Source organism: Lynx canadensis, chromosome D1 (assembly GCF_007474595.2).
Source record: "Lynx canadensis isolate LIC74 chromosome D1, mLynCan4.pri.v2, whole genome shotgun sequence".
Classification (NCBI taxonomy): Eukaryota; Metazoa; Chordata; class Mammalia; order Carnivora; family Felidae; genus Lynx; species Lynx canadensis.
The window spans coordinates 93389747-93678104 of record NC_044312.2 but is presented as its reverse complement, the minus strand read 5'-3'; the positions used below and the strand labels follow the sequence as shown (position 1 = coordinate 93678104).

At 38.3% G+C, this 288358-nt stretch overlaps 1 protein-coding gene across 2 annotated transcripts; it reads left to right on the top strand.

The window, feature by feature from the left end:
- The first annotated feature begins 75526 nt into the window (after positions 1-75526).
- On the top strand, positions 75527-240484 carry LRRC4C (leucine rich repeat containing 4C). Of its 2 annotated transcripts, XM_030333344.2 has the most exons (4): positions 75527-76551; positions 216225-216276; positions 216528-216594; positions 237289-240484. In XM_030333344.2, exon 4 carries the CDS (start codon positions 237331-237333, stop codon positions 239251-239253), a length of 1923 nt encoding a protein of 640 aa, XP_030189204.1. In that variant the 5' UTR covers positions 75527-76551; positions 216225-216276; positions 216528-216594; positions 237289-237330; the 3' UTR covers positions 239254-240484. The 2 variants fall into 2 exon arrangements, with proteins under 2 accessions (XP_030189204.1, XP_030189207.1); XM_030333347.1 differs by lacking the exon at positions 216225-216276 and having other exon boundaries at positions 237289-240483.
- Positions 240485-288358: the final 47874 nt, after the last annotated feature.

The following is a 288358-nucleotide window of genomic DNA, read 5'->3' as shown; positions in this document are numbered from 1 at the left end:
ATATAAAAAATATGGCAAAACCAGATGTCTTTAAACTCCTATACTTTCTGAAGCTTGAGTACATTTCTCTGCATTTTCTCAAGCTTTCTCACGTTCCGAAGAAATTCAAACATATTTCTTCTCCGTTCTGCTCTATTCCTCTTTGTGTTTCCAGACAGAGGCACCAGGGATTCAGATCTATAAGATATGTACTCAGTTTCTTGACCTGGAAAACTTCTAAAAAGTTACTGTGCTTGAGGCTGTTACTATACTACAGCTCCATTTCAGCCTCAGAAGAGCTGACAAGAGGGTTTATCATGAATGGATACTGTATTATTTCTGCCTTGATTTTATAAATCTCTTAGACCATATCTCTACAGATAAAGCATATTTGTGAAAATGGATCTGAGAGGTAAAAATGACAAAACACGCCCTTAATTATCCTATCATATGACTAATAGTGACTTGGTTCATATTGCTCTTTCTTGCATAAGAGTATTAGTTGATAAGATGCACAACAGTCTTCCAGGACTGTCCTAAAAACATTAAATAAGTCTAGTCACTCAAGTTTAAATGGCACCCAGATAATTACTTCTATTGTCCCCATTTTGAAAGGTGATGAGGTACGTAGAGATTAAGGTACTTGACTAAGGTTCATCGCTAGAAAGTGAAGACTGGGACTTGATACTAACCCCCTAGTTGTAAGATTATGCACTTAACTCCCATGCTAGTCTTCCTAAATGCTTCAAATAGCTCATCAGGAACTGTCTGTGTATCTGTATGCATACGCATGTGTCTGTCTATATGTGATGTTATGCATGGTCAAATGAGATATTAAAAATATTCCAGAAACTTTGCTTAATGGTGGCATGGTCACAAGGAAACATTGTGCCTTCAAACATTTAAACTTCATTAGAACCTGCTGCATATTTGATTTTTCATAACCACCTGGTTCTAGTTTGGTGGTATGCCACAGAATGTCAAATCTTGGCAAAATTGACTGCACTTTTCTAATGTGGATCTGCCACTACTTGTAGGAAAAAGGATACATTATTAATCTAACACTGAATGCTATACTCATTTCATCCAAATACTGTGTAGTGTCTGTGAAGGTTTGTTGATTTGTGTTTTGTCATTGTTCTTCCCGAGCTGTTAAAGAGATGTTTCATTTACACCTTTGTTCAAACCCCCAAATACCTCAAACCTTACCTCTTGGGAATTGGTTGCCTCTATTTTATTTATATAGTACTTCAGTGAAGTAATGCTTTGAAGAAGGGATATTGGATTTTTTTTTTTGCCAATGTTATTTTTCCACCTCTAAGATGATATGTTGGTAATAAAGTGGAAAGTGTGTTACCATGTATGGCTACAGACCCCTAAAGTTAATATTCAATAACTCAGTCAGCTATATATCTTAGAAACCCATCTGTTAACCTGATTATATTACCAGTAAATTCATTTTTGAGGTATAATTGACATATTACACTGTATTAGTTTCAGGTTTACAATGTAATGAATTGATACACTGCAAAATGATCGCCACAGTAAGGCCAGTCTCCAACTGTCATACAAAATTGCAAAAAAAAAAAAAATTTTTTTTTGGGTTGTGATGAAAACTTTTGGGAGATACTCTCCTGGCAATTTCCAAGTGTGCACTACAATATTATTGACTATAGTTATGATGGTGTACAGTATATACCCATGATTTCTTTGTTTTATACCTGAAAGTTTGTACCTTTTGACCCCCTTCACGTGCTTTGCCCACACCAAACCCTCCTCCCCACCAGAAACCACCATTCTGTTCTCTGTATCAATGAGTTTTGTTTTGTCAGTTGGTTTTGTTTCCTATGTTCCAAAAATAAGTGAAATCATGCAATGTTTGTCTTTCTCTGTCTGACTTATTTTGCTTATAGTGTAATTCCCTCAGAGTCCATTCATGTTGTCACAAATGGCAAGATTTCATTCTTTTTTATGGCTGAGCAGTATTCCATTGTATATATATTTACCACATCTTCTTCATCCATCATCCAGTCATAGACAGGTGGTTTCCATAACGTGGCTCTTGTAAACAATGTGGCAGTGAACACAGGGGTCCAATATTTTTTGTTCAAATTACTATCTTTGTTCTTGCTTAAATGCCTAGTAGTAGAATTGCTGGATCACATGGTAGTTCTGTTTTTAATTTTTTTAGGACACTCCATATTGTTTTCCATAGTGATTGTACCAATTTATATTCACACCAACAGTGTATGAGGGTTCTTTTTTCTCTACGTCCTCGCCAACATTTGTTATTTCTTGTCTTTTTGGTAATAGCTATTTCAACAGATATGAGTTGGCATATCATTGTGGTTTTGATTTGCATTTCTCTGATGACTAGTGATGTTGAGCATGTTTTCATGTGTCTTTTGGCCATCTGGATGTCTTCTTTAGGAAAAAAAAATGTCTGTTCAGATCCTCTGCCCTATTTACTTTTATTCCTACTTAGTTGTATGAGTTCTTTACATACTATGGATATTAACTCCTTATCAGATGTATGATTTGCAAATATGTCTTCCCAATAAGTAGGTGCCTTCTCATTTTCTTGATGATTTTACTTGTTGTGCAAATTTTTAGTTTGATTTATTCCCATTTGTTTATTTCTGCTTTTGTTGCCTTTGCTTTTGGAGTCCTATTCCAAAAAAAAAATTATTGCCAAGACCAATGCAATGGGATAAATTCCCTATATTTTCTTCCAGGAGTTTTGTGGATTCAGGTTTTCTATTCAAATCTTTACTCCATTTTGAGTTAATTTTTGTGTATGGTGTGAGGTAGGAGTTTAGCTTCATTCTTTTGCATGTAGCTATCCAGTTTTCCCAACTTCATTTGCTGAAGATACTCTCCTTTCCCCATTGCATATTCTTGCCTCCTTGTCATAAATTAATTGACTGTATATGCATGAGTTTACTTCTGGGATCTCAACTGTTTCATTGATGGATATGTCTGTTTTTATGCCAGTATAAAACTGTTTTGATTATAGTAGCTTGCAATATAGCTTAAAATCAGGGAGCATGATGCCTCCAGTTTTATTTTTCTTTCTCAAGATTGCTTTTGTTATCTGGGGTCTTCTGTTTTTCCACAGAAATTTAGGATTATTTGTTCTACTACTATGAAAAACTGCCATTGGATTATTGTTTGAGACATTTATGCTGTCCTGTAAGCACCTGGAATTTTGATAAAGATTTCATTGAAACTGTAGATTGCTTTGGGTAGTATGGACATTTTAACAATATTCTTCCAATCCATGAGCATGGAATATATTTCCATTTCTTTTGTGTCTTCTTCAATTTCTATCATCAATATCTTATAGTCTTCAGTGTGTATGTATTTCAATTTCTTGTTTAAATTTACTTCTAGGCATTTGATTCTTTTTGGTTCAATTACAAATAGGATTGTTTTTTTAATTTCTCTTTCTAAAAATTTGTTGTTAGTGTATAGAAATACAACAGATTTTTCTATCTTGATTTTGTACTCTGCAACTTTATTGAATGCATTTAGTAGTTCAAACAGTTGTGTTTTGTTTTTGTAAAGTCTTTAGGGTTTTCTATATATAAAATCATGTTCACAAATAGTGACAGTTTTACTTTTTCCTTTCCAACTTGGATGTCTTTTAAATTTTATAAATTATTTGTATTTATATTTTGTTATTGTCTAATTCTTGATTTTAGGAGAAAAGTTTCAACATGTCACCATTGAGTATGATGTTAGCCATGGGTTCTTTATGTATGATCTTAATTATGTTGAGGTACATTCCCTCTACACCCACTTTGTTGAGAGTTTTTATCATAAATGATGTTGAATTTTATCAAATGCCTTTTCTGCATCTATCAAGATGATGATACGATTTTTATTCTTTACTTTGTTAATATAGTGAGCCCGATATGGGGCTCAAACTCATGAGCCGTGAGATCATGATACGAGCCAAAGTCAGACACCTAACCGACTGAGCCCCCCAGGCACCCATGTAATGTTCTTTTTAAAAAAAAAAAAATTTTTGTAGTGTCAAAGATGGTGTCCTTTGGCCTCTGTTCCTGAGAGCACCTCTGTAGCCTCTAGGTGTGTGGCAAAGCTCAAGTCTGCTCCTCAGGCTGATGTTACAGGGCAAGTGAATAGGAGGACTGTAAGTGTGTTTCAGTCTGTTGTCTGTGCAGTGTACCAGAAACTTCTGTTCAACTGCAAATATCTTAGGAATCTCGGGGATCCATAGAGTTAATTTCTACAGTTTTTCAAAAATTAGCATGAAAGGAACATAAAGAACTTAAACTTAGTTCTTTGCCAGCTGTGTGACTTTAGACCTTTTGCTCAACCTCCTTATACTTCAGGTTTTCTCATTTGTAAAATGAGGAAATTGAAGAAGTGATCTCAAAGTATTTGGGGTTCTATTTTCCTTCCCTCAATAAATTCAAAGGATGCTAAAATTTAACACGTGATAAATGAGCCAATTAGAGAGATAAATACATTACCCTAATCAGATTAATAGTAGTAGCATTTTGTACAGGATGCAGAGAATCTTGGAGAGATTTAGCAAATTTCCTCCTTTCTTATGTTCCTTCTTGCTGGGCTGGCTGGGTATGAAATGAGCTCCTACTAAAAAGAATGTCTGAAATTTGAGAGTAAAATATGATAAGAATGTGGAAAAACTTCATTAAGAAATCTTAAACTTTCTCCAGAATCTTTGTTTTTGTTTTGCTATTTACTAATATGCTTTCTGTTTTCCTAGCACATATTAAGCATTCAATAAATTATAGATATTAAATACTTTAATGATATGAATTTCTATGGAGGAAACTTGAAGTAAAAATGAAACAAATGATTAATTCCATTAAAAAGTAAGCAATTTGAGTACAGGCATTAAAACCATTTTTCTTAAATCCACATATGGATTTTCAGATTCTAACATGGGATCTAGCATAGAATAGGAAATTAATGAGTGCATGTTCAATGATTGAATAAGACTAATCCTACCTATGAGAGTCAGTAAAGGCATGATAATAACAACCACAACAACCACAAGCATTTATTTAGTAACTTTTATGTATATTAAGCACTTTTCAATTGTTATCACAAAATTGTTGTGATTCTCACTCTCACCAACAATGAATGAGAATTATCTTTGGTCCATCTTTTTGCCAGTGCTTATTATTGTTAAACTTTTTAGTTTTTGGTAGTCTTGTGAAGGAATAATGATATGTCCTTTGTGTTTCATTTATTTTATGTTGGATGCTAATTATTAGAATATCTTCCATAAGTTTATTAGTTATTTGAATTTTTTTGTGGAAAGTGCTTATGGAATTCATTATCCATTTCCTATTGAGTCTTTTTATCTGTTGATTTACAAAAGTTTTTATTATATTCTGCATAGTAATCCTTTGCTGATTATGTTGAAAATGTGTTCCCCATTTCACTACTTGATTTTCACTCTCCTTGGTATATTTTGATGAACAGAATTTTTTAAATTTTAATTATCAAATTCATCAAATTTGCCTTTATGGTTAATGCTTCTGGTGACTAGTTTAATGAGATATCATCCCTGTCCCCAAGGTCATGAAGATTTTTTTATATTATCTAACACATGCTTTATTATTCTGCCTTTCAAATGTGAGTCTCTATTTATGTGAAATGATTGTAGTATATGATTTGAGGCAGACATTAATATTTAACTTTGTACATAAGGTCACCCAATTGTCCTTGCAAGTTTTTAAAGAATCTGTCCTTTAATTGGAAAGATCATACATGTGTGTTGGGAAAACTATGACACCAATACTAGACCTAGAAGTCCTCCATTCACAAATAATAGTTGCACATCTACTATTCCAGCTATTATTGACTGGGTTATTCAAACTACTATAAAAAAAAATCCCAATTTCTCTGGCTTAAAAGCAGTCCATTATGGGTCAGCAAGGATTCTCTACAAGAATTGGTCAAATGCCCCTACTCAATCAGTCAGAAGCCAGATATCCAATCCCACCAAATGATCAGAGGTCAGAAATATTTGGTGAATAGGGGTAATGAAAAATAATCTACTTTGCTGATCATAGTGTATATAGCTTCCCATCCCTCCGGTCAGCAACATATTACTCTCTCTCCTCCCAGGGGAGGCAATTAAAAAATCCATTCCAAGTTTATGCCATCAAACTCAAAGTCCAGGATTATGGGTATGGTAGGCCGGATACCTTGCCTCTCTATTCCACTCCCCTCCTGCTCACCAAGTAACATCCTTGTCCTAATCTCTGGTAACTGTGAACATGTTATGTTACATTGTAAAAGAGATTTGAAGATGTAATTAAGATTGTAAACCTTAAAGATATTACCTACTGGCCAAATCTAATCTCAAAAGCAAAGCACTGTCTCTAAGTAGAGGCAGAATGGTGATAATCCAGAGCAGATTAGGGTGTTTCTCTGCCTAGTGCCCATTATCTATCAGGGGTTTCTAAAACTCTATTAGACAGACACTGAGAAGGCTCTTAATGTCCTCTGATTAGGCCCTAGTGTTGCTGTCTGGTTGGGGTCCTTGCTTTGCATTCCATATCCTCCATGGGCACTGAAAATTTGACCTCCTTTGCAAAGTTTCCTACTGTTTCCTATTGGTGGGGTCATAAAGGTTGTTTCATGTCTCAGTCACAGACCTTTTGTCTGGACTGATAGCTTCTTTAAAAATACACCTGTTTTAGGAAACTATTTGATCCCATGTTTTTTTTATCCCATGAACCAAAGGCCACATCCATGCTTCTTTTAAATATATACTACTTAAATTTCTAGATATGCTTCTAAGACATATTTCTGTATTTCTGTTTCTTTATCTTACTCCTCTGTCTCCACCCCTCCCCAGCCTACCTAATTGTAAAATATATGAGCCTATCAGACTCAAGTGAAAAAGCAGTATTTTCCTGAGCCATGTTGTCCAATTTGGAATCTCTACTTTCATTATGTCTTTTTCTGATCCATTTGTGTTTCAGTATTCTAGAACTAATTATACTTTTACATTTTTGTGAGGCCATGAAGGGCAGAGGCTTGGTCTGATTCACCTTGAATATTCATTTTTTTAGCACATAGCTTTGTAAATAGTTGTTGGCTCACTAAGGTTATATTAGACTCATGATAGTATCTGAAAGGGTTAATAGGCCCAACTGCTTATTTAACTCAGAAAGGCTTCAGTTGCAAAAACAAAAGAGTCCACCATGGTCTATAATCATTTACACTCCGATTAGGGATTTAGGCAATTGGGAGGTTGTAGTAAATGAATTGATCATTAAAATAATGTATGGTTACTTGGGCCAATGCTGCAAATTCTATACCTCTGGATATAAAGGAAATGTTTTTCTGCCAACAGCATTGTGAGAAGTGTACAAAATATAGTGTCTAGACCTTTCCTATTCACAAAGAACCATCCCAACTTTGCAGAGCAGACAAGGCCAAAGCATATATTACCCCAGCTGGAGAAGTTTGAATAGAATTAAGCTACAGTTTATAATATTGGGAAGCTGCCTGCAATTAAAAAAAAAATTAACACACAAAGTGACAAGTACAGATGCAATGTCTGTAGAATTTTTATGCGATATGAAAACTAATAATCCTGTGCTTCAGTTTTTGTGGAAAGAATGCCTGTAATCTATTTTCTAATTTTTTTTTATTAATGTCTTTGTGATCTAGCAAGCAGCACTTCTTATGCAAAAATGAGTGTCTCTGTGTCTGAAGGTTGTATTTAGACAAAATTCTTCATAAAGTCAGTGTTCAGTGGCAATTAAGTATGACTCACTCCACGTTAAAACTTTGCAAAGCATTTGTTAAAATGAGCTTACAAAGATCCATTTTAAAAGGTGGGCCTATAAAAATCTGGAATAGCAGCAATGAATTGAAAACAAATTTTATTTTAATGTTTTTATTTTCAGTTATGTATTGCATAATTTTATTTTAAAAACAATTTTTCATCTCTTGGAAAATACAATCTCGGTGAGCCCCATGTACTGTCTCTTGCTCCCTTGTAAACCCCATGCTAGGATGATTTTACTAAAACATTTTACTAAAACAGTTGCCAGCTTTGTTTTACCTCTTGTGGTAAACCTCTTGTGGCAGAGTGTGGGCTGGCAGAAGCCCTCTCAAAATGTTACTTTGATTTTGTGTTCTTGGGTTTTTTTAATCACAGCTTGATGACCTTTAGTCTTAACAGGTTTGTTTTGAGACCCTTCTTCAACCTTGATATTCTTAGTGAATTTTGTAAGGTTGTTTATAATATATATTAAGTAAAGCCATTGTGGTTGTTGCTTGCTACTTTATTTTGCCCCCTGTCCCCCATCCTTTGCTAATCTAACTTCTGAGGATTGGTACCTTGCTCAAAATAACACCCTCCATCATCATCAGTCTTATTGCAAATGTAAAGAGCTTCCTATACCGTCAATAGTGGTAGTTTCAGTGTTCAGTAGTTTCAGTTTGAGATGTCACAAATGGTATTTAACTCTCTGTCTGGGCATTTAGTTGGCATTTTGCATCGTGTGTGCGTGTGTGTGTGTGTGTGTGTGTGTGTGTGTGTGTGTTCCCATCTAACCAACATTAATAAACCCTACTGGCCAACTCTCAGCTCTGTCTCTACAGGTGCTGAATTATGTGGGTCCCTGTAGGACTACATTCATCTTAGCAGGCCATTAAACTTCTTGCATCCTTACTCAGATACAAGAAATCTAAAGGTAATCACTTTTATAACTTCTCATGGATGCAAATCTTCTTGAAGCTATAAAGTGCCATTTTGTTTTAAAATAATTACTTCTGCTTCTCCCTATTAAAAAAAAAACTGGAAACAACCAGATCAATATGGAGTGCCTATGAAACATTTAGCAAGTCTGCCATTTTTTTTTCATTTTCTATTTGGTATGTACATCTTGCCTTATACTACAGTTTTGGAGATGGTGTTTAGGTAGTTGCTTCCTCTGTTTAGTCATCCTGGTAACCACTTAAAAACTACAGAGTAAAATGGTATCATAAGAAGAGGGAAAATAATGGAAAAAAAGCTTGGGTCCTTAAAGTTCACTGCTCCCTGGGAATCAAAGAGAAGGGCTGGCAATAGCAGAAGACAAAGCTGATTCCAGCTCCTATCTTCATGTGATTATCATGTGGAGTCAACTGGTATTCACCTTGGTGACAGGCTTGTGTCCTGATTATGACTGTATCACTGTACATCTAGCCACAAACTTGGTACATAATAGTTATCAATATATTTCTATTGAAGAGATGTAGTAAAAAGCAGCCCCTCTGCCTTTTTCTTCTTATGCATTAACCATTATCTTGTTATCTCATTAACCATCTTATGAAGCTCATTTATTTGCTAAGACAGTGTAGATACTTTGTTTGCAAGATCTAGTTAATCTTACCACATCCCTTAAGGTAGGCATTATTATCACTCTACTGAAGATTAGGAAATTGTGGCTCAGAGGGATTGAAAGACTGGCCCAAGGTGATACAACCATTAAATGATAGGACATGGACTTGAAACCTTGTTTGCCTGTCTGCAAAGCCTGTGGGACAGCTATATCTTTCATATTAATGCTGCGAATGGCAAACTTATCTTTGTAGAGCAAAATATGACATAATGGAAATCTCTTGTTTGCACCAGACAAAAACCTACTAGGCTAGCAAATAAATAATAACAGGAATTTTATTATAAGAATGCATAATTTTATTCTGAAACCCAATGATCGCAGACATTCAGTTATTCCTCAAGAGAAGCCAAAATCAGGAATTGGGAAAACCCAGGAAATGAGATCATTCACTTATAAAGCTTTTAGTCTAGAGGGAATACAGGGGTTAAGTGAATAATCACACAACCACATGTAAAAGTGTCCTGTATTAAGGGCGTTGCAGGAGAAATCTGTGGGGCTGTGAGAAAATTTTGATTCACCCTTGCGTAGAAGATTTCATGTGCCCTGATTTGAACATTGAAGACTAATTAGCTAGGATTAAAAGAAGTAAGAAGAACATTGCAACTCAAAATTCTCTTCCCTTTCAAGACTGCACCCAAGTTAGTACTTTCAGAAGATCTTCTTTAATCCTCCCAATGGAAATTGCATCCCATTTTTTGCTCATCCTTTTATTTCATGCCACAGTAGTGCAATTTATAATTATTTGTTTATGTGTGTTGATTTTTAAAATACCTATTTCTCCCACTCTTCTATATTATTAATATAAATGCCTTGGCCACGTTTGAGAAGGTAACTGCCTTAAGGCAATCATCTGTGACCACAGTCATAAGTCATGAATAAAAACATTGCTGCCCAGGTGATCAGTGGTGTGCAGGGTTAGAAGGTGCAGTTTACATTGAATATTTGAAATTTTGAATATTTGTTGAGATTCCACTTTAGCATTATGCTGAAGACTTAGGATATGTATATAAACACAGGCAAATCTGCCCTTTCAAAGTTCACAATCTAGCAGGAGGAGCCAGATAATACCCAAACACATTTGTAACCCACATAATATTCCAGAAGATAATTGCTGTGGAGAAAGGGAAAAGGGAGAAAAACAAGAAGTTGCAATGATAAATTAAGATTGTTTGGAAGACCTCTTTGAAAATATGATATTTTACCAAACAACTGATGGAGTTAGGGACACAAGATATGTAGATGACTAAGTCCTCAAAAAAGGGGGGTTCATGACTTGGAAGATACCCAAAGAGCTTTACATGTAATGCTGTGGCTTCTACCCTCTGTTCTTCCCATGTTTCCCCTTCTAGCTAAGGCCATTTTGCTTTTCTTCTCTTAGGTCTTTCTAGATTGCCAGCATAGCCATGGTGTAATTCAATGTAATACAACAGAGATGGTGATGGCAATTTTTCAAAAAATATTAGTGCACCATCAAAGTCTTGTACATTATACAATTTAGTGGTGGACTCTTCTGTTATGAGCTAAATGTGGACTAACTACTGACACTGTTTCCACCAAATCAATCAGAAAAGATGGAAAAATGAGTATATATGAACTGGTATATGTCTATACTATTCAATAACAGAAGTAAAGAGCCAATAAAACTCTCAATATGGTACTAATTAGTTAACCAGTGTACTTTCATAAATGTATTCACTGATAATTTAAGTAAGAGGTTAACTTAATGTCTACAATGTAGTTGGTGCTATGTTAATCATAAGAAATACCATGGAAAACAAGGTTGCCACATAAATGGAGATAAAATGTGTAGTGAGAATGCAGATATTAAAGAAACATTTGTAGTCTCAATTTCATATCTATGCAGTGGTTCCCAAACCAGATAACCAACTCCTTCTGGAAGGAGCTGTGTGCCTCTGTATCTCAGAAACAGATATGATGCAATGATCAAAGTGAACACTAATTCAGTTCAAATTGTCAATATATAATGATAGAGCTAGCACTGATAGTCAAAACTCATCTAGTTTACCTAATACCCTCTACCACCACCATATTGTAGTGCTAATAACACTAAGAAATGTAAAAAAAGTTACATGAGATTGTAGACCTAGTTAGTTTCAGTGTTTGAATGTGAAATGAGAATATCTGGGTACTATTTGTACTACATCATCCCATTGCATTTGTCCTCATTCTTTCTCCTCCTCATTAAAATGGCTCAGTCAAGATATGTGTGTGGATGTATATAAATTGCACACAGACACAGAGACATACACACATGATTTAAATAAGCCTTACCTATTGTAAACCTTGCCTGTTTATAAGCATAATGTGAGTAAATATTATTCTTTTAAAGTTTTTGTCTAAAATCTTACCATCTGGGTGAGACATATTCTCACAATACCCATAGTTTAACACCATCCATCCTTCAAATTCCATCCTGCATCTCACCTTCTTTGCAAAGCTGTTCCTGAAATCCTAACTGACAATATCTCCCTGGAGTTTATACTTATTATAATTCAAGTAGCACCAAGCCTAATTCCTTGCACATAATCAACATTTAGCAATTAATTCTGAGTTAAATATGTATACAGTTTAGAAGCACCTGGGTGGCTTAGTCAGTTAAGTGCCCAACCTGATTTCAGCACAGGTCATGATCTCGCGGTTCATGAGTTTGAGCCCCACATTTAGCTCCACACTGGCATTGTAGAGCCTGCTTGGGATTCTCTCTTTCTCCCTCTCTCTCTCTCTCTCTCTCTCTCTCTCTCTGACCCCTCTGTCAAAATAAATAAATAAACTTTAAAAATATGTATATAGTTTATGACCTAATTAGACCATAATTTTCTCAAAGGTAAGAAGCATATCTTATACTGGTTTATTTCATCCACAGTTTCCAGCACAGCTATAAGTAAAGAGACACTTATAAGACTTTGTAACTGGAAATGACCTTCAGAATAATATAATTTAGCCTCCTCATTTTTATAGAAGACAGAACATATTTTTAACAAAATAAGACTTTTTCTAGGTAATTAAGCTAGTTAGCTGTGTTGAGATTAAAATCCCGGTCTCATATCATTCTGATATACCATATTGAATTCCTCAATTGATATTCAATCAACATTTGTTGAACTGAACTGAACTTTGAAGTGTGTGTGTGAGAGAGAGACTATGTAAGGTGTATTTCTACTGAGATGAATTTAAAATATTATTGATAGTATGTATCTGGTTGCAAAGTCAGATATAATAAGTAAAATGGAGAGAGGTCTATACCTCATACAACCCACTCAGGTACTTTAAATAGAATAAATATTTGAAAAAAATCATGATGACAATGAAGATAGTTATTCTCATCGTGTCAAGATTGGCATTTTTGTTCTGCATCATGAATATCTGACAGTCATCAGCTTGAGTCACCACCCATGACATTTGCTTCTCTTAAATACTATTGTTAAAAAAAAAAATGTTCAGCCCTCCTCCTTTCTTTGATTTATACATCACCCTGCTTAAAAAGTCTTTCTGAAGCTCTCCAAGCTTGCTTTCAGTTCTTCCTTAGAAGTCATGTGACAGGAATTTGTCAAGAAGAGACATTAGGAAGGGTGTACCATATGGTAAAAGAACCACAGAATTTAATAAAGGCCAATGCCTTTCTTTTACACAGGAGAAACAGAGGCACAGAATGAGAAAGCACCCTTTCTCAGGTTACATAGTTGGAAGTAGAACTGGAGAAAGAACTCAGGCCCCTCTTTTCAAGTTTTTAATGCATGTTCCCTCATAGAGATGAAATCAGGAAAAAATATAGGATGAGTAAATTCTGGTAGAGATCTTATTTTGTATACTTTTAAATCATAGTATATATGGTAAATATGGTATATTGACTTTAAATAGCCAATTACATTTTGTTTGTTTATTTATCACCATTTAAATTTTAATTTTTCCCACATACTTACCATGTGCCATATACTTCACTCCTGTGTCTAACTCCAAATTTCGACCTGGTACCTGGTACCACTTTCCTTCTGTCTAAAGTACTTCCTTTAACATTTCTGTATTGCTTGTCAGGTAGTGATGAAGACTTTCATGTTCTGTATTTATGGAAAAGATATTATTTTACCTTCACTGTGAAAAAATATTTTTGTGGGATATAGGATCCTAAGTTAACAGGTTGTTGGTTGTCTTCTTTTTTTTTTTTTTTTCCACCAGTATTTTACAGATGTGGCTTCATTTTCTTCCATTTGTAATTTTCCCAACAAAGAGTCTCTTGTCTTTTCCTGTATAGCTAATGTTTTTCTTTGCACTGCTTGTAACATTTAAACTTTTTTTTTTAATTTTCTTTAATCTTTATTTTTGAGAGAGAGACACAGTGTGAGCAGGGGGGGAGCAGAGGAAGAGGGAGACACAGAATCCGAACTAGGCTCGTGGCCTTGAGCTGTCAGCACAGAGCCCGGCGGGGGCTCGAACTCACGAACCATGAGATCAAGACCTGAGCCAAAGTCGGACACTCAACCAACTGAGCCACCTGGGTACCCCAATGTATCACTAGTTTTAAGCAATATGATTATGATGTCACTTTGTAGGGTTTTTTTTTTCTTTTCTCATTATTTCCCTGGGTTCATTAGCTCCTTTAACCAGTAGGTTCATAGTTCTCATTAAATTTGGAAAAAAATATTAGTTATTATTTCTGCAAGGTTTTTTTCTGTCCATTTTTTTTCTGTCCATTCTGTCTCAATTCTGAGACATCATTACATATATTTTACGATCCTTAAGTTGCCTCATAGCTAATGGATGCTTTGTTAACTTCCTTTTATTATTTTATTTTATTTATTTTATTTTATTTTATTTTATTTTATTTTATTTTATATTTTAAAATGGATAGTTCCATTCTGGATTGTTTATATTTCTATGTCTTTGAGTTATATTTGCATCTGTAATATCTAAGCTGGTTTTAATCCTACCAAGTGTATTTTGCATCTGAGATAACACATTTTGCATCTTTAGAAGTTCAATTTGATCATTTTTTAAATTTTTATTTTATTTTATTTTTAAATATCAAATTTATTGTCAAATTGGTTTCCATACAACACCCAGTGCTCATCCCAAAAGGTGCCCTCCTCAATACCCATCACCCACCCTCCCCTCCCTCCCACCCCCCATCAACCCTCAGTTTGTTCTCAGTTTTTAAGAATCTCTTATGCTTTGACTCCCTCCCTCTCTAACGTCTTTTTTCCTTCCCCTCCCCCATCAATTTGATCATTTTCATATCTTCTATATCTCTTAACATATCCATGCCTTTCATTTACCTCCTTGAACATATGGAGTATATTTATAATAGCGGTTTAACATCTTTTTCTATTAATTCTTTCATCTAAGTCAACTTAGGGTCTGTCTCTATTAACTGATGTTTCTTTCCACTATAGGTCAAATGTTCCTGCTTCTTTCCATGACCAGTAATTTCCTATTGGATGCCAGACATTGTAAAGTTTATGCTAGTGGTTGCTGGATTTTTTTCTGTTATTGTTTCTTGCAATATTTGTGGTCTTGGTTTTGTATACAGTTATGTGGTATAATTTAATTTCTTTTAAAATTTTCTTTTTAGTTTACTGGGTGCAGAGCAGCCATTAGTCTGCAGCTCATTAGACCTCACTACCAAGACAATACCCTTTGTGGTCACTGCTCAAAGGCCCATTTGTTAGGAAGTCTGCCCATTCTGTTTGTTGAGAACATGAACTTTTCCTCTTGTGTGAGCAACAGGGATTTGTGCATCTGCTCCTATCTGCTGATTCTTCTTCCAGACTTGGTAGTTTCCTCACACTTGTGTACTAATCAGTACTCATCTAATGGCTTACATGGAAACCTCGGCAGTTCTCTGGAGCCCTCTGTACTACTCTCTCCTCTCTGTATTTTGCATCTCAAATTCTAGCCTTTTTGCCTCCCCAAAATTGAAATACTGTCTCCTCAACTCAAGCAGAACAGGAGGCTCTTGGATTTCTTCTCCATGTACTGTGGCCTGGAATCTCTGTCCAGCTGGTCAGTTAGGAGAGTCATAGATATCATCTCATTTGTTTACCTTCTTTCACAGATCACTGTCCTACACTGTCCGTGGTCCACACTGAAAACTAGTGTATCTAAGTTGAAGCTGCCATAAAAAGTACCATAGATGGTGTGGCTCATGAATAAGAGAAACTGATTCCTCATAGTTCTGGAGGCTGAAAGTCTGAGATCAGGATGGTAGCACAATCAGGTTCTGGGGAGAAATCTCTTCTGGGTTGCAGATTGTCAACTTCTTGTTCTATCCTCATATAGCAGAAAAAGAGAGCTCTGTGCTCTTCATTCTTTTATAAGGGCACCAATTCATCATGGGTTCTCCATACCTATGACCTCAGCCAAACCTAAATACCTCCTAAAGGCTATATATCCAAGTACCATCATACTGGGGATCGGCCTTTGACATAAGAATTTGGGGCAGAAGGTGGAACACAGACCCTCAATGCATAGCACATTTCTTCATATGTTTTATTCATTTTTATCCATTTTTTATTTGCTGGATTCTCTTAACTTTTTATGGATGCATAAAATGTTTAGGATTGAATTCTATTTTTAACATTTTGTTTAACCTAGAGAGTAGCCAGCTTAATTTTCAGCAAGTGATACTTTATTTTTTTAACTCTCATTCTTAGGCTCTCAAAAATGTGTCCTATTAAGTGTGGCTTGGGTATTTTCTTCTTCTTTAATTTTCTTTTTTTCCCCTAAATCCCATAGGCATCATTGTATCAGATGGGGAAAGGCTTTTGCAAAGCTACTAATCAGGTATATATATATTTTTAATTCTGACTTTGATTTTCAACTAGACAAGTTTTAGAGGACATAAAGGATTCGTGAAAATTAAGTAGAAGACATAAAAGTCTAGTCAGGTGGGCTGATTCAGATTGTTTACAACCTTATTGCTGTGTGAGAGAACTTGGATTATATCTAGTAGAGAGTGGGAATCCAAGAGGTTCTGAAGCAGGAAGATCTCATCAAACCTATACATAAGAGGATTACTTTGGCTACAGGATAAACTGAGATGGTGTGATTGGATGCAAGGATGCTTGGAGGGTAAAGCTCATTCTAGGCATGAAATAAAGACTAGAATTATCTCTGTGATGTTTTGTATACAAATCCCTATTAAATTAAGGGATGAACTTAATTGACAAGCATTGAAATTAACACTGAGTCCCCAGTACAAATAATGGATGGCTTTGGGGAAAAAAAATGTTATCTCTACTGAGAAAGCTGAACTCATACTACTGAACTCATAGTACTGGGAAGTTCAAAATGAAATGACAGCTTATTTCCCAAGCAACCAGGATGTGACATGCACCTCTATCACCTGGATCTGTTCCCCAGAGCAGAGGCTTGCTGGGGAAAGATGGGATGTTAGGCTTGCACAATGCCACTTAGTAGTGCTAAGTTTTTAAGATGAGCACACACATCTAAACTATTTTCCAGTAACAAATTACTTCTGTATCACTTGCCCACGCCGTTCCTTAAACCTACATGGCTCATCACTGTGGGGAAGAACATCAGCTTTACTTTTTCTCCTAAACATTTTATCAGATTGACTTGTGTTTTTTTGTTAAACAGGAGATTAATTAAACTAGCTCTTTAAATTGATGAAAATCATTAGCATGAGGCAAGTAAAGTATTTATGGTTGTGTGGGAAGAAGCAGGAGCAGGAGAATCAGTGGAAATTCAAACCAGCCATGAACTCATATTTGGGAGCTTTCAATAAAAAAAAATTATTTCTCTGGTCCTTTCCCAAGGCCATGTCTCAAAAAATGATCACTGTGAAAAAGAAGAGCATGGAGTATTTTCTAAAAGGTAAGGGGAATTTTTTTTATATGGAAACAGAAGGATGCCCCATGATTCTCTATAGATGCACATGCATTTTGGGGGAGGATAGGATGATAGGCACTCAATGAGATCAGTGTGTGGGACCACTGAAATGATGAATATTGATCAATACTGGGCAGGTAGCCCAGTATAGGAGAGAGAAGGCTATATTAATAGTTCGGAGAGGACAGCTTGATTTATGTTCCCAAATGATCACCTGCATGAGCCCGGGCTAATCACCTCACCTCTCAAGACTCACTTTCCTTATCTATAAAATGGGAAGAATAGAGTTAATTTGAGCTAAGGTCCCTTTTACTTCTAATTTCTCTCAATTCTTTGTTTCATGCTCAGAACATTACGTCCTTAACGTGTAAAAGGACATTATATCCTTAACATGCTTTGTGGGCTTTGTAGAACTCAGTAGAGAGGCTTGTGTATAGATTCACTGTGAATGAGTCTCTATGACTTTGTGCATATGAGAGAGAGAGAGAGGTAGAGAGGAGGATGCATTTTCCATTTTTCCATTTTTGGTAAGATATACATTTGTTAAGAAACTATTTTTTGCTGGGTAATGGAGTTTTACAGAAGGAAATAAATGATTTGTGTCTATTAAAGAAAGAAGCAAGGGCAACAACTGCACATTTTTGAGAGCCCCATTAAATTGTGTTCTGTTTCTCGCACTGTCTCTGTTCATTTGGATGAGAACTGAAGTGCACAATAAAAGGCTGAATTAAGTGAAGAGCTAAATGAACCAATTAATTCTTTTTTTCCTCCAATACAATGAAGGTGCAAACAGAATGTAGAGTAGCCTGAAGTTGACCCTTGCATATCTTTTAATGTGACTTTTTCTGAAAGGCACAAAATCTGTGGTCCTGCTCCCCTCTAGTCTCAGACCTATACACAATACTCAAAGTAAAGGGGCTTTGACAATAAAATATAATTATGTTTTTAATGAAGTAACAGTCACATTGAATACATGAATTTTCTTCAGCCCCTATGTTTGGCCTGACACTGGTCTCTAATATTCTCAACTCTACAAAGCTTTAGCGTAGGACATTTGGCTTGCTCAGTTGGTGGAGCTTGCAACTCTTTATCTTGGGGTTGTTGAGTTCAAGCCCCATGTTGAGTGTAGAGATTACTTAAAAATAAAATATATTAAATAATATAAATAAAAAGCTTTAGTGTGAAGCTTAAATTTCTTGATAATATTCTAACCTCTAAAGGGCATCAATGTAATCCTAAATTTCTTGGTAATTTTTCATGAATTTAAGAGACAGCAGTAGAATATATGGTTTGCAGTGTATCCATAGAATATTGGATTCAAACAAAGTTGATGTTTAATAAGAGCTTTGTGACCTTGAGCAAGTTATTTAACATCTCTGAGCTACAGTTACCTTAGCCGCAGAATGGTACAAAACAAATCCTTCCTTAGACAGTTTTTATGATTACTACATAAGATAATTCATTCCAAATGATTAACAAAATGTCAAATGCAGGTAAACACTCAGGCACTCAGGGAGTAGATGCTGTCCTTATTTTCTGCCCAGTCTTGGGAATACATAATAGAATGTCTTCCCCATGGTATCATGTAATTTGCCTCCAAGGCAACAAAAATATCCCTGGGACCAAGGGACATTCTAGAACTGATAGTGGCGGTCCAGAGTATATTATTTTACCAGGATTCTCTCCCCTTCTTTCATTCTGTAAGCATGCACAAACTCTTGCATATGCACAATGGGATGTGATCTCCCAAGGGCTCAGGCAAGAGGACGGTATGGTGCATCAGGCTGGTCAAGTCTCACTTCTCTCCTTTGCAACCAGACACTGAAGCCCTTCCCACCTCATTAACCTCCTCTGAAATGTAAATAATAATAACACCAATCTCAGAATAATTGTGAGGAATAGATGAATTAATGTAAGTATCTCTTTTTAAAAAACAAACAAAAATGCTGAATATATGCACACTAGCCCGGGAACTCCCTTCAGTGCATATGATACTAACTTTAATCATCATAGCAACAGAAGTATGCTTGAGCTGGCTGGTTATGTCATAAGAATTTCAAGAATTTTCAGTATTCAAGGATTTTGTGAGCTGTTTGTTGATGGCTTCTAATAGGCATTGGTATGAGTGTTCACACCATAGGAATTGGCAGAGGCCATGTCACTGAACGACCCTGTGAGGCAGGTGCTAATATCAACCCCATTTCATGGCTGAGCACTGAAGAAGTAACCAACTTGTCCAAGACTCATAGTTGGTGAATGCCAGAGCTGACATTCAAAGCCCATGCAGTCTGACTTGTAAGTTTATGCACTTAAACTCTGCATAATTATACTATGTGTTTTAAACACTGCAGAGTAAATGCTCAATAATTTTAGCTTAACCTTGAGAAAAGCATTTCCTTCACTGCTCCTCTGTCTTCTTCTTCCCTCTTCTCCCCCATTTCTCAAATAATCTCTGGTCTTGACCTTGGGTGTGCAGGAAGGAACTATGTTTTATTATTGTTGTTATTATTTCCACAACACATTGAAATCATTAGAAGAAGTTACAGATTTGGATCACCAAGTCTATTTAGTATGCATGGGTTTCAGTGGTGGTGCAGTATAATTGTATATTGGCCATTGTCTGAGCTGTTGGGAGCAGGGATGGACATGGTGTTTGTGAGAATGCCCCCCATCCCTGCTGCAAATGAAGTCTCTAAGGAGGAAGATGGAGCCGCTATTTCACCTTTACTTACCTCTGCAGAACGTTGCTATGTCTAGGGCACCAGAAGTACACTGGCTCCCAGAGCAAGTTAGTGGTGTCATTTCCTCCTTGAGTCTACATAATTGATTGTAGTTTTATATCTAAATGGCCAGAGAGTCAAGCTCAGCTGTGCCACTTGTGAGCTGTGAGCCCTTCGGGAAGATAAATATGCTAAATCTGTTTCTTCAACACTAAAATGTGAATAGTGGTAATACCTATTTTTTCCGGCTTGAGATGATCCTTGAAGATGATAATGCAATGTAAGAGTTGTAAACTAGAAAGTGATACTCAAATGTCAAGGCAGTGCTTTTAGCAGAGACCATGGATGCTACACTTTATGGAAGTCTTCATTGTCTTTCTGAAGTCAAGAATCAGTGACAACATCCACAAACAATTACTGAGCACTTTTGTACCAGACTTTGCAATGAGCTGGGGACTCAGGACAAGATGTCCCTCAAAATTCTTGACTTCAAAATATTCGTAGATCATAAAGTTAAACAATCACATATAGATAAATTTATAAATGCTGGAACAACGTAGAATATGCAACAAGCAATTCTTCCTTCAGGTGTTTGGTGTCATCAGAGAGAAAGAGACATTGGAGTGCTCAGTATAAACACTAGTATGGGTATTCTAGGTAAAGACTAGCTAAGCCTAAATTCAAAGAGTTAAAAGACCTCAGTTGATTTAGGAAAGTAAACTGGCCTGAATAGACTGTACAGTTCTTGCTGGATACATAAAATTATTCACTTTGAACTTCTGACCCCACCCCTCATTTAATATTTATCTTCCAGGTTCACTTTGGCTTGTTAAAGACATTCTTTTCATACCCAAAGTATCTGGAGGTAGACACATTCCAGATCTGGTGATACCAAGTTTTTATATATAATAAAGGCTTCAGTTCCTTCCCTTTATTTTTTAATTACAAAAGTAATGCATAAAACATCCTCTTATTGCCTCTTATTGAAATATTCAAACATAAATAACATAAAGAAAACATTAAAATTTTCCTATCATTCCCACTTGTAATTTCTTTTCCAAAGTTCATTGTAGGTAACTCTTGATGGACATTCATCCAGTACCATTTAGGCTTTAGCGTGTATGTCTACATAGACACTTAGTACCTATACATGTGGGTTCTTTTATACTCTCAATTTCTCTATTTTTCTTTTTAATCTCAATTTCTTGCATTCCTTTTATTTAACTACATTTTTCTACAACTTTCTTTTTTCCCCCAAAATATAGATTGTAATATATAATATAATATATATTATATATTATATATATATATATATATAATCATTTAGAATAGCATTTAGAATAACGGTGTAGGTCTATGTTATAATTTTTTCAGATGTTATTTCATGTTATCATCACTAGAAAAATGTCATAGACTCTAGGTCTGGAGTTCTCTCTTGTCCAGCAAGAAAGTGGACACAGTATTGAAATGCAAGAGATGGCTAATGTCCAGGAGAAGACAAGAGCCCCAAGTAAGGGTCCTTGCTCTGTTTTTACTAGGATCAGAAAGCTTACAAGTGTGATGGACGCACACAAGGAGACAATGAAACTGTGAACATTAACTCATGGGCATGAGGGAAAAGGAGTTTTGAAGATATGTGGTGTTATGAGTCTGGGTCAATGCAAAACAAAATCCTGGTGCAGGGTGGAAGGATGATTACAGCAGATATGAGGAGCCACCTCTGTTTTCCTAAACTGGCCTAGGGGACAAGAAAGATAGAGCATGCTACCTCAGGGTCAATAAGACACCTTTGTTTTGCTCATTGGCTCCACTCAGCTACTTTGCCCTGCTGTGGTCTATAGCCCTGTTTACCTGTTTACCTATTTTGGTCCTTCCTTCCTGTGAAAGCAGCTTTCTGCTGTTGTACTAAATTGGAGGGTGCTTCCACCCTGAATACCTGATCGTTTTTACCTAATCTTGGATGTTTTCATCCCGAGATTTCCCATTGCTATACCTTTGTCCTATACTGGGGGCCTTTGCCCTGTTTACCTAATCTTGTTTACCTAATTTTGTATGCATTCATCCTGTGGCTTTCTATTTCTTTATGACTTGTTAACCCATTAGTGGAAGCTCAGGGAATTCCTAAGCTTATTCCCCACAGAAAAACGCCACATAAACATATTAACACAAAGAGGCTAAAAGTTAAAGAGTGTCTTTTCCACTTCATTCCCAACTTCACACTTTTTAAATGTAATAAGTATGCATAATTTTTCCTTCTAGAAATTTCTAATTCTTACACATAGATTTATATCTATCTATAGGCACACATGTGTATGTATAGAATGTTACACACATATATAAAAGTTTTAAACAAATTGGGATATTATAAACAAATATGTGTTTCTTGCTTAAGAAAAACTAAGAAATAGAACTTTGAGATCTTTAGCCATCACTCTATATAAATAACCATATTGGTTTTAATGGCTAATTGTATCCCTATCATATGAATGCCAAGTAATTTTTTTGTCCAGTCTCCTATTAATAAATTTTGGTTAACTCTGGATCTTTACTGTCATAAATATTACTATATTATATACCCTTCTATTCACAAGGCTTCATTCCTGTGTAAATTTGTCAAAGTATACATAAGCCATGTTATATTAATATGCACTTCCAACAGTAGTGAGGCAGTTTATCTATGCATTGTTTAATTGTGTACCATGTACTTATCTTTCAGTGACCATTTTGTGAATACCAATTTTCAGGTACTATTCTAGGCAAGGGATGGGGTGGTAAGTAAGGATACATTACTACTGAATTTATGGAGCCCACATTGTATTTGACAAAAAGAAAAATAAGTGCATAAATGGAGATATGGATAGCTAAAAAGATGGATGGATGGATGGGTGGATAGATAGATCGACTGATAGATATAAAAAGCAAATTACATAGTAATTTAGTATAATTAGCAATATGTAGTATATAGATAGGGTAAATAAAATAGACATCAACTGGGGAAATGGAGCCATTTTAAATACAATTGGTCTCACCAAAGAGATGTTTTTAACAGATGCTTTAATTATCACAGTTAAAGGAGAATTACAAAACTAACCAATGATGTCAGTATTTCATTATTATTTGCTTCTTTAAGATAGTGATATGACATAATTTTTATAACTTTTTTTAGCCAATTGTCTTTATTTTTCTATACAAAGGTTCCCCATATTCTTCACCTATTTTTCTGTTAAATTACAGATATTTTTCCCACTGGTTTATAAGGTTCACGCCATTAATTTTTTAAGTGCTTATATTAACTTTTCAAGGCTTAAATTTATCCCAAATTTATGCATTGATATGCCATAAATAAAGCTGAATATTGTTGATTTTGTATAATAATACTCCTGAATTTTTCAACCAATTTTCTACATGTAGAAAGGCTTTTATATCTTTTTTTTATAATGATTAAATTGTCTTTCTTTTAAAAAAAAAATACCAGTAATACAATCTCTGTCAAAATCCAAAGCATAACACTGAGCTATAATTTACAAAGAAACACTCAGAAAAAACTCCATATTATGGTTCAAATATACAATGTCATCCCTATATTTTTCAAGTGCAAGGAACATCAATTTATATTTCTTTTTAAATGTGAACACCAACCTTGCCACTCAGGCAAAGCAAAGTCGAGATATGAAAAGTGATGTATCAACTGTGATGACTGTCTTTGCTTCTGTCATTTGAACTCTGAAAGAAGATAAAACAACAAAATTAATAAAAAATTTAATGTTTTTTATAGTTCATATATTTTAAGTTAGGAAATAAATGAGAAACATCAGGCATCAGTTGGTTTTAGGGTTTTCAACAGTTGAGTTTCAACCATCTGATGCTGTGACACCAGCAGACAACTTGCAAAAGAGCCACTGCAAGTTCAAGGTTTTCTTAGTTTCTTTTGTGTGACATCCACTATAAAAATGTTGTATACCTAACAGGAATATATGAGCTTATGAGATGATCCCTACTGGTAGAACCTTGACCTTCAAATCTTCTCCTGCCATAGATAAGTCACCATATGGATTTAATTTGGGGCTTTTGAAATTCAATTTTTTCTCTCCCTATCCTCCTCTGTATTTATGAAAGACAAACTCATTCACCCTTAGTGAAGGGGAAGCAGAATAAACAGACCTGAGATTTAACCCCACTTATGCTATGCATATGTGTGTCATGATATTATACAAGTTGGTTAATTCCTCTGATGTATGTGTTCTCTTTTTTATAAAATATAGGTAAAATTCCTATATGGTGGCATCAGAAGAATTAAATGAAAGAGTTGTGGTGTACTTGTGGGAGTGCCTGTGACAGAGTAAACATTCAATAAAAGTTATTAGGACTACTCTCATTGTATTTATTACTTTGTATCCATGTATGTATTACATTACAATGGACATATGTAATCAAAAATTTAGATTTCCAATTCTCTCTATATATCTCCCATCCCAATTTACCCTACCACTGTGGGGTAATATGCATTCCTTAATCACAGTGTCTTTAGAGGATAGCAATTTTCAACAAATTAGGTAGGTAAAACCGGGTGTACAATTACATCCTCATCTAGCACTGTCATTTTCTTATTTTTTCCTGTTTCTTATAGTAATGCAATGCAACAAATGCTAACCCTTGAGCTCTATATTGGCTCCATGATGAACTTCTCATGTTTCTGCCCATGGGAACAAAAGATAAATCTGATGTCCATATGCATAGTTTCTCTCACCTGTTAGTTGTGTACACTAAAAAATAGTAGAATAGTATAAAAGTAGAAATAACCATGTGCCTGGGCAGAATGGGTAGGGAGATTAAGTGGACAGTTACTTAGAAAAATAAGAATATGCTAGAACAATAGAAAACATAAACAATTATACTGAAATTTTTTCTCAAAATGTCCAGTTACTCATTTTAAAACACCATAAGAAAGAAAGAAGGACCCACATCTGTGCAATCTTTGGATTTTTGCTCTTTGAACCAACATATGCCAAATTTCTAAGTAAATTCTAGGTTCCTCTTTACTCAAAGTATTAAAATCACCTTTAAATTTTATGACTGTCCAAAAGCACAGTTATCCTTCACTATTGCTCTTTAGAGAAAGCTCACCAAAAAGGAGAAGACATTAGTAGAATTACAATTGATACAAGAAAGTTGTATTTAACTGTATAGTCACCTAAAACACTTCCAGTGTTAAAAGTAGTACTACATGATAAATAAAAAGTTTTTTGCCAATGACCATATCATATTACTGGTGATCATGTTTATGTTAAGATCTATGATTTTGAGAAAAAGAGCTTCAGTATAGTGAGTATGTCCAGTCAACCAACAAGTGTGCTGCTTATTTTTTGCAAGATGCAGCTCTTGGTCTTTGGTGTAAGACAGAAAGCAATACGGTCAGGATACTTGATTTATTGAACATCTATTCTAGAATATTAAAAATTTTATATCACATCAATTGACATTAGAGCTCCATTAAGTTTTCTGCCCCATTTCAAAGATGAAAACAAAAAACAAAAACAGGCCCACATGCATTGAGCACTATTCCAACTAACAAATGTAGAGTTGGAGGTGTTTTTTATTCTAAATCTCATGCTATTTTCACTATATTGTGGGGAGAGAAGGTGTTCTGTAATTTGGGACAGCCACTCAACTGTCCAAAGTAAGTATAGCGTACCTGACACAAACTTCTGGATACAAAGAGATTGCTGATGGCAAAGTGATGTCTATCTATCCTGAAGCAATCTAAAATATCCAGTTCCCACAGAGTTAGATAATATGTTTCTGAGAGGACTCTGGTGTGCAGAAACACTACCTGTCACATTGGACTATAAAATCTACCTTAATAAAGAGGAGGAAAAGGTGCAAAAACACCCTCTGGTCTTTGTAACTGTTACTCATCTTGAAGCAGGAATAAGCAAAAGGTGAATGCAAACATTCATCTCTGGCATTCTGGAGGCCCCTCAGTCACTGGATGAATCACAGTTCTGCTCTACTGCAAACCTATAATATCAGGAAACCCTGTCCCTCTTTATACACTAGCGGCCAGAAATAGCGCCAAGCATTTTTCCATCAGACTCCCCACCCAAATTTTATTTTTAAGGAAGGTAACACTGAATACATGATATTTGTGGATATTCCATTCAGACCCCTAGAGAAAGTTTAGGTAGTATTAATTATTTCCCTGGAGTCATTTTCATTTTGGAAATCAATTCCCAAATGGTTTTGTCATGGGATTGTTATCAAGGGAAGTTTTCTGAGGAATGAGATTATTGTGGGTATACAAGCTGAGTGAGTGTTAGTTGTTAGATACATTTCAGTTATGATTTTGATCATACAGGTTGCTGGTTTTTGATTACTTCAGATTAAACTTTACTTAAAACTACTGCCTTCCAGAAATCAGTAGCATATATCCAAGCAGAATTTTAGTTCCATGAAATGCTCTATAAAAGTAAAACAAAAAGGGGTGGGGTGGGGAGAAGAGGGATTTCTGTTTCTGTAGTCAGTTGAGTTTGATAAATACTCCAAATACCATCTCATCTCATCTCATGGAGAATCACAATGCATAAAATTATGTTAAATTCTCTTAACTTCCCTGTAAAATGTTTAAAAAAAAAGGGGGTGGCAGGGGGAAGGGAGGAATCTGATTAACTTTATTTAGTTAAATGATTCCAAAACTTATTTAACTATTAGACCCTTTTTTTCACATCAAACTTGTTTACTGTTTTAGGACATGTTCTTTGAAGGCCAGGACTAAATTATTATGATAGGTAGAAGTTGAGCTAAGTCTCCAAATAGTCAAAGGTTCATATGGAAAATATATTCAAAAGTTAAGTTACATAAGCTCAGCTTAAAAAGAATTTTCATGGAAGCCTGGGTGGCTAAGTTGGTTGAGCATCTGACTCTTGATCTTAGCGTAGGTCTTGATCTCATGGTCATGAGTTCAAGCCCTACATTGGGCTCTGTTTGCACTGGGCATGAAGTCTACTTAGTAAATAAATAAATAAATAAATAAATAAATAAATAAAATGGAAATGGAAATGGAAATGAAAATAATTTACAAAACCATCAATTGCAGAAACGTAAAATGTATGTGAAAGGTTTAAGGGTAAAAAATATAAAACAAACTTTCCATAGTTTAATGAGTTATGCAGCAGTGCAATGCCCAGCCTTAGGAAACCATGAGTTGTACATATGTTGAGAATAATGTTTAATTCTGGCTGAATGTAAGAAAGATGGCATGAAACAAAAGTGCTTCTCAGGAAAGAGTAAACAGGATGGGGAATGATATGTGAGTTTTGTTATATGACGAACGAACAAAAGATCTAGGGTTCAAAAACATTGACATGAGAAGACTTGGAGCCACCATTTTGTTTTTTTCAAAGCTACCATAATAGCTTCATAGCTGATATCTCAGCTTCCATTCTTCCCATAACCCAATCTCTATACAGGAGCTAGAGTGACTATTTTTCATTGCAAATTACATTGTGTCATCTCCCTACTGAAAATCTTCCAGTAAAATCCACAATCCTTACCATGGTCTATGAAACTGTACCAGTCTTTCCCATGGTTGCCTCTGAACTCTCTTCTTATTCAACTCCAATGCAGCCTGACTTTTTCCTTAAGTTTTGAAAATTCCAAGCACATTCCAACAGCCAGGGTCTTTGCTCTTCTGATTCCATTTGCCAGAGGTGTGTTTCCAATAGCGATGTATGTGTCTCTCTACTTCACTCAAGTCTTGCTTCAGATGCCCACTCCTAAAGCGAGAACTTCCCTGACCACCCTCCTCAATTCTTTACTCCCTTTCCCTACTTCACTTTCCTGCCAAGAACTTAGCTTTAACTGATATGATCTTTTACATTACTTCCCTTTCCTCTTCGTATTAATGGGAGTAATGTTAAATGCTATCAGAGATAAGCCTTGTTATTTTAGCAGCATAGTACAGTAGTAGATAGCTTTCCTAGTTGTACAAAATCTGAATGTTGGTGGGAGCATGAGGTGGGACTTAGGGTCTATACTACACAGGCATTCAGAAACCAGGACTGACATCTTTGACTTGTTGCTTTCACATTCACCCTGGCATAGAGCCAACAGGAAATTGAAGGGAGAACAGATAGCAGGTGGGAAACATCTATGAGCCATACCTGCAAATAGTACACGCACTTCCTTTCACAACCCTTTTTCCCAAACACAGTTTTATGGATATATATCACTGTGGGGAAGATTGGGATCTGCAGTTCAACTGTCTGGCAAGAAGGAAGAGTAGAGAGGTTTGGTGAATAGCTACAGAGATTCCCTCATAATCACTCAAATTAGAAGATAATTTTATTAAGGCAGGGATTTTGTATTTATTCATATTATACCCTTTTGCCAAGGACAATGCCTAACGTATAGCTGGTGTTCAACAAAAATAAATAAATCTGAAAACCTAGTACATAGTGCTTAGTATGTCTCAGGCACCATTCAGAATGCTTGACATAGAGCATGTTACAAAATGACTCTGTGGTAGGTGCTATTATTGTCACATTTTATGGATAAAGTTAATGAGGCACATAGATAATGGGGAAGTTTTCTGAGGTCTTAGAGCTAGTAAAAGTCACAGTAGAGATTTGAATTCAATTCGCCTAGAACCAGAAATCATGTTCTTAACTATTTAGGACACAGCGCCATTCTAGGTATGTATTGAATGAATAACTACACAGTAAGAAATTTCAAAAATTTAGCAAGTTCCTTCTATTTTAGATGAACATACACTCAAAAAAGTGAGTTCTTTCTTGCTGCAGGTATATTATCAGAGTCAGGATAGCATCATAAAAGGAGAGAGAAAAAGAGATTCATACCCTGGGTGGACATCTGAACTGGGAGCATCCAACAATTAATAACTGCAATTCTAAGATTTTCTTCTTCTCTATCCTGGTCACATAATATATTTTTCACACTATAGTAAAGCAAACACAATTGGAATTCATTCCATTTTTATTAAATCTTAATTCTTTATTTTCTGTTGTTTTGGTATTTCATTGGGAATGATGCTTGAAAAGCCCTGTAATAAGAAAGTTCACCTTCTGTCTTATATCCTAATAACAGAGGACTTATGTGTAGTAGAGTTTATAGACTGAAAGAGAAATGTTAAGCCTAAATTCTAATTCAGAAATCTATTTTTGTGATATACCTTTAAATGTCATCCACAAAAACCCCACTTCCTTCTTGAGATAATATAAATACCTATAAAGTGAACCTTCTTCTAGCACAGACACAGGTCACAACCTGACTTCTGTGTTCATAGTAATAGTTTCTGCAAGTAAAAGAATGTAACACAAGAAACAGGAACAATTATGAGACACTGCAATGTATAAAACTTTTCAGTTTAGAAAAAGGTCTTGGACTTTTTGGTTTGTATATTTTTTAAATGGTATATAACATGTCATTTATGAGTAAAAAAAATCTATGGTTACTCCATTGTTTTAATAGTTATGAATACATAGAATATTGTGGACCAATCAAATACTGATTAATAATCCACAAAGAATATTAATAACTCAGTGAATTATTTCAACAATTTCCAGTGGCCAAATACCATACATCCTACTGATGTTGCTGCTTCTGTTTTTGTTGCTAATTTTCTTCCCTCTCAATTTTACTAGGGATATAGAATGTAGAAGGAATTTGGACCATTGAATTATATGTCGCTATAATATTGAACCTTTTGAAAGTTTTGGGTCTGAAAGGGGATTCAATTCTTTCAAAATTGAAGAGAGAGGAAAAGTACTTTTGCTAGTAACTCCAAGGGGTTGTCATAGCCAAGATATCATTCCCATTTAGGAAAGGTGTCATAATAGTGAAGAGTGAGCCCAGAGTAAAAGTTTTAGACAATGCTTTCAGATTACATTCTCATGAGTTATAGCTGGTGATCTGTAGCAGAGAACATACTGAAATGAAAAAAAAGTGGGGGGAAGAAAAGAAGGGGGAGGGAGGAAGGAAGAGACAGAGAAAAAGAAGTAAAGTAAAAATTTGAGATAGATACTCCTAGTTAAGTTGATGTTTTATTATACCTCACTCTGCTGACTGGCTGGATGGCTGGTTTGCTTACGTGTGTGTGTGTGTGTGTGTGTGTGTAATATATATATATATATAACATATATTATATATATTATATATATATTATATTATGTGTGTATATATATTATATATATAATATGTGTGTGTAATATATATATATTACACACACACACATATATATATATATATATATATATATATATATATATATAAAATGACTTCAGTTTTCTTGTGACTTCAGTATTCTGCTTAATGCTTTGTTCATTGTTATGCATATAATTTCTGGATTCTTGCAAGTAACCACAAAATATTGGGTATTGAGACACAGGAAAGGAAGGATATTAAAAAGAAAAATCAGATACCCTAATTAATTCACACTTAAAAGTTGAATGAGGAAAGATGTAAGATTTCTTGGGGGTTTAATTATTTCCCAAAGACATATGTTGAAGCCCATACCCCTAGTAGTTGTGAATGTGCCCTTATCTGGAAATAGGATTTTTGCAGATATCATCAAATTAAGATGAACCTATACTGCATTAGCGTGGGCCCTAAATCCAATGAGTAGTGTCTTTATAAATAGAGGAGCATTGAAAGATACAAAAAAGACACACAATAGAGGGAAGACCTAAAGATGGAGGCAGAAATTGCCGTTGTGCCATCAGAAGCCAAGGAACACCCAGAATTACTAAAAGAAGGGACAGAGATTCTTCCACAGAGCGTCAGAGCGAGCAGGGCCTGCCCACATCATCTTTTTTCGTAAAACTTGAATTTCAGGCAAACAGTGCATATATTTGAGTCATACTTAATAATTTTTCATTGTTTATATGGGATTCAATTTTAATTTTTCCAACTTTTTTGAGATATAATTGGCATATTGTGTAAGTTTAAGGTGTACAGTATGATGATTTTATAGACATGTGTGTTGCAGAATGATTGCAAAATAAGGTTAATTAACACATCCATCATCTCACATAATTGTAATTTTTGTGTGTGGTGAAAACATTTAAGATCTACCTACTCTCTTGGTGTGCCTGGGTGGCTCGGTCATTTAAGCGGTTAAGTGTCCCACTCTTGGTTTCCGCTCATATCATGATCTCACAGTTTGTGAGTTCAAGCCTTGCATGGGGCTCTGAGCTCACAGCGTGGAGCCTACTTAGGATTTCTCTCATCCTCTCTCTGCCCCTGCTTGGCTTGTGCATGTTCTCTCATGCTCTCTCTTTCCCTCTCAAAAAAAATAAATAAATAAACATATTTTTTTTAAAAAATCTACTCTTTTAGCAACTTTCAAGTATATAATACAGTATATTAACTATAGTCTCCATTCTGTCCATTAGATCCTCAGAACTTATTCATCTTATAACTGGAAGTTTGATACCCTTTTCCCGGTATCTCCCCATTTTCTCTACCCCTTAACCCATGGTAACCTCCATTCTACTCTGTTTCTAAGAGTTTTTTTTTTTTTTTTTACATTTCCCATATAAGTCAGATCATACAGCATTTGTCTTTCTCTGCCTGACTTATTTCATTTAGCATCACGTGCTAAAGGCCCATCCATGTTGTTGCAGATGGCAAGAGTTTTATTCTTTCTCATTGCTGAATAGTATTCAATTGTGTGTGTATATGCATGTATATGTGCATACATGTATATAAATATATGTGTATATCTGTGTATGTGTGTATATGTGTGTAATATGTGTAATGTGATGTAGACACTTAGATATAGATATAAATATAGATATAGATATCTTTCACATTATCACATTATCTTTCTCCAATTCACCATTCATTCCATTCATGACATTTAGGTTGTTTCAATGTTTTGCCTATTGTGAACAGTGCTACAATATTTATAATGAACATGGAGATACAGATATCTTTTTGAGATCCTGATTCAATTCCCTTCATATATATACTCAGAAATACAATTGATAAATTGTACAGTAATTCTATTTTTTATCTTTTTAGAAAACTCCATACTGTTTTCCATAGTGGTTACACCATACCATAAGTTCCTACAACCATGCACAAAGGTTCTCTTTATTCCACATCCTCCCCAGCATTGTTGTCTCTTCCTTTTTGATAATTGCCACTCAAACAGGTGTGCAATGATATCATATTATGATTTTGATTTGCATTTCCCTGATGAGTAGTGATGTTAAGTATCTTTTCATGTATCTGTTGGCTACTTGTGTGTCTTCTTTGGAAAAATGTCTATTCAGTTTTCTTTGACAATTTTTTAACTCTATTATTTGCTTTTTCCTCTTGAGTTGCAGGAGTTCCTTACATATTTTAGATAGTAATCCATTATCTCATATATGGTTTGTAAATATTTTCTCCCATTCAATAGGTTGGGTCTTCATTCTGTTGAGTGTTTCTTTTGCTGCACAGAAACTTTTTAGTTTGATTATTTCCACTTGTTTGTGTGTTCCACTTTTTTGCTTTTGGTGTCAAATCCAAAACATTGTTGCCAAGACCAACATCAAGGGATTTTCCCCTGTATGTTCTTCTGAAATTTTATGGATTCAGTTATTATGCTTTAATTTTTAATCCATTTCAAGTTAATTTTTGTGATTGGTGTAAAATAGGGGTTCAGTTTTACTCTCTTGCATGTGCATATCCAGTTTTCCCAGAACTATTTATTGAAAAGTCTTTTTCCTACTGAGCATTCATGACTGCCTTGTCAAGTAGTAGTTGACCACATATGCATAGTTTTATTTCTGGGCTCTCTATTCTGTTCCATTGGTCTATGTATCTGCTTTTTATGAGATTACCATGTTGTTTTAGTTAATATAGCTTTGAAGTACATTTTGAAATTAGGAAGTGGGGGTCGGGAGTGGCTCCTGAGTGGCTCAGTGGGTTAAGCATCTGACTTGGTTTCAGCTCAGGTCATGATCTCACGGTTTTGTGGGTTCAAGCCATGCATCAGACTCTGCACTGGCAGCTCATAACCTGCTTGAGATTCTTTCTTTCCCACTCCCTCTGCCCCTCCCCCACTCACACTGCCTCTGTCTCTCTCAAAATAAATAAATAACCTTACAAACTTTTTTTAAATTAAAAAAAATGAAATTAGGAAGTGGGATTCCTCCAGCTTTGTTCTTCTTTCTCAAGATTGCTTTGGCTGGGGCGCCTGGGTGGCACAGTCGGTTAAGCGGACTTCAGCCAGGTCACGATCTCGCGATCCGTGAGTTCGAGCCCCGCTTCAGGCTCTGGGCTGATGGCTCAGAGCCTGGAGCCTGTTTCCGATTCTGTGTCTCCCTCTCTCTCTGCCCCTCCCCCGTTCATGCTCTGTCTCTCTCTGTCCCAAAAATAAATAAACGTTGAAAAAAAAATTAAAAAAAAAAAAAAAAGATTGCTTTGGCTTTTTAGGGTCTTTTGTACTTCCATATTAAGTTATTTTAAAATTTTTACGGGGCGCCTGGGTGGCCCAGTCGGTTAAGCGTCCGACTTCAACCAGATCACGATCTCGCGGTCCGTGAGTTCGAGCCCCGCGTCGGGCTCTGGGCTGATGGCTCAGAGCCTGGAGCCTGTTTCCCATTCTGTGTCTCCTTCTCTCTGCCCCTCCCCCGTTCATGCTCTGTGTCTCTCTGTCCCAAAAATAAATAAAAACGCTGAAAAAAAATTTTTTTTTAATTTTTGCAAAAAATTCCGTTAAAACTTGATAAGGATTACACTAAAATCTGTGGATGGCTTTGGATCTAATATATGCCTAGTATACTGGCATATGCCTAGTATAAAAAAAATTTTTAATGTTTATTTTTGAGAGAGAGATACAGAGCTTGAGCAGGGGAGGGGCAGAGAAAGGGAGACACAGAGTCTGAAGCAAGCTCCAGGCTCTGAGTTGTGAGCACAGAGCCTGATGCAGGGCTCAAACTCACAAACCATGAGATCATGACCTGAGCCGAAGTGGGACACTCAACTGACTGAGCCACCCAGGTGCCCCATCATTTTAACAATATAAATTCTTCTGGTCAACAATTATATGATATCTTTCCATTTATTTGCATCTTCTGCAATTGTTTTCATCATTGTATAATAGTTTCCAGTGTACAAATCTTTCAACTCCTTCGTTAAATTTATTCCTGAGTATTTTATTATTTTTATGCTATTGTAAATAGATTATTTCCTTTATTTTTTTAGGGACTTCACTGTTACAATATAGAAATGTAACTGATTTTTGTATGTTGATTTTGTATCCTGAAACTTTACTGAATTCATTTATTAATTCTAACAGCTTTTGGGTGGAATCTTTAGGATTCTTTTATGTATAAATTATATCATCAGCAAAGACACAGTTTTACTTCTTTCTTTCCAATGTGGATGACTTTTATTTTATTTACCTGTGGCTGGGATGGGCTAGAGCACATTACATGGCTCTTTCAGAATCTACAGTCTGACCAAATTTGCTGGACTTAACTCCAGGGGCTCCCAGATTATGGCCAAGAGGGACTGGTTTGTGGGCCACTTTAGGGTCCACAGCCAAGATCAAGGTCTATAGGTCTAGTATGTGATGCATGGACAGGCATGACTCCTCTCAGGTCTCTTGGCATATGCTGCTAGTGATAAACCCAAAGCCAGATGGGTCTGTACTTGAGTTATCTGGAGTCCACAACTGTTTGTGTTTCAGTGGCCAGGGCTGTGGTCAGGGACTCAGCTGCCTGGTTTAAAGCCTGATCAGCTCTCCTCAGTCTTGGATTTCACCAAAGTTTCATAGTCTCCTACCTGGATCCCAGAGTTCCCATGAAGGTACTTTTGTCTGTGCATAGATACCAGATCTGTTGCTGAGAGGGGGGGAAGGAGGGGACTTGTGTGAAAGGGACATTTTATTTGTCCATTTTCCGATATCATTCCCCACATCTGGATTTTGAACTTTGGGCTTCCAGCCCTGTGAGGGAATAAATTTCTGTTGTTTTAAGTCACCCCAATTGTGGTATAGGTATCCCTTGCTTTTTTGAAAGTTCGCATAATGCCATGCTGCTTGTATGAAAGCCCTTAGTACCTGTTTTTGCTAACCAAAAGGAATCTGAAGAGGATATTTGCTTTTATGAAAAAAGGCCCAAAATGACAGTAGTTCTCAGCACCTCAGCATCAAGCGACCATAGCTTTGAACTGTGTCTGTGAGCATTTGTGCTTGTTTCAATTTATCTTGCGCATCCATTAGCAAAATAGCAAGACGTGTCCTAAGGTATCAGAAAAGCCTAAGAGAGATTATTTATGTTTTTTATGTGAGAATCCAAAAAAAAATCCTTACAAATTAATGGTAATCACTTCTTCACTTTATGCCATTTCAGTTTGCAAAAGATTAGAACACTCTGCTTAGAACACTAGAACATTAGAACACTCCACTTCCGGGGGCACCTGGGTGGCTCAGTCGGTTAAGCGTCCAACTTTAGTTCAGGTCATGATCTCGTGGTTCACAAGATTGAGCCCCACGTCAGGCTTCGTGCTGACGGTTCAGAGCCTGGAGCATGTTTCAGATTCTGTCTCCCTCTCTCTCTGCCCCTCCCGCATCCATACTTTGTCTCTCTCACTCTCAAAAATAAATAAAACATTAAAAATATTTTAAAAGAGAACTCTCTACTTCCAGATAGGGAGGAAGCCTGTACTGTGTTATGGCAGTCCAAGGAAACAAATCACTGCTAGAATGAACAGTATTCAATTTTGAAAGGCCACATATGTAGAGAAAGCTTCATCAGAATACTGTTTCTCCAGTGTTAATTTATATGTTATGGCACTTGGGCTAACGCTAGCAATCTGATCTTAAACTCTACCACATAAGCAACTGCAGTTCATATATACTCGTAACGCAACTGCCTCTTTTTCATTAAAATAATACCAAAATGGTATAGCTTATTGGATTTGGAGAATAACAGTATGCCAAGAAAGTAACTACCAAGGAGCCGTGCAGCCTCTACTTGAATACTCAAATGAACAATAAACTCACTACTTTAAAGGCAGTCTCTTCCACCCTTGGATGTTTTGTGGCCTAGACACTTTCTGTGTTAAGCTGAAACTGCATCTCCTAACATTACCATGTTTGGTTCTCTTTCCATGCCTTGAGGCATGGGAAACAGTAGTAATTGCACTTTCCAGAACAACCAGCAAGCCTGATTCCTGGCCAGTGCCCTCCAGGTCTGTTCTTCCAGCAGACAGACTCCAGGCCCTCCTATCCTTCGAACATGGCTCATGTGACTTGGTTTCAGTTCACAGCAGGGCTCCGCTGGCTCCCCTCGTCTTGTTTACATTAACCAGGTGCCCTGGCATTCAGCTCTGTGTCGTTTTGTGGCTAGTCAACGCAGTACTGGCTGCTGTTCTCCCGTGACATTGCTGCATGGCTAGCTTGCCCAAGTAAAACAAGGTTTAATTAAATCTTAATGTTGCACCCGGCTCTTGCAGAACTGTTGTTCTCGCGTCCTTGTGCTATTAGCAGAATACATAATGAGAGCAGAGCATATGAGCACAGAATCAGTCCCACTTATAAAAAGTACCATTTAGGCACTCACCCACAATCTCCTTTCACTAAGTTTACCTTGTGCCTTATCAGAGAGGTCTCAAGTTTTCCTCACTGACAAATAGACTTATGTTTATGGCAGTGTTTGTTCTTTTTGAGTTATGAAAGTGGCATCAAAAAATCTTAAAATACATTAAGATCTCTCAATGAAAAGAAGCACTACTTAGTTCAGAAAATGTTGAGGGTTTCCCTGCTATTACCTCTTTTACATTCATGAATTGTCTAAACCAAAACTACTCGTCTTCTGAACTCTACAAAAGCTAAATAGCCCCTTCTGTTTCTGAATGGCTGTCGTTTCTCTCTTGTTTTTAATTTATGAAAGAAATCATCATCATGGTTATTACTCTCTGGGAAAAAAGTCAAATAAAAAATGATACCACCCAGGAATCCCTGAGATGACTAATTTTTCCATTCTGGTCATAAATCCCTAGGAAATGTCCTGTATCTCAATTGTTAAATGTTGATCCAATGAGAGTTATTTCAAGTTAACTGTTATTGCCTGCCTTACAGAAGTAGAAGAGGAAATATGATAACATGGTGTTATATACGCATGAAACTTGTCAACAACTTCAGTTGTGTCCAACGGCTAAAGACCAAAAAAAAAAAAAAAACAAAAAACCCCACAATGTGGACTTTTTTGTACCATATCATTGAACTGATAATGTTATGAATATGTTATTTCTGGCAATTCACTAATCACTTTCTCAACCTTTTCACTTCACGTAATACCAATTATTTGCTCTGTTTATTTTGTGATAAAAATCAAAAGGCATAGAAGACTTTCTGGACACCAGACTTCTGATTCCCATGTTAAGTACAAATATTTTAGGGGCACCTGGCTGGCTCAGTTGGTTAAGCATCTGACTCTTGATTCCAGCTCAGATCAGAATCTTACAGTTTGTTCGAGCCCCACATCAGGCTCTGAGCTGTCAGCACAAAGATTCTCTCTCTCCCTCTCTCTCTGCCCCTCTCTCTCTCTCTCAAAATAAATAAATAAAATTTAAAAATAAATTAATTTTGGGGGTGCCAGGGTGGCTCAGTCAGTTGAGCATCCGACTTCGGCTCAGGTCATGATCTTACGGTTCGTGGGATCGAGCCCCACGTCGGGCTCTGTGCTGACAGCTCAGAGCCTGGACCCCGCTTCAGATTCTGTGTCTCCCTCTCTCTCTGCCCCTCCCCACTCTCGCTCTCTCTCCCTCTCTCAAAAAATGAATAAACATTAAAAAAATTTAAAAAGATAATTAAAAAAAATAAGGTTTTAAAACAGCTACATAGTATGAACCCCACTTTAGGTAAAAATACTGTGGTACAGAATGTTGAGAGGTCTCTTTTCAAAGCTTCCAGGCCATGGGAAACTAAAATATCATGTGTGGGTGTAAATGTCCTCCCTTTAGTTCTTCCTATGCAAACTAAATTCTTTTAAAGTATATGTGAAAATATTTCAATCTGAGTCATCTACAAACCTTTGTGTCTATTTTTTTTAATATTTTTATTTAAATCCAAGCTAGTTAACATATAGTGTGCTAATGGTTTCAGGAGTAGAATTTAGTGATTCATCACTTACATATAACACCCAGTGCTCATCCCAACAACTGCCCTCCTTAATGCCCATCACCCAATTAGCCCATCCCCCCACCTGACACCCTGCCAGCAGCCCTCAGTTTGTTCTCTGTATTTAAGACTCTCTTATGGTTTGCCTCCCTCTCTCTTTTTATTTTATTTTTCCTTCCCTTCCCCTATGTTGATCTGTTTTGTTTCTTAAATTCTACATATGAGTGAAAACATATGATATTTAATTTTCTCTGACTTATTTTGCCTAGCATAATGCATTCTAGTTCCATCCATGTTGTTGCAAATGGCAAGATTTCCTTTTTGATTGCTAAGTAATATTACATTGTGTATACATACCACATCTTCTTTATCCATTTGTCAGTGGAGGGACATTGGGCTCTTTCCATAATTTGGCTATAGTTGATAGTGCTGCTGTAAACATTGGGGCGCATGTGCCCTTTTGAATCAGCATTTTTGTATCCTTTGGATAAATACCTATGTATCTATATTATGTGTCTGTTAACTTGTATCAAGATCACTATTATTTATATATAATGACTGATACCACTCTTTAAAAAAAATCTCGAGTACATTCACAACTAGAAATTGGAAGTATAAAATGAGAATAAAATCTGAATTTCTAAAAGATGTAAAGCTTTCATAGATCAAACATAAAAGCAATCAACTTTATTATTGGTGTATTGCTTTATTCCTTCATTTTTGCAATTGTCCCAGAGTCAACATAGAGTGCATTGAAGTCAATTTCCTGAACTGAGCTTGGAATATTTTTTGTTTGTGTTTGATAGACTAAACATCTAAGAGCTGTACAGGCAACAGCAGGGTTATATAAGATTCATCTGTAATACCTAGCCCAGTGTAAGGCTAATTTCTAGTAAATATTTATCAAGTGAATTGCTGACTGACAGATGGATTGACTGACTAAATCAATGACTATGAAAATATATTCCATGCACTGAACCAACAGTCAATAATTATTGTGAAGCCCCATAGTTTTGATTAAAATTATCTTCTTAATGATGACAAAGATGGAGATCCTCTTCATGGTCGTTCATTTTCTACAAGCAAACAGCAAGACACAGTGAATTTGAAAGAAATCTGAAACACTGAGATGTTGGATTCATTATATGAACAAGGCATCTCACATGTGCCCTCCACAGGTAGTCTCTGTTGAAAGGCCAACTGTGGGAATCAGCAACTTTCTGTGGGAATCCATGGGGAAATCAACAGACTTCCTCTGCTATTTCTTATAACATTGTAACATTTCTTCCTCCAGCCATTGCCAGAGGCACCCCATAGCTGTAAGACTGAACCTCAGCCCTCCAACACAGACCTTCTCCAACAGCCACATTCAGCATGGAAGGTTTTCCAACAGCTGCCCCAAACCTAGAAGTCTTATATTTTCCACTTCCAATCCACAAGCAAATCTTAATGGGATTTCTTCCAAAATACATTTCTAAGTCCTTTCACATTTTTCATATACATTTCTGACACTGGATGTGAGTCTCCATCACTCTTGCCTGGATTTCTGTACTATTCCTCAACTTTCCTCCCTGCATTCAACCCTCACAATTCATTTTCTACACATTGGTTTATGTAATATTTTAAAAATGCAAAGCAGATCAGTGATACTCTCTTCCAATATCTTAGAGAACGCCTATTAAACTAAAAGTTAAATCCAAAAATGTTACCAGGAGCTACAAATCCCTGTATTCTTTGTTTCTTGCCTACCTCTCTGATTCCAGTATCTTACAGTATCTTTCTTAGAGCACTCAAGACCCAGCAGTTTCCTGTTTGCCCCTTGAACATGGAAAGTGATGCAAATTAATCTAAGCTGAATTGGTTTTGCAAAACACATAGGCACTATATGTAGATAATAATAGGGAAAGAGGCCTGAACTAGGTGAAGGTTAGTGATCCCCTCAGTATTATGTAATAGCAAAGCAAAGCTACTGAACTAATTTTGCCAAACACATATCTTTTAGACATACATGCTTGCATTAGTGAATAAACACAAAATAGTTTCAACAACAGCCTCTTCTAAAAGTGCAACAAAGTTATATCTTTTTTGTTCTTTGAAGTGCTCTGAATGTCACCTTTCAGCAGAGAGCATTCTAGAGGTAGAATTAGTATACCTTTAAAGTTGGATCAGCAAATGAAATGTTATTCTAACTCATGCCTGGACAGAGAACCATTTATGGATCAAGCCTGGGGTATCTCCCTTAACCTAAGGATATAAGCTTCATGCCCCATTAGAGTCTTAAACTGTGTTAAAATAAATATGAGGATTATCTCAAAAATATATAGGTCAATTTCACATATCATAATTTTTATCAACAATAATAATAAATACCTTTAATTTTATCAATAAAGCCCCATTTCTATTATTCATAATGCAAAGTACCAACATATTTATTTGCCAACAAATACCAGTTTAGTATTTTCTAATATCAGATCACCTGGTGTTGGTTAACAGAAGGACTAAAGTCTTGGTAGCTATTGCTGGAGTGTGACTTTTCTTACATGATTCTAGCAGATGACCTCTGGACTATGGGTGTTTGATTGAGACATGTTATCTCTTCTTTCCTGGAGTCAAAGCCTAAGAAGCTGGAACTTACTTACGTAAAATCATTCTATGTACCCTAATAATTTTAACATTATTTCAGGAATTTTTCACTTGTTGCTGGTTCTATCTAGAAATTTATGTAAACATCCTTCCTAAAGCTCTTCACATGGTAGGCTCCTTCTCATTCTTCAGGCCTACACCCAAAATTACCCTTTTGAGGAGGGCTTCCTTTGCCAGGCTATCCAAAGAATAGTGATAGTAAGCACAAAGTAATAAGAGTAACCACAACTATAATAATAGGTAATAATGTTGACCACTTCCATGTGCCACGTACTTGGCTACTTACTGTACCTTTATTATCTCACTTAATCCTCAGAACAACCCTATGAAGTGGAATATTTATCTTTATTTTGCAGATGGTGAAATTGAGGCACAGGATCTTGATGACATAATGGGAATTAGCAGAGCTGGGATTTGAATCTAGCGAGTCCCAGTCCAGAGTTCACCTGCTTTACAGTTAAAGCAACACTGACTAACCCCACACTAATGGCTATCACAATATCCTGTTTATTTTTAATAGTTTTTACCATGTCACTAAGCATTTTGTATTTACTTAATGTTCTTTCTCACCTTTCACCAAAATATAAATTTCTTGAGGGCAAGCACCATGCTGTCTTTCTTATCATTCCATCACAGGATGTAATACTTTTCCTGTTACATAGTTGGTACTTAATATGTTTTCGCAAAACTGAATTAGGGTAGTAGAATACAGGTACAGCATTGCTAATTATGTTTCTCTCATTGACCCATATCAATCCACTGTCAAAAGGGAAGCCGTAAGGACTGGATTAGTGAATCTCTGACATTCTCCACCACCTGTGAGTTACGTCTGATATCACAAGAACTCCATTAGGGGTTTACTATGGCATATTTCAACATCTGACAATGTTATGGAGAAAGCACTCCTCAGATTTCATCTATTCTCCATAGTATTGCCAGAGTGATATTTCTTAAATCAGAATTATAGGCAATTCAATAAGACAAGAAAATGAAATGAAAGATGTAATGATTGGGAAGAAAGAAAGAAAACTTTCTTTGCAGAGGACTTTATTTATTAGAAGGTCTGAAAGAATCAAAAAGCTCCTTTCTAGGAGCTTTCACTAATAAGTGGTAAGAGCAAGGTTGCAAAATACAAGGCTAATACACAAAACTCAATCTTTTCCCCATATACCAGCAATGAACAAATGGAATTTATAATTAACCACATATTACAAAAATGATATAGTTAGGTATAAATCTAACAAAATATGTGCAAAATCTATATGAAGAAAACTAAAAATCCCTGATCAAAGTTATCAAAGAAGAACTGAACAAAGGGACAGATATTCAATATTGAAAGAAAGGCTCAATATTGTCAAGATGTCAGCTCTTCCCAATCAGATCTATAAATTCACTGCAATTCCAAGGCCCCTGGGTAGCTAAGTCTGGTGAGTGTCTGACTTCAGCTCAGGTCATGATCTCGCGGTTTGTGAGTTTGAGCCCCGCACCAGGCTCAAACTGTCTGACAGCCAGAGCCTGGAGCCTGCTTTGGATCTGTGTCTCCCTCTCTCTCTGCCCCCCTCCCCCCCACTCACACCCTCTCTCTCTATCAAGAATAGATAAGGATAAAAAAAATAAATAAAAATTCCAATGAAACTCCCAGCAAGTTTGGAAATTCCCAACTGATTCTCAAGTTTATGTGAAATGGCAGAAGACATGAAATAGCCAACACAGTGTCGATGGAGAAAAACAAAGTCGGAGAACTGACACTACTCAATATCAATACTTACTATAAAGCTACAGTAATCAAGACCATGACATATTGGTGAAAGAATAAACAAATAAAATAGAGAATAGAGAACTCAGAATAGAATAGAAAATAGAGAATAACAGAATAGAGAGCTCAGCTATAGACCCACATAAATATAGTCAACTGAACTTTGACAAAGGAAAAAAGGCAATACAATGGAGAAAATGTAGTCTTTTCAACAAATTGTGCTGGAACAACTGGACATCTACATGCAAGGAAAAAAAAAGAAACAAAAAGAAAAAGAGAAAAAGGAAGAAAAGAAAAAAAAAAGAATCTAGACAAAGACCTGGCACCCTTCACAAAAATTAGTTCCAAATGTATCATAGTCCTAAATGTAAAATGCAAAACTTTAAAACTCCCAGAGGATAACATATGACAAATCCTAGATGACAGTGGATATGGCAGTGACTTTTTACACAAGGAACCAAAGGCACGATCTATGAATGAAATAAATGATAGGCTGAACTTCATTCAAATTAAAATTTTCAGCTCCGGGGCGCCTGGGTGGTGCAGTCGGTTAAGCGTCCGACTTCAGCCAGGTCACGATCTCGCGGTCTGTGAGTTCGAGCCCCGCGTCAGGCTCTGGGCTGATGGCTCAGAGCCTGGAGCCTGGTTCCGATTCTGTGTCTCCCTCTCTCTCTGCCCCTCCCCCGTTCATGCTCTGTCTCTCTCTGTCCCAAAAATAAATAAACGTTGGAAAAAAAAAATTAAAAAAAAAAATTTTTTTCAGCTCCAGGAAAGACACTGTTGAGAGAATGAGGGAACAGGCCACAAATTGGGAGAAAATATTTGCAAAAATCACATCTGATAATAAGTTAGTATATAAAATATAAAATATAAGTTAGTATATAAAATATATAAAATACAAAAGAACTTTCAAAATTCAACAGTAAGAAAACAAACACCCCATTAAACATAAGCCTTATCAAAGAAGATATACACATGACAAGGGGCATCTGGGTGGTTCAGTCGGATGGGTGTGTGACTTCAGCTCAGGTCATGATCTCGTGGTCAGTGATTTCTAGCCCCATATCAGGCTCTGTGCTGATGGCTCAGAGCCTGGAGCCTGTTCACATTCTGTGTTTCCCTCCCTTTCTTTGCTCCTCCTCCACTTGTGCTCTGTCTCTGTCTCTCAAAAATGAATAAACATTAAAAAAATTAAAAAAAGAAGATATACAGATGACAAACATATGAAAAGATGCTCCCCATCATATGTCATCAGGGAAATGCAAATTAAAACAATAAGGAGATACCACTACAGACCTAATAGAATGGCCAAAATTGAAAACACTGGCAACACTAGATGCTGGTGGGGATGTGGAACCATAGAAACTCCCTTTTATTGCTAGTAAGAGTGCAAAATGGTACAGCCAGTTTGGAAGACAGTTTGGTAGTTTCTTACAAAACTAAATCATACTTTTATCATGTGGTTCAGCAATTGCATCAGGTGGTATTTACCCAAAGAAGTGAAAACTTATATCCACCCAAAAACCTACACACAGATGTTTATAGCAGTTTTATTCATAAGCGACCAAACTTGAAAGCAACCAAGATGTCCTTCTGTAAGTGAATGGATAAATTGTGGTAAATCCAGACAATGAAATATCATTCAGCGCCAAAAAGAGATAAGCTATCAAGCCATACAAAGATATGAAGGAAACTTAAATGCATATTTTTAAGTGAAAGAAGCCAATCTGAAAAGTTTATGCATTCTATAAATCCAATTATATAACATTTTGGAAAAGGCAAAACTATGGAGATAGTAAAAAGACTAATGGTTTCCAGGGGGTGGGGGAGGGGAGAATGAATAGGTATAGTGAAGAAAATTTTTAGGGCAACAAAACTACTCTGTCTGAATATGCAATGGTACTTCAGTATACATTTGTCAAACTTCATAGACTTTACAACAACAAGAGTGAATTCTAATGTGAACTATGAAATTTGGGTGATAATGATGTGTCCATGTAGGTTCATTAATTGTAACAAATGTACCATTGTAGTGTGGGATATCTCCATAGTTGGAGACGTTTGGCATGTGTAGGGATAGGAAATATATTTCTCTTTATTTCCTGTTCAGTTTTGCTGTGAACCTGAAACTTCTCTATACAATAAGAATTATTAAAACAAACAAACAAACAAACAGACTACATCAGAATTTCTTCACCTGCACCATTTTAAGGATGGTACCAAGCTCTTAAAGCTAGCATATGATATCTATCTCTCATAAACTTGTCCCTGACTAACCATCTAACCATGCATGCTAATTTGTTACACCCAAACATGTATGTATACACACACACACACACACACACACACACACACACACACCCTTAAGCCACCTCTCACACTAATCAGTTAAAACTTCTTGTTTATTTAAGCAAAGATGTAGTCTTATGTATAGGCTCTCCTCTCTGAATGGTGAGATGTCGGCTTTGCTTTGATTGACTAATGCCTACTTCTCTTTCAAGCCTCGTTTCTTCAGAAGCCATTCTTGATTCTCCTCCAGTCTTATTCAGGTGTCTCTCACTGCACCCAGTATGTATCTTCTTTCATTACAGAACATGTGATATTATTCTATAATTGTTTATATATATGACTGTATCCTTCAATACAAGATGAGTTCCTTGAAGTAGAATCTGTGTTGTTTTAGCACAGTTCTGTGTCCATAGTAGGTGTTCGAGAGATATTTGTCGGATCATTTTAATGGGGGAAAAGAAAGGTGGAGCAGCAAGTGCTGATCCCAGAGCATTCTCAGGACTGACAACCACCTATGGCAAACTACCCTCCAGGGAAGGTGTGTGTCATTGCTGGAGGCATTTTACATATTTAATGAATAGGGCCAACTTCATTCCCTGGTGATGTCAATATGGCATCTTTCACCAGCCTGAAAATCCTCTGGCACTGAAAATACACAAAGTCTGGAAGCTGTTTACAAGATGAGAAGGTGAGTCAATAGACTCTGTTCCAAGTTGGCAAGAAGGGACATAGTCCTAAACATCTAACTAAAGCTCCGTAATTCACATTAAGCTTCTCGTTAATTTAAATGTTAATGTAAATGTAAAATATGTTGTATTGATTTAGAACTATTTTTGTATGAATATTGCATAACTGAGCTTTCTAACAGCAGAATCCAAAAGGACATCCCTTCACATCAGCTTACGATTAAGAAAAAAAGCGAGGCTTTCTATTTTTCACTCTCTTTTTATTGTGTAAAATCCTTTGTTTTAGTTACAAGTTCTAGCTATGAGAAGCTATGAGAACTTCTGCCTTTGAGTGCAATTGATTTGGACAGTCTTGAGCAAAAAGATCAATTTCTGAATCTCTTCTTTCACGGTAATACACATATAACTTCAAATATGTATAGAGATTAGTATCTTTCCCATGTCACTGAGGAGAAACCTAGTCTTTATGACCATGCTGGCAATTTCACTCTATTCTGTTAGATTCCATCCAGAGTCTCCTTTCATTGGGATTTATGTTTCCTTACTTAAAAGGAAAACACAATTTTCAAAGAATGTCTCATTATGTTAGGCTCACTGTAATGAGTGATGAGATTGATAACTGGAAATTTTTGTATATGCTTACTTACTCTGTGCTGGACCTTGATGCAAAGTGTTTTATAAAAAGTGCTCATGGGGCACCTGGGTGGCTCAGTCATTTAAGCATTCGTCTTTTGATTTTGGCTCAGGTCACGATCTCATGGTTTGTGAATTTGAGCCCTGTGTCGGGCTCTGCTTGGGACAGTGTGGAGCCTGCTTGGGATTCTCTCTCTCCCCTTTATCTCTACCCCTCCCCTGCCGGGGATATAATATAAATACTATATATTTATTATATATATAAAATATATATAATATAAATATTATATATTTATTATATATAAAATATATATAATATAAATATTATATATTTATTATATATAAAATATATATAATATAAATATTATATATTTATTATTTATTTATTTTTATTTGTAAAGTGCTCATGTGATCCCTAAAGCAGTACAGAGACGTGGCTACTCTCATTAACCTGTTTTAAGGATTAAGAAACTGTCCCATGGAGAGATTAAGCCTTTCCTAAAATTCCACAAGCAGAAAGAGTGATGTTGCTTGCCCTAGGACTCAGGGTGGTCTGACCCCATGGTCTTTCTCATAACCACTAAGCATTTTGGGTCTCAAACCACACAATGCTACAGACACATATAAACCTAGAACAGTGCATTCTGTTTTTAAGAGATACATATAAGCATACAGTTGAGGATTCCATTATACTACTGAGAAGCTGGGTGGGTGGGTGATATCCAGAAACCCGGTTTCTAATTTGTGGGCACCTTGTTTCTTACTTCTTTCAACTAAACACTGTGAAATTTGAATTAATTGGTTTGTGAAGCTTCTTCCAGCCCCACATTCTATGACTTTGTATAATGATTCACTTTGTTCTGATCAACAAACCCTCTGCCCAGTTCTTCTCTTTACAACCACCCACCACGATGCTTTCTTGCATCCAATGCCTCTGCCCCTGCAGGCAGCCCCACCTAGCTCAGTTTTCTGTACAAAGATAGAAAGTAAGCATCCTGCTATCAACACATGTCTTTGAAACATGCTAAATATCAGGCAGAAAACTCAGGCTAAAAGATGGATAAGGCATTTTATTCCCCTGAACGTAGAAATGAAATACAAAAATCATAGTCCTGGGGAAAAATCAGACAAGGCCTTCCTATATCAAAATTACATTAACCAGTGCATTCAGAGGCTCACATAAATAACAGGCCTAAGAGAACCTGTTGAAATGGAGTATTTACTGGCCTAGTGTGGCCAACAAGCTTTGTAATATCAAGATATATGGGATAGGAAGGAGGACTGCTCTGGAATCACACAGACCTGCTAACTTGGCCACCTTTTACCTCTTTCTGGGAAACTGACTCATGCCTCAGTTTCTTCACCTATAAAATTAAGCTCCTACTTCAAAATTTTTATAGGGTGATTATGAGGCTTAATCTGTAAAATAATGTAGGTAGCTTATCCATGTCAGAAATCTGGTACAGGTTTATATGAGTCTCCATTGTTCTAATAACAACCAAAAGAGCTCATGGTTTAGTTTTTAAATTATCTTTGTAAGTGGTAATTTCAGCTATCACTCAGTTCCCAATTTTAAAAATTGCTTTGTTTTTTGCAAAACAATGACATATGAAACACCAATTAGGTATGGCTATTTCACCAAGAGACATTTCTCCCCTTTGGGAAGTACCTGAGGGTGTGGGCAAGTCATGGCATAATGACAAATTCTGTAAAACAGCTGACAACTTGCCATACTTTTCCAGCTTCTTCCCTTCAATATTAGGGCAGCAGAAAGATAGACAGAAAGTGAACCAATGGTCATAAGGTGCCAATGTATCATGAATCCTAGGAGTTAAAAATAAAATTTTATTCGGCTCCCTGAGATATACAATTGATTTTTTACAAAATCAATAGATGAACCTGAAAGTAATTGACTACAGTCACCTTAGTATCATTTAACTATAAATAACTAATTGCCCAGCAAAGATTGAAGCTAGCAATTAGGAACATATGATAAATTTATAAAAATTCAGGTTTTTTTCTAGCATGATAGTTTTGTTACTGCAAACTCTCTCTAACCATTCTATCTACATCAAACCACATCTTTAGAAGAAAAGTTATCACAGAATTTAAAAGATGGAAGGAGCCTCAGTAGCAATTTTGTACAAAGCCCTTATTTTTTTATGTGAAGTGATTAAGACCTAGTGATGTTTGGACACGCAAAATTAACTGGCTAATTATGGCAGGATTATTAATTGAATCTAGTTCCAGTTCTCAATTCAGTGCCTATATTTACTCATTTTCTTGTTGCTATATCAAACTGAGAAATCTGTAAATTACAGTGTATATTTTATAGTTTTCTATGTTCATTTGACCATTAGGTTTGAAATAAAGTAATAATTATCTGTATAGTTGGAACTCATGACAGAAGGATGAGGTAAGAACAAGAAGTCTCTCAAATATATGTTCAAAAAGGTACCTATAGATAAAAAGCCTATGTATGGAAACCAATTTGACAATACATTTCATAATTGAAAAAAGAGCCTATGGCACATTTCAATAATACAATGCAATGAATATTAACAAAAGAAGACTAACAAATCTAGGATGGATACACTAAACAAACTATATATATACAACTATATATATGCAACTATATGTATACATATATATATATATAATGCATATGTATCATACACATATATATGTATTATATATAGACCCATATATGTACCTATATATATGTGTGCATATATATGTATATATATGTCTATATGTGTTTATGTTAGAAAGAGGAATATTTCATCAATTCATTCTATTGGGTGAGTTTGGCAGGCAGGAATGTCCACCCTAAATTTGTTCTCATTCATATAACATGGCTTAAAAATATATCTGTGTTGTCTCACTCCAGGTGTAAAATAAACATCATCTGCCGAAATCCCGAGCACTTCTTTAAATTCTTTGGGTTTTCTCAGGAAGATCAGGACCTGTTGGAGAAATTTTGATAAGGTAAGTTCCAAGCTACTAATCTATTCTCTCGGGGCTTCCATTCTAGCTGCCCAAGTTCAAAACAAAGTGAGGTTTAAGAAGTCAAAAGAACAGGCAAATGGAAAGATGGATGCCACTTTTATTAATAATGCAGATAATATCTAAGGATGCTGTTTCAATGCTTGGCTAAAATAGACTCTGTAACATTGAATCCAAGAGTTAGATAGATTCACTCATCCAGGCCCAGGAAGTGCTGGGCCACAGCAGGCTCCTCTGATATGGCAGCCTGGCCATTAAATTTCCAGCATGAAGTAGCAGATATAAGGCAGCCTGCACTAAAGATACAGGTGAATAGAATAGGTTAAATGATAAGTGACAAAGTCTTGCTCCTGAGTTCACCAAATAAACAACTCTAATGACCAAGGAGAGGAGAGAGTAAATAAATGGAGTAAAAAGAAGCCAAGAGGCTTTCTATGGTGGAATTTTCTTCAGATGGAAAAAAAATGAGAAAAGAGAATAAATATTCTTCCCTCATACCACTGAAGAATAGGAGTGACCTGTAAAACAGAAGAAGGGTCCATTAGAAGTTGCATCAGGACTTTATTAAACTAGTAGCACACCAAGAGAATTTCTCCTGGGCGATGAAGACAACCACAGCACTCTGATTTCTCCTGCTTTAAGGATATTCAAACCAGATTCAAGGAAGAATTGTTGCCAATGGTTTGTTAGAAGTCATGTGTTTTCAGAATCTCAATGGGCATGTTGTCTGTATTGTCATAAAGCAGATAAGTATATGGTAGACATCTGCATTAACGGTTTTAGTTCATAAAGAAAGCCTACCAGATAATGTTTGATTTTTCAAGCATACTATTAAATAATTCTTTAAAGAAGGTGTGGAAGGAACAGTTTAGGAAGTAAGTGAGCTTAGGTAACTCCTCAGGGTGCTTATCTCAGTGAGAATTTATAATTGTAACTTAATGAATCATCAATGTTACTTGGCTTTATGTGTTGGTAAAAATAAAACCAAAAAATGGAACTTATTAAAAGAATAGAAAAAGAACTATAAGCTTGAATGTAAGAGTAAAATAATAAACCTGGTAAAGGATTTTGAACTAAGCCAACCATCTGCAGACATTCTTGGTCATGGGATCCGCTTAATACTTTCAACTGGATGATGCCTCTAGAATGAAGAAATGCTATTTCATTTACATTTATGTTTCTTCATCTGAGATTCAAGATCACGCAAGAAAAAATTTGATTTCTTTTGGTCATTTGAGTTAGTCTGATTTTGGTGATATCTTTGCCCTTTAGCTATACTAGCTAAGGATTAGCCAAGGAAAAAATATAACGGATTAGAGCAACTTTGTCTCCTATAATGGAAGGACAGTCATCTGGATTTACCAATACACCATGAATACATATCATGGGGAAGAATTAATCATCAAAAATGAGATAAGATATCATCATGAAAGAGGAGTCTATATTTGATATTAGTTGATACTCAGCACTTCATAGAATACATGGTATATCATCTATTAACATGAGTAACCCACAAAAATGTAAGGGGTACACTGACATGTAGAAAGCTGATTATTAGCAAAGGTCCCTTTCATATATCCTTAAAGAATGATAAGGAATGTTGGGGTGTCCAGGTGGCTCAGTCGGTTAAGCCTTTGACTTCGGCTCAGGTCATGATCTTGCAGTTTGTGGGTTCAAGCCCTGTGTCGGGCTCTGTGCTGACAGCTCAGGGACCAGAGCCTGCTTGCTTTGGATTTTGTGTCTCCCTCTCTGCCCTTCCCCGACTTGCGCTCCCCACCTCCCAAAAATAAACATTAAATTTTTTTAATGAATAAAAAAAGAATAACAAGGAGGGTCAACTAAATTTGACACTCAAAACTTATACTTCTGTAAGTTATTATGAAAGTATGATTAAATCTATAAAGGTCCTGATCCTATCTTATATTCACTCTGAAAGGAAGGGCTATCCCTTGTCATCAAACCTCTGCTCCTACAGGGAATACGGACTTCTGATATTTAAAGGAGGAGCCTGGTTTCTCCCTCCATCCCATTCAAGTGTGGAATGGGAGCCCTTTTGATTTAAAATATTCTGCTAGCTATATTTAACCAAAAAAACAAAAACAAAAAACAAAGAAACACAGCCTAGTGTTGTAATCTTGACAATGGGTATCTAAAACCATGCTTGAACTAAAGAAACCACAGAAGACAAATGGGAAGGAAAATTTAGTCATTGAGAAGGTGATCTCAAGAAGGGACATGTAGAGTGGTCCAACTACATTTCAGTGCCTAAAGGTTTGGAAGTCAGGAAGCATGACCATAAATGCACATGTTGAGGAACTTGTTTGACGTGTCTGCTGTTGTCAGTGAGGTATGAATTGGATAGAAATGAGGCCATGCATGTAATCTGTTTTCAGCCCTACAATTTGGAGCCATGGCTTACTTCTGCTGAGATGCCAGATTAGATACCCAGCTATAATTATATCCTGGGGAAAGTAAAAGCCATTCAGTAAAGGGACTAGTCCCCCAAAACAAATAAACAAAAATATACTGAAAAAGAGAAGAGAAACAGTAAGGAAATAGAAAGACTGGGGCTTCCCTGGGGAAGCCAAACCTAAAAATCCTTCACAAAACAAAGACCTTTAGAGAGGGATAAAGGGGTCCTAGGTCAGTAGGGTTACCTGCTGCAGAAAGGGACAAATGAAAAATCCTAATTTAGGACCCAGAGTTTAAGACCTAAGATTTCCTCCAGATTAAGTACAACCAAAGATGTGCTCATTGCTGATGTTAACAAATGTTCATTGAAATAAATCATTTGAATGGATAATTAGATTCATTACAAATTGATGAGACTATTTTCTAAAATATACATGTTTGTCCTTCTAGTTTAGAATGAGTCAATGAGTTTTTTTTTCCTTTTTCTCATATCCCCAAAACCTTAATAATATCATTCATTTAGCATATTAGGAGACAGAAATGAAAAATAAAATCACAGGTAACTAAAGAGAAAGCTTTTCCATCCCTGGTAGACCTATCCTAAACAATATGACCTCAGAAGTTCAAGGCTATTTGGTTTCTGGGCACCAAAAAACCACCGCATAATAAAATTAGATGATAGTCAAAACATCCTAACTTTAATTTTTCCTTGAGATTTGTCAACTTCCTAATCACATTTAAACCAGTTAGTAAAATGATTGGATAACAGGTTCTAAAGAAAAGTTTGTATCATCAGGGAAATATTCCAAGAAACTTTTGCAAAAATATATTAAAATCTTAGGGGAGATCAGAAAATATAACTACCCCTTGGATTAACTATCACAGCTCTTCCCTTATGTTGTGTATAAGTACTGGCATGCAGACTTTTGTCGCATTTGGAAGTTTTATCTTAATAGGAATTGGCCCTATCAGCATTTAAGTTTGTTTCTGACTTCTGCTTGCTCATAGAAGGACTGAGAATTATTGTCTTCTATAAAGGTGGTTAAATGGACAGAGCAACAGATTGTAACAGGCTTCAAATAGTCTTGTCAGGTTTGTGATTCATATACAAAAACTAGACATCTATGCAGTTAAGTTGCAGTGACTGTTCCTTTATGATTGACATTTTTATTTAGGAACAAATAGAGTTCCACTTATTCCTGGAAACATATCTATAAATTAGATCCTCCAACGTCTAAAATGAGATACGTAATTTCAAATGAAACAATATTATTGCCTCAATCTAAAAAGAACTAAAAGGATATTTGCTATTATCACATCCATGGGAATTTTTTTGATAAAAAAAAAATATAGCTTTTTCCAGTTTGGGTTGTCTCTGAAATGTGGCTGTATTGGTAGTGACTGAAATAGTTATTAGATCTGATTCATAGAGTTCTTGGTAATAGAAAAAGCATGCCCACATTCTCATGACTCAGGCCCTAGTTACCAAATTCTTATACCATACATCTAATGATATGAGATGTCTCCTCCTTGGCCTTTAAATTAAAAACTGAATTAAAACACCCAGTGATGGCAAGAGTATAAACAAAGAGCATTTTTATAAAATGCTATTGAGAGAGTTACTTGGTGTAACCCTTGCAGAGACCAATAGGGCATTCTATCAAAAGTCTTTAATAGTCAGACTGTCCCTAACATTTCCTTTTCTAATATTCATCCTAAAGAAGTCAGTGGCCAAATGGGTTAAGACATTGTACATGCACAATCATTGGAGCATTGTAAATAGCAGAAACAACCTATATATATATGGCAATAAAGTACTTGTTGGAATATGTCCTAATGATATAATAAGACACTATACAGTCATTAGTGATGATGCTGTTGCTCCAAATGTATAGACATGGAGATATTATTTATATTATTAATTTTAAAAATCTGATTATAGCAAATTATGTGTGTTACCAGCAATTTATATATTATGTATTTATATAATGCATGGATATGTATAGAAATATCTGAGTGATGAGATTTTGACTTATTCTTTTCATATATTTTCTGAAGAAATAGACATGGAAAACAAATTGAAAAAATAAATTGTAAACGAAAGGAAAAGATTTTCAAAGGGTAATGACCCTTTACATCCATTAAAAGACACGTACACATACTATCTTTTTATAATCCATATTGTTTTCACACCAGAAGGAGGCCTGAGTAGGAGGTCAATCTGTGGACCTACCATGTTTTCCTGGGAATGAGGCTGAACTATGACTCCTATTGTCCTGGTTTATAACAGTGACAATATCCCTTGCCTGTTGTTATGAGGACTGTGACCTCTAGCAATATGCTAAAAAGCAAGGGGAAGCAGGGTGAAAACTAATATAAACGACACAGTTGATCGTTTACAAATAGGACTAAACAAGATGAATGCCAGATATAATTCCCGGAGCCAGAGATTAAAAAGAGACATTGGAGATGGTTGTAAGGGGAAGGCAATAATACACACTATGCATGTTGCTCAGCAACAAAGTGAAGCCAAGATTACTACTGTCGTGCTAGGTGTTTGGGGGCTCAGTGAAAGGAGTGCATGATTGGCAGAAGGACTGCATGACAGACTCACAATTCTACAATCCTGTAAAGTGCAGAAGAAAGTGTTCAGGGGAGGTGCAAAGGCAATGCTTTAGCCCTTATATAACCGAAGTCCAATCTCTGTAAGCAACTAAATGCTCAAGTAAATACCCTTCAGGCGAAGTCCCCTACTCTTTCATCTAGACTGTCGACACTACCCCTTTCCCTGGGATGTTGAAACCACCACCACACTGCATTCATGGAACAGTTAGTATCCCTGAGGTGAAGAATGAGTCCTTGGCACCCAAGGCTAAGACAGGAGCAGCCCAGTCTTTCAGCTGTAGGTTCCTTGGAAATTGCTTTTCACTTAGCATTCTTGGATGGATCTGTGTTGGTGTCATGAAACATTGGGAATCCCTTGAAGAGGTTTTGAATGGGTCTGTTCTGGAGGAGTCTATTTACCCCAGTCTACTTAGTTAACCATCTTGATAAAAATGGCAAGTAAAAATAAAGGAGGAAGGGCTTCGTATGCATATGACTAGACCTAAGCCTCTTTGCAGAAATTATCTCAGTGAATCTTCACAAAACCCTTTCTACCTTCCTTTCAAAGTTAAAGAGGAGTTAACTAACTTGGTCAAGGTCATTCAAATAGAAAGGAGGGGTGCCTGGGTGACTTAGTTGGTTAAGTGTCAGACTCAGGTCATGATCTCATGGTTTGTGAGTTCAAGCCCCGCATTGGGCCCCGCGCTGATGGTGTGGAGCCCACTTGGGATTTTCTCTTCCCCTCTGTCTCTCTGCCCTGCCCCTGCTCACTCACTTACGTGCACTTTCTCCCTTTCAAAATTAATAAATAAACTTAAAAAAGAAGAAGAAGAAAGAAAGAAGATGGGTATGGGATTAAAATCTAGGCAGTATTATTCCAATTGTAATCGTTGGCAGCTCTCCTGACTCTCGTAGAACAGAACACGTTCTAGTGTTTGTGGATGACTATTGTTTAACGTAACAGTAATCCTTTGAAAATACTGACATCAGATGTAACCAAGCAAAAGGCACCCAGGACTCAGAATTTTGATTTTTCAGATATTCTTTTTGTAACAGAAGAGGGCAGTTGGTGAATTAGAACCTCGTTCTTCTTCCTTAGTTTTCTTCTTTTGCACAGCCATGATAAATAGCAATATATGAGTGAACTCCATAGCTTTAAAAGGGAAAGACATCTGAAAGAATCCAGCACTGTACCAGAATATTGTACCTGAAGGGGGGAAAGCACACCCTTAAGCATGCTGTATTTGGTAAGTGGTAACCATTTGGAAACAGAGGTGAAATGAAAATTACCTGCTACGTCTCAGCCATTCTACAGCACATTTCAGCTGAGAATGCTTAAAACTAAAATACCCGAGAAGGCAAGCTATTTGCAGTTATATTTGTACGTGATCTTATTTTCTCTGTGTGCGAGGAGAGATTTCCCTTCGAGGTTGTCACTGTTACCATTGAGCGCTCACTCACTCATTCAATAAATGTTTATTGAACATGTACATCATGCCAGAGAGCTGAGCACTGGGGTTACCCAGGTGAATAAATGTTCTCTTCTGTGGAGGGAAGCAAGGACAGACCCCAGGATCTTAATATCTTAATAGTATATGGTAGAGACGAGAGGAACAGATGCACATTAACATAAAGATATATATGCTTGCCCACATATACGCATATGCTATCTTACCACACTGCAGGAGGGAAATATCAATCACACTGAAGATATTAACAGAATGTCTGGGTGGCTTCCACCTCGATCGCAGAAGATTTCATGGATGAGTTGAGTTTTGAAAAGTTTTGGGGAAAAAAAGAATAAAGTACTGTGGCACAGAATGTGGAAACATTTTCTATTTTGGCAGAGATAATTTCACAGAGAATCTGAAGAGTCCTCGGCATCATGGAGGAGTATAATTTGAATTAGGAAACAGCTCAGGTAAAACCCCCAGGTAGGAATCAAATATCAGACTTGATGTGTATATTTTTTCAGAGTATTTCTTTTTTTTTAATTTTTAAATGTTTATTTATTTCTGAGAGAGAGGGGGAGCCAGACTGTGAGTGGGGGAGGAGCAGACAGAGAGGGAGACACAGGATCTGAAACAGATTCCAGGCTCTGAGCTATATAAGCACAGAGCCTGACCCAGGGCTCAAACTCATGGACCGAAGATCATGACCTGAGTTGAAGTTGGATGCTTAACCGACTGAGCCACCCAGGTGTCCCATGTTTTTTCAGAGTATTTCTAAGTGAAGTCTTAGAAACAAAATTAGTCTTAGAAACAAAAGATCCCCTTCAGGTCCTTCATTTGAAATCTAAAGTCTTTGTATATGAAATGATGTGTAACTATTACACTTCATTGTAATAAATAAAAGTAAGCCAAAACCATTTTTAAAGGCTTAGGCCTTAGATCAAACAGGGTTAAAGTCCCTGCTTTGCAAATTACTTTTTAAACTTGAAAAAAGCACTTACTTCTCTTGCCTCCAGGTTATTTATGAAAGGAAGTTTACTGTGCGTCACTGCATGCAAAGAACTTAGCACACTGGCACATAGTACATGCTCAGTAAATGTAAGCTAGATTATTATCAAGAATACCTCTTTGCAGTTTTATTAAGAATATAACATAAAAGTGATGTGTGCACTGACTGATGCAATTTGTTTTTTGCTTCAATAAAACAAGTGTATTGAGACATTACCGTATCCTAAAAATTATGGCAGACAGTACAGTATGGTGATGGACAGGGTTGAGTCCTACCTGCCAGGGCATCTGAGTTTATTTAGGTCCCATTTTAAGCAAACCACAATGGCTATCTGGGGTTCCTATTTGCTCTTTATTTACCTATTAATTCCAAAGAAATTCAGAGATCCCTATAGGATATTTTGGTCATCCGAAAACATTTCAAAATGCCTCTAGAACAATGTAGTATTGAATTACTTTTGCACTTAAAAAATGTTCCCGTTACTTAGATACTTTTACCTTCATTAACATAGGATCCTCGCAGACTTCAGTGAAGTAAACCCAGGGCTGGGGGGGATGAGTGGAGGGGTGAGGAGAGTTTTGGAGGGAACTGATAATTCAAGGATGTAAATGACTTGCCCAAGCTAACAGGACTAGTGAGAAAGGAATTCTTCTGCAGTAAATTGCCTCTGTACAGAACGAAAGAGTCATCTCTTTTTCCTCAGAGCCCAGGTGGGGCTAGGCCTAAGGAAGTAGATCAGTATTCGGCCTGTGCCCATGAAATTCTCAGCTTCTTTTACAGCCATTTCCCTTATCTGGTCAAAAACAATTCCTCACCGCTTGTAGGTTGCTGTACAGCCATTAAGATTACACCTCTGCTCTTTCTTCTGTTTCCTCCTCAGACAAAAATATTCTGTCCTGCACTAAAATGTGGTGTATCCAAATAACAGAGTATCATTTGGTAATAAAAACGAATGAATACCAGGATATCCTATAACATGGATGAACCTTGAAAACATTATGATCAATGAAAGAAACCAGACACAAAAGAATCACATATGATATGATTCCACTTATATGAAATGTTGAATATGATACAGATATAAGTCCATATCAATATGAATATAGAATAAGCAAATCTATAGAGACAGAAAGCAGATTAGTGGTTGACTAAGGCAGGATGAGGGGGATGGGGAATGGCCACTAATGGCATAAGGAGTTTCTTTTTGAGACGACAAAATGTTCTAAATGAGACTGTGGTGTGGTTGCACAGTTTTTAGTGTACTGAAAACCTTTGATTTTTATGTTCAGATGACTTATTTGTATGGTAGGTGGATTCTATTTCAATGAAACTGTTAAACAAATAATAATCGTGGGAATGGCCAACATTATTATAACCATGTCATATTTGCATGTGGCAAACATTTTACATATGTTAACTTTGCATATGTTGAACTCTCAAAACAGCATTCTTATGCTGGTTGTATTTTTATTCCCATTTTTTTTTTTTTAATGAGCAAGCAGAGAGAAAGCTAATCTTCCAGTCACACAGTTAGTAAATGACGGAGTTAGGCTGGGGAAGCCTAGTTTCAGAATTCTGCCCTTTCAACTGCTTTGCTATTCACATGCTTTCGACAGTCTTCCTTTGCCCTTATATCTCTGTGTTCTGAGCACATGGAAGCAGTTCCTGTGCCCGGATTCCCTCCCCTTGCATGTATGTGTATGTTTTCTTTCTTCACTTTCATTTTTCCCCATAGATAAGGTATAATTGGTATACAATAAACTGAACACATTTCAAGTGTACAATTTCGTAATTTTTGACATGTGTAACATTGTAAAACCATCATGCAGTCAAGATAATCTAATCAGAATAGTAAACTTATGCATCATCCCCAAATGTTTCCTCATGCTCCCCGGCCCTCCTTCTGGCCTGATGTTCCCGCCTCCAGTTCATTCCAAGCCACTGCTGATCATTTGCTGTCACTTACAGAATCATTTTTATATTCTGGAGCTTTCTATTAAAGGAAGCACACAGTATGTATACCTTTTTTCTTCAGATTCCTTCACACAGCATAATTATTCTCAGACTTCCATGTTAGTGTGCGCGTAAAAGCCCATTTGCTTTCATTGCTGAGTATATCCCATATATGGGTATGCTGCAGTTCTCTAATCATTCAGGCATTGGTGTACATTTGGATTATTTTCAGCTTTTAGCTATTGCAGATAAAAATACTATGGATACTGGTGTACAAATCTTTATAGGGACATATCCTTTCATTTCTTTTGCATAAATACCTAGGAGTAGAATGGTTGGATCATGTGGTAAGCCAAACTCTGTTCTAAACTGGTTGTGGCATTTAACATTCCCAACAGCGGTGCACGGGAGTTCTAGTCCCTCCACTTTCTTGCCAACACTCTTTGATCTCAGTCATTCTGGTAGATGTGTAGCAGTATCTCATGGTGCTTACAACTTGCATTTCCCTAATCACTAATGATGTTGAACATCTTTTAATGTGCTCATTTGCCATCTATATGGCTTGTAACTTATTCACTATCTTTCTTGTATGAGTTGTCTGTGTTCTTACTATTAAGTTTTATGAGCCATATATACATATATATACATATATGTATGTATACATATATATATGTATGTATGTATGTATGTATGTATACATATATGTATATATATCCTGCTTACAAATCTTTTATGAGATACATGATTGGCAAATATTTTCTCCCAGTGTGCAGCTTATCTTTTCCTTCTCTTAACAATGTCTTTCCAAGAGTTGAACTTTTAATTTTGGTGAGGTCCAATTTATTTATGTTTCTTTCATGGATTATGCATTTGGTATCGTACCTAAAATATTTTCACCAAACCCAAGATCACAAACCTTTTTCTCCTATGTTTTCTTCTGTAAGTTTTATAACTTCACATTTTACAGTTATGCCTATGATTCATTTTGATTTAACTTTTAATGTATGGCATGTGGTATGGACCACAGTTCATAGTTTTGCATATGGGCATCTAATTGTTCCGCACTTTTTGTTGAAAAGACTATCCTTTCTCCACTGAATTATCTTTTTATCTTTGTCAAAATTCATATATGTGTGTGTATCTGTGTGTATTACTTTCTCATCATCTTTGCTTATCAAAATCCCACTTATCCTTCAAAGTTAAGTTTAGATGCCTCACACTCTAGAAAACAACCCCCAAATTTTCGTATTTATTATATTTTGTAGTCATGGTCAAGGCAAATAACACTCATATATTAACAGTGATTCTCTCCAGCTGTGGGATTTGGGATGATTTATAGTTTGGCTAATATGCTTTGTCAGTATTACCTGAATTTTCTACCATCAGTATTTGTACCTCATAGAAAAAAATTGATTTTATATATGTATAGTGTATTCTTTGCCACGTACTTTCACGTAGATTTTTTTTTAATGTTTTGAGTAAATAAAATCCAATACACACGGGGACACACACACACACATGTTATTGGTTCATGTAACCAAAAAAAAAAAAATCGCAGAACAGAATAGCCTCGGCATGGAAAGATCTAGATGCTCAATAGCTAATATGTGGAATCTATTGCTGCTAATTTCATGGCCCTTACTCTTCTTACTGCTGGCCTTTTCCTCAAAGGTAAGAAATACCCAAACCACCCCAGGATTGAGTTACTTTGGCAGTCTTGGGGATGCAGGGTAGTTCCTTTCTTATCGTTCTTGAGAAAGGTTTGTGGTTGGCCTGCCTGGTCACTTGCCCTCACACAACCAATTATGTGGACTCTGTGCTCAAGTTATTTCTCACTGTATAACTATATTAGGTACTCATTCCTACCTGAGTGTCTGAGGGTTAAGTCTGGAAAAAATAAACTGAGATGCTATATCAAAATACTAGCTAAAACACAGTAAAATGTCTAAACTAACCAATGTCTACTACTTTCCTTTTTTATATCACCCAAATAATCTGGTTACATAGCTATCACCCCAAATTTTAGAAGTTTGGAAACTGAGATTATTCAAGTTCACTGTTGTAGTTTTCTATAGCTTCTGTAAGAAATCACCACAAGCTCAGTGGCTTAAAACAACACAAATCTATTATTTATGGTTCTGGAGGGGATAAGAATCAAGATGTTGTCAGAGTTGACTTTCTTCTGGAGGCTCTATGGAAGAGTCTGTTTCCTTGCCTTCTCCAGATTCCAGAGGCCTTGGTTTGTGGTTCCTTCCTCCATCTTCAAACAACTTCAAAGCCAGTAGTGTGGCATCTTCAAATTGCTCTCTTTGGAATGCTAACCCTCCCGCCTTCCTCTTACAATGATATTTGTGATTAGGGGCACCTGGGTGGCTCAGTCAGTCAAGTGTTCAACTTCAGCCCAGGTCATGATCTCTTGGTCAGAGTTCGAGCCCTGTGTCAGGCTCTGTTCTGATAGCTTAGAGTATGGAGCCTGCTTTAGATTCTGTGTCTCTTTTTCTCTGCCCTGACTCACACTCTGTCTCCCTCTCTCTCAAAATTGCATGGGTTCTGGGGATTATGATGTGGACATCTTTGCAGGGCCATAATTTGGCATAACATAGTCACTTGTATTTGGAGGTAATGTCGAGTCTTTAATCCATGTTTCCCAACTTGAAGATCTGTGTCTTTTCTACTTTATCATAACTGCATAATGTAACAGTGGTTGTGTATAAGCTTGTCTAGATTTCAAATTCTGGGAGATCAGGGAATTTCACCTACTATAGCAAATAAGAATGTGTTGGGGGGGAGAGGAGTGCTTTTTCTCTAAGACACAAGGTATAGGTGGGGAATAGAAGTTCGATTTCACTTGTAACTTGCATCATTCCACACTGGCAGTTGCCTCCTTGGACCTCCTTCTTGATTAATAAAGCAATAATATAGATTTGTTTGCATCTCCTTTATTTGATGAATTCTGTTTCTAGCAGAAGACTACGGATTCCATCAGTAGGCAAATTACTTAATAGTTTCCAAATGACAACTATAATTCTTTCTCAGCTGTTCCTACATGTGCAATGAAAAGCAGAGAACTAAGGCAGGTGCATGAATAATTTAAACAGTGAACCTCAGTTGGCTCAATTATCTGATTATTTCTACAAGCATCTGGATATAATTTTAATTTTTTTATTCTCTAATGCTTTTTTAGTTTACTTTAACATTTGTAGGCAATGCCTTTTAATAAGTCACTTATTTCTTCCATGTCCTAACTTCAACTTAACAAACATCATTTAATGAGCAACTAATACATTCCCCAAACTGTGCTCACATCTATGGTGGCTAAAAAGACAGAAAACAAGGACTCTCTTTCTCTGGGAGTTTTCAGTCCCAAGAGAAGAGACAATACAATGACACCAATAACTATACAATATGGAATCATGTAAAGGTCATGACTGGGACACAAAAATGGTGATCAAAGTATTTACAGGGAGAGAGATCATTCAGTTTGGAAGAATTAGGGGAAACTTCTGGGAGGAGCAGTATTCTGGAGGATAGGGAAGAATTTACAAAGCAGAAGTAGAGTAGGAGAGTGTAGCAGTAGAAAGACATGCAAAGCAAGGAGGCAAGGAAACCTAGGACTAATCGTGGGAGCCATACATCCTCTGATGATACTGGGGAATGGTAAGGTACAAGCAGAGGAGGTCCCAAGAACTTAGGACTGAAAGGGACCATTTATGCTCAGCATCTAAAGGTGTCTAATTTATTCATCCCAATACCCTAGTAGTCTTCAGTATGTTTGTTGTGAGGGGATGATCAGGCAATGTCTGGAGATACTTTCCTGTAAATGGGGGTGGGCGTGAGGTGGGGGAGGGAGAAGGGAGGGTGATACTGCCATCTAGTGGGTAGAGCCAGGGCTGTTGCTAAATATCCTACATGCACAGAGCACCCCCTAAAACAAAGAATTATCGGACCCCAAATGCCAATTATGTCACAAATTAGAAACTCTGCAATGACCTTGTGAGGTTGTAGTATTATTATTTTCCTTATGTTACAGATGAGGAAATTGTGGTTTTTTTAAGATTACAAACCTTGCCTGAGGTCATTAAAATAGTAAAAGGCCTAACAAGATTAGGGCCACATTATAGGGCATGAAGAATGTGGATACAATTAAGTAGCTGATGAGATTCTCCGAATATGGGCAGGACATGCAATGAAGCTATAGTTCAATGACATTACAAATAAAGTAAGTAAGGGTGCAGTAAGCACAATGCCCTATGCATAGTAAGCGCTCAATAAATGTTCCTTGCTGCTTTGAATGATAGCTGATGCTTTCAGTGATGTGTCAGCCATTAGTGGGCTCCTCTGGGGGTAGGAAAGACCCTGGACTAAAAGTCGGTCTGGGACTAGGGCAGGTGCTCAGAGTGTGAACTGGAGAGAAAGCATGTGGAGTGCACAGGAAGGGAAAAAAAGATGTTGCCCACAGAGGAACTAGAGAGCCTGACAAACCAATGAATGCATTGGTGTGTGTTGGGGGACGTTGTGAAGGTGACTCTGGTTTTGAACATGAGAAACTAATTTTCACCTGACTACCATAAAGTGAACAGCTGCTGTGTTAGGAATCATTATACTTCCTTAAAACAGACAAACTAAGACACAGAAAGGTGAAGCAATTAGTTCAAGGGCATACCACATTTTCAGATTTCTTTAGAAACTTAGGGAGAAGGAAAATTTGACCTTTTTGAAGATATAATAACTAAATCTTTATAGAAAAGATAAGGGCAAAATGACATTTTCTTTAATAATTCTTCCAAAAACGGTTTTAACATTTATTTTGCTATATATTTGTATAGATGAAAGTTATTTTAACCTCTAGCCAGGCATTCTGGCTGAATGAGATATGTAGAGAAATCAGGGAAGACTTTCCCAAAAAGCATGGAGTGAGATTCTATCTTCTTTTTCACGTTTGCTGCATTATTAAGAGAAAGCGAAGAAAATGGCCTGAATGGCCAGATAACATGTGGAAGAGAAAAGAGAACCCATGGTAACTGAAGGCTTGGTATCATTATGAATAGTAGAAAGTACCACTAATATTGAATGAGTACCCATTAGATGCTAGCAACTGTGCTAACTATTCATGTGGCTTATTTTATTTTATTCTTCATGACTATAGGATAGATATAACCACTGATAGATGAGGTCTTTGAGGCCTAGAGAGGCTACATGATTTACCCAAGGTCATACAGCTAGGAAGTAGTAGCAATATTCAAACCTCAAGTGTTGGTCTCAAGTGCCCAAGCTTTTACCCAATAGTATATATGTATGACTGGTAGTTAGGAACATAAATTCTTCCCTCTCTTTGTACTTGACAGATTATAAACAAGACTGGATGCATAGGTGCCATTCAGTGAAGCCCTACCTAAGGGTGACCACAGAGTGGTTGCTAAAGGAACAGCACGCGTCCTTCTCAAATCTCCTACCTTAACTACTTATCGATGCCGCACAGTGGCTTCCAGATCTCACTATTATCGTCTTAGCGCTTCTTTCAAAAATTTGAATTCAGCATCTTCACCATGCATTCTATGAGTAGAGGATACAGCCATGAACAAGAATGGCAAGGTCTCTACTCCCAGGAACAACACAGTCCAGCAGAGATAAACAATTCCACAGAGTTCTTAAAAAGAAAATCAGATAAGTGTTTCACACCATACAAAATAGAGTGATGTGATAGACATCGGGTGCCTACTTCAGCTTCTTGGGAGCGACGGCTTCTCTTAGACCAAGATCGGACCAGTGCCTGCAAAGAACAGGAAGGAGATGTTCTAGGCTGTGGGAACAGCTAGTGCTAAGACCCTATTGTCGGCTCAGAAAGAAGGCCCGTGAATCTGGAGAAGCTAAGTGCAGGAGCAGATGATGTAAGATAAAATTGAAGAAAGGTTAAGAGGAGGTTGGTTATGCCAGGAAAAATAGGATTTCACAAGCCAATATAAGGAATTTCAATTTTATTCCTGGTACAATGAGATGCCCTCAGGAGGATCTACCCTCTTTCACCCACGGACTAATGTTCAAAAGGTTAGCATTTGGGATAGAGAAGATTTTAAAGATACCAAGAAAAACTAATTTTACTTTGACTTTACCAGTTAAGATTTCATATGAATAAGAGAGAAAGTGAGAGATCCCCCCCCCCAAACTCTTTCAGTAGCTTCATTTATATGAAAGGCACATTTTTGACACTTCAATCAATCAGTAGGCGCCATTAATCTGCATATTGTGTTACAAGAAGCTGCCTTTCTTCTCAATTTTCCTTTCCTTTTTGTTCTTCTCAGGAAATTAATTCATGTCATTTCCATTTGAAATCCTGTGGCATTTGACTGCACAGGCACTTAGAAGCACCCTTCTATGACTCGAAGCTTAGTGTAATGGCATTGCTTGTCAGCAGAACCTTAAGAAAAAAGAGTCTGGACTGCCAGGCCCCTCAGGCCACTAAAGATACATAGAAAATGGCTGGATACAAGTCTGTAGTTTTGTATGTGGGGGGCTCCAAAATAGTTGACTTTGGTGAGTGATGCTAGCAATTTGGTTCTTAAACATTTTTGCAATGATGTATTTTGCTATGAACGGAACATTTGAACAAGTGTTTATAATATGTCATCGATTTCACTTTAGAATTTCACTTTTTAAAAAGGCTGTACTTGGAAACTTTGGGAGCATTTTCTGCAGTTTAATAGACTGACACACTGATTTGTTTTATGAAAGGCTGAATAATGTCAGTCATACTGTTCTGTTGATCTACATGAAAACACTTCTTAGGTGTTCCTATTCTGACAAAAGCACAAAATTTAAGAGTCCTAAGGGCCCTCAAAGGCCATCAGTGTAGCGGGCCACAGACTTTAACACTTTTCATGTCATTAACATGAGTAAATATACAGTGGCTCAACAGGGTGTTTCCAACTATTAATTTTACCGGATATTTACAGTTCAAACATTACTAAGTAAAAATTAGAAAGGAAATTATAGTTGTAAAAGTGTAGGTAGAAATTAATCAGAAATTGAAGATACTTGCTTTCAATTCAACTAATTAATAGGACAAACCCACCACTTTGCCGTTACTTGTCTCATTTTGCTAGAGTGGACCAGTGGAAGTTTAATCCAGGACAATGTTTGGGAATTGCTTATCCAACCTAAGTCACCTTAGAGACCCACCCGCAACCACAGCCTATGCTTGAACAACTCCAATGACAATTTTACCTGGAAGCCCATTCCCTGTTGAGAGAGCTTTATTTTTAGGAAGTGTTTCACTATGTTGCATGGAAGTTATGTATAGTCTCCATCCAGAATGTCACACATATGAACATACACAAATGAATAAATGACAAGCATGCACGTTATTAAAATTTTGTAGATTCTAACACTTGGCATTTCTTATACCAATCTCTCCCTCTCTAACCCCAAGGCTGTTGCCTTTATTTGAATCCCTAGAACCTCCCATAGTTTCCAAATTGCTCTCCAGTTGTTCTCTAATTCATCTGCATAATGCCCCTTGTAATGTCTTTTGAAAGTCCCAAACGTAACGTGTTACTCCTTAACTTAATATCCCTCAATGATACCCCTTTGCTTTTTGAACAAACTCCTCCCAAAACGCTCCCACACACACACACACACACACACACACACACACACACAGAATCTTTGATCTGGCTGCCATGTGTAGGTTCATTTTTTGGCATTTCATTTCTTTTCCTATCATACATTCTCCTTAAGTTTAAGTAATTTCTGTTCTCCTAAAGTACAAACAATGAATGTTTGCCACATTCTAACTCAGGACTTTGCGATTCCAATCTTGCTGCTCTTGGCCCTACTCCATGTTTTGGATCAAACATATTGTCTTTTAGAGTACACACTAATCCTTTCTAAAAATGTAAACACCTCTGGGAAATAGTGAAAAATTGTTAACGCTTTGCCCAGTCACAGTATACAGAACCCACCAAAATCAGTACTCAATAAAACATTTGCACCGATATGCAGATGTGCTGACTTCGTGTCTTACTTCCTGGAGAAGGGATATACCTATGATTGAGGCCTTAGGCTCATATAGAGACAAATAAAAAGGAAAAGACACCCAAAAGGGGGATAGTCCCCTTCAAAGACAAGCTTTGTTCTGACATCATTATTTTGCCACCCTCTAACCCTAGAGATAAAAAAAAAATCAGACTTGAAAATAGAAGAAGTGAGAAAATTCAGTGGACTTTTTTATATAGCCACTAAAATAAATAAGAACAATAACAAAAATGTTGTTTTCCAGTCATATTAATAAAAATTCAAGTAGGAAGTTAAATTTCAATACAGCATATTTTTTCTGTATCCTTTGATTTTTTTCCACCTTTATTGAGCTATAATTGGCATATAACATTATGTGAGTTTGCAATGCACGTTATCATTTAATGTATTGTGAAATGACCATCACAATAACACTTCCATAACCTCACGTACTTACCTGTGTATGTGTGTGTGTGTGTGTGCATGTGTGTGCGTGTATGTGTGTGGTGAGAACTTTAAGACCTACACTTGTAGCAACTTATAGGTATATAACACAATATTGGTAACCATAGTCACCATTTGATCCCTGAAACCTATTCATCTGGTAACTGGAATCTTGTACCCTTTGACAAATATCTTCCCATCGCCTCCAGCCCCCAGCGTCTGGCAACCACCATGCTCTCTCTATGAGTGCAACTCTTACAGTATTTGTCTTTCTCTCTCTAACTTATTTCACTTGGCATAATGCCTTCAAGGTCCATGCATGTTGTCAAAAATTGTCTTCTTTTTTATGGCTGAATAATATTCATATCTGTTTTCTGTAGTGGCTGCACCCATTGAAATTCCCACCAATACACAGTGCACAAGGGTTCCCTTTTCTCCACACTCTGGCCAACACTTGTCATTTCTTGTCTTTTTTTTTTAAGTTTGTTGATTTATTTTTGAAAGAGAGAAAGAGAGAGGAGGCAGAGGGACAGAGAGAGAGAGAAAGAGAGAGAGGCAGGCTCTGCACTGTTAACACAGAGGCCAACGCAGGGCTAAATCTCACAAAACACGAGATCATAAACTGAGCTGAATTCAAGAGTCAGACACTTAACCAACTGAGCCACTCAGATGCCCCTCTTGTCTTTTTGAAAGTAGCTATTCTATTTTTTTAAATTTTTTTCAATGTTTATTTATTTTTGAGAGACAGGGAGAGACAGAGTGTGAGTAGGGAAGGGGCAGAGAGAGAGGGAGACACAGAATCGGAAGCAGGCTCCAGGCTCTGAGCTATCAGCCCAGAGCCCGACGCGGGGCCGAAACCGTGAGATCATGACCTGGGCCGAAGTCGGATGTCCGACCGACTGAGCCACCCAGGCGCCCCTTTAAAAAATTTTCTTTTCAATCTTTATTTTTGAGAGACAGAGGGAGAGTGAAAATGGCTATTCTAATGGGTGTGAGATGGTATTTCACTGTGGGTTTAATTCCCATTGCCCTGATGATTAGTGACATTAAGCATCTTTTCATGTACCTGTTGGCTCTTCTCTGTCTTCTTCGGAAAAACATCTATTTAGGTCCCTCTGCCATGTGGGCATAATTGTTATCATAGTGAAAATATGAACTCCCACAAGATTTTTTAAACGTTTAATAAAAACCCTTTCCAGGAAGATTGTCAATGGCAGGTTGTAGTAAAATGCCAAACACTCAATCACATAGCAGCCACCCAGGGTCCACTCCATTCAATAAGACCACAACTCCACAACACGCCTCACAATTTCCATCTGCCACAGGGATACTTATTTTACATCACATTTCCTTACAAAACTCATACAGTTGTGGACAGCTTTAAAAACCATCTGTGTCGTGAATCAAAGGATTCCCAACCCCCTCCCGTTTTGAAAGTTGAGTCGGAGTAATATTTCTTTATATGCTTATTTTGGCATTTAAGGAATTATTTCATTCGAGTGATAAAGTTATTTTCACTTTCCATGTAAACACAATAGATGATTTTTTTTCCAATCTGCAGCTTCTCCTCCTGGTCATTTACTTTCCTCAAAAATGCTGTGCATGTTAGAAACCTGGATATTTAAAAATGCAGATCGTTTAACATTATTTGAATCATGTGCTACTAAATCAGCTGGAAGCCTGGAATCACAGATGTGCTAATGCATCTTCAATGTGAAGAGAACTGAATTTTGAAATCTATGCACTTCATTTCCTGAAAACACAATGGTAATACGGTGGGAGAAACAAAGCTATCATTTCTTGAATCTGCACTGCATGGCTAATGCTGAAGTAAAGTGACATTCTTTAGGAGTTGTTTAGTATCAAGTGCTGATTTAGCTAGATAAAATACAGCTGTCTTCTCAAATTACACAACTGGATTCACACCATCAACTAATTCCTGGTGGAGTTTTAAAGATACCTTTATGGCCAATTTTCTTCTTGGTGCAAAGAATCCTAAGTTAGACAGTACAAAAATGCCACCATGTAGTTTCTATACACAGATACCATCTCCCTTAGAAACATTTGATAAAGGAGACTGTGTTCTACAAGTGCTTGGGTCACCATTTAAAAAGGATTTCCAAAATGTAATTGGATCTAAATTGATTTAGAAATGGTTGCCAAATTGTCGTGCAATTGTCTCTGTCAGCTTTCTTCTTATTCCTTTAAGTCACTCCTAAAATTTGTCACGTTGCCTAGTGGGTCTGAGAAAGGAAGGATCCTCCCTTAAGATCCCTTCCTTTCACTGTTGCCCTTCCTTCCCAGACATCATTTGCAGTTGATATTCTCTTAGAAGGAACATGTTAAGATTACTTCCAAAATCTGAACTCTCTTGATCTCTCCATGGCATCCAATAGTCTGATCACCTCTCCCATGGCTAAGTACATAATTTAGAGCATCTTAAGCCTTGCTCATCTTTGGGCCACAAATTGTTTTTTCTTGGAATGCACCCTATTCCTTGTTCTCCAGCTGCAAAATGGCAATCCTGCATCCATCAACCGTATGCTAACATTCATGAAGCTCTTAGCCCATTTACATGTCCTACTTGTGAAGTCCTCTAGGATTGCCCCCACACACAGGTAGCTACTATTTCCTCTTCTCCCCAAGCTCTGTACACTTACTGCTGGTAAAAATCTGTCCATATTGTATCACCATTGCTTGTAACTGGCAGACCTATTATTCACCCGCTTTCCTTCCCCAAGTAAACAGTTCATTCATCCATCATTCACAATGTTGTAAGAGGCCAAAGAACCAGGCACTGTGCTAAATGACATGGGTATCAGTAAGTGTTCAAATAGCCAGTTCTTCTGCAAACTGACTCGTAATGTATCTTTCTCCACTCACCTGTAAGGCTAGTTTTGTTTTTCTCATTTATTTCTAATGGTTATTTCTAACAAGTAGTTACACATTTAGAGTAGGAATTCTTCGTCCTATGCAACACAAATAGTTTTCCCATTGTTGTGGTTTCTTGTTATTGCACATATGGAACCTATTTTTTGCTTATTGTCTCTTCCCTTTAACTTTCTCGTCAGCTTTTCTTTTTCAGAAGCTAGCTGGAAGTAGGGATGGGGTGGCAAAGGGTCCACAGAGGAACCTGAGCCTGGTCTCCCAAAGTAATACAGTAAAAAGAATTGGGCAAATTGGGCAGATGTTGAGCCAGTTTTGAATTAACATCAACAGATGTGATCAGGATAATGGGGGTAGCAGAGGAGTCAGTGATAACTTTCATAATGCATGACACATAATGGGAAGTTAATATCCATCTGTTGAAATAAATAAGTGACCAGTTGACCCCTTATGTAGAGAATTTTCTTTCCTATAAATCCCAGTAATCGTGAAGGAAATTTCTTATTTGTAGTGTATACAAGTTGGGGTTCATTGCAATGATTGCTCTGATTCTTCACCCTCTTTTATCTTGTAACTTTACAGTCGCCCCACATCAGGGGTAGGATGACCTGTCCCATCCCTGGACAATGGGCTCAAGTAAGTGATTTGCTTTAGCCAACAGAAAGTCATCATATGTGATTCATACAAAAGCACTCATGCCTTTCTGCTTCCTCTCTTGGACGTCTACTATGCCAAGAAATTTGCTTAGGCCAAGCTGATGAAGGGAGAGAGACATACAAAATGGGTCTGAGCTGCCCCAGTGACCCAAGTTGAGTCTATTTTATATCAGCTAACAGTGATCCCAGCCAAGATCAGAAGAGCCACTTAACTAATCTCTGACTGACCTATAGACTCATGAGAGAAAATAAATGATAACTGATTTCAGCTACCAAGCTTTGGGATGGTTAACTATGCAGCAATTGCTAGCTGATGCAAAAGTTATAATTCTCTGATTATTATTTTACGTGGTTACATCTTTTATTAGTTTTTTTTTTCTATTTAGTAATTGCAGTAAGTACGTCATCTAACATTTTTGTGTACCACAGTGAAAAGAATATCCAGTAAGAGGCAAAAGACATATATTCCCCCATTTCCTAATGTCATATAGTCTTAGACACTTATTCAATTATGTACACAATATTAGAAATAACAAAAAAAAATTCTCATTAAATCAATCATGCTTTGGGCGGTGGGGGGTGGGGGATGAATACAGACATAAGCAAATCATTTCCATCTAGTATCATAACAGGAAGTATCTGTTAAAACCATGATCTCTGAAGCAAAATAATCTGAGCTAAGAATCTTGCCTCTGTCACTTTCTAGCTGGGTGCCCTCAACTCTACTTTCATTATCTATAAAATGGGATGGTAATTAATTACACCTAACTCATAAAATTATTTACAGGATTGCATGAATTGACATTTATAACATACTTACTTTGAACTTGGCATTCGCAAATGTCATTAAATGCCAGTTGTTGCTAAAAAAAATTTTAACGTAGGGAAGCACCAAAAAGTAAGACCATATGGGGTAGAAACTGGGTGGAGAGGTAGCCATCGTAGAAACAAATCTGCAAATCTACTTGGACTTTAGTATCTTCATCTGTATTTCAAGGAACAAAGAAGGAATAACCATTAGGATATCTTATAGTTCTAAAATACAACATTCTTGTCTAGCATAACATTTCGTATGGCATAACACATGTAGTAAATTCCCACGAAATACGGCATTTTTATCATTAAAGTAGTTTTCAAAAGAAGTTGACCTAAAGAAGTTAATTCACATGTCATTATGTGTGACGATAGAGGCAAGCTTCATACGATTATCCCGCAGGATATTGTGGCCCTGTTTAATAGAATTGAGAGTGAAAGGGACTATCTATTCCCAGAATTGATAACCTAAACACCCAAATCCTAAGTGTTTGAATTGAATACAGTGGCCTAAAGCCTGTGAAATCAAATTAATAAACATAACAGAAACGTCTATGTTTTCTCAATGTTTAAGCAAAGTTACTGAATTCCTTCTGTTTGATATTTTGTACTTCTGGTTACAAGATGCTGTCCTCTGCTGTTTGCTGAAGATCACACCAGGTAGAGTCACCAGCACACAGGGAAACAACATGGTAGTTTCATTTCACCAACCAAATGCCTATAAATCAGGAGAGGAAAACAAATACAGGATTCTGTATGCCCCCAGACAAACCTGGCATGTCAGCACCATGTTCCTCTTCGCCAGGGCTATCTCATTTTAATGGCATTTGTCCACCCCAACTTTTGGCAACCTCAGATGGACTAACCGGAAGTGTGACAATGGGACCGATCCCATTGCTCATTGGGTAATTATTTACTCTAAAAGAGCTTATATAAAGAATTCTACTTGAACACATACCCTGTCTTTGTTGACAGTTCCTGGCAACTTCTAGTGAACAGATATTTATATATTTGTTTATATTTACATCATTGCTGAACAACAATTTAGTTTGCATGTGTATTTGTATGATGCTTAGCTTGTTAGTACTCATTTCAATTCTCCTTGAGTAAGATCATTCAGGGACAAATGTGGCATTTTCGTCTCCCCACAGGTTACACATTCACCTCCAGAGCTGATAACTGTAGCCTGAATGCCTGAGACGGTCTGAGATGTATTCCCCATACTACTTAGAAGTAGTAGCAAAACTAGGAGAATTGCTATTGAATAGATCTGGGTTCAAAACTTGTCTATGGCATTTACCAAGTATGTGGCTTAGCGTCCCCTTCTCCATCTTTAAAAATCTCTCAAGGGATGTTTTGAGTTTTAAATAAGTTGATGTATATGAGAAGTCAGCAAAAGAGTACGCCATATAGATGCCCCATAATCACTGGTTTGAGTCTGATCAAAAAATGAAACCAAATGACTAATGCAAGGTCCTATAGTGTGAATGGGTAGCTGATGTGGAAAAAGAATAAGAAGGTAAACAGGGATGGCAAGCCTTCCTTTTTCTTTTTTGGCTAAATAGCACTGATCCTTCCCTGCTGCTTTGTTTGATAGATTAATTCATTCTGAAGGCTTAAAGATGTCTGGTAGGTAGCTAATAATCAGCTTTGAAAAAACAAATCATTGGCCTTTCCCTTGCTGTCAAAGTCCCTAAAAGGAAATTTGCATTTCAAATGGCTTCTAGTTTACTTCAGAACCCGAGTGTAGACTCTTTTGAAGCTATCTAGAGTAACTAGTAAGTGTACTTTTTAATGGTTTATTAGTTGATAAACTGTAATTGGCATATAAGGGTAAGAGCTTCAAAAGACAAAGTTACAGTCAACTGCCCATTAATGTTTTAAGTCAATCAATACAGTATTTATTTAAACCTGGAAGCAATGCCATTACCCCTCAAGAAATTTACATGTTGATGCAATTCATAACTCCATCAGAGCTTTTCAAAAAGATGTAGAAATTATAATAAATCACAATCCATGGGTAAAGAAAGGCCTTTCCCCTTACCGAGTCTGAACATTTGAGACACATATTACGGCATGTGCTTAGTACCCAAATACATGTATGAATGTAATTCTCTTTTCATTTTCAAATGCTAAGTGGAAAAAAATCCATGTAGTATAAAGGGAACAGGAAAGAAAAAAAAAAAAAAACACTTGGTGTCAAGTTGGATATGCCTCTGATGTTCCCTTAGGAAAAATCTTTTTGTCTAATGACATTTCTCATTCTGATGAACTCACTTTGTTTAAATTGTTTTAAAGCCAAGTATGTATTCTGATCTCTCAAAAATAAAATCAGCACAAAGATCATTAATTAGGGAGCCTGAAATATATGTATTTTCCCTTCTCCTCCAACATACACACTTTTTTATTGACAATTATATAGTGGAGAAAGAAACCAACATGAATGTAGTACTAATATTTATTTCGTGGGCCCTCCATGTTTCTAAGAATACCCTGTAAAATTGAAATGTGGCACTTGGCCCACCCCACCCACCCCCACCCCGACCCCTTAACAGGAGTTGATGGAAAAGCCCACAACCAGGAGGAAGGATGTTGGAATTGAGTTGTCAAGCTGTCCTGGATGTCTTGTACAAACTGAACAGGCCAATTTACTGCAACGCTGCATAGGCTGAAGGCTCCTATCTCGCCTTTACAGTGCTTTCTCGTGTTGAGATTATCCTCCTGGACCACAGTCTCCCTTTCCAGCAGCTTTTCGGTTACTCCTAGATGCCTTCTGATCAGCCTATCCTGTCCTGGGTAATAGTACCGTGTTAATCCTTACCTTGTGACCAGCCTGCTTGGCTAGGGAGAGGAGAGTCTCTTGCACAGCAATCTGAAAAGCAACAGCTTGTGTGTTTTGGTGATATTTTTGAATCCTAGTGGTGATTTGATTTCAATGTCTTCCCCTTTGTAGCTCCAACTCCTGGCTTTCGGGATGAAAACAGGCAGGCTTTTAGAAAAAAATTGACAACTTCTCCCACACAAATCCCTGAGTTTCTTTGCCTATTACTAACCTCTCGGAGCGTGGGGGTTGCTTTGAAATTCAGCTGTTCCGGCTCTGCCCTCCAGGTGGCAGCAGTGCCACACCGCAGAGGCTCCAATCCCCTCGTCCCCGACTTCAAGTGTTAATGCAATTGACCAATCAGTGCTAAGATGATGGGAGGTAATTGGGTAATTGTATTTTACTGATCACAAGCAGAGAAAGGGAAGGGAAAGGGGGAAAGAAAGAGAGGCAGAGGAGGAAAGGGACTGCAGTCCGAGAGGAGGTTTGGGGAGCTAGGACCCAAAACGTCAGGACGTGGCACTGGCTGGGAGAAAGGCTGCCGCGGGCACAAGGAGCGCATTTATTTATCCGGGGAGAGCGGGGAGGGCGGGGGGCGGGAGGGGAGCGGGCGGGGGAGGAAGAGAGTTGAGGCCGGAGTGGATGGAAGGGGACCGGGGTTTCTGCCGCGCAGGGAGCCGCGAGCCAGGGCGATGGCGCTAAGGACGGCGCGGAGCAGCTGCGCTCCCGGGAACGCGTCTCCTCGCGGAGGACCCGCCAGCGTCGGGAAGGTCTGCGCGAAGAGAGACCAACTTGTGGCTCCAAAATGCACCCGACGCAGCTGGAAATGAGATCAAAGCTGCAGTTTCCTTCGAGAAGGAGGCGAGGAGCCCGCGATTAGGGATTTAACAAAATTCTCAACCTCCTTCGTTCCGTTTTCTATTTTCCTTTTTTTCTTTCCTTATTATTACGATTTCTAAATTTGCCTCACACCCCGTCGGTCCCCCTCACTTCGCCTTGCCCATTTGAAATAAAAGCCCAGTTTGAACTTCTTTCGCCGCGGCGCCCCCGGATGCGCTGCCCGCTGATGGAGGAGAAGGGGACCCCGGGGCTGGCGGGGGCCACCGGCGAGGGACCGCGTCACGCGTCTCCCCCGTGATCCCGGCGCTGATCGCGGAGTTCTGCAACACCTGGAGGATCTGGACCGGGTGCCGGGGGTGGGGGCGGGGACAGAGGAAACGAAAGCCACCCCGAGCCTTAAAAAAAAGAAGAAGAAAAAAAAAAGTAGCGGGGTGGGGGGGAGAGGAATGGGTTTCTTCTTGACAGCTGACGGAGCCTTGAAATTTTCCTCCACTACCCCCGCCCCCGCCCCCGCCCCCGCCCCCCGCACTCCATTTAACGTGAGATTATGAAATTGCAGAGGCGGTGGAGGGAAGGAGACAGGATATAACAGGGAGTTTGGAGGGAGAGGGGAAGGTGGCTGGCCGGGTGGCTGAAATCAAAAATCCAATTGCGCACTGGGTTGTGATGAGAAATCTAATCAGATCTTTGGAGAAGGGGCCGGCCGGAAGGGTGGCGAGTGGGGGGAGTTGATCCCCAAATTCTTCGAAGGGGGAGCAAGGGGTGAGGAATCAATGATGTAAAAGGAGACTTTTTCGGTGGCGGTGGCGGTTGGGTGCCTTGCAAAAATGAAGGATGCGGGACGCAGCTCTCTCTTGGAACCGAACGCCGTGGATAAACTGATTGTGCAAGAGAAAAGGAAGGAGGAAGCTTTTCCTTGTGAGACCTGGATCTTAACACAAATGTGTATATGTGCCCACAGGCAGCCTTGAAAAATGAAATAAACCAGTGTCGGACCCACGGGGCTTGGTGTGTTCTGACATAAATAAATAATAATAAAACAGCTGCCCCCCCCCCCTCCCCAAAGGATGATTGGAAATGGAGAACGGAGGATCCACAAAGAAAAAGTATGTTCGTTTTTCTCTATAAAGGAGAAAGTAAGCCAAGGAGATATTTTTGGAATTGAAAGTTTGGGGCTTTTTTTTTTAGGAAAGTAAAGACCTGCTATGGTGGTGTTTTCTCTTCTTTTTGAATTTCCCACAAGAGGAGAGGGAATTAATAATACATCTGCAAAGAAATTTCGGAGAAGAAAAGTTGACCGCGGCAGAATGAGGCATTGATTGGGGGAGACAAACCAGCAGAGAGCACAGTTGGATTTGTGCCTATGTTGACTAAAATTGATGGATAATTGCAGTTGGATTTTTCTTCATCGACCTCCCCCCCACCTTTTTTTTTTCTTTCTTTCTTTCTTTTTGGTGTCAAGATCATGCGTTTTCGCTTGTTCTTAACCACCTGGATTTCCATCTGGATGTTGCTGTGATCAGTCTGAAATACAGTGAGTGATCCTTATTTTCTTATTTTATTGATGAAGAAAATGCACATTAATTTAGCAATCCCGGTTCCTATATCCCCTCACCCCTTTCAGTGTGATTTTTAAAGACCTGGCTGTTGGGGGCCAGGAAATAAGGAGAGGGTGGGCCAGGCATATGTTCCCTCAGCTTGTGCTCACCAATGAGCCGGTTTGTTATAATGATGCAGGTTGTCTGCATCCTGGGCAAAGGCCTTTGCAAATCTTCACCAGGGGAAAAAAAATCTCCCCAAGAAAGGCGCTGCAGTGTGGGGTGCCTGTGCTGTGTGATTGACACTCTAGAATGCCTTTAAGTTGCAGGGCAGCCCTGGAGTTAGATGCACAAATGTTTAGCCATTGGAAATCGAAGGGACCCAATTTAAATTTCATTATCCAACCTGACATTGCAGATCAACAGAATGTATTAACACAAAAATATGATAATACACCGAGCAGATGAAGGATGGCTTCTGGCTTCTGGCGGGTGGGTGGATTGAGGGAGGGCAAGTGGGCATGGGGGAGGAAGTGGTGGAAAGAGGTGGCTGCGTTTGCCCCATATGTATTGCACACACATGCTCCAGTGTGGTCCTCAGATTACCTAGGTTCTCACCAGTGCTAAGAAAGAGAAGGAGGACCCACTTCTCTTCAACCTAACCTCCTTCAAACTAACCACTTCTTTGGATAACGGAGAGGCTATACGTAGATCGAAGGTGGCTTGGGCAGTTGGCTTGGGTTTTGCCAGAAACGTTTCTAACATCACCAAAACGGGCTCTTGATAAAAAAGGCAGAAATCTACTGTCCTGTGGCAACTTAGATAAGGAGCTAAAGAAAAGGTTTGTGTGTTAAGCCCCAGTGCTTCTCAGGTGCCAGCTTTGTCTTGGGAGAGAGAGGCCACTAAAGAAAAATAAGAGAAGCTTGAAAATGCTTGGAGAGCCTGGGGGCCTGTAGGATCACCCCTCTTTCCATCTCCTGTAGGATCACCCCTCTTTCCATCTCCTTCCTCCTCCATAGTTTCCAGGGTCATGGAGCTGGCTTTTAATTTTTTGTTTAACAGAACTCTTCCTCTTCATCCTTCTATATTCCTCTCAGGGGCCTTTTATCAGAATCATAGACTCCTATAACTTTAGAGCCAGAAGACTCCTCAGAGGTCTCATGCCAATAAAAGGAGGAAACTGAGGCCTAGACAAGCTATAACTCTGGGTAACAGCCAAACCTTATGAGACAGGTGACTCACACAAGCCTTAGAACTGCAGGCAAAAGTCAGTTTGGGATCCAAGCCGGATAGGAATCAACCATATATGACAGGGCTACTTCTGTCCCCACAGCTGCCATTTTTATCTAGAAGGGTCAAGGAAGGAAACTGTCCTGAGAGCTTGAAGTAGACTCCTATTACTTTGGACCTTAAAAGTAGCCCATCTCCACTATTCATATCCTTTCTTAGATTTTTTTTTTTTAATAGCAGAGCTCAGATAACCCTAGTTTTAATACTACTAAAAAAAAAGATCCTCAACTCTGGTATGTCCCAAAGGAGATAAGAGGCAGAAATCTCCTGGGTCCCTTCTTGGTGTTGGGCACATTTAATCTGGTGAGTGGTGGTCCCTGGAGAGTCATTAAGAACCATGGAGTTAGATTTATATTAGAGAGATCATAACAGAAACCAGAAACACCCTGCTAAAAGCATCTGAGTCTGTTCCTACACTCACATAATCTATTCTTATCCTTTTCATTACTCCTTAACTAAACTAGCCTACAGCTGAGCACTTCTTTAATTTATTTTTCTGGGCACATGTTTCCTGTTGGGACACAGATCGGGCAATAAATTTACCAACCTATGAAAATAATCGTGCAGGATTTTCTTTTTCTCCTCTGAGTCCTTGTAGGTTTCAGCATATCTTAAAATTCCTTGCAGGTTTTCTGTTTGCTCGTTTGTTTTGTTTTTACGTGACCACAATGAAGTCACCACTTGTGATCATAGATTTACTCAAGTTATCTCAAGTTTCTGCTCAGTTGCAACTTAGCACAGGTGACAAAAGAGAAAAAGGAAAAAAAAAGTGAACTTTGATTGCTTTTACTGGACAGCTCAGCTCTGGGCTTCACGTGGGAAACCCATCCAGTCTTGCAATCAGCCTGGCTCTGCCCATCAATGGAGGTCTCCCTCCCTCCCTCCCTTCCTTCCTTCCTTCCTTCCTTCCTTCCTTCCTTCCTTCCTTCCTCTCTATTTATTTCCTCTCTCTCTTTCTTTTCTGGAATTCAGAATTTCTTCACTGCTACTCCAATTAGATCTCAGAGTGTGTCCCTCTCCTAAACCTTGTCAGCTCCTCTCTGTACCCTCCACACCTGCAAACTTTTCTGTAAAGAGAGGGGAGAAAAGAAGGGGATGGTGGGGGAGGGCAGACGGAGAGAGAAAAGGGGTATAGATATGTTTAAAGTCGTGGGCTGAAACGTGTTCTCCCACTCACCTCCACTTAAACGTGTTCTTCAGATCTAGAGATGATGGAGCATCTAAGGGTGTCATCATTTTCCATGCCGGTGAGTCACTTCACCAGCACTATAGTTAGGGACATGCCAGCTTGGGGGTTAGCCCCTTTCTTTTGGCGTTCAGAGTTGGCCTAATACTTTAGGCAACTTGCTCGTGGGCTGATGGAAGAATTTCGACCATGTTAGACTAGGAAAGTTACCTCACTGCAGCTTATCTCAGGGCTGAGGGTCGTACCCACTGAGTAACATTCCTGAGTAGATACTTGTATACTGGGATTCTGCTGAGGGCCACAGGCCCATAACACTACTGGATTTTGCAAGTTTTGAGGTTGCCTTTTCAAATATCTTCCCCTCTCTGACTTAATCACTGTGCCCTTTGGGCAATATCTTTAATTTCTTTGACCCTCAATGTTCTCATCTGTATGGTGGGGATGATAATGTCAGCAAATTAGAATTGCTTTGTGACTTGAAAGTAATGTTATGCAAAGCCCCAAGCACAATAGACCCTCTGAGGAAGGCTGTTTGTTACGGTTGTTCTTGGATTAATTTGGATTAACTTGCTGGGGAATTAATAGAGGCTGGCCGAGCACTTTACCAGTTCTAGTGGCTACACTTGAGAACTAGGGAATGCGCAACTGACCTTACAGGAGTTGCCAGATTCTTCTTTCGATGTCTTATCAGGACAGATTGACTGTAATAGATCACTTTAGATAGGAAATGCTGCTTCAAGCCCGAAGCTGAAAATCAGGATTTTCTCCTTAAGTTACAGAAAAATAAATCTCAGCAAAAATAATACTTGAGAGAGATTTTAGCAAAAAATAATGCTGTTGTGTATACTTTCGGTCTAAAAGTTGCATGTGATAGCTCTTGTATATTAAATGTATAATTTTAGCTATAAATTACGTTGTCTGCCTCTGGAATGCTCAAAGTAAAGACAGGTTTCTAGACAATTATATAACTTAAAGTAGCTAGTATAAAATTCCATTAATATTAAGGCCCCCAAGTCCACAATTTGAATGCATAGCCTTCCTAATTATAATGAATTCTATGTTAGTTAAAAATCTTCACTTTGTGATAGGATAAGGGCTTGACAGGGGAATGAAATCAAGAGTCCATGTAGACATGCTTGTCTTCTACTTTGTGTGTTCAAATCTTCCAACATCAACTTACCAGTGGTTTTCTGAGGCAGCCAGTCACGGTCATTGCTCATAATTTCATTGTCTACAACAGCAGCCCTGTGCTGTGTCCTTTTTGTCAACATGTTTCCAGAGACCTGTTCTCCGGGGGGAAAAGGAGTCCTACTGTTTTAATTATTGTTATTCTTGATATCTTATCTGTGGGTGATAACGGGAAAGTCAGGCTGAGGAATTGCCCACTGGAATTCTATACTGTTTTCTTTCCAATTAGGAAAGCGGTTTGAAATCTGCGTTAATTTTGGAAAAGCATCTTAAAGCTAATCTTTTTCACTTCAGTGGAAGTTCTTACCATTTCATAAATTTTACTTTTTTGGGTGCTTCTTAAAGGTGAAATGTGGACTCTGGCGTCCTAAGTGAATTTGAATATTCAGCTTTCCACTGGGTCATGAGTGTTACATGCACTATCTAACCTCTCAGAGTCTGTTTGCTCATCTGTAAACTAGAAGTAATAACTCCCGTATAGAACTGACTGCCATGAGGATGAAATCAGATCGCGTATGTTATGTACAGTAGGCATTTAATAAGTGCACATTTAAATTGAGCATCTATGATTTCAGTTTCATGCATAGTTTACCAAAAAAAAAAAAAAACCAACCCTGATATTGTCTTGTTTGAGGGAAGCAGTTAACCTAAATTCATGTTGGTATAGATTTTAAAAAGGAGAAATACATTAATAGGGTCAGAGTAACACAAATGGGTACAACTATTTTTGGCGAGATCCTACACTTTTTTTCTTCTAAGTTTTTATTTGAATCTCCAGGTCCTCATCCTGACAAGTGCCTTCCTTAATCCCCATCACCTATTTCACCCACCCCCTCAGCCTCCTTCCCTCTCGTAACTGTCAGTTTGTTCTCTATAGTTGAGAGTCTTGTTTCTTGGTTTCCCTCTCCTCCTCCTCCTCTCTCTCCCCCTCCTCCCCTTTGCTCATTTGTTTTGTTTTGGTAAGATAACACGCTTTTAAAGTGTATTTGGGAGTGCTTTAGTGAGTGTCATTCCCTCAGGAAACGACTGAAGCATACCTTGTGAATTATGGAAAACATACTCTGTGTCCACGTAAACTTTCTTTAGATTGCCAAGTACTTTGTCACACAGACATAAAAAATTAATGATTTATAAATGGTGTCTTGGAGGAGTCTCCGGGGAGATCAAGACTCTCTTGCCTCTTACTGTTTCTTCAAAAGGATTCCTCTGGGGAGATGTAAATTTGACAGTTGAAATTTGGGCGGGCAGATCCTGTGGCTGAGACAGTGTGCTTGTAACGCTCTCTGACGGCGAGGGTTGTATTTGTTTTCTGGCATGTTTTCAGCATCTCAGAAGAGTGTCTGACAAACAGTGTCCATGCGGTAGATATTCTTTGAATGGCTAATTGAATTTGGTTTGAGACATCCCCTCCAAAAAACTCAAACGCATGTGTATCTGTGTGCTCACACCTGCCTACCAACATGAAACCCGGCTTTCAGGAATCTAGGGAGGCTTAATGAGAAATGCCAATGGCTATACGACTCTGTATGTGTGTGCGTGCCTGTGTGTGTGTGTGTGTGTGTGTGTGTGTGTGTGTGTGTGTGTGGTGATATCTGTACCCACACATACACACAGATTAAGCATCTATTGAGTGGCTCCCTTATGTTGGAAATCTTGAGGTCTGAAAGTTGGGTGATACAGTGTATTTTTCCTACTCTTGATGCTATCAGTAAGGGACTGTAACAATTTGAGCCATTTTACCTCGTTTAGGTCAGGTTTCTATTCTCCTCTATTAAATGTAAAAACTAAGGTTTCTTCAAGCTAAGATTTTTGGATTCTGAATTTATAATTGACTACCTAGGAATTCAGGATTTCTAGAAACTGAAAATATTAATCCCTGATCTTGGGATACTAGTTGTTAAAATGTAGAGTATAGTATTCTGAGAGGAAAGCAAAATGAATGTTATAATGGTAGACACATAGGATAAAAAGGTGAAGGAAATCTCTAAAAGTGTTTGTAGGGGAAATATAATGGGATTTGGAATAGATAGACATTGAATTCCAAATTTGTTTCACACCTGTTAGCTGGTGGATCCTAAGTAGAAATTAACCTTTCTAGGCCTCAGTTTCCTCAACTGTAAGAATAGAGATATTTTTTTTTTTTGCAGTTATTTTGGGAGCATTGAGATGTCTATGCATTTGGCACATGATCAGTTCACAAAAAATGCTAGCTCACTTTCTTTTCATTGAAATCTTTGGTTATTTTTCACAGAAATGGGAATGTTTAACTGAAAGTCTCTTCAGTGTTTTGCTTTATATTTATACTGAATATGTAAATGAAAGATTTTGCCAACTTACCATCAAAGTTGGTAATACTACTTTTGATAATGCTGCTAATGTCAGTCATTTTTATAATGAAGTCTAAAAATGATGAAAAAACTTATGTAAGATGAATAAACTTTTATTTCAACCTTGGCATCAGCTGATGGTAGATTTCTACGCTCATGGAAGGAAGCTTTTAACACTTATGGAGATCATGAGGATAATTTCCTAATAGCAATAGGAACTACCATTTATTGAGCATTTGGTATGCACCAGGCACTGTGTCGAAATTATACAGCTTTCTGCTTAATTCTCATCTAGAGAACTGAAACACAAAGAGGCTAAATAATTTGTCTAAGGTTATACAGCAACTAATGAATGCAGCTAGAAGTAGAAGCTATATTTCTTCTGGCTTTAGAACCTGAGAATCAGTAAATTCAGACTTGCTGACTTGGTAACAAATAAACTTGCCAGCTCACCATCATCTAGCCTAGTACTCAGTCTGAATATTTTAATTGAGATTGAGATGGCTACAGTCTTCGTTTTCCCTGTTTCTTGAAACAAAGGTTATACCGAGATGCTCAGATCACATACCTTGCATATTGTTATCAGTCTTCAATAATGTCCAAGTGTGTCCCTAAGTGAGAAAGGGACAAGTAAGAAATACTTGGGGAAAATTGCCCTACCTCACTCAACATACTAATAGAACGGCTTTGCAAATTGCCCTGAGAGTATCTGGAAGTTCAAAGCTGTATGGGAAATGAGGTCAATGTTAATATTAAGTTTGGTGTTTAGTTACAATATCATACAAACCAGAGATGCTCCTAATGGGAGGCACCCAATGCCTGATCTCAGGTCTCATCATAATTGATCTGTCTGTAGCTGTCGATGCCATTACTACCTCTGGCTTTCTGAAACCCCTCCAGAAGTTTAAGGTGCTGCTCACTATCCCTTCCTTTATTAATTTCACTTCACCCTCCTCCAGCCTTCCTGTTGAAGGCTTCCTCCTTTGAATCTATTCTACTCTACTCTACTCTACTCTACTCTACTCTACTCTACTGTATTCTATTCTGTTCTCTCTGTCTGTCTGTCTGTCTGTCTCTTTCTCTCTCTGCATTCTTAGGAGATGTCACCTGGGCTTATTTTAAGAGATGACACTAAATCCTTGGCCTCAGCCCCCCTTGTGGCTCCTAAGTCTCCATTGCCAGCAAGCTCCTATTCACTTATCTGGTCTGCTGTAGACCTTACAAACTTAATACCCCAACTGTAACTGATTGTTTGCCCTCTGGAAGCCTATATATTTTCAGTTTCAAATGATATCCATACCTCTTTTACCTCCCTCATATCCAGTGACTCATCAAATCAATCATCAATCTACTCTCTGTCTTAAACTCAGCTCTTTTGTCCCTCTGCCTGGATTCCATTGTTTCTCTCCTAGATGTCTTCTGATGACGCCAGCTCTTCTTCAGTGTAGTCCATTATTCATTCTTTCTTTAAAAGGATCATCCTAAGAAATAAATCTGGACATCCCATTCTCTATATTCTATAAATACATTTACAGGATAAAATCAAAATTCTTCTCTTGATAATAGAATCTGGCCAGCCTATTCATAGCAATAGGAACTACCTTGCCTGCCTAATCTACTGAGTATTTTATTCTTCTGGAGATACCCTAGGCTAGTTTTGGCTCAAACTTTGTGAGACCTCATCCATGTGCCTAGGATATACTCATACTTCAAATCTCACAGCAAATTATCTCCTCTGGAAAAAACCTCTCCTGGTGTCCCTAGACCTGCAGAGTCCCCCTATCCTCTCTGTACACCAGCATTTTGTTCAGAGATCTGTAATAGCTTTAGGGGCACCTGGCTGGCTCAGTACATAGAGCATGCAACTCTTGATCTAAGGGTCGTGAATTTGAGTCCCATGTTGGGTGTAGAGATTACTTTAATAATAATAATAATTAATAATAATAATAATAATAATAATAATAAATCTATAATAGCTTTTATTACTGTTATAACACCTATTTATTTGGCTAAAACCTACAAGACTGTGACCTCTTTTAGGATATGGGCCTCATCTCACTCACCTTGTCATATCCCGTATCTAACTAACATAAGGGGCAGGAGTTCTCAATGAGTTTGGTAGCACCAACAAATGAGTGGACTGATCTAATGATGTAACACATTTTTAGAGTGAAGAGGTTCCTTCAATTCAGTTTATGGTGTAGGCCATCATTTTTCCAATATTTTCACCATTGGAATCACCTTTAAATATTTTTTTCATTTAGGGACCCAATGTGTCAGAACTACTTTGCAATTTGTTTCTCCATTTTCCCTAATTGAAAACATATACTTTCCAGTCATCCCTCTAGAACTAACCCAGGTAAGCATTGTTGCCATGACTGAGCCATAAACTGAGCCAAAAGGAAAGGGGTTTTAATTACCATATGCAGTTGTAGGAGTACCTGCATGATTTCTAGTTGGGTTTTTGCAATATTGGTGATAGCTGTCTTTGAGGATAGCCGTTGTGAAAATAGTTCTATAAATATATTTTAGTGTGAATTTTATGCTCTAATTTATAGCTGCCAATAGGCTCACTACAGGCTTTGCCACGCAGACTCTTCAGTGGCACTGTTCACAAAGCATATTGTTTACTAAAAGGAAGGTGTTCCTTGCAGTTGGACATTTTGCACAACCTGTGCAGTTATATGAAGTGGCCCTTTTACTCATGAGTGACTATTGGAAAGAGACTATGCCTTTTAATTTTGCGTATTGCCCAAATATGGACTCATGCAGTGGGAGGATGAAAAAAGATGGTCTCTAGTGAAAATGCCTGGATTATAACATTTGGTGGGTTGTAGTCACCTTTTACACCATGGAAACAGCTGACTTTATGGAGCCTGGTATATCTCAGAAGATGTTCCAGCATCATGTTTCAGAAGGACACTTCCTCCCTTCATAAGAAACAGCAGAAGACCTGGATTACATGAAAAAAATAAGGTGCTAAATGGTAAGACACTGATTATGGCTTTATTTTATTCTTCAATGTTTGAATGTAAATCGATGTCTTGAATTTGTTGAATTTGATCATTTCTTTTTCCTTTAGACTTTTTTTTTAAAGTTTTCTTTTAGTTGTAGTTCTTTTTTCCAGTTTAGGGATTACCATTATTAATTTCTAATAATAGTAAATAAGAGAGCATTAATACCAGTGCTTCACAGTGCTTTTTAAATCTAGCTATACCTTTGAATCCTCTCAACAAGATTTTGGTCCCAGAACTTCCAAAGCAATACCCTCTGCCTAGTAACTCCATCCTTTGTGATAAAGCATGGGGATCTGGTATGCGTGGTGGCGGGAGAAGGGGTGGTGTGCAAGGGAAGTTTCCTTTAGAAGAGCAAATGCTAAGTTTGGTCTCTGCTTCTTGCCAAATTACAAACTGCTGAGACAACACTGTTTTCTTGGAGAGGTCCATTTGTTTTATCCAATCAGTTTTGGCCAAGTCACTTATGGGATGTGGGAGAATGTAGCCATTCAATGATATTCCTGTGTTTGTTGCTAAGGTGGGTATCTGGGATGGGGATTGGTTTCACAGATTAAAAAAATAGTATATAAGGTCTTTTTCTTATGACTAATACTGTCCTCTTGTTATTACAGTCATCTGTTATTGTGATGTGGTCCTTCCTAGAACAAGTTGATTGATTGGTTTGTGATGTTTAAAAAGGTGTGCTGTTGTTAATAACAGCTGATCATTTTATAGTTTTTTGAGCCTAAGAATTGTAGTACTATTCTCAGGACAGTAGACAGGTTTTCTTGAACCGATGACCTAATTATGATGGTGAGAACTTTAGTAATTAAGTATGCAGAGGTTTTTAAAAAGGTGCGTGACATTTCAAAATGTAGACACGAATGGTTTAAAATGCAATGATTTACAGTTGAACGGTTGACAGTTGAATCTGAGCCAGATCTCATATTGTGCTGATTTTACAGCCTTACATGGGAATGAGGGGAATGGGGGAGCTGGGGAGGTGTTCGACTGACAGATTGAGATTACCATGAGCCTGGCTGTTCTGATCTGGGCAGAGAGAATGCTGATAGTGTAGTGAGCTGATCTCTAGAGAGACTCACCTGAGAAGGGACCAGAGATGAGTGTGGCTGAATGAATTCAACTGCATTATGGGGAATGAGCCAGGGGACTGCTTTCTTCTAACTGAAAAGGCAGAAAGTCAGAAGCCACCCTAAAAGAGTTAACATCTACACAGTGGTGTTCAGGAAGGCAAGAATGGAACTATAAAGGCTTTCTCTGTATTGTTTGCACGTTGCCATGGCAATAGTTTCCAGCAGAAGTTACATGTTTTTTTTCAGTTCCCCAAAGCAGCAAACAGCCTTCCCCTCTCCTTCTCATCCTCGCTTCATCCCTCCCTGTCTCTCTCCATCCTTAGTCCTTACCTCCCCCTTCTTTCCCTCCTCTCTCCGTCCCTTCTTTTGTTCTCACTTTCTTAACTCACTCCCCATTAACAACAGAAATATTCCAACTCCATGAGGTTGGTTTTAGGCAGAAAGTGAGTCAGACATACAGCCTTCTATCCGCGTTTCTGTTTTCCCCGTCTGTTTACACATTAAAGACCTAATTAGATAGAAGCTGTGGATGGAAGCAGGGTTGGGGCTTTCCCTTGTTGGTAGGACATAGAACATATTATAATGGTTGGTGTTGTGGTGATATGTTAATTGGATGGCTCCAGGCAAGTGCAGAGCAGCAGTCCCTGACAATTAGAAAGAACAATGACTTTACTATGAAGGAGCCCAGTCTCTTAACCAGTGGAGGGATTAGCATGCACTGCCCGTCTGTGGAAGGTTCCCGTAGACCCCAGGAGAGATCTACAGTTGGAAACGCCTCCTGTCTCTTTAAAGCTAGGTTGCTGCCTCTCCACTGGCTTCTTTTACTGCCAAAGAAAGTGAAGTGAGGGGACAGTGAGAGATCTGGTTTAGTGGGGGTAGGGTGGGGGTGAACCCTGTCGCATGCAGACCTGGGCCATAGGATAGATCGCAGGAATGTTAGGAAGAAATCTTTGCCTGCTTAATGCACGTGGCCAGTGAATTGTGAAATGGGTCTCATTAGAGCCTTTCATATCCCGGCATGTGCCAAAGTGCTTTGCCGGCACAGCGCCATCACTTCACGTCCTACCCTGCTGCTGTTCGCTGCGGCCAAGAAGGGACAGAGGCTCTGTCTGTATTAAAGGCTCCAGTCCCATCGCTCTCTGTGCACTGTTCATTGTGAGGCGCCTCTGGGCCTTTCAGTCTGGCTGGGGATGAGGCTCAACACATCCCCTAGGTGTTTGCAGTGAGGAAATAGGAAGGATTTGAGCATCACCGATAGGTTTGAGGCAGCCAGTGGGTGCTGACACCCAGAAGTTCCCTCTCTTTTCCCCGTGAAAGCTGTTTGTCGGCGCCCCTGCAAATATGCCCAGATACTCACCTGACATGGAAGATGGGTAGTTCAGAACCAAATAAGTCATGAGGGACCTTTGTGTTATTGGATACTTTTTGCTTTTTCTCAGATTCGTATACTAGAGATTTTAGAATCCCTTTTTATCTGCCAAAGCATAGCTCCATCAGTAACGCTAAGAGCTGCCATAGGCCGAGTACTAGCTACCTGCCAGGCACTCTGCTTATCTCTTATTTGGGACATATGATGATCCCACAAGATAGTTGACGTAAAAGCATAGGCATGGGAGCCAAATCAAACTGAGCCTTCTCACTTCTTAGATCCGTGACTTTGGGTGATTTACTTACTCTTTTGAACCTCACCTTTCTCATCTGCAACATGGGAATAAATACAGTGCAGACTTATGAATTATACTTGAGGTAATGTGTGTAAAACTTTAAGCAGAATGTTTGCACATGAAAAACATTCAAGCCTTTGTTTGTGAAAATATGAACAGTGTTTTCATATAACAGTGTTATGAAATAGTCACAAGGCATGTGCCTCAGGCAGAACAAAATTAAAAATAATTAAGGGCTGATAGTTTAGTGAAAAAGGAAAAGTCATTTTTGAAGATGAGTTTCTGAATTTGAAATTGTGAAGTTTCTGATATTTTGGGTATAACTGACAGCTTGGAAAGCAGAAAAGATAGAATCATTGAAATAAATTTTTGTTGCATTTGTTCTGGATAGATGGTTTCCATCCATCCGTATTAGGGTATTTTTGGTTTGTTTTTGTGGGGTCAATCTCTTGGGTTTTACATCAATTATGATGCCTTAGATTGGAAATAAGAAAAAATAACACTAGCTAAGTTAAGAAAAAAAGATAATTTATTGGCACACACAATTGAAAAGTACTGTGGTACATAGAGTTCAGGCATGGTTTGATCCAGATGCTAACCATGTCATAGGAGACCCTGCTCTATTTTCTGTGTAATTCTTGTAGCTCAGCCTTCTTCCATGGACCATTTTCATCCTCAGACTGTTGTTTTGCATCCTCTAATTCATCCACCAAAGAAAGATTCACAAGTTTGTCCTACCATTTCCAAAGAGCATCCTAAGATCTAATCTAACCGGACTTTTAGGTTATATGCCCAGTCACTGACTCATCATTGGCCTCAAGGGAATGGAACTGACAGTCAAATACATATCCAAATGGAATTCAGAAGTTATCAAGAGACAAGGGGAATTAGGTGCTGGCACAGATAAATACCATAGGTCTAATGGTGGAGAGTGGGAAGGATGAGTTGTTATGCTTCACACAGTAACTTGCTACAAGGGTTACTTTTGTTCATACTTCTCTGTAATCCTACACTGTGTATAGGTATTGAAGTTTTAATAACCACCTAAGGAGTTTTGTTCTTCCAGCAAATCATCTGGCTGTAGCCATCAATTTTTCAGAGGGAACAACTTCATCTGCCTTCATGCTGTTTCTGCCTTGCCCCTTTCATCTCTTAGGAACACGTTTTTGTTTTTGAATGGGAGTTTACAAGCTTCTCTGGAAGTGTGGAAACAAAAACAAAAACAAAAGACTCCTCTTCAGGCAATCACAGTTCATTGGTAGAGGTTCTTTAAACCGCCTCAAACACCCATGTTCCTGGTCACCTGCACCAGCCAAGGGTGTGCTTCTATCCAGCTTTGATTTCATTTAATTGGTCACTACAAAGATCACAGCAGTGACACAGTCCATGCCCAAACTCTCCGTTCTGCCTACCCAGAGATAGTAACCCATGTAATATGGCACAATGTCCTTTGCTCCTTAATATAAGGCAAGGTGGAAGAAATACTTACTGGGCTTTGGATACAAATATTTGTTAAGGTGATCCATTTAAAGACAGGACTGCTCACCGAGTTCAAGGACTGGGAATTATTATCTGTGGTCTTCACACTGTGTGTACTGTATTGTGCACACTATGGATACTTTACTTATACTTACATAGTGGCATGCTTGAATTGAGACTCTAAGCAAGTCCAAATGCTTCTCATAAGAGCTGTTGGAGAGCAAAATGCTGGTAGAATAGGTAGTACCTAGAGATTTACAATAGTGAAGAAGACACCAATTTATTGACCACCTTTTTATGTAGTAGTAATGGTAGTGGGTTATTTTTCATGTTTTATCTCATTGTACCCTTGCAAAAACTACTATAGTAATAATAATAATAATAATAATAATAATAAAATACAAAAAATGACAATAATAGTTGACACTTGTTGGTCTATTGTTATGTGTAAGCACTGTTCTAAATGCTTTACCTTTGTAATGACATGGATCCACAAGCAAATAGGCATGTTTTTTTTGTTTGTTTTTTGTTTTTTTTTTTTTTTAGACTTGAGGAAAGCAAAGTTTCAGTAGGCTCAGTTGACATATCCATGCCACAGAGCTGATGAATGACACAGCTCTTTTGAAAGGTTGGTCAGCCCTGTGCTTTCTCTGTTCTGCTAGGCTGCCTCTCACATGAGTCTATTTCATATAAGCAACAACGACAACAACAAGGACAACAACAAAACACCACTTAAACTTGGTTTCTTTAAGTGTAAAGCAATCAAAACACCAAGAGCTGTAACTCTTTCCATTAAACCTCACTTGTTTTTGAATTTTTTCTTTCTGTGTTCTTAGCTTTGCCAGTCTGTTGTAGTAGTTTTTCAGGCTCTAGTCTGGTTGAGTGCAGCTGCTAAGGCACAACTCTGGATAGTTGAACGGTATCAACCATTTGAGATCACGTCAGGTAAACTACACGAGTGTTTTTAGGTGACCTTATTGTTTGTCTTCTGTTGGGCAGAATGAAGAAGCATGTACTGCCCCCCCATGGTCCCTGGCAACTTTGAGTATCTCAGCAGATACTAGTGGTTGGTAGGCCTTCTTCCTGAAGACAGTAGGACACAAGCATCACATGCTTAGCTGCATACGGCTCTACTACGTATTTCTTGTTTCATTGTAACCATCAAAAGACACCCTCCTCTGTAGATAGAAAGGGGTGATTGGGTCCTTTCCTTATAGTCCCTAAGACTATTCTCTCTGACCAGCATGGTATGCTTGAGAAGCCAAAGGGGAGATAGCTCTGGGACACTGTTTTTGCTGCCTTTCCCAAGAAGCAATTAAACAAAATTGCTGTCCTCAGCATATCCAGGCATTGGGCCAGTTAGGAGGCAATGCCCCAAACACTTTCCTTACTCATTCACTGTATCACACGTTCTTTTGCTTATGACACATACAATGCAAGAGCACAGAAAGCGAGCATGCACACAGCAATTATAGGCTCTACGGACACAAACACTTGCTCATGCGTGCATGTGCGTGCGTGCGTGCGCACGCACACACACACACACACACACACACGCGCTTACACATAATCCCCACCAGTTTATCTTAGTGTTCTGAATTCCCACATGACTTCTGAAGGGCCTCTTAGAGCCTTGTGCTATTCATCTTTCTCTGTGATTCAAGATAGAGAAAGAATGCACACAGGGCAATAGATTGTGGATTCAGGGCCTGGTTTGACATCTGAGAATTATTCTCCTCATTGCCTACTGTATATTTGACCCAATATCCTCTGTTTAAAGAATATGAAGTGACTGTAATATCAGTTGCGGCTTCTTATCCCCAAATCTAATGCTTTTAGAAACAAACAGAAGAGGCTTTGGTGCTTTTCGCTTTTTTATGATATCTGAACAATTGCTTCCTGTCCCTGGGGGCTGACAAGACAGAGTGGTTCTTGCTTCTTGTTGTCTCCAGAATATGCCCCTTTCCTACCCTAACTCAGGCTTTTAGTACTTATCAGGCCCGGATAACTATAATCATGCCCTGATTTGCCCTTCTCCTCCCCATCCACCTTTATCACCAGTTATTTATTTTCCAAAGGCATTGCTGTTCTCCTGGTAGCAAACCCTCACTTGGAAAATAAATGCCAGACGCTGAAGTCTGGCACTGCTCCAGAGGGCCTCTCTCTCAGCTCTTTTTCTCTCAACTTCAGTATGTATTTCTAACCATATTGTTGCCATTTCCTATACACTGCTTTGTATGGACAATTGTTCTATGTACCTGTTTGTTTCCTGACCTGGGGTGAAGGCTCCCTGAGGTCAGCTCCTTGACTGGCACTTCTGTGTCCTCCCCTCCATGCCTAACACAGAGGGGATACCCAATCTATCTTCATAGCAGGAAAAACAAAAAAAAAGTTTGGCTTCATAAGCTTCCAACTCCCAATCTTAAACAAAACAAAACATTGCTTTGTTTTTCATTATTTTTTTCATTATTTTTCCTAATAGATGACCTCATAGACTCTACTTGGGGCTAGTCAACCTTCTCTACTAGGGGCACCCACCTAGCAGCATGCCGTCTTTGCAACAAGACGAACTCTGCTTTGCTGAGTGTCCTGTAGGATTCCTTGAGAGAGCTGCTATTCAAAGAGCAGTAATTCAGACCCCTAAGTTTCCTGTTGCTGTTTGCTTAGCAGGGATATGGAACTCCATAGTCAAGGCAGTATGCTTCTGTGGGCAAAGGCACGCTTGTCTTCTTCACAAGCTTCCCTACTTCTGTTGTTCCATAGCGCTGACATGATAGACGGATTTCCCAAGGGGCACATTCATGTGTACTTGATGTTTCTTTTTCCAACTTCTTGTTCTGTGACAGTTATAAGAGTGTAACGAAGTTGCAGCTATTAATGTTTTAAATCTCCTGCCTGTGTTTGCCTATTATTCAGATATGTAGCATTGATTTCTGAAGCTAATCCACAAAATGGGAAGGTATCATGATGAAGTTTGCAAAAACAAATAGGGGAAGCAAGCAAAATGTAGTGAATTTAGCACAAAAGCAAACAGATAGGATTTACATTTTCTTTAATGTTTATTTATTTTTGAGAGAGAGAGAGAGAGGGAGAGTGAATGGGGGAGAGGCAGAGAGAGAGGGAGACAGAATCCAAAGCAGGCTCCAGGCTCTGAGTTGTCAGCACTAAGCCTGATGCGGGGCTCGAACTGACAAACCACAAGATCATGACCTGAGCTGAAGTCGGCCGCTTACCCTACAGAGTCACCCAGGCACCCAGCAAATTTATATGATTTAAAAAGTTGAACTTTTTTTTCTTTGTCATTTCGTAGGGTCAAATGCCCCTCCCCCCTTTTTTAAAGGTGAATGACTATGATATATGTGGCATTATTTTTCTTCTAATGTCATTTCTTGGCAAAATAAGTTATGTTTATGATGTGTGACCTCCATGTCTGTCATTAACTTCAATAGCTCAATAGTAGCCTATTGACACTACAATAAGATATGAACACTAGAGTCCTGGGAAAAACTTTGAACAGGTGGTTGTAGGTAAAATAGAAAATGTCAGTCCATATCACCATAGCATTTTGATAATGGCTTTTTCCCACTGTCGAATGCCATTGTCAAAGAAAGGTAACATTCTGATGCTGCTGCTCCTACTTTCTGGCCATTGGACGCTAAGCAGGTTACCTCCCCTCTCTGAGCCTTCTGAATCTATAAAATGAAGAGTTTTGATTTAGATGCTCTGTAGTGTTCCTTTTAGCTCTCTCTTTCTGAAGTCTAAGACATTTCACGGAACTATTTGCAGGTAACAGGACTATATTTGCCAGAGAGAGTGGGAATGCATTTTTCTTGTTCCCCTTCTCGGATATTCCCGATGGCTAATTTCCTTTCTGCACATCTTACCCTCCTCTGCCTTTTTTTTTTCCATCATGCTTGTCAAATGTATTTCTTTCCTCTCCTATCTATGTCTAGCCAAGTCGTCCACATTAGAGTTGCCTTTTTGTGTGTGTGTGGCTATTCCGCAGGGTAAGCACTTCATTTCAGACTTGCTTCCACTAATTAACTACGAAATTAAGTAGGTGAATTCATTGATTCAGCACTTGGTTTGATGTTTATATTAACTCATTAAAAGGGAAGCCCTGGATGTGGCCAGAGGCTTGACGGGAATCTTTCCCTCCCCCTGAAATCTCCTTTGACTTCCCACACTAGATAGCTATCTCGCTGTTTCTCAGAAGTATTCATGCATCTGGGGAACAGCCAAATGACCGATACTGCAGTGGGCAGAATTCCATTCTTTGTGACTTTGTGTTTATAGAAACAATCATTGCTTGTTCTTCTTGACCTTGCCCTGCTTACTGGCCACTGCTTCAATTCTACTTTTCATATACCTGGTGAATACTCTTTGGATGCTTACTGAGACTTTAGTGATATCTATTCCATGCCAGATGCCCCCATGGACACTGCCCACCTGGCCCCAAGCCCGTGAGGAAAGTAGAACTCCACAGGGGCTGAAATCCTCACCTCCTTTCCATCAGAAAGGACTTATATAAGAAACTGTAATAGGGTTCCACACCTCGCATCAGAGCCATCTGCTGGTTTTCAGGAAAAGTATTGACTTGAAATCTATTTTCATGTTTGTTTCCAGGAATCACATTTTGTTTCATTCTTTTTTTCTCTATACATAGTAACCGCCAGTGAATGATAGGTAGGTGACCATTTGTCACAGAATTGTGCTTACCTACTTTTTTGACATTTTTTCCATTTATATAGGGATTCATGTCTTTTTTCAAATCTCTGTAAATAGTATCTAGCTAATAATATATGTTGTATGATAAAATAGAGTGGAACATGGTTTGTAATAGAGTAGCATCCGTTGTAAGAGAGGCTTTTCTTGGAGCCCATCGAGGCAGTTCAGTTACTTTTCTAAAGTAATTGGATTAAAAGAAAAATTTACTAAATTTATGTTTCCGATTTTCTATACCTTCTGTTCCTTGCACCCCTGGTAAAAGTCCTGAACTAAGTGTCATTGTCTCTAGACAGTTCATTTATTTGTTCCATGTGCAGCGTGTGCTGATTGATAGCATAAATTGACCTTATCTTCCCATTGCTACATTGGTAGTAGCCTCTGGTGATCTCCCCCAGCACTGCATACACACCTCTGCCATGGCACTTATCGCATCCTTTAGTAATTACATGATTATTAAATATCTTCCCCACAGCATTCAGAGCTTTTCCTTTTTTTTGTTTTTTTTTTTTTTAAGTTTATTTATTTATTTATTTAGAGACAGCAGGGGGCGGGCAGAGAGAAAGGGAGAGAGAGAATCCCAAGCAGCCTCTGAACTGTCAGCATAAACCTTGATGCAGGGCTTGATCCCATGAACCATGAGATCATGACCTGAGCTAAAACCCAAGAGTGAGACACTCAACTGGCTGAGCCACCCAGGTGCCCGCAGAGCTTTTTCTATGTAGGAAGCCAGTCTCATTCTTCTTTGTCTTCCTCTTTGATGTATAGTGGGTACTCAGTCAGTGTTGAAAGAAAATAAATGGTATAGTGAACACTTAAACCTTGGAATTTGTTAATATCAAGATTTAATCTTTCTGATTACAGTGCAATATGAATTTGAGTAAATTTTCTTTTGTAAATTTCATTATCATAGTATTTTGAATTACTATGTCAAATAGTACTACTAAATTCATTTCATACATTTGTGTTTTAAGACACTACTTTGAGTTTTAAAACATATCTATACATTGTTTTAAAATATTATTGAATGAATATAATTCCAAGAATTAGTTTTAATAAATTAGTTGTTAATCTTTAGTTACTTAAGAATTTTTTTTTTCCAAATAGTTAGCTCTTCATTTTATAGTACAACCATTTTATATTTGTAACTTTATTCTGAAAGAAAAAGACAGACAAAAAGAAGAAGCCTAAGGTCATATCGTCTTCTCTTATATGGACCAAATTGAATTGATAATTGTTAAGTCCCTTTTAACTTGTCATAGAATAAACAAACATGACAGTTTTCCCTAATACATTGCATTTAAATTTTAAAAATTTCTAACTTAATATTTGAAATTTTTATGTGTGTATATATGCATACATGTGTACACATATGCATATATACACACATAAATGCATATACATATATGCATATTCAAAATGTATACATTTTATACACACATAAGCAATTATACATGTATATTTCTTGGCAGATAATAACTCAGAAGTCTGGATTCTACTTGCAGTGTTTTCCTGTATAACACATTGCAATGTAACAGCATTATACTGTCATTAAAAATACAAATAGCACTGCTAGGAATTTACCCAAGGGATACAGGAGTGCTGATGCATAGGGGCACTTGTACCCCAATGTTTATAGCAGCACTCTCAACAATAGCCAAATTATGGAAAGAGCCTAAATGTCCATCAACTGATGAATGGATAAAGAAATTGTGGTTTATATACACAATGGAGTAGTACGTGGCAATGAGAAAGAACGAAATATGGCCCTTTGTAGCAACGTGGATGGAACTGGAGAGTGTGATGCTAAGTGAAATAAGCCATACAGAGAAAGACAGGTACCATATGGTTTCACTCTTATGTGGATCCTGAGAAACTTAACAGAAACCCATGGGAGAGGCGAAGGCAAAAAAAAAAAAAAAAAAAAAAAAAAAAAGAGGTTAGAGTGGGAGAGAGCCAAAGCATAAGAGACTGTTAAAAACTGAGAACAAACTGAGGGTTGATGGGGGGTGGGAGGGAGGGGAGGGTGGGTGATGGATATTGAGGAGGGCACCTTTTGGGATGAGCGCTGGGTGTTGTTTGGAAACCAATTTGACAATAAACTTCATATATTGAAAAAAAATACAAATAGAGTGGCTCCTGGGTGGCTCAGTTGGTTGAGGGTCCGACTTCAGCTCAGGCATCGGGCTTGCTGCTCTCAGTGCATAGCCTGCTTTGGATCCTCTGTACCCCCCTCTCTCTCTGCACCTCCCCAACTCACACTATCTCAAAAATTTTTTAAAAAGTAAAAAAAAAATGCAAATAATGTGGGAGATAATAGAGTAATGAAAGGTTATTTCACATTTGTACAAAAATGACACATTTTTCATTATAAAGGGAATCTACTTATAGCTGGAATTAAGTGTGATAGAATCATTGCTCACTCTATAATTTATAATCAAAGACATGATTTCAAAACAACATTCCTTAGGGCACCTGGGTGGCTGTTTGTTAAGCGTCAGACTCTTGATTTCTTCTCCGGTCATGATCTCAGGGTTCATGAGTTCAAGCCCCACGTCCAGCTCCCCACTGACAGCACAGAGCCTGCCTGAGATTTTCTGTCTCCCTCTCTCTCTGCCCCTCCCCTGCTCTCTCTCATTCTCAAAAATAAGTAAATAAACTTTTAAAGAAGTTTAAACGCTTTGCATTCCTTTAAAATATCATTCCTTTAAAATCCAGATACTATTGTTTTAACTGTTTCTAGCAGAGATATAGCCCAACTAAACAGATGAAAGTAAAAAGAAAAAAATGCGTTAAAGAAATCTTCACACTGCTTTCCATTTGAGAACGTACTTTCTGCTAAATTTCAGCTCCTAATATCTTTCTGCAGTTGCATGAGAATAATTGATTAAAAAAATTTTTTTTCAACGTTTATTTATTTTTGGGACAGAGAGAGACAGAGCATGAACGGGGGAGGGGCAGAGAGAGAAGGAGACACAGAATCAGAAACAGGCTCCAGGCTCTGAGCCATCAGCCCAGAGCCTGACGCGGGGCTCGAACTCACGGACCGCGAGATCGTGACCTGGCTGAAGTCGGACGCTTAACCGACTGCACCACCCAGGCGCCCCGAGAATAATTGATTAAAATAAACATTGGGTACCTTGGATAGTTTTGATACAATTGTATAATTGTGGACTCAAGAGATACGTGTGTACATTCCACAAAGTAAGATATGTGTCTAAGAGTGGGAAAGCTAGTATATACAAATTATCGATTTTTAGTCAAGGAGTTTGAATTTTCACATATACAACCCCTTTTAAAAGATATATTATCATTCAGGAATCTTTTTTTCCCCCCTTTGAGGCAGTAATTCATTCGGTGTCTTAGCAGTGACAGAAAAAGAGAATGAATCATAGGTTTACACTCTGTTCATGCAGTCTGAATAATTTAATTAATGCTTTTATAATAAGACTTGCTTTCCTCCAGGATGATTTTTGTTTGAGACTTTGAAGCAAATGAAGATGTTTCATTGAAATTAAGATTTCCACTAGCAACAATTTTATTCTTTCTTTCCTTTTGTTTTTCTTTTAAACAATGTTGATTTATTTAGAGCCCATGTGAGTAGGGGAGGGGCAGAGAGAGAGCGGGAGAGAGAGAGAATCTCAAGCAGGCTCCATGCTGTCAGTGCAGAGCCTGACACTTGGGCTTGATCTCAGAACCTTAGGATCGTGACCTGAACTGAAATCAAGCATTGGCCCCTTAACTGATTGAGCCACCCAGGCGCCCATGTTTTTTTTCCTTATTTTTAATGCACTAAGAGTTGAATAGACCCAGGATCAACTGTTTTTTCTCTTTGGGTCTTACACACCTTACAAAGACAATAAAAGCTAACGGATTTTTCTCCTCCTCCCTCAATGCACACAATTTTTCAGTTATTTCAAGGAGAATCACTTCTGTGGATCTTTGCTAAAGGAAAGCTGTTTCCTTTTTTTAAATTTTTATGTATTTGAGAGAGAGCGAGCAAGTGAGGACATGGCAGAGTGAGAAGGAAAGAGAGAGAATCCCATGCAGGCTCTGTGTTGTTAGCACAGGACCCAGTGTGTGGCTCGATCCCATGAATCAAATTGTAAGATCATGACCTGAGCCAAAATCAAGAGTCAGATGCTCAACCAACTGAGCTATCCAGGCACCCCAAGGAGAGCTATTTCTTGAAGTGGATTTACCTGCATCATGTGTAAGGTCAGAACTCATAGCCACCCTCTTATATATCTATCACGGGCTTAAGTGTTTGAATCAGACATAGATGGATATACCAAGGAAGGTTTGGGTCTATTATGTTCCCAGATGTTCATTTTATTTTGTTTCAAGAGTGTATAGGATTGGATTCATAGTATTACACACTTTGTGGATGAATTTTATTGTTGCTATTTCTGGGGTTTGTTTTGTTTTGTTTTGTTTAGGTTACTGGTGGGAAAAAGCTAACTATAAGGCTATAAGGCTAGCTCTTATGGAAATCTCAAAATAATTTTTCATTATTCATTCCATCTTTTCATGTAATTTCCACCTAATGAAAACCTTCAGCTTTCTGGGACTCCTGAGTGTATCTGTGTTTAGTTTATGTTCAGTTTGGAGAATGCCTATTGTAATGGACTGATGATATATATCTGGAGAATGCCTGTTGCCTATTGTAATGTGCAAGAATGGATTGATGTGTCATGCTAAGGTTTTTAATGACATTTTTATAGCACTGAACTTCACTTAGAACCTTAAAGGATGGGACTTAATGCTAGACTGATTGGAATTATATTAATAAGTGAGTGAGTTGGGAAATAAAGCAAGTGGTCTGCATACTATGGTTCATTCCTAGTTTGTCACGTCATACGATGTGATACGAGAAAATGCTGTCATATGATTCCCTAAGTCTGGGATGCAGTTCTGAACGGAGCCATTGATCTCCACCAAGATGCCCATGTGTGTGTCACCCGTGAAAGAGTCCTTCCTTGCGAGATCCTCATGTCCCCTCACCCATATTGACAAATGGCGATCTACATTCAGGATTGATGGGAGTGGAGAATGAGAGGTTTCAGGTTGAGCAGAAATAGTGTTTTAGTAATTTTTTGTGGCAGGGCAGCCCAAGCTCATACTCACTGAGGCAGCTTCAGCTTGAGCCAGGATGTGAGCACATTTGATGTAGTCCAGTTCAGAGCAAGTTCTTAAATGCCTGCTATGCTATGCTAGCCACTACCAGTATATGTTAGGTATGAAATCCTCTCTGTTACATAGAGCTGTAAAGTTAGCAAGGGAAGAAATTCAACTTGCATTCCCGACCTTTTGTGCTCTGTAACTTAGGAAAAATCCTTTAACCCTTCAGAAGCTCCCTCTCTTCGTCTGTGAAATGCAGCTGCTCCCACATTCAGTGTTGTTGAAAAGATGGAAACAGATGGCAAAGCAGAGGACACTACATAATTTTTATCTATGAGAGGTTTGGGGTTTACAGGCTGCTGGAAAGGAAAGGGTCCCTTGGCGACTGGTTCTGCAATAGCAAGTTAGTTGCTTTTCCTTGGGTAAGATATATATCTGGGTTGCACAGGGGCTAGGCGTGTTGTAAAAATTATTTTGAGACCTAAAGTGCATCTATCCCTTTAGAGTATAGAAGTGTCTTATGGTTTTTAAAACGATACTCAAATTGAGGGTTTCAGACTCTGTGGCAACACCTGGCTTGCAGTGGGTGCTCCAAAGTCATTATGCTGAGTTTTTTCCCAGTAGCCAACTTACTGAGGAAACAAAAACAGAAAGAAAAAAAAAAGTATTAGAGCTAGCTTACCCAGATTGTTTGTGTACACTACTGTGATCAAAATCACCTGATACGCATGGTAACTTTCAACTTCGTTCTGCCTATAAACAGTCAATGATCTTGTTAGTTGCAGCTGTAGACCCAGTGGTAGCGGAAATCTTTGTTTATTGAGTTTCCAGCTTCCAATCAACTGTGCAAAGAGCAACTGTGTGAAAATAAAAGTCAATCGCCACCGTCTCCTCTCTTCGCCTCTGCCTTATTGTAAGAAGGATTCACGTTCTTAGATTGGTTGAAAAAGTAGACCTTCTATAAATAAAATAGAACAGAATCTTTCTCCGTTTTTTTTTAAACAGTCATGGGCTGAATTGTGTTCTCCAAAATTCATATTTTGAGGTCCTAACCCTAACCTCTCAAAATGTGACTGAATTTGGAGATTATGTCTCTAAAGAGGTAATTAAATTAAAATGAAGTCTTGGAGCAGCTGGGTGGCTCAGTTGGTTGAGCGTCCAACTGCAGCTCAGATCATGATGTCATGGTTCGTGTGTTTGAGGCCCACATTGGGCCTTGCACTGACAGCACAGAGTCTGCTTCAGATTTTCTGTCTCACTCTCTCTCGGTCCTTCCCCTGCTTGTGTTCTCGCGCTCTCTCTCAAAAAGAAAATAAACACTAAAATAATACAGATGAAGTCTTTACGGTGGGTCCTAATTCCAAACAACTGGTGGACTTGCAAGAAGAAATTTGGACACAGACATGCATGCACACAGAGGAAAGATTGTAAGATGACAGTGAGAAGGTGACTATCTCCCAGTTAAGGAGAGAGGCCCCAAAGAAGCCAAACCTGTGACACCTTGATCTTGGACTTCTAGCCTGCAGAACTGTGAGAAAATTCATTTCTGTTGTTTAAGGCACCCGTCCTGTGGTATTTTGTTATGGGAGCCCTAGCAAAGGGATACAATGACTGCGCAGTGTTTCCTTAACTGGATTGTAGAGCTATCAATACCATAACAGAAGAAATGACCTGATTTATGTACCCGTCTAAAGGAATGCCTCCTCATCACCTCCAGCAAGCATGGACCATCAGCTTGGCTGTCCAACCAGAATGGTAAGGTGGAGGGCACAAGAGTTGCTCTTTCTGGAGAATCATTGGACTTGCCCTAGAAACCCACATGTGGACTAGTTTCATATGTTGTGGGTAATATAACCTCCTTCCATTCTGGACTTCTTTTAGAAGATACAGATGCTAGGAAGGAATTCTAAGTTCTAAAAGGGAATGTATTAGCCAGATGTTTCAGGATCTGCCTCAAATATAAGGACTACCACAGACCCCCATTTGATCTCCTGAAACTTGTAATTCAGGAATGTTTTACTCCGGGAGTGGTGCAGGGATGAGACATTTGCATCCTTTGGAGTATACAAACCCAAGGCTATTTAGCAATAGCCTATTCAGTATACGTACAACTTTGCTATTTACAGACATGGCTCATTTTATTGCACTTCACTTTATTGTACTTCACAGATAATTAAATTTTGCGTTTTTTTTTTTTTTTAACACATTGAAAGTTCAAGACTTCCGTGGAGGAAGTAACTGCAGATGCGGTGGAAATAGCATGAGAAATTTAGAATTAGAAGTGTAGCCTGAAGATGGGACTGAATTGCTGCCATCTCATGATAAAATTGGAATGGATGAGGGGTCACTTCTTAGGAGTGAGCAAAGAAAGTGGTTCCTTGAGATGGGATCTACTCCTGGGGCAGATGCTGTGAAGATTGTTGAAATGACAACAAAAGATTTGGAATATTACATAAACTTAGTTGATTAGGCAGCAGCAGGGTTTGAGAGGATTGACTCTGATTTTGAAAAGGTTCTTCTGTGGGTGAAATGCTATCAAACAGCATCACATCATACAGAGACAGCATTCATGAAAGGAAGAGTCCATTAATGCAGCAAACTTTACTCTTGTCTTATTTTAAGTAATTGCCACGGCCACTCCAGCCTTCGGCACCCACCACTCTGACCGGTCAGCAACCACCGACATCAGGCAAGACCATCCACCAGCAAAAAGATAATGACTTTCTGAGAGCTCAGATGATGGTTAGCATTTTTAGCAATAAAGTATCCTTTTAATTAAGGTCTGTGCATTGCCTTTTAGACATGATACTACTGCACATGTAGTTCTCATATGCAGTGGGAAACCAAAAAAAAAAAAAATCATTTGGCTTGCTTTCCTGTGATATTTCCTTTATTGGTGTGGTCTTCAGTTGAACCCATAATAACTGAGGTATGGACGTATTGTGTAATATTTAGTGAAACAGGTCTCAGGTTAAATAAAAGAGAAAGAAATGGTGGGATTTTGTTAGTTTGATTTTGTCATTGTTGCGAAGTAGTGTTGATAATCCGTTTGGGTTGGTATGGTGGGATATGTCAGAGCAAGTTCGAAGGTAGACTTTGAATTTAGACATCATCATGTGTTATCACTTCGAACTCCTTTAGCACTCTATTTCTTAAATGCTGCTTTCTCACCATAAGTAGAGATAATAACAAATAGGTATAATAATAGTCATTGTAAATAGGGATGAGAGTCATAGCCACCTCATTCTGTTATCATTAAGTGAAAAAAAAAAAAAATGCACCTAGCAGATTATCTGGCACATAGTAAGAAATCAATAAATGTTAACTACTGTTATTCCTTATGGTATTCACTTTCAACACATTCTTTGTGGTGGAATACTTATTTAGGCTACACAGACATTTAAATTTTATTAACGTCTATTTATTATTGAGAGACAGAGCAGGAGCATGGGAGGGACAGAGAGAGGGGGAGACACAGAATCCAAAGCAGGCTCTAGGTTCTGAGCTGTCAGCCCAGAGCCCAACGTGGGGGGCTCGAACTCACAAATGGCGAGATCATGACCTGAGCAGAGGCTTAACTGACTGAGCCACCCACGCGCCCCGAGGCTAAACCGACATTTAATGTTGACTTGACTGCTGGGTATCACTGCTATTACCTTTCATTATGAGAAATATCACGTTTCTAGCATGAGGAGTATGGCTGGGATGAGACTCTGAAAACTCTCTAAGATAGCAACATCAGCTGTAGATTTTAAATAAATTCACAGTAATCCTGTTTGAGGCCTATAAGCTAAAGTTCTATCTAAAACACAGAGCCTTTAAGTATCAATATTAGCTTCATCCTTCAGAAGGTGAAAGCTGAAAAGAACAGAATTCAAAACAGCTTTAAAAAGGGTTGAAAACAATAGGGCTTGGTGAAGTAAGATACTTATGTGATTCTACCTAGAGCCCCTGGACTGGTGGTTCTCAAACCTGACTGTGCCTTATGATCTCCTGAGGAAATGTAAAGTTGTCCATATCCCGGAGCTTCACCTGCTGATTCACACTCTCCAGGGATGGGTTCTCCGTATGAGCATGTTTCCTTTTGGATCAGTCCATGAGTGATGCTGAAGTACATACATACAGCCTGTGGTGTGATCATGGTTCTATATAGATTCTCCATATGGGTCCCAAAATGTCATGTGTTAAAAGCCGTATTTTGAAACCTATTTTATTTTCTTACTGATCTTGGCAATGCCACAGTTTGATGTTACATAAATACTAACCCGGTCTCTGAAAATGATCGGGTTTTCCTAAAGAAGGCTTATTTATGCTTTTAATATTTCCCCATCTTCTTTTAAATGTATAATGCTGTTCAGAATGATACAATTTCATGATGACTTTTAGAGCTCTGTATGAAATCATAAAAGTCATAAACCATACACAACATTTCTTTAATATAAACTCAGAACCACAAAACAATTTTCTTTGTACTCAAATTAGGAAGCATGATGGTTTTTTCCAGGTTTTCTTGAATAGAAAGTCTGTGATGCAACATGAATCATGACCCTCTTGTATCTCGCTTTGAAGTGTCTTTAGCTGCAATAGTTAATGGTATTCATTTCCTATTATAAAAAGGCAGGTACTAGGTGATTTGATAAGTCACCAACCAAGTAGAAAGCACTGTTTGTGTTTAAAGACCTCAGCACCCAGTAATATGGGGCTGAGTATAAAATGTTCCTCTCTCTCCCACAAAGGTATTCTTGCTCTTTCCCGTACTCTATGGAAATTTGGTGATACAAGGGTGCAGATCCTTGCTTACTAGGATGCCCCCTGCCATTCTCTTGAAGGTTTGAATCTCTCTTCTTTTTATTGGCTTGCTGTCCACACACAATTTCATCTCCAGATGGAATAGGAGCAGGGGAAGCAATGGAGGTTTGAAGTAGGAAGTTTATGAAACAGAAAGCCAGTGATTATAGAAAATTAAATATGTTCCCGGAGATGGCAGGGAGTCTATCACACTTTCTAGTATTTAAACCTAATGTTATTTTCACTCAACTTCATTCTGTATTTCCCTACTTTCTTTTCAGTGTACAGTTCTACTCCCATTTGAAGCAAACTTAATACTTGAACATATTATACCTTAAAGTACCATGATTAGTTTTGCACAAAAGAGCCCCCACAAGGTCCTGTTAAGCACTTCATTTAAATACAATAGCTTCATATAAAACGTATTTGCCCTCAACTGCGTTGAAACCTTTAACGTATGGAATGAAGTGCCACTCCTTAATATCATACAATTCAGTTATAATAACTTAGAAAATTAATAAGTTTTGATTAAACACTTATTAGGAGGCAAGATTACATATGCCACTGAGCATATAAGGGAAACTTGGCATATTTCTTAGGTTGAGAATTATTATATTCTATCTGAGGACACAAAATTAGGTCTAAGAATTAGTTCCCCAGTTTCCTAATAACAGTATGTTCTCACAATGTAACTCTGTATTAAGAGCAGTAGGTGCCATTGACAGTCAAAAAAGGGAAGGTTTTAGGGAGAGGGTAGTAACCATCCCTTGACTGAGAGGAGAAAAAGAGTGATTGTGTGTGTGTGTGTGTGTGTGTGTGTGTGTGTGTGTGACAGAGAGTAAGTGGTTCCACGCTCTGAAATACAACATTCTGAAATAGATTTTCCCAACTCGTCTAAGACCATGGAAAGAACATGCATATTAGAGCCAAAGCAATCTTGTGCTAAATCCTGTCTCCTTTTTTATTTACCAGATATGTTCTGTTGGGAAAGATAGGAATCCTTAGTCAGTTTTTTTTTCATCTTTAAATGGGGTTAATAAACTTGCCTTAGAGAGTGGTAAAGATTTCATAAGATACCTATGCACGAGATTCAGTAAACGTCTGTTCCTTCCTTTTCCATTTATAGTACTTCCAGCAATACTGTTCTCAGTATAACACGTGGATAGACTTGCCAAAGAATTTAGATGGTGCTGTGGAATATAAGACCTGACTGGAGTGGTTTACGTTTTTTTTTAAAGATGCTTTGGAAAATGTGCTTCATATTTTGACTGAAGTATTATATTAACTATTCTAAAAATGCAGAAATGGACTATCTGTATATATTTAAAATCTGTCAAATTCTTCCTTCTCATCCTGCAAACAAACAAATTATGTTTAGATTTGCCATTGCCCCCGCAGCAACTCAAATCACCATGAATTGAGCAGACTCTAGCGGGAGGATTTTAATGGTTTATTTATGTATGCATATAATCCCTCCATCGAATGCCGACCACATACTTGTCTGCCTGAGCTGAATTTTATTGATATGTTTTTTTTTCTTGTTCTGAACTCTACCATTCAGATTTTAATTCCTGACAATGCATTAGTGCCAAATGGCACCATTAGTGCTGTTCGGAGTTGAGTTTTGCTGAAATATTTGAAACCTGCTGCGTCTGTCCTCCAGAAAAGAGAACAATTTATTCTTCATTGGTTGTGACTTCAGTTGAAGTGTGGTCTTTAATTTGAGACACTTTGGGGCTGCAGATGGAGATAACGAAATACTTAGACTATGGAGGATTCAGGAAGCAGGGCAAAATTGAAGCCCTTTTTTAAGTGTCTAAATCTGTGTTGTTCACTTTGAAAAATAAGTTTCCCGACGTTACGTATATTTTCAAAGCACATTTAAATTACTTCAACAGCTGCAATAATAAAATGACACTGGAAAGCATGAACATGAAATACATGAGGCAAAGTAAAAGGGCAAAGTAATGAGATCAATCATGCCAAGAGGATAATGAAAGACAGACCTACAGAGCCTTCCCATGGAAAAAGACATGGGAGCAGATATTTATAGCACAATGGAAGAAATGTTGATAGAATGTTGCACAAAATGGATGGGAAATTGGAAGGAGGAAGCATTAATTGTGCTAGAGGTGGGAGGGGGAGTGAGCAGAAGAAGAGAAGGCTTTCTCTTAAATCTATGTTGGCTTCAAAACAACAGATTTCCCTGTTGTTCCCAGAACTAAAAACCACTTGGACTGCCCTTTAAATGTGTGGCATGAGACCCCTGACCTGCAGCTATTTAATTCAGTATTATAAAGCAGTACTGGACAATGTTTTTCTGTTTCCCTTAAGTAGCCTATTAGTCATGCCATATATGTAGAAATGGATGGTCTGTGTATGTTTCAAATCTGTGAATTTCCAGAGCTGGGCAGATGGGGACAGCTGAGTAGTTGGGAGGGGCAGTGACCCCCACTCTTGCCCTGGACTGGATGGAAAATGAGAGCAGGCTCTGGTTTATCCTGAAGCCAAAATTCCTCTTGTTGGCAGTTTTGCCCAAGGTAAGCACTGAGACGAGAGCAAGAAGGGTGGTATAGGAGTTCCCATGCAAATCAGGTTGCAGACTTGGCTCTTCAAGGAGAGCCTAGAGATTTTCATCAGTACAGAAAACAAACACAAAACACAAACCAGCAAACAAAAACCCCACAAAAAAGAAATAAAAAAAAAAAAAAACTTTTATGGTCCAAAGGATGCAAGTCCTTTATATGTGACAGCCAGAGAATTCAGCCTGAATAGTATGTGTATAGTTCTTTGGGGACCCTTATGTTTCTCACCATGACTGTGTTTTATGGGGTGACTCAGGTGGAGGGAGCAGAAGTTCAAGGTCAAAGAATTTAAAGTGACTTGCCAAATTAAATTTAATATCATTTTTTTTTTAATCATGAGCTTGAGACTAGCATTAAAAATTGGGGAATGTTGGGGGGCGGGGGAAGCAACTTCAACTACCAGAGGTTTTGAAGTGTTGGCAACTGACGTGCTTCTAGCAAATATCTCTGCCTTTTCAGTCTCTGTGCACTGGAGGCAGCATTCTCTCCCGGAAAGGAAAGAACATGGGCTCTGGAGGCACACAGTGCTCTCTGTTTTCAAATACTGCCTCTTTCACGTAGAGAGTTGGACACTAGCATTTAATGAGAGCTTACTATGTGCCAAGCACAGTTCTAAGTTCTTTACACGTAGGTATTAAAGAGGAATCAGCCCCAGCTGTTACTACACAGAGACCTAAAGTAGAATGGATCAAGCAAGGTCTAGATTTCATGTGTCTCTCACATTAACAGCACAGAGGTGGGTAGACAAGGCGGTGGGGGTGAACTTCTCCACAGCATCCTCTTGGGACCTGAGTTCCCCCCATGTGGTTGTTCCCAAACCTGCCTGGTTTGATGTCCCTCTGCATGGGATTGGTTCTGCAAAACCATACTTACGTACCAGAATCCAGGACCCAGAGCTTCATTTGCAAACGTGACCCTGAAGGAGCATACATCATTTACACTCACGTTCTGTCATTCAGAACTTAGTTACACAAACAGACTTTCCTGCCATGGCCCAAAGAGAAGCTAGACTCTTTCTGGGTAGCCGCGTATGCTGCTTAAAAATGTAGGAAATATTCCTACAGGTTATAATGTGAATGGTGACCTTTGAAGTTCGGCACCAGAGCATCCCTGCTTGAGGGGTACCAAAAGGAGAAGAGGAAAATGGATATGGGGAGACAAGGAACAGTTTCTATCATTGTGTATTAACTTCTTTTACCCTCAAAATAACCTACCGGTTTAATCTTACCATTTTTACAGGGAACCGTTAAAAATTTTGTTTACAATCACTGATCCCATCCTAGCAGTGTGAAAGTCAGATAGACTTGCACGCAACTTGTGCTTTTGCTAACTGCTGTATTTCCTCTCTGCCTCAGAAGCTAATTTGGTAGCTACTCATAATTAGGAGCTGTCAATACATCGATATTATTAAGATTCTGCTCTCTTCAGGGAGCTAGGTAGTATCTCTCCTGTTGCTTTTGGTTTCGGTTTTGATGTTTTCTTTTGTCCTGTTTTTCCAGTGGGGGACTGAGTGTCTGGCTCCATTGAGCACGTTGGAGATACCAACAGCTGACCGAAAAAGCCCTTTTCTTTAGCTTCATCACTGAGTGGAATTTTTGTTTCCAGCACCATATGGTGATGGTCTCTGTGTTCAAGATAAGCGTCCATAATGGAACCCGGCTACTTGCATCCTGCCTTTTCCATATCTCATAACTTTTGAAACTTGTTTTATCCCCCAGATTTATAATCTTGCTAAATATTGGGTTGGCAAGGTCGAAGTGGTTTCTATAGTCTTTCAGTAAAGGCACACGTATTTGCTACCCCACTGAAGAATGCCTTCTGATGCCTCTTCCTGAACACTGGAAAACATATCAGCCACAACATATGGTCTTCCCTTCTGATAAAACCTAACCCTAACCTGCCTAATTTGGGGGAGAGAGAGAAATCCCAGTGAACTTTAGTTTGTTCTTCTCTTTTACACTAACATTCAGTGTCTCTTTATCCTTTTTAAATTTACTATATATTATTTTTTAAAAGAGCTGCTTCCTTTATATATCTAGCAGAGAATTCAGCCTGAATAATATGTGTGTCGTTCTTTTGGGACACGTATTTTTTCTCAATTTGTATATGCATGAGTTGTATTGATTTTTCTCTAGTTATCTTCTGGAAAGAGGCAAAATTAACTTTAAAAATAATGATGTGGAGAGAAGAAAGGTGACAGATGTCAACGGTTGCTTGTTAGTGGGCAGTTCTATTCCTAGCTAGGTGTATCTTCAGCGATAATTTGGTTGTGCGAATGATAGTGTTTGGTATGCATCCCTGTCATCTCTCAGGAAAGCTCTTTGTGCAAGCATTCCTTTTATTTATGGAGTTGCATTACCTATGGAGAAAAGGACACCTTTTGTGATGGGTGTGTTTACAGCAAAAACTGAGATTCAGCCTGATTCCCTAAATTCTGGCTCTGACTCTCAACTGGCCCAGCTGTGAGACTTTGGGCAAGTCAGTCTACTTTCTGCATGTTAGTGTACCTCATTTGCAAAATGGGGACAGCAATGGGATCAAATAGAGTTGTTACAAGGATTAAAAGAGCTCATGGATGTAACAGTGCCTGGCACATTGGTAAGCAACGGATAGAATGTAGCTCTTAATTATTTTCTTCGCTGTCGTCTTCATGTGGACTTGGTTGATAACCATTCCATCATTCCTTACTCTGATATATTTGTTGCTGGGTGCATTGGTTTGTTGATGCAGAGAAATTCAGCTGCAGCAAGGGAACACTTCTTCTTGGCTTATGCTTCATCCATTATAGTGGGAGATGGACAGAGGGTTTTAAGCAAAGAATAGTTTGAAGAGTACAGGATTTTTCACTCTTCCCACTCAGACCAGATTTAGGTTAGAGTCAAATGTACTTGGAGGCTTAATAAAAGATAAGTTTAAACATTCATGGTAGAAGGAAAACGGTGCTGAGATTTTTGTTATTTCCCATATATGGTTAGCAACTTAACTGGTCACAAAATATGATTGAATATGTTCTCTATAAGTAGCCTTTTTGCTAGAGCCTGCAAGTGATATAATGAAAATATAGGAATTGCTTCTAAGGATCTTAAATTCTAGTTGGTGAAAAAAGGCTACACACATGAAATAAATTAGATATATTACTGCAATGTACATATACATTGCTGCAACTGGATAGTGTAAATAATTATCACTCCCCAAATGCATGCAAGAAAATTGAGAAACAAACATTAGTTGAAAGAATTGGGGAGTTTTAGGCAGAAATTATTTATTTTTAATTTTTTTAATGTTTATTGATTTTTGAGAGAGACAGAATGCAAGCTTGGGAGGGGCAAAGAGAGAGGGAGACAGAGAATCTGAAGCAGGCTCCAGGCTCTGAGCTGTCAGCACAGAGCCCAATGCGGGACTCAAACTCACGAACTGTGAGATCATGACTTGAGCCGAAGTGGGACCTTTAACTGACTGAGCCACCCAGGCGCCCCAGGCAGAAATTGTTTTTGAGTTGGATTTTTCATTTCTAAACATCAGAGCTATGGATGAAGCAAGTTTGTACAAGTATCTGAGCACTTAGACGGGGTCCAAATCCAGAGGACCAACAGTTGGGTACATCACTATAAAAGATCCCCCTCACTATAATTGTAGACAGAGATGAAAAATTCAGGTAGGGACTCTGAAGCATGATACAAATGAGTCACAGTGCTAAATTTTGCTACTTTTAGGAGGCTGGTACGTTACTGTAATATTTAACTATTCAGAGTAACTCGCATGGTATTCCAGAATTCTTGAAGGGCTAATGGTCTTACAGGACCATTTACTCTGTTGATGTTCTACCACAGCCTAGTGTAGGCTTTGATAATAGTTGTCTCTCCTGGCTTTTAAAAAAATAAGGAAATTTATTTCCACACAGCATGGGACATACAGAGGAAGAGTGCTTCTGGTTTATCTCAGTGGTTCAACAGCAGCGTCAAGGACAAACATCTTTCTATCATTTTGCTCTCCTATTGTCTGCTTGTCACTTTTGTCTTTAGTCAAACTCCCCCTGTGGTCACAAGAGATTACAACAGTGATCAGCATCGCATCTTGACATGAGTGAGCCCAAGACAGAAGAACTGATGTCTTCCTTGAGTGTTTTAAGAGTAAGGAAAACTTTCTCAGAAATCTCCACTAAGTCTGCCTTTATTGTATGTCCAAACCAATCACTAGCAGAGAAAATGAAACACCAATAATTGTCTCAGATGAGTCAGGACCCACTCTTTGAGGTTGCCTTGAGAGCTGCATGCAGGGATAGATACCTGAATAAAATTGGGGTTTGCTTAGGAAACTGGAAAGAATGGGGATGTGAATACATGTGTTTTGGCATCACCAGTATCTGTTATACTTGCCATATGGTAGAATGCTCTTATGTTCTTATTTTAATGAAAAAAATAAAGGAGGGAGGGAGAGAAGGGAGAAAAGAAAGAAGGATGGAAGAAAGGAAGGAAGGAAAACACTGTGTGTTGTGTTTTATTTAGTCTTTACTATGGAGCCATTTGCATTTTTCTGATGTATTTCTGTCAATTCCAGGTAGGGCACAATAAACATATTGTTGAGCCAGCCATTCAGATCATATTGTCAGAAACTGATTAGAATTGGGTGGCCACTGCTTTTTTCTTGGCAAGGGGCCAATTCATTGCAGTAATGTATTAAATAGTCCTTCAAAAAAGAAGAGCCAAAAAACAATGTCCTTTGGAACTAACACTCTTAAACAGTATCCAAATTAATGGAAAGTGCCTGCACTAATAAAACAAAACATCAGGGCTTTGGCAGGAGGTGATTGGCAGAAACACCCGATGGCTTGATACATCTGTCTCCCGAAGACCTAAATGAATTCTTCCTTGCAAAAGAGAATGAATAACTGTGGCTGAAGCTAAAGCCTGGTCTGAAGAAAATGACTTCCTGCCTTCTGCCAGAGCACCTAGGAGCACATTGCTCAACCTGATATCTTTGTGCCTACTGAATTACTGTAAAGATAAGAAAGATTCTCCATCTGCAGTTGGGAATATTATGCCATTTCGTGTTTAGTCAGATAATATATGATGAAGGGGTATTCTGTCTCCCTTCCTGATTTGTAAGGATTTAGGAACTTTGGTAGTATAATTAGTGGGTTGATTTATAAATGTCTTTATTTGCTTATTTGTTCATTGATTCATTCATGCACACATTCATGTAAATGCTTAAGAGTTTTGGTTTTTTTTCCAGGCATAGCTTTGTGCTGAGCATGTCAAGGTCTGCAGAGGCCAGGGTCTTACATTTGGATCCTGTGTGTAGAGCAGTGAAGGAAGTAAAGGGAACTATGCCATGCACTCTACTATGATGTTCCCTACACAATTCATTTCCAACACTCCTCACGACCCTGTAGGACCTTTATCATTACCTCTAGTTCCAAGAATAGAAAATGGAGGCTTAGACATTAAGTAATTTGTTCAGTATGACTCTTAATTATTGGTGGTGATCCTAGCTTTGATCTCACACTTATGTTATTCAAAAGCTGAGACCTTCACCCCCCTTCCATGAATCAGATTGTTTTTTACCCTAATTACAAATTACCCTGATCTGTAGATACCCAGATAGCTTTACTAACAATTCTCTATTGTTAGTTCTCCGACTTGGCTATCCAGAATGTGTGAGTGAATCCAAGCCAATCCAACATAACTAAAACAATAATGCATCCCAAAGCTGAAGTCGACCAGTGGTAGTACTAGAAACTGATGTATTCAAGAATTTAGAATTATGCCTATGGAATGAATAATTGGACTCTGAGTAAGAGCTTTGAACTTTCCTAGAAGTAAAATATAGATGTTTGATGTATCAGTAATGTAATACCTAATTGGCTATCTATGGAACATTTTGGCTTCCCTCTAAAGACTGAGTTGTCTTTCGTATAAGTGAAATGGACAGACAAATGGCCTTGGCATAAATGAGATTTTACCAAAATGTTTCACATTTGTGTAGCAAATGATTCTGCATCAAGTGCCTTCGAACCTAAGACTAGAATAACTCAGCAACAAGCATGGGACCCATTGCATTCCTCCTACTGTGTGAGCGTGTGGATTGAGATTCAGAGAGGCCAACTAGCCTGTACAAAGTCACACAGCCCAAGAGCAGATACATTGAGTTTTTTGTCCCTTTGCCTAAACACCCTGTGGGTTAGCCTTATGGGGCTGAACAAGTTTACTTTGCATGTTAAAAAAAAATAGCTGTCCCAGAGGTTGTACATAATGTTTGGGTGGTTTTCACATATTTAGATTATGGGGACAGATACATCAGAGAACTGAGCATTTGTCCCCCTTGCTATATTAATACTTCAGAGCAATCACTGAAATTATCATGGAAGTTTCTAGAAATTTCCAGTGTTTCTCAGATATATCAGGCCTGCTCCGTACTCAGCGTTTTTGTACTTGCTGTCCATCACCTGAGTTCTAGAGAAGGAACCCTTATGGCACCAAAGAGTGCTCAAATGTCACCTTTATCAGGGAGATCATTGCTTGACCACTGATGTAAAAGTACAGCCCTATCTTCATGCTTCCTAGCTTTGCTCCTTGCTTAGTTTTATTCAAACACTTATCATCACCTAAGATGTAATAGAGTGTACTCATTGTTTCAATTGCCCATCTCCTCCTCTAGAATGTAAGCTCCAAGAGGAAAGGTTTTTGTTTGTTTTATTCACTGGTGCATCCTCAGTTCTGAGAAGAAGCTATTTGGTAGGCATTCAGCGAATATCGTTGAACAGTTAATTAAAATATGCGTTCACATGCACACACACATATAATTTTATGATATGTATTGCACTTTTAAAAAAAGAAAGTATAGGAAAACCTAAAAGTGGTCTATCACAATAAGCAATACAATTATGAAACATCGTTCTGTGATTTCCTTTATTGGTCTCGACCGTATGGATTGTCAAGGTCATCTTCAGAGAAGTGTAGAAGTGAGTTGCAGTTTCCCAAACCTTTCTGTCCAGCCTTTCCACTCTGTTTACTCCCCTTACTCTACTTCATTCAGACCTTCAGTGCCCTTGTGTTCTCTAGCATCTTTCAAAGTCAACTTCCCTGCCCATATTTTAACTAAAGTGTAAACAACTAACATCATTGTATGTTATCAGTCCTATCATCCTTTCAGTAGGAGTTAGGATAAAAAGCTGAGATTCATTCTTGGCAGTGTGTGGTTTTATTTGGTTCAGCAGTGTGCGGCACTGCCAGTCTGGCGGCATTGACACTCATATTTGGTAACACAGCCATAACCCAACTGTCACCTGCAAGGAGACAGGGAAGATCAGAAAAGATTGGTGCCTGGAATTAAGCTTGCTGACCAGATAGCTATTTTCTCTATCTACCTTACAGATTCGATGAAGAGAGATTGAATTCATTTCTCAGGATTAACACAGGGGGAAAGGACATGCTTTGTTACTGTAACAAGTTATACAGTGGGAGTAACATCATTATAATGGAAAGGGCTCCTGAAAATAATACTATTATATGTTAAGCACTTTATAGGTATTAACTCATTTAATTCTTAAAACAACACAGTAAAATATCTCAATGTTTTCCCATTTTAAAGTCAACAATCACAGATGGAGAAGGGTTAAGTGACTCACACAAGGTCCCTCAGTTGAATTTGAACCCAAGGCAATGGGTAGCTCCTGGGCTATAGTGCTTGTTCATGGTTAGGTTTACTAATCCATAAATCAGTTTATTTCTCTCACCTCGCTGACCAAGAATAAACCATGTTCACCCTAATCCTTTGAAGAGAAGTAAGAACAGGGTAACACAGGAATTTATATACCCTGGTAATTTCATCTGATCATCGTGGGTATTTTTAGGGATGGTTACTGTCATCCTCATTTTGTATGTAAAATGATGGAGACTTACAGAGATTGAGTAACATGTCTTATGTCCCTCAGCTAGAAATATCTAGGAAGCGAAACAAGATTTATGTGATTCTACACAGCTTCTGCATACCATTTGCTCGGTATTTAGTCAGAAACACCACGGAAACAAGCAAACAAACAATAAGAGATTGTTTTTGGTAGTGTTCTGGGATGCCTCTGGTTTCCAAGAATACCATTATAAAGTCAAACATATTCCAGACCGTAAAATCTTTTACAACTCCTCTTGAATTCCCTAGTCCAGAAGTAGCCTTAGCTATTTGAACATAAAAGTATACACTGAGAATCTAGATGAATGATAACGTTGGAATTAAGCATAGATGCTTTTGCAGCCCCAATGAAAATATTTAGGAATTGCTACTATCTGGATAAATGCCAAGGAACATTTTATACATTTGAGGATTGAGAGAAATCTCTTCTGTTACAAAATTATTTTCTGTACAGTCACAGACATCCCTAAAATTTCACCCAGGCATCATTAAAGTATTTGTGCCAACACTTCATTTAGTAGCAAAGAGAGAGACACTTAAATCCTGGGAAGATGAGTCTAAAGTCTTCTATTTGTCAAAAAGAAAATATTTATGTTTGGTGCAGCGATATGTCTATATGAAAGTGCTTTGACAAAACATTATTTATGAGTAAACATAAAACACGCTGTATATTTTAATATATGAATTACATAAAGCTTTTGATTGCTTTATTTTCATTTCTCATACATTTTCTACTGCAACAATATAGGAGTTTTCCATTTTGTGTATTAAAGGTCATAGGGACAAGTAAAATTGATCCCAAGCCCACATTTATAAGCTGGGCCATTTTATCTTTGCCATCCTGTGGGCTTCAAACCATCTCTGCTCTGCACGGAAACCCTGAATGAAAGCAAAATGTAGTAAATATTTTCAGGAAGGCCTTTTTATTTTTTGTCTCCTCTTAGAAGGCTAAATCAATACTTGACCTTTTCACACCCCTATCAGAGTAAAATGGACTCTTTCTGCACTGACTTGGAATTCTAAAGTGTGTGGTAAGATCCATTTGTCTTGAAAGCCATCTGTTCCTTGGGGTACTGTATGAGTGTGTGTGTGTGTGTGTGTGCGTGTGCGTGTGCGTGTGTGTGTGTGTGTGTGTGTGTGTATGAAATTGCTTGGTTGCTAGATGTGAATAATGTTTTGTGGGTTACACAATGCTTTCACCTGTAATATTTCATTTGTCCTCTGATTCTGTGAAATAGACAGGATGGAGGGTTGGATTGATGAATGAATAGATGATAGATAGGTAGGTATAGATAGATAGACAGAGAGATAGAGAGATATAGAAGATAATAGGTTGACAATAAGTATCAGTGATTCACTGACGCCCAGTGAAGCTGTGTTCATGTAGCTGGTTAGAAGGGACCAAATGAAACTTGAAAAGTGGCCTTCCAAGATGCATCTACAGTATAGGGGCCCAGGTGAGCATGTGGTCTGTTCTATCACAGCACAAAATGCTGCAGCAAGAATAGCAGAAAATGACATTTGTCAAGGCATTCTAAAGAGCAAAATCCGTGTGAGGAATGATGTAAGCTCTTTTAAATTAAAGATAACTTATTGGAACCCAGGTTCTTTAAACTGAAACCAGAGAACAGGAAACCCACTGGTATAAAATGAGGAGGTGAAAGTGTTGTTTCTTTGTTTGTTTCTTATCTCAGGAATGCAGGCCCCTCAACCTCAGAATCAAACTGTTCCAAAAGTGGATGTTCCTTCGCATTTTGGTGACTTTTACTTTCCTTTCTGCATGCCTGTGGGGCTGAGGACAGTCCGGGGGTGAGGGAGTGAAGATTGTAGAAATATCCCCGGTTATAAGTTTGAATCTGCATGTGGGTGGTATTTGTGGAGGAGTGGGTGCAAAAAGAACTACTGTGTACCCTGAGGTGCTTGCTGTCTGTACCTGAGAAGGATCACGGGGTGAATTTTGGTCCACTTCCTGAGTAGTTAAATGACATCGCACGATTTTTTTTATTATCTTGGTATTTAATAACTTCCTCTTTATAGGAGCAAGAATAATCACCATCTCATAGTATTGTAATGAAAAGCATAATTCATGTATCTAAAACCAAAAAGAGGCAACCAATGAAACGTGGCAACTGAAAATATGGTCTTGCATAATTTCTGTGAGATCATGCATATTTGTGCTGTGTGACCACCTTTCTGACTGCTCAGGAGGGGCCGGTCTTGTTTTTGCAATTCTTTCTTGCAAAAATTATCAACTTGCCAAATGCACCTGCTGCTGCTTACAGTCTACCAGTGAGAATAACAGAGAATAACAGACTCTGCAGATGCGCTACTAAGAGAAAAGACAAATATATCTCACTTTTAGAAATTTTTTAAAATATTTATTTATTTTTGAGAAAGAGAGACAGAGACAGAGCACAAGTAGAGGAGGGGCAGAGAGAGAGGGAGACACAGAAGCCAAAGCAGGCTCCAGGCTCTGAGCTGTCAGCATAAAGCCCTAAACAGGGCTCACAACCACGAACCCTGAGATCATAACATGAGCCGAAGTCGTTGCTTAACCAACTGAGCCACCCAGGAGCCCCTCACTTCTAGAACTTTAATAGCAACCTCAGCTCAGGAAAAAAATGAAGATATGCCAGGGCTTCCCTATTCCGAGGTGAGAAAAAATCTTTCATCATAAATTGATATTAAGATAGTATTGGTTCTGCATTTCAGGCCAAATAAATGGTTAACTAGTCCACAGAAATAAACAAAGTGAGATGACTTTAAATTGTTCTGCACCAAATTGGGAAAAGATGAATATCTTATCAGGAAAAGGCAATATCGTACTGTCTGCACTTCTTTATTTAATCAGGTCCCTCTAATTTTGAAATTTCAAAATAAGCATCACTTTTATCATGAATGAGTCTTTCAGGGGAAAAAAACCCCTAGCAATTGGCTGCATATTGTATTGAACAAAGCATGTTAGGTATGATGTATTTAGAGATATCAGATTACATATATCCAGTTTTCTGAACGTAGTTTTTTATGAAAAGTTATTATGTGTATGGGTATATACACGCATTTATATAATATATTTCATATATATAATTATATGTAATACATATATGATTTTTTGATTTCTTACATATACAAAGTATTTTTTTCTTTTTAAATTTTCTTTCGTTAATGTTTATTTTTGAGAGAGACAGAGCATTAGTGGGAGAGGGTCAGAGAGAGAGGGAAACACAAAATCTGAAGCAGGCTCCAGTCTCTGAGCTGTCAGCACAGAGCCTGATGCATGCCTCAAACCCACAAACCATGAGATCATGACCTGATCCAAAACCAAGACTCAGACGCTTAAGTGACAAAGCCACCCAGGTTCCCAAGAAGTATTTTCTCTACTTTGACATCCAATGACTTTTGATCTCATTTTCCTTAAATCCAGAGTTTAATTTAGCAGTCATGTTTGTTTCACTTTTGAACAAAGTATGAATTTAATGCATTTTATAATGCAATATGTAGTTATTGGGAAATGAGAGTAATTTCATTAAAACCAACAGATTTTAATTAACCGTTTGCCATGGGCCTGATATTCCCATGTGTATAGGATGAAAAAAAGCACAGTCACTACTCATGTGGTCCCCGTGATCTAAAACTGAGTTGTTAACTGGGGGTGATACTGCCCTCCCCTAAGGGGAAATTTGACACTATCTAGAGACACATTTGGTCTCAATCGAATATTTGTCACAATCAAAGGGGAGCTGCTACTGGCATCCAGTGGGTAGAGACCTGGAATACTGCTGAACATCCTACGATTCACAGGGCATTAAATAATAGCTATATTGCTCCAAAAGCCAATAGTAATGAGGTTGAAAAACCTGGTCTGTAGAATGAGAAATATGTGATGCACTGTGATAGGCACTATTTTGGGGACATGAATAAAATGTTGGGGGAAACTCAAAGGAAAGATAACTAGGGGTAGGAAGGTGATGAAGAAAGCTTTGTGGAGGAGGTGACCTTGGGGCTTGGCCCAGAAGAATGAAGGATGGTTTGTTTTGCTAGGGAAGGATGGAAAAGCAGAGAGCATTCTGGGTTGGGGGGGGGGGAAAGAGTGAAGCATAGGAAACTAACTTCCCATAAAGCTTTCACTCTACACAGTTACCACTGACGTTGACTTCAATTCATGGTTATAAACAAATCAGGCTACTAACAGAACTCTGTGTGAGAGGTATTTATTGTTGTTGTTGTTGTTGTTGTGTGTGTGTGTGTGTGTGTGTGTGTGTGTGTGAATTTAAGCTTCATATGTAAAACTTCCTAAGAGAAAAGACCTAAAATAATTTTCCATTAGTGGGAGAAAGCTTTTCAGTCCCCCTGGCTTTAGCTTTTCCACAGTATAGTCAGTATGTCTACAGGGTGGCTGCTAATTCTTCCTGTCTTCCAAACCTTTCTAGAACTGGAGCTGAGGGAAAGGGCTTTACACAGCTTAGAACTGTTTGGGAGTTAACATGGCCCCTATATCTGGACAACAGAGAGTATTAAGGCCTTCAAAGAGCTCTCTGACAGAAAAAAAAAAGACCAGAATATAAGTCAACCTTTCCTTAGTACAAATGGTACTGTGCAGTGACCCAGTGTGGACTCTGGAATACTGTCTCAAGAACTTGCCCATCGTGTGTCTTGCGATAAGTGATAGAAAATTTTTTGTTTATTTGTTTCCATCATCTTTTTAAAATTGGTGTAATGTCTTCTGTATCATAGGACTGTTTTGAAGACTAAATACCATGCATTTATAGCCTGATATGTAGTAGGCAGTCAGTGTTAGTTCTTTTCACTTCCCCCGTTGTGGTCTGACAACATGGGGATTTTGTTAAAGACCAGTCCTGTGTTTTGGGAGATGCTATAAGCAAGAGTCTCACCCTTCTGGTTGGCAGAGAAGACATTGCAAAGGATAGTTTTATAACAGGAAAATGCTAAGTGCTGAGGGCAGATAATGAGGTTGTTTGAGAAACATTCAATTAACAAAATGAAACAAGTATGGTGGATACTCAGTGGGTGCGCTGAAGATGTCTTCTGAAATGTTGATGCCGATGGCACACATGGTGATTACAAAAAGGTCCATATTTAAATTAGTATTAAAAAAAGAGACAGAGAAGAGGAAGATGTTATAGGATCAGTGGAGGTAAGGTTGAAAGGAGGCAAGATGAATTCAGGTCAAAAAAAAAAAAATGGTCTCTTGAGTGATTAAAAGATAACTATAAACTCCACCTAGGGAAATCTTGCCACTTCATCTGCTGCTGAGCCGTTGGTATTATTCTTTGCTTTTGTGTGTGAACATGCTCAGTTTCCTGACAAGTCATGGCAGAAATAGTAAACAAATTATTTTCGTTTTTTTAAGTTTATTTATTTATTTAGAGAGAGAGAGGTGAAGGGGCAGAGAAAGAGGGAGAGAGAAAGAGAATCCCAAGCAGGTTCCACGCTGTCAGCATGGAGCCTGATGCAGGGCTCAATCCCATGAATTATGATCATGACCTGAGTCAAAATCAAGAGTTAGATGTTTAACTGACAGAGCCACCTAGGTGCTCCACAAGTTACTTTTTCTGCTTCCTGTAAGTATTTCTGCTTACAGGAAATAGAAATGCTATATCACATATATACCTTTTATTTTGAATGCTTATATTTTAGTTTGAAAAATCACTGAATAGTGAATTTTATCATGAAAGAATGATCTCCTTCAGTAATCTAAAAAAGATGGAAATCGGGGTTCCCCGGATGGCTCAGTCAGTTAAGCACCAGCTCTTGATTTCAGCTCAGGTCATGGTCTCATGATTTGTGAGTTCAAGCCCCACATTGGGCTCTGCACTGGCAGTGAAGAGCCTGCTTGAGATTCTCTCTTCTCTACTCCTTCCCTGCTCACTCTCTGTCACTGTCTCTCAAAATAAATAAATACATATTTAAAAAATTAAAAATAGATGGAAATAAAAATGAGACTTCTCCTTATATCCCTTTATATAAGCAGTGTTTTGAAGATTCAAACTAGAATCATTAAAAAATCAGAGGACTTAGTTGTTCCTTTTAGTTAATATCTTTCCTCTGGTACAGATATTAGGAGTGAGGGAAACCACATGCTTCAGTTCATATTTGTCCCCTAGTAATAGGAGATGAGATGACTTTCATCTCAGTTAAGTTAGAAGAATGAATCTGTCATATGTCACCTCATGGAAACATTTAAATGAAATGCCAGTGTTATCATTTCCACATCCCTTAATCACCATGGAGATTAAGCACTAAATGAAAAGTCTCCAGAGTTAACCAAAAACAAAGTAATATTGAGTATTTGATGTCTGGAAATGTATGGACCAAACACTTTTTTAATGTTTATTTATTTTAAGAAAGAGAGAGAGTGTGCATGCATGAGCAGGAGAGGGGCAGAGAGACAGGGTGAGAGAGAGAGTCCCAAGCAAGACCCAATGTGGACTCAAACTCATGAATTGTGAGAGCATGACCTGAGATGAAATTAAAAGTCAGAAGATTTACCGACTGAGCCATCCAGGGGCCCTGGACCAGTTCTATTAATTTTTTCCCTACTTATTGGTTAAAAAGTAAAGGATTTCCTAAAAAGTAAAGGATTTCCTAGTTTCACAATCCATATCAGGTATATGAGAATATAAGATAAATTAACAGTCTCCAAATACCCTTAAGTAAAATGAATGATAATAATATATAATCAAAATAGGTAAAATAATAACATATATAAAAATAATATATCTGTATTGAACACTTAATGCCAAGCGCAGTGCTAAATAGTAGTCTATTTAATACCAAAAACAACCCTCTAAAGACATGTTATCCATATTCTACAAATGAAGAAAATAATCCATAGAATAAATTAATAATGTGACTGAACTCATGTAGCCAGAGAAGATAATGAAATCAATTTGATTATTCAAATCTGAGGTTTTATTTAAGGGAATAGATTGAAATGGGCTGGAATGGAATGAGGTAGCAGAAGACAGGATAGGATGGGGTGGATAGGATAGAATAGAAAAGCTACTGTGTACCACGTTGCAAGGTTTGACTGGTAAAACTTCGTTTTCAGTTTTGAGAGAAGGAGAGAAAGAGCGAGAGGGAGAAACAGAAGCTTTGCACTGTTTCACTGCATAGTGGATTTCTCACTGGGAGATTCGATACAAAAACTAAAAATTTTGGAGCAACTACACTAAAGAATGTTCAGCCTCGCTCCAACCCCCATATTGCCATAATCCAAACAAAATAATTTTCTCATTTGGTGTGTTCCTGGTTGACTCTTGTAATATTTAAGGATCAGAAAGAATGCGTCTTCTGCAGTATTTCAGCCAAGCCCATTGGGTTACATATGAAGAAATAGAAGACCGAATAATAGATTGACACCCTAATGCTGAATGGCACAGTTAAATTAGTGGCATATTTGGGAGTAGAATATAGGTATCCTACTGCTGTTCAATGTTGTTCTTTGCTTGGTTGCTTGCTTGGTTGCTTGCTTTTTCTCCCAGGAGTTGAGGATTAAATGAATAAAGCATCAGAAATAACAAGTTGTAGGTTGTCAACTCCTACTCGTTGACTAGTAGATCTGTAACACACAGGGACCTCTCCTTTGCTATCAAATGACAGCAGTGACTATTTATTAAGTGCTTCTTTAGCAGATCATTGTATTTAGGTATAAGCTATGCCTTTTATTATCTTGAGCTTCTAGTATAGATGAGGGAAAAAAAAGATATTTACTTATAAGTAATGTAGTAACATGTAAAGACTAGGTTAAAAAAAAAAAAGATTTTTCAAGTGAAAAGTACAGACCATTACATTGCTCAGAAGAGGGAGAGGGCACTGTGACTTAGGTGACAATTAAGTCAAAGAAATGTGGAAGAGATGGCATTGAGTTTTCTTAGAGACTTAAGTGTGTCAGGATATGCCAAGATTGATAAAGACCTGATCAATTCTGAAATCCTTCCTGAGTTAATAGGTGAAAAATCAGGATTGTCACAAAGCAACTGAAGAATAAACTGCTCAACTGCCAAATGACTCTTTAGGGGCCTGTTGATATTATAATGTAATTTTGTGCTAGTTGTTCATAAACTATTAATTGGAGAAAAGTCTGTTTATGTAGTCATTCCAAAGAGCATTGTTAAGAAATTCAGGTGCAATGGAATATGCCAATGTTAATGGTAAATGTGAATAGTAATAATAAATTCTTTAAGTTAAAATCATACCTCTTCTTTGGAGCCCACTCAGATTCTTAAAGTCAGTCCACACTGAGCTTTTTATTTTAAAGAAATCTCTTTAATACATAAATTGCTACATTACCCTCAGTACTTAACCAGTGTCCTGATGTTGTAAAACAAATGTTTTGTTTGTGCATCTCAGCTTCTTAGATTATAAATTTCTAGCTGGTCTTGGATTTTTCTAATCACATTCCCAGTTCTTTGTACATGCTACATGATAAATACAGATTTGATGATTGGTTAATAGATATGGGGTATTTTTTATATATGGCTAGGAAAATACTAAATTAACTCATCAAATTCTCTTGCTTTCTTATGGTATTAACTACATGCTACCAATTACTCTACCTCTGTACTCAGTACATCCTCAACTAGTTTTTAAGGGCTTGCGATAGGTAACAACTCTTACTTACACTTATCTCAGCACCCTATACCAAACGTAGTGCCTATTCATAGTAGATATTAAATTAATAATTGCCAAGTGGAAATTGAATGAATTTTAAAACTAATAAGCACAATATCTATAGGAAGCCTACCACAGAATGGACACATGGAAAACTCAACAAACATGAAATGAATGAACGAATGAATCATGGATTCTAAGTTTTGCCACTAACTAGTTTTGTAACATGATCAAATCAGCTTCCCTTTTGGGGACTCAGTTTTTTCATCAATAATATAAGGTGTTTGGATTTGAAGGCTAGCTTTATAACTACTTTAAAAATTCTAGGAAGGTACTTCAGGACTTCCTTGAAGAATGAAGTATTTTCTTACCCAATGATATGTATTTGAAGGCCTTAGTTTATGGGGGGGGGGGCATAAGATACTTTTTTAAAAAAAGAGCCCCATTGCTAAAATTGCTTGAATAATATTAGTGTAAATTACAGTATGGAAATTTGCCTTTTTAAACCAGTTTGAACACATGCAATTTAAAAGTCCATCTTGCTATTATTCCAGAAGCCACATTCAAATGAATTTGATATTAATTTCATAGGAAAATTGAAGACAACATTAATAAATTGCAAAGGCATATAACAGTTCTTTCACCACAAAAAGAGAGAAATGTATGTTCATTTGTCATGCATACAACAAGCATCAAACAGTAATAATTTTTAACAGATTGAAATAAAATATTTCATTTTGTCTTTTCCTCACTCCATATTCTCTTGTTATTTAAGAGAGAAGCATGGTGAAAACATTTTATTGAGTTGCTTCTTTGATGAACTCTTGGGTGGTTTGGGTTTGATTCCCCCTCCCTGGAAAATTTATATTGGCAGGTTGGCAGGTAAAATCGTGTTGCTTTAATTGATCTATTGGAATGTAAAACTGGTTATTGACTGATACTTATTAGACTATAAAATCAAGATTATGGGCCTAAGAAATGCATCTGTGGCTTAGTAATAATTACAAGAATAATGGTAGTAACAATAACTAAGAGCTCTATTTATACTAGACACTAGGCTAACTCCTTTCCATATACAGTCTAATGTATTCCTTGTGACAATCCTGTATGATAGGTTCCATTACTACTGGACAGGGAAATGAGCACTTTTCCAAAGGTTAATACTTAGTATGTGGTAAGTCATCATTCAGTGAGCTTAGAGTTTACTGGAAATGAAGATGAAAGGACACACATGGATTTCACACAAGATAGAATGAGTGCTATAGGAGAGACACATACAAAGTATCATTATCTAAGATTGTTCACCTATCTTTTGATTCATTCATGTATTTGTACAGCTATACTCCCAGTGTTCATATATTCCCCATGTACTTTTACCCAGAATTCTAGGGCTGGCAGATCCTTGGTTCACTGCTTCCATCCATTGCCGGAATCCCTTTCTACACCATCCCTGGGATCTTGGTCACAGAACCCTGTTGCTGAGTACCTTTAGGGATAAGCACGCTCCCTATAGGCAGGTGTATCTGCTGCTCAGGTTGCATAGATGGGAGTTGAGCCACACTTGGTTTCCCTGTACCTTCCAATCTTGGTTTTTCCCAGTATAGCCAGTTAACAGTTTAGGATCATCCTTTTACAACAAGCCTACCCTGTCGGAGGCCATTGTTTGGCTCCATCCTATCTCTACGTGTCTTTTTTTCATAGTTAATATTACAGTGTTTCTGTGAAGTTAAAACTACGTAATCATGTAACTTGTTTAGAAGAGTGCACAATGCATAATAAGCAATCTGTAAAGAATAGATGATAATAATGCTAATAATAACATAATTGTTATTTATTGGATTAGGCATAGTTTATAGAATTCTTCCTCTCCTGGTTGGCCACATTTTGTATAGAATGATTTAGATATAGATGCCAGCTTTCCTTAAATATGTTACTGTTAATAGGACACAGGGTTTCAGGTTCACTTGTGTATATCATTAAAATGAGCCCAATAAATTAAACTCAGGTTTAATGATTGACTTAATTGGTAGGGATATTGGCAATGCCCATTCTTGCATACCTAATTCCTGGGTTCTGCTTCGTGGAGTCGTTATATTTAAATACCCTTTTAAAAACCTAAACCACTGCCTGGCTGTGTGATTGCCCCATAGAAAATAGCAATAATGAAAAGAATAAAAAGAGAAAGGTGGAAACTCACTTGAACAAAATAGAAGCCATTTCAAAGATACAACCCTACATAAGAATGAGGGAAGGGAAATAAATACATGTACCTAAAGCGTGACCAATGATCATGCAGTTCCTCCATTCAAAGGCTTAATCTACTTTTTTTTTTTTAATTAAGCATACCAACTCTTTGTTTCTAACAGAATAAAATTGTAATAAAACAAAAAGGTTTCACTACAGACCAAAGCCAGACAGCTGCTTAAAAGATGCCAAAATGTGCAGCTCCCTGGAGCCTAAAGTCTCTTTTAAGGTTGATTATGAGTGACGCGTCCAGGCGAGGAGTCTTCCAGGAGGAAATACATCTTTGTCTGGGGTTAGGTCAAGGGCTGGACTCACAGGGCTCTAGTGAACCTTGAGGAGAAATCTCTGAGGCAGAGCCCAGACAGATGAAGTCACTAGATCCTCAGAAGGGGGAGGAGAAGATAAAACCTCACCCTGGACTGATTTTCAGTTGCAAGACTTTTCTGGCAAAGGATATGCCCAAACTTGTTCTCTCCTGGTTTGCCTACTGTTCGTGGGCACCCATGCAACCCATGTGGTTCTAAAGTCTCAAGTTGAGATACAATACCAACAAATGGTAACATCAGTGGCCCCCCAGCGCCATTTAAATATCTTTTCATATTCTTGTATGCTGCTTTTGAAGGGTGGATATTCTAGGATGTGGCCTTGTAGAAAAATGTCTTTTTCAGGCTATATGGAATCTTAACATCATCTAGTCCATTCACGTCATTTTGCAGATGAGGAAACAGGCTGAGAGAGAGGGGACTTGCCCAGAGTTACTCAGCTAGTCAGTAACAGACAACAGTGGAGCTTGGGGTAAGTTGTGTGGCCTCTTTGGGCCTCTCAGTGAATCTATAAATTGGAAATGAAGGATAGGTCTATGTGATCTCTCTAAAATTCCTTCTTATTGTAACATTCTACTTATGTTTAATTTTAGATTTCTAACTTCCAGTGTGATTTCCATTTTGTAATAATCAAGAGCCTCTTATAAAAATGATGATAAATATATGCCTAAATGTCAGTGTTCAAGAATTTGGATGAAGGCTAAAGTCTGGTTAATAATTTCATATTATGTACAGATACTTATCTCTGTACATGGCATAGATTTAGACTAAAGATTTTGAAAGTGCACCTGGCTTTGAATATGGTTGGTAATTTACTATATTATATCCTAAGACTACAGACAACCTCTTAATTAAACTATAGGAAATGTTTCTTTATTGCTATTGCCTTATGTTGTTTTACTCATTGCTGGAAATTTCGAGTCACATCAATGAGTAGGGTTGTTCAGGAAGTCCTGCCATTATAGGATAGAAATGCCCAAGTTGGTTTGGGTTCATTGAAAACTCCATTGCTTATAAGCAATAATTGGATCTTTTTCTTTTCCTCTCATTTCTTCAGTAGGCACAGTTTCAATAAAATGACAGCAAATCCATTATGTAATGGAAGCTATAAAAGCTTTCATCAAGAGTGTGCATGTTTACTGTCTGTTTAGGATAATCTGGGTTATGGGAGTGGCAAGGGCAAAAGATTCAAGATTAAGATCCACCTGGCGTTTCAAGTCCTTGGCTCCATGGACTTTGGCAGGGGGTTGTGAGGGTAATGGGAGGAGCAAGAAATTAATATCCTCTTTTTTGTGTCTGTTTCCCCTAAGGTCCCCATCAGGTACAAGTCTTTCCAAACTCTGTGGGATACTTTAAATATCCATTTTCCCCTGTTGAATATGTGGATTCAATTCATTTTTTTTTTAATTTTTTTTTCAACGTTTATTTACTTTTTGGGGGGACAGAGAGAGACAAATCATGAACAGGGGAGGGGCAGAGAGAGAGGGAGACACAGAATCGGAAACAGGCTCCAGGCTCTGAGCCATCAGCCCAGAGCCTGATGCGGGGCCCGAACTCACGGACCGCGAGATCGTGACCTGGCTGAAGTCGGACGCTTAACCGACTGCGCCACCCAGGCGCCCCTCAATTCATTTTTAAAGTACGATTTATAATGCAGAGAATTTTGAGGGTAGGGAGTTCATTGGTTACAGGGGAAGCATGTTTACAACATTGGCATGCAAGTCAGACATTTATTACCAAGATGACATTTGACAAGTTATGCGTGATGGTGTTTACAGAGATATCAAAGGGATGAAATGGAATAATGTATATGAAAGAAATGTGTACAATCGAAAGTATGAAAAATCCTTTGTGTTTTCTTATACTGCATATTAAAGGAAATGGACAGGTGTATAGAAAAGAGTGAGGGGTAGAGAAGGAGAGAGTGTGAGAAGAAAATATTTTACTTTTACAATCAAATCATGGCTTAGAGCAGAGACCACTATGATGCAGGTGAAATATTGCTGCTGGAATATTGGATGTCCATGCTTCTTAAAATATTATGTACATTTGAGTCACTTGGGCATATTGTTAAAATGCACATTCTGATTCATTAGATCTGAGATGAGGTCTGAGAGTCTGAATTTCTAAAAAGCTTCCAGATGCTGCTGATGCTGCTGGTCCCAGCACTCTGAGTAGCAAGGTTCTATGCCATCAGAGTCATAGGTGTAACCAAAAGTCAACGAAGTATTTTACTAGAAATCAAATTGTTTACATATTTTGGGGGATCTATACATCAAGGGAATACCATCCAGCCTGGCTAATGATGTGCCTCCTCCTTGCCACACAAGAAAAGAGCCTTCAGCCCTTTCTGGTTTTATTATTAAGTGTTGGGAAAGCACTCTGCTTCTACTGGTTGGGGCTTCTGGCTGAAAGACAGTTAGCAAGATAGGGGTTTTATATACAGAACAGTTAGCAATAAAGAAGATCGAGGAAACCAACGCATTACAAAGGCCGTTGACTTGCTTTTGGTTTCTTTACCGGGTTGTATCTAGTGGAGGTCATTGGGTCTTGCCATAGGAATTCTGGATATGTGATCGGTTGTCTGAAATCTCATTTTTGCCCTGGCACATTGCATATTTACATTGTCTTATATCACTCATTTCCCTAACAGAAGTATGAACAGGGAGAAAGCATGTGAGATGTTTCCCTGTTTTTATTTTTTAAATTCAGTTCCACACACATTGACAGAGAACTAGGTTACTCAGTGGTGAACTAGGCTCTGAGAGGGGGCCTGAGGATCAGGAAAGGGATCCCAGGTATTGTCAGTTCACATTTAGACATTATTCACAGGCATAATAAATAAGCAAATACAAGGCGGTTTGAACTTAAGGAAAAATATGAGCTCTGCTAAGAACACGATGAAATTTGAAAAAAAAAGGAGGCAATAGTGCTGCTGGGGAGGGAATTCAGAAGACATTGTAAAGGAGGAAGAATTGAGATCATGGTCACTTGCACATAGAGGCCAGAAATCAGTTTGAGGCAAAGTCTTTGTCATATTGTAGGTATGTAAGTGGAGAGCAAAAGCAGAGACATAGGTGAGTATAATTCAACTAACACAGTGCTAAGATTGTGTTTGGATGTCCTTCTTTGGAATTCAGGCTAAAGCCTAGAGCTTATGTGGGATTGTTGGAGGTGAGGGAAGCCAGGTCTGGTAGTGTTTTAGCTGGTGTTTCTCTCAAATTTCAGTTTTTTCCTACTGGGTGTAGTTCCCTAGAATCTGCAGGAGAAAAGATCACCTTTTATATAAACACCTCTCCTTGGCAATCGAAACACAACACTTTAGAAGATACATGAATCAGGGATGGGCGAGAGAGAAATGATTCCAAATTGCCTAAAAATATATTCCGTGGGGCACCTGGGTAGCTCAGTGGTTAAACGACCCACTCTTGGCTCAGGTCATGATCTCGTGATTGGTGACATTGAGCCCCACGTCGGGCTCCAAGCTGACAGCGCGAAGCCTGCTAAGGATTCTCTCTCTCTCTCCTCTCTCTGCCTCTTTCTCTTTTTCTGTCTCTCTCTTTAAACATAAATAAACATTTAAAAATATATATATATTTCCATGATTCATTGACTCATTAGGTGCTTCCTCTTTACAACTCTGACACTCAGATGTGTTAAAGATGCTCTCTGCTCTAATTTATGTGAATTTAAATTTCTCTTTAAGTGAATTTTTGCCCTGATAGTTACTTTGGAGTATTATTGGTTGATAATAAAGAGCCTTTCATATCTCTTTTTTTGATATGCTGGTGCTTAGCTATTTCAAAAAAAGTGACTTTACAACCATTTTCTGAATCCTAATTGCCCTGGCTGGTGCCATTGCCTGGGTAGAATGGGGGATGTAAAGCTGGGATGTAAATCTTGGATCACTGTAGTCAATGTGGTCTGAGAATCCAGTGTAGATAGAGGGAGAAAAACCAAAGAACGTTAACCATTATCAAATCCAAGGACAAGTGTGGGGCCAGAGTCAGGAGGTGAAATGAAGTCGTAATTCAAAGGTATTCAGGCACATATCAGGAGACAGTGTGGATCAGTGCCCACTCGAGGAATTACAGTGTGAGGTGTTTGTTCTTACTGGATATTCACTTGTTGGCTGAGACTGGCTTACAGGCACAAGGAAATAGTCAAAAACACCATTTCATCTTCCTTATTATCCACCTTTTGAAGATACTCTCTTAAGAGCCCAGATGAACATGAAACTTCTGTTACAATATAAACTTCAGACTCTTCTGCATCCCAGTGGGCAAAGTGATATACCTCCCCCCAGTGTTGATTTGTTTTAAATTCATTTGACTTAGTCAAAATCTAGAAAACCATAGACGACAGAGACTCTAGGAGGCTCTAGTTTTATAAAACTCCATTTAGCTGTGGCTGCCAACAGGTCACTGCACCCTTTGTCGTTCATTCTGGCATTGCTTCCTCACCTTTGATGCCCCTGCTTGCCTGCTCAGGCCCGACTCCGGTGGTGTGGGATAGCGTTTTCATTCTTGTGGCCTCTGCTGTCAATTCCAAATTCCCAGTAATAAGCAAACTTCAAGGGCCTAGGTATTTCATACTGAGAGATGTTTTGAGAATCATCTAGCATTCACTGCCTTTGCTTTTCAGTTTAAACAACAAAGAAACAAGTAATGCAAAACAAAAAACAAAATAAACAAACCCAAAACCCCAAGACATTGAAAGGAAATAAGGGGGAGGACCAAAGAGAGGGAGGTGAGAATAAGAAAAAGGGGCTGAAGAAATAAAACCAACATTTATTATGTGCTAAAATGTAGCAAACCCTGTGCTAGGTTCTTATTATGCAATGTGCTACTTGATTTTGCCATGACCTGGTGTTAAGGTCATCATTGGGCCCACTTTACCAGAGGGTCAAATAGAGCGTAAGAGAAAGTCTATTTAGAGGTCATAGTCCCGCAGATACTCCCCCGCGGAGTGAAGGGAGAACCCGGATCTCTCCTGCTTTCTAGAACCATGCCGAAAATGGCAGATGATAGTGGCTGCAAGGAAAGTGACATCCTTTTTTGTCACAAAGTAGCTTAACTATGATATGATACGCCATTTAGATAAAAGGCAGAAGTGGGAAGAGGAAAAGTCACAGATCTGTTCCCTTCCAACCAAATTACTCTCTTCATTCATTTTGAACCTAACATATAGGGACTACTTTATGGTGGTAATAATCTTTTTACATGAACATGACCTGTCTTTTCCTTAGTCAGCAATATGCAGTCATGCTGGGTAGTCCCTGAGCTGTATAATGGTTGATGTATAGTCTCTACATGCTTAATATGCAGAAATTGATTTTTTAAATAAATCAAGATGACTGTTTTTTTTTTTTTCCTTCATAAGCCATGTCTAGATTTAGATGTTTCTACTAAATGGTGATCTCAGCCCTGCATGCTGATTCTTTAAGGAGCTACATATTAAGCACTTACTAAATACTAGAAACCATGTTAGGAACTGTATTGGTCAGGATTGTCTAAACTCGCTGTGATAACAGATCAACCCTGAAATCTCGGTGGATTAACACGAGTTTATTGTTTGTGCATGCTAAGTCTACTGTGGGCCTCTTTTAACCCTCAAGTGATGTGTGAGAGGGTTGGTCTGCCTCTGTCTTATGGCTTTGCCTTCTGAACATGTGGCTTCCAGATTGCTATCACAGGGAGAAGCGAGCTGGAGATAGTTCAGGGCATTCCTCTGCCTTCCTCAGAAGTGACACACTTATATTCTATTTATAATCCATTTGTCAAAAGTCACCTGGCCCCACCTAACTCTGAGGGTGGAGGTGGTGAGGGAGCTGGGAAATAGAATCTTCTCTGTGTCTATAAAAGAAAGAATTAACAGATCCTGGTGAGTGCTGTCAATGATGTATCACAAGTTCTGAAATAACAAAGTTTACATATTTAAAGTTAACGCCTTCTATGGAAGCTAGGGAGACATATGAGGAAAATGAGAATTCCAGGGGAATATCGAGGGCTATATTACGATTTGGCAAAGCCTATAGCTCCTTGAGCCAACAACTGATGTTTTCTTTAGAGCATTTCTTTTTATCCATCTGAAATAATTGACTTAAGATTTAAAAGTTCCTTGTGTTGTGTTGTGGTGTGTGTGTGTGTGTGTGTGTGTGTGTGTGTGTGTGTGTTAATGCTGTCTGCTTTGTTTTCTTAAATAAAGGTCAAAATGTATTTAGAAACTAAGCCTCGGCCTTAGACTTTCTCTTCTTGAACCTGTGGCCTTATAGCAGTTATTTCACAGAAGGAAGCGAATTTTCTGTGCTGTGAGTCAGGAAGGCTGGAATGAATCTGTGCACCCTCATAGTTCTTTCTTTGTGGGGCACTTGTTCTTTATAGATGTCCCAATATTTATGACTGGCATGGCTGCATATCAAGACAGTTTTCTGGCATTCACCATACAAATAGCAAAGAATATGCAACTGCAGAGATCTAAACCTTCAGGAAAAATAAAAATGGAAAAAAAAAAGCCATAATAAGGCCATGCAGGTAAGTTTACGCTTGAGAGTATGAACATGGGTCTGGGTCAAAGAGGATGTGCTGCTAGAAAGTCTAGGTGTTTTCTTTTTGTATTTAGTACATAGGTTTTTGTTAAAGCTCTTGTTCTTGTAAACAATCAGTGAAGGACTGAAAAATTGGTACCATGTCTGTAAGGAATAGAAGAATAAAATTCTGCACCATTTTTTGAAAATTCTTCTTACGGTGAAAACAATTTTCACCCTTTGTGGCTTATTTGTAAATTTAATACGTCTTATCCACAGAGTTAAGAAGTTGAGCTTTCACTGTCAAATATTTCCTCTCAACAATTTTCTCTTTACCTTGATTTTCAACTTCTTTGACTTTAAATTCTATCCATATAATGGATTTGCTTTGGCATGTAGACATAGGTTATGACCTCTAAATAAATATTTTCAGTGAATTTGGAAACCAACTACAATGACCTCAGAAATTTTGAAGATAAATTAGAAAGAGCCAACTATGAAAATAACACAAGTAATAGTAATGATGATGAGGATAGTGATGATTATATAATGTAATGATGGACATTAATTGGGCATTCATTATGATCCAAACACTGTTTTATAAGGATATGTTCATTTAACCTACATATTTATAAAGGGGCTATTATTAACTTCACTCTAATAAAGGGCTTAGAGAGATGTTAAATAAATTCCCCAATGTCACATGACCAGAAGTTACTGGTTGACCTACTTCAAGTTAACTGAGGCTTGTCCTGCTATAAAGTATCTCACTGGTTTCTAAATGTGTGGATAATCCACTAAACTGAAAGACAACCAAAGGAAACCTCAGCGTAAGTGTGTATTTTAACTTGCATAAAGAAAGTATGTTTTATCAAAAGTACCGTAGTCAGAAAGTTTGGAAATAGAGAGAAGGCAGGAGGAATATGTTCTGCTTTCATCCACGAGTATTCAAAGGAAGAATCTACTACCTAGTGTGGTGGCTCTTAATCAAGAGCAATTTTGTTTCCCCATCCAGAAAACATTTGACAAAACCTGAAGACGTTTATCTCCTCATGACTGGGAGAAAGGGTGCTCCTAGTATCTTGTGGATAGAAGCTAGGGCTGTACTGAACATCCTTCAATGCACTGGGCAGCCATGTTGTCCAGCTTCTTGTTGACCAAAATGTCAATAGGACCAAGGTTGATCTTGTGTAAAAGTGTATTCTTATATAGGGAAACTTGTGTAATTAAGGGCTCAGTCTTTGGAGTCAGTGTACTTGATGTTCAGTTCTCGCTCTACAGTTTGACTTTGGGAGTTCAGCTCTCCAGGTTTTAATTTAGTTACTTATATGCTGGAAAGAAATATTCTTACCCTACAAGATTGTTCTGAAGACTAAATGAGAGCATGTATACACAGTGAGTAGCATAGTCCCTGGCTTTCATAGATGATCCATAATGTTAGGTGAGAAAATGATAAACTTTGGTTAAACAATCATAGTAATGTTTTTGAGACCCTCAAAGAATGCTGTCGAATAGGTACTTTAAAAGACCTCTCTCCAGATCAGACAGCTGTGTTTTAAATCTTGTTTCCTCTACTTCTTAACAGTATGACTTTGGACAAGTGCCTTAGAACTCTGTGCCTCAGTTCCCTCATCTGTAAGATGAGGGTAGTAAGTAATATATGCCTTCTAGAGTTTCTGTCAGACTTAAAAGAGAGTATAAGCATAAAGTGCTTAGAACAGTGCCTACCACTTAGAAGCGGACAGTTATTAGCACTTATTATTCATTTACTTAATATTGTTAGATAAGACATAGCATATAAATTAATTTTCTAAGTAACTGAACCTTGAAATACCAGCCTCTTAAATATCTCTTGAAATACCTCTTGAAATACGAACACTTTGTTTTATTTTAGCAATTAGAATAATGGAAATAGCTCTAAAATTATATTTCAAAATTATTTTCTTATTTAAAAATGCATGCCAAATAATTGTGATGTTTTATGGTTAATTCAAGGCCTGTGTCATCATGCTATCATGTCTTGTAGTAGATTATGGTACATGAAACTTCTAAAACCATTGAAGTAAAAAGATTTTCTTTACCCTAGCCTGCTGGATGGTTTCATTCTCTTGTCTGCTCTTAAAACATACTGGTTTTGCTTCCTTGCTATCAAGATCAGCTATCTGACCCTCATAGTCTGTACTTGCCTTTTCTAAATATCTGCATGATTATTAGTTGATCAGTATTTATTGAACATACTGTATATACTATGCTCTCTAAGGTATGTTAATGACCAAAGTAAAATAATTCTTTCTTGGAGCTTACTATTTTTCAGAGGTAAACATTGAAAATGTAACACAGGTTCAACAATCACTTAGTTCCAATGTGACCTACACTATGCCTAAGAGGTATCAATTGCTATGCATAGAGGCAGAGCCCTTCAGTGTGGGCTGAAAGACAGGCCAGGCCTTCAAGTGGAATTGATCACGAAGTATCAGTCTGAAAAAGGGAGTTAGCATGAGCAAGGCAAAAAGAACAAGCATTACAAGCAGATGCAATTACAGAAGGAAAGTTCCTTATTTTTGACAGGGTATGGTGTTGAATAAAGGAATTTTTAAAAGCTCGGTATGACTACAGACCAAAATGAATCAAAAGACAGAAAACAAACAAAAACAAAAACAAACAAAAAACAAACAAAAAGACAGACAAAATCCAGGTTTATGGTGGCATTGATGAGGCTCAAAGGATAGCCAGTGTCTCTATCATACAATCCTCTAACGCACGCAAAAGTTGGCCTTATCCAGTAGGCAATGACAGGCCATTGGGAAGTTTAAGTTTGTTGTTGATATGGTAGATGTTCATGGGAAGACAGGCTTGGAAGTAGGAAAGAATGAAGGTAGAAACACCAGTTTGAAACTGCTGCAGTAGTCCAGGTAGGATGTGATGAAAACAGCCCAAATTGTGTCTGGAATAGAAGCGGTCTCTGATGACTAAGACTCTCCTGAGAGAGGAGGGCTGATATTTAGTTTATGGACTTGGGAAGATTTATTTGGCAGTTTACCTTCTACATTGTTCTTGGCTACATTCCAGAGCATTGAGGTTGATGAATAATCAATTTCCAAAGAGTAAAAACACAAATGTGCAGCAGTAACAAAAATGAAACCATATTTGTATAATAGTTGAAAACCCTCTATTATTGCATTTAATCAGCAAATTTTCCTAATGAGTGATTTTCACCCTCCTGGTTCCTACAAGACTACATTCTAAGTCGATGTACTTTATATATTGGCAGTAGGATATTTCTACCTCAGTAAGCCATGAGGCCTGATAGGAAATTTCATTTATCCTGTCTCAGAGAAAGTTGTATGTATACATATGCAGACATTTTGCATAAGGCCTTGAATGCCGTATTTAGAAAATTGAATATTCCATTTTGAACATCTATAAAAGCTGTTCAACAGTCAACAGATGTCGATTTCTAAAATATGTGTCTAAAATAGATATAATAATTTCTTTCTCTTAGGATAACTGAGAGAATTAAATATGCTGGATTTAGTATCTAGCATCTAATACATATCTAATAAGTTAATACATTTAAAATACATTTATAATTTAAATATGATTTTAATATCACAGGTTAACTATATGGTTTATGATGAATGTGTATATATCAGGGTGCCTGGGTGCTTGGTTGGTTAAGCATCCTAGTCTTGATTTCAGCTCAGGTCATGATCTCACATCACAGTTCATGAGTTTGAGCCCCCGTATCAGGCTCTGTGCTGACAGTGTAGAGCCTGCTTGAGATTCTTGCTCTCTTTCTCTCTGCCCCTCACTTACTCTCTCTCTTTCTCTCTCTCTCAAAGATAAATAAACCTTTAAAAAAGATAAATATATACATATGTATATATGTATGTATATATGCACATATATACACTACATTTGCTATTGATGATTATAACAAAAATGGCTGTGCAATGGTATTCAAAATGAAGAATAGGTGGGTTTTTTAATGGTTATTTATTTTTGAGAGAAAGAGAGAGAGACAGAGCATGAGCAGGGGAGGGGCAGAGAGAGAGAGGGAGACACAGAATCTGAAGGAGACTCCAGGTTCTGAGTTATCAGCACAGAGCCCGATGCGGGGCTCAAACTCACAAACTGTGAGATCATGATCTGATCAGATGTCTAACTGACTGAGCCATGCAGGCGCCCCTAAAATGACGAGTAGTCTTACAGCTATCCTTGGTAAAATTAGTTTTGTTTTTTTGTTTTTTGTGGGGTTTTTTTTGGTTATTTCTGTCCTGGGAAGTTATCATGAATCAGAAGTTAAATGTTAGCTCTGAATATATGGCTTCACATGAGTTGAGATTCTGACCCAGTTTCTATATCCTGCTTTTTCTCATTTGCTTATTCATTTCTTTATTCATTATTTAAACAAATATTTACTGGATCTCTACTTGGTGCCAGCCACTATAACCTGTCTTACAGTCTGGTAGGGAACAAACATGAAAGAAAATGACTGCAATAAAATGGTGTGAACATTGTGTAATACATCCTTTTAAAGTAAAGAGGCATTCCACTCTCCTACATGACATATGGTTAATTATTATGTACATATTCGTCTGTCATTAAACTAAATAGAGAAGAATGGAAATTACATAGAGGAAACATAAAGGAGCATTTCTTTCTAAGTATCTGTTTTTTATTCATTCTCTTGTCTTCATCTACCACCCACCTGCTGAAGACATCCAATGATTATCAGTAATTGCTATCACTTTCTCTTACCCCGGAATCCTATTTCCATCTGACTTTTGGCAATCTGTAGGTAGATGTTCCATAGATATCTCAAATTCATTCTGCTTAAAACAAATGCATTATGTTCCTTCCTCTCACAAAAGATTGTTTCTCCTCCTATACATCTAACCCCTGTTAAATGTATCATCTATAAAGTCATCCCGACTGAGGTTTCAGGATCCCTGTCAATGTTCAGTGGCTGCCTGTAGCCCACAGCCAATAGGTCGTCAGATGTTCCTCACCCCCTGCCAGTTTTCTTCCTCCCCCTTCTAGGGAAACACTGCACACATACCTTATGCCCCAAATTAGTAGGATAAGAAAGCAATTTGCAAGTTGCTAGGCAGCAAGAGTTGAAGAGAAAATTAAGTCAGTGACTTGGTTATTAAGTGTTACCACTGTGTTGTCTCTTTTTCTGGGAGTGGAGAATGTTTCTCTTTAACATGGAATAATAACTTTAAATTACGTTGATCTATGAACTTCAAAAACATCCTCATACACATTTCCACATTGATACACTTGCTGGATTTCTCTTTCCCTCCCATCACTGATATTTTATGCTTCCAAGGGCAGTTCCAGCTATGAATCTGAGTCCTTTGCCAATGCCCGACTGCTCAGGATCTGAATGGGAGACTCCTACTGTAGTTCATGTTTATGGAGGAGTATGTTAACCATTGCTATTAGTCACTGAAAAGAAGTGATTGACATCACAGTAATGAAAGATACCATAAGTTGGCTTTGATCATATTCTGAGTTTCATTCTGAAACTCATTCAGGCCCTGAAGTTTCATTCTGGTTTACACTCTTCTTTTTTTTTTCTTCTGGCTTGCTTGCTTTCTTTCTTTCTTTCTTTCTTTCTTTCTTTCTTTCTTTCTCTTTCTTTCTTTTTACATTTATTTTTTATTTCTTAAAATTTACATCCAAATTCGTTAGCATGTAGTGCAACAATGATTTCAGGAGTAGATTCCTTAGTGCCCCTTACCCATTTAGCCCACCCCCCCCCACAACCCCTCCAGTAACCCTCAGTTTGTTCTCCATATTTATGAGTCTCTTCTATTTTGTTCCCCTCCCTGTTTTTGTATTATTTTTGTCTCCCTTCCCTTATGTTCATCTGTTTTGTCTTTTAAAGTCCTCATATAAGTGAAGTCATACGATTTTTGTCTTTCTCTGACTAATTTCACTTAGCATAATACCCTCCAGTTCCATCCACAGAGTTGCAAAATGGCAAGATTTCATTCTTTTTGATTCCTGAGTAATACTCCATTATATATATATCCCACATCTTCTTTATCCATTCATCCATCGATGGACATTTGGGCTCTTTCCATACTTTGGCTATTGTTGATAGTGCTGCTATAAACTTGGGGGTGCATGTGTCCCTTCGAAACAGCACACCTGTATCCCTTGGATAAATGCCTAGTAGTGCAATTGCTGGGTCATAGGGTAGTTCTATTTTTAGTTTTTTAAGGAACCTCCATACTGTTTTCCAGAGTGGCTGCACCAGCTTTCATTCCCATGGTTCACACTCTTAAAGAGTGAATTCTGGGGTGCCTGGGTGGCTCAGTCAGTTAAGTGTGTGACTCTTGGTTTCAGCTCAGGTCATGATCTCACAGTTCATGGGTTCAAGCTCCATGTCGGGCTCCACACTGACAGAGTGGAGTCTTCTTGGGATTCTCTCTCTCCCTCTCTCTCTGTCCCTCCCCTGCTCACCCTCTCTTTCTCTCTCTCAAGATAAATAAATACACTTAAAAATATTTTAAAAAAGAGTCACTTCTAAATTCATACGTGTAAGTGTAAAACTGTCTGGAACATGGTAGGTCCAAAGTAAGTGGTACATCCTTCTTAACCTTGTAGTTTATCTTTGAAAAACTCAGGGAGCATCAAGTTCTCTAAACCACCCTAACCCTAGGATAATGTTAAGTCCCTAAGGAAAATACATTGGAAGAAGAAATATGACAGTTTTCTTTTTTCCTGCTTTCATTTTTTAAAAAGATTTTATTTTTAAGTAATCTTTACACCCAACGTGGGGCTCAAACTCCCAGTCCCAAGACTAAGCGTTGCATGTTTTATCAACTAAGCCAGCCAAGCACCCCCTCACTTTTCATTTTGTGTGTGTTCTTAAATACTTTTTATATCTTGGCACACATGTAGGATGGGGTTAATATTAACTATAGATTAAAAGGAAAAGTTTAAATGTCTTTAAAATGTGGGGTTTTACATGGAATAGGACACAAGGCAGAGAGGAAAAGGCTGCTTGGAGAGGAGGTACAGATAAAGAAGACAATTATTCCTAGAAGAGGTCGAAGAAGAGAAGATTAAAATTTGCTTTGAGTATTTCTAAAGCAAATGACCTATTTATTAGTTCCCATGTGAACTATTTTTCCTTCCTCTTTTGAAGAATTGAAACTTCCAATGTGTCTTTTTAAAATTTTTTTTAATGTTTATGTATTTTTGAGAGAGAGACAGACAGAGCACAAGCAGGGTAGGGGAAGAGAGAGACGGAGTCACAGAATCCAAAGCAGGCTCCAGGCTCTGAGCTGTCAGCACAGAGCCCAACAAGGGGCTCAAACTCATGAGCTGCGAGTTCATGGCCTGAGCCAAAGTCGGACGCCTAACCAACTGAGCCACCCAGGTGCCCCTCTAATGCGTCTTAATGTTTCACATCTTTTTTGGCCCATGCGTCCGATCTGGTGTAATAGACTAGCATTGTTAGCCAACAGTGGTGTCATTGCTGTATACATGGCTGTTGGTCCTCAGCTAAAGTGAGCTTTGCTGAGCAAATAGGTTTTGTGCAGCCACCCTAGACAAATCATTTCCCAGAATGCCAAGGGAAACAGTAACGCTGGGTCTTACTTCATCGTTCGTCAGTATGTTCTCCTATTGACCAAATGGGATAAGGGAAAAACGGACCAAAGGAAAAACTTATGATTCACTAACATAAGCCTCCCAAGTGCCACCAAGAGTCATACCTCTGAAGGGATGATTGGTGAGCATCCTCACAGAGCAAAGGATACTTGTTAGCAGCCACTTACAATTCATGGCGGGGCACTTGAGGAAAATATTGCTGCTGCTCACCGTGTTGCCAGTATTCCGCCTTCCGTCAAGATGAATGTGAGGATTGTTTGTATAGTGCAGCTTTCAGCATGGGCGTAGAAGGAAAGTTTATTACCTGTTCTCTCCCCTCCTCTGAGAGGGATTTGTTTCACTTTGAACGAAGAGTCTCTTAAAAAGGCTGCAAGTCGCAATGCATGTTGTAATTTCCTCGAAGTCTGAACGATAGTTCAAATGATAGTCCATGCGGAAGCCACACAAACATGGGGATCAAAATTCAACTAGCTTTTTGCTCTGTTGGAAGAATGCAGGGCCTCACACTTAGAGATCGCTCAGCAAATCTCCTAGCCTTTCTGACGTTGTTTAGTTGAGATGGACGAATTGGACTCATGTAGCAGAGATGATTGGACATGAAAAAAGACAAGCTGTAAGATAGATGTGAGTTCATGGAAAGAGGAAAAGCTTTTGGCTGGGGTGTGGGGACTCGGTCAGAAGCACCTGTTATTCTCCCTCCTCTTCTCGGTACCTGCCCCTCTCTCAGCCTTACTTTCCTCTTTTTTTTTTTTTTTAATTTTAACCTTTCATATTTATTTTTGAGAGACAGAATGAGACAGAGTGCAAGGGTGGGGGGAGGGGCAGAGAGAGGGAGACGCAGAATCTGAAGCAGGCTCCAGGCTCTGAGCTGTCAGCACAGAGCCTGATGCAGGGCTCCAACCCACGAACCGTGAGATCATGACCTGAGCTATAAAGTCAGATGCTTACCCAGCTGAGCCACCCAGGTGCCCCCTTGCTTTCCTCTTTGCAAAACTCACTCATCTACCTATCATGCAGACTGCTTACTGGATCACGTGGATAACATGGGATTCCCTTTGCCCTTTACCTTGCAGGCAGCAAGTCTACCCTGAGCAGTAGCATATCTTAAATTTTTTTTAATTAAAATCTATATTCTATGTCCAGTTCCTTACCTTTCAAATAGCCATGCTTAGGCATCTGCGATATTTTGGGGTACTTCATGTTTCTTTTCCTAGATTCTTATATTCTGTTCTTTTTTTAGCACCCATTGTTTCTATAGTTTGTAACCCTCTTCTCTCAACAAGAAACCACTGACTCAGAATGCGAGGGAATGATCCTGCATTCAAATGAGAAGTTGCAAACCCTCTATCAACCTGTGACTTTACACCTCCCACCTCCCTCCTCTCCTTCCAGAAAACAAACAGACCTGTCCTTCAGCTGTATGACCTTTTGAACCAGATGCATACATACATATTTGGGCAGGGGTAGGGGGGTGGGGGCTAGTGTCAGCAGTAAAGTCATTGACTTAATTCTAACTCTGCAGAGAAGCTGTGTTTGGGGGGCAGGATAGAAGACAGATGGAAGCAGGCTAAAAATCTGTCATCATCATAATCGTCTTCAAAGAAGCATCACCTGCTTACATAGATTGAGAAAGAGAAATATAAGGTCACTTTTACAGGGTCTGATAATCCATTGGATGGAGGGAGAGGAGGAAAGATCATTGGTTTAACATTTATGTAAATTATTCTCAATTTTAAAACCAACTTTATCTGCCAGAGATTCCCACAATGAAAATTAGATATCATTTTCTTGCAGCTTCTCATTCAGTTGATTTGTTCATTATGCCCTCTGCCTGGTTCTTTCTGAGAGAGGACACTCTTTGTATGAGTTGCTAGGTTCTCAGCGCACTGTGTTCCAAAGTTAACATCATGTTACGGCACCATATGGGCAATGACAGAGAATAACAGTCTTTGAGGTCTCACCTTTCAGGAGGGGGAGATGTGAGACTTAATTAATGAATGATGTAAGATCCTTCACAGTCCTGAGATAAAAGATGGTTTGTAAAATCAGAGTAAAATTAGAACTATTTCTCTAGTTCTAAACAAATATGCTGAACTAACAGGCATTTAAATAACTGGATGCAAAATGTGCATTATGGTATGTGTATATGTTCATATACATATATATATATATATATATATATATATATATATGAAATATACTACATTTTAGTCCTGGAAGGGAATTTAGACTCTCCCCTTATGTTACGTCTTTAAAAACTGAGGCTCAGAAATGAATTTTCCTAAGATCCTAGAGCTTATTAGGGCCAGATACCAAGCCAGAAACCAGATTTCTTAGACCCCCTGTTTTGTGCAACATGCAAGACTGCCTCATTATAGATGTTCTATACAGAGTCTATGGAATCTGACCAAGAACAAAGGAGAAATGCTTTGTGACTGGCCTTGAACCATTTTTAAGCATAAGTAGGATTATTACTGTTATATGAAAGATCATAAATGATTTTCATCCCATTGGGCATAGGAGAAGATAGAGGCTTAGAGCCAACTCTGTGCTAGGGAAATATTACTGGCAGCAATCCATGTCATTTGCCAAGGCAACAACCACCTTCCACATTGAGTGGTGTTTAATGTATCATTGTGGTGGAGTGGAGGCATTGTTGAAAATTGCTCATAGAAAGTACATAGAGCTTTTTTGGTATAGCAGGCCAAAAAAAGACTCAGAGTGAATTTATTGGCCGAATATTGATATAGCTTTAAAATTGTTGCTGATAGGGTAGGAGCAATCTGAATCATAATGGAGTGAGCTCTGGACTTGAGATTCAATACCCAAACCAACATTCCCCTTACAAACTGTATGAGTCCTGACAAGTCATTGAATTTCTCTGAGTCTCAAAGTACTCTTTTCAGAAATCAAACTAATAATTTCTAGATCATATAGTTTAGGGAGAATTAGAAAATATAATTTGGATAAAGTTGCATTGCATAATGTGTATAACATATCTTGTATCTGAATCTAAAGAAACCTATCCAGAGACATTAGGAAGCATGTTTAGGGTTTGTTATGTAGAAGGCAGTCCTCCAGAGACTAGCAATGGAGGAGAAAGTATTTATGTAACCAATTAGGACATCTATATTATCTACTAATTATGTAGCTTTCCTCTAATATCACACTTCTAGATGTTATCATCCATTGCCCTCCATATGAGTGAATAACAGCTCTTGAAAAGAGTGAAACAAATAAATAAAAAGATAGAATCTATTGTGTTGGAAGTTTTATTTTTATAGGAAAGTTCCATCTTCCTTGTAGTTTATGTTGTTACTTGGTGTGTGTGTGTGTGTGTGTGTGTGTGTGTGTGTGTGTGCATGTTTAATTTCATTTTGGCCCCAGAGTCCGCTTAATCACTTAATCCTAAAGTTTTAAGGAAGCCATATTTATCTCTTTTTTTTTTAGAAATTTATTGTCAAATTGGTCTCCATACAACACCTAGTGCTCATCCCAAAAGGTGCCCTCCTCAATACCCATCACCCACCCTCCCCTGCCTCCCACCCCGATCAGCCCTCAGTTTGTTCTCAGTTTTTAAGAGTCTCTTATGCTTTGGCTCTCTCCCACTCTAACCTCTTTTTTTTTTCCTTCCCCTCCCCCATGGGTTCCTATCACGTTTCTCAGGATCCACATAAGAGTGAACACATATGGTATCTGTCTATCTTTTGGTTTGTATTTTTTTCCTCCAGTGGGGTTCAGGCTAGTTCATGACAAAGTTATAGATATTCAAATAGCTCGTTTTGTTATTGTTGTTTCTGTCTAAGAATAATGGAATGTAGGCCTATGTTTCAGGTAGCTTCATGTGGATAATTCATGTTTTTATACAGGCAGCTTATAGGGATTCATTTCCACAATGTCTTATTGGTCTCTTCACATTTTATAGTTACTTTAAGTCCTAGTCAATAATAGTGGCCTATTCAACAGTTTTCTATGGGTCACTGTGGTAATTCCATTTTATTTTAAGAGATGGATCCGTCTCTATCTATCTAACATTGTTTGGGTGAGGGAAACACCCATTCTGCCTGAGGGAAGATGATGGAAGACAAACAAAATAACCTTCAGGGATATTTCAACTTTACAAAGCTATGGAAGCAAAATCAGTAAAATTAAATTGAATGGATGTCATGAGTCTTATTGTGTTATTAATGATTTACATTCAGAATGGCTTATTAATTCATTTAGTGCCTATGTTCTTACATTGCTCTTAGATTATGGGGAGACAAAATGAGTGAAAATTATGTTCCCTGTATGAAGTAGCTCCAAGTCTGTTGGGGCACAGGACCTGGAGAGGTACTTGTACTATAGTGTGGTAGATACAATGCAAATACAGTGACAAAACTGTTTTGTTAAGTTCTCCTAACTGATTTTGGGGTGGAATAGTTTCTGGAAATATTTTCCAAAGAGCTAATGCTTGAGCCAATGTGGTAGAAATTAGTCAGGAGAAAAAGATTGAAGAATATGAGTTCTTAGGCTGTCCCATGCCATTTTAATCTGCCACTTCAGTGTTGGTGGATGATAAAACATTATACTTTCAGGTGGCCCTTAAAGTAACAACTAAGAGAACATAACAAAAAACAAAAAACAAATAGACTGTATTGTTAGAATTACAAGAAGTGGTAGCAAAGGAAGAACTACTTGCCAGCAGGTATCTTGGGATGAAGGTGTCTTGGGATCAAATTTGATAACAAATAGGCTAAACATTTTAACATGCTTCATAGTAAATGTGTGTAATCACAACAAATCTGTAGGTAAATTTGTTACTCTATCCAGTTAAGAGATGAAACAATAAATAAAGATTTATAAGAAACAGTACATTATTTTCTCATATGCATATAGATAGTTGAGCTAAGAACTGATTTACTTGAATCTAAAGATTATGATCTTTGGGCTATGTTGCCTTGTCTTTATAAATCGCATTTGTTTTATTACATTTATTTTAGGCCCCACAAGTCTTGAAAAGTGTAAATTGGAGAAAGTTTAAAAAATCCAGGCAAATAATGAAAGAATTAGATGGAGGGGCATATAAAATAGATTAAAGGGTATTCAATAAGGCCCAAGTTATGGGCAGGGGATTTATACATACATGCTGAAAGATATAAATGCTAAATGGAACTGGAATTATATATAACCTAGATCCACATTATATAATAAGGATTTTAATAAATGTGGAGGCTATTGAGTATTTGACAGCCTCTATAGAATAAAAAGCTCTTGGATTTTGAGTCATCTCATGGGAAATACTGGAAGCTAAATCAGTTGAGGAGTATAAAACTAATTTGGATGAAACATCTCTAATCTCCAAAATGATCTCTCTGTGTAAAATGCATGCAAAAACACACATACGTTCAAACTTCCAGCTTTTATGAACTACATGTCTCTCTGTGTATTTGAATAATGGTTTTAATCTAAGTAGGTAAAAAAAGTTAGAAGAGAAAATCTTTTTGAAAGTCAATCTGTAGGCAGAAACTAAAGCATTATAGAATAAGTTTTAGAAACTGAAGACTCCTTACAGTTGGATGGAAAACATGCAGTCATTTAAAAATAATTAGTTTTGCAAAGGGATACATGAATGGAAGGTCTTGGAAAGGAGGCAAAGAATTAATTTCCCAGAAGGCTCTGCAGATAAAATTGTGGTTGGCACATTTCATTCTGCAGATACACCTCTTATTCGTATCTTGTCTGTTCTCTTGGGTGACATTTTGAAATAGTGCGTGCTCGGATGATTGTCCAATAATGCAAATGAGAAAGACACCTTTCAGACATTTCACTCTAGACAGACACTCTGGTCAGTTCCTTCTTAAGGAGGTCTAAAAAGAAATAGAATTAGTTGCCCAGACATCTGTTAAGCGGGAGTTCCAGACTCCTTATCCTATCTAATCCCCTTGGATTCTCACTATTTAGCATGGACAAGAAGTTCATGATACTGAAGGGAACCATCCATATGGCTTGATATTTTCTGTTTGTTTGCCCTGAGTCCTGGGGTCACACTAGCACTGATGTTCTCTTTCTGCTTACTTAAATGCTAATGCCCTTTCTGTTTTTTAAAAAAAGTTTTGTATATATTTCATTTCTTGCATCCTAAATCAATACAGGACTCAACTCCTTCTCTAATGACATGATAAGATACGATGCTATTTTTCCCATTTTAACTGGTACCAGCTGGACTCAGTGGAATCTGTCATGTTATCCCTATTGCAAACATAATAAAGGATGGACCCTTTATCCTGCCACTCAAAATATTTTATAATATGAAAACGGTCTATATTTCTAACCTTTTCTTATATTTTCTTTTCTATATTTCTTGACCTTTTCCTACATATGCCTTTGCTCCAGACTGGTGACTACTCACTGTTCCCCAACCTTGGCTCATGTTTCGCCACTTTCCAGCTTTTGCGCAAAGTGTTCCCTCTGTCTCGGCAACATCTCTCTTATTCCTGTGCCCTCTCTGCTCTATTTACATTGTCTACCTATTGAAACTGTACTATCACCTTCTAAAAAAAACAAAAACCAAAAAACAAAAAACCAAAAAACAGGTCTTGATCTTCCCTGCTAATGAGGTCCAACCCTTCTTTGAGTCTATATCGGATTTGTCTGGCATCTACCCTGTGGACTCATCATAATCCACTATGGGCCCTCATTGTAATATCTGAAGTTTTGTTTCAGGGATTTTAACATGGAACGTAACAGATAATTATTTATTGAATGTATAAGAATTATTTCTTTGAAATTTATTGTTTATTCAAGTGAAAACTAAATTCAGAAGCAATCTAAATGCCCAGACATAGGGGAAATGAATATCTGTGCTATAGCACGTTCATATAGAGACTGTACTACAGTCATTAAAATTAGGTTTACAAGGAAGGGTTTTTGTTCTTTTTTTAAAAACTCCAGTTAACATACAGTATTATATTAGTTTCAGGTGTACAATATAGGGGTTCAGCAATTCTGTACATTACTCAGTGCTCATTGTGATAAGTGAACTCTTAATCCCCTTCACCTATGACATGCATGCCCCCTCTCACCTCCCCTCTGGTAGCCATCAGTTTCTTCTCTATAGTTATGTGTCTGTTGTTCAGTTTGTCTCTTTTTTTCCCTTGTTCATTTATTTGGTTTCTTAAATTCCACATATGAGTGAAATCATGTGATATTTGTCTTTCTCTATTTCATTTAGCCTTGTATTCTCTAGATCCATCCATGTTGTTGCAAATGGCAAGATTTCATTCTTTTTTTTATGACTCAGTGATATTCCATTAGGTGCACAAGGAAGTTTTAATGCTGTGGGAAAATGATTGTAATATACAGTAAATTCTTGCCATCCACAAGGAATTCTTCCTGTTGTCTTCAGAAGTGACTCCGTACAGTATAATAATTGTCGCTAACCCTTACTCCTTGTTTCCAATGTGCCAGGTCATCTTGAATTGTCCTGTAACTTACTTGATCCATCACTTGTACATTACTTGGCTCTCTGTGTAACTGTTTTATTAACTATGTAACAGGTAATAACCGTTACGAGGATCAAAAAAGATACCTCGATACAGTACTTACTTACCTCAGCACCGGAAACATAGCAAGTGCTCCTCGAAAGTAGCTACTTGTATATTCAGGATCTAGTATAGTGCTTAGCTAAATGAACAACTGTGGAGTGAATGAAGAGGTGTAACAGTATCTGAACTCAAGGCTTATCGGCAGTCTTCATTGTGCTTCCCTACCTCCCAGTGACATCCTTGCATTAATGCAAGTTATTACATATGCAGCAGTGAATACAGAGCAAAACAGCCACATTGAGGTCAAAATTATGGGCCACATAATAGAATCATTCATCAGCTTAAATTATTCATATCCCCTCATGATTCAAATTTGTATCTTAGAAAAATACAAATCATTGCAAGTCAGGGACATTTGAAATTAGGTAAGAACAGTTGAACATATGAATGCCAAGGACCGTTGTAGTGTTAAGAAAGGGAAGCTGAAAGTAAATTAGAGATACATAGGATTGTAAGTACTTATGTAAAAAAAAATAGGGATGGAAAAAGGCTGAAAAGAGCTAACAAATATGCCAAAATGTTAAGAGGAATTTTATTTTTATCATAAGAGTATGTATTTTATTTAAATATTTTGTGTATTTTTTAATATTCCATTAGGTTCCATTCTATTTATAGTAAGAAAAAATATGATAAAAATTAACTCAGTTCTCCAAAAGTTCAAACGTTGAATTTAATAGCCACAGATTGAGAGCTTTTAGAAGTTACATGCCATTTGAAAGCTGTTGCCTTGGCCAATAATATGGATTTTTATGCAGATCAAATGATACATTTTTATTTTTATGCATATTGAATGTCCTATACAGTATTGACAACGATGAATTAAAATTTCAGGAATTTCAGAAATTTCAGGAACTTGTGTTCTTGCAAGGTCACCCAACGATGGTAGTGATCGCTCACATGTAGGCTTTCATTCTAATGAGTATAATTAGGAATAAAAAATGGTTTTTACAAGTCAAATTCATTTCTAAGCTGCAAAATCAAATAGATTGACTGATGGCCTCCATCCACCAGTACTCTATATGTATCTACCATGATGTGGGTATGAAAAGCCTACTGCAATGAAATGTTCAACTCCTAAACCTTTTATGATACTTAACAATTTTTGGCAGGCTTAAGAGTTGACAGAATTTTCTGCCATAAATCTTGACACATTTCAGTGATTTTCACTCCAGCACAGAAGACAAGTGATTATAAAAAACAAAACAAAAAAACTCAAAACCCAAAAACCAAAAAACAAACAAATGAACAAAACATAGTCTTAAAAGATTTACCATGGAGAGACATTTGGACAATTGGAAGCAACATGTAAAGTAGGCCTGGTGAAATTCAATTGAGGGTCATTTGGCGTGTTGAAATTCCCTTGAAGGAGGAGGGATACAACTCTTCCCTTATTTTTGACTTTTTTTTTTTTTTTTTTTTTTTTTTTATGGGAGAAATGAATGATTCTGTTGTAATCCATTTATCTACTATGGACAATGGGCTATTCTAGGTACTGGGAATGCATCGGTGGAATAAAACAGACAAAACTTCTGTCCTTTTTGGAATTTACAATTCCGGGTGTACATAGGTGGGTTGATAGAGGAGAGGATGATAGTAAACAAATAGATCAAGTATGTCCCTGTCTAGAACAGCACTGTCTCATAGACATTTCTTCAATGCCAGTAATTGTCTTTTGCTGTGCTTTCTAATATGGTAGCCGCTAGCCAGATGTGGCTATTGAAATAAGCCTAGTGTGACTGAAGGGCTGAGTTTTAAATTTTAACTCATCGTAACTAATTTAAATTTAAACTTAAATAGCCACATGGGAATAGTGGCTACCATATTGGAGAGCAAATTCCAGACAGATAAAAGAGATCAGAGTACATATGAAGACTGTAGAGGAGGGGTGCCTGAGTGGCTCAGTCAGTTAAGCGTCCGACTTTGGCTCAGGTCATGATCTCGCGGTTTGTGAGTTCAAGCCCGCATCGGGCTCTGTGCTGACAGCTCAGAGCCTGGAGCCTGCTTTAGATTCTGTGCCTCCCTCTCTCTCTGCCCCTCCCCCACTCTCACTCTGTCTCTCTCTCTCAAAAATAAACATTAAAAAAAATTAAGAAAAAAAAAGAATGTAGAGGAATGCCTGCAATTATAAACAGAGTGGTGAGAAAAAGCATCTTGAGGAGACATATGAGTGAATATCAAAAGGGAGGAAAGAGGAAGCCATGCAGATATTTGGAGAAAAATTGTTCCAAACAGAGGGACTGGGAAGTACAGAGGGCTTGATGTGAGTGCCACCCGGTTTGTAAGAGGAATGGCAGAAATGACAGTGTGATGTAATAGAGTGAGTGTGTGAGCAAAAGGTAGGAAGTGAGACCCAAAAGGCTGGGGTCATGGTGAGTAATCAGAAACTCCACCCTAGTTTTAATTAATTAATATCTATATACACACACACACATATATTATGAATAATTCATATATATACATTAATTAACATAACATTAATGTGCTAACCACATATATACATATACATATACATATACATATACATATACATATACATATATACATAAAACCCCTTGTTGACCTGAAGGTCAGCTAGAATATTTTATCAGGTCATATTTTTATTTTATCGGAGAGCCCAGAATTTTAAATGTTCTGTGATTCTGAGTAGCTCCTGGGTATTTCCCCACCATGCCAAGAAACATTTATGACCACAGCCATCCTGAGGTCTCTCCTTTCCCCAGCAGATTTGTTGTTTGCTTGGGATTGAGTTTATCTTGAAAATTGGAATGTAATGGGAACATGTTACAGAAGAAAATATGCCAGTTTTTATAAGCAGACAACTCTGTAAAATTAATGAGAATTATAGGTCATGGTGGAGAAGGAGATGTGAATGCAAAACATTTTTAGAATAGAGAGCATTAGTCACGTAAAACTGTACAGTATGTTAAAGAAATTGCAGGTATTCAGATTTATCTTGAATTTCATCTCACTGAAATATACCTGTCACATTTTAAACCTTCTCGACACATATTGACACTTAGCTGCCATATAATAGACTTTTATCTTGGAATTTGGCTTTACCCGTGACTTTACTTGTTACAGGAAACTGAATTCTTTGTAAGGATAGTTATAATTCCCTCTTTCCAAAGTTTATTTTTAATCAAGAAGATGTATACACAGGGACATATTTTTCTTCAGTTAGGCTTCAATATTTGGAATTGCTATTCTCTTCATTTACTCTCTTATTTATTTAGTTAGCTTGTTATAGAATTAGTAAATAGTCCTTATATAAGGAGAAATGGGAACGGATGAGAAAAGACATTAACATTATTTGAGTGCCCACTCTGTAAAATAAACATAATTCTGTCTGTTATGTTTGAGCGACATAACACATTTGAGTGGACAAAACAATGCAAAATGGCTTTTATCATCATTGCCTTATGCATACATACTATGCACTGTACATGTATTACCACATTTCATTTGTATGACAGACTAGCTAGTGATGCTTTAGTTTAAAGACAGGAAAGTAAGGCAGTAACAAAAATTTGCTGAAATACATGCATTTCTAGTACGCGATAGAACCTGGACTCAACCCAGAGCCTTTCTTTTTTTTTTTAACCATAAAACCTATGTTCCTTCCATCACATTCTCCCTCTCCACTTATAATTTAATAACATCGGAATTCTACTTTTTTACATCCTGGTATATTTACTCTTATTAAAGTTACTTACTCTTGCTAGGCTTTATTTTCCTGATCCATAAAATAGGATACTGAAATTAAATGTTACAAAGTTACTGTATTATATGAGATAATTCATATAAACACACAGCAAAGTGCTTAGGATAAGTAATCACTCCGTAAATGTTAGCAATTATTAATTATTTTATCTAAGCTTCTTGTATACATTAGTAGGAAATGGAAGAAATTATTTGGCATGCTACGTCCATGTGGTATAATAAAACTGATTTTATAAATCTGCTGTTCCTTCAGTCTTTCCAGCCACGCTGCTCTTAAATTTGAATCTTCCATAATTTACAGATTATGAACAACCAGATACCATTATTAATGAGCTTAAAGGAAAATTGATTAACCGCCTAATGACTTCCTTCCTCAGAACTGAAAATTATCCTGGATTTCCTCAGATGCTCTGTGACTGCCGCTGTCTGTCTGTAATCAGGATTTTCAGAAAAATTGACTTTGGCATCTTATTGTTCACCCTGCATTTCCCACCCTTCCAAAAAACTTGAGGTCTTCCCATTACTTAGTAACAAGTCATCAACTTATTACCAACCCTGTTCCCTTGTGGTTCAAAACATTGGCAGACACGCTGATGATGCCTTTGGTTTCTGAAACTTTCCTGTTTTCATAACTCGGGAAATTCATGAAAAGATGCTGTGTTGTTCTTCTAGTTTCTGGGGATCCCCCTGGGTCTTTCTCTTGCAATTCTGGGCTCTTTCTGGGTTGTCCTAACTCCCTTATTTCCCCAACTTCTATTTCGTGGTCTCATTTTAGAAGTGAGCTAGCCTGTTGTAATCCAACAATCCATGGTCCATTTGGTATCATGGAAGCCTTGTCTTTCTACTGAAAAACAAAGCAAAAAATAAACAAAAAAACAAGCAAACAAACAACAACAACAACAACAAAAACACTTCCCTAGTCAGACAAAAAGAAAAGCCCTAGATGGCGCTGCTTTGCACCTTTCAGGTCACAGTTTGATCCACAGAACATAGGGATAATTAGGGAGAAAATAAGGGAAATCTGTGTTTTGTTGGTGTCTGAATCTTTTTGGCTAGCTAACTTTGGGAACCAGTCATGTGGGCATTTTAGCCCTGAGGACATGGGGGCTTGTGGTGGCTCGGAGAATGTTCTATCATCCATCTTCCACCACAAATTGTTAGGTTTGTCTTCATTAGGCAAATACTAGCAGAAAATATGAGTCACAGTACAGGTGGGGTTCTAGTCATAGTAGAAATTTATAGGTTTACCAGTTACATATTTAAGTAGAAAATTTTTAAAAAAATGTAAGAAGAAAAGTAGGGGATGAGTGGGGTTTCTGTTCTTACAGGTAAGTAAAAACTTTCCCCAAAAAGTGGATGCTGAGAATAGCGCACAAAGATAATATGTTAAAAAGGATCAGTGTTTGAATAGTAGTCTTTTAACAAGGGGGAATTTTCCTTCTTTTTATTTGCTCCACTTGTTCACAAAGAGATTAATCTCATTACCAGCTTTGAACAAAGAAGACCATGTTTCTAGACTCACAGACCTTTTGTCTCTCAGTTTTCTTGAATGCTTCACAAATTTCTCTCTCAGTTCTTTGGCCTTTGGGCTTGCCAGAGAGTATTTGTTCTTTGAGCCTTCTCCCTAGGCTTTTTGCCTTCCTAGAAGATCTTAATTCTTTTCTTTGTTTCTTTCTCCAGCCATTCCTGAGCTTGGTTCTGTCCCAGACTGAGTGTTTTCACTCCATGGAGAAATTTCCATGGGCCCCCTCACATTCAGGCAGTCAGTGCCAGGATTATATCTTTTATTTATTTCTTGGACCCAGCAGGGGTTTCCTGCCTGTTTTTGTACGTCCGTTTCTGAGTTAATTGGACTAATCAAGCCAATGAATTTTCCTGAAGTTGTTCAACAACCATTGTAGCTCCAAGAGCTCTCTGGACAACAGTCAAAGCAGTTAATCGGTGGCACCCTCAAGGGCCGAGTTTAGTTTTGCTGGGCATGTTTTGAGAGCACACTGCACCAACTAGAAAGAGTTCCTGCCATCCTGAAATGTATTAGGCTTCTGGGACATATACTTCAAACATGATAAAATCACGGATGTGAAAGTGCTCAGTAAGAAAGATGAATATATAGGCAAGTTTAGAGGGTACAGCATAGGATACGATGAATAGTGACCAGGGATCTGATTTTGAGCTTTGATCTAGCTCTGACTAGCTGAGTCAGTCTCAGCAGCTCTCCCATTGCCACTCATTGCATCTGTAAAGTGGAGAAGATACTTAGTGATGGGACAGGGTAAAGACTTTTAATTAGAGATGAATTGCCAAAGTGTTGTTTTTTTTTGTAACTGTACTCAAAGTGGAGATGCTGGTAATGGATACAGAATAGTAACAATATTAGAAAAAGTAGTAATAGCCTGAATTGTAGTAGCCCTGGAGGGTGACAATGTAAGCACTTGGCACCCAGTGTTGTGTTTATTTTATTAGTTAATGTTAATTATGCAGATGGCAGCTGGGGCTACCAGGTAAAGACATGGCATGCTGTGCACATCACAACTCAGGGGAGCGCAGATCACAACTTCTAATATCACATGTGAGCTCACCAACTCTGTAACTATTCTTCTGTTCATTTTTCAGGCATTTTTGAACATGCTGACTAGGCATGGCTTCATAAAAAGAGGAAAGAAAATCTTTGGCGTGTATTAGTCTTCTCGGCCTCTCCTAATCAAACACCACAGGGTGGAGGGCTTAAACAACAGAGATTTGTTTTCTCATGATTGCGGAGGCTGGATGTCTGAGATCAGAGATTGGGGTACCAACATATCGGTTCTGGGGAGAGCTCCCGTCCTGGCTTGCGGGTGGCCATCTTGTCTGGTGTGCCGTCACACAGTGGAAGGTGAAAAAGCGTTCTGCTATCTTATAAGGACACTGTTTCAACAGGATCAGTGCCCAACCCTTATGACCTCATTTAACCCTAATTACTTCCGTAAAGACCTATATCCAAATATAGTCACATTGGGGGTTAAGACTTGGATATATGAATTGGGAGGTGAGGGGGGACACAGTTTAGCCCACAGCATGCAGTAAGACAAGTCTGAGTTTAAATCCCCTTTATTCTAACCAATAAACTCTGTGTGGGCTCAAGTTTTTCTCTTTGCCATTTTCTAGCTGTGAGCTTGAGCTAGTATTTAAATTCTCTCTGAGCTCCCTTTTTTCTTGTTTGAGATTATATTTCCTACCATGTAGGTTGTAATAAGGATTACTAAGTATGTAAAACATATTACCGAAAACTTGGCAACACCTTAGATGTTCAATGAATGTAAGCAGTTGGTAGGGAAGAAAGGAGAAAAACTCATTTCTTAATGTGTCAACCTCTCTCTGTCACCTAAGAGGGTATCTGCCTATTCTCATAGTTCACTGAGTAGGGGAATCATACCAGGGCATCATGATTTTGTGAGAGGAAGCGGGTCTTGGGGTTCAGGGTGTTCCATCTAATGCCCTTTTGTTTTGCCTATTAGGAAAGAGAAGGCACTTTAATTTATGGGAATTTACTTAATATCATTCAGCTAATAAATAGCAGAACCAAGATTCCTGGACTCTTGACTCCAAGCTAGTGTTCTTTCTACTACTCCTGTGCTCCCCAACTTCTTGTCTGCTGTTGATGCTCTTGTGACCTATCCCCACGGGTGCTGACAATCCCCTGTTGCATTACATTGTCAAACACCATTCCTTTGGCTCTGACTCAAAGAAAAAGAACAAACCGCAAGTGTGTGGGAAAAACTATTTCTAGGCACAACGTTGAATATCTTCTCATTGTAAGACTGAAGACATCATTTCCAAACTTTACTACTCTGACACTTACGATAACAAATTACTGGGGACACTCCTCAAAAAATATCGGTCTATTTGTATTTTTTCTAAAACATTTTAAAAAATGTTTATTTATTTTCGGAGAGAGAGCGTGTGTGTGCCAGTAGGGGAGGGGCAGAGAGAGAGGGAGAAAGAATCCTAAACAGACTCTGTGCCAATAGCACGGAATTCAACTCCGGGCTTGATCCAGGAGAACCTGGGGATCACAACCTGAGTGGAAATCGAGAGTTGGACGCTTATCAGACCCAGCCACCCAGGCACCCCTCTACTTGGATTTTGTTAAACAGGTTGCACATTAGTGCTCTGAATTCAGCTTATAACTGTTGTGATACATGCAGCTTTTGTCAAGAGAGCAGAACAGAACAACACTTCCAGATGTTGCTGGCATCCTGGTTCCAAGATGCTTGGCCTATACTGCTCCATTTCAATCCCAATCCCTGTGGCCCGGGCATCGTTTTCTAGTTTCATTTGGTTGGCAGTATTTTCCACTCAGCCATTTTCCCTAGAATTTGGGAATTGTCATTGTTTCTTCACACCCATTTTGCAGTAGTAAGAGCATGATGACTGAGCACATGGCATCTGAAACTTCCCTGTGGGATTCCATTCTAGGTTCCAGTTTGACTAGATGTGGGACCTTAAGAAAGTTATGTTACATCTCTGCCCCAACACATCTGAAAACAAGGATGAGAGTTGTATCCATCTCATAGGGCTGCTGTGATGTTAATACCACTCATTATATATAAATAGCTTTTATGTAATTTGTATTAATATATATGTAAAGCACTCAGGAGAATGCCATATCTAATAGATACTGTTGGACGTGTGGACTATTCCTATTCTTTTCACGGGGAGTGAAGCCCCAATCTAACTCTTTATACTAACTAGTATAGACATAACAATCCGCTTGTAATTCCCAGGTATTTAGCTTCCTAATAGCTTCAGAGATTTTTAAAGCACTCTTACAGTTCCTTTATTTTCCTTGTGTTTATCTTGTTTAGGCCCTGTAAAAGTTGTGTGTTTTTACAAACTACTAGAAGTTTCCAGTCTGAGCGTGTAATTACCCTGAATGCTTTGCTCCTAAATCCACAATAGCAAGCTTTTAGTTTGTTTTTCAGAGCTATTGTGCTTAATTAATATTTATGCAGGACTTAGTGAAATCATGAAAATTAACAGATGTCTTTATCTAAACAGGTGGTGAATGTATCAACAGTTGTAATAAGAACAGCGATGGTACAACAGGACTTCTTTAGATTGCTCAGACTCACTACCAGACTCAGAGTCTGGTGGGCACGATTTTCACATTTACTACCAATCTGATAATTGCATTGTCAGGCTAATAAACAGGACTCACAGTATTTAAAAAATATTCACATGAAATATGAACTTTACTTCATGCATAGAACAAAACTAAAACTTACAGTAGCATCAGCTCACAAGCGTTATTCTGTTCCACGGGAAAGTCTGGGAATAGTGCAGAAATGGTGTGACAGCTATACAGAATCATAAGGGATCCAGACTTCTCCTGTGTCTCCAGTCCACATTCTAACACAAGGCTTTCAGCATCGAGGTTAAAATATGACCCACAGTGGCTGCTAAAGCTCCAGCCACTATGTCTGATTCTAGGAAGCAGAAAGGAAAAGCGGAGAAGGGGCATGGTAAAGTCATCTCTAATCTGAATTTGCTTCTTTAAAGCATTATTCTTGAAAGCATTATTATTCCCATGGGACACTTTGATTTATAGCTCATTTGTTAGTCCTAGAATGACACCAAGGTACAACTGGTAAATTCACTCTTGTATTTGGGGCTCAGTGTGGGCTCCAAACTAAGATTTTAAGGAAGAAAAGTAAAATAACCTTTGGATGGGCAACTAGCACATTTAAAATTAACCTTTAATTTTGTCTCCTGGTATATTGTTGATTTTCCTTAGAACTTAAAATTTTAGGATACATTTACTTTCTGTGCAGCATTTTTCCATATCCTTTGATGTCTGTCTGTTTTTTATTTTATTCAAATATATTAATGCATAGCACTTGCTTTCAAAAAAACCCGAGAAACCGTCTATAAAAGCACATGTTAAAAGAGGGTAGTTTATTTATCTTATTTAACAAAAATGTACTAAGTGCCGTCTATGTCCCAGGCACTATGTAGGTTCTGGGAATAAAAGAGGGAGGAGCACAAAGTATCAGCCAATATGGGGCGTATGTTTGGATGGGGGCGAAGATAAAGAATAAAAAAAAAAATCTACAGCATAAAGTCATGTTGTGGTAAATAAAGCTGGGTAAGGGATTAGACAACACTGGATGACAAAGAGTGCTATTTCTGACTGGGTGATCAGGGTCAGCATTCCAGCAAAGAGAACAGCAATATAAATGCCCTCAGGGAAAAGTTCTCAAAGGGGCTTGTCCCAGCTCTGCTCAGGAACAGCAAGTGAGGCAAGGCGCCTGGATATCAAGGATAGAAAGAGAGATTTGTACGAGATGAATTGCACAGGGAGAGAGGTCAGAGCCAAGGAGATCAAGAGGAGAGATCATTCCAGGATTTTGAAGGATACAGCTAGTATGCTACAGTAGCCAAAGCGAGATAGGAAAGGAAATGCCCATTTCTGTCTTTTAGTGCTTATTTTTCTCTTCAGTTCACCGGTTCTTTAATGATTGCCTGCCATGTGTGACACTCTTCACTTGGGCCCACAAGAGAAAACATGAGTATGAAACATTCCCTGTCCTCAAGGTGCTCTCATGCACACCTTTCCTCTCTTCTCTGACAAAATCTTAATCTTCCATCACAGTGTCTCCTCTGAAAGGATTTCCTCCAGCTCTTTCTCACAGGCTTAATTGCCTCTATCCTGTTTGGTCCCTTACTTTTCTCATATCATGCATCATAGTGTATTAGGATTATATGCTTATATTATTCTTTACCACTAGAATAAAAGTTCTTTAGGAATAGAATGTAATGCTTATTTGTTGTTAAAACTCTCATACCTAGCAAAGTCCCTAGAATATAGTCAGTGTTTAAAAATACATTTTGTTACGTGAAAAAAAAAAAAAAAAGGCCCATTAAAGACAAGGCTAATGTTTATGTTCACAGTGTGGAGTACATAGAAAATTCACAAATTCTGTTTTGCTTGTGTAATCTTTTTTCCTCCAAAAATTGTTATCTGAGGAGAAGCTCTTAGCCTTTATCGCAAGTTATTACTAAGTAAAATGTGTGTTTTTGCATTCCAGTTGAATCTTCTACATAATCTGCTGTTTATATCCTTTGAAACATCTAGTGACTTCACACTTCTGCATATTTCTCAAATTAAATTGGCTTAGATTTAATCCATTTTATAATAGTAGGCCAAGCCTGTTGTGAAGCCAGTCACCTTTGGGGAAGCATAAACCCAAGAAAGACCTCATGCTTATAAATATGTAAGTTTATTTACTGGACCAAAAGCTCTTCCCTAGACTGTGAACTCCTTAAGGGCAGGGAGTGTAGCTTATTCCTTCTCACCTATCCTGAGCAAGTTGCTGGGATACATGCTCACACTCCCCTATCTGAAACCCTTGGGGGAAATGGCGTGCTGGTAAAGGTTAACAGTGGGCTCTCAGAAAACATGCGCATGCGTGCACCCACCCACACCCCCCCTGATTTGTAGCATTTGCCTGTTTTCTTGTGTGAATACTCCCACCTTGGTTAATTCCAAGCTACCACACTGAAGTTACTGAATGTGGAGTTGAGAAGAGATGCCTACACTGGCTGAGGCTTAAGCTTATTCCCACACACCATCACTAAAGGTCTAAATGGGTTTAAGAATTCAAAAGATTTCTGATTTTAAGAAGCTAATAGGTGAATATAGTATAGATTATGTAACACCTGCAGAGGCATCTTCGGCAATACTTGTAATAAAATACATTAATATTTCTACATTACAATTAATGAATATTTATACTATGACACACATATAAATACTAAATGTATAAAAAAGTAGCTTTCAGTTTTCAGGGCCTTTTTCTGTAATTTAGAATTGCGTAAAAAGAATTGAAAGTCTATGTTCATATTTTTAAAAATAGTGCTTCAGTGGAAAACCATTCATGATCTAGAACATACCCATCTAGGCTGTTTGAGTCTAGTCCTGTTCATTGTCTTTGAGCTATTTTGCACCTCTGTAAACTGCAAGTAGCTGATGCATCTTCTATCTTGTTCATAATATTTCAGTTGACTTCCCTCTTCCCAGTGAAAACATCAGTTTGTCTTCATTTGCAATTTCATTCAACTCTCCTTTATTCCACATAATTGTGTAGTATTTTGACTAAACTAATTTTATTTTATTTTGAGAGAGAGAGAGAGAGAGTGCAAGCTGGGGAGAGTGGCAGAGGGGGAGAGAGAGAGAGGTAGAGAGAGAGAGAGAGAGAGAGAGAGAGAGGGAGAGAGAATCTTAAGCAGGCTCCACACTCAGCATGGAGCCTGACATAGATCTTGATCCCATGACCCTGGGATCATGACCTGAACCAAATTCAAATCAGACGCTCAACCAACTGAGCCACCCAGGTGCCCCATTGACTTTAACTTTAAACTGGTATTACATCTTCTTTGTTCATATCATATGAGCAAATTATTTCTTGAAAATGTAGGCATTTTTATATGTCCTTGATTTTATTTTTTTCTGAAAATTCCTTTTAATATAACATAGGGAAGAGATTAGACATGGTCTAAGAAGCTTCTGAGAGCCAAATGTAGATTGATGGTGAACCATAAGAGAGGTTTTTTCCAGTGTCCAGTTGCCTTGTCAGACATGCAGAGCCAGGTAACAGAGGCCTGGGCTTCCCTGGAAAGTTGATTCCCTTTACTAAGAGTGCTCCCAGGGGGCTTGGTGCCATAACTGATATACGTAGATGGTGCTATGGGACTGGATGAAATGCTATCTTTAAAGTTTAATTGAAGTCTAAATATAAATATAATTCTATTTTAATGGTTCTAACTCCTCATTGGAGTATGAATCAGGTGACATAAAACACTCAAGGAATCATTAATTACCTAAGATGAGCAGGAGCTTCGTGACTATATATGGATAAAGCTGATAAAGTCAGTCCCCAGTTCATATCTATATGACTAATGGATTGACTAAAGTTCTTTCTTAGGAAATCAAAGATGTTTTAGTTATCAGAAAAGTAGCTTTCACAAATCTCTTGACTGTCTTATCCTATAAAGCAGTAAAGCAATGGTATCAGGCTTAATGCACAATTGTGCCAGATTCAAAATTTCCCACAGCCTAGAAAGCTGCTCTGTGTTTATGTTCTCTCATTCAAAGTTCTCACTTCTACTTCCAAATGAATCCATTTGCAAGAACATCAAAGGGAAAAGAAGGAGCCATTTCAGCTGCACCGACAGTTTTGTACAATATATTAAGATTGATCAAGGCTTGGGTAATGAATTTATGAATATGGGCTTTCTTCTGGAACTCAACTGAAAGATTGAGTTGTGGATATAAAGGACTGCCACCCCTGTTTCTTGCAAAGTAAAGATCTAAGATTTTTCTTGTTTTTTAGGGAGTGTGGGCAGCATCCCCCTTTCCTCAAATGTATACCTCTCACTGGTTGCCTTTAATAGAGAAGTCCCTCTTTCTAGAGCCAAGTTGAATGAATACATGGGTTTTATCTGTTCAGAACAGAATGAAAGCTAGCAAAATGCAAGTTTGGTCCTCCTTCCCACCCCCACATAAACATACATGTGTACACACGGACTAAAACTGAGGATCTGGGCTTCTGTTGTGTCCCTCTAAATAACCAGAACTGACACATGTCTCCAACAGACGTGGAGTCTGGAACTCTATGGAACTCTAGGTTTTATTGCATACCCTAGGTCATCATCATCAGATTCCCATTCAATATTTAGGAAGCATAGCCTCCCACATTGATCATTGAAAAATTACTTAACATCTGTGAAAAGTGGTAATAAATAATAATTTCTTTCTCTGTCTTGCAGGGCTGTTGGGATGATTTACTTAACCAATTTTCTCAATTTTTATACCTTTAAATACATTTATTGAGCTATGCTATGTGGCACGCACTACACTGGTTATTATGGGCTATATGGTTATTATGGGCTATTTATATAAAGATAAATAGCTTTGCCCTTGAGAAACTCTAAGCCTGGAAGAGAAGGTACCATCAATACATAGTAAAATAAAATTAATTTGAAAGCATATTCCATAAGAAAGATAACAAATAAAATCCCATGCAAGTTTCAGAAATACAGTACTTTTGAACAGAAAGGGCTATAGGAGGGAGCAGCAGAGATTGAGGACATATATTTTTTTGAAAATTTATTTATTTGGAGAGAGAGAGAGAGAGGGAAAGAGAGAATCCCAAGCAGGCTGTGCACTGTCAGCGCAGAGCCGGGCATGGGGCTCGATCCCACAAACCGTGAAATCATGACCTAAACTGAAACCAAGAGTTGGGCACTTAACTGACTGAACCACCCAGGTGCCCTGATATAAATATTTTCTAAAGGAAAAGTCATGAAATACTCCTGTGATTTCCATCCTTCCCTTGATGAGCACCAAGTGTGCCCCTCCGGGTCAACTATTAACACACTTGTAACTTATGGTATTTTCTTAGCTGGAAAACCTACTTAAATAATAATGCCTGATCAATTACTTGTTTGATCGGTTGCCCCTTTATTTTAAACCAAACCTGATACAATGGGGCATTAGATGAGTAAGTTTTGATAGGGGTGAGAATGTAGGAAAACATTTAGAGCTAGTAAATGTCTAGAGCTTAAGGCAGGGGAGTTTTCATGTGGTTAAGGAGGAAGGGTAAATGTGTGAGTATGAATGACAAAGTCTGCAATGGAGAAATATAATAAGAGAACAGCTAATTTTGTGAACTGTATGGGTTTTTCGAGGTTTTGACTGTAGTCTTGATCAGAATTACCAGCTATTATCCTTCTTTCCCTCGAAATAGAATGTGTAGTATATATTCTTGATGGTTTGAGAAGACGTAAGTACCAAGAAGCATTGGTGTCTTTACCCTGGGCTACTCACACCTCAACTAGATTGCTTTTGTTTATAGGGTTAAGAAAGCATTACTGAAAATTGAGTTCATTTGTAATTCATTCTGATGACCCCTGATCTGTGGGCCATACATTAGTTATCATGCCATAACTTTTTATTTTCCTGAGCTAAAACAAAACCCCTCCAGTTTTCTCTTCTAGACCAATAGGCCTCTGTATCCTTAGACATTACCTTCAGGAGATCTTTGACAAAGCTAAATTCAAGCCCTGAGGCTCAGAACCCTCTGTAAATGCCTGGGAAGGCTGAACCTAGGAGAGAGAAGTTTTCTTTAGTAATTTTTGAAGGATGTGTAAAATATTAAGCTTATTCCATTTGGACTCCAATGGCAGAACCAGAGTTGATGGGTAGAATTCATAATGATCATGACTGAGGTTCCTTGTAAGGGAGGATTATCTAAGGTCAGGGATGGTCAAGGGGGAAATGGCTGCCCAAGGATATTTTGGGACCCTTGTACATCATTAGTTTCAAGCATGGGCAGGGTTAGTTTTGCATCTTGAAGCAAGGCACTCACCAAAGTTAGGTTTCTACCTTCCCACTGAAATTGGGAGAGTGGCGTTCTAACTCCTTTGCTGGTCACATTTCAAAGAGATGGGTTCCAGGTCCTAGAGAAAGAAAGATATTCCTGGTCTGTGACACTGGAAAGAGATTTTACAAAGGATTTACATGTCAAAGGGGCAGAGAAGAGATTTAAGTTTTCTGACTAAATAGCTGTAAGAAAAGGCTGTTAGTGGTCCTGGAATCAGGAAGAAGACTGTGTAAGGTTGAGTCAAACTGAGAGAAAGGGTAAGGCCATCTTGGTCAAATACATAACAAGGACATTATAACTGGATGTCAAGAATAGAATGTGTGGTTAGAAAGCTTATTATTGAAATATTTTACAAGTTTGAAATTTCCTGTGTCCTCAGTTTAGCTAAAAAGATGAGGAATTTCACAAGGAATTTTACTCATTTGGATAAATGGTAATGGATAATCCGGTCACTACCTCCTCACAGTTTAGTGAAACTGCCTCCATTTTGGATGGAACTTTGGTTTAAAATCCAGCATCAAAATCTAGCATCCCAATCCCCATTCCTTCATTTTGGTTTCTCTGTGACTACTCTCTAGGAGCCCCAATTATTTCTCATTTTCTATTTGTAGAATCCAGAGATTTAAAATCTCATCCCTTTGCACCTGTATTCATCCACGTTAGGTAGAAACGTTTGGTGGTGCCTCTAATAAAAGAAGAAAAAATACTAACTTCTGCTTTTAGTTAGAAGCTGACTCACTTTGTTAGGGAAACCCAGGAATTATGGATCCAATGAAATCCAGTACCCCACTTCCCTTTTATGGCACCTGAATGGAAGGAATTGTAAATACCAACAAAACCTGTACACTATTGTTTAAGAGTTTATATGATAAGAGAAGAGGAAAATGTCACTTGAGCATTTATTCCGCTCTTAAAAAGCTTTTTGGATGTTGTTTGGAGTTCTTATTTTTATTACACTGTGTGGTTCTTTGTTGTATATTGATATTAGTGGAGCTACTGCCACTAAACTCACAGTGTATTCATATCATTTCAGACTGGCATCTAAGGTGGGTAAACTCTGGTTCTTTAAGGGAGCCACAAATAATAGTACCCAGTGGCAGAAGGATGATTGAATTTGCCAATAGAGTCTGTGCACGGCTTTCTAATGGAGAGGGGCATTTTCAAATATTGCAGTGGCTAGGATTTCCCTAGAGAGTTCACTTGGGCATCGCATGTGAATCAGTGTTTAACTGGTATTATTTTAGAATGATTTGCAAAGAAGGATGAAAAAGCAAATAGATGATTTCATAATTAATACTCTAAGTGTGAATCATTCAGGACCATTTGTCTTTGTGGAGAAGCAGATGAGCCCCTGCCGGTGTCGTGATGCAAGCTGCTAGGCCAGGGGAAATGATCCTGGGGAAAAGCAGTGAATTTGCCTACCAGCCTCCCCATTTAAATGGTCAGGTTTGTATCCTTACCCTTAATAGCTTCACCCCCTCCCCGCAGCCACAGAGCCCTGCAGTCAGGTTTCAGACTGCTCCTCTTCTAATCCCATAATTGGAATTGATAACTGACCATCATACAGGAGCTGAGGACATTTGTCAAACGCCGTCATGCTTACAGAGGCAGAAATGGCCCCTCCTCTTTTGGGGAAATTAAGCAGAGTTTTAGAATTTGGAGCCTCTGAGCTTGGTCTAGCCCAACTCATTCATTTTACACAAAGGGAAATGAGGTCCAGAAAGGTTCTGTGACCTGTCCATGGTAGTATAATTTGTTGGGCACAGAGGGAGAATTATAACTCAGATGTTCTCTCCCTGCCTGGCTTTGCCTCCAACTGACACCATTTCTTCATGATTGAGTAATTTTCTCAAGGTTAGGGGAGAGGTTGGGGCTGATTTGTGAATGGGAGCACAGTTGTTAATCAGTTATTCTTTTCAAAACACTGCTTTCCTTGGACAGCCTCCCTGTGGCCAGTCTACTGTGGAGTCCCTTTTTGTAGTAATCAACCAGATGCCCTCAGAGAAAGGCTGTTTAGGTACTATGTTGAATAAGCATTTCCCACACTTTGTTTTCCTTAATGAGCCAACCATTCTGTGACCACCTAGCTCTATTATACTATGAGCAAATGAGAGCCAGAGGTGTTAAACGCCTTGCCCATAGCCACACATTGCTTAAGTGCAGGAACTGGGATTTGAGCAAAGATCTTGGTGATTCTAACACCTGGGTCCTTAGCCAATATTCTGTGCTAATTTGGCCTCATTACCATCCCCATAGGAATAGCCTATGTAACTAAATGCAAGGAATGATTTAAACTGTTTGCAGAGAGGGTCCTGTGAGGTAGCATTTCCTGCCTGGTAACATCTTCCTTTCTTTCTCCTCCTCCCAATGCCCCATAGGTATTTCAGCCTATGTTTGATTGCCGTTCCCCCCCTCCCCCCCACCCCTTGTCACTATGGAGACAAACACCTATCCTACAATCATCTCCCTTCAGGAACTGATTTTCCTCTATTCCCAGCCATGCTTCCTTCAAGCACTTATTGTTCAAAATGGACATCTGAGTGTTTGTGAGGATTCTTTGGGTCATACTTACATTTGTGCTTCTGAGGGCTCTGGGGACCTCACTGACCCTTTGAGAAGGAAGCCACCAGGGCATGAGTGGAGTTGGTGAATTGGAGGCTTTCGTTTCCACTGCTGAGGGAGAAAGAAAGAGAGAGAGAGAGAGAGAGAGAGAGAGAAAGAGAGAGAGAAAGAAAGAAAGAAAGAAAGAAAGAAAGAAAGAAAGAAAGAAAGTCTCTCTATTCCAGTCTGCTTGGGAAGATAAAAGTGCAAGTCTTCGTTTCTTTGAAGTAGAAGGAAAGATTTATTTACTTTTATTGCTGTATCCAGTAAGAGTAATGCATTTTCTTGTGTGTGGGGGTGGGAGGGGGGAGAATGTTGGTTTAGAAAATAGTGAGCAAGTCAGTGAAAGAATGACAAATGACTAGGACAGAAGCAAGAACTTCACAGATGGATGTTTTGAAATACTTCATTTGCAAACTGAACTGTAAAGAAAAAGAGGTTGGTCCTAGTAAGCAACCCCCACTGCCAAGTATGACATCTAAGCCTCGGACTCACAAGTGCAGGCTGGTTGGTGTGTGCTTTTCTGCCTCATATGCCCTTGGGATGGGAGGCAGTGGTATGGGGTGTGGCTACAGCTTTGCATGACTGGAATCAAGACATTTCTGTCTCTTTCTCATTCTTTCTCCCCTTCTCCTGCACTCTTGTGCATATGAGCATATACATCATATAAATACACACACTACACTCCTACCCAACTTTTTACATAAGGTTTTTTCAGCTGGGTACTTCACAGACAGCATACATTTTCAGGAATGGCTGTAGTTTTATGGAAGAACCAACAAAAATGTATGATCCTCAGGAATACAGGTTTAGCAATAAAGCAATAAAGCTTCATCTGGCCAGCCAAGGGTCCTGTGGTATTTGTTCATACTTATCAAAATTGTGGAAGACAGAGATTTTTTATATTTAAAAGTTATTTTAAGAATTTTAATTATCAGGGCACCTGGGTAGCTCAGTCAGTTGAGCATCCGACTCTTGATTAGGCTCAAGTCATGATTGCGGGGTGCTGGGATCTAGCCTTGCATTGGGCTCCATGTGTAGCATGGAGCCTGCTTGAGATTCTCTCTCTACCTCTCCCACTGCCCCTCCCACCCCCAATTAAAAAAAATTTAAAAAAAAAGAATTTTAATTATCCAGCTGGGAACATTGGGTCAGCACAGAAAGATCAAGGTCCACAAAGGCCTTGGATCCAGAGATCTAATTTTGTCACCTGTATTTCTAGCCACACACCTTTGGGCCAGTCACTCTCTCAAAGTTTGCTTTCTCATTTCGAGGAAAATTGCATCTACTTTGCAAGGTTAAACAGAACATTTCTGTGGTCAGCTAGCTGGACATTGGAGGCTGATTTTTATATTCTGTCATTCTTACACTTTGCAAGAAAATTTCCCACAAGGGAAACGAGCAGCAAAAATGTTAACAGATTAAAACAAAAACAAAAACAAAAAACACCAGAGTCAGATTTAGGTAATCTTTGCTAGATAGTGTAATTATGCTCTAAAAAACTTAATATCCCTGTAAAATGACCAGTCATTTCCATCCCACTAGGTAATGGAAGCCCAATTAAGGAAGAAAAAGGGAATCCATTAAAAATAAGTCTATTGAATCACTTTGTTACTCAAAGCCCAATGGTTCATTTCAGTCCATGTAAAAACCTTGTTCTTTTTTCATGTTTGTTTTATTTATTTTGAGGGAGAGATAAAGCAGGAGCAGAGGAGGGGCAGAGAGAGAGGGAGACAAAGAATCCCAGTAGGTTCTGAGATTCCAGCACAGATCCCGATGTGAGGCTGGAACTCACAAACTGAGAGGTCATGACCTGAGCCGAAATCAAGAGTCTGACCCTTAACCGACCAAGCCACGCAAGCACCTATAAAAGCTTTATTTTTAATGAAGTCCCACAAGGCTCTATGCAGCTGCACCCCATCTCTTTATCAGCCGAAACAAAAGGAACACCTCGCCCTCAACTTTCAACTTCTTGGCCACATTCACGTTTTTCCAACCTGTGAGGTAGGCTGCTGCCTTAAAACCTTTGTATGTGCCTTTCTACTGCCTGAATAATTATCTCCCATATATCCACAAAGTATATACTCCCTTGCCCTCTGGGGAGATTTCTGAAGAAAGTAATCCTATCCACAGTTTATATTTCTGTAATTCATTTCTGTGAGAGGGTCCATTTCTGACCTTATGCCCCAATTCTGAAGTCCCCCTTAGCTCCCTTTATTACCTGGCACAAAACAGCATCTATTTAGAAAGCTTGCTGAGGGGCGCCTGGGTGGCGCAGTCGGTTAAGCGTCCGACTTCAGCCAGGTCACGATCTCGCGGTCCGCGAGTTCGAGCCCCGCGTCGGGCTCTGGGCTGATGGCTCAGAGCCTGGAGCCTGTTTCCGATTCTGTGTCTCCCTCTCTCTCTGCCCCTCCCCTGTTCATGCTCTGTCTCTCTCTGTCCCGAAAATAAATAAACGTTGAAAAAAAAAAAAATAAAAAAAAAAAAAAAAAAGAAAGCTTGCTGAATAAGCAGGCTGGAAGAATGTAAATACATGTAGAATTATTCCATATTTCAGAACCAGAGAGGCCTATGGACATGGATGGGTACATATGCTAAGAGCTGGCATAAATCTTCACCTAGAATTGGAATTTAAAAGTGAACTTTACTTGAGCTTCAAAATGGACTTTCTTTAATTCCCCCAAAGAAAGGAATGAATAAATAAATAAATAAATAAATAAATAAATTGATTACATGCTATGGTGCATCTTGACATGTAGATTGGGGAAATTTGCATTGATATTATAAGAAAGAATATTTGTGGAGGATCTATCTCATAACAATTGTTAATGGAGTAAGGAAGGTAATTGAATCGTTGAGCTTAGATTTCCACTAATTCATGTGTGTAATGGAATTGTGGTGTTGGATCTTGGCTGAAAATGGCTGGCTGTAGATTTGGGAGTTAGAGTCAGACCTTACCCTTCTCACAGTAAGTAAGTAGATAGACTGTTTATGGTATATATGAGTGTGACTATCTCTGTATTTATTTCTCTATTTACCTATGTGTAACCACAGCGTAGCAACATGTAATTACCAATTTTTAAGGCTTAAGGCTTGCCTCTTCCTTTCTCCTTTTTTCCTTCCTTCTCTCCCTGATCCAATTATCCATTCATTCAGTGAGTAAATAGCACCTGCTATGTATGGAAAACCCTTTCAGACCCTCACTCTCACCACTGCTGCTACTTCCTCCTTCAGAACATGAATTTGTTCCCCACTTCCCACCTATAATTCATTGAAAGTGCTGATCAAGTAACTGTCTCATTCTTATTAAATGTAAGTTACACAAGAACCGTAAACATGTCTACCTTGTTCACTGTTGTATTTTGAAGTAATAGCATAGTGTTTGGTATGTAATGGGTGCTTAATAATACTTGCTTGATGAATGGATGAATTGACCCAATGTGGACTAGTTATGAAGCATTGTGTAGGGCCCTAAATAACATTTATTATCAGAAATAGTTTTAGTCTCCCAGGAGCTTGCAATTTTGTTGTGGAGATAAAACACATTCTCTCAGCAGAGTCGAGTGCAGTAGATTATAAGGAACAAACGATTGCTAAAATCAGTGTTGTCGGAGTTCAGAGATGAGCCAGAGCCTGTGTGCTGTTCCTTGAGGTATGACAGAGTAGAATTTGAATGGGAAGAATGGGGAAATGCGGTGGAACAGCAAGAGTTATTAGGTGCAGGTCAGGCTTCTCGGACAGTGGGTTGATGCAACAAATTTGTGGTGAGAAAATTTGCATTAGAGGGTAGATTCATTCTGTGGAAAGTTGTCAGCATGAGCTGAGCTTGGGGCTCTCAGTCCCACAGCTACAAGGAAACCTTGGTCATTTCTGAGCAAGAAGGGGACATTATGGCATCACCCTCTTAATAAGATTAGTATCTGGCAGCTGAGTGCAGCAGGATTATCTGTTGCCAAATAAAGTACATTTTTGTGTGAATCCATGAATTGATAGGATAGGTGAGTGCCAGTCTGACTAATTATAAACTCCCGTGGGTCAGATAAGCAGGTAAATGAAGGGGGCTAATCTTGAGGTTAGCACAATTTATGAAGTGTTGCACTTGAGAGAATTATATTAGTGCAGGAAGCTTCAGAATACACGACATTAATTTTTCAAGCAGAAATAAACTTCTCCATCAATCTGGTAGTTTGTGTTTCTGAGTGAAACTAATAGAACGTAAAAGTGTGTCTGGCTCTGGATTAGGTTAGTTATTTTGTTATTGTTTGTTATTTTAACTTTTGGGTGGGGGTGGGGAAGGACATGTTTTTAATCTTTTCAGTATTCCAATCCTGTCTAGATATGTTGTTGGAATGCAGTTTGACACAACAGAAATAAACAAACAAACAAACAAACAAACAAAGGTTCCAAGGCCAGCTCTCCCTGGATTTTAATGACAATATTGTCCTTGGGTAAATCACAACTTCAGCCCATTTTGCCACAATTAATACCCTCATAGGATCATTATAAGGATTGTAATTAGATTAGTATATATAGATTAGCCTTTTTTGGCATTATTAATTCAATATGTAATTTATTTATGTATTTACTTATTTAAAAAATTTAATGTTTATTTATTTTAGAGACAGAAAGAGACAGAGCATGAATGGGGGAGGGTCAGAGAGAGAGGGAGACACAGAATCTGAAACAGTCTCCAGGCTCTGAGCTCACAGCACAGAGCCCGATGCAGGGATCGAACTCACGGAGTGCGAGATCATGACCTGAGCTGACGTCAGATGCTTAACCGACTGAGCCACCCAGGTGCCCCTACTTACTTATCTTTTAATTTACATCCAAGTTAGTTAGCATATAGTTCAATAATTATTTCAGGAGTAGAATCCAGTGATTCAAACCCTATGTGTAACTCTGAATGCTTACCCCAACAAGTGTCTTCCTTAATGCCTTTTGCCCATTTAGCCCTTCCCCAACCCACAACCCCTCCAGCAACCTTCAGTTTGTTCTCTGTATTTAAGAGTCTCTTATGTTTTGCCCCCCTTCCTGTTTTTATATTATTTTTGCTTCCCTTCCCTTTTGTTCATCTGTTTTGTATCTTAAATTCCACATATGAGTGAAGTCATAAGATATTTGTCTTCTCTGACTGAATAATTGCACTTCATAATACCCTCTAGTTCCATCCATGTTGTTGTAAATGGCAAGATTTCATTCTTTTTGATGACAGAGTAATACTCCATTGTGTGTGTGTATATATATATATATATATGCCACACCTTCTTTATCCATTCATTCATCAATGGACATTTGGGCTCTTTCCATACTTTGGCTATTGTCAATAGCACTGCTATCAACATTGGGGTGCATGTGCTCGTTCGAAACAGCACACCCCTATCCTTTGGATAAAATACCTCATAGTATGATTGCTGGGTCATAGGGCAGTTCTATTTTTAACTTTTTGAGGAACCTCCATACTGTTTTCCAGAGTGGCTGTACCAGTTTGCATTCCCACTAGCAGTGCAAACGTATTCCCCTTTCTCCACATCCTCACCAACATCCATCATTGCCCGAGTTGTTAATGTTAGCCATTCTGACAGGTGTGAGGTGGTATCTCATTGTGGTGTTGATTTGTATTTCTCTGTTGATGAGTGATGTTGAACATTTTTTCACGTGTCAGTTGGCCATTTGGATGTCTTCTTTGGAGAAGTGTCTATTCATGTCTTTTACCCATTTCTTCACTGGGTTATTTGTGGTTTTTGGTGTTGAGTTTGATAAGTTTTTCCCAGCTTTATTGACTTATTATTGACTTAGAACATATAAGTTAAATAAGATGCATATTGTGATGATTAAATACATGTATCTATCATGAAATGACTACCACAATAAGGTTCCCTAGCATCTCTGTCTCTTTACATAATTGCAGTTGTGTGTGTGATGATGATGATAACATTTAGGATCTACTCTCTTAAAAACTTCCAAGTACATAATACAGTAAAGTTAATTATAGTCACTATACTGTGCAAAAAAAACAATGGCATATTTCAAATAACACAAATGTCCCTCAACTTATTGGTCAAATTACAATGCTACTATACTATGAAATGTTATTCATTTGTTTTAGAAAATTAAAGTAGATCGATAATTAGAAAGATGTTCAAGCCCCTTTAACATAATGATAGCTAATATTTACCTGTTATATTTACCTGCTATATGTCAGACCCTGTGCTCAGAGCCCAAATCTCTGATCTACCCCAGTCCACCTCAGAAGAAGTATTTTATGCTTTGAGAATTTTATGCTTTGTCTTATTGTGCATATTTGTGCATGTGTGAGTGTGTGTGTGTGTCTGTGTGTTGTATGAGGGAGAGAAATGAAGGTAGGTGAAGACTGGAAGTTAGGTTATAAGATATGGTGATCACCAAGAGGATCATTTCAGAAGATCAACTCATGGGCTGACCTATGTGGCACAGTAGGTTTTGCTTTAGTTTTCTTCTTTTATTTCTTTGCCTGGCCCAAAATGGTGCCGGCTGGTTTTCCTTCACCGTCCAGCTGGTTTGAGACTGGCTTCTCTAATTGGATCACAAATTCTATAGAATTAGTATATCTGTTCCCTGAAGGTTTTATTTCTTTATGTCCCACGTTTTCATTTTGTTTGGTTCATCCTTTCCCCCCACCCTGTAGTGTCTTGCTAAATCTTTACTAAGCTTTCCTTATCAAAGCCTTTAGTTCATTTGCTTGCTCAATTCTTATCCACACCAAGGAAAAAGCTCCTGTTAGACATAGGTTAGTTTGCAATGCATTCCAAAATTCTGGGGAAAGAAAGAAAGAAAGAAAGAAAGAAAGAAAGAAAGAAAGAAAGAAAGAAAGAAGAAGAAGAAAGAAGAAGAGATAAAGAAGGGAAGAAGATAGAGAGAAGAAAAGAACGACAAAAAAAGAAAAAAAGAAAAGAAAGAACACAAAAGAAGCAAGACAGAAAGGACGTATGACAGAAGGAAGGAAATCCGGCCACCCTACGCCCCTCCCCCCCTCCGCAAAAAGACCTCCCCGTACACAAAAGAAGCAAAGAAGGAAAGAGGAAGAGGAAAGCAGAAGAAGTAACAGAAAGAAAGAAAGAAAGAAAGAAAGAAAGAAAGAAGAAAGAAACTGCTTTCTAAGAAGCTTTGGGATTCTTTAAGCTTTATGATATTCATGGTTTAGCTAGAGTGTCTTTACCCAAAATATCAATTCACTTTTATGTAGGATGCTATATAGATTTTTACTGAAGTATATTGGGAATTCCATTTGTGGTGATTTTTGAGCAGTTGCCCAACGTGGTAAGTGCTTCACGTCTCCACATTGTGGCTTTGTTCTTTGCCTTTTAGACAAGTTCTAAGAAATTATGTATATATTTGGACTTTCTAATCAAGTATGCTTTGTCCTCTGGAACTTAAAGAAATCTTATGATTCTTTATCATTTTTGGAATATTCCACATATTGGTATGGTCAGCATCTTCCAGAGTCATCATCGTGCCCGTGTAGTGTTATCGTAGACCCATATTTAAATACAAAATGATTCACAGATTTATATAACTCATATGGAATTTTAGATTTAAAAATCAAGAATAGCATTAGAGAATGTACAAACTCTGAATGGCAAGTAGGTTTCATCCTAAATGCCAGCTCTGATTGGGAAGATGTGATTATCTAAGTTGCTTTGAGGAGGAGGGCCCATGGTTGCACCCACAGCTCCTGTAACCACTTGGTGATGTGGCGGTGTGGGTCTGACAGGAGTGGGGACCTCTGCATTCAGCCAAGGATTTTATAGCTGCCCCCTTTTCTAAAGAAAAAAACATGGGGTGCCTGGGTGTCTCAGTTGGTTAAGCATCTGACTTCAGCTCAGATCTTGATCTCGCGGTTCGTGAGTTCGAGCCCCATGTCAGGCTCTGTGCGGACAGCTCAGACCTTGGAGCCTGCTTCAGATTCTGTGTCACCTTGTCTCTCTGTCCCTCCTTCTCTCTCTCAAAAATAAATAAACATTAATTGAAAAAAGAAACAACAAAACTGAGGACACAAGGGAATGTCTTGTGACTTGCACGTTTGGAGTGTGACGTAACTGTGTGTTTCCAGTGTGGATGTGACAAGATGAACGTCTATTTTGAAAGTACAGTTGAGTTTGGGAAGGAAAACAGGAAAGCAGCTCCTTGGTGAAATCATTTGAGTTTGGGTCTCCATTCTGAATTTGGTGTGTGAGGCTGTTTATGGGAGGTGGTTGAGCAGCTGTCTTCAGGGTCACGTGAACTGTTGTTCAGATTCTAGTTCTCACCTCTCGGAGCCCGTTTTTTCCTCAACTCTAAGATTAAATACTGGGTTGACTGATGGGATTGTGTGTTGATTGACACATTCAGCTCCTTGACGTAGAGCTAAAGGCTTGTGTGAGTAATAGGTAGTTATAGCTGTGGTGGCTGTTGTTTTCGCTGACTAGATCAGAAAACTGAATGAACTAATTTTGACCAAATGAAAGACTTCATGAATGCAAGCTCCCTTTGATGTAACTCTTCCCTTCATAGAAATGGGGCAAGGGTGGCTTTTGAAAATGCCTTGAAATGCAGTTTTCAGCAGTCTACAAAAAATGATATAAAAATGAAATATAGCTTTCTATTATTATCATCATGTTTTTTTTGTTGTTGTTGTTAGTCTACCGTACCCTGGTTCTCTGAGGCTTGATGATGTTTGACTGTTAACTATTAACTTATTCATCCTTGAATAAGAATTCTTTTCTTACTTTCCAGATTACATCCCCAGGTGAAATCTTTTCATGTTTTAATGACTCCATTAGAATCTCCCTCCCCTTTTGCTTCAGGAATCATCACTTATGTAAAAAAAAATCTGTGTTCAAAGCGTATCTAAGCAAGAAGGTGACTTTTCGGGTTCATGTTCTAATTGATGATACAAACTGCTAATTAAATGCATCTGTGTCTAATCAAAACACACCTAGAATTAAGCAGTGCAGCTGTGTGCCACGGAAGCCACATGATGGAGTTGCTTGGTAATGGCATAAGGACATAATTTGCCCTTCGTCCAGTGGTTCCCAAATCTGGCAGAACCTCAGAATCAGCTGGAGGAGCTTTTAAAAATCATTGCAATATTCTCTCTGCTCCACCTCCGAAACTACTACCCTAAACAAAATGTAATGATTTTTTTTTAACCTTCCAAAGAAAAGGCTGATGACCAGCTAGGATTAGAAACTCTAGGGTCTAGATTGGAAGTATAGTTTGATGAAGTGGGAAACAAGGCCTGGCCTGGTGCAGAGTTCTTCATTTGCCTCTAAATTCTGTCTCTGTCTTCAAAATCCCATTTGAGTCCTGCTTCTTCCATCTTTCCTGCCATCCTCGTGGGGTTTTGTAGCCTGCTGAAAACTGCAGCTGTTTTTATTTAAACAGAAAAGGCAGGTGAGTCTGGCTTTGTTTCAGTGTTGGTGAATGTGAAGGTTTCATTTATAATACTCTGCCCTTTGGAAATTTCACTTCTTGTCCTTCTTTGCATGAGCATGAAAATTTGGTACTGAAAAGTGTAGGTAGATCCCATGTGGAACAATGGCTGGTTCTGGGAAATGATAACATTTTTAATAGCATTTATATTTGAAAAGTTAACTGATATTGCTCAAGTTTATCCTCATGGATTGTATTTTATTATAAAAAAGCATTCCTATAGTGTTCATACTTACAGTCTTTTCTACCCATAAGATAATCCTGCTATCAAAATGGCATGTATATCCGAATTATCACTAGAAGCCTCATATAAGCAAAACAAAATCTAAATGCTGCATTTGTCATCTTTTGTTTTTTCTCACTACTTTTTCAAGTTATGGTTTGATCTTTCAGCCAGCTTCTCTTCTGGTTGTCGTTTAAATCTGCCTCCCATGAAAGGGTTAATAAGTGATATGCCAGGTCTACTGCTAAGTATGTTCCTCTGTTATTTTGCTTTTCTTTATAGAGGGCTCTGCAGAAGGCATTGTGATTCCTCTTTTCTGCAGTTTAGGAAACTGAGATAAGCAGTTTGTCAAGCATTTTGAACCGAAGTCTCCCTAACCATAATCCCCATATGTATCCATTACATCTAGATCTAGATAGGACACATAAAAACATCTATAGATATAGATATAGATATATTTTTGTCTCATTTATATGAGGCAAATCCAGTGTTTTATCCTGGGAGGTAAATAACCTGGATTTAAAACCGATTGGCCATAATTTAAGACAAAGAATGATTAGGAAATAGTTTTTTCAAAAGTCCTGACCAGATACCATTAAAAGGAAAAATGAAGAAGAGGAACAAAGGCATCACCTCTTTTTATCCTTACTAGATTGTAACAGAAGTGGAAAGAAGTGACTTACATGTGGGTGACCTGAATCTGAGGCCCCAAGCACATTAATACAGACCTGGCCTAGACCCAGAAAGGGGGCAGCAGACATGCTGGTTTTGTTGACACACATGACGTAATAAATTTTCCCCGATGCAAGCACATTTCAGAGATTGAAAGAAAGCCTTCATGACTGTTTGGGGTAATTTAATGCCAAAATGTATTCCTTAGAGAAGTTATGAATCAATAGAATATCAAAGACTTGTGCAGGTGTGCACAAAGAAAGCTTTCATGTCAACTATTTTTGTGTCCTTTTCATTTCATATCGTCAAGGTCCACTTTGAAGCTTCTTTCCAGGAATCAGGACCACAATTTGTATTTGGAATTGGATGCAGATGTATTTTTTTTTCCTTATTTGGGCTTAATAATTCCCTGGTTTGTAGAGCACGAGAAAGAAATCTTGCTGTCTTCTGTACTAGTTTTGAATAGAGCAAATGCTGCTATGATTTAAATCTTTTGTGTTCAAATCTTTTGAAACCATCAAAATGATAACAATAACATACATGAACAGAAATTTAGAAGGTGGAAGGGTGGTGCAGTCAATAAGTAAAATGCCTTTAAATATTAAGAAATAGTTTGTATTTCTCTTTATGCTTTTGGTAGTAGGACCTCTATGGATATTCATCCTGATTTTCACTAAAAATCCCATTACTTGAAGCCAAGTATATTATGTTCACATAGGTCCTCTCTAGTCAAATCTGTAAGGACAGTCTTGAAATGGAGAGAGAGGTAAAAAATACATCTTCTGCAAGTACTATTTAGGGTTTTGGTACCAAAAAGAAATCAGAATTTTAATTTGCCTTTTATAACCAAGATCTTTGCATTTAAAAAATAACTCAAGGTTCAGTTGGAGAAAAGACCCCATTTGATTCTTGGTGGTGGTTCATCTACACTATTTTGATACTAACTAAGTTGGCCCCTTGGTGCTTTGGGCTAGATTCTTCCATCTTTCATTAGTACCTTTCACTTTAGAAGAGTCATCCAGGGGCGCCTGGGTGTCCCAGTCCATTAAGCAACCGACTCTTGATTTCAGCTTTTGGTTCCTGACATCAAGCCCAGCGTTAGGGCTCTGCACTGACAGGGAGGAGCCTGCTTGGGATTCTCCCTCCCTCTCTGCCCCTGCCCTGCACGTGCTCTCTCTCGCTCTCTGTCTCTCAAAATAAATAAAATAAACATTAAAAAAAAAAAGTCATCAAATTAGTTGTTTTACACTATGCTGTGGACAATAGATCTTTAAACCTAAGCACTGCACCCTAAGGTAAGATTCCTGAATATCCTAATATCCTGTCTTTTCTTTTTGTTTTTTCCTTACTTCTTTGGTCCTTCCCCCCCTCCCCTCCTCCTCTCTTTCCCTCCCTCCATCATGCATTTTTTCCCCCTAAAGGCTGATTCTAGAGTAAGAACAGGAGCTTTACACCTGTTCTCTACAGGGTATTGATTGTAAAACCTCTTCATGTATGAAAGTCGTTTAGAATCCTCTAGGCAACCAAGTGATTGGAGGGAGTGACTTTGCCTTCCAGGAGGAGGCAGCAGGCTTGCAGGGAGGGCCCCGGGAGTCAGGACACATAAAAACATCTCACTTGCAAGAGCCCCTTCATTCAGTTGGTTAATCTCCAGGGTCCTTCTCAGTGGTGCCAGTATCCCTGTGCTCGCAACTGGGCAGCTCCTTTTCAAGAGATCAGAGGCAGCACCGTGGATGGAGGGAGGGCCCTCTCTGAAAGCCTGGAAGTTAGAACTGGTCTGAAGAGGGCTGTCAGTCCAAGCACTTACACAGACACCAGATCCAATAGAAATGCAGGAAGCTAACATTTGTAGCTGAGAACCTTGATTCAGCAGCTAAAAAAAAAAAAAAAAAAAAGCCTCCTGAAAGGCATTTCACCTTGAAGTGTTCTCATCTGCAACAGAGTGTGCCTCTGCTACTCAGAAGCAGTGCTAAGAGTTCAGATGTAATTTTGCATTTGGCACAGAGCCAGCCATCAAAGCCAAGAGAGAAGTCAGAGTTCAGGCTTCCTTAGGCTTCCCCCATCACCTCCACTGCTGAGTGGCTGGATTTTTTTTTCCCCCAGACTGAGAGTGATGATCCGATTTGAGCCCCAGGCAGTCACCGCGGCTCCTTTGTTGGCTTCCTTGCTTGGCAGAGGCTTGCTACGGCTTGACTGAAATGTGACAGTGGCAGCAGAAGCTGCCATCCTTCTGACACAGCCCTGCCACTCTCGAGCCACTGAGGGCATCGTGCACAAAATGCTTCCTGACGGAGGGGCCACAGCCACACAGAGAGATCAAGTGGCAGGGTGCACAGAGGTGGAGCATTTGCTTAAAGGAGGAAGCTAAATCTGTCCATCAGCCTCTTCCTCATAGAGCTCTTAACATGGAAATGTCAGAGACATATGGGCTTTTAGGAAACCTACCTTTCCGTGGCAATGACGTGCCATCCATTGCGTGGACATGAGGTCATCTAATGTAAAATTAGGCTGAGCCCCAAAACTCTGGGTCTTTGTGGCATCGGCAGAGCAAAGATTGCATTGGCCATGCCTTTGGAAGAGGAGAGTATAAAGGTGGCGGTGATTCATAGACTCCAGCATCATAGCTTCCGTGTGATGCTTCAGAAGGGATGTTCCGGTTCCCAAGGCCTCCGGCTGCATGGGAGACTGTAAGAAAACGCTTTGTACTTTGTTTTTCCAAGACTTGACCATATCCAATTCAGGGAGACGTGGTCTGGGAAGGAGATGGGAGCAGGAATGAAGAACACCGTTGTCGTGTACTATTCTTCATCCGTTCGGTGTATCTGTGTCATTCTTCTCCCTGGCTTCCTTGCTGGGCAGGGTGAAAACAGGAGATAGTCCCAGACACTCAGAGAAATAAGAACAGCATTAAGCAAAATTGTGAAATAGGATAAATCTGTCCTACAACGTTCTAGACTTCCTGTTTTCTGTCTTTGTTAGTCTTTTCATTCACTCATTCATTCATGTATTCAAACATCCATTAATTCATTCAACAAATTGTTGAGCATCTACTACAGGCAAGACCCTCAGGTAGATCCAGTCTGGGGTAGTGAACAAGAAACAACCAGGTCACTTCCTTTCTAGAGGCTCTGGTAAACAAGTAAATGACTAAGCAGGCTAAATACAGATTGCAGGAAGTGCTGCACAAGAAATAAATGGGCTGAACTGGGAATGGGGGCAGTAGGAGAGAAGTGGCTGCTGGCAGTGGAGGGTAGGGAGGGCTTCTATAAGGACAATGAAGGACTGAGATAGGACAGTTAGCTACCAAGAGAAGAAGGAGGGGATGGGGAAGAACATTCCAGGCTCCTAGGTGCTACCATATTCTCAGATGTTTGGGCTTTTGATGATGTTCTTTCTTCTATCCTTACACAGGACCTCAGGTAGCCAATTTGGTTTCCATGACTTGCTAACTGTGTTACCTTGGGCAAGTTCCTTCACCTCTCATGCACTCGTTCTTTGTCTGAAAAATGGGGATAATAAAAACTCTAAGCTACATATTGAGGGTTATTTCAATATAAAATGAAAAATTTGTAGAAGCACAGCAAGTCTTTGTTCTCTTTCTCACTCTTGCCTTCCTGTCTGCATCAGCCTGCTTTAATTCAAATTGCCAACTGAAGTGTATTTTGCAACTCTTCCTAGAGATGGTTATTTAAGACAGTGTAGTGTTGGTCCTCTGAGAAAGGTTGAGGTTGGAGGTGAGGTGACACCGAAGCCTTTCTTGGGCTCTTGACATTGAACTTTGCTGACAGTTGCCTACAATTTGTGAAGTGCTGAAAGCTAGAAGTCATGGTTTTTTGGTCCCATCATCCTTTGTCTTTGGGTAATTAAGTTCAAGGTGGCTCATTCTTGCTTGGGAAAATGGCAGTATTGAAGGAGAGCCATTTCTTTTAGTGGCTTCCTAGCCTCCTTGTCAGGTCCCTTTTTCCATCTCCACAATCACTCTGCCCCTCGTAAAAGTGCCCACATTGTGTCCCATTATTGTCCCCAGCTGGCTATCAACGAAGGTGTTAAGCTGGTTAACAGATTCTTACTGATAGTTTCCATAGTAAGGTTTTACACCTGTCATGAAACGTGTTTAAAACTCACTTTGCACACTTTATTTAAATTTTATTGTGTGAAAGATTCTCTCCTGGGAAGAATTGGGATTTGTAATGACAACCACTGTAAAAGGAAGGCAACCTGTGAGCACAAGCTGTCCCAACAGGAGTACAATGGGACTAATTCACTCTTTCATTAAAGAAAGGTGGAAAATTCTTTTGTTCTGATTGAGGACATTGGCCATAAGATTACATATCCTCCCTCCAATGATGTAATTATCTGACAATTCTCTACCCTTCTCTTCTGAAATAAGAAAGAAATGCGTCTGAATGATTCATGTGTTTTGTTTGTTTGTTTAATGATACTCTGACATTAGCTGAGATCAACCTCTTTCTTAAAATCAAGATGAGATTTCACTCTACTCAGTACTGTTGGAAGTCCAATGCCCTTTCTGAGGCTACCACAAAATCTCTGTGGCGTTTGCATTTCTACTGTCTTCTGGCTCCCTTCTTATCCAATCTATGTGGTATTTTCTTATTCTTTACTGATTTTTTTCTATGATTATTTCCTTGTTTCCTTCTGGGATCAATCCAAATACTGACCACACGTCTTTCTTGATACCCCTTTCCCTCCCTCTGCTTCCACTTGGATGAGACAGTGTAGGCAGAAGATTTTATTGGCCAATGAGTAATAACAGAAGGGGATACATTTGAAATCTCAATATTTAACATTCTTCCTAAAGAGCCTCTCAGGCATTCCCATTTACAGGGACTTCCATTTCCTTTTTGATCCTATGAGCCAGTTTAACTTCATTACACATACATCAGCAATTCTTACTGTGCCTGAGTAGTGTACCTTCCAACTCAGGATACTTTTGTGGACAACAGGATAAACCAGAATTGTCCAGGGCAGCTGGGATGCAATGTCACTCAAAAAGCACAACACAACTGAGCACCCAGCTTAGCATCTGATTTTTACCGCTGACTCTCCTTCCTTGTTACTGATATGCTCTAGCTGTGATTCAGTTCTGCCTTATTCTTTATTCTAAGCTGTATCTTCTGTTAATGATCCATATTATTGCCTTTCTTAGAAATCTCCAGCATTCAATTCTTGACCCCTCTCAAGGATTTTGGCTTACACTGCTGATATCCCAAATTCCAGCCACGTTTAGAGTGATATCCAACCTGAGGCATATCCACAAGGTTTAACATTTAGCCCCAGACTAGGGATAGGAGGGCAGAGGATGAGAACCCGAAAGGGATATGAAGCCAAGTTAGCCTTTACTGAAATTCCCATTTTCAAAATGCACATTCCACATAGTGTGTTTCTTTTTTCTCTTATCTCCCAACCTTTCAATGAATAATAATAATAATAATAATTAATAATAATAATAATAATAATAATAATAGAAAAAAGAAAGCTGCACAGAGTTTCTGCTTGGTTTTATAATGCGATCATTATCCTAGCTTGATCACGTTGTGGAAGCCACTTTTCCAGTCCATAAACTGCAATGTAGAACTGAAGGTCTTGAAAGAACTCACCTGAACGGTGGTGGGCCTCTCCATAATGGACTCCACTCTCCCACCCCCTTCGGCGGCAGGTGGTAGGAGGTGACTGATTATTACAGGAAGAGCAATGAAACCTGCAAGCTCAGCTGTGTGGTGCATTTCTGGAGATGGGAGCAAAGAGAAAGCAACACAAACACTCAAATGTCTTCCTCCCCTCCCCCAAACAGGGACTCCATGGTAATTTCATTATTGATAATTAGAAAGGAAAAAGCACTCAAATGCAAAAATTAATGTCCAATTTGCCTTTTAATGGCCCGAAGCAAATCTGATGGCTATTGCAATCCAATGAAATGACAATTTTAAAAGAGAGAAAAAAAACAAAACAAAACCTTGATTAAATTCCTTCTGCACTTACCACAGTATGTGCATCATTTCTTTTCCATGATTATCAGGAAATTTGCAGAGTACATTAAAAAAATATTCTAAGTTTTTTTTTCTAATTTAAAAATTTTAAATGTTTTTATTTATTTTTTGAAACAGAGAGAGACAGAGCATGAGCAGGGGAGGAGCACAGAGAGAGGGAGACACAGAATCTGAAGCAGGCTCCAGGCTCTGAGCTCTCAGCACAGAGCCCGACACGGGGCTCGAACTCACAGACTGTGAGATCATGACCTGAACTGAAGTCGAACGCTTAACCAGCTGAGCCACCCAGGCATCCCTTTTTCTAATTTTAAAGCTCTAACATTCTTATGATTAGGCAGGAGCATGTAGTAGTTAAACGCTCAGGTTCTGAAATCAGGCCTCCTGGGTTCAATAATTGCTATGCTATCTACTGCCTTCACAAGCTTCTTACCTTTTCTCTACTTCATTTTGCTCATCTAGAAAATGGGAGTAATAATAGTCCTACCTCCTAACATTGTTCTGAGAATTAAGTGAGTCAATGCATGGAAAGTTCTTAGAATAAAACCTGGTTGGTGTTCAGTAAATGTTAGCTACAAATAAAACTGCAGGAAAGTATGAAAATACAAAGTTAATAAATATAATCACCTCTCCACCCAGAGCTAAGGGGTGTTTTCATTTTGGCTACTGTGTATTTGTGTGTGTGTGTGTGTGTGTGTGTGTGTGTGTGTGTGTGTGTGTGTGTGTGTTACTGTAAACGTGGCTGTGTGTCTTTTTCTTTTTCACTAAACATTGTCATTGAACATTTTACATGCAGTTAGAATTGTTTTCATACGTTTTGGGTTGCATAAAATTCTAAAATAAGAACTTTTTTAGGGGCACCTGGGTGGCTCAGTCTGTTGAACGTTCAACTTTGGCTCAGGTCATGATCTCACATCTAGTAGCTTCCAGCCCTGCATTGGGCTTTCTGCTGACATCTCAGAGCCTGGAGCGTGCTTCAGATTCTGTGTCTCCCTATCTCTCTGCCCCTCCCTCACTTGCACTCTGTCTCTCTCTCTCAAAAATAAACATTAAATAAAATTAAAATAAGAACTTTAAAAAAATGTTTATTTTGAGAGACAGAGAGAGAGAATATGAACATGGGGGAGAGGCAGAGAGAAAGGGAGATAGAGAATCTGAAGCACACTCCACGCTCAGTGCCAAGCCTGAGGTGGGGCTCGATCCCATGACCATGAGATCAAGACCTGAGCCGAAATCAAGTCAGGTGCTTAACCGACTGAACCACCCAGGTGCCCCTAAAATAAGAACTTTTCTTTTAAAAAAATGTTTTATTCTGTGGCATTTAGTTGTGTAGTTATTTTAATTAAGTAAAGTAGTAAGCCTTAAGTTGGGAGGCTAAAGAGAAAGAAATTCAATAGAGTTGTTCTTCCTTAAATTTCTGTGTACCCTCAAGAACCCAGATATGGTTATTTTTTCTTCTCTCTTTTTGATCTTTTGTTTCCTATGGTGCTGAGGGCAGGGTGGTTTGTGAGATTTCTATCTGGGAGTTGAGGCCAGGGTGGATGATGCAGTGGAGAGAAAGGAGAGAAATAGTTTGGGAAGACAGAACCTAATAATATCTATCTTCTAATAGTGTTATGAGGATAAATAAGACTGGCATGTAATGTGCTTAGCACAGTAAGTTTGTAATAAATTATAATTATTATTGTTAATAATTTTTACTTATTACTTCAGAGAATATGTTTCAAGCACTTTCAAATTAATACGCAGAAATAGATTTAAATATTTGGGTTTGCTTCATTCTGACTCAGTTAACCCCTCTAATAAGAGCCAGGGGGCATCAAGGAATGGCATTTCCTGATGATTACATTTCCTCACACTAATGAATATTTCAATCACTCTTGTTCCTTGTCCACCATTTAGAGATATGACAGGAAGGAATTGACCACAGGAGGCCATGGAAAGGGGCAGGTGGAGTCCAAGTCCTGGTCTGGGCGTGGCTACCAGCCCTGGGATCCTCTGACATGACGAGCAGAAGTCCGTTGCCCTTCTGCCTCCTTCTGACTGTTCATTTACGTGCCTCCGTGGCTTTCTTATCTTACTCTCTATTAAACTCTCTCCTCATGGTTGGCTAAGAATGGACCAGAATTGGATTTACTAAATATTCAATTACCCACATTATCTTGCTCTGTTGCCATCAAACGAAGCTGAACTAGCCTAGCTCTCAGACAGTGGATAGCAAGTGGATAGTTCTTTTTCACTTAGCCCTATATGACATCCAAGATAGTCATCTACATGAGAAGCCCATCACAAAGCACATTGCCTACATTGAACATGAACCCTGCACCGACCTAATTTTCTGTGTTTGTAGCTGGCCCTATAAACCTGAGGATTGGATGTGAGCCCAAGAGAAGTTAAATCAGGGAATTGTTTGCAGTATGCCTTATCTTCAAGTGAAGTGTAGGTAGAGTGTAGAATTTTAGCCTCAAACTCACTGGAGGGAGAAGAGGAGAAATTCAGAATGACTTTCTTCCCTTTTTTTTCTTTCCCTCCTATCTCTTCTTTTCCTCAACAAATATATGTGGTGTCCTATATAGTATTCTCAAGTAGTGGAGGGGTCAGAGGGAAGAGGGACCTACTTCTATAACATCTTGGATAGAAATGATGGTAGTGGGATTATAATGAACCACCTCCGTCTGAGGCACAGAGAACATATTTTTCAGGCTGATGGTTACTGCAAAAAATTATTGAAAAATATCCAAAAGGCATTATTTTTTATTGTTCATACTACTGTTCTAGGATACGTAGAGATAAAACTACTTGGTCAAATGAGTTTAGTATGTGTGAAATGCCATATAGCCCCTTTGTGAGAATATTAATTCAAGCACATTAAGGGCCCTTCAGTAAAGGAACAGGCTAAACTTTCTGTACCTATGCAGGCAAAGCTTATTCACCATGGACTGTCCCCTCCCTGCCTTGCCCTCTGCTTCCTTACCCTCCCATCTTGCTTCCCTTCCTCCCTCCTTCCCTACCTCCCTCCTTCCTTCTTTCCATCCTTCCTTCCTCTCCCCCTTCCTCCTTACTTCCCCCTCTTCCTTCCTTCTTTATTTTGTAGCCAACCCATTTCCCTGTTGTATGGACCAACAAATTAGGGATTTTTGCTTTAGACCTCCTTGTTGCTTCCCAATATCCATTATTCCCTGCTCCTGGCAGCCTCTTGCTTTGCTCTTCAACTTGTGTTTGTTTATTTCTATATGAATTACCTTCCTGAAGATACCCTGTTAGATATATCATGAAAGAGATGTGAATCAAACATTAATATGCCATTGAGGAGTGTATAGTCTAAGGAGACAAGATAAGACATGTACACAATTCTGAAAAAAATCAAGGTAGAAAAGGAGAAATCTCATTTGAGGAATGCAGATAAAGGGATGTGGGTATTCAGGAAAAGGAGATGTATGCCTCTTGTCTTTTCTCTCTCTGTGACTATTAGCAATGACTGAGGGAAATGGTATAATTCTATTTTTCATGGATGGGCAAGGCTGGAATTCTTAAAGGACTCATCAAGTTATTTTTTCAGAATAAATGCCGTGTAAGTGACCACGGGGCCAGGGCTAAGTTCCCTTTACCAGGGTTTCTATTGAATAATGGGAGAGCTATGTCTTTTCCCTCCCTTCTTGTCTTTCTCCCTCCTCCCTCTATCCTTCTGACTCTTCCCAGATTTTGGCCATTCTGATCTTTTATTGCTTTTTTTTCTCCTTCCTTTTATGTCTTCTTTCTTTTACACCCTGTTCCCTTTCATACTTACTATGTGTAAAAATATCATGTTACTATGATAAATATCTTACTTATCCCTCAAAACAATACTATGAAGTAGGTACTCTATTATAATATGATAAATTATATAAAATGCATATTTATATAATAAATTGTATAAAATATATATTTATATAAACTGTAAATATGTAATTATGAATGTATCATACTTTATTAAATGGAGAGAACTTGGGGAGAGGTCCAATGGCTTGCCCATAGCTACCCAGGGAGTAGGAGAGAAGCTGGTCTCAAACCTAAGTGTACCTGCCTTAGGGGTATGCTTAAGCACAGAGCTCTACTTCCTGCCTCTAGCAGTCATTGAACTTCCTATACTGCTGATGTTCACCATCAGAGACATAATGCTGCTTACTTCTGACCTAACTTCACTCTTCAGCCGCTGATGCTACAAATTAAAAACTGTGGCTTGGGACTCAGTCAGTCGGTAAAGCGTCCGACTCTTGATTTCAGCTCAGGTCATGGTCTCACGGTTCGTGGGATTGAGCTCCACTTTGGGCTCTGTGCTGACATTGAGGAGCCTGCTTAGGATTGTCTCTCTGCCCCTCCCCCACTCATGCTCGCTTGCTCTCTCTCTCTCTCTCCCCCTGTGTCTCAAAATAAATAATAAATAAACATTTTTTAAAAACTGTGGCAATCTTGGGGCGCCTGGGTGGCGCAGTCGGTTAAGCGTCCGACTTCAGCCAGGTCACGATCTCGCGGTCTGTGAGTTCGAGCCCCGCGTCAGGCTCTGGGCTGATGGCTCAGAGCCTGGAGCCTGTCTCCGATTCTGTGTCTCCCTCTCTCTCTGCCCCTCCCCCGTTCATGCTCTGTCTCTCTCTGTCCCAAAAATAAATAAATGTTGAAAAAAAAGAAAAAATTTAAAAAAAATAAAAAAATAAAAAAAAAATAAAAACTGTGGCAATCTTATGAAACATGCAAAGCAAAAATGGCAGGATGGCATTTCCACTGAAAGGTACATATGAGTGCTTACTTACAAGCTATGGCATGTGCGCACATGCACACACACACAAACACACACACACACACACACACACTACAATAATGAAATTCAGCAAAAGAAGCTGCCACTTGTTGGTTAGCAGAGGGGCAGTGACAAAAACAAAAGAAAGAGTTGCTCCAAAAGTTGAGGGAAGGAGTGGTAATCAGAGTGTGAGACAAAGGTTCCCAACATTATTACTAGCTAGGTGGGGCTACAGATAGCAAAGTCGTCTTTCCCATTCTGCTCCTCTATCTAATTATGACATCCTGAACTTCAGTGTCTGAAGCTTTATGTTCTAGTTTCACCTGGTGATGTCTTGGAGTTCTGTCTTCTCTCTGCTGCTGGTGTGCCGTATTCACTCACTGATCATTTAACTGACGTTTTTAGGACACCTGCTGGATGCACACGTTCAGATCTTTGTGCCTGTGGCCCTGCCCCTAAGGAATGCTCCATCTCCAGGGAGAGGCAGACAGAATGAGCAAGTGCTTATAGCACAATAAGTTACAGCAAGGCAGGCCAAGAAACTCTTGTTTGAATATTCCTTCCAGGTCAGCTACTTTGATAGGCAAAGGTTATTTGATTTAATGATCACTATAGCCCTAAGTGGTAGACATTAATTTTACTTTACTGGTGTGAAAACTAAGCCTCGAAGAAGTTTTGTGTATTATGGAGGGCTCAACAGGAAACTCAACAGCTGGCACATTCAAATTAGAATAATTCAAATAAGGTTTGAGGAAGGGATGGCTTTTCAAAGGTGTGAGTGGTTTGGTGAGCCACAAGGGTTGGTGCGGTGAGTAACCGTTGTTAATAAGAGAAGAGCTATCGCGAATTTTAGGCCTGGAGAGACACAGGAGGGAGAAGTTACTGATAACCCAGAAGGACACAGTTTTACAGAGAAGGTCACCTAAGAGCAATAGCATTTGCTTGAAGGTTACAGGGAACCCAGCTGATCCCACAGGGAGGGGCCTAAGGGAATATATGGCCTGCCTGCACACTTCTGCTCTCCTCTCCTGCTGATATCCCCCATTGGATGAAGCCCATCCAAACAAAGTTAGAGGGCTAAGGAGCCCATTGATTTGGTAATACAAGCCTATGTCCTATCAGGCAGAGTGTGAAGAGTGGATCTAGAGGGGCAAACATGAAACATATGAGACATTTTGATGTTTGAAGAAGGTCATACAGTAGTTAAAGAATGGGACATCCTTTATATTCTGTAACTTTCTGGCTTACCTTCCCCTTAAGCAACAAATGGATGTGTCCATCCTCGTTGGTTCCTGGCTGCTGTAGTTTTGCCACCTTGACTGGCAGTGTAGCCATCATTTCCTTCCAGTCTTTCCTTTGAGTCACCCATGTGGCATTCTCCCTTCTGCTCATCATTTCACAACTGCTCATTCATCTACCTTTTAAAAATATCCAGCTTAGTTGGGTAGAATTGGCACAGGCTACCCATCTGTCCAATTGTGTTTATCAAGTGAATGAATTTGCATTTCCATAGTCTTTGGACACTCGTTTTATTTCTTTCTGTTCTTTTCCTGCCATTGAGGAGCCTGTCTTCCAGATGTTAATAAGATGACTAGAGGGGTGCCTGGGTGCCTCGGTCAGTTAAGCATCTGACTCTTGATTTCAGCTCACGTCCTGATCTCAACAGTTTGTGAGTTTGAGTCTGCGTCGGGCTCTACACTGACAGTGCAGAGCCTGTTTGGGATTCTCTCCCTCCCTCTCTCTCTGCCCCTCCCCTCCTCATGCTCTCTCTCTCTCTCTCTCTCTTTCTCTCTATGTCTCTCTCTCTCAAAATAAATAAATAGACTTTAAAAAAGAAGATGACATGATGGTCTGTTGTGGCTTATGCTGTTTGTGATGCCTGTGAGAAAGTACTGTCTAATAAGCATAAAGGATCTTATATTCTCGTCAGGATTTTAACATTTATTATAGCTTGGCAAGTCATATGCACTCCCTACTGCTATGTGTGTGTGTGTGTGTGTGTGTGTGTATATATATATATATATATATATATATATATCCCCAAACTAAAATCCTTATTTAAATATCTAAACATTCAAGGCAATTCAGCAACCATAGATAAAACACCTACTATGTGCCAGGCTCAATTCTAGTATAAACACTTAGGGTATGTCAGTGGGGGAAAATATAGGCATAGATCTCTGTTCTTGTCAAGTGAGAGAAGATGGAAAACAGATACACAGAAAGGAAAGCAAATTATTATAGAGTAATGGTCGAGTGAAGAAGTGCTATAGAAAGAAAAAGCAGAGTTGGGAAAGGGAGAACAGTGGTGGGGAAAATGAAGCATACGATTTTGAATTAATTGCTCAGGGAGGACTTTATGAGAATGTGACATTTAAGGATAGACCAAAAAGAGTTGAGGAAGTGAACTAAATGGCTATGGGAAAAGATAGTTCCAGGCAGAGAGAATTGTGCCTGGTTTATCCAGGGAGTGCCAAGGAGTCCAGTATGATTGAAAGGGGAAAAGAGTTGGAATTAAAGATAAGGAAAGTAAGATATACTAATAGTGTAAAGCCTTTCAGACCATTGGAAGATGATGGTTTTTACCCTAAGTGAGATGAGTGGCCAGTGGTGGGTTTTGAACAGAGAGCGTCCTGATTTGATTTGCATTCTAAGAGAATATTCTCATTGTTTTGTTGAGAAGAGATTATAGCAGGACAAAGGTCGAAACTGGGAGACATATTAAATAATAAAGTGTATGTTATAAAAGGAGCGCATTTAAAATTAGAAGGAAAAAATCAAGGTAGAACCTAAAGTTGTCTTTTAAGACCCAATCTATTTGTTATTCCCTTGCTTGAATATCATGCTGGGCTTTCTTTGTCTCTTGGTCATTGATTCATTCATTCATCTAGTTATTTGAAACAAAAAAGGTTCCTAAGTAGCTACTATTTGCCATACACTGTGCTATGTACTGGTAATGAAGCATTGAAGGAAACACATTGTCTCTGCACTCAATGAGTTTACATTAGAGCAGGGAAGACAATCCAGAAGTATTCAGTTTCCTTTACTATGTAATACCATTCAGTTAAATATCTTCATTCTGTAGTGCAGTCTCACTGCACCATGTGACATTGTTAAAACATGCCAAACCTACTCTTTAAAACTAGGTGAATTTGAGGCACCTGGAGGCTGAGTCAGTTGAGGGTCCAACTTTGGCTCAGGTCATGATTGCATGGTTCATGAGTTCGAGCCCAGCATTGTGCTCTGTGCTGACAGGTGGGAAGACAATCCAGAAGTATTGTTTCTCTCAAAAATAAATATTAAAAAAATTAAAACTAGGTTAATTTGGTCATATTTTTCTTACCTGAAATACCCTTGCTTAATCCCATCCTTCTTTTCTACCAGGGATCATCACATTGATTATTATGTCATCTCATTCTCTCTTAAACTCCCCAAACGATGTATTTATCCTGCCCACGTAGTTCTTGTATTTTATCAGTGTAAGCTGTAAATATGAGGGTCTCTATTAGTACATCGGGAGCTCTAAAGGACAAAGCTTCTTGATCCATCCTGTTTATAGCCCCAGAATCTAGTTCAGAGCATAGCTCAGAGTCATTGAATTCATGTGCATAATAGTGACAGGATGAGGCACTTCAGGAATGAAAAGTGAATTAAATGACTAAGGAATGTGTTGGAGAAACAGAATGGGAATACACAAAACAAATAGAGAGCAGAAGACAGTATGTAATCAAGTACTGAAATGCTGTAAACTGCATCTATAGGGAGGAGACCTTGTGTTCTGGAAGCTTTCAGTGAGCCTGTGGTGCTTGGGGATTGATTGGGTTCCTGGAGCTAATCAAGGACAAGCTTTTGCATTTAGTACGTCTGCAGCAGTACTAAAGGGTCAGGGTCTGGTTATCCAGATGGTGAGAAATTACCATCACTCTATAGAAGAGACTGGTCTGCGGTTTGAGGCTGCCATGATATGAGACCATCTCTAGCATCCCCCGAAAGATGAGGCTCTGACTTTGAATCATTTCCCTGGGTGGCCTGTCAGCCTGGATGTAGACACTGTTTTGTCTGGGTAGAAGAATTAAGCTGGGACTTTGACCAAGTGGAAGATTTCCCAGAGATAAGCAGGACATGATTTCTGGTTTTCTTTGTTCACTGGGAAGCCTGGATGTTGAGCTAAGACAGCAATACAACCATTCACCTCCTTTTTTTTACCAATTTTGCTATGAATTTTGAGATCATTTAGAATATCTAAGCAACTTTCTGAATTTTCATGTAATGGCAAATTTAGTCAGTGACATTAAGTCTCTTGCTTTGTGGGTAAATAGTATCATGTAAGTTTAACACAATTAAGTCTATTATGCAGCCACAGTTTTATGGTATTAGAACTCAAGATGGGCAAGATGTAAAGCTTTCAAAGCTGATAATCTAAAATTATCTTACCTTGAAATGGTAGGACTAGATATATTCATGCAGTTTCTCTCTAGATCATCAATCTGTGCATCTCACTTATTACATAATTATTGCAGCAAGTTATAATGGGAGGAAAGGAGATTTGAGGTTGAAAATTACAGATTTAGTACCATCTCTATCACAGAGTAGCTCTCTGACTTTAATAGAAGCATTTGACCTCAGTTCCCCCTACTTTGAAATGGAAATATTACCTATAATTATTTGACCTGTATACTAAGAGGATCAAGTAAGCTAATAAGTAGAAAAATCCTTTATCAACTATAATGCAGTAAAAAATCCATTGGCTATTGTTATGACCATTGCACTTTTTCCTGTGTCTCTGTGGTTAGTATTGTCATCTGGTAAAAGACTAGACTGCTGTTATAACATAGGAAGAAAATTTTAAAACACACGTGGAACTCTTCCTGTGTCTGCTTCATAAATATGGCTTTATGCAGAAAAAAAATAACACACACACACACACACAGCTGAATCCTTCTTTAGATTCATCATGAATTGTAGATGTCTTTGGCCTTCTAACATGCTCAGATGAGAATTTTGGGAAAGAATATTTTGTGTTTCTTCAGCATTTTTAGATAAATCAGTTATTTGGAGATTAAACAACAGCCTGGGCATATATGACTTCTACATGCTAAAGTGATTCCTGGTCTTTAATTCCATTTAAATCAGTGAACCCTAAGCTAGTGGTCAAGGCCAACAGAAGTAAAAATAGGTTTACATTGTACACCTGCAATATTTCATTCATGTGTGAGTTAAAGAATATATTTTAAATTTGTGTTTATCACATACTACAAGACATCAATCTTGTCAGTGGAATCTGTGACCAGAGAACTCTGACAATGACAACATTTACTGCATTTTTACTGTGTGTTTAGTGTGCTAATACTTTGCAAACATCATCACTTTCCCATTAACATTTTAGGGTAGGTACTGTTGTTTCTTGCCTTTTTTCTGTCAAGGGGTAGGGGATGGGAAAAACTGAGGTTGAGAAGAGAATGCAGCATGTACAAGGTCATAGAGTTTGTAAGTAAAGGAGACTGGACTCTAACGAGGGTTCTCGATTCCAGAACCTGTGCTTTTAATAGTAATACCTCCATGCCTCCCCAAATGAAAGACAGATAACGTATTTTACCACTGTGAGTATTTACCAAGTGGCTTGATTTAAAAATATCTGTGATCGAGTTTCTCATCAACAATTGACGCATGTGTGATCATGTATGGGATGGGTGGCAGAAAGTAGTTTCTATTTTTACCATACTTTTCTTTCAAAAGATTCTTTGCTTTTTCCTCTTCCTATGGAACGTCAGTGATATTCTATAATTCTCTGAGCCCTAAGTAAGATCCACTGAGGTTTTAGTTCTATAACAATCTATGGACCTTTGTAGACAGTCATACAATTAATTGTACTCCTGGGAAGTCTTGGGTTTAAAGGATACTTACAGTAGAAAAAGCAAACAAGCAAACACACCAACTAGTAATGAATGATTGTAGGTGTTCTTGTTGCTTGTCCCTAAAAGCTTGATCAGTGTTTCCCTTCAATTATACTATCCATTAATTGGTGGTGAATGTATTGAGCACCAAATCTCTGCCAGAAAGTCTCCTAGAACCAGGTGATACGACAGATAACCACATGCGCAAGATCCCTGCCCCTTCTTGAGTTTCCACTCCAAGACTGAAAATAGGCAATAAAAAAAAAAAAAAACAGATAAATGATTGCAGTTGTCACAGATGCTACAAAGAAAATGACCAACACTGTCTACCAGTTTACTAGGGCTGCCACAAACCGGGTCGTTTAAAACAACAGAAATGTATTGCCTCACACTTCCGGAGGCCAGAAGTCTGAAGTCAAGGTCGGGGTAGGACCATGCTGTCTGTGACTGTTCTAGGGAAGAATTCTTCCTTGCTTCCTTGAGCTTCTAGTGTTTCTTGGAATTTGTGGTGTTCCATGGCTTATAGATACATCACTGCAGTCACATGGCTTTCTCTGCCCTGTGTGTCCTCACATGTTCACCCCTCTTTGCATGTCCCCTTTGCAGGAGGGCACCTGTTGTTTCAGACTGACACCCACTCTGATGACCTCATTTGAAACTGATTACCTCTGTAAATACTAAGTAAGGTTACCACTTAGTTCCTTTTCCTTACTTCTAGGAAGTCATTTCCATACTCATAAAGATCCTAGTATTTAAATTATATATGGCATAAAAATATCAATAATAACTGAAAATAGCTACTTCTAATAGGTTCTTATATGTGTCAAGCACAATGTAAACCATTTTAATGCTTTGCTTCATTTAATTAGTAGGTGTAGCAAAAAGCAATGCCCTAGATCCACAAGTCTCTAGATAATTCTAGTTATTACTAGAATCTTTCTTCAAATATTTTTACCCTGCTTCTCTAAATTCTGATATGTTAAGCTTTTAAAGCTAAGTTGAATGCTGCACTTCTGAGTGATTTTATTTCATGCATTAAGTAAATGATATCAACAAGCAGAAACGACAAAAAAAATGTAGAAATCAGTTTGTGATCAAATTAGGTTGTTACAATAATTACCAAAATCCACCAAACAATGTAAAAATCAATTCCTAAAGTAATGCTAGAATAACATTTTCAGGAGGGTTTTTTTTAATGGCTTTTGCAAATCATGCGTTCTTTTTAGTCTAAGATATTGTTAGATATCTTAACTGAAAAAATTCAGCTCTTCCCAAAATAAGCTTTGGGGAGCAAAAATAAATGTAAATGCTTTGTATGAAGAGAGGCTTGATCCACTTTCTCACGATATATTGCTTGCCTTTCCCGCCTGTCACATTAGCATGTAGAAGGGTCTGAGAAGTCTTGCAAGTAAAGCAGCCTGCTTTAATTTAATGCCTTGTCCCTGAAAAGTGTAATCACAGACATCCTCTTCAGATTATATCTATCGCCTTGTGAACAAAAATACCCTCGTTTTATTTCTTGCTCGTTTGTTGGGAAGACAAAGTGAGCCTGAGATTTCAGAGGCAGAATTGTTAATCCACAGGTAAATTCCCACTAGGTCACCAGTTAGAATGTTTCTTTTCTCATACCTTGGATTTCTAATGTCTTAGCAACAAAATAGTATGTACAATAGACCTTGGATTTCTTATATCATCTGCCTAACCTTGCACACATTAGCGTAGCTTCTATTGCACTCTGCTGATATTCTGGAACATCCTCCATTCTTTATCTCATGTTTTCTTCCATCCCCTTTTCCTTTCCTCTCTGGTTATTCCTACTTTTTTCTGCTCTCTTCATGTATCTCCATTGTGAGGCATATGCCCCTTTAGTTCACTGGTCAATGAGTAGCTTACTTTCACCGAAGATGTCATTTTGAAGTTTTGATTTAGAATAGGCACTGCAGGGGCACCTGGGTGGCTTAGTCGGTTGAAACCATCTGACTTTGGCTCAGGTCATGATTTCATGGTTTGTGAGTTCGAGCCCCGCATCTGACTCTGTGCTGACAGCTCGGAGCCTGGTTTGGATTCTGTGTGTCCTCCTCTCTCTGCCCCTCCCTCACTTCCTCTCTCTCTCTCTCTCTCTCTCTCTCTCTCTCTCTCTCTCTCAAAAATAAACGTTAAATTTGTTTTTAAAAAATAAATAAAAATAAACAAAACAGGCACTGGAGATGTTTTCACTAAGTGGGCCCTTTAAAACATTTCCTTGGGTGCACAATGTTTTCTGCTTTTGCGTTTACCACTGGAACAGAGTTAGCATCCAAACTAATGTGCAGCTATGACTACACTGAGCAAAGCAGGGGTAGTGTGATGGCTCATCAAGGAAACGGTTTCTACTTCTAACAATTCGTATGTGTGTGTTGGGTTGCAGGAAGATGTACGCAAATATTCAGAAGCCCACTCACATGTACCACCTCTTTAGGTAGGTTTTGGGCGTGGCAAAAACAGGACTCTGTATCTAATAATACCTCACATTCAGGCTTTATCAGGGACCACTACGTGCATTGTATTATCAGAAAACCATGCTAGCATTCCTAATGTATCCTTTACACAAAAGAAATTAAATGTGTCTCATAACTAAAGTCTAACATTAGCTTGTGTCTGCAAAAGGGAAAGATAATTAGAAAGTTCCCAAATTAACGTTCTAATAATATAGCAGTAATCAACACCAGTCTGGGGTTTGGTTGAAACAAAATGACCTGTCTTTATGTATAATTAGTGCCTATACAGAAATGATGTGAAGTGTGAATTTCACTGGTGATGTTGCAATTTGTATCTTTTTTTTTTCTTTTTTAAATAAGAGACTAGGTCAGGACAGTTATAGGGTAAGGTCCATAGTAGATAACAGATTCTAACTCTCCACAACAGAAAGATAAATGGAATCTCAACTGACAAACATGTGCTTGCTTTTCCCAGCTATAAACATAGCATGTTCAGCAGGCTTCATCAAAGTACTACATTGCAAATATATACATATATATGTGAGCTATATATACACACAAACATTCATATACCTACTAAGAGACAAAATTTGCACATCCCTGTGGTGAAAATTTGCTAAGTAATCAAATAAATATATTTCATGTAATGTTCATACTTTAGTGTTGACTCTCCCCACCTCCCAAATATTTATACATCAAAACCGTATCTCATATGCTCTAAGGATTCCCCAGGCAGAGTTTTAAACTAATATATGCATGTATATTAATACGTTGTATCCTCTCCTGGACCAGAATTTCTCTCTGATGGAATAATATTGAAACTGTTTCTGTGGAAAGAACTACCTACAAATTGGCCAATGAGTCAGTTCACAGGATACATAAACTCTTTCAGAACACCAGGGTCCTACTTAGAGCTTACAACACCTCAGAAAAATAACTCTCAATGTTATATATTCTCAGGAACTTATATTCACATACAATGTATATAAATGTATTCGTATAAAGGTGTATAAATCCATGTGAGGGCATATTCATTAGTTTTTATACTGTTGTGAACTAAAATGGTTTTTTGCAGCTGTTTTATAAATAAATGTCTGTTGTTAGAATTGTTCATAGGAAAGTTAAAAGGGAAAAGCTGAAGTAAATATGAGATCCCAGTGACTCCAGCCTTTGCCCTTATGTGAGGTAATAATACAAAGGTGATGGCTTCTAATTAAAATAGAACCGCCATGTCATGGTAGCACTGATTTGATTTTCCCTACCTGCACTGCTCAGAAATTATACATTTAAAAGATGTAATTAACAGAAAATTAAAGATTCTCCTTCATTCGTGTTATGTAAAAGATTCCGTGCTCCTTTTCTCCCCCAGCCCAGACTCCTCGGCTGGTGTGGAGCCTTTTAAGTTGTGTCTTTACGCCACATGAGTCAGTGCATTAATTAGCTAAGCAGGGCTGTGATCATTAGCTCCCATATGAGGTCTCTCTTCCCCCTCTGACCTGTCACAGGGCAGGACGCCTTTGGCTGCCGAGAAGGCAGGAAGCCTTTGTCCTCTGTGCTTCCAGCTTTAATAAGCTCCAAGGAATGCCCCTGCATGCTGTGGAGATTTTCAGGGTCCTTTCCTTCTATTTAATATGACTAATCCACACAGATGTGAAGTGGGTTCATTAACTTGAAACATGGGGGAGGTTTGGAGCCAGACTAGAGCAAATCTGAGAGAGCCCCTCAGTCCGAAACCATCTTGTTACGTTGGCCATTGTGCATCCCTACCTTTTTCTTTTCCCTCTTTGTCACTTGTGTCCAATCTATATGGCTTTCCCTAAAATTTTAGTCTTTTTAAAATTTTAGTCTTTTTAAAAAATTTTAAATGTTTATCTATTTTTGAGAGAAACACACACACACACACACACACACACACACACACACACAGTGTGAGTGGGGGAGGGACAGAGAGGGAGACCAGAATATGAAGCAGGCTCCAGGCTCTGAGCTGTCAGCATAGAACCAGACTTGGGGCTCAAACTCAGAACCTTGAGATCACGACCTGGGCTGAAGTTAGACGCTTGACCGACTGAGCCACCCAGGCACCCCTAAAATTTAATGATCTTGCACACCTTATCTTTGCCCTTTTGAACAGTCCTCCTTCAAACAAATTTAGTCACCATTTGATTTTGCCAGGAGCCTTGGAATAACCTCTGACCCTCAGTAAAACAATCCCCCCTCTAATCATGTTCCCTCCTTTGTTTCCTTATCTCAAATCTTCTTTCCTTGGGGAAGAATGGTATCCATAAATGGCTTTGAAGCGAAATGGCCCCCACCTCAAGAAATGGCCCCTTTCTACCCAGCATTAAATCTGAATTTTACCAGGACTCCAGTAACATGTCTCACCCTATGCAGTTGTCCACCCCTTTATTCTACTTGGCCTGCTTTCCCAGTGTCTCTCCAGAGCCTGTTTTGTCGTAGAATATCACCACTACTGATTTCTCTGGGTAAACATGTCCCAAACTAGGACATGGGGAACTACCTAGGCCCGCCTTCTGCTAGTGGTGTTTTTTTATTTTTCCTTAGTGCCTTGTATTAGTGACTAATTTTCACATTGACACATTTATCCAAACATAACATCACATGTTTACAAACATCTTAGCTGGAATTAATTAAGTCAAGGGGTATAAAAATAGCTATTAATTATTATCTCCATCCCATTATTTTGGGAATATGCAAATGAGCAATATTTTCCATTCTGCGTCTTCACTGATACACAGTGCTACCACTTGCTGCTTCTGCTACAGTGTTACAGAGAAAAATGGTTGAAACAGAGTCTGTGGACTTTCAAGAAAAAGCTTCGATTTGGAAGACAGCAATTTTCCCTGTTGTGGTCGGAATTTGGAGTATTAAAGGCCCTATTCTGGGTGGAAAGCTCTAGGTGTTCTGGTGAATAGTCAGGAATGATAAATCCGATGGTTAATATTACTGATGGGTATATAGTAGAAGTGCCTTAATTGTACTCTGGAATTCCCCAGGTGAAGCGCGTCTTCATTTTATCGACGTGGACTGAGTGATTCTCTGGTCCAAGGGGTCATAATGTAGAGAAGGATAAGCAGGAGGCATTCAGGGAACCCAGGATGCTGCTGTATGTACTTACATCACGGGTATGCCCTAGCAATAATTTCAACCCTTTTTGGCTGTGACACATAATAAAAGTACATTTTACATCTCCACCCAGTTATGAACACATATATTTATAACGCAGTTAAAAACACGTATATATCACAAAACAGTTTCCACTATGCAATGCACTCTGATATTTTCTGTTCTATTCTCTTTTGTTGTGGTTAATTCAGGTCATGATCCATAAATTGATTTCGTGACCACCTAGTGGTCATTACCCAGTTTGAAAACCATTTTCTTGTAGAGCTGCACTGATGCAACTTGTTCACATCACATTCATCCTGACAGTATGAGAGCTTTAAAAAATTTTATATTAATATTTAATGTTCTAACAAGATAAGTACACATATCAGAAGCACACATATCCACTGCATTTCACAAATTAAATGCACTTAGGTAACCAGTGCCCACAATAGGAAGCTGACAAATGTCCTTACCTCGGCCCCTGCCCCCCAGCCCCCAGCTTATGCAGTCCCCAAGGATGATCACTATCAGGACTTCTAAGGGTCCAGACTAAGTTCGCCTATTTAGATTACATTTACTTGTTTGTGCACTTTATATAAATCATATGATACTCTTTTGTATCCAGCTTCATGTATTCACACTATATTTGTGAGATCCATTCATATTGTTGTGAGACTATATAGGTTTGCTCATTCTCATTTCTACATCGTATCCCATTCAGTGCCTGATCCGTTCATTTGCTGATGGTCATTGGGACAGTTCTAGTTTGGGCTTATGAGGACTAAATCACAATACTCTGTGTCTTCTAACGTGTGCCTTTGGTAAACATACACTCATGTTTGTATTGGCGATAGATACCTAGGACTGTAATTGTCGGGTCATAGGCATGAATATGTTCAGGTTTATTAAATACAATCAAACTTTATTCTAAAGTGGTTGGACCAGCTTATACTTTCACCAGCAGAGGGATTATTTTAATTTTTACAATCTAATTAAATTTTTTATGTAGGAAAAATAAGTCTCAGAATTGAAGCAGGTTACCAAAGTCACAGGGCTAATACAGTTGACCTTTGGATAACACCAATTTGAACTGTGTGGGTCTACTTACATGCAGGGGTTTTTTTCTATAAATACAATACAGTACTGTAAATGTTATTTGCTCTTCCTATGATTTTCTTAACATTTTTTTCTCTAGCTTAATTTATTGTAGAATATAGTATATAATACATATAACATGAAAAATATGTGTTAACCAATTGTTTATGTTATTGGTAAGGCTTCCAGTCAACAGTGGCCTATTAGTAAAGTTTTGCGGAGGTCAGAGGTTATACATGGATTTTTGACTATGTGGGGGTCAGTGTGACTCATCCCACATTGTTCAAGAGTCAACTGTATATTGCAGAATTGGAACTAATACTAGATTACAGGGTACAAAGTCAATGTTTTTTGTTTGTTTTTTCCTCTCTATTGCTTATTAATATTTATGAAGTCCTCTAAAGAGGTCCCTTTGTCTTTTTTTTCCCATTTCTCCAGGCCTCCTCACACTCATGGATACACAGACACACACAGACAGATACACATACTCTGCCTCTTGCAGATACACACATAGACTCCCACAGTACTCAGATTCAAACAAGGACAGAGGTATATAGTCAGACACATACATACACATACACAGAAGCATATATAGACACATACTACCGTGGGCATAAAGGCACTTGCAGACTCATATACAGATACACATAGACACACATCAAGACACATACCTGAAAATGATATACTAGGTTATATGTCATGTTTCACATTCATAATTTTGCCCACCACAGAACAAATTCCTTAAGCTTATATTTGTATGATGCATGGTTTTCTAATAAATATCTATGCATATATTTACTTTGAGGGAGATTTTTTTAAATATATTTTTAAGATTTCTAGAGAAATAGGGGCGCCTGGGTGGCGCAGTCGGTTGAGCGTCCGACTTCAGCCAGGTCACGATCTCGCGGTCCGTGAGTTCGAGCCCCGCGTCGGGCTCTGGGCTGATGGCTCGGAGCCTGGAGCCTGTTTCCGGTTCTGTGTCTCCCTCTCTCTCTGCCCCTCCCCCGTTCGTGCTCTGTCTCTCTCTGTCCCAAAAATAAATAAACGTTGAAAAAAAAAAAAAAGATTTCTAGAGAAATATATTTATATTCTACTTTGGTAACATGCCCTGAGCTTTAATTACCAGACGGGTATCAATTATAAATTCTTCCCACAGCATCCGCAGGACATACCTATGTCCACTTAATTCATAACCTATAATATCTAATTTAGGGTGTCTTTTCTCCCCCCCCAAGAACATTTTCTATTCAGATTCTACTGAATTATTGAAAGGAGATAGTTTTGCTAATGATTGAAATGTGGCCTCTGTAATTTCAAGAAATAAATAGAATATATATAGAATATTCTATATATAGAATATATATATATATATATATATTTCCTATTGCTGTGTTACAAATTACTACAAATGTATTAGCTTAAAACAACATATATTTGTTATCTCAATTTCTGGGGGTAGGATTCTGGACACAACTTGATAGGGTCTTCAGTTCAGGTGTTCAGAGAGCTTCAATCAAAGTATTGGCCAGGGTCTAGATGAAGCTTGGGGTTATTTTCTGAGTTAAAGGAGTTATTGGCAAGATTCAATTCCTTGTAGCTCAGGACTTAGGCTTCATTGCTGGCTGTCCACAGGGCCACATGCTCAGCAGCTAGAGAGGCCACTTATAATTTCTTGCCACGTGGCCCTTTTACAACAACATGGCAGGTTAATTCCTTAAGGCCAGCAGGTGACTCTCTCACTGCAGTCTCCTAAGACAGGTCTTACATAGCATCATGTAATTGTAGGCATAACCTGTTACCTTTGCCGTATAATGTACTTCAATCAAGATAGTGACTGTCCTGCCACTATTGTAATTTTACCTTGGTTGGAAGCAAGTTACAAACCCTGCTCATACTTGGAGGGTGGGGAGAGTATTCAGTGGTGTGGCTTAGGGTCATCCTCAAATTGTGCCTAATACACATGGCTTGAGAGTTTTCTTTTACTTGGTATTTCTTTTCTTCTTAAAGTTTATTTTTATTTATTCTGACAAAGGGAGAGAGCAAACAAGGGAGGGGCAGAGAGAGAGGGTGAGATAGGATTCCAAGAAAGCTCTATGCTGTCAGCACAGAGCCTGATGCAAGGCTTGAACTCATGAACTGTGAGATCGTGACCTGAGCAGAAATCAAGAGTCGGATGCTTAACCGACTGAGCCACCCACGTGCCCCCTTTTAGTTGGTATTTCTAACCTGGTAAGCATAATTGCTGTTATGTTATCATAAGCAATTTCTATTTATAGGATATATTGAGTCTAGAAGCAACTTACAGTCTAATTTATATATGACAACATGTTGAATTTCAGAATATACACATATTCACACATACATAGATACAAATATTTATGTATGTTCTTTTAATTTCACATCCTACTATAGAACTGAAATCAGCCACAGTTCAATATATACATTGATACCTTGCCACCAAATGTCTTTATAGTGTAGATATGTTACAACCCAGTGATTTCTGTAAAAGGGAGTTTATATTACCTTACTCTCACCTACAGTATGAATCAGAAAAGATTTAGAACATCAAAGGATGTGGTGACTCCTTTTGAAATGCCGTTCACTTTGTTCTAAACCCTCTGAGAGACAGCCAATCCTTATTAAAATCAAACCTTCCAGATAACGTGAAACTATCATTCTCTCTGGGCCGTATTATAAAATTTGCTTCAAAATAGATCTGAAACTTTTAATGGGTATAAATGTTCTTGCACATGGTATGGCGGATTGAGTATGGATAAGATGCACTATGCTTTCTGGGAAACATGCCAAGCAGTGGCTTAAGGGGACCACTATAAGGACTTTTCTTGCTTGGCTCCCTGACAAATGGCGTGTCTGCTTAATCAAGACTAGGTGCAATATGGTTGCTGCCCTTTAACAAAACTATAATAGAAGACAAAAGACAGAAGAGATAGGTAGTGGACGTGATTAGAGGGATAATGAAGCTTGTAGATGGGGTGAGATGGCAAATGAGAACATCTCATCCAGAAAGGCTATGAGGAAGTTGGGAGTCCAATCCTGTTTCATGAAAGTGATCACAGTAAAGATTTTCCAAGCCTTTCTTTCTGAATAGGTACTTAGAAATACAAGTTAAAATGCCCATCTTTGAATTTGGACAGCCTGGACAGGAAAGCTGTCTTACCAGCTTTCACCAAGTTGGTTAACCTTATTAAGTCACTATTACTTTCCCATTGAAGTGGATGGAAATGACACACCTTACAGAGAGAGTTGGGCATAGTACTTGGCCCCCCAAAACACAACAAAACGAGGAAATAAGCAGAAAAAACTTGTGGCTACAAAGATGACAAAACCCTTTCAGGTTTCTTCAAGAAGTTCACAATCTAATGGTGGGGAAGGGGTTGTTACTCAGGCAAAAGAATAATTACAGAGCAACCTGCTAACTCCCATAATAGTGGGGAGAAATTGTAATCTTCGAGAGAGAGCAAAGATAATCAAACAAGCATTGCCTTGCCCTCTCTCTTACCCTGGGCTAAAGGAAGCATTTTTTTTTAATCCATTCCATTGTGTCTCCTTCTCTAATTCTGTACCAAGAATTCTTAGAATCCATTTTCCTTTAACCTTTCCACCAAAGAAAAATGCCAAAAGGGAAGCAAAGGTGAAGAGAATTTGCAGCTGGGATGTTTATGAGCTAATGAAGGTCAGACTGAGTCCCTGGGGAGGAGACAACAAAATTGGGACTGCAAATGACATCTGGTACAAATGGTCAGTCTTTTTTTTTTTTCCCAGAACCAGTTTTCCAGATAATAAAAAGATGATGACGATGAGTAAGAAGTTAAATAATGGGAACTATGAGTATGATCCATTGTCCCCTTGCACTCATTCATGAATATTTAAAATATTGAGTTCTTAGCCAGATTAGAGTCTTTACAGTTTTTATGGTCTCCAGGGACAAATGTGGGGGTAAAATTCCTACCTTTGCTTCGCTTCCCCATTTCTCTCCTTCACCATCGGCAATGGTTTCTAGGATTGCAAATCAATAATGAGGAAGGGACAAACCTATCACAATCTCAATTGCTTTTGTCTCTGTAGCTCTGCACAGAGTATAGAATATGTGGCAATATTTTCAAATCGGTTGGTGTGAGAACATATGAATTGCAACAAAAACTTCTATGTAGGGTGGGGTTTATCCACATAAATTAGAATGTAAATGTTTGTGGGTTTTTTTCTGTTAATAATACTTTTAAATTGCATTTCTCTTTCTTGCCTTGCCAGCTTTTAGAGACACCAAAAGCCTATATTTTTTGCAAATATTAAGTTGGGATAGGCTTGCAACTTGGCCTTTTTTCAACCTTTGGCCAGTCAGATCAGCTGATTATTACAGGAAATTGATGTTTCAAACACTCCTATAAAAAGAGTCAAGAAAAGGGAAAATCTGGGACAGACATTAAAAATGAACAACCAAACACAAAGTCCAAAAAGTTGTGCAAGCCCTACATTAGGTAAAATTATAGCGTAATTATTTCTGGTCTACTCTTTTCTAAAAACATGAGAACTCACAAATACCCATTGAGGCTAACAAGAAGTACTCTACTGCAATGGGAGAGGTCCCATTCAATGCCTTATTTAAAAAAAAAAAAAATAGTGTTTATTTTTTGAGAGAGAGAGAGAGAGAGAGAATGAATGAGCATGGGAGGGGCAGAGAGAGAGGGAGACACAGAATCCGAAGCAGTCTCCAGTCTCTGAGCTGTCAGCACAGAGCCCAATTCAGTCTCAAACTCACAAACCTCGAGATCATGACCTGAGCTGAAGTCAGATGCTTAACCGACTGAGCCACCCAGGCGCCCCATCAATGCCTTATTATCTGTTTATTTTTTTCTTTTTTACCAAAAGTATTTACCATTTTGTATTTTCCAAACATCTGTGTCTTATGTATTTCACCCACTCCCAAGTCTACACACACACACGTATGGATATTTTATCTCATTTTTTTTAGGTTCTTTACATTTTTCTGTAGTAGTATATGATCCAGACAATAAGACAAGAATTATTTATTGCCTCTAATTTTCAAAAAAAAAAAAAAAAAGAAAAACTCCTGGATGTATCCTCTGTCATGATCTCTTTTAGAAATACCAGATACTTTAAAAATATTTAAGCACTAGGAATTGTTTATTGCTGATTACAAAATAATTCATATGAATCAATTTGAGAGCCCTTTTTTCAAAAACTGCTGTTGTCTTCATTATCAATCATTAGCAAAATGTGAAGCAAAACCAGACAGAAATAAGGTTAAAATTTGAAATTTAAAATCTGAGAGTGGATTTCTATCTGAAAATTCATACTGTGGACCCCTTGTGATTTTGAATTCAGTAATTATTATAACTATCATTTTGAACTAATACAAACTGTAGATGTAATTATAAGGAGATTTCATTTTTTTTCTCCCATTTAAAATTTATTCATTGGGTCTAGTTTTTTCTTCTGCACTTAGATGAAAACTATCTGGTAATGTTTATGTAATGTAAGACACCATGGAAAGTAATTGACATATCCAAGTTATATAATATTCAAAACTTTGAACTTATTTCAATACTAAGATTCCTGCCTTCCCCAACATAGTCCCGATTTCAAGTAGGAAGCCTGATGTCGCAGACTGGGGAATGGACATTGCTGGTTTCTTCTCTGTATTGTCACAGAACCTTCTATTCTTTCTCTTCTCCCATCTGCCTACTCCTAATTCTGACTTTTATTTGTTGTATCATGGTTAGGGAAAGGAGTTAGGTGTTGGGCATAATAGCTTTTACTTGCCTGGTGCTGTCTTGACTTGATATCAAAATCTTTGGATTTGCCAGACATTTGAAATTGACTTTCTTAGGGTAGCTTTCTTCTACATGTGTTCTTTGGTGACCGACCCCTTCTCTTTGACTTTTCCCACATTTGCTTTGGTGAGAGTGAGACTCTCTTCCCTGACATATCACTTACTCCATCAGCTCCTAGACATCCAGAAATACTTTCAGATTCCCTCTGGTAAGTTGTTTACCTCATCAAGCAACCCTTTTGCACAGGATCCAAAATATCTTTAAGGCTGTCTCATCAACTCCCTCATATGTGTGATCAACATTTGGTCTCTTGCTTTTGAGATTTTTTCAGATGGGATTTAGATACCACCCTCCTATGTCTACTCTACTGTGCCATCACAGCCTTATATTCTTAGTCTTGAGGTGAAGGATAGAAATCCTTGGAATTCTTTTTGGAATTGGTCTTGGAATTAGTGATAGTAAGTCATAACCCACTGAAAGTTCCTCAGAAAATTCTCTAATATTCCTAATGCCCCTAAGTAAGCTGAGGGTTAGGCTGTAGAGACTACCTACCACTTTCCTTAGGAGTAGAACTCACAGTATAGGTCTCTCCAAAGAAATCCTCTTCATGAGCCTTCTCTGGTTCATTGATGTCTTTGTGAGAGATTATTAGCAAGAGATTATTAGCTGTGCAAATATATGACAACCACCACTGTAAATTTGTGCCCTCTTTGAAATGTATCATCTTCTATGTCTTGGTTCCTTAGCTAAAACCACCATTTCAATAGTCTCTTATTTGTATAACAATGCAGAGAGGTTATCGTTTAGGTATAGTTTATAGTTGATTTTATGAAGACATGACAACGGTTCTTAGTGTTTTTGATTTAATAATTATCTGAGTGACTTATCATGTACCAAACATTATTTTAGGCATAAGAAATAAGATAGTGAATAAGCTATATAATGCCCCTCTATGCATGAATCTTATAGTCTTCTGAAAGCAAGAATATAGTTTTAAAAAGAGGAAAGTAAATAATGTAATTTCAGAGAAAGGAGATGAGAAACAGTGTGCAGGTGATTAAGGGGCCCTTTTAGGGAAGTTTCTGAAGGAAAATCTGTGAGAAGCTGACGTTTGTACAGGAGTTACTTAAATTAATTCGGAATAATTGAATCCATATCATGGAAAAAAAATATACATAATATACATAATATACATATGCACATCTGGAGAACTATGAATAATAGGCATTGGAAAGTTTCATATGCATTTCTGGATCTTCCTCCATTAGGACTTGGGAAGAAAGCCTCTTCTCTTCTAGGGAAGATTATTTCCTGATCAGGTTCTCCATCTTTCTCTTCACTGGGTCCCACACATCTGGCTTGCATTGGGATGTTTGTGACCTTGTATCAGGGCTCTTATTACATTTGTAGACTATTCTTAGTCTCTGCTAATGAGATCGCTCAGAGTTCGCTTTGAGTATCACATCTTAATCACTTGATTTCTGCAGACGTTTCCTTTCTCCAAATAAACTCCTCAAAATGCCTGCTGCTCTGCACTCATTAACCTGGGAATGGCTTCTCTAACTCCAATTTGAAAATTCTCCCCAACATCCGAGATGCCTATCCTGATCAGGATTCTCCAAGCAGTCACAATGGGAGGAGGATTTTAGACTCTTGAGTGTGAAAAAAAAAAAAAAAATCAATGACCAAATTTCCATCTGCAAGGGAATTTTCCCTTTATGGAGACACGGGGACTTCACTCTTTTGTGGTGCAGTGCAGCATAGTTAATATCCACCCAACTCCACTATCTGCCCCATTCCCACTTAATCATTTTGTGCTCAGTACGGTTTAGGTGACTCAAAGATAACAAAATAGTTAAGGAGTAAATGAATGAGTAAAGAGACGAATATTCATCAACTAGGAAGTTTTTCTCTCTTACAATCTTTTTCTACTTGTCATGTTTATTTATTTATTTTGAGACACAAAGAATGGAATAGGTGAGGGGCAGGCAGGGAGGGAGAAAGAGAATCCCAAGCATACCACACTGACATGATGCGGGGCTCCATATCACAAACCCTGAGATCATGACCTGAGCCAAAATCAAGAGCTGGATGCTTAACCAACTGAGCCACCTAGGTCCCCCTCTTTTTCTACTCTTAACCCACAGTGGATTTGATACAGCCTTCGTGATGAAGACAGTAGCTCTCATTTAAATAAACCCAAAGTAAGAATAGAACTACACGTCAGTGTAAACATCAACAACGTTTTTCCACTTGCTGATGAATGTTAGGTTGGTGACCTGTATTTCTACAGAATTGCCACTTGGGGTTACATTGGATTACATTAAAGATCTTTCAGATGCATGGATGGTCTAATCCAGAACCAGAGAGGAGCAGCTCCATGGTCACCCTTGCCAAATATTCACATGCCTGGGAATGTACAGGCATGCCCCATTATTGTGCTCTGCTTTGTCGCATTTCACAGATACTGATTTGATGGTATGTGTTTTTTGCTTGTTTTTGTTTTTATTTGTTTGTTTGTCTTTTTACAAATTGAAGGTTTGTGGCAACCCTGCGTCAGGAAAGTCTGTTGATGCCATTTTTCCAACCACATTTGCTAAGTTCATGTCCCTGTCACATTTTGTAATTCTCACACTATTTCAAATGTTTTTGTTGTTATATTTGTTACGGTGATCTTTAATCGGTGATTCCAACCCTCTGAAAGCCCAAATATGGTTAGTTTTTATTTTTTTTAAGGAAAACCGTATTTTCAGTTAAGGTACGTACATTTTTTTAGACATAATGCTATTGCATACTAAATAGACTAAGTATAGTATAAACAGAACTGGTATATGCACTGGGAAACCCAAATTTTCATTTGATGTGTTTTATTGCATTAGTCGCTTCACTGTGGTGTTCTCCAGGGAAGGCCTGTATCTTCTTGCTGTGCTTTAAGCTTGCTGTAATAAGACTATTTCTAAATACTGTTGGTTTTAGAATACCAAATCCTAAAATTGAGTATGCATTTAAGGGACAAAAGAATAATTATATACCATAAATGATACATTGAAAATATAGTTGCAGATAAATGTCATTTTGAAATCAAAACTGAAAGTTGAAGTCATTCTGAAAACTTGAGCCTATTTAAAAATAAGCTTATTAAGGCCCTTAGAAGAAGAAATACTACGCAGGCACTCTGGAATGTCTTGTGGGAGCAGCTCATGGGGAATGAGGTCAGGGAAAAAGGAGAAAGATCTCATGTTGCTTTATTTGTCCCCTAGAACCCAACAGTATATTATTAGGCTGCCAGCCACAATCCCATAAAATGGCTTGCTCAAGATGAAAATTTGGCCTTTATTAAGGGATTTCACTTACGAACTATAGCCCACTGCCATCTCTTATCTCTACCTTTAGCATGCTACTCAGGACACTTTAAGGCTCTGTTCTCTATCAGAACTTCAATCTCATGAAGGAGATACGTTATACTTGACTTGAAATTATTTAAGGAGATAAATTATACTTGACTTGAAATCCTAATTTCTTCAGAAAACATAACTAGCAGAATAAGTATTGTTTTTATTAAGCCAGTTGCTTTGTTTATTCAGAAGGAGTCCCTGAAGTAGAAAGACAATACAGAAGCTATAGTTCTCTAGGGGTTTAAGTACAGACCATATGTAGGCTGCTGACATGGTAATCGTTGTATAATTAGGCTCTGAAACTTTGTTAGATCTGTTCCCGGAGAGTTTTCAGTTCCCTTGACCTGAAGAGATTGGGTAAATCGCTGACATTCCAGGGAATAATCTGAATGGTGTACCATTTTCAGGGTATAACCAAATCACTCACCTTCTGCTTGGATGCCCCAGGGAACTGTATTGGAATGAGAAAGAATTGCAAAAGCCTTGTTTTAAAATGAGATCGGTTACTGGAAGGGCAGACTCTTGAAGTAAAGTTAGACAAAGCACACCCAGCCATAGGAACTGAGACAAGAGCTAGACTTGTCCCAGAGAGGATAATATTTTCAAAGGTCTAAGAATAGCTAGGGAAGTAGAGGTGATCCCTTCACACAAATACTCTTCTTACAGGGCATATGGAGCATGGCAGTGGTGAGTCCAAGAGCAGATGATATTTGGACAATTGTACTGGGTCGGTGGCATGAGGTAGTTGTTTTCGTTTCTTTAACCACCATCCCCATATGTTATTCCTAAGCAGATATTCTTGATGCCGCCTCCAGAAATAATCTTTAATTTTCTAATTCTCTCTATTCTTACTGCTGCCACTGAGTACCAAGCCACTCTCACATGCACTACTGATCTGCTGTTGACCCCTTCAATCACTTCTCATGTATAGCCAGAGTGATAGCTTAAAAGTCTAAACCAGACTGTATTATTTTCCAATGTGAAACTCTGCAAGAGCTTGTCATTGCATACAGAATACGAAGAAATTGTTTTCCCTGGCTCAGCAGGGCTGACTCTCTGTAGTGGATTGAATGGTGGCTTCCTAAAAGATATGTCCACATCCAAACTCCCAGAACCTATAGACGTGACCTTATTTGGAAAATTATATTTCCATATGTAATTAAATTGAGGGCCTTGAAGTGAGATCATCCTGGATTATCCACTTGGGCCCTAAATGCAATGGCAAATGTTCTTATGGGAGACAACCCATAGGAAAGACATATGGAAAAGAGAAGAAGGCCATCGGAGGCAGAGATCAGAGTTACGTGTCCACAAAACAAAGAAAATCTGCAGCCACTGGAGCTGGAAACAGCAAGGAAGAATTCTCCCCTGAAGTCTTTGGAGAGTCCTGCTGGCATCTCAGTTTTAGGCCTCTGACCTCCATAAGTGGGAAAGAATCAATTTCTGTTGTTTGAAGCCATCAGGGTGCAATACTTGTTGTGGAGACCAAAGGAAACAAACACACTCTCCATCCACATCTCCTACTCTTATGCTTGCCTACTTTATTCCTACTAGAGTTGCCTCTTTCTCCCCCTTGCAATTCTTTAAGTATAACATGCTTCTTGTGTTTGTCTGTTTGGTCTGCTGCAACAAAACCCCACAGACCAGGTAGCTTATAAGGAACAGAAATGTATATCTCATAGTTCTGGAGGAATGAAATCAGATATAGGGAGTCAGCATGGCCCTCTTCCAGGTTGCAGACTCTCATGTCTTCATGTGGAAGAAGGAGCAACAGAGATTTCTGAAGTCTCTTTTTTTAAAGGTACCAATTCCATTCAGGAGCACTTCATCCTAATGACTTAAGTACTTCCCAAAGGCCCACCCCTTAATATCATCTCATTCAGCATTGGAATTTAACATATGAATTCAAGGCGGGGGACACAAACATTTAGCCCTCAGCACTCCCTCAAACTTGGAGCCTCTATATTAGCTGCCTTCTCTACCTGCAGTGGTTTCTTCTAGATCTTTCTATGTCTAGTTCTTTCTTGTCATTATTTAAGTGTTTGTTTTCTTTTAAGTTTATTTATTTATTTTGAGAGAGAGAGAAAGAGAGAACAGGGGAGGGGCAGAAAGAGACAGAGAGAGAGAGAGAGAGAGAGAGAGAATCCAAAGCAGGCTCTGCACCACTAGCACAGACCCCCATGCGGGGCTCAAACTCACCAACCATGAGATCATTACCTGAGCCAAAACTAGGAATCAAACACTTAATCTACTGGGCCACCCAGGCACCATAACTGTTTCTTTTGCAGAGGGATATTACTAGACCAAATCAATGTAATATTTCCCTTCAGTAATTCCCTATCTTGTCACTCTTTTATTTTCATTTCAATACTTATCTCTACCTGATCTTTTCTGGTTTGTTATCTGTCTAACCCCTAAGGGGGGATGCTCTGTGAAGTGAGAGTTTCTCACTGTCTGACTCACTTCAGAATTCGGAGTGTCTAGAGTAGTCCCAGATATTCAGTAAGCATTTAATTAATGTTGAATGAGATATATAACAGAAGGCTATCAATTCTGATGAGGATTAAGGTGATATGCTGGATATCTAGCACTTTAAGAAACAAGCCAGGTCCTTGGTCATTGAGGTCCTGGGATCTGGGTTATGTTATACTACCAAAGACTTAGACTTACAGAAGAGGACAGGAATCTCATAAGAGATCACAGATACATATGGAGGCATGGTCTTGGGGCTCAACTGGTACAATTTCCCAAAGTGGTGTATAGAGTATAAGCTATTAGAGCGTAAGATCAGAGCTAAATCTGGAACAACAATGTCATGAGGTGGAGTGTGAGAATGAAGCTACAGAAGATGGCCAGGATTTGTTCTGCCTGTAGCTGGAGTCCATTGCCCACTATTAACTGGAAAGTGGGACTCACAACATTGGGAAAAAGTCAGGCACGGGCAATAGGAGACAAAGACCATGACTTTCAATCGCTCTGGTGAAAAGAAAACTTGGCTTTCTAATAATCTAGATGTAATTTTTTAGGGAACTAGATCTAGGGGACTAGATCCTTCCAAACAGGGCCAGCTTCAAATTAGGCTTAAGTCTGAATGCAATAATTTAAAATGATCCCATATGATCTCGGTGGTACTACAGCATTGTAACCTAAAAGAGGCCATATACAAAGGTAGGCTGACACTGAGTACCCACGTTATCTAGCTATGAGGGTGGGGAGGGAAGAATATCCCTGGTGATGCCATTATTTAGCCTTTTTTCTACCTTACCAGCTGTTTAAGAAGCTTAATGAGGACATCCTAATCCAACTCACAAGTTAAGGAATGCACATCATCGGAGGATAAAGAATGTCATCTGAGAATAAAGTAAACCAAGAAGGACTACTGTGTAATCAGGAGGTCTTGGAAGCTATTCTGTTAGAATCACCATCTTAGTGAATTTTCCACAGGTGGGAAAGTAATCTAGTGCAGTATCCTTGGAGGGTCTTTGTGATTTCTCATAACATTAGCTTAATGACAGCAGCCAGAGACCCGTGAAATCCTATTTGGAGGCATGCAGCCATTTTAGAGTTCCCAGAGATAAGGTCTGTTGACATATCCCCTCACCGGGTAAAGCTTGTCCTGTAGAAGTTACTTTAGCATTTTTCATTGCCTCTGACTTTCCCAGAGGTTCTCTGTTGTTATTGTTAGCTGTATATTTTGAAAACAAAAAAACAATCAGGTTGAAGAAAAGGCCTCCTGTATGTTTGTGTCTGTGGGAGTAACTGTGGAATAAAATATATATAATGCATGGTGGTTGATATTTTGTGTCATTTATCTTCACTTGTGAGGAGGAACGGGATAAGTCACTCATGACTGTGCCAGTCCTGATCCATTCTTCATCTGTACACTCATGAAGATGAATGCCACATTTACACAGACCACAGTAGCATGTGTCCTTTCAGACCATAGATTTAGATTGGTTAGAGCAGGAGGTTGACTCGGTGCTGTTATTTGAAAATCAAGGACACTTTTGTTGTATCCTCCCCTATTCCCACACATCCTGATCTCCAGTGTTAAACTAGGATACCACTAGCAGCTAAAGAGATATTTAAGTGGCATATAAAATATTTATATATTTTTTATATTTATAAAATGTTTGTATAATATATAAAGTATATTTTATATTTTATATGCATGTCTCTACTTCAGATACTCACTTCCCTTTAATCTAAAATTTTTATTTTTTGTGTATTCCCAACACAGTGTTCTACAGTAGCAGTTGATGAATAGGATGTCTTGGTTCTCACATGGTGATAAGTGGTACAATCAAGAAAATACTCTGAAAAAATTATATGTATGTGGTTAATTCTCTCTTTGGGCAAGTCAGATGACAAAGGAGCAAGTCAGAATAGAACTATTGAGAATTAATAATATTTGAGCAGCTTTATTAAGAAAAACCAGCATGGATGCCTCAGTTTTCCACGATGTATGAATGGATGTCCTATTGGATTTTAAGGCTATGGCAGAGCAAGTGTCCTGTCTGCTCTATGCTTGCGGACCCTGCTATAGGTAATCAATAGAAAATGAACCTTTTATAACTCAGTACTGAGTGTCCTTATTCTGGTTTTGTTTGTAATTACTGTTCCACAGATTGACTATCTGAAGTTAGGAGACTTTGCATTGAAATAAAATTATTGGCTCTTTTTCCCTTGATTGGTACATGAAAGTTTATATAAACAGAAGTAAACTGAAAGGATGTCCATGAATTCCAGAAATTTGATTGACAAATTGTACATTTCCAAAATCACTGTCCCTCTTTGGAAACTTAGCTTGAACCATAAGAAATTGCTGATACCAATAGTTTTTGATTTAGAATGCGGAAAGTTTATGATTTTACATACTGATGAATGTTATAATTCTATAATTTTATATACTGATGGATTGTGTGATTCAGATTCAGCGTGTACGTTCAGTTGGTTCTTTCTGTATATAACCAAGTAAGCTATTTAATTCACTTATTCAAGAAACATGTATTAAGCATATACTATATGGCAGTTACTGGGCTATACATGCACATAAAATGGAATATAGTGACGATCTCAACAGAGCATGTTGTCTAAAGATGCAGAAAGACACATGGTAGGCAAGTACATCATGGATGGCTAACACAGTAGTTGATAATGTTCTATTTCAATTCAATAAATGTTCTTTTTATTATTCCCATATTGTGCAATGTGTTTAAAAAAAAAGCACAAAAAAGTAGGTTCCTACAAATTTAGAGAACCTTGTAATGATTAATGGCTTAAGTACCTCTTTCCCTTCCTTAGCTTGTTCACGTTGAAAGACTATATATTAGGCAGAGCACTAGCTTAGATCTCTAAACATTTAACTTCTTGTGTAACAGTTATCATATATTAGTCTTGTCCCCTTGAAACTTGATCACATTACTTAACTTCCTTATACACTTTAACATTCTCATTTGCAAAATGGAAAAGTATAACCTATTTCTGCCTACCTCCCATAATTATGAGGGTCAGACAGGATAAATATATGAGGAAATTATCTAATCTGTAATGTATAATATAAGGGGTCTGATAGGACCCCTCCATGTGTCAGATAAAACTGAAGAAGCACACAAAGAGAAGCAGAGACACCAGATATTGGACCAGGCTATAGGAATCACTGAATTATACAGATAGAAAATGGACTAGGATGTAGCAGTGGAAGTGAAGAAAAGTGACAAGATTCTTAATATACAGGATTTCCAATGTATAGGCAATAGAGTGTCAAGGTGATAGGGTGTAGAGGTAACAGGATGCAGTAGTGAGTATGAAGTGAAACAATGGAGACTTAGGGGGACTTTGGTCTGAGCTGCTCAGAGGATGATCCCCGGAATGGTGCTTGGCATATCTACCGGTAGGGGCTTCAAATTTTTTGTTGAATGAATGCATGAACGACTGGAGTTGCTATTAGAAAATTATTGGGGATGAATGTCGAGTTGGAATCAAGAGTGTTATTTTGGACAGATTGATTTTCGATGCCTCCATTGGAGGTCTCAAGTTAGCAGTTATATGTATAAGTCTGTACCACAGGCTGGAGGTATATGTTTGTCGATAGCATTTAAAGCCACCATGGGATCACTTGGAGAATGAGTATAGACAAAGAATAGGTCCACTAACTGAGTTCTGGTGCACTCCAGGGTTTCGTAGGCCAAGAGATAAGGCACAACTAGTGATGGAGGCAGAGCAGATTAACCAATGAGGTAGAAGGAGAATTGAGAGTGTGGTTTCCCAGCAGCCAAGTGCAGACAATGTTTCAGAAAAGACAGGGTGGTCACTATGTCAAATACTGCTAATTCTTGTCTAATATGAGAACCGAGAATTGGCTACTTATTTAACAATTAACATGAGTTTTCTCCTCCCACCTTTTCTTTACCCTCCTACACACACTGATTGTTACCCACCTCCTTGCTTTCACATTTTCATAAATCCCTGACCTGTTAACTTGTCACTCACATTTCATGATGTGTCCTATCTGAAGTTCTTGCAATCATGAGATTTGGGGAAAGTTTCTATACAATTGAGTTACATGTCTTTTAAAACCAATGACAGAAAATCCACAGATCATCTCTGAAATAAAATTTCATTATAGTCAGTTTTACTTATGTAATAAGAATAATATTCACTAGCGGTATGTTGCTTTGAAGTTTGAGAAGCACATTTACTTGCATTATCTGTTCCAAACAAAACCATCTTAACACAGTAAAGTGCCCCACTTTGAAGCTTACACCATCAGACTATGCCACCTGCTAACACCTCCTTGTAGGAGTCCCCAGCAGACCCACACTTCACTCCTCCTCATTCCTTGAAGATTTTAACACCTGCCTCCCTGCTGTTCTTTCCAATCCTACTCTTGATAGAATCTTGGTGATTTCAATATCCATGTCAGTCCCTTGATCTTGATTACTAATTGTGTGGGCTTTTCCCATCTGTACTTGCCCAGGGTTTCCGCTTTGTATAGTTCACACCAACTGTATGTCTAAGCTTTGGCTGTAAAGACCTGTGTTTGTGGGAATTAAGGATTCTTTAGTTTTCTTGACGATGCTTTGCAAAATGCCAGCTCTACCTTTTCACATTTCTTTGCTCCAAGTCCTGTGTGGCCTTCGATCTCAGATTCTAATTTGCAATCTGTCATTGCTGTAGGAATGTTGGGAGGGGATGGGCAGGAGGAGGAGATGTTAATATCTCTCTTGTTTTCGGGGTGTGGAAAAAGAAACAACTGGAGTTGACAGCTGATGTCTCTATCAAAGTCTTAACATCCCATTTGACTTTAGTAATTCAGTGTGTTCTGTTTTACTATTTCCTGTCCATCCTCAAAGTGTATTCTCTCATTTGATCTTAAGGGGCAGTTTTGATAAAGACTGGATCTGAGAGAACATGTGACTTGTTGAAGGGCATGCATTGGATGAGTCAGAACCAAGTGTAGACGGCAGGTCTTCTGACTCCAAACAGCATTTTTTCATGGGCCTTAAAAAATGCATTGTTCAAAATGGCCAGTGGTTAAAATAGCTGCCTTGGCTCTCTGCCCAGGAGAATGTTAAAATACAGTGGCAATTCAATAAATATTGTCACCAGTGTCGTCTGTGGCGATGGTGGTGGCAGCAGATCCAGAAATGTGCTGAATTGTTCTAATGGATGCTTTCTTATTTTTTTATTTTTTTAGATTGGCAAACACGTTGCCTGTTTACAGCATAGAGACCACAATGGAGAGCTAGGTGGGTGATGATTCATGCTAAATCTTCCCCACAATATGCTGAACACTACAACAGCAGCTAATGTGAAGCGGCTCATTATACACTGTCGAATCCAATAACAGCAACGACTGGCTTTGCTAGCACGAGCAACTTGTGGGAAGCCCAGTTACTGCAAACCACTACTGGATTTCAAAAAACAGGCTGCAGCATAGTAGAAAAGACATATTCACTGAGTCATATTTGCAAATTTCTTGTATGTTTCTCTTTGCCAGCTTAGAAACAGCCTTCATGTTCCCAGCCTGACACCAGAGATGACTCTCCTTGGGATCCACTTCTCTTGTGAGTGCCTCCTCCTTTAGTTATGTTTTATGGACTAAAGATTTTATAAGGGTAGGGGTGGCTCATAGACAAATCTGGAAATGTGGTACCCCTATAGAAATATTCCCAAGGCTCCCTCTCCACCCCATCTTCCACCAGCCAGTCATCCCGTACACACAAACACGTTTACCTTCTGCAGTACAGCATCCATAGGTAGCATTTCTATACACAGAGAAATCGTGAGGCAGCAGGCAGGAACACTGACTCCTTGCTGTATGACTTATGACAATGTGTCTTTTTGTCTCCATTTAATTGTAATCTTCTGGAAGGCAGAATCCTGGATTTATTGATCTATTTAGTTTAATGTCTATGAGCCGTAGTTGTCCTTCCCTAAATATTTATCAGTAAAATTAATGCATTCATTTCTAAAAAATCCATAATTAAGCTAGGGACTAGGATTTAATCTTCTCGCCTCCCTTGTCCCTAGCACAGTGCCTGATATACAGTAGTTAGAAACTACGTGTCCATTTAGTGAGGGAACAAGGGTATGAGTGAGTTCATCAATCACCTGGTTCCCTGTGGCCAGATGAAAGGCTAAGCAAACCTTTTCCAACCATCAGGGACAGAGAAGTGATGGCTTCCAGTCATTCTACTTTGGGCCGCCAGGAGTAATGCCCTGAAAGTGGTTGTTTATTTTGGAAGGCAAAAGCTAATCTGAAGCTATTTTCTTTATTTTTATATTCAAATATCTATAAAATAGAAAAACACCAGAGACCTATTCATTGCTCACAAATGATCTATGGGGTAATAATGTGCTTGCTTTTCCAGCTGGGCTGCACTTTGGTGCTATCCTGGGTTTAATTGAAAATATGCTGTGACCTTGGTTTTGTTCACTGGGCATGGGGGGTGTATAATTGGCATGAGGCCTCTGAAGAACTCCCTTTTAATGAATGTCATTTGGCTAATTTGGGGTTTGCCTGCGGGAAATAATGTATGAAAACAAGACGCATTTTATTTGCATGCAATTCACATGAAGGTAATGGTTTAAAAAATTTTTTGTTAAGTTTTTATTTTGCCATACCTATTCGTTGAATTCTAAATGCTATCAGTATGATAATAGTATTGTCCCTAACAGTCTCATGTTTCATCATAATTAAATAAACAGCTTGTGAATTGCAGTCCAAAAAATGTCTGTGTTCCACTCTTAACTTAAGGGGTTTCCATAGAAACCGTGGGCAGCAAGTTTAACCGACATTCATTGGACTTGATGCTACATGTAGTGTTGCTATCTCTGTTTTCCCGTTACTGTGTGTGTACATCTCTTTCTCTTCCTTTAACCCTGGAACCCTCTCCCGCTTGGTCTTCCTCTGGTCTCCCCCTTGGTTTCTTCCTCCTCCTGCTCCTCCTCCCCCTTCTCTTATTAGCAATGAGGAAGTAATTTGGACTCAGTTAGATTTAACAAATGCAATAATACTAAAATGAGCTCTGATACTTAAGTGTAATTGTGTTATTAGCTGGAAATGTTTTTCTTCAAAAACAAAAGAATTGAGAGTGAAGTTTACCAAGGAAGCACATGCTGGTAAGAAGAAACCCTTGACTGCGAGTTGGAAGTAAGCAGGCTTTATATCATGGGCCACATTTCCACCCCAGCTGTGGCTTTTCCTTGATTTAGGCAGCGCAAACTGATGTTTCTTTCTCCTCAGTCCTGATTTGCAGTCTTCTAACTGGAGCATGAAATCATTGTGCTGATCACATTCCAAGAGAAAGGAGTTTATTTAGGAAAGGAAAAAACATACTATATATTGTGTACCTACTGTGTGCCAGATATTTTTCTAGGTACTTGCATTTAGCTTGTCTTCGTTAATCCCACAAAATTCATTGCCAGGCAATGTGCTGGAAGGAAAAATGGATCCAGGCTGAAGTTTAGATCCCACAACCAGGCGGTGGTAAAACCTTGATTATAGTTCTCAGATGCTCTGTCTTGGCATGTCAAAGGCAAAATGAATATAAGCACTTCTAAGAAACGTTTTAAGAAACTTCTAAGAAATGTTTCATTAAGATTAGTTTTAACTTTTTTCAATGTTTATTTATTTTTGAGAGAAAGACAGAGCGGGCACAAGGAAAGGGCAGAGAGAGACAGAGACACAGAATCTGAAGCAAGCTCCAGGCTCTGAGCTGTCAGCCCAGAGCCCAATGCGGGGCTCCAGCCCAAGAGCCTTGAGATCATGACCTGAGCCAAAATCGGACACGTACCAGACTGAGTCACCCAGGCGGCCCTGGGATTAGTTTTAATAATCCAGCCAGTACACCGTGGGAGTGGTGTTTTTCTTCATCCCTTTAGAAATGAGGAAAATGAGTTGCCAAAAGAGTAAATTGCTTATCCAAAGCAACATAGCTAGCAAAGAGTATATATCCATACTCTGGATGGTTATGGTTAAAGGAGAATATTAAGACAGACCTGAGATCAGTGACTAATTGCGTGATTTGTGGCGAGCAACAGGAAGCATCTATTTCGTGCAGCTGTTATGAGAATTAAGTAAAAATTGTGTATGTGAAGTACGCAGAGTATCTGCCACACAGAAAGCTGTGGTTTTTACTCTTTCTGTCTCCCTCCTCCCTCCCCTTTCTGATTGATTTTATTTTTAGTTTGGATTCAAAGTAAAAAAATGATCAGTCTCCACAAAGTCTACCTAATATTTATAGTTGAAATTTTTTTTAATGCTTATTTATTTTTGGGAGAGAGACAGCAGCTGAGTGGGGAGGGGCAGAGAGAGGAGTGGGGAGGGGCAGAGAGAGAAGGAGACACAGAATCTGAAGCAGGCCCCAGGCTCTGAGATGTCAGCACAGAGCCCGATGCGGGACTTGAACTCACAAACTGTGAGATCATGACCTGAGCTGAAGTCTGGATACTTAACCGACTGAGCCACCCAGGTGCCCCCGTATTGATAGTTTTAGAAGTTACAAGCCATCTCACAATTCATAAACTATTCAAAGTTGCCCTGATAATGAGAAGGGAACGACAAAAAATATCACATCCACTTTACAGGTGAGGGAAAATGAGATTCAGAATTATTGACCACATCTCCATATAGTGAAAGAGAAAATGGAGTTTTTACCTAGGTCTCAGGGATTCCTTTTAAAATTAAAACTCTCAAGTCTATTATTTTAATTTGGGTTCTATGTTCATGGGTTTTAAAGCTTCAGCCCAGCAGATTTTAATTCATCTTTCCCATGAATGGTAAGAGGAAGACACTTAGCAGGAAGAGGGGAAAAGAAGTAAGGAGAGGGTAGTTACAAAGTTTCTTTCTTACAGACCTGTTTTTTAGTCATTCTCCAAGAGAAATGAGGAAACACAATTCTTAATCCCAGGGACAGAAGAGGCACTGATTTTGCACAGCAGTAGGCTTTGGTGGGGTCAGGTGGGGTGGGGAGAAAAGATTGATGGGAAGCCAAGAGGGTAAACCGTTTGGATAAGAGTGTGATGGGACATGATTGCTGGAGAACATAATTGTTACCCACCACCCCACACACATGGACATGCATATATACACAAGATTAATCAGAATGAACATTGCTTTAATACATAAGTGTTGTAAAACTTCGAAGAGGTCATACTAGGAGAGAAAAGCTTAGCTCTACCATTTTTAGCTGTGGTGTGCCTATCTACACTTGCTTTATTTTAAGAATATTCAGTGTTGTCTTTGAAAGAATCCTTTTAAGCTCCTTTCTCCATTTTGTGTTAGTTTATTTAAATCTAAATAAGAGAATCCCTGAAGCCACTTAGGTGAACACACAGAGACTGTAGTATGGCACTAAGTGCTGAAAACTTAGCGCGAGCAAGGAAAGCTTAGTGCGAGCAAGTGCGAGCAAGTACAGGTACCACGGACAACCCCGCTGTGTTGTGGAACTGCCTCTTTTGCTCAGGACTCCTCACATATGTTATGTGACACATGGAACCATTGCCAACTGAGTACAACTGAATCTCTTTCTTATTTCTGAGATGAAAGATAGTTTAGAAAGCTGACCTTGCAAAGCAGGGCCAGCAAACTTTTTCTGTAGAGGGTCAGTGAGTAAGTATTTTGGGCTATGTGAGCCTTATATTCTATCACAATGACACAGTGTGGCACTTTAATGTGAAAGCAGCCATAGATAATACATACATGAATGGGTGTGGAAGTATTCCAATAAAACTTTATTGACAAAAACAGGTGTCAAGCCAGATTTTGCCCATGGGCAATAATTTTCCAACTACTGATCTTAGAATTTTGCCTACATCTCTATCCACCTTCCATTTCTGTTCACAGGGCAGTTGGAGCTTAAAATACGGGACTGGAGAATGTAGGATTGACAACGATATAATTTATCCTCACTTTTTTGGATTTTGCTTTTTGTTACACTTATTTTTGATTAAACTTCATCTTTCTAGTATTCCTTTGTCATGGAAAGAGCAGGTATTCATTCTGTCTTCACTTTACAGAAGGGTAGAGAAAGTTTAAGTTTGCATTAGTGTCACCCAGCATCTTTGATATCCATAGTAGAATCTGTCACCCTTGTGTTTTTTCATTTGGATTATTCTTTCTAAGATGCATCCTTTAAAGAATAAAGAAAGATAGTAGGAAAAGTAACCAAGAAGTAATTTTCATTACAAACCAAGGAAAAACTAGTTAACTAATGACTTAAATAGGGACATGCACTGGCTTCCCTTTCTTATTCCATTAAGATACCATAGGGGATGCAGTTCCTTATTGCTTTTCATGTATATTCCTGATTTTTTCCCCTGGTATGTTTTTGGAAATGATGCACTGTAAGCAAATAAATACCAGATAATATTGGGAGTTCTTATTTTGCACAGAACTGTGTTAACTGAAGCTTGTTCATATTGGAACTGAGTCGTCATTTTGCAAGGTTCCATGGTAACTGAAAGCAAATCTGTTATAAGATAATGTGCAAAGAAGAGGACTTGGTTCCAATATGCATGACCTATGTTTAACACGGCACCAAACAAAATGAGGACTGCCTTAAGTAAATAAGTAAGAATCCAATTTCCAAATGTCTGCATCTGCCATATAATTCCCTCTTTTGTGGCCATTAGGGAGAAACAAAGAAATCACTGATTACAGTCATTCCCATTATCTGACATGCCATCACCAAGGTTTCCTCATTATGCAATGTTAACAGTGTTGAGGTTACTTGAAACCAACTGCAGTTCCAATTAGAAGGCCATCCCTGCTATCTGCATTCTGATTAAATGACGTTGCCTGGAAATCACAGAAAGAGTCTACTCTGCTTCCTCCCCTTGCTCAGATCTCATAAACACAGACTCAATTAAAGAGAGTTTCCTTATCAGGTTTTTGTGGGTCATTTTGGTGAATTTATTAAAGTCTTGAGTCATGCTGAAAACTGGAAGGTGGGGGCTCTGAGATCTGCAGCAGGAGCCAGGACTTGATGGATGGGACTTGCTCTGATGTTTCAGGGAGTCTGAAATATACAGAAGTCAGAGCAGCCAATCATGGGTCAGGAATCAAAGAAGCTGGTGAAATAGGAAGGGAGCCTCGGTAAAGATTGCTGAGCAGAGATGTGAAGGTCATAATGTCACGTCAGCCTATATTTTAGCGAAAAAGCAGAGCCTGGTCCAGGCCCTCATTCTTCTATTCCTCGATTATTGAAATAATTTCTTAGTAGGTGTTCAGAGCATACAGTGTACTGTATCCCATCCATGCTCTATACAATGCAAATTTGCTTTTCCTTAGATCCTCTTCCCATTATATTATTCCCTTCCAACACAAGGAGAAAAGCCAAGTCCCTACAACCCACCTGATGACTTCATACAAAATCTAAATTTCTTTGGTCTATTTTTCACAATCTGGCATTATTTTACTTACCCTACCTTCTCTCCCACTGGTTTTTAGTATAGATTCTTCACAGGAGTCATCTTGTGCCTCTCTGCCCTACATTCATGTTCGCTTACACACATTTCCCACCAACCACATGCCTCTTCTCCAACAAACTCTCTCCCTTCTCTCTCTCTTTCTTCTTCCATCTGTTATTGTGTCCTCCTTAAACACACTGTGCCTTTTTCTCTAGCACTTTCTGCTGTATTAAAATCCCTTTTTATTACTTCTTATGAATCCCACTATACTGTGAGATACCTGATGAACAATGGGAGACATTTGTCCTGAGTGTCAACAGCTGAGAACTGTACTTATCCAAATCCACATCTACTAAAATCCGTGTCCTCATAGCCTTCATTGACTGTCCAAACCTTACTGGGTCCCTCTGAACACCAGACTACTTCTAATTATCCACATAACCACCTATATACTCACTCAGTATAACACTTTGTTATTGGTTCATGACTTTGTTGTTTGTGTTAGGCTTGTCTCAGCACAGTGTTTCAAATGATCAGTGATGGGGAGTTACTGAGTGGAAGGGGTTCTCTCACAGGTAAAGGTCAGGTAGTGTTGGTGAACATACTTGGAATTCTGTATTATTAGCACTGAAATGACTTTAAGATTCTCTTTCCCAGATCCTACTATGAAATGAATCCGAAACACCATTAGCATTTTGGCTGGGGAGATATATATGTGTGTGTATATGTTTGGTTACTGTCTAGGAAATTTGGGTTTTGTACTGTTTAATAATAAACAGGGAAGAAAGTACATGATAAAACATTGGAAGATGATTTTAAAATCAGAATGGCTCTCTATATGTGGTAGTTATTCTCTGCAGATTCCCTTGGATGGTAATTTAAATTGCATTACTCATTACAAAAATCTATATGCCTTTTGGATGCTATTGTTGGTTTGTTTGTTTTCAACCTAGGAAGGCAATGATGACCTTGCACAGGGCATTTCCTAAGGATTAATGAGTGGTTGAGGGTTAATGGCTATCAACTCCTCCTAGCTAGTCATCAATCCAAAGGAAGCATGGGAAGCAAGGTCATTAACTGCATTACCATCTTTCTGAAATCAAATCCTTCTCTACCTGCCTTGCCAAGGGCTTATGTTTAAGATGGACTTGTTAGGTTTTCAAAAGTTTCTGTAGTTACTTGCCCTGTCATTAACCTAGATGTAAAAATATTTAAATATTAATGTAGATAAAAATATATAAAAGAATAATTATTAGTTTCTGTGGACTGATAGAAGAATGTCATGAGGAAGAAAATACTTTTCCATACTTCAAATAAACATAATTTAAAATGTTGAGCCTCTTTTATCTGCTTTCTTTTTATTCCCTTTTTCAAACTGAAAGCCTAGCATCATCCTGTTGTGCATCCTGAGAGTCTAAAACATTGTTCAATTTCTGCAGTTTAACCTCATTCAGAAATAGATTTTGTGTGTATGTGGGAGCGGGATTCTTGTTGGAGGTTTGGATGTATTAGTTGTAATGGAATATTAATTTTTTTTACAGTTGATCTTCACTAATATTAATAAGTGTGATATTTCCTCTTTTGGCATCAGTCAGAATTACCCCAAATATTCTAAGAGATAAACATTAAAAATTTAGTTATATCTCCTCAGTGCATTTTCCTTTGAGAAATAACCTATGGCCAGATGAAGGACAGTTCTGGATCAGAGAAGTCCCCATTTCATCATGTAGCATCCTGATTCTTACATTAACACAAATTCCTTTAAAACTCATGGAGTGAAAATTTCACCTGAATACCAGTGTTAATGTATGTGGTAAGGATTATTGTCACCAGAGAAGACTGCATTCCAAGACCTTTCCCAATGGATATTGGTCTTGAAGAATTTCTCAACATGTGGGACTGGTCCTTAGTTTTATACTCCCAGAAATTTGATTTTGGTAGCTCTTCATGAGAAAGTTGTAGTCACACTTATAAACACATAAGAAATGAATATAGAGAGCAGAGTGCCAATTTGTTAAATTATAGCTAAAACTATAACAGACACTTCAAGTAGTTCAGTCTGTCAAATCTTTTTATGTAGAACTTAAACTTTTTTGGAGTCATAAATCTCTTTGAGAATATGATGATAAAACCAATGAATAATCTTCCTATAAAAATATACAGTTTCCACATTTATACACAAATTTGCATATAATTTAAAGAGATTCATAAATGGTTTGAAGTCCATTTGTGAGCTTCTTAGGAACACTTGGATTGAACTATGCATTTTCATGGGAAAACATTATAATTAAATAAGGTGGTTGATGAGAAATCAAACTAAAAAAAAGTTAATTGTATAATTCAAATTGCTTTAGCATCAGATTATAATTGCCTGATATATCAATCATTCTCCATAATTGGACTTCAGCTGTCACCAGGACTAGACAAATAACAATAACAATAATATAACAAATGTTCATACAGTATTGGCTGTGTACCAGGCACTGTTCTAAATCTTTCTTTATATAGTAACTCATGTATCTTCACAATAATAGAGTATATAAATCAGAGTATCCAACCTCTAGGCAGTTTCACAGATGGATAGATACAGCACACATTTTTATCTCTGATTTTTTTTTTTCAAATCTCATCTTCCATTAGCCTTCATTTAGCTATGTAAGTAGTTGATAAGTACCAACCTTTTCTTGGGCTTCTTTCTCTTTCTTTCATTTGTTCTTTCATTCTTTCTTTGTCTCTCTCTTTTGCTCTGTCTTTACTTCTTTCATTTAGTACATGCATCTATAGATATATAGGTAGGTAGGTAGGTAGATAGATAATTATAGTATATACGCTGTGGTATGTACTCTGGATGTAATATTTAGGATACATACAGCTTATTGCTGTTAAAGAGAAATCTTTAGCTAATATGTTGTTTTCAATCACCCATTTACAGGCTGATTTGGGGTAATCCTTTTTTCTCAATGTTAATTTATTTATACATTTTTATGTGTATGGGGGGACAAGGAGTAATTATTGAACCCCTATCCCTCTTTATCTTTTATACTAAGTTATATACCATTTTATTTACTTATTTTTTTTGTTCTCATACAGGTGTTGTCAGTGGACCTTGATTTGTTATTTGTTGTTATAAAATTAGCTTATCATCCTGGCTCCTGACTATGAATTAAAATGTGGGCTACATTCAGTAATGCAATTCAACAAATATTTTCTGCGTTCCTAAACATCATCTAGTTTCTGTCTTTAAGAAGTTTATGATAAATAAGTTGAATACATACCCAAACATTTAGATTCAAACACAGATTTGATAAATGTCATAGTCTTAACATTACAGACACTTCTGGAAAGATAGATTGCTACCAGCCAGTAAGACCAATGAAGGTCAAATAGAAATGATCATTGTAGGGGCGCCTGGGTGGCGCAGTCGGTTAAGCGTCCGACTTCAGCCAGGTCATGATCTCGCGGTCCGTGAGTTCGAGCCCCGCGTCGGGCTCTGGGCTGATGGCTCGGAGCCTGGAGCCTGTTTCCGATTCTGTGTCTCCCTCTCTCTCTGCCCCTCCCCCGTTCATGCTCTGTCTCTCTCTGTCCCAAAAATAAATAAATAAACGTTGGAAAAAAAAAAGTAAAAATAAAAATAGAAATGATCATTGTAAAATTGGCTCTGAAATTGGGTACAATTTTGAAAGAAAACCCAGAGTAGGACATTCCTGGCCATGGGAAAAACAGGAGCAAGGCTCTGAAGAGGAAAAGTAGGAGGCATATTTTTAGAATCAGGAACAGACTGCAGCCTAGACTGTATTATGGAGAACAGTAGGAGATAAGACTGGGAAAGCAGTATGGCGCAGCATCATGGAGTGTCTTACGGGTCACACTAAGGCAGTAGTTTACAAGAGGGCAAATTTACCCTCCAGGGGACATTTGGCAATGTCTGGAGATGCTAGATCATTACAACTGGGGGTGCTACTGGCATCTAGTGGGTAGAGGCAGTAAGGGATTTAGGTTTTATTCTCTAAGCAAATGGGAACTATGGGTGGGTTATGTTTTCTTGAACTGTGATTGCCAAGGTTCCTGTGGCTTCTTACACTAAATCTGTAAAAGTGTTACTGTGTAGATCAGCCCCAGAAAAAGTATGAGAAGAAAAGGCCAGTTTTGGAGATAAAGAATAACATGTATTGATCATTTCTTGTCCCCTAAACCTAAGAAAAGAGAAAGAACTAAAGGAAAAGGAAAGAAGTGAGGTTTTCATACATTGATAGGCTCCAGACTTAAAAATATTAGTGCAAAGGAGAGTGCAGGCATTGGGATAAGCAGGCACATTTCTGATAATTGGAATGGTCTGATTTCATTTCCTGAAGAGTGAAATATCAAGCAGTATATGGAGCTTGAGGTTTTAAGCTTTTTTCTTTGGTTATGCATTTCACAAAACCAACAGAGCAAACATCTATCATAAAAATACAAACATATCCCTGAACACCTCAAATCCCACCCTTTAATTTGAGAAACAAGTCAGCCATCTATATTTCATTTCTTCATAAATAATAAATGTCAAGAAGTGAATATGATCAAAAGGATTCATAAACAGCCAGAAACTTCATGCCAGGTATGTTTATCCCTCTTGCATCATGTGAGACTACACAAGCAGGAAAAAACAAATTAATTTTATTTTTAGTCTTGCCAAGTCATTGGCTCTATTTCTAGTTCTGCTTTTCTAACATGAAGTAGATTTGACTTTTTGTAGCTAAGACGAAGTTGGAGCTGTGACCGCCTACCCTAATCCCTTGCCTATTCCATCTTTAGAATCCAAAGGAATCCTCCTTTGGATTGTAACAGAAGAATTAAGAGATCTTTTTCACCCATGGATTTTCTAATTAACGATTCAAATGAGTTCTAGAAGCAGAAATGTGGTGATCAAGAAGCTCTTCCATTTTGAAGGAGATTTGAAGATTACTTGACTTTCTGCCATACAAATTCTTGTTCTCTGCTCTAAGTGGTCTCATCCAATGGAGTGACCTGGAAAATGAGTCAAAACTCCCTACTTCTGAAGTACATGTAGGTGATATGTGAAGAAGCATACCAGGAAATCAACTTGTACATTACCTACATTAGAATTTTCAAGGCAATCATGTTATTTTAGGCACATACAGCAGAGGGCATTGTTTGGCCAAACTTAAACAGGGCTGCTTTGACAAGAATAGATAAATAAAGAAATAGGGAAGCCTTCCCCTGCAAAGAAACAAACAAAAACAAACATAAAAAAGAGAGTGAGGAAACAATGCAATGGCTTTTATATTGCATTGTGCTCCCTAGCTTTTCTTTGTAGGAAGAACTTCTTTGAAAATCATTGAAAACGAGACAGGCATCATTTCAGAAATTGATGAAATTCCTACTATGTGAGTTGGGTTCTACTAGATGCTAGGGATCAATTAGTGAATGTGACATCATTTAGATTCTCAATGAATTTGTAGCCTTAACTATCTACAGGCTGCTTCTGTGTACTTAAACACCAGATCATTCATTTCTTCATTCATTCATACACTTAACAAATACTTGATGCACATTATTCCAAGTGGAAACCACTGAATAGGACAGAGAAGTCTCTGTTCCATGGAACTTAACATTCCACTCAGACGAGACAAGCAGTAAGAAAATAAGCATCTAAGTATATGAGAAAAATATCAATGAGAAGTATTATAATGGAAATTAAATATGGTGACGTGATTAACTTTGACGGAGGTGCTTCTCTAGGCTGGTGGTCAAGAAAACACTTCTGAGAAGGAAAACTTTAAGGGATGTTCTTAAGGACAAGGAAAACCAACCATGCAAAAAACAAAGGACATGTGTTGCAGGCAGCAGGGACCCTACTGCAAAGGTCCTGAGGGAGGAACAAGCTTGGAGCATTTGAGGAACAATGGAAGAGAGAAAGGAGATGCAGAAAAGTTGAAAGGTATGAGATGCAGGCAGGTACCAGAACATCATGATTTGGGGACCAAAACAGTTTGCAATTTTGCTCTAAAAAGATACGGAGCTAATAGCATTTCAACTGAAGAATTTTAAAAATTCATTTTAAATGCTGTCTGTAGCATTAATTGTAGTGAGGAAATTGCAAAAATAGAGAAACTGGTAAGAAGGTATTTTAGTGGCTCAAGTTAGAAATGGAGATGATTTGACCTAGAGAGGTACAAGGAGGAAAAGTAGATGGATCCAGTTGTATTTTAGTAATAGAGTCAGATGAATAGTGTTGGGCAGGTTATAAATAATTTTTTTTTTTAAAGTCAAGGAAGATTCTTACATTTTTGCATTGAGCCACTGGGTGTGGGGCAGTGGCATTGTTTGGAGGTGAAAGGTAAGTTTGGGGATTTGTTTTTAGTATATGCTATGGCATTTTAATTCATGTAATCCTCTCAGTGTCGATTTAGTAATGTTTACTGTCACTCCCACTCAGAAAGGTGCAACTCAGAGGGAGACAGTTTGCCATAAATCAAATAGTCAGTAGTACTAAGCCAACCCTCCAACCCTCCTCATTTCATTCTTGATCTGTTTTTTTGTTCCTCTAGGTTTTGCTAATATAAGTCTCTGGGTCTTTCTGTACTTCAGCATTGTTTCAAGTTGGAAAGTGTAATGTGTCATTAGGGAACCAAAATTGAATGTGTGTTTAGTAGTCCTTTGTGTACAATTTACAGAGTAGACATGAGCAGCACCAGAGGTCAGAGATGCTTCTCTTGTGCGCATCAGAGTTTCCAAAATGATATCTTGTTCTCTGTGTACAATGTTATTTTTTAACCTGACCACATACAGAAGCTAATTTTGCCCTCATTAGTATTTCAGACTCTGGATTTCAACTAGGGCTGATTAATTTCAACCTGTATGTATCTCAATATTCAGATCATCAGATGGAAGATTGAAGATCAGTTTCGTTCAGTTTTAGAGTAATGCTAGGGATGTCGATTATTAAAGTCATAGGACTTTTCTATCAACTATTCCTCTCTCCAATTTCTTTTACACACAAGGACAGATCGTTCTAAAACAGTGCTCTCTCATCAAACCCTTTCCCACATAAAGGGATGGCAGTTTCTTCCTAAATCTCTTTATTGAAATGAATCCAAACTTCTACCAGACTTGTCTGTAGCATAAGCCCTCTCCTTCTAGCAAGTCAGTTTCCTTTCATTTCATGCTCCTACTCCTCTGTTTTCACAAGTAATCTCTTACCTCTTCCACAACCACCCTGCCTCAATGCAAGTTTATATATGTTAAAGACTTACATAAAGTCACAAATCCTCTTCTTAAAACTTTCTCTGATTATCTATGACTTCTGACAATGCTTTATGACACTTAAATACTGAATTTGTTGAATTGTATTAGTACCTAAAATACATACAGGTACACTTTTTATTTTTTTTTATATGTATCTATACATTTGTATTATAGCATCAACAAGATTATAACGTTCTAGAAGGCCTGGCCAATTTCATTCTGATAATCCTGATTATACTGTCCAAATGATAGCAACATGTTGGCCACAAGCTTTTAGTTTTCATTTTTTTTTATTTGCTTTTTTAAATACATAGTTCTCTCTACTCACTGTTTCTTCCCATCTAATAATTTTGTCATGCTGTCACCTCTAAACACCAAATATATGTATTCTTTTACTATAAACCAGATAAGTCTTCTAGAAAAATGGCAGTGTAGACCCAGGTATCATCATCATCATCATCATCTTCTTCTTCCTTTTCAATCTCAGTTTCTTACAATTTTCCAGAAACATTGCCAGGTCAGTGTGTTCAGAGAAAGAACCTCCTGTTGACTTGACAGGTTGAGTCCCTGGGTTACAGCCATTTAAATGTTGTATCATTTCCGTTACATTTGCCTAGAGGGTCAGCCTTAGGCATAGTTACAAAAATTTTCTTCTCCCTGAAAATCTGCAGAGCCACATGCTCCTGTATAGGAGTAGAGAAAACTCAACAGATTTGGAAAGCTGGGTTACAGATGGGAAGTAATGAACTAATTAGAAAATATTTATAAAATAATTTTCACTTGGGAGAGATAGCTACTTTTGACAGTGGTATTATTTAAGGTGTTGTTTTTCCTTCTCCAATGTATTCTAGCACTCTTTAAAATTTAGAGTTATTTGGGGGTGCCTGGCTGGCTCAGTTGGTTAAGCATCTGACTCTTGGTTTTGGCTCAGGTCACGATCTCATGGTTTGTGGGTTCCAGCCCCACATCGGGCTCTGCTCTGACACCATGGAGCCTGCTTGGGATTCTCTCTCTCTTCCTCCCTCTCTGCCCCTCCCCTGCTCGCTCTCTCAAAATAAATAAATATAATAATAATGATAATAATAATAATAATAATAAAATTTAGAGTTATCCAGAGAAATGATGGCAATAGAATGCCTTCTTAGCATGATAGGGATGAGCCTCACCTCCTTTCTGATAAGCAAATCTTGTTACCTCAGCTTACTTTGTTTCCTTTGGTAGGTCTCAAATTTATAATGAATGATTTATAAGAAATCAGAATTTTTCACTTGTCTTTTCTTTGCTATTGGTTTCAGAAAGGAGAGATATCGAGAGAAAAAGAGAGGGAGAGAGAGGCAGGGGGAGAGAGGGGAGGAGAAAGGAAAATGAATATGTAAGTATCAAGATAGGTTTGGCGGTAAGTAACCAGAAAAAAAGTTAACAGTTTATACTGTGAGAAATTGATTATTTTATATAATAAGAAAATACAGAGGAAAGATAGTAACAGGATTCATTAGTTCAGCTGCCCATCACAAATATCAAGAATATAAATTCTTCCCCTCTTTCCATTTTTCTTCCTTGGCATAACAGCTTTGTCCTCAGGCTTCCTCGTTTCTTGGCCACAAGATGGCTTCAGCAACTCTAGGCATCTTGTACTCACAACAATATCCAAAAACAGAATGAAGAACTATTTCTTCCCTATATATTTCTTCTTAGTAGTGGGAGAAAAAAATTCCCAGAACCCCCTCAGCTGACTTCATCTTACATCTCATTGGCCAAATTGTGTCACCTGTCCAGACCTAACGCGTCTCTGGCAACAGAAATCGTACAACCAACATTTGTTTAGATAAACTATAGTCCAAAAGTTAGCCCTGGGAGCTAAGAATGTTTTTGAATTTTTACATAGTTAGAAAAAGTGTTAAGAATAATATTTTGACATATGTGAAAATGATACAAAATTCAAATGTCAGTGCTCATAAAGAGTTTAATCAGAACACACCCATTTCCATTCATTCCCCTTTTCTCTATAACTACTTTCAGGCTTTAATGGCAGAGTCGAGTAGTTGCAAGAGGAGACCATATAGCCTGCAAGGCCTAAAATATTTACTATCTGGCTCTTTACAGAAAAAAAATTGTCTAGCCTTAGCTTAAACCAAATTCTCTTTACCTACCAGTCCTGGGTCAGTGTCTCTCAAAACAGATAATATAGTTTTGTGACTTTTCTAAGAAGTGAGTGAAGTTTCCTGCACAAAATTTTCTAGGGAAAGGGTAAGGGATTAGGATGCTGGGTAGGCAACAAATGTGAAGAAAGAGAAAGCAACGTTCAAGCACAGTTAAATGAATCCTTAGTGCTATAAAAAAGCTGACTCCCCAAATATTACCGGCACAACCTGTTGAAAAGACAGAGCGAGTTTATTGCTTACTATGTTAAGGGAGATCACTATCTTCCAAGAGTTTGGGAGTATCTATGAGTAGACTGGTGAAAAATAGACCAGAATTTATGGGGAATTGGGAGTCTGATTCAAGAAAATTTTTCAGTGTGGGAAGTTGATTAGGACTGAGTAAGAATTACGGTACTGCAATCCAGGATGGGTGAAAACAATGGTGAGGCAAGAGATTCAAAGAATCTTAGAGGCACACTGCTATTAAATGCTTTCCATGAAAGAACTTATGGATCTATGGAACTATGGATCTTTGGATCTTTGTCCTAGAAGGACAGTGAAACCATTTGCTTCGACAAGAAAGTCCCCCCATAAAGGATAGAGATGCTAATAAAGATAATGGAAGAGCAAAGTCATGTTTATGTCAGTAGGAAGGAAGATACGGTTTGGAGGTCTCAGTATCCAGGCTGAGTGTGGGGAAATGGTTTTGGTTCTCAGCATTTGCGGGGGGGGCTTGTTAAAGATACATATGGCTGTGAGTGTGTGGCCTGTGAGGGAAAGTTGGTTGTAGCTAATAAATTCATCTTTCTTTCACCTGGCTTCCAAACTAGTTCCAATATGTAAACAGTTTATGCTAACTGAGCAATGATACTGTGCTGACTAAAGCACCCCCTGTGTCTCAGTGCAAGGTAGCATGGGTAGGGAAAGAAGAAAGGTCTGTTGACAAAGTCAGAATATCCTCTGGGACAAGGCTAAAAGTATTATCATTGAATTCCAAACCCAAACAGATCCATTTGTAAATAAATGCTGTCAGAGGACATTGTAATGGATAGCGCGTACTTTTAAATTGATTTCTTTTTGATGGGATAAAAACATCTTATGAGAGAGATGTTGAAACATGGCTTTTAATGTAAAGTAACGTAATTTAGATTTTAAAATAGAAAACCTTTTGTTGATAGCAGTTTATTCGATTCAGTGCATGTACCAAGCGTTATTTTCTATGGGTTATAAATTAGCTTTGAACCAGCTATAATTCATAAATCGTTACTTATGACTGATTGATAGGAAATCTCATTAATAGCAATAGCAAAAAGACCTTGAAGTAAGCAAGAAGTAGAAAATAAAACAGCCTGGGGATTGGAAAAGGAGAGACACATGCACTCCACAATTAAGAGAAAGGTGTTGTATTTGCATATGAAAGCATGCTTCTGTTCATTATAGTTGATCCTTTCCATAACTTTGAATAATAGATATTAGTGTTATTCTTATTTATATAAGAGGAAAAAACTGAGTGTCCCATCACTTTATTTTTATTTTCAATATGTTTTAAATATTTATTATATATTGCTTATTATGAGCTGGTAACTTTACATACATATATACATTAATATATATTAATTTACATATATATGTATATATTTACATGTATATACATTAATAATGTGAGTGCCAACAAAAACCTTTTGAGTAGATAACAGTGGTGTCTCCCTTTTACAGATGGGGAAAGTGAAGTAAGAGACGTAAAGTAACTTTCTCAATTGTAGAGTCCTGCAAGTTTAAGCAGTCATTTAACTTTAGGAAGTCTACCAGAGCCTTCTCCCTTGATTACAGGACATGGATGCCTTTGCTGTTTCTTATTTTAACGAAAAAAAAGTTAACAAATGGTTTGTCTTAAGCAAAAGGCTTACCTTCTTCACTTCTGTACTATTTCTGGTCAATAAGTTATTTCAACCTGTATTGCCAGAGACCCTAGGATTCCAAGAGTCATAGGGTGGGAGGTGGGAGGTAAAATAGAGGAGCAGGACCCTGGGACCCTCAGTTAGGAACACCTGAGTGGCTCAATTAAGCGTCTGATTCTTGGTTTTGGCTTAGGTCATGATCTCACGGTTCGTGGGCTCAAGCCCCTTGTTGGACTCTGCACTGAGTGCTGAGCCTGATTGAGATTCTGTCTCTCTTTCTCTCTCGCTGCTCTTCCCCCTCTCGTGCTGTCTCTGTTTCTCTCAAAATAAGTAAATAAATAAAAAAAATTTAAAAACACCAATTAATGTATCAGAGATTTTATGTTCTATTTTTTAATGCCCAATTACCTTAAAACGTGTGGAGCGTATGTAAAACTATACCAAATCATATGAATAAAAAATTTTCAGTGGCCATGATCGCTGGAAATTTAAGTAGGATTCTGTTTAAAATGGAAATCTACAAGGGTTTTGAAGGTCATGTTTAAATTTACAATAAAAAATAACTCCTTCTCTAACTCAGGGTGAAAAACCTATCAAACACATCATTGTCACAGTATAAATGGGACAATAGAATAGACCTGTAAAGCCATCAACAAGATTAATAAGATGAGCAGAGCCCTGCTATTTAGTGATTAGTTGTTTTAAATGTAGATTTTATTATTATTTCGGTATGATGGGACAAACAAATCAGGAGACAATTGTCATTGAAGAGATATATTTTTTACTCCTAGTTCCCAAGAGGAGTGGGCATGCCATGCCACACAGGGGCCACACAAGGAAGCAGCAGGGTCACCAGGGGGTAGAAAGAACAAGGGAAAATCTGAGCAAGAGTCTTTATCATGGTTTTTGAGAGAAAGCAAGAGAAGGCAGAGGAAGCAGGCTTGCATTTGACTAGTATAAATAATTTCAGTGGATTCTGGGACCTAGGGGCTGTCCCTAGGTGCCTGATTCTAGTTCTGGAATCATTGGGGCAGAGGGAGAGTGGCCCAAGTATAAGAGCCCTGGGAGATTCTGATAAATGAGGTGGTTTGGGGCATAGGCTTCAGGTTGATTGGTTTGAATATGAAAGGCAGGCTTGTGGTCAAGTCCTTTACTATCCCTAGAAATTGCCTAGCCCTTGGAGAAGTCTCTCTGGAACAACAAAGCCCTGCATATCAAAACATCAGAAAATACAGACCATTAGAAAGTCGTGATTAATATACTGGTACCTATCCCAACGCATACACAAAGAGTTGTTAATTAGGTATTAACTGTTTCTGTGCGTTTGCAACAGCCATTATTTAGTGCCTACAGTGTGCTAGGTACTGTGTTGGCAGTGGGATGAGAAAAAACCATCAGACATGGCCTCTGTCCTCATGGTGTTGTAGGCTAGTGGGGAAAATAGACCCAGGGGCTGATGATCATGTGCTAGATGGTGTGAAAGATCAGTCTAGAGCTGCAACAGCCCTGAGGAAAGAAGTCTCTCTCCCAGGCCCTCCGTTCTCCTGCCACAGGGAACTTTTCACTGTTCCCTGGATGTATGAGCATCTTTTATGTGTCCTTATCTTGGTTCAAGCTGGTCGTTGCCTAAAATGCTTTTCTTTCCCTTTTTTTTATTTACATCAACTTCTATAAAACCTAGATCAGATGATCTTCTTCGAAAGTTCTCTGATTTACCAGCACAGATTGAGCTGATCTGGTATCAGTGCCCTTGTGCCAATGTGGCCTGGTCTCATACCAATGAACATATATTATTGTACTTCATCTGTTTGCCTATCTGTCTCATGCTTTGAATCATAACTACCTCAGGCATAAGGATTATATTCTTCATCTTTATATGCCCAGTACTCGACAAGATGTCTGTAAGAGCAACAACAAAAATGGTAACGATAGTAATAACAATAACAACAATAATAATATTTAACACTACTGAGTTTTTACAACGTGGGAAGCATTATTCTGAGCCCTTTATCTGCATTAACCAATTTCATCCTCACAACACCACCAAGGGGTGTGTAATATCGTTACTCCTATTTTGCAAGTGAGGAGAATGTGTCATGGAAAGAAGATAAGTCACTTGTCCAAGGTGACACATAGTAAGTACTAAATCAGTGCCGTTTTGAATTGGAATGTAGTGATCCACCATCACTTTCGTCATTTGTTTGTTTCCAAGAGGTTTATAGAAGAAACCCTGTTTATTGAGATGAGACATTTGGAAGAAGTCATTACACGGGTGCCCAGTTCATAGTAAGCCAGCTGAGTGGGACGTACACTGGGTAGCCCAAGATCCTTTAAAATTCCTCCTTGTGCTGGAAGAAATGCAGAAAGCGAGTTATTTTATTTCCCTTCACCCAAATCTACTTAAAATCAGTCAGAGTAAGGACCCAAGATAAAAAATATGTTTTTTTATTTTCAGGTATTCTCTGTACTTAAAAATTAGATATCATAGGAATGACTTAATTTGTATTATGTCTGCCTATAGGTAGCAGTTAGCTATCTTATAATGAGTTTCAGTTTAGGAGACTTCAAAAGTTTATGTACGTTTGCATGTACCGCTGTTTCAGTATATCTTCACAGGTACTATAAGTCAAGTTGCCAGGGTTTACAGATGAGGTCACCCCTGCCCAAAACAGTATTTTAAAGAAATTAATTGGGAAAAAATATTTTGCCTTGCCATCATTCTCCCAGAAGCTCTTGCATAAAGTATTTGAGACCATATGCTCTTGGACCAATCGGATATGTGTGTGAGCCCTGGTTCTGGACTTACTAACCTTGTGACTTCATGCATGTTACTTTCCCTATGATTAAATTTCTCCCTCAGAGGAGTGCTGTAAGGGCAGAAAGGATCAGGACACACAACCTTTGCAATTGAAAAGGGCCCCATTCTTTGGAGGGCCCATGCTTGGCTAATGCTCTGTTGTTATGGATTTGAAATTCTTCATAATTTTGAACAAACCATCCCCCAGTTTCATTTGGTACAGGGCCCTGAAAATTATGTAGCCATTCCTGGATAGGTTGGTAAGTCTGTATACCATGGTGCCTAAAAGTAGCCCTCAATAAAATTCAACTATTACTAATTTTGCAAGGGAGTTTTTAGTTTGTTGGGTATAGCCCCAAATCCTGTTTTCTGATCTTTTCCAATCTGGTTTGGACATTCAACCTGTTGTTGGGGTACATTTCATATGTCCTTATGCATTCAAGTCCTAATTGGTTGGTAAACACTATATTAAGGTGTTTTACCTCATGCTTCCATTTCCCTGTGATTGCATATTTGATGGATATGGGCTGTGGATGGCTGCTAATTTGCAGTACAGAAACATTTTCTATATAAACATGAGCCGCATCACTCTACAAGGGATACTTGATTTGTTGTTTCCTTAGTCTGAGAAATGATGGCTTTAGCTGTTACACTGCATCACTGACATTGCTCCAGAAAGACATTTGGAGGAGAGCTAATACTTTTTTTCCTTTTCTTGTCTTTTCTTTTTTTTTTTTTTTTTTTTTTGCTCTTATATTGCAGACTATTTGAACTCCAGAAGGACCAACACCAGATAAATTATGAATGTTGAACAAGATGACCTTACATCCACAGCAGATAATGATAGGTCCTAGGTTTAACAGGGCCCTATTCGACCCCCTGCTTGTGGTGCTGCTGGCTCTTCAACTTCTTGTGGTGGCTGGTCTGGTGCGGGCTCAAACCTGCCCTTCTGTCTGCTCCTGCAGCAACCAGTTCAGCAAGGTGATTTGCGTCCGGAAAAACCTACGTGAGGTTCCAGATGGCATCTCCACCAACACTCGACTGCTGAACCTCCATGAGAACCAAATCCAGATCATCAAAGTGAATAGCTTCAAGCACTTGAGGCACCTGGAAATCCTACAATTGAGTAGGAATCATATTAGAACAATTGAAATCGGGGCCTTCAATGGTCTGGCAAACCTCAATACTCTGGAACTCTTTGACAATCGTCTTACCACCATCCCAAATGGAGCTTTTGTATATTTGTCTAAACTGAAGGAGCTCTGGTTGAGAAACAACCCCATTGAAAGCATTCCTTCTTATGCTTTTAACAGAATCCCCTCTTTGCGCCGACTAGACTTAGGGGAATTGAAAAGGCTTTCATACATCTCAGAAGGTGCCTTTGAAGGTCTGTCCAACTTGAGATATTTGAACCTTGCCATGTGCAACCTCCGTGAAATCCCTAACCTTACACCTCTCATAAAACTAGATGAGCTGGATCTTTCTGGGAATCACTTGTCGGCCATCAGGCCTGGCTCTTTCCAGGGACTGATGCACCTTCAAAAACTGTGGATGATACAGTCCCAGATTCAAGTGATCGAACGGAATGCCTTTGATAACCTTCAGTCACTAGTGGAGATAAACTTGGCACACAACAATCTAACATTACTGCCTCATGACCTCTTCACACCCTTGCATCATCTAGAGCGGATACACTTACATCACAACCCTTGGAACTGTAACTGTGACATACTTTGGCTCAGCTGGTGGATAAAAGACATGGCCCCCTCCAACACAGCTTGTTGTGCTCGATGTAACACCCCTCCCAATCTGAAGGGGAGGTACATTGGGGAGCTTGACCAGAATTATTTCACATGCTATGCTCCTGTGATTGTGGAGCCCCCAGCTGACCTCAATGTCACTGAGGGCATGGCAGCTGAGTTGAAATGTCGGGCCTCCACGTCCCTGACCTCTGTATCATGGATTACTCCAAATGGAACGGTCATGACACATGGGGCATACAAAGTGAGGATAGCTGTGCTCAGTGACGGCACGTTAAATTTCACGAATGTAACCGTACAAGATACAGGCATGTACACATGTATGGTGAGTAATTCCGTTGGAAATACCACTGCTTCAGCCACCTTGAATGTTACTGCAGCAACCACTACTCCCTTCTCTTACTTTTCAACCGTCACAGTAGAGACTATGGAACCTTCTCAGGATGAGGCACGGACCACAGATAACAACGTGGGCCCCACTCCAGTGATCGACTGGGAGACCACCAACGTGACCACCTCTCTCACGCCACAGAGCACAAGGTCAACAGAAAAAACATTCACCATCCCAGTGACCGATATAAACAGTGGGATCCCAGGAATTGATGAGGTCATGAAGACCACCAAAATCATCATTGGCTGTTTTGTGGCCATCACACTCATGGCTGCAGTGATGCTGGTCATTTTCTACAAGATGAGGAAGCAGCACCATCGGCAAAACCATCACGCCCCTACAAGAACTGTTGAAATCATTAATGTGGATGATGAGATTACAGGAGACACACCCATGGAAAGCCACCTGCCCATGCCTGCTATTGAGCATGAGCACCTAAATCACTATAACTCTTACAAATCTCCCTTCAACCACACAACAACAGTTAACACAATAAATTCAATACACAGTTCAGTGCATGAACCGTTATTGATCCGAATGAACTCTAAAGACAATGTACAAGAGACTCAAATCTAAAACATTTACAGAGTTACAGAAAACAAACAATAAAAAAAAGACAGTTTATTAAAAATGACACAAATGACTGGGCTAAATCTACTGTTTCAAAAAAGTGTCTTTACAAAAAAAACAAAAAAGAAAAGAAATTTATTTATTAAAAATTCTATTGTGATCTAAAGCAGACAAAATTATGTGTATTCCTCAGAACCTGTTTTTGCTGCACTTATTTACTATTTTCCCACATTTCATCCCTGCCTACCCTGGTTGCCATATTTTTCATAGGACATTTCAAGTCCCTAAAGAACTGGCCTAGGAAATTTTGTAAGAATTCTGTTACACTTTGAGATTTTTATGGTGAATTCTAGTGGTGAGATCCAGTCTATTTTGTCTTTCTTTCTTTTTTTCCCCCTTTCCTTTTTTTTCCTCATGCCCTTATCAAGTAGTCCAATGGGGAATGCAATATTAGAAATAGATTTTTAAGAGAGAACGAGATAAAAAAAATGCAAGATCTTATATTTTTCATGTAATGACCTGTTCTGTATTTATGAGGAGAACCATTCAATGGCCAAGCAAAAAGAAAAAAAAAAAGGAAAAAAAAAAAGAGAAAAAAAAAGAAAAAAAAAGTAAGCAAACAACAGATTAATTTACATATGAGCATCTATAAAACCCATGATCTTTTAAACAACTCTAGAACCAGAATTTGTAGTTCAAAAACTAAAAAAATAAGGTTATGAATAAAATATTGTTGGTTTTTCTGTACCTGGACACAACTCATTTGTAGTATGGCTCAAATGTGAGAAACTTGAAGGTAATTAGATTTTCTACTTTCTAAGAAAGAAACAAATTATTGTATTCTTCAGTCACAGCATCAATCTCTATGGGGTCCTATTTCATTAGCTGACTTGAGTGTTGGATCTATATTCAGGGATGCTGTGGTATTTTTTTCCTTCTCATTAGGATCACCCTTTGTAGAATGCTCAGATTAAAAAATAATGATTTTGTGAAGTAAATTCAATTCCACTTGGAAGAAAGTTTCAGTATAATTTATTCACTGTCTCCTAAGTAAAATTCTACTGGCTAGCTAAAGTATAACAAGAGAATGTGAAGGTATTCTAAATTATCCAAGTTGAAAAATAATTTTTGGTGCTATCAGCAAATTCCATTCAATTCCACAATAATTATTAATGCCCTTCTATGTTTTAAACACTGATCTTAGTGCCGTGGGTACACAATGGACAAGACCTGCTTCTTGTCCTTAAGTCACACATGATCTGTATGAAATATGATTAAAGAAATTTCAGCTTATGATTGATGGCCAGCTCCAATTTCACTGTTAGGTGGAAGGCTGTGCATTGCAAACCCGGAATTTCAAAATATTGGGTTACTGACATGACAGAAACCTCCTTGCTTTATGGTTTCTTCCATCCTTCTGAAAGAGCTGACTCTCTTCTTTCAAATGCAGATTGCAGAGCTGTAAAGATGTGTGAGTATGGATTTGCCATGATGGATGTGTGCATACCAAGAGATAGCAATGCTAATACAATGGTAATTCACTAAAGGTACTTTAAAGAACTGGAGAAATTTTAGGTATGAGAACATACACTAGGTTTCAAGTAAAAAAGGAACTTGCTGGTTACTGGTACCTCAGCACTCTCCTGATATGTTAACATAGTATGTGTGTGACTTCTGTCTTTATCTGATGTGAAGCAAAACGAAGATAGACACTTTATTTTTCCTAGCCCTTGAAATCTGCCACCTCATTGGTGATGTAAGTGATGCCCAAACTGGAGAAAACTTTATCACCTAGTGGATGGGGAGCTTCTATACTCACGGTTAACTGCAGACTGGACTTCACACCAGGGTTTTGTGATCTCCAGGTGTGGAAAATAAATCATTGCTGGCAAAGTAGGTCAGAGAACTGGAATGAAGGGGAAGCAAATGAATAAGACCACACAAGGGTTTTACCTCTATTTTTTGATCACCGATTCTCTAGTAGCCTTTTCTGCCCTTGTATTATACCTCCCTTTGTTAGGAACACAATTCACATTTTACTTTTACTGTGGAGAAGACCCAAGAAAAGGGAAAACACGTGTTGGTTGTCACTGGCCAAGCTGTTCAATATAGAATGTACTTAATATATTCCCAAGCTTCGTATCACAAGGCAAACAAACAAACAACCCACCAAGGAATATTCAGCGAGTGTTAGTACAAAGAAGAGTGGTATAAGCCAAGAGGGAAAAGAATCCTGCCTTCTCTACTTGATTTGTGTTCACTGAGCTCTCTCTTTGCTGACTCTGAACCTCCATTCACTCTGAGCTGATAATTCTTATGGAGTTAGTCCTAGCACACAATTCCCCTTGGCTGCGAGGGTTGGCTGAACAGGTTGATAAATTCTAACTAGAATGAAAGGTGAACTCAAAAAAGTTAGGTAAAAAAAGCATACCTTCTGGTCTTATAGGAGATTATAGTTGCTCTAACGAATATATTCTAGAAGAAAATATATTGATGAAAGACTTGTTAAGCCAAACTTGACTTTCACAACAAATTTGACCAAAGGTCCTCATTGCAGGTTTTTGGGTTGAAAGGTGGAATGCTATAAATGCATTATCTAGATGTATGTATGTAGAGATTTATGATTAGTGGTGTCTGTATTTGCTCTGCATAATGTACTTGGCTTTCGGTCCTTCAGTACAGCAGCTGCACAGATGTATTAGAGACCATCTACACACTGTGGACTTCTTGGTCCTTGCAGAAGGTTCATATGACTGTTTAAACATCTGGTATATATCCTTGTAGCAAAACACAATTCTATGCCAATTGCTCTTTTCATTCTATCCAAAGGCATCCAAGTGGCAGTATTCTTAAATACTCATGTGCACCAAAAATATGCCATTTACAATTAACCAAGTTAAGGCAACCTGATGACAGGCAACCTGATGATAGTGTGTATGTGTGTGCGTGCGTGTGTGTGTCTGTGTGTGTACATATATATTTTTCCTACGTAAGGTATGCAGTTTGCTTCAGGGAAACATTGAAGATTTTTTAGAAAGAAGAATCTGCAACATTTTCTACTCAGGAATCCTATATACGTGATGATTACATCAATTACCTAAATTCTTCTGAATGTGTGCAAATACATTCTCAGTGGCAAGATAGAAGAATTTGTGTAGCTCATGCACACAGGCCCTGATACAGCTTTGCTAATTGTCCTTCATTTTCTGAATATTCTGTAATCAAGTAACATCTTTTCCCAAGATTTGAATAGGTCATTTGATCTTAGAACATTGATCAGTGTTTGAGGAGGAAAATGTTGCCAGTCCATGATTGCTCTGAGCCCTCATAATCCAAGAGTTAAAAATCAGGATATTTGAGACTGCACACTATGAAATTTTGAATGTAGATTGCTGGCAAATTACTTGACAATAGAAGGGTATTTACATGGGAGAAGGAAAAGAAAGGCTTTTTTAGAATGGGAGTTACTGAAACATGAAAATAAATAAATAAATAAATAAATAAATAAATGGATGGCTCTAGAGTATCCAACATTTCCAAGGTAAATATTGAAAGGTGGAAAAACACCACCACCACCAACTCTGATTCCTCTATCCTTTTAGGGTAAACTTCAGGATGCTTAGATAAATAGAAGAGTCAAATGAGTGGTTGTTGAGTACAATGTGGTGCTCTGAAACAATGTAATTTTTAAATAGTGTGTTCAACTGTTGATTTGGTTTTCAACTTACTAGTTTTAATAAGGATATTGCAGAAAATCATATCATTAAATACCACGCACATAAATTCAGGTGACTGAGGAGTCAGACTCTTCTAGGAAACCATCACTGGTTTCTCATAAAATATATTAACACAGAGTCAAATCGTTCATAAAAGCATCTCCCTCTAAAGTATATGCATACATTATATTTTATTAGAATATGATTTCTGTACAAAAACTTTTATTCATTTATTGTTTAAGATTTTATTTTTACGTAATTTCTACATCCAGTGTGGGGCTCTAACTTACAAACCTGAGATCAAGGGTCATATGCTCTTCTAACTGAGCCAGCCAGGCGCCCCTGTGCAAAAGCTACTTTAGATAAAAATGAGTTTTTAAATTGCCTTTAAAAAATCAAAGTATTTTCTATTCTTTTTCTTCTGCCATAAGGAGAAATATAAATTCTAAGAAACTCTGTATTAGGTAGAAACCAGCTGTGACACCATTGTCTTTCCGTGCTCTATCAGGGTACAAAATAAGATACATCTGGCTCCATGAGAGAAGAAAGAAATCCAGAATGAATGACAGTGCACTATCAATTAAGATCCAAATTTAGATGCTGAGTGAAGCATTCTTACAGCACAAATCAGTTCACGTCCTTTTATTTTTTCAAGTGCTGCCAGAAAACTTCGGAGACTTCAACCTTAGCGTTAAGAAACATACAAATTAAAGGGGCGCCTGGGTGGCGCAGTCGGTTAAGCGTCCGACTTCAGCCAGGTCACGATCTTGCGGTCTGTGAGTTCGAGCCCCGCGTCGAGCCCCGCGTCGGGCTCTGGGCTGATGGCTCAGAGCCTGGAGCCTGTTTCCCATTCTGTGTCTCCCTCTCTCTCTGCCCCTCCCCCGTTCATGCTCTGTCTCTCTCTGTCCCAAAAATAAAATAAACGTTGAAAAAAAAAATTTTTAAAAAGAAACATACAAATTATGTATAAAATTGTAGAATTACATCGTATAACAAGTGTTTAGCAGCACTAAGTGAAACTGGTGTTCATTTTGCTTTTGCCCAAAATAAATAAAAATAAAAATAAAAAAGGATGGGTGGGGGGGTTGCAGCATGACGATCAACTCAGTCTATTTTAATGAAACACATGATATTGGAAGATCCTTGTGTTTTGTAAATTTTGTCATGCACAATAAACAAGGATACTCATGTATCCACTGAACAAAATATAGAAAGTGAGGACCTACGAAACTCCAGACCATAAAGCCTCATCTTTCAACATTTGGCCCAGTAATTTAATTTCACTTTCCAGATTATAAAGACTGCACTTTATTATCTATTAGATGCTAAATTGCTGAACTTGAATTTGTTCGAATGGCTTCAATCTTGTCTTTATGCGGTTGGCAGAAATAGTGGCTTTTCACCCAGATGAAAGGGAATCTTCTGTGTCGTTTGAAGGAGAGGGACTGGTCTTTGTGGTGGCCATGGAATCCCTCCTGATTTATGTCCCATAACCCTGAGAAGTTGGCAGAATATCCACCTAACTCAGCCCCAGGATATCCTAATGAAAATCCATTATGAGAACCCCTAGCATTTATTGTGACTATATATCAGTAAAGCTTCTGAATGACAATTAGTAAATCTCCTTACTCCTCAGCCCTTAGTTCCACCTTAAAGAGGTAAAAATATAGTGGAACTTAATTTCTATTTAAGCACAGTCGTTAGTTTTGTAACATGTATAGTTCTCTAAGAGAAATAAGTGACACCTAAACCCAACTCAGACACAAGAGTAATTATATATTTTATGGTATGTACTTTTTTATGAAAGCTACTATAAAATTTTAAATCAAATAATTTTTAATACTAGGGAGATCATAAGTTTCTTTAGTGATGGAATCATGATGAAGAAAACCTTAACAAAATGTGTAAAATGTCTCACAGTTCCCAGTCCTATGGCTAGTTCTATTTTGTTTTCAAAATAGTAAAGCTTTATAGGGGTGCCTGGGTGGCTCAGTCAGTTAAGCATCTGACTTCAGCTCAGGTCATGATCTCACGGCTCGTTAAAGTTTCTCTCTCCAGCATCCCTCAAGCAGACTAATACAATTGTAAAGATATTTCTCAGCACAAATGGGCGGTTACAGATGAGCTTTAAATGTCATGTTGTTTTGTATTCTCACCTGAAATTTTTTTGAGTCTTGCAAACAAGTCACTCTTAGAAAATTAATGCCAGCTTTTAGGTGCTCAACAGCATTTTTGTTTTTCTTTATGTTAATGTTTATTTATTTTTGAGAAAGAGAAAGAGAGAGAGAGAGAGAGAGAGAGAAAGCACAAGCAGGAGAGGGGCAGAGGAAAAGGGAGACAGAGAATCCCAAGCAGGCCCCATGGTGTCAGCGCAAAGCCTGATGCAGGGTTTGAACCCACAAACTATAAGCTCATGATCTAAGCTGAAGTCTGACCCTCACCTGACTGAGCTCCCAGGTGCCCCACATTTTTGTTTTTCAATACATATACTCACCCCATGTGGACATATATTTTATCTCAGCATGTTTTCAGATTCTCCAGAAGTACTATAAAATCAGAATCTGTCACACACAGCATTTAGTTACACAATCTCGAGTTCAACCCTAATAATATTGGGGACAATGTATATAGGTGAAGAAATTATTGCCTAGGCTTTGTAGGAGTACCTTTTTTTATTTCTACTTTTGAACTCCACTTAAGAGATTTGATATTTTTATTATGATTAATATAACCTCTACCTCCAAGAAAAGTGAAAAAACCAGGAATTTCATAGTGTTGAAAATATTTAAAAGCTGCAGAATATATATAATAACTTTATATATATAATCTATCTCTCTCATCTATAATTTTATAAACACAAATGTATTACCATACTTCCCATCAAAGACAAATACCAATAGGTATTGATTATTCATCGGAAAGTATATGCTGAGATAAAAATCTCATTAATTGGCCAACATGATTTCAATTTGTTGACATTATCATTAAAATCTTATAAAACTCAATTTATAACAAATCCTGAGAGTGATTTGTAATAGTTATTTAAAAGCCATTTTAGTAAAGAGAGTAAGCACTGATGTTAAGCAGTAAAAATCTCCAATTAAATTAATGTCAGAAATAAACTGGGCTTGTGAAAATTAGTGGGATACCATTAAGTAATCCTAAAGTAATTCAAAATAAAAATTGTGCGCTTTATAGCTTAGAAAGTGCTTTCACCTGTTTTCTTATTTGTTGAGCCTTGAAAGAATGGTATGTGAGTGTATTTTAATTAATGTGTCAAATTTTCCCTGAATAGTGTATTTATCTGTATGTAGAACCATTAATATTTTTGAGGCCATAAACAGAAAGGAAGAAAACAAAACCCTGGGAAAGAGAAAGTAAGTAAATGGTAGAAATAGAAAACATGGTTAGATTATTTTTATGTTAGAATGTATTAATTTGCATACAGATTATGAATTCAACAACCTAAAGTCCAGGCACTGTTCAAGACTCAGGATGTACAACAGTGAACAAAACAAAGCCATGGCTTATATGAGAGGGTGACCAATTGATCTTGGATTTCCCAGGCTTTCCTGGTTTTGGCAATAAATGTCCTGTATTCCTGAAACCATTTGATTCGGGGCAAGCCAGGACGGTTGGTCACCCTCCTCCAGACCTTACTTTCTGGTAATTGTCACCTTGATTCCATTATTCAAATTAATGTGCTAATCTCATTGCTAATGGGAATGCCAGATTACGTTGGTCACAAGTAGGAAGTGGTCAAAACACCTTATTCCTAAGTTGAGCAAGGTCATCACATAAACAAATGCTGGCAATATCAAATTCCCTAGAATAATTTCTAGACAGCATTCTGTAGAGTGCCACAGAAGTGCAGAAAACAGAGCTTGTCCTCAAGGAGCAGTTATAGTCTGAACATGTCAACAATCATATTACCATAGCTGCCATTTACAGGACCCCTACACTCCTCATCTCCAGGACGTACACAACTGTGTAAGGTAGGTACTGCTTTCTTCCTTTCAGGGAGGAAGAAACTGAGAATAAACTCTTTCCACCACACAAAAGTTGGAAAGAAAACCAAGTATGAAACAGAATTGGCGTTTTTAGGGGGCTATCACAGGCCTTAATTTAGCAAATACTTTTATTATTCAGAATAGAAAACCATGAACACTCTCCTCAGAATATACCATGTCTTGTATTCTACTAGGTGATGTCCTCCTGGAAAACAGCCTTTTCTTGGAGACACGTTTTGGTAATTAGTCTTATTTGTTCCTTGAAATGTATTAATAAAAATGGTAGGCCAATATCCTTGAAGCACTTGATTGGCTACTGTGGCAGCTTTTGAAATATTGCTATGTTGAATTTCACAGAGGAACTTCAAGTGGGAAACATGGGTCAGCTAGAATTCAAAGGTGAAGTGAATTAATCAATACTATTATCATCATTAATCAGTTTTAGGTATTTTTATTTTTAGTGTTTCATTATTATTCACTTTTATATTCTAATCAAATGTCATTGATGGATATATTCATGAATAAAACAGTAACTAAAGGGTCATATTCCAGTTCCTTCCCATATAAAAAGTCCTCTTTACCAACCTCGATAGCTCTTTAACATCTCTTTAAGTAAACTGTTTTCAGGAAGTCAATAAAATCATCCAACTTATCTTTCCTAGAATATAACACACTGTTTAAAGTTTTCTAAACTACAAGAGGTAAACACTAGGCAATATCTTTTATAGGCTTTATTTGTTTTTTACTTGCAAAGAAGCTAAAAGAGACAGAATACCCTAAAACATAAGTTATACCCCCAAATAAAGAGGCTTAACTTTTGCAAATTGAGGATTCAAATGAACACTTCTAAATAAAAAAGTTAATTATTCCATCCAAGTGCTCCTGACAAATTTAAACCTCTGTGCTTAAGTTTTTGTAGTTATTGTCCATACTAAGTAAAAGCATTACCCTTGATAAGTAATGAATGCAACCAAAGAGAAGATATGATAAAAATAGATGAATACATGAAAGAATTAATTGGTTTTATGAACCAGGATTAATGTACAGTGGGAAAGTTGTCTCTCCACATAAAGGTATAAGTGCCAGACTTGAGAATCGGACTCCAGTTATATATATGTATATATACATACATATATATATACACACATATATATATGTATATATATATACACACATATATATGTATATATATATATACTGTATAACAGTATTGCAAATAAAATATGACATATTGAATAGAAGAGCCAGTGCCTGTTATGTAAGCAGAGCAAAAGGCAACAGACCTAGGGTGTGTGGTTGAAGAAAGGGAAATCACGTTCACTTCTCATTTGAAGTGATGCCCGCGCTGAGCCCTAATGGATGAATAGGAGTTAGCAGGTGGGAGGAGGGGATACATTAGCTTTTCCAGCACAATGTACAGCAAGGTCAAAGAACAAGCCACATCATGTATGACAGAACTGTAAGTGGTTTAATGTTGCTAGAGCAAACCATGCAATTTGGAGATTACTAAAGACAAAGCCAAGACAATGATTAAAGACCTTTCGAGCATGATGACCCTACTGAATTTAGCCTATAGATGGTGATGAGGTATGAATATTTTCTAAGTAATTGAGTGGTATCTTCAGATTTGAGCTTTGGATAGGTCACTTGTATGGCAGAAGAAGAAAAAAATTAAGGCTAACAAGACTGGGGCAAAGAGAAACCCATTTTGAAGGTGTTTTACTACTCCAATGAAGAGACGGTTGGTGGAAATCATAGGATATGTTAAAGGATCCAATTTACAAAAAATCAAGCTTAGCCGGACTTGGTGTCTCATTAGATGTTGAGGAGAGGATAGGAAGTCAGGATTTGTTCCATGTGTTAGTAGAAATATGGAGGTGAGTGGGAGGTAGATGATAATGTTTATAGTTGGCAGCTGAAGTAGAATATGCTCTTCTAGATGGGTGCTGGGGAAAAAGGTTACATCTTCACTGTTTTAGCTATATGGAGTTTGAATACTGCCCAATACTAAACTCTGCACAAGGAAGAAAACAAAGCAGAAAGAGAATTTATTGCAAGGCTTTCCACCTGCAAGCAGAGAAATGAGGCTACGGGAGCAAGGACTTCCGAGATGCTCACCGACTAAGGGATGTTTATGGGATAAATGCAGAAATTATTTGGCTTTTTTAGCTGCTAGGTTGTCTACTGGTTTTCTTCCAGATTTGGACCAGGGTAGCTGAGATCAAGGAAACAAGGAAATCTGGAGACAATATAAACAGGCTTGGCATTTTGTGATTGGAGTTCTTTGCTGATTTCTGAGAAGAGCTGTAAATTCCTGTAAGGTTAGGTCAAGTTTCCTTTATGCACCTGTGTTGACCATCTCCATTTTGTCCCTGCCATACATGACTCCATTTTAGTTTGGTTCTACAATACCTATGACAAATCCAGGTAGAGTTGTTCAGCAGGAAACTTTCCTGGACTAGCAATATGAATCTTGCCATCATTAATAGAAAATGTGTAAAGAAAGCTGAGAAAGTGGAGGTGACTACCTAATATGCAATACAGGAAATCCAGTGGGTAAAAGAGAAACATGAGAAGCAATAGATATGGAAAAGATATCAACTTTAAAGTTCTGTTGATAGAGTTGATAGATATGGAAAAGAAGAGAAAATCATTTATTCAAAATCCATTAAAAATATTCATTTAGTATTTGCTACATGCCCTATTGCTAGAATTTGGTGTTATCCTTTTAAAGATGAGTCCCAGGCTAACACAGAAAGACAAATGGCAAAGATAATTATTTAATTGCAGCTGTGATAAGTACTATAAAGTAAAATTACAGGATCACATCATTGAGAATGTAAAACAAAGGGATTTGTTCTAGTCTGGGAGGTCTCTTTAAAGCAGTGGCCTTTAAAGGGAGACAAGAAGAATGAATTGTTTTAAGGCAAAAAAAGAGTGGAGGCAAAGGGACTTTGAAATAGAGGAACTGGTCTGGGTTAAGTTCCTGAGGCTTAAAGAATCAGATGAATGAGAAGATTGGAAAAATATTTTAAGAGAAGAACCAAGAGAAGATTTATGATAGGCAGACAAATAGAATTTTGTGAAGGGCATAAATCCAATAATCTAAGAAACTTTAGAACATTCACTGAATTTGGCAGTTGGGAAATTAGTGATAGCTTTAGTGAAAACAGTTTAGAAATGATTTTAGAAATGATTTCTAAATATACATTTAGAAATGTAATATGTATAATATGAATATGTGGGGGAGCAGCGAGAAAAGAAAAGGAGGCCATATTATAGTGAAGTGAGGAAATTAAAGGAAGGGGGCAGAAATGGAGGCAATGAGATAGATTCTTTTGAAGGCATTAAAAGAAAATTGGAAGTAGAGAGATTAGTGCTGGTTGATGTTAACAAGAAGGAGAAGACAGAGGGCAAGGAAGTTGCTAGTCTGAGGAATTCAGACTTTATTCTATAGACAAGAGGATAGCCATAGAAAAGAAAAGTACATACGGGCAACGTTCATATCACAAGGATTAATTTATGAGAATGAAATGGCACATCACTAAAATTATAAATCCCAATCTAGTCAGGCCTGAGAAAATGACAGGAAAATGCTGTAGATTTGTTTTTAAATATAAATTTTGTGTTTTCTGATCTATATCACATGAGTAGCCTATTATTACCTGAGAATACAGAGAATTTCCTGAGGAATCATGGACTCAGCATTTCCCATATCCAGACTGGTTTATAATTTACAATAGTTGAAAGAACAAGAAACAAATACTTTTGATACATTTCTTGAATGGCTAATTAATTGATTTTAGGAAGTTCTTTCATCTCTTGATGTTCAACCAAGTAATAAAATTTGCATTTAATGGAAGAACAATAAAACATGAAATCCAAAATATCTCAAAGTCCATTATGGGACTGAAAATAAGTTATCATCTATTAAATAACTTATTAATGTCATAATAGCTTAGAGCAAAAGGGTACAGTTGCCATTTTCCAATGCCGTCAGATGAGAACGATGATGAATGGAAGTAATGAAGGTTTTTCAACTTGTGAATAGAATAAAAGATAATTCAAAGGAAAGTAGTAAAGTTGCAATTTGGAATAAAGGAAACTTCTAAAGACCAGATTACAGGTAACTATCTTACTGTGGACACAAAAAATAGACAGGAAGTGATGGAATATATCTCTTCCTTCTCAAAGGCTTCTCATTAAATGTGTAGCTGCATCACATGTATTACTAATCCAACCATCTGAAAGTACTAAAAAGTTTTGGTACTTCTTCCAAGGGAAATTATATTAAATTGGTAAATAAATGACAAAGATTTCTAATTTATTTTTACAGAAAACATTATTTACAAGTGATCTGCTCATGCTGGTATAGCAAGATATAGCATGATACATTTATCAGAAATAAATTTACTGTTGTATTAATAATTAGCATTTAGAAAAGCATTTAAGAAGCCCAGAACTTTCTTGCTGAGCCATGATAACTGGGTTTTCCATGATTGGAGGGCAGGTCAAAGTAAAATATTTCCATATTAACCACTAAGTAATGAAAAACTTAAAAGCCATGAGCAGGTAACCTCACCTGAATCAAGATGATAATTATTAGAAATTGGGGACACAGTAGAGAGGGGGGAAAAATAAGAGGTTTTCACTAGACACAATGTGTTTATTTTTATTTAAAAAAACATTTAAAAGATGGAATTGGTTTCATTAAGCTATTCATGACTTGGGCAGCATACTTTTTAGCAAGTAGAGAGGTGCCCCCCAGACACAGGGTGTTTAAAAAAAAAAATATATATATACACATATTATTATATATATATATATATATATATATAACTATATGTGTATATATGTGTGTGTGTGTGTGTGTATATATATATATATATAATTTCTCATTTTGTAAATTGTTAACGTTAAAAATAAAACTATGAGATATTTTACCAGCAGGAATAATTTTATTTTGGAATGCTAGAGAATTGCAATTTGTGACATGCAAGCTATGGAAAAACCTTTGGCAAGTCCAGAGAACCAAGGCGAGAACCCTCTTTTATAGAGGAAAAGGGGAAGTGAGGTGGGACTGTTGTAAACAGCTCATTGGAGTAAACTGGGTGTTCAAAGTGTAGTGACTTTTCACTGGCTGAGGTTGTGATAGATTCTCATTGGCTGGGCTATTGAGGGTAAGGAGAAAGTATTTTTTTCCTCCTGCTGGGGTAATAAAGTGTAAGAATAAAGAAGTGGTAGGAAGTGAGAGACCTTCTGGCCTCCCAACTCTATTTTAGTAAGGTTTCCCTTTATTAAATTTCACAAAGCCTACATCAGTGGTTTAGAATCTCCATTACTTTCTTTTTCACTTCCTGTATTGGATTCTTACTAGCACATCATCCATGGAAGTCCATCATTATTTTATTCCATGGTTTCTTAGCATGTCATAAAATGGAAATTGTAGTGTAGTATTTAGATACAGTCCCTCTCTGAAGTTGATCATCTTCAATTTGATTATTTTAAGTAATAGACTGATTAAAATTTAATGGATTAATTAAAATGCCTTAAGCATCTCAACTCTGTCTGTACCCAGTGAATCAAATGTATGAATTGAGTTTTGACTTTACTCTTTATCTTTTTATTTATTTAGTTCTTTTGGTCCCTAAAAAAATGACCAAAAACATGTTGGCAAAACAGGTGATTTTACCGTGCTTTATTTATCTTATACCTGGAAATAGTTCAACTTTTTCATACTTATGGAAAATGTCCTACATTTTAGAATATTTGTTTTATATGCTTCCTTTAAACATTGGGTACAAACACCGTGTGATTTAGCCATACTTTTTTTTAATCACATCATACCCTATTAGATTTACCCATTTGTCATTGAGCTTCAGTCATAAATTTTGGAATAGGCATATCACATCCTAAAGGAAAGAAGTAGACTATCATCAAATAATCATATCTGTTCTAATTGCAACTATTCAAGTTTTCCATTTCAAATTTTTTTGCCTTAGTTTCCACCCAGCCACTAATTACAATCTTTTTAGCTTTTATTTTTATTTTCCAAATTTCCATTAACATTTTTTGACTTTTTTTTTTTTTTAACTGTATGACTCTAGTATTTGGGTGAGTGGGTATATGTGCATGTATGTATGTGTGGGTATACATTCATGTGCTTCTTTACCATACTTATAGCCTCCTTTCTTTTGCTATTCCCAGGCACAAATTTCATCAGTTTTTAGTGAATTTGTAGAATAGTTTATCTCTTCTAGTAGTATCCTACCTTAAAACTTCAGAACAGGAGAGGGACATAGAATGTGCTTTTTCTTCTTTATTAATTTGTGCACTTGCTTCTGACATTGAAAATATTGAATATATGTGGCATCAAATTCAAAGCCACATTATTTTTCAATATACTTTTCTTAATTTTCCTTTTCATTCTGAGAAAAACAGGTCTTTCCCGGTACGTAATTTGTGTATCTACATCATTGATAGTAATTATTAAATATAATCTTAAAATTATTATAGCTAATATATTCACTGAGTTCTCAGCTCAGATCACTCTTAGGTTCATGAAATTGATTCTACATTCCACAAGTTTTCTAATTGCCTTCCCCCCTATATTTAAGAAAAAGCACCATAACGCATCTGGGTGGCTCAGTTGGTTAAGCATCTCATTTCAGCTCAGGTCGTGATCTCACGGTTCATGAGTTGGAGCCCCACATCAGGGTCTATGCAGACAGCTCAGAGCCTGGAGCCTGCTTCAGATTCTATGTATCCCTCTCTCTCTTCCCCTCCCCTGTTCATGCTCTGTCCACCCCCACCTTTGTCTCTCTCAAAAATAAATAAACATTAAAAAAAAAAGAAAAGAAAAATCACTATGTTATTTTGGAAAAGTAAGGAATGCATTTGAAGATTTCACCCTAGAGAAAATTAGAACCAGAATTGCACATCGTCTTGATTCCTCTTTTCCTAATGCCTATTTTTAAGGAATAGGAACTCTCCCACTATACTTGTGACTTACATAAAGAGACTACTTTGTTAAATCCTGTTTGATAAATAAGTCCCTCAGAGAAAGAACTGAAGAAAGTGGTTAGTAAATGTATATTTAATTTCACTCAGCCTCTCGTAGGTCCATAAAAGGGAATATGGCCTACAAAGGTTAATCGCACACAAAAATCTCTCTGGTCCTAAACTATTTCTGTGTTTTGGAAATGTGTTGCAGAGTTATAGAACTCTTTCAGTTACCTAAAATCAAGACCTTGAAAATGTAGCCATGAAGAAATCCATTAGGGATGTAATAAGGAATAAATGTGAAAAGCATGGTTTATAATTTTGCAAAGTTGATGGTCAGTCCTTCTCTTGTCCTGATATTTCTAATGACTATCTTGCTAAACAGAACTGAGCTAATATGAGCTCCTGGGACTTCACCTCCTGGCCTCAATCATATTTCTGCCAAGCAGTGTGTTTTCAGTCTGAAGGTTTTTAGAAAATATTTAATATGATGCAGTTTTAGAATTTTTAGTTCACTTTGTTTTCCTCTAAAATATGGGGATCTTGAAAAGCGAAAAACTCGATCACATGATACTAAAACACACAGGTGTCACACATAAAGATGCAATAAACTTTAAAGTAAAATGTAGGGGCGCCTGGGTGGCGCAGTCGGTTAAGCGTCCGACTTCAGCCAGGTCACGATCTCGCGGTCCGGGAGTTCGAGCCCCGCGTCAGGCTTTGGGCTGATGGCTCAGACCTGGAGCCTGTTTCCGATTCTGTGTCTCCCTCTCTCTCTGCCCCTCCCCCGTTCATGCTCTGTCTCTGTCCCAAAAATAAATTAAAATAAATAAATAAATAAAGTAAAATGCATACACCAGTTACCAAACACCATAGAATTATGTCAGTGAATTCAGAAGAAAACTTTTACAAAACTCGGCTACATTTGTTTCATAGCTCCATACTCTTATCTACAGTTTATAGATATTTCTGCCAAACATTCTCCTTAGTCTTTACTCAGCTAGACTCTAAAAACTCTTTTTAGGGGTTAAAACGGACCTTAAAAACCATAGATTTTCAATGTGGTCTCTTTTCTCTCAGGTTTCCCTTTACAATTATTCCATCCTTATGATTTCTCTAAAATACGCTAGCAGAGGTACGCCTGGGTGGCTCAGTCAAACGTTGGACTTTAGCTAAGGTCATGATCTCACATTTTGTGAATTTGAGCCCCACATCGGGCTCTGTGCTGACAGTTTGGAGCCTAAGCCTGCTTCAGATTCTGTGTCTCCTTCTATATCTGTTGCCCGCCCCCACCCCACTCATGCTCTGTCTCTGTCTCTCAAAAATAAATAAATCATAAAAAAAAAAAAAAAAAAAAAGATTTTTAAAAATACACTAGCAGAAAGCCTTTAAAATTTCAAATCAACTGACCAGAAAGTAACGGATAAATCAGAAATCTTGCAACTATATAGAGTCAATCTGCAGATCAGTTATGTGGTACTAAAAAGCAAAATTTCACTTTTAACAAAGTTTGTTTGAATTAGGGTCCGCAAACTAATACCTACCCGTCAACGACCACTGCTAGTAAATAGAACCTTATTGGAATACAACTATTCATTGTCACTGTTTGCTTTCATACAATAGCAGAATAGTTTCAATTAGGACTATATGTCTTGAAAGGCCTAATATATTTACTATTTCACTCTTTACAGAGTTTGCCAACCCTTGCTGTAGAGGAAGGAAATTAGTTCCTGCAACTATGAGCAATCACTTATGTAGTATTAAATGATTTATAATAGTTTGGCTCTGAAGTCCCACATCTATACTCTTCAAAAGAAACTTCCTTCCACCGTCCCATTTCTACAATGCTCATTAGCACAGTAGGTTGAAACAGCATGCTATCTATAAGTGAAATTTTGCACTGGACATGCCCCCATGCCTTAAAATCTTGTCTTTGAGATTCCTCTAGTATTTCATTGGTTGCAGAATTTATTACCCCCCTTCAATATTTTTGATTGCATCAGAGCAAATCAACAAGAATGTCATTATCAAAAGAAAACCAGCCAATGGATTTTCATCAAAAAGGCTTTATTTCTGTAAAGAAAGGAATAAAGGCCATGTCTTAAATGTGAGTGTTCCCTAGAAACCGTCACAGTCGTTTATGCTTAGCTTATATGTTGGATAGATTCTTCAGTTAAATGCTGTTTTCCTGAAGAAATATTTATTTCCCTGTGTGGATGATTCTTTTTCAACTAGAATTATTAGGGAAATATAGTCAGGCCTAAAAATAAAAAAGACAGGTGTTCAGGCAACCATGACAAATTTAAATGGCTTGATTACTTCTCTGTGGTAGATGATTTGTTTTATTGTCTGAAATAACACAATTACATTGCGTTCTACTTCCATCTATAGTTACATCAAAGAGAAGATAAAAGAATAAATTAAGCTGGTTTCAAGTACATTTTGGATAATAATTGCAGAGGATTTGAAAGTTGGCAGGGCAGTTGAAATGTGCCCACAATTCACTAAAACTAATATCTAATATTTTGAGGAGTCTGACTTCACATCTATCTTCCAAGTGCTTTTGAACAAGTTCCAGATCTCCATTTGGAATAATGAGCAATAAGGAGATTTTTCTTTGCCTAGTAATCCAAGATAAGAAAAGCTCCTTTTCAGATAATTTTCCCATAAAGATTCTATCCATAGCCTCTGCTTTCTTAAATGTCTCACTCAGGCTCTCTCAATCCTGACTCTACATCAGAAAGCCCTTGGAAGTTTTTACATAATAGTGTATTCAAGATCCATGCATACTTTAGAGATTCTGATTGAGCTGGTCTAGGGTAGCCAAAGCATCTGTACTGTTTTAAAGATCCCATTGTGGTTATAGTATAAAGTTAAAAACTGCTGATCTAAATGTTTTAATAACTGCAGGCAGATTCTATGGAATGACAAACCCAATAGACTGTCAGTAGAAGCAAAGCATAAAGTTTCTGATGGAGTTGGAATGGACTTGAAATAGCAAAGCAATGCATGGAAACTTAGTTGCTACACTGCATGTAAGCAGATAACTAGAATTTATCTTCCAGATTAATAATATTATCATACATGTATATGGGATGCCATTTGCCATGCAATTTCATACTCAACCAATACTTGTGATGGCTTAATGGATATAAGTATATATGAATATAAACTGACTACTTGTGCAAAACAGTAGTTGTCAACTATGTGCTTTTATCTATTACAATAATGAGTTTAAATGCTTAACGTAATCCTTGAGGCTAAAAGTAGTACATTTCAGATTGTGAATATAGACAGGACCTGGGATGTAGGAATAAAGAAAGTTATAATCCCCATCAATGGACTGTCTTTGAGAATGAGGGAGTCATATGCCTTTTCTGGGATAAGAAAAATACAAGTTTCACAGAAGACAGGAAGTTGAATTTCTTAGATAACTAGTCAAGGGTTTCCCTATCATATATCTCTCCTGGGGCAGAGGAAGATAAGCAGAGGATGGCAGGAAGAAAAGCTTAACCTTCAGCTGTAGCAATATGGTATGATCTTGTGATTCAAGTCTCAGATGTTTCTAGTGAAATCCATGGTGAAAATAATGTCATGTGGTGATGAGCTAACAGAAAAGAAAGAACACCCAAAATAGTTTTATTCTTTCACTGAATGTAATTCAATGAATTCTAACACTGATCGTTTTTATTGTCCTCTCTCGTTAAAAAAATTCAATCTATAGCTTTTTGAAATATTGTGTTTTATACCAAATATTTATTTCACTATCAATGTTGAAATTTCTTACAGGTTTAATACTGTAATTATGATTCCTTATTTCCTTCTTTTTTCTTTCCTTCCTTTTTTTCTTTTCTTCTCTTTTCCTTTTTCTCTTTTTCTCCTTTTTTTCTTTGTCTCATTTTTTTAGTTACAAAATTAATACTGTTGTAATAGAAGATCCAATCCAATACAAGGATATTAAAGATGACATTTAGTACCCATGCGTCCCAGGTAACTAACATTAACAGTTTGGTGTTTATCTTGCACATGGTTAGTTTGCTTAAGCTACTATCATGATATATAAAACATTGTATATCATATCATACAATAATTTGTTTCCTTCCAGGGAAGGAATATTTCCTGTACCAGCAGCTAACTAAACAAGTCTATAGTGAAATCCTTAAAAGTTAGCCCCCTGGATGTAGAATGCCTCTTTGTATCTTTCCTCCAACACTCACTAGAAAGGAAACAATTTAAGCTCTGAAGGCCCAGTTCATTTATCTGCAAGATGAGAATAATAGCCTAATTACATCATAAAATAGTTGTGAGGCTTATGTGAGGAAATGTATATATATAAAATGTTAGGATGGGGTCTGGAACATAGACAATTACAAAAAGGTATGGCTTTTGTCACCAATCAGCTATTATACTAACTTATGAATTTTAGAGAAGAGAAAGCTCCCAAGTCATTTTTCTCCAATCTGTTCAAGAGATAGTTTCCAGTGTACTAAGCTAGGACATTTGACAGCAAGACCCCTGCAGCAGCCAAGTGGGACCAGAGCTTTATTTCTGGGAATATCTTGATTTAAGCTAGATATGAATGGGTATTTTTAAATAATTCTGTATAGAAGGATATTCAAGTCAAAAACAAGTAGTGGTGCTGATGGAACGACACAGCGATTATTTTTCAGTTGTTTTGTTTACTGGGGAGAGGTCATGAGTGTATGAGTGAAGCAGACCAGTGAGAAAGCAATGAATTTTTTCTTTTTTTTCATGTTTTATTTATTGTTGAGAAACAGAGAGTGCAAGTGGGGGAGAGGCAGAGAGAGGGGGACAGATGATCCAAAGTGGGCTCCGTGCTGAAAGCAGAGAGCCCAATACGAGGCTGGAATTCACAAAAACTTGAGATCATGACCTGAGCTGAAGTTGGATACTTAACCACCTGTGCTACCCAGGTACCCCGAACAATGGCTTTTTTCTTAAACCCTTTCCTGAGAAAAGCTTATACTTTACCTTTTAGGAAAAAGAGACACACCCATAGTTAAAGCACTACTCTATTTCATTTGGCTGGTATATATTTTATCCTCAATGCTATCTGTAGAATAGGTTCTCAGTACACATGGATGAGTGGATGGACAGATAAATGAATGGTTGGATGAATAAAACACATGGCCTTCCATCCCATTCCTGCTTTCTACTAAAAAGACTAAGAAAGCCCACAGAGGGCTGGATGTAAGAGTATGTCTTTGGGTCAGTCAGAATGTCTCTAATAACTTCTCATTCATCACATGGCTCTAAATTTTCTCATCTCCTAATTGGGGCTCATATTCCCTCAGTGTTATGGTATAGGATTAATTAAGGAAAAACAATTTCTCATATAATAAGTATTATTAATTGAATAGTTTTATTAAAAAGAAATGGAGTGGAATAATGCACTAAAATTTGAGTTTTATATGGGCCTGGCACAATGCAGGTGATGATGAAATATTGAATGAATGAATGAATGGATGAATAAGTGAATGGATGAAAACATCCAGGTAAAATGAAATCGAAGCTAAGCTTCTGATATTTCACACTATCTCTAGAGGTGATGGTGAAAAATGATTATTCACACACTATAGCACGAGCCATCAAACTGTGGGCCAGCTGTGGGACAAATCCATTCCCCTGCCCTGTTTTTGCATGACTCATGTTGATATAAAATTTATGGAAATATATTTTCCCTCTGGATGTCTAAGTGCTGACATAATAGCCTTTGACCTACAAAGCCTAAAATATTTTCTATCTAGTTGTTTGAAGAAAAAGTTTGTCAAGCCAACACAATACTATAAGCTCCAACAATGGTGGACTAAATTTGATATCAACACTATTATCTACTCAGCACCTAACTCTCTGCCTGGCATATAGTACACACTCACTTAATGACTATTTAATGGATTACTAAATAAATGCATCAACATACTCTTTCCTCCTCAACTCCCCATGGATTAGTCTTCACCAAAGGAAATATTTGTCATCAGAGTTTGCAAAACCAGAGATTTTAAGTTTTACCAATGTAGGATAAGTAATTTGAAACCAAAGACCACATTTTTAAAGTGCAAAGTGTTCCAAGAACATCTTAGAAACAGAGTGTATGTAACGATGGGAAATTATTTTTCAGTTGCCTCTAGAGACAGTGGTCCCCCACTTCATGGTTGAGGTTCTGGCACTGTGCACTTCCTCATGTGGATGTCGCATGAAAGATGATTTTAAAAAGTGGAAAAGCTTCTTAAGCATGGAGTTTACCTGGGAGCATTTGTCTTTTTCTGGCCCTTCCTCTGCTCTTGAAAAATTTCAGGTGGGCAGAATTGCATATCCAATTATGCTAATGAAACCACAGAAGAGGCTCCCTGGCTTCACACTGTGTGGTGTTCACCGTTTGGAAAGATTTCCTCTTAATACGGTTCTCTGGACTGCAAGAGCTGTGTGACTTAAAGTTAAGCACTTTCAAGATTGTCAATATAAATAGAAGAGAGTCTATTAATGCTATATGCCCTTTACTGCTATTTATAAAATCTATCAGCCATTTTTTTTTCACATTTCCCTCTTTGTTTTTGTGCTTGGAAAATTTTCTACTTTGGTTTCCTTTGGTCTTTTAATATAAATCACTTCAAATCCTTTTTTGAAGTAGGTAAGGTAACCATAATTGCTAAATATATATAAACTGTACTTATGCTCTTGCTTCTGAGACATATCAGTTAATGATTCTCTCCCCTAAATCAAACAAGCAATATATATTTATTTACAGGTGATGACCCCAACACAATAACCATGGGATTCTAGGTAAGCTTACAAATGGAAGCCACATACCATGCATCTAAATATTTAAAAGTTATAAATTAATAAATAGGCAAATAAAATATATACTATTCTCCTACATTGACAAATATGCCTTTATTCTAGCTGGTATGAATTTAACTTTCTCGGCCTCTCAGAATGTGGTGGCTCAGGGAGAGTCATGGTAAAGCCCTATAGCCCTCTCTTCTCCGCCTCCTTGTACTATCAACACTTCTAGGGACCAGGGAGACAATAAACCTCCCAAGCCCACCACACTGCCCCTTCACCATCCCTCAGGACATGAGATGTGCCATAGTCTACCTTAAGTTGGCCCAGGGATGTTTAGGTAGAGAAATCTAGGCCCTCGGTAACTGAAGTATGGATTAAAATGTGGGTGTAGGCTTTGATGGGCATGTTCTTTTGACCCTGTGGTTTCCTCACTCCATGGGAGTTCTCCAAGAGAGAACCAGTAGACCAGAGCAGGCCTTCTAGATCCTTGGGACCCTGGCATGGCCTCCTCCAGAGTGTGGTACTGTGTAATACAATGGAAAGAACATTAACATTGAAGTCAACTGTAGGTTCAAATTTCAACTCTGCCTTTTATTGAAATTCTGACCCCGGTCAAGTTACCCAACTCTCTGAAGTTGGTTTTCTATCTGCCAATTTCCTATGATTTTGTTGTGACATATAAATATAATAATGGATATAAAGCATTAGCATGGGGCTTTATGTTCAGTAGACATTTTAAAAATGTTAGTTCTTTTTACTGTGGTGCAATTAATAAATATTTAGTAAATAGCTATAAAATCCCCAGGCTTGTGTCTGGTAAAAGCTGGTATACAAAATATTATAAAGAAGTAGCATTATATACAAAGTAATATAAATAAGTGATATTATAAACAAAATATAATAAAAAAGAAAAACATATATAGAATGCTTGTTGTATACAGTGCTAAGCATTTTACATAAATGATGTCAAATTAGCCCACAGGTTAAGTGTTATTGGTAGCCACTTTATAGAAAAGCAGATTGTGTTGGCATATGGTTAACTGATTTAGAAAGAAATATAGCAGGGACTAAAACCCAGGTCTAAATCCATAGTCCATGCTTCTAACTATTCATAACCTCAAGGAATTTGGTAGAGTAGGACTAACATAAAGCAAATCACCAAGAAAGCATTAAATAATTAATTATTAAAGTTAGTATAGCAAAACCCAGCTTTCAGTTCTCAGAATAGTATTTATAACAAAGGCTTGTTTAAAGGCATTATCTGCAGGGTGCCTGGGTGGCTCAGTTGGTTAGGAGTCCGACTCTTGATTTCTGCTCAGTTCACACTCTCACCATTCATGAGATCAAGGCCTGTATGGGGCCCTGGAGTTTGGGATTTTCTCTCTTCCTCTCTCTCTCTGTGCTCCTGCCCAATCCACTTGTGCACGCACTCTTCCTCTAACTCTCTTTCAAAATAAATAAACTTAAAAAAAGAAAGGCATCGTTTTTAAATTAAAATGTATTGTTTTCTAGAATGGGGTTTTCCCCCTCAATTTAATGAATGCACAGTTTTTGTGAAGACATCTCCAAACTCCGTTAACCTTTTTAGGAAAGTGTCGAATCCAGGCATAGCTATACTCAGACACATTATGCCGGCTACTAAATCCAGCACCGCCATTCCACTATGAACTCTAAAGATCACAACCTAGGCAGCACTTGTCTTAAAATGCAGACTCCAAGGTCCCACCTAACCCCAAGGAATCGGATCCTCTGACTGTATGTCCAGGGATCTGAATTTAGCAAGCATTTCACGATAATTCTTAACACGTACTCCTCTGTGACCCTTGACTCTTTCCCTGACTTAATTGGGGAGGGGCCAATTTGTTTTTGTAAATTGCTTGTCAGATGATTTTAATTTTGTAGCCAAGGTTGAAAACTCCTGGCAGGAGAAACTTTTCTTTAGAATGGAAGATCTCAGGTAGAATAAAGTTGAAAGTACCAAAGACTGCCCTGATGTATTCAGCACGTCTATTCTTTAAGGCTTAATTGTTCACTACGTGCCAGATCCTGTGCGTGAAAGGGCCTAGGGAAGAAAGGGACAAGATACCTGCTTTCACGTATCATGAAGCTGAAGGAAGAGACCCGTGAACAACAGGTAACAAAATGATACGAAATTGAAGAAATGGAAAACATCATTTTTCCTCTGTTCATGGAGGGAAGTATTTATTTTTTTTAAAAAAAGGGGTGGGAGCATCTTATGTATCTTACAAATACAAAGCCCTTGAGAGAGAAGTTTAGGACAAAAAACAGTGGTGGTGTTCTGATTTTTAACAGATTTTTTTCAACGAATTTATTCATTGTTGACTTGAATGACTTCCATTTTTGTTGATTTTATTTTATTGATTATAAAATTTTACTCACATTCCCCTGCATGATTCACAACCAGCAACTCAGGAGCGGTTTCAGTTTTTATGATGATGTAAATGGAAAGTTCCTCACAAACCTCAGTTTTCAAGGCTGAAAGTATATGAGCCCTGGCACTTGACTGGTAACATCTGCTTGCTTCTCAGTTTTTAATCAACTGATACCTAGTTTGGATTGGTAGCTGGCTGAGTTGGGACATGTTTGATGTTAGAATAAAGGTCCAATAACAAATATCCCATGGAGGCTTTTAGGTTTTACCTAGGTGAAAGTCTCTTTTATCACCAAGATTCTTTGATGTAGGTGACTCTCTGGTCTTTTGATGTGCCAAACGCCCAGAAGGAGAGAGAGTCTTAACAAACCAACAAGTCCAGGTTTGGCTTTGGAGAGATCAAGAACTAAATGATTTCTTGGCAACTGAGTACTACATACACATGCAAATCCACACTCCTATTCCTTCCTTCCATTATATTCTCCAGTTGCTCTGTCAGCATAAATTGGCTAAAAAGCCATTGGTTTTAGATTGATTTCTTGCATTCTTTTTTTCTGTATCATAAACTCACTGTCATACATTTTATCATGACTAAAAAAAAATCACTTTCAATTTTCACCAGTAATTTAAACATTTTTATCTATAATGACGAAAAAAAGTGATGAATATACATTTTGGATCAGCATATAACAAGGCATGGAGACCCAATTATAAAATATAGAGAGGTGCACTCTAGTGGGGGATGCTGATACCTACATTAGGAAGAGTGCCCAGGAATGGCTTCTATCCCACACTCAGGGGACCACAGAAGACTGGAAAAAATTTACTTAAAGAATAGAGATAAGATGGTGGCCTTTTAGAGTATTCACATGGGAATGGACAAAAGTGGATGAGTTCAGGAGATTAGTAGGTCTTCAAATAGACATAGAATCGAGTATATTATAGGTTACAAAGGGAATGGAAAAATTAATGGTGAAACTATGATTCTGACGTGGGGAAATTACTACAATGTCGCTCCATTCACTGATTAGAGAATAAAGAAGGGTGAGTTTGGATGGTGGAGGAAGTGGCAACTCTTTGGTCTGTTTGAATTTTAAGAACTGTGAGACATGGGACCTGAAGAGGAGCTATAAACATTTGAAAACATGGTCTGGAGCTTAGAAAGGAAAGCTGGACTACCGATAGGGATGTGAATGTCTCCAGCATAATGGTAATAATTCATGCCATCAGAGTGGATAAGAGTTCACACAGAGGGATCAGCATCTTCAGGGGCATGTAAGTGTAGAGTATTTTTTCCAAAGTGGGAAGTCACAAGAGAGGAAGCTGGTAAGGAGCCAGGTTATACAGAGCTTTGAAATCAGTAGTAAGAGGTTTGGACCTTTTTCCTTTGTGCATTGGAAGTATCTTTTTATTTGCTTTTCTTTTTGTTGTTATTGTTCTTTGTTTGTGTATGTGTTTGTTTTGAGAGGGGGGGGACAGAGGAAGGGAGAGAGAGTGAGCGCGAGAATCCCAAGCAGTATCCATGTTCAGTGCAGGGCCCAATGTGGGGCTTGATCCCATGATTGCAAGATCATGACCTAAGTCAAATTCAAGAGTCAGATGCTCAATTAGCTGAGCCACCCAGGCACCCCTATTTGTTTTTAATTATTTGTATATGGTACTTAAGCAGTTGTGAGTGTGTGTGGTTTTTGTGTCTGTGGGGTATTGTGAGAATTTCTGTTCATGCTCACGCAGGCAAAGAAACCAAGCAAATGGCAAACTTTCAGGCAAAGAGATATCGGAGACTCCAAGTGTATCATTACTGGACATGGTGGGGAAACACTAGTAGTGGAATCTCCTGCATTTTACTAAGAAGGAAGAATCATACTCAGCATCTGGGTTATATAGGTGGAACACAGCAGCTGCAGTGAGGCATTCCTTCCTTTAGAAAAACTGGATCAAACTTATATTCTCTTTTGATGGTACAAATGTCTGGAGTAAGCTCACTATAACATTAGTTTTCTAATTAGTGACTGTTTCATCAAAAGTGTTCATTTTTAATATAGAACCTGTCACTAGGTTTGGAGCAAATATTTGCAAATGCAGTGATGAAATGGCATCATGATATTTAATAATTACACTTTTCCTTTGGGTTTGCGAAATCAGATTTACAATTTTAAATTGTACACTTATATTGTAATATAATAAAACAAGAAGTTTTTTTTTTTTTTTTTCCCATGGATGCGATCTTTCTGTTTTCCTTCGAGCAAATAACATTCAGCAGAATACATGTAACTTAGTCTGAAGAAGTGTCTCAGAAATATGGTCAGTTCTCTGGGCAATTGCTAAGAAAACAGATAAGTGGTAGGAATAATCCAATAGGACCAACCACAAAATAGTCTTCAGGTTTTTAGATTTAGTAATGTGGGAATAGTTAATACTTTGAATGAATGGACACAATGATTCTGGAAAGACAAAGGTTTGGGCAAGGTAATTGGGAGTGCTTCTCACCAAAACATATATGCCCCTTGCTACTTCAAGTTGAATAGGTGTTTATGACTAGATTTTGTTGTTTAACGTTGTCCTAAAGATTAACTGAATTTGGTTACCTGAATTTCAGTACATTTTTCTTCCCTTATGAAAAAATATTATTCAGAATTTTCAGGATAGGGGAAAAACAGTTATAGTAACTGAAATTTAAAATGATTGGAAACCACTAACTGACCTTTAGAAATATTTAGTCATATCCTTGTTCGTATTTCTGGTTTCAACTTATTGCCACATGCATGTAACGAGAGCTTGCTATGTGTGGTAAAGCATACCCTGTGTGATATGTCAAAAAGGACACAAGTATGGATGAGGCACAGTCCTTCTTGACCTAATTGGGGGTGAGGTGAGGATATAGGAAAATACTAAGAAAGGATTATGTATATTCAACAGAGGTAGGATAAAACATTTTAAGGAAAATAGGAATATAATGAAGAATTTGTGTGTGAGATTAATGGGTAAAATTTCACAGGCAGAAGAGTTAAGGGAGGTCATTCCATATAAGGAATGTACTGAGAGCAAAAGCACTCACATTGGAAAGTTAAGGGGGTTTGGGCTACATTTTGGTCTCTGTGTTTGGCAGCATCATGGAGATGCTTTTGGAAAGGGAGTTCAATAATAGCTTGGAAGACTGGAATGCAAAGACAAAGAAGTCATCCTTAATCTGGGAGATATTGAAGAGTTGGTAAGTATTTGAGCAAGTTATTGTCAGGGATATAATTTCAGAAGATTAATCTGGTTGCAGGATGTTGCCTTGGAGACAAAGAAGGCGGTAGACCGGTGAGAGAGCTATTACAATGACAAAGTAGAAATGTTATAAAGGCCTGTATTATAATGGGTAATGTAGGTGAGAATGAACAAAATATGAAGGGCACTGAGAATGTAGAATCCATGTGATTTTAGTAAGTGATTAGATAATAGAAGTCAGAAGGAGGAATCAAATCTCTGTGACTGGTGCTATTAGCAGCCATTTTAAGGGAGAGGTGACGAATTTGATTTTGAACATGATGTGTTTATGGTATCAGTGGCCCTTGGGCAAGACACTGAGATGGAGAAGTCAAACAGTCAGTTAGAAATGCAAGTCTGAGTGTCCGAAAGGTATTGATGTCAAGAAAGAGAGATGCAAAAGTCCAGAGAAGTATACTTTCAATTAATAAATGTCCCACATTCAAATAATCAGGCTTTCAACTTTGATTACACTGTTGTGGAGACTCAATTTCTTTCAATTTGCTGTGATTTTCAGTCATATATTTGTGTTCTCTTCAGAGCTTTTCTGGCGAGCTAAGGACCAGCATAGCATTTCCAGTATGACCAGGGTTAGAGAGTATGTTTAGTAAAAAACCTGTTCTTGGGCATTTTTCCAGTCCAATTTGCAAACCGAGAAGTTCTGATCTGCTTTCTAAACTTTAGGTGCTCATCCTAGCAAACAAAGATAGATATACTGCCCGTTAATCTTCATACTCAACTCAGATGTTCTTTCTTCCTTAGAGCAAAATGATTTAGGGTAGTAATATGAAAGGAAATGAACTAACATGATATAAAAAATGGTGCATAACTTGGAACCTTAACTAAGTTCGAAGTTGCTGCTGATTACTTTCCGATCTCATTCTTTATTTGCAAATGCCACTGCCTCATGGCCACTGAGTTCTTATTATATTATTGCATCATTAATCATTATAGGAATCCCAATACAGCTCTAGGATAAACACAAGCATGCTCTATCTTTCACTTGTGTCTTGCAATGTCTCTCCTTTTCTTCATTACCATATTGGAGCTTGCATTTAAATAGCCACTTGTTTCTGAAATATTTTCAAAGTGCTTTGCGATCACTGATGTGAGATTCTCTAGAGAGAAAAGCAACACATATTTGGAATTACATTGCAATGTGAATTTAGAGACAGCAATAGAAAACCTCAAATCCATTTGAATGGAAGGAGACTCAGTAGGTTAAATGAAATTATGTTTGTATTTAATAAAGCAGTGAAAGTGTGATATCCTGATAGAAAATGAAATTTAATGTTAAGTGAAGGCTTCTGGTCACATACACACTTCAAGTATGAAGAAATTAATGCTTTACAAGTCTGACCTAACAAGAAACAAATAAGATACCATGGACAATATTTAGTCAACAAATATGTGTTGAGAGAGTGCTATGTACTAAGTACTATATTAAGATACTTGATATGTCAGCAAACAAAACAAGGCAAAGATCATTTTTAAAGCTTTATTTATTTTTGATTGAGAGAGAGAGAGAGAGAGAGAGTGAGCTCACACACAAGTTGGGGAGGGGCAGAAAGAGGGAGAGAGAGTGAATCCCAAGCAGGCTCCAACATGGGACTCGATTCCAGAAACCCATGAGATCATGACCTGAGCTGAAATCAAGAGCTGGATGCTTAACCAACTGAGCCACCCCACTGCCCCAAAGAGCATTTTTATTATGGCAAGACAGGCACTTAACCATAGATAATATGAATAAATATGTTATATATTAGAAGGTAATAAATACTTTAGGAGGGGAAATGTAGAATAGGGAAAAGGGGATCTATCATGCAGTTATGACAAATACGTTATAATTTTAAAGGGTTGATCAGGGTAGATTTCATGGAGAAGATCAGATATGATGAAGACTGAAAAGAGAAAAGGAGCTAGCTGTGCAGATATAGGAGTTGGGGGAGAAGTAGCATATCAGGAAGGGAATAGTAAATGAAAAGTACCAGTATGAAATCCAATTCATTCTTAATTATTCCTTCTAGTAAATCTTTATCTATACACAGAGAATAGTGTCCATTAAGCAAAGCCATTTAATAGAATTCCCTGTATTTAAGCTCCTATATTCTAGAGCAGTAGTTAAAAAACCATACCCATAGGCTAATTCGCTGCCAGAATTATTTTTGTAAATAAAGTTTTATTTGTTAGCTTTTTGTGTGTGGCTGCTTTTATGCTACAATGGCAGATTTGAGCATGAACAGAGAACACTTGGCCTGCAAAGCCTAACATATTTCCCATGCAGTTCTTTTTAGAAAAGTTTGTCAACTCCTGTTCTACGCTCTTCAAAATATCATAATATTAATGAATCAGAACCACTCTCAGATCCTTGAATACAAAGACTGTGTCTTAAGTAAGATACTGGAGACTTTTGAACATATTTGAGTACTTTTTTCACCAACTTTGGGGTGACTTTGAGAAAGCTACTTAACTTCCTTAATCCTGGGTTGTCTTCAATACCTACTTTAGAGAGTCAAAGAGATGCTTTGAATCATGTAGTAAAACGTTTGATCTAAGTGTAATATAAATAATGTTATCTGTTTCCCATTAATGGTATAACAAATTACCACAAACTTAAGGATTTAAAACAACACTCTTGTAATTATATTGGGTCTACCAGAATTATACAATATAATTTATCATCTCAAGGTTAGCTCATTAGCAGCTTTTATTCCACCTGCGGACTTCATTCCTCTTTGTCATATAACCTAACATATTCACAGGCTCTGGGGATTAGGACCCAGACATCTTTGGAGAGCCATTAATTTGCCCACAACATTAATATCACAAAGGTCTTGCCAAAGGCCAGTCAGCTGTTCACCTGTAGAGTCAAGACTAAGACCTAAGTTGCCTGACATTTGTTGAATATTCAATGTCCTTTTAACGTTTTGATGCTGCTTTCAGTAGTGGAAGACATTTGCTTAATTTGATAGAAGGCATTGAAGCTGCCCTATGTCAATAGAAAGTGTATTTTCCTTACAAAAAAAAAATCCTGGTTTTTATTTTAAAGCTTTCATCCATTAAGACCACATTAGCATCTATAGAGATGGCAGAGTCAAAAAAAAAAAAAGAAGAAGAAGAAGAAGAAGAAGAAGAAGAAGAAATGTTTACCAATGCTGCAAGATTGCTATTCTAAGATTTGACTTAAATAGGCTTTCTTTATTAAATCCTAACCAGGGATTAGGTGCGATAGGTCAGGATATAGGATCAAGGTGGAAAAAAACTGGAACTGTGTCTCTTCTGAACACTTAACAATATTCTCAAAACAATGGGGACAATGACAGAGGCTGGCATTGCCTCCCCCTCCATGTCCATATCTATCTATATCTATCTATATCTATATCATCTATATCTATATCATCTATATCTATATCATCTCTATCATCTATCTATCTATCCTACCTGAGCACATGGCTATACATCCAGGCCCCTACTGTACAGTCTTGTAGGCACCTAGGTATGGCCATGTGACTAGGTTCTGTCCAATGTAAAAGAGATATGAACAACTTTTGGATTGTGGCCTTAAAAGAAAGTAGTACACTTCTCTCTCTCTCTCTCTTTCTCTCTCTCGCTCTTTTTCTTTTCTTATGGCTCTACTGCAAGTCTGGGTAAGCAGTAACCTTAAACCATGGTCTGTGTACAACACAGGCCCCCTGAATTTATATTTTTTCCAAATTCAAGATTTGAGTAGTTACTATGATCATCTCAACTGCGTTTAACATTTGGTAGCCTCTTGTTGAAATACCAACCCAATGGAGCTGCACATCTGCAATAATAATAATGTCATGCACTTATAGACAACACTTAATAATTATTTTTCCTTTCATAATCACCCTTGAAGTAAGTTAATATCATCCCCATTTTACAGGTAAGAAAACTAGAAATCTTATTTGCTTATGTTTATAGCTTATAAGCTATAAATCTTATATATATGTATATATGTATAAAAGCTATCATAGATATGTGTGATTTTTTAAAGATATGTATAACATTTTAAATAGATCTTTTTTAAGTTTTTTTAAGTATTTATTTACTTTTCAGAGAGACAGAGAGAGAGAGAGATAGAGCATGAGTGGGGGAGGGGCAGAGAGATTGGGAAACACAGAATCCAAAGCAGGCTCGGGGCTCTGTGCTGTCAGCACAGAGCCTGATTAGGGACTCGAACCCACAAACCATGGGATCATGACCTGAGCCAAAGTCAGATGCTTAACCAACTGATCCACCCAGGTGCCCTGTACATTTAAAAAAAATTTTTTTTCAACGTTTATTTATTTTTGGGACAGAGAGAGACAGAGCATGAACGGGGGAGGGGCAGAGAGAGAAGGAGACACAGAATCGGAAACAGGCTCCAGGCTCCGAGCCATCAGCCCAGGGCCTGATGCGGGGCTCGAACCCACAGACCGCGAGATCGTGACCTGGCTGAAGTCAGACGCTTAACCGACTGCGCCACCCAGGCGCCCCAACATTTTATCTCTAGAAATGTATTTGAAAACATTTTTTATTAAAAAATTTTTAATGTTTATTTTGAGAGAGAGGGAGAGCACCAGAGGGGAGGGGCAGAGAGAGAGAGAGGGAGACACAGAATCCAAATATCCAGGCTCAGAGCTATCAGCACAGAGCCCAACACAGGGCTCAAACTCACAAATCTCAAGGTCATGACCTGAGCTGAAGTCAGATGCTTAACCGATTGAGGGACCCAAGTGCTCCTCTAGAAATCTATTTTCAAATAGCTCACCCTACAATAAGGGATGCATCATTGAAACTGAGATACATGAAATACAACTAAAATAACAATTAAGAGGAGACAAATGGTACTCTAAGCCTATCTAAGAATCCGAAAGTTTACTCTTACACCCGGACTTGAAATTTATGATTGGCCTTGTAAGTGACCAGTTGCATTGTCTTCTCAGACCATACCCTCCACTGCATTTTAAGAAATCCTGTTTGTATGCATTTCAAGGTGTATTTGGGAAAATATGAACCAGTCACCTTGGCCATTTTTAATTAGATGTGAAATGGACCTGAGATCTAAACTGAATCAGATTCCCTTCCTATTACAAAGAGTTGATTTATTCTCTTGGCAGCTGAATATATAACATATTAAATGGAAACTCAGTGGAAATATGCTTTTTCCCACATAAAGGCAAAAATGCAGTCAAGAACAGTTTCTAGAGCAGGAGAGAAGAAAGAAACAAACACGCACACACAGAAAAAGCAGAGACTGAAAAAAGATACCCTTGAAAATATGCATTCTACTGTTTCTAGTACATTCTAGAGGACAGCTATTTTCTTTTCATATAGATTGTCAGGAGCCTGCTGTCCCTTTCCCCATGTATTTTCAAGTACAGAAAATAGTAGAATATGTAAAATTATAAAAGTTTTCAAAGTTTCCCCTTTTTAATATCTCTGTTGAGGTCATCTCTCTCTTTTTTCCTCTTTTTCTTCACTTTCTAAACTTGATTTCAAGTTTTCCACCTAAGTTCCCTTGTCTTTGTATTACTGATTCTGAGTGATTGGTAGATAGACCTGAAACATTAGGAAGAAGAGAGCTTTACACTTCACTTTACTTTACACTAGAAAAGACTGTAGAATTTTCAAAAGGGGAGGAGGGGAGAAATGGAGATGATCTGCATGGCGGGGCGGGGAAGCTTGGGGTACTGTTTGATTAGGAGTGGCCTCAGGGGCGGTTGAAAGAGGGACAGCAAGTTGGCCCCAGAATGTGAGAGTTGTTGAGGATTTGAGAAGTGGAGAATTTTCTGAAATACTTCTGTGAATTACAAATCCGTCTCTTTGAATTTGTTTGAGAGACTTCAGTGAAGATTTTAATTATTTTTTATCAATAACTAAATTTGATTTACAGACCTTATTTCTTTGAATGTGCAAGATGGGCCTATATGATTTTCCAACTTTTATTCAGCTAATATGTATAAAAAATTTTGTTTTCTTTTCAAATGAATTCAAGTGATATTTTATTACTTCCAGCCAGAAGAACCCTGATTAATACAGGCTTTGTAAATGCCTCAGTTTTATATCTGGCTGCAACAACAGCATGTTATGCAGATGAAAGAAAGAGAGAATATCTATCATATACATTTATTAACCATGTAATGTTATCATGGAAATGGTCAAGAAAGAATAGAGATGTTTCCAAGCTCCTCATGTTATAGAATAAAGCTGGACAAGACTATAGAAATTATTTAGCTGAATTCCAGAGAGCTAAAGATATGTACTCCCAAGATTATTTCACAGATGAGATTAGAAACCAAGCAGATTGGTACCCAATCTTGATCTTTGTCCAATCTTCCATACTGTGTTATCTTTCCCCTGCCTGAAAAGTTAAACCTTGTGATTATCTTGGATATACGCTAAGGCATTTGTTTGGGAATGTTGAAGAGGTAAACTTAATATTTTGAGAAACACTCCAGACGTGTGGGACAAAACGTGTTCAAACCTTTACACACTGGAGGAATTTTCACGTGGTACCTGGATGCAGAGTGTGACATTGTTTTTAGAAATGATCACCAACAAGGGTTGCTTCATGCTTTTTAAGAGCCATAGCCCGCTACAGACTAGCAACTGTTGTTGGAGTTGTAAAACTTTCCGAGAAAAACTGGATATCCTCAGAAACGTAGTGAAATTTTCTACAGAACTGGCTATGTTCACAGTAATTATGCTGCAAGATAACAACTTGAAGGTGGTATGCAGACTTCCCCTTCAGAAGAGCAGAAATTATTTTTTTCTCTGAACTCTCTTTGGGCAGGTTGAAATCTTGGATCCTGAACATAAATTGTTCCAAGCCTAAATGAGGGAGGTGTAAGAAGGCTCCTGTCTTTGGCTACTATTCCCGATTTTTCAACAATCCTGATTACAAATACGGCCTCAGCAGACAGCTTCCAGATTTTTGGGCGTGGCAATCATGACCAATGTACCCATGACCCATTGAATCCCAAAGTAAATCCCCAGCTATGGAAGGATAGAATAAAAAATGTCAATTTTACAAATGTTGTCTTTTTCTCATTTCTCCCCAAACTTGCAAGAATTTTCCCTCAAAGATCCTCTTTGGAAATGTTGCATATAAAAAGCATGGACTTTTTCCCACTTTAGAAAACTTTATAATGAATACAAACTGTCAGTTTTGAGTTCTGCTGATTTATCACCCATGGCAACCATTATGAAAGTACTCAGCCCCTAAACAAATTATATGTGGTTACAATACTGGCTGAGTCAAATATCCTTGTGTGACAAATATGGAATCCCTGGTAAATACATTAAGTACGATGACTCAGGTTTAAATTGAAATATTTAGAACCTTCTGTGCATAAGATACTATATTGCATCCTAGGTGGGTTGTAAGGGAAGCTTCTTCAAGACTATATGATTTAGCCAGGGAATGTCAACCCACATCAAGATTTATATATCCTACTTGAGAATATAATCTGGGAATAATCTGAGAATATAATATGAGCAGGGAAGAAATTTGTATAAAACTGGATTGATCTCTGAGCGCTTCATGGAGGCGGTCAGCTAGATGAGTATATGACAGCCCCCACAAATGTGAGGGCTTTTGCAGAATGACCGACTCCATTCGATACTCTTAGAGGCATTTCTCCAGAGCAACACAGAAACTTTTGGGTTTTTCTGCCTTAGTTTAAGCAAGGTATGAGTAGATTATATCCCCTTAGTTTACATTCTTTTCTTTTTTTCTTTTTTCTGATATGAGTAAAGAGTTGGCAGGCATAAAATGCAGGGAGACACTTACAATGCTGCTTTTAATCTTTCTCTTTCAATATGCTTATAAATAGCATGGTAAACTGTGAACCTCTTTCCTTTAGAAATGCTGATACCCCAAGGGCTTAGTCAGTTTCAAGGCTTTTGCAGAAAGCTGCATTACTTGGGTTTCTTTGAAATGAATACAGTTATTAAAATAGCAATGATTGTAGCTACTTGGTGGATTGGCACTAAAAATTGGTGCAGCCTGGGAGCTTCTTTTTCTAAAATTCACATGCACATAAATGTGTCCATGTAAAGATGTCAGTCAATAGTGTGGTTATAGCAGTTTAAAACTGACCAGTTTCTCTCTCCTTATGTAGGTTTACCTTGAAGGTTTGATATTGTTCTAAAAATTGTTTTTAATTAAAAAATAACAGGGGCGCCTGGGTGGCGCAGTCGGTTAAGCGTCCGACTTCAGCCAGGTCACGATCTCGGGGTCTGGTCCGTGAGTTCGAGCCCCGCGTCAGGCTCTGGGCTGATGGCTCGGAGCCTGGAGCCTGTTTCCGATTCTGTGTCTCCCTCTCTCTCTGCCCCTCCCCCGTTCATGCTCTGTCTCTCTCTGTCCCAAAAATAAATAAACGTTGAAAAATAAATAAATAACAATGACCTGCTTTTGTAGTGATGTTTATTAAAGTAATAAAAGTCTGAAAATGTGCTCTTCCTTGTGAAATTTGGAAAGAAAAGACAATTCTTATAATAACATGTTACATTACCATGATTTCAATCCTGTGTCCCTCCTGGGTAGGATTTTGAATTCTGAGTAGATTATTATCTTACCCTGGAGGTGATACTTCTCCCATAGAAAGCCAAGGAATGGTATCTTAAAAGCAGACTTATTATTTTTAACACTTCCTACACACCAGGACAAAAATGCCATTAGAATAGAGTTCCAAACACAGTTCTCATCCTTCTCCTTTTTGTCTGTAGTTACAAGCAAGAGAGGGGTGGGCAGGAAACACGTGAATAATCCACATACACCTCATTGAGTGTCTAAGCAATTAGGAAGCCCCCATGCAAGGGGGCTAAGATATATACTTAGGAGTTTATGTGTCTTTGACTAATTGCCTCTGTTTGGCAATGGGTTTATTAATGGTCCTTTTGTCCTTTTCTTCTACCTCTGGCTATATCCCCATTGACTCTCTATCTCTAGCTTATTTTTTTTTTTTTTATTGTTACTGTCACTGTTCTCTGTGTTTCAAGGTCTATTTTCCCTTCTGGTTAATATTTCTGCTTTATAACTTGCCAAATGTATGCTTTTCTTTTTTTTTTCTTAAACTTTTACTAAGTCGTAGTGCTTTCTTTTCTTTGTAATAAAGAATTAGTATTCTACTTAAGAATAATTCAGGATATGCTTTCTTCCAAAAGGTTTTTCTCAATATTAGCAACACTCCCAAGCTGTCATCATATTCCTTGACTACTGAGTTTTTTTTTCTTGTGAAGAGATTAATTTTATTTGAATTTTTATGACACACTCATTATTTGTCATAACTCACATATTATCATGCAAGGATTTTACCTCAGCTATATGCCAAGTTTCTAATATATAGTTGTATACCCAGGGCACACTCATTAATACCACTAACATGTCAACAGTGGTCACTTAACTCTGTGAAATATGAAAATAAATTAAGAGATATCGACTCTAAATCCAGAAGAATTTATCTTTACATCACATGTGCTAACTACCCGCTGTATCTGATTTGACTGTAATAATGTCCCCTTTAAATGGCATTACACTTTCAATGTTTGAAAATAAAAGTTCTAAATATTTTACCTGCCTTTTAAAGACTTTACCTAGACCAAGTCTTCTCAAACTTTAGTCAGTGTACAAATCACCTAGAGATTTTATTATTTTATTCCTGGTCCCAACCCTTATGTATTCTGATTTTATGTGTCTGTGTAGGACTCATGGACTTCAGTTTAAAAACAAGTCCCAGTAATGCCAATACTGCTGGTCCAAGGAACACATTCCGGGCACAACTAAGACTATTAAATGGCATGTGTAACCTTTTTTTTTTTTTTTTTGGCTACGGACTAGCTGTATGTGTCAGGTATGGTACTATGTATGTCAGTAGTGAATAAAACAGCTGCAGTGTCTGATCTTGAAAATCCCAGAAAATAGTGTATGTATAAACATTGTTGATGTGAGAATGTGGTGATGAATGAAATATGACTTCACAATGTTCTGGGCCTTAAGCAGAGTTAAAACTTATTTATAATTATTTGGAGTGTTAGAGTATTCAGGATTTGACTATATTTGACTATATGCTTACCTTTACAGTGAGTTTTATATGTTTTCTTGTTGTCTTTTCATTTTGATTTGAGGAATCCCCTTTAGCTTTTCTTATAAAGCAGGTGTAGTCATGATAAACTTCCTGTGCTTATGCTTCCTCTTCAATTTTGTAGGACAGCTTTGCCAGGTATAGTTTTCTTTTTTCTTTTTTTTTTTTCTTTCTATCAACACATTGAATATATTGCCCTACCCTCTCCAGGCCTGCAAATTTTCTATTAAGAAATCCAATGATAGCCTTATTGGGGTTTCCTGGTATGTGATGAGTACTTTTAGAGAAGCTTCCATGTTATCACAAATGTAAAAGGATTAAATTTCCTAATCAAAAGGCATAGAATGGCTAAATGGGTGAAAAGAAAAAAAGTCAAATAATATGCTGTCCACAAAAGATTCATTATAGCTTTAAGGACATAGATTGGCTGAAGGTGAATGAATGGGAAAAGATATTCCATGAAAATGGAAACCATGAGAGAACAGGGATGGCCACACTTCTATCAGACAAATTAGATTTTAAATCAAAACTGTCACAAAGAGACCAAGAAGTCATCATACAATGAAAAATAATTCATCATCAAAAATATATAATGGCCCCCTTCCTCCTTTCTCCACTACCTCCTGCAGCTGCTTGTGTGGGATCAGCTGGCCATGGCCTGGGCAGCGGAACAGGCAGGTGTTCCCTGCACCCGAGTAGGGCCATGGTACAGGCCTGGGACATGGACAAGTCTGCCCACAACCTGATGTGGCCCCACCACGCCAAGCCATCCCCTGCCCATACACCTGGAGCAGCTGTGCCAGCTGGGAGTTCTTTACTGTAAGCTTGTTGCTGACATATATAAGAATTATCCAGAATAACAAAATATTCAAAAAGAGAGAAACTACTACTGGATAGACATAATAACCATATGCAAGGATAAATTACCAAATAATGAAGAAAAGATGAAGATATTCTACAAGGAGCATTTGTACCTCAACGATGAGATCTTGAAAGGAACAATCCAAATGACAGCCCTGCCTTAGTTTAAAGCTAAAGTTCTCTTTTCTGCTTATTATGGATCTTTGATAAGAAATACAATTGCTGAGAAGTCTGTTTTGCTTGCTGTTTGCTACGAGCATTGTGAGGCCTTTCCTGAATGTAACCCGCTGTGTAGTAGAATGGGTTGTAAACCTTCCTAAATGTAGTCTGATATGTAATGGAATGAGTGATTATACATAAACTAACCGGCATTTCTCGCTTCTGTAAACCTGCTTGCTTAGCACATTCCCCACCTACCCTACCCCCTTCCCCCTTCCCCCTTTTTTCCTCCCGCCACAAGTAACGGACAAAGCCTTCCCGCCAAAGGACAGACAAGGGACGCCCAATCAGAGAACAACAAATGTCCTTACTTTAAAATCAACTAATCAGGCCCCTCATAATTTGAAACCTCCCCTGTGCTATTTGTCTCTGTCTATAAAAACGCTGTACCAACCCTGATCGTGGCCTCTTGCGTCACCGGCGACGAGTGCGCAGAGGACCAGGTTCGAACCTGCAATAAACGACCCTTGCCGCTTGGCTTTGACTTACGACTCTGGTGGACTTTTGTGGGAGGTTTCGGAACTTCGGGCATTACATTTGGAGGTTCCACCGAGATCCCCCCCGAGCCCACCAGACTTCTGGTCAACGGGTCGTATCTGATTCCGATCGGTAAGTAAGCCGGCTCTAAAGTTCTTCCTTTTCTCTCTGATCTGTGTTTCTTCTCTGGAGAACCGGTTCTGTCTGGAAGCTGGTGTGACCCTGGCGGACGCGCTATAGGGCACCCAGCCGGGGTCAGTTGGAGACGTCCACTGACATCTGGGGGCCTTCTTGGCCCGTCTGGGGGCCTTCTTGGCCCGTCTGGGGCCTTCTTGGCCCATCTGGGGGCCTTCTTGGCCCGTCTGGGGCCTTCTTGGCCCATCTGGGGGCCTTCTTGGCCCGTCTGGGGCCTTCTTGGCCCATCTGGGGGCCTTCTTGGTCCGTCTGGGGCCTTCTTGGCCCATCTGGGGGCCTTCTTGGCCCGTCTGGGGCCTTCTTGGCCCGTCTGGGGGCCTTCTTGGCCCGTCTGGGGCCTACTTGGCCCATCTGGGGGCCTTCTTGGCCCATCTGGGGACCTTCTTGGTCCATCGGGGGACCTTTTTGGCCCATCAGGATTCTTTTCTGTGGGCTGCTTACGCCCAACGCGCCTGCGAACTAAATACTTTCATTTTCTCTATGAACTACCAGAGTGCTAAGAAATATCTCTACGCGTCTAAAAGAAAAACCATCTAGGCATGCCAATTGTTACCCGTATTTTGATGTGATGTGTGTCTGTGTGTCTGTCTGTTAAACTGACTGGAATGATTGTTGGGAGTCAGGGGCACGCGCCTGACTTACCCTATGTGTAGTCCCACGGCATAAGCTACGGGATTCGAGTGGGCTCTAACCCGACTTCCGCGGTGATCCTCATACGGCTTAAGGCGGTCAAAATTTATTTTGATCCAAGCAGGGGGATTATACCTGCCCGCCCATGCTAAGAGGCACCTAAGTTCCCGAGAGGGACGCGGACGGGCGAGTACGCGAGTGCTTCTATGTCAGTCTAAATGTATCGTCACCCCTGGGCCCTTGTAATTACCGCCGTCCTAGCCACAACCCTCTCTGTTGGGCTGGCCGAGACGGCACCAGAAAGTTGGAACCGCTGCGAAAGATTCTTGTTAGTTCTTGTTTTTGTTTCATGGGTCGGATGTTTTACTGGAATTAAGTGTTTTATCGGCTGATCAGAATTAATTATTCCATCCTTTGTTCCTCTCTCCTCCTTCCTCAGCTCCCTGCGGCTTTCCCTCCCGCCCCCTGGCCAGCGGCGCCCCTTCCCCCACGTCCGTGTTGCCCGCGCCCCCTTCTCTTCTCCTCTTCCTCAGAATCATAACATGGGCCAAACGCAGAGCACCCCTCTCTCCCTCCTTCTCGCCAACTTCAGGGACGTAAAAGCTAGAGGACACAACTTAAGCCTAGACACTCGCAAAAGGAAGTTGATCACCTATTGCCACTCTGAATGGCCCACCTTTGGGGTCAATTGGCCTACAGAGAGAACCTTCTGCCTCCCCGTGGTCCTTAAAGTAAAATCAATAATTTTCCTACCAGGGAAAGAAGGTCACTCGGATCAGATTCCCTATATTCTGGAGTGGCAAGATTTCATAGAAAACCCACTTCCCTGGATGGCCTCTTTTTTTAACAACAGGGCCATGCAAAATTCTAGCGGCTAAACCTATCAACCCACCCAAGCCGCCAACTCCAACTGCACCCCCTGTTCTCCCCGACAGCCAAGACTTACTTTCCCTTGACCCTCCCCCTTACCAGGTTCCTCCTCTCATTCCGCAAGCTGCCCCTATCCCTGCTGCGCCGGCAGAGCCTCCCGTAGCCCAGCCCATAGGAGAACTAGAGAATAGGGAGGCTCAACCCGCGCCCATGCCTAGTGGGGGCGAAGTCCAAAGGCCGGCTGGACGCACCCGTAGGCGGGCCCCTCATGAGCCAGGACTCCGCCTTCCTGACTCCACCGTAGCTTTACCCTTACGGGAAATAGGGCCTCCCGATGGTACGGGGAACCCCCGACTTCAATACTGGCCCTTCTCTACCAGTGACCTATATAACTGGAAAACCCAGAATGCCCGATTTTCTGACAACCCTAAAGATTTAATAAGTCTCTTAGACAGTGTTATGTTTACCCACCAACCCACCTGGGATGATTGTCAGCAGCTCCTCCGAATCCTGTTCACCACCAAGGAGCGAGAAAAAATTCAATTGGAAGCAAGAAAGCTGGTTCCTGGAGATGACGGCCAACCCACTGCTAACCTTGATCTCATTAATGCAGCTTTTCCCTTGACCCGACCCCCACAGGATGGCTGGGACCACAACACGGCAGAAGGTAGGGGACGGCTGCGCATTTATCGCCAGACTCTAATGGCGGGTCTCCGGGCTGCTGCACGCAAGCCCACTAATTTGGCAAAAGTGTATTCAGTAATACAAGGTAAGACAGAGAGCCCTGCTGCTTATTTAGAAAGATTAATGGAAACCTTCAGACAGTATACCCCCATGAACCCTGAGGCCCCCGAAAATCAAGCTGCTGTTGTAATGGCCTTTGTAAATCAGGCAGCCACTGATATTAAAAAGAAACTCCAGAAACTAGAGGACCTAGAGGGAAAACAGATTCAGGACTTACTCCGCATTGCCCAACGTGTCTATAATAATAGAGAGACTCCAGAGGACAGGCAACTTAAAGCCACCGAGGAAATGACCAAAGTCCTGGCCGCTGTTGTCCAAAAGCCCCTGGATAAACAAAAGTCCCTAGATAAGGACCAATGTGCCTATTGCAAAGAAAAAGGCCATTGGGCCCGAGAATGCCCTAAAAAGAAAAAGCCACGTCATGATCAAAAACCGTGGCAGCCAAAAACCACACCCGCCCTCTTCACTCAAGATGCAGAATAGGGGAGACGGGGTTCGGATCCCCTCCCCGAACCTAGGGTAACGCTACAAGTGGAGGGGAACCCAGTTCAATTCCTAGTCGACACAGGGGCACAACATTCGGTCTTGATCAGACCCCATGGAAAAATTTCTGAAAAATCTTCCTGGGTCCAAGGGGCTACCGGGATAAAAAAATATCCCTGGACCACCCAGAGGACTGTGGACCTAGGAAATGGAAAGGTCACCCATTCCTTCCTAGTCATCCCCGACAGCCCCTGCCCCTTATTAGGAAGAGACTTACTCACTAAAATGGGGGCCCAGATTCATTTTACGCCAGGGGGCCCCCAAGTGACTGGCCCTCACAACCAACCCATTACCATACTTACTCTAAGATTAGAAGATGAATATCGACTCCATCAGGGGCCACCCTCACAAAGTCAAAACATAGAGCCCTGGCTCCAGCAGTTTCCAGAAGCATGGGCTGAAACCGGGGGTATGGGGTTGGCTAAACATCGCCCAGCTCTATTCATAGAGCTGAAACCAGGGGCAGATCCAGTTCGGGTCCGACAATACCCGATGTCAATGGAGGCCAGAAATGGCATCACGCCACATATCCGTCGCCTCCTAGACTTAGGCATCTTGCGTCCCTGCCATTCAGCCTGGAACACCCCCCTGCTGCCTGTACGAAAACCTAACAGTGCGGACTACCGTCCGGTACAAGATCTGAGAGAAGTTAACTGCCGAGTCATGGACATACACCCAACAGTACCCAACCCCTATACCCTCCTAAGTGCCCTCAGCCCAGAAAGACAATGGTATACTGTCCTTGATTTAAAAGATGCTTTTTTCAGCCTGCCTCTGGCCCCCAAAAGCCAAGAGCTCTTCACCTTCGAGTAGTGGTCCGACCCTGAGAGAGGCATAAATGGGCAACTCACCTGGACCCGGCTCCCCCAAGGATTTAAAAACTCACCCACCTTGTTCGATGAGGCACTTCACGAGGATCTGGATCCGAGGTAACCTACTTGGGGTATCTGTTAAGAGAAGGCCAACGATGGCTCACTGATGCACGGAAGGAAACCGTCCTCCGCATCCCCCGACCCACAACGCGAAGGCAGGTAAGAGAATTCCTGGGATCGGCTGGGTTCTGCCGCTTGTGGATACCTCGGTTCGCCGAAATGGCTAAGCCTCTTTACCTCGTCACCCGAGAACAGGTGCCCTTTGAATGGACAGAGGAAACTGAGCAGGCTTTCCAGCAAATTAAACTCGCCCTGTTGTCGGCACCAGCCTTAGGGCTCCCCGATGTCTCCAAACCCTTTCATCTCTTCATAGATGAAAATAAAGGGGTAGCCAAAGCAGTGCTGATGCAACTCCTTGGCCCATGGTCCAGGCCCGTTGCCTATCTTTCAAAAAGACTGGACCCAGTAGCGGCTGGCTGGCCCCCTTGCCTCCGTATGATCGCTTCTACAGCTCTAATGGTAAAGGAGAGGTGGCCTTACAGGTGGACTGTGCTTTAATGACCACCCTACCAGACCCCGGTTCAGCTAGTTTACCAGAAAGTCCCACCTACACTAAAGAAGACCTAAGCTGGATCCAAAAATTGCCTATGACTCAGTGCCTTAATGGATGGTGGAGAGCAGCAGACTGTAGCATAATCCTCCCAGAAGAAATGGGAAATAAAGTCTTATCCAAGATGCACCGAGCCACTCATATGGGCACAAGAAAAATGCAAGACTTAATAAGACATGCTAGGATCACCATTAAAGACTCTAGGACAAAAATTGAACAGATAGTTACTAGCTGTAAACCTTGCCAATTAACTAACGCCACCAACCACGGGAAAAACCCTGGCTCCAGAACCCGCGGAACCAGGCCGGGAGCCTATTGGGAAGTAGACTTCACTGAGGTAAAGCCTGGAAAATATGGATACAAATATTTGTTAGTGTTTATAGATACCTTTTCAGGATGGACAGAGGCCTTCCCCACCAAGCATGAGACTGCGCAGGTAGTAGCAAAGAAAATGTTGGAAGACATCATGCCCAGGTACGGATTCCCTACCCTAATAGGATCAGACAACGGACCAGCATTCGTTTCAAAGGTAATACAAGGGATAGCGCAGTTTATTGGGGCCGATTGGAAACTACATTGTGCATATAGACCCCAAAGCTCAGGACAGGTAGAAAGAATGAATAGAACCCTAAAAGAGACCCTAACCAAATTGACCATGGAGACTGGCGCTAACTGGGTAGTCTTACTCCTCTACGCTCTGTTCAGGGTGTGGAACTCCCCTTACAAACTGGGATTAACCCCCTTTGAAATCATGTATGGAGTGCCCCCCCCATAATTCCCAACCTACAGTCTAATGTGTTAATCATAAACTTCTTATTTCCCTGAGGGAACTCCAGCGCACCCACCAGAAAGTTTGGCCCAGACTGAGAGCCGTTTACGAGACCGGGCCCCCTCCTGAGCCGCATCACTACCGACCCGGAGACTGGGTATACGTGAGGAGACATGAGCGAAAAAAGAAAAAAACAGGAGGCAGGATGGTTTGAATCCTGGTTCAGTGCATCCCCATGGTTAACTACCCTGCTCTCTACTTTACTCGGGCCTCTAGCCATCCTACTTCTCGCTCTCACATTAGGCCCCTGCATCATAAACAAAATTATTAATTTTGTCCAAGACAGGTTCAATGCTGTACAATTAATGGTCTTACAAACTCAGTACCTACTGCTCGAGACATTACAAACAGAGGCTTAAAAGACCCAAGATTGGCTCTTTAGGCACAAGGAAAAGGGGGGAATGAAAGGAACAATCCAAATGACAGCCCTGCCTTAGTTTAAAGCTAAAGTTCTCTTTTCTGCTTATTATGGATCTTTGATAAGAAATACAATTGCTGAGAAGTCTGTTTTGCTTGCTGTTTGCTACGAGCATTGTGAGGCCTTTCCTGAATGTAACCCGCTGTGTAGTAGAATGGGTTGTAAACCTTCCTAAATGTAGTCTGATATGTAATGGAATGAGTGATTATACATAAACTAACCGGCATTTCTCGCTTCTGTAAACCTGCTTGCTTAGCACATTCCCCACCTACCCTACCCCCTTCCCCCTTCCCCCTTTTTTCCTCCCGCCACAAGTAACGGACAAAGCCTTCCCGCCAAAGGACAGACAAGGGACGCCCAATCAGAGAACAACAAATGTCCTTACTTTAAAATCAACTAATCAGGCCCCTCATAATTTGAAACCTCCCCTGTGCTATTTGTCTCTGTCTATAAAAACGCTGTACCAACCCTGATCGTGGCCTCTTGCGTCACCGGCGACGAGTGCGCAGAGGACCAGGTTCGAACCTGCAATAAACGACCCTTGCCGCTTGGCTTTGACTTACGACTCTGGTGGACTTTTGTGGGAGGTTTCGGAACTTCGGGCATTACAATCTGCCATCTACATCTTGGATGGCAGTGAGTACTTTGATGTGAGAGACAAAGAGGACAAGTGGATCCACATCTTCATGGAAAAAGGAGACATGATAACTCTTCCTGTAGGGATTTATCACCACTCCACACTGGATGAAAAGAACTAAGTGAAGGTCCTGTGTCTGATTGTGGGAGAACCAGTGTGGACAGCATACAACTGGCTAGTTGACCAATTTGAGGCTGGAGGGGCAGTACATGAAAGTTTTAGCACAGACAGAGCAGTGGTGCTCCCAGGCCTAGCTCACCCTCTGCCTTTGTGAATTTCCTGAACACGATCACAGTAGAGAACCTGTCCTCTCTCCTTGCTTTTATATTGGGGGACTAGGTGAACTTTTCTTTGCATGATTATTTGATCACAGTATGTTTTAAGGAAAGGAGATTTATTATAAAAGGGATTTTTTACATGGAAGCAACTGTGGAAATGTGGACAAATCACATTAATTTTACCTTATTCAAGATCAGTGGTCACCAGTTCTGTATTAATATATGCATTGGACTTTAACCCAAATGAGAGTCATCTCCCTGAATGTAAGCACTAAGCTGATCCATCCAGATCTGGTCCTTCTACTGTAGGCAGATGTCAGTCTGTCTCATGCCTGCCTTGTAAGAAGGCGTCATAGTAGATTACAGGACTGGCCAGATAGAAGACACTTTTCTCCCCTGAGTGGTGAGTGCTGTCAGGGGTGAGCTCTCATATTCATTGGGGGGGATACTCAGAATTGTTGATGCCATTTTCTTGTTCAAAATAAAGGAACTGCCTTAAGTTTATATAAAAAAGTTAACTACAAACATATACTCAACATCAGAGCACCTAAATACATAAAGCAAATATTAACAGAAGAGGGAAAGGTAGATAACTATACAGTAATAGTAGGGACTATAATACCTCACTTTCAACAATGGATAGATCTTCCAGATAGAAATTTACTAATGAAACTGTGAACTTGAATAAAATTATAGACCAAATAGACCTTACAGACATAAACAGAACATTCCCATCAACAGCAGCAAAATATATATTCTATGCAAGCACCCATGGAACATTGGGTCACACAATAAGTCTTAACAAATTGAGACTTATTGGGTCACACAATAAGACTTAACAAATCGAGACACAAATCAAGTATCTTTTCTGACCACAATTGTATGAAACTAGAAATCAATAACAGGAAGAAAATTGGAAAATTCATAAATATACGGAAATATTAAACAACATGAAAATGAACACCCAACAGGTCACAGAATAAATCAAAAGAGAAATATAAAACCGTCTTGAGACAAATAATAATGGGGAGACACAATATACCAAAACTTTTAGGATGCAGAAAAAGTGCCTATAATTACAAAAAAAAAAAAAAAGGATCTCAAATAACCTAATTTTACACCTCAAGGAACTTGTAAAAGAAGAACAAACCAAATTGGCAAAAGGAAGAAAATAATAAAGTTTAGAGCAGAAATAAATAAAATAGAGATGAGAAAAACAAATATAAAGGATTGACCGGATTTATTTGTTTTTTTAAAAAAAGATAAAACTAACAAACTTTAGCTATATTAAGACAGAAGAGAGAAGACTCATTAATAAAATTATAAATGAAAGATGGAGACATTGTAACTTTTATTTCTGATAGCACAGAAATAAAAAGGATCATAAGAAACTGCTATGGACAATTCAGTTTGGAAGCATATTAAAAGTATTATACACCATGTTCAAGTGGGATTTATTCTCTGGGATGCAAGGATGGCTCAACATAGGCAAATTATTAAATGTGGTACACCATATTAACAGAATGAAGGCTAAAAATCATATAATCATCTCAATAGATGAATAAACATAAAACATTATTTCATGATAAAAACTTCCAACAAATTAGTTATAGAAGGTATATACCTCAACATGATAAAGGTTATATATCACAAGCCCACAGCTAACCTCATCATACTCAATGGTGAATAGCTGAAAGTTTTTCCTTTAAGATCAGGAACAAGATAAGGATGCTCACTTACACAATTTCTACTCAACATACTACTGGAAATCCTAGCCAGGACAATTAGGTAAGCAGAAAGAAATAGAAGGCATCCATATCAGAAAGGAAGAAGTAAAGTTGTCTCTGTCTATAGATGACACAATTTTATATAGAAAACCCTATAGATTCCCCTGGGTGGGGGGGGACTCTGTTAGAAGTAATAAACAAATTTAGTAAAGTTGCAGCATACAAAACTAACATACAAAAATTAGTTGCATTTCTATACACTAATAATGAATTACCCAAAAAAGAAATTAAGAAAACAATACCATTAATACTAGCATCAAAAAGAGTAAAATACTTGGAATTAAATTTCACCAGGTAGGTGAAAATTTTGTACACTGAAAACTAGAAAATACTGATGAAATATTGAAGAAGACACAAATAAATGGAAAGCTATCCTATGTTCATGGATCAGAATAATTAATATTGTTAAAATGTCTACACTCCCACAACTGAGCTACAGGTTCAATGTAATCCCTGTCAAAATTCCAGTGGAATTTTTCATGGAAATAGAAAAAAAAATCATAAAGTTCATGTGGAACCGCAAAAGATACGGAATAGTCAAAGCAATCTTGAACAAGAAGAACAAAGCTGAAGGCATCACACTTCCTGATTTTTTTTTTTTTAATTTTTTTTTTTCAACGTTTATTTATTTTTGGGACAGAGAGAGACAGAGCATGAACGGGGGAGGGGCAGAGAAAGAGGGAGACACAGAATCGGAAACAGGCTCCAGGCTCTGAGCCATCAGCCCAGAGCCAGACGCGGGGCTCGAACTCACGGACCGCGAGATCGTGACCTGGCTGAAGTCGGACGCTTAACCGACTGCGCCACCCAGGCGTCCCACACACTTCCTGATTTTAAAATATACTGCAAAGTTACAGTGTGGTTCTAGCATAAAAAACAAACATATAGACCAATGGAACAGAATAGAGAGCCCAGAAATAAGCTCACACATTTATATGATCTTTGATATATGTATAAAATACATAAATTTATAGATGCAGAGAGTAGATTGGTGGTTGCCAGGGACCGGGGTATAGGGAACTGGGGAGATGTTGGTCAATAGGTACAAAGTTTCAGAACTGCAGGGTAAATAAGTAACTGTAAATACTGTATTTTATATTTAAAATTTGCTGAACAGTAGATTTTAGGTGTTCTCACCAAAAAAAAAAAGAGTTAAATATGTGTTAAAAGTTAAATATGGGTATTATTAGCTTGATTGTGGTGATCATTTTACAATGTACATGTATATCAAAACATCATGTTGTACCCCTGAAATACAAATAAAATAATTAAACATACCTCAATAAAGCAGCGGGGGGGGGGCAATGAAAAGCTGTGACATTAGCCCTTTCTTGACTATTTTGAGTACAGGAGTCGGTCCTCCATGTCTAGCAACTGAATGGTAATAAAGGAATAAGGCTTTAGAGCTGCCAAATGCTGAATGAGGTATATAGTATTATAATGAACAAGCAGTTATTTCAAGACTATAAATGTTTGATCAGTATAGTATGTCAGTGATAATTCAGATCAGCTCTTTTGTCTAACCTTGGGGTGGTACTTACTAAAATAGCACAACTCTTGAAGGTTTACAGGAATATATTCATTGTTGTTACTTTCTAGGTAACTAAACAGAACCTAGGAAAGTTTCAGTGAATTGCCCAGGGTTACAAAAGTAATAAGTGAGAGATTTTTAAAACTAGAAATCCTAACTCCCCAACCAAATCAACATTTTCCACTTTGTGCTGAGCTTTCATAGAATGTCAGGAAAGTAAAATCAAGATCATGGGCACTAACTTTATACTCTGCACCTGTATTAAATGACATTTTGAATGCACTCAACAACTGAATAGATAACGTTTTATTTCTGTTTTAATGCTTACTGAATAAGATAGAATTAT

Excerpts from the sequence above, each read along its gene's own strand:
- LRRC4C (XM_030333344.2), top strand. The coding sequence starts at position 237,331 with ATGTTGAACAAGATGACCTTACATCCACAGCAGATAATGATAGGTCCT.